The 238,257-nt window shown below is 41.5% G+C and overlaps 2 protein-coding genes across 10 annotated transcripts; one reads left to right on the top strand and one right to left on the bottom strand.

Annotated features, from left to right (window-relative positions):
* Positions 1-10,300: 10,300 nt before the first annotated feature.
* On the top strand, positions 10,301-41,747 carry SENP2 (SUMO specific peptidase 2). 4 transcript variants are annotated; one of them, XM_028100931.2, is made up of 17 exons: positions 10,302-10,574; positions 12,782-12,837; positions 17,335-17,468; positions 17,897-17,963; positions 19,779-19,869; positions 23,336-23,504; positions 25,240-25,343; positions 26,661-26,755; positions 27,182-27,233; positions 28,045-28,111; positions 29,719-29,895; positions 31,197-31,328; positions 33,221-33,424; positions 34,052-34,131; positions 36,924-37,008; positions 39,808-39,903; positions 41,446-41,747. In XM_028100931.2, the coding sequence occupies exons 1-17, from the start codon at positions 10,474-10,476 to the stop codon at positions 41,506-41,508; spliced, it is 1,773 nt and encodes a 590-aa protein (XP_027956732.1). In that variant the 5' UTR covers positions 10,302-10,473; the 3' UTR covers positions 41,509-41,747. The 4 variants fall into 4 exon arrangements, with proteins under 4 accessions (XP_087881269.1, XP_027956732.1, XP_027956734.1 ...); XM_088025143.1 differs by lacking the exon at positions 29,719-29,895 and having other exon boundaries at positions 10,301-10,574; XM_028100933.2 differs by lacking the exon at positions 12,782-12,837 and having other exon boundaries at positions 10,490-10,574; positions 17,931-17,963.
* A 13,870-nt stretch (positions 41,748-55,617) lies between these two features.
* Positions 55,618-210,275, bottom strand: IGF2BP2 (insulin like growth factor 2 mRNA binding protein 2). 6 transcript variants are annotated; one of them, XM_028101096.2, is made up of 17 exons: positions 210,029-210,275; positions 208,378-208,438; positions 97,695-97,743; positions 96,545-96,596; positions 93,075-93,156; positions 90,803-90,875; positions 90,603-90,670; positions 88,579-88,713; positions 80,195-80,317; positions 79,722-79,857; positions 77,195-77,323; positions 67,300-67,368; positions 66,271-66,387; positions 62,209-62,283; positions 60,693-60,824; positions 58,895-59,008; positions 57,231-57,497 (listed from the first exon to the last, which is right to left on the bottom strand). In XM_028101096.2, the coding sequence occupies exons 1-17, from the start codon at positions 210,204-210,206 to the stop codon at positions 57,405-57,407; spliced, it is 1,686 nt and encodes a 561-aa protein (XP_027956897.1). In that variant the 5' UTR covers positions 210,207-210,275; the 3' UTR covers positions 57,231-57,404. The 6 variants fall into 6 exon arrangements, with proteins under 6 accessions (XP_087881261.1, XP_027956897.1, XP_027956893.1 ...); XM_088025135.1 differs by lacking the exon at positions 57,231-57,497 and adding an exon at positions 55,618-56,460 and having other exon boundaries at positions 90,603-90,875; positions 93,075-93,138; XM_028101092.2 differs by having other exon boundaries at positions 90,603-90,875.
* Positions 210,276-238,257: the final 27,982 nt, after the last annotated feature.

Below are 238,257 nucleotides of genomic sequence, written 5' to 3'. Positions count from 1 at the left end.
ATTTATAAATAAAGACACGAACAACTTAAGACAGAGCATCAGGGCAAAAGCCACTAGTCGTTCAGCATTGTCTCCCTGAAATTGGCATTTATGAAGCAACAGCATCTCTCATGTAAGTTTATCAGTTCTCTGGGTCTGTACTCCACTCGAATAGCAGGGCATTCCTTGCATGAGGTAGATTCCAGCAATGCTTCTCAAAGAGTCAGTACATCAGATTTACTGATTTTCCTGGGGGGCTTTTCAAAGTGTTGTGTGTAGATTGTGTCATCTCTCAGACCTGATGAATCACAGGACTCCCTAGCAGCAGTTCACATCCCACGTCTTCCTCACTAGTTGTGTGGCTTTAAGCAAAACATTTCCGTGGGGCACCTGGGTGGCTCAGTTAAGTGTCTGCCTTCAGCTAGGTCAAGAGTCCTGGGATTGAGTTCCATGTCAGGCTCCCTGCTGGGCGAGGAGCCTGCTTCTCCCCTGCCAGCCATTCCCCCTGCTTGTGCTTGCTCCCTCTCTCTCTTTCTCTCTGTCAAATAAATAAATAAAATCTTAAAAAAAAAAAATTTCTGTTCTCGAACTCTTACTTTTCTCAACTGTAAAATGAAGAAAACAAAACCACCTATCTCACAGGGTTGTTTTCTGGATTAAATGAACTATTATAAGTAAAGTTCTTAGCACTGTGCCTGCTATCCAGGTAAGCTCACTGAGCACTTGGTAACTATATTACCTACGTGGCTACACAGTCCACACCTTTCCCTCCTGTCAGAAGGCAGGCTGCACCAGGCTGAGAAGAGGGATCAGGTGGATTTTAGGAATGGAGAGCACCTGACAGCAGTGATGTTTCAGGTGAACGACTTCAGTCAGTTCTGTAGTCTATTTTTGTCTTTCGTCTCCTGCTGGAGAAATAAATTAAGGATACATAAACAGGGAAAAACAAGTAAGTGACCTGCTAGCTTTTTTATTTTTCTATTTGCAGTGAGCTTTGCTGATTTGGAAACAACTACCCTCTGGAACAAATGGAGAATTGTTCTACATTCTCTTAGGAACTGGTTATGGAATGCATTGCTCACTGTTGGATCACTGTGCTTGTCTGATAAATATTTGTTGAGCTCCTATCAGTTTTCGTACCATGCCAAGCCTTTATCTAGACAGAGCCAATGTACATTTTCCTGGAAAAGAGCCAATTATAGGAATAAGAATCATTTCCCTTGGGAGGTCTCTTTGTGTTTGTGTTAATGATTTTCCTGCCGGTAGGCACAGAAGGTCCCCTATAACTTCCTAGCTGTGTGCTTTTTTCTTTTCTTCTTTTTTTAATTTAAAAAAAATTTTTTTTAAAGAGTTTATTTATTTATTTGACAGAGAGAGACACAGCGAGAGAGGGAACACAAGCAGGGAGAGTGGGAGAGGGAGAAGCAGGCCTCTTGCGGAGCAGGGAACCCGATGTGGGGCTCGACCCCAGGACCCTGAGACCACGACCCGAGCCAAAGGCAGATGCCAAACAACTGAGCCACCCAAGCACCCCGCTGTGTGCTTTTTTTCTACTTCTAGCATTGGAAACAGGACAAGAATCAATGGGAGAACCCATCCTCTCAAAGAAAGAGAATTAGTAAGAAATATCAAATTTGAAAAAAAAAGAAATATCAAATATGAAAAAAATATATCAAATATGAAAAGACGTAAAGCACTCCAAAGAATGGGGGAAGAGGAAAGGAGGGGAGAACTGGAGAACAGGTGCACAGGGAATCTTTGAGAGGGGAATTAGTTCTGTCTCTTGCTTGTGGGGTGGTCACGGCAATCTACACAGGTGGTAAGACTGCACAGGACTACACACACACAAACACACACACACACAAATAAGTGCATGTGAAACTGGTAAAATCTAAATTTGACCTGTAGATTGTACCAATGTCAATTTTCTGCATTCTAGTTATGTAAGATATTACAACTGGGGAAACTGGGTGAGGGTACATGACACATCACTGTACTATTTTTGCAGCTTCCTGTGAACCTATAATTATTTCAAAATAAAAGTTTTTAAAAATCCAAAAGATGGGCCAAACACTCAAAGATGTTTGAGTGTTAACATTTACTCCAAGGTATTCTGAGGAAAACCATTTCTTCATTTCTCATCAGCTAGTCAAGAGTGAATAATGGTCAATTTTCTCAATAAAATGACCCTGATAAATAATCACAATTCAAGAATAACACAATTTGCCCCATTTCCAACTTAGTATTATGCACTGGCTTTTTTTTTTTCTTAACCTAGGAATCACTTGCTACAGAGAGCAGAAGAGAAAGGGCAGGCAAGCTTCCAAATGTGTGGACAGGAAAAACAGGTATAGAAGTGTACTGGAACTGAGAGGAGGTGGTTTTATAGCTCTCATGGGCCTCAACAGTCAGGAAAGGTGACCTATGTCCTCTCTCACCCCGGTCTAGTGTTCTAAGCTGCTATATGACTCACTATAACGCCTTCTCGTCTGCATCAGTGACCCCACAATCTCTCACTAGCTGTACACGTTTGAAAAAATAAGTCTGTTTCCTTGATTCATTTTCTACAAGGAAATCAGGGCAACTTTCCCCTCATCCGTATATTTGCTTAATTTCTTCATTTGTTTATCGAACATTTCTCAAGCCTCTGATTAAAAAAATAATAAAGAAAAATGGGGCATGGCTCCTTCTCTCAAGACAGGCATATTAATGATAACAATATTAATATAGAGCTATGGATACATACTCCATAGAACTGAGGAGGAAACAGTAAGATGCTGGAATTGCACAGGGAGGAGCCAAGGGAGAAAGCTCACACAGGAGGTCCTTTCTGAGATGGGTTCTAAAGACTAGGTAGGAGTTCATGAGATGAAGAAGATGGAGGAAAGGCAGTCCAGGCAGAGGCAACAAAACTGGAGTCCTAAGAGAAGTATGGATTGCCAATTTGGATGTATGCAAAGGGAAATGATAAAGTAACTTGAAGACAGGCTATGAAGAACTTTGTATGCCATGCTTAGGACATGGGTTTTATCTTCAAGGCAGTGAAAACCTAAATTTTCTTCTTGTTCACTTGTTTATATGTTAATATATTACTATTATGTCATAATACAAATAAATATAAGAAATAATATATGCCAAAACAATATATAACAAATGTAAGAAATAATATAAACATATAGAGAATAATACATTTAGGTTAGCTTATTAACGTTATGTGAATAATTTTTTGGTAGTCTATTACAAAACAAGAAGGAAAACACCTGCATACTATTTTTCTTTTCTGGCTTAAGAAGTATTTTTCATGGAATAGAGCTACTTTGCTTTAGAAACCATGACTTCTTAGGGGGCGCCTGGATGGCTCAGTCATTAAGCGTCTGCCTCCGGCTCAGGTCATGATCCCAGGGTCCTGGGGTCGGGCCCCCGCGTCGGGTCCCGCGTCGGGCCCCGCGTCAGGCTCCCAGCTCACCGGGAAGCCTGCTTCCTCTCACACTCCCCCTGCTTGTGTTCCTGATCTAGCTGTCCCTCTCTGTCAAATAAAATAAATAAAAATCTTGAGAAAAAAAAAAGAAACCATGACTTCCTTACAATGTATCAAACAAAATAAATGCAAGTCCAGTGCTTTTAACTGCTTCTTTGCAAAGTGCTGCTCAGAGACTTTCAAGGACCAACAGCTCTCAGGGGCAGCTGGGTGGCTCAGTCATTAAGTGTTTGCCTTGGGCTCAGGTCATGATCCCAGGGTCCTGGGATTGAGCCCTGCACCGGGCTCTTTGCTCCGCGGGAAGCCTGCTTTTCCCTCTCCCACTCTCCCTGCTTGTGTTCCCTCTCTCGCTGTGTCTCTTTCTGTCAAATAAATAAGTAAAATCTTTAAAAAAAAAAAAAAAAAAAAGGATAAAGGGCTCTAGGAAGGCCTGTATGCACATTGGCAAGACAGAGGCAAAATGCTTTTATTAATTAAAAATTCATTAAAGGGGTGCCTGGGTGACTCAGTTGGTTAAGTGTCTGCCTTGGGCCCAGGTCATGATCCCAGGGTCCTGGGATGGAGCCACGCGTTGGGCTCCCGGCTCAGCGAGGAATCTGCTTCTCCCTCTCCCTGCTGCTCCCCCTGCTTGTGCTTTCTCTCTCTCCCTCTGTCTCTCTTTCTCAAATAAATAAATAAAATCTTTTTAAAAAAATTAAAGTTCATTTAAAAAATTTAAAAAATTAAGGGTAGTGTCCGGTATTTAATGTCCATGGGTACCATGTATTTTAGATTTATTTGGATTTTAAACTGTTTTAAAATATTATTATTAGGGGTGCCTGTGTGGCTCAGTCATTAAGCATCTGCCTTCGGCTCAGGTCATGATCCCAGAGTCCTGGGATTGAGCCCCGCGTCGTGCTCCCTGCTCCGCGGGAAGCCTGCTTCCCTCTCTCCCACTCCCCCTGCTTATGTTTCCTCTCTCACTGTGTCTCTCACTGCCAAATAAATAAATAAAATCTTTTTAAAAAAATATTATTATTAGAACCAGATTTCAGTTTTTATTTTTAACTGGCTTTCCAAGGATTGATCACAAGAATCTTGCACCTTCATTAGACAGTTATACACACAGAGCAGGCACACAGGGTTGTCTGGGTGAGAAGCAACTCTGGAAAAATCCACCCCTGTAATTTGGAAGGTGTACCCTTGTGACATCTGCCTTGGGTCCTCATTTGGAAGCATCAGGAACCATTTGAGGGATTCATGCTAACTCAGCAGGGTCTTTCTTGCCTAGAGTCATCCTTCCCTTCTGGCTGGGAAACTGGGAGCAGTTTCAGGTCCTCCCAGAGATTCCTTTCTTTTTGAGGTTCTCCCTAGGGCCCTCCAAACTAAGTATCAGGGTTGCTCCATCGTTGAAGTCAGAATACTCCAAACAAACATCTGGAATTTGATGAAAATCAACCCAACCACTTTTAGTGATTTAGTAACAGAAAACCACAAATTTAATTTATAAATTTATTTTCCTTGATAAATAAGAACAACAATATAAATTTGCCTTCCTTAACAACAACCACAAAAGACAACAAAAGACAACAAAAGAGAGATCACCCTGCAAATAGATACAAGAGGGACAGAGTTCAAGAGAAGGTAGCTTTGCAAAGGCCTGAGAAATGATCAGGCCCTGAATGACAGTAGTTCTGATGGGTTTGGAGAGGGGAAAGGGCAGATCCGTGGAAAATGTAGGAAAATGCAGGATGCAGAAGTGACAAGTAAATTGGCTTATTAGATAACTAAAGAAGAGGGAAAAGAAGCATTAGGCACTCGGCCATGCTGGGCACTAAAGTCGGTCCATCACATACATCAGCACATTTCATTGGCCCACAGATCTGAGAAGCCAGTTTGATTACCTCTATTTTACAGATTCAGAAAGAGGCTCAGGTAGGGCCAGGTGCTACTTCTCCACGAAGCAGGCCAAGCCTGTGAGCAACTTTTGTAATAAAATCTAGGACAAGGAACTCTACTTGCTTTTGGGTAATAAGGCCAGATTAGATTGAATAAGATCAAAGTCACATTATTAGGAGGATATGTTTTTCTTGATACCAGAGTTGGTCCCTGTCAGGAAATTAATCTTCAGGGTGGTGAACTATGTTGGGTATTAGGCACATTAGGCCCAAACCAACAATATCTCACGTTTGGCCTCCTACCCACTTCCATCAAACGGCCCAGAACCCTGGCAGGGGTCAGCAAAACCAAAACTAACAAGAAATCTTTTAACACTCTGAGTGTTGGTAAAGGGAAAATGTGCAAGACTGAACAGTGAATTGGAGGGCCGGCTGGGTCTTCATTTTTCTGTGGACAGGAGGTAGGTTTTGAGGAAAATTAGGGATGGGCCCTGGAAAGGCTTGGAGAGGATATCAGCAGGAAGAAAAGGAGGAAGAGGAAGAGGGTCTTTTCAGAAAACTGGGCAACTGTCGAGGATACCCTAATGAAAACTTATACAGTGAGGAGGTGCCCCTCCAGCAGTACAAGGGTGCAAGTTACCCAAACCAAGGAAGAAACCTCAATATCCTTGTTCCTCCATATGGCTTTGGGTTTTGTTTTTGTTTTTGTTTTTAAAGACTTTATTTATTTGACACAGAGAGAGACACAGCGAGAGAGGGAACACAAGCAGGGGGAGTGGGAGAGGGAGAAGCAGGCTTCCCGCTGAGCAGGGAGCCCGATGCGGGGCTCGATCCCAGGACCCTGGGATCATGACCTGAGCAGAAGGCAGAAGCTTAACGACTGAGCCACCCAGGCGCCCCTGTTTTGTTTTGTTTTGTTTTGTTTTTGTTTTTCTCTAGCCCTCTGGTGAAGAGCTCTCAGGTCCAGGAATGGCTGCCACAGTGACAGTGGTGGGGATAATCCCACTCCTTGACCAGTGGACAGGCATTGGCCTATGCCTCTACTGCGGACGACAGGACAGCGGGAGCACCAACTGGCAAAACCCCAGGCAGGAGAAACTTGTAAAGCTGAGTCTCCTTCCTTTCTTCCTTTCAGAGGGCAACGAGAAACATTAAGAGGACAAAAAGGGGATGTATGTGTGTGGGGGTGGGGGGTGGGGCGGTAAGTGCAGGAGGTGGCTAGCAATTGCTTGACTCAGGAGTTACTGTTTGCTTTTGAGGCCCAGGGATTTGGACTGAGGCAATTCCAAAGCCCTCCACTTTTCATGGAGGGTGAATAACAGTTCATTTTGTGTATGCGCAGGTGCTCTGATGAGTCAGGAAAAGAAAATGTGGTGTTGTACTAGAGTGGCCTGAGACCTGTTGCCAATATTTCTTAAATCTTGGTGGCCAAAACCTGGATAAGTTGCTATTCTAAAGCAGCTTGCAGTTTTCTCATTTATGTTTTGAACAAAGACTGCTCTCTTGGTTTGGAAAATCCCTTTCCAATCAATACTTGAGGGTTCTTCTTGGTTTGGTGAAGGCAATGACCAGTTCTTATAGTGGAATGGACAGTTGGGACACAGCCAAATTGCTCTGCATAATAATGCCAGTGGTAGACTTTTTTAAAGTTAATTGAGGGGGGGGCGCCTGGGGGGCTTAAGCAGTGAAATGTCTGCTTCTGGCTCAGGTCATCATCCTAGGTCCTGGGATCAAGCCCCACATCAGGGCTCCCTGCTCAGTGGGGAGCCTGCTTCTCCCTCTGCCTGCCACTCCCCCTGCTTGTACTCGCTCTCTCTCTCTCTCTATCTCTGTCAAATAAATAAGTAAAGTCTTAAAAAAATAATAAAGTTAATTGGAAGTCTAGCCTCAAACAGGTTGGGGTAGAGGTGGAGGAGAAATTCTCTGCTATTGGTGCCTTGTCAAAGATGTTGAGAACAGTGGAGAGATGACTTTGCAGGGAGGAAAGTCCTTCTGGGAGGCAATGAGCAATAGACTACAGATGCAGTCCTTTTTTCTTTTTCTTTTTTTTTTTTTAAAGATTTTATTTATTTATTTGACAGAGAGAGAGAGACACAGCAAGAGAGGGAACACAAGCAGGGGGAGTGGGAGAGGGAGAAGCAGGCTTCCCGCTGAGCAGGGAGCCTGGTGCCCTGCTGAGCCGCCCAGGTACCCCAGATGCAGTCCTTTTAATAGCCACTTCTAAAGCAACTGCTCTTTGCTACTACTAGGGGAGGGGTCCACACAGTGGCATTGTTCTACATTCCCACCATAACTTAAAGGGAAACTTTTACAGTGTCCGGAGCTCCTGATGTCCTGCAAATGAAGGAGAAAGGTGTCTTCAAATTCCTTGCTGCAGGAATCCACTTAGGTGGCACCAACCTTGACTTCCAAATGGAACAGTCGATCTACAAAAGAAAAAGTAATGGCATCTACGTCATCAATCTGAAGAGAACCTGGGAGAAGCTTCTGCGGGCAGCTTCTGCTTTGTTGCCAAGGAAAACCCCCGCTTAAAAAAAAAAAAAGTCCTATCATCCAGGAATACTGGCCAGGGTGCTGTGCCAAAGTTTGCTGGGGCTACTGGAGCCACTCCTATGGCTGGCTGTTTCACTCCCAGAACCTTCAAGAACCAGATCCAGGCAGCCTTCTGGGAGCCAAGACTTCTGGTAGTTACTGATCTCAGGGCTGATCACCAACCTCTCACAGAGGTGTCTTATGTTAACCTGCCTACCATTGCTCATGTAGCATAGACTCTTTTCTGCGCTATGTGGACATCACCATCCCTTGCAACAAGGGAGCTCACTCAGCAGGTCTGATGTGGTGGATGCTAGCCCGGGAAGTTCAGTGCATCTGCGGCACCAATTCCCATGAACACCAGTGGGAGGTCATGCCTGATCTTTACAGGGATCCTGAAGAGTTTGCAAAGGAAGAGCCAGGCTGCTGTTGAAAAGGCTGTGACCTGGGAGGAATGCCAGGGTGAATGCGATGTGGTTTTGGAATATAGGTGAGGGGAGGTGGTTCCGGAGCCAATGTCCAAGAAAGAATTCTTGAGACGTCTTTGGTGCAAAACGGTGGTTTTATTAAAGAACAGGGACAGAACCTGTGGGCAGAAAGAGCTGCTGCCCTGGAGGCTTGAGGAGTGGTGATTATATACTCGGGAGTTGGGGGACGTCAGATAAAGGGAGATTTCAAAAGAACTTTCATATGCTAAAGAGGACTGACCTACAAGATACTGGAGGCCTTGCCATTGTCTAATTAAGGTTGTTTTCCCCTCTAGCAAAGTATTAACATTAAGATAGTTGGGAGATTCCTGGAAGAATGTCATTTATGTCCCACCCAGGAGTGGGGGGTGGGGTGGGGTGGTGGTGGTGGTGGTGGTGGTTGCAGGTCTTTATGCTTTGTGTTCGGCTTGCCTTCTGCTCCCTTATCAAATGGACTGCTCCAGCTCCTGAGTTCAGTGCTACTCAATCTGAAGTCGAAGAGTGGTCTGAAGGCATGCAGGTGCCCTTGGTGTCTATTCAGCAGTTCCCTCCTGAAGACTGGAGCGCTCAGCCTGCCACTGAACGCTGGTCTGCAGGTTCTACTGCTCAGGCCACTGAATGGGTAGGAACAACCACTGAGTGGTCTTAAGCTGCTCTTCCACAAAGGCAAACAAAGTGGAATAAGGTTGATGGAAATTAAACAGTTTCTCAAAAAAAAAACAAAAAAACCTTTTGGTCTTTGTAATTCTATTCTCAAACTTTCAATAATAGTCTGGTGTTAGCTGTATTTGGAGAATGAAGGGAGGGGCCAACATCCGACTTGGGATTTGCTTCCACAGTGGTGATAGGCACAGGTGGGTAGCTGATGGTTCTGGAGCTCTAGGGGGTGACTTGCACCAGAATTCCAGAACACTTTATTGAGCAAAGGACGAGGCTGTCATGGCGAGTGCCTGTGTTAAAGTTCAAGCAAGCCTGGAAGTCTGGCCTTAACTGAATTATAGGTAAGGGTCAAGTGGCAGTCAGGGATGGATTTGCGGGGCATGAAAAGAAAGATTCTAGGACTGTCACTAAAGAGGATGGGACTTTTTCCTCTTACTGATAATTAACCAGAAGTGTGACGTCTAGATAACAGAGGGAGAATTAATCAGCACTCCTTACCAGCCCGGGGGGGGGGGGGGGGGGGCGGAATCTCGACCAGTAGGTACTAGTAGGCCTCAGGTACCTCTCTACCTTAAGTAAAGCTTTCTTTGAGCTCTGCCCTTCCCTATCCCTTCCCAAGGTGTGGTTTTTCCTTTCTCTGGCTCCTACTGCACTTTGCACATAATTATCTTGTAATTTGTAATCATGTCTCTCCCAGTAGACTCACATCAAGGGCGAGGGATTGGCGCTCGTTCTCAGATCCTGGTTCCAATCCAGCTACACCACTAGTTAGCTTTGTGACTTTAGGCAAATTACTTAATCGCTCTATGTTTGATTTCCTTATTTATTAAAAATGGGCACAAGACTCCTCCCCATCGCCTAGCAGTGCTGGGAGAAATGCAGGTGACAATGTGTGTAAAGTACTAGACAGAAAGTATATGCAAACTAAAGGGCAGTTAGTAGGGTAAACATTTGTTAACTGATGTGAACTACCTTTATTTTGTGCCCTCAACAAACATTTACTGAGCAACTACTGTATTTCAGGCCTACGGAGCGCTCCCTCCCTCCGGGGTGGAGAAGCCTCACGTGTGGCCTGAGGGCCTTGTCCCGCGGGCAGTCTCGCGACTGGCTCCGCCGAAGGGAAAACCCCGCCCACAGCCTTTCCGATCTCGTCAGCGATTGGACTGGAACCGTCCCTCACTCATTCCGGTTGCTAGGTTCGGGAGGAGAAGGTGGGGGCGAATCTGCGCGTGCGCAGATTGAAGACGAAGATGCTTTCCGGTAGGGCGGGAGGAGGTGACGTCAGGAGTGGTGACGGTTGGGCGGGGGGGGGCCTCCTATAGCCCTCAGGACGTTTTATCTGTGGGCCCTCCGATAGCGTCACAAGTCGGCGACTGAGCCTTGGCGGTGGTGGCCGAGGCGGCGAAGGCGGCAGCGGCGGCGACAGCTCTGGGGTTTGCGTCTCGGGGTGTGTCGGCCGCCGCTGCTGCTTGGGCCTGGTATGTACAAATGGCTGGTTAGGATTCTCGGCACCATTTTCCGTTTCTGTGACCGGCCGGTGCCCCCAACCCGGGCCCTCCTGAAGAGGCGGCGCTCGAACAGGTGAGAGGAGAGGGGGCCGAGCGCCAGCCTGGCTGTACCTCCTTCCCCACCCGGGGCTTGGCGGGGAGAGCGCTGACCCAGCCAGGCAGGCCCTGCTCGGCCGAAACAGCTGGCCGGGCTAAGGCGGTGGAGGTGCGAGTCGCGGGTGTCCTGGTGACGTAATCGCTCCCTCCACGCTGTGCGGATGCGCTCCTGATGATGGAACGAGCTAGTTGTCTTTGGAGTGGCCCGCGATGGTTAGGATCTTTCATGTTCTTGTCAGAGCCCAAGCTGGTTGCTGTCAAATGGGGCTGTATCGTATCTTGCCACTCTTAGGTTGAAAACTAAAAATTGAAGGAATACTGTCTGTGTTGTGGTTCACTGTTTACGAAGCACACTCCCAAGTGTCATCGGTAGGCAGTTAAGTGCAGCTAAGGGAAGTGAGATTCATAGCTTGCCCAAAGCCGTTTTGACTGCAAGAATTGTTCTCTTAGCACCAAGAAACAGCAGCTGTTTTGTTCTGAAACAGCTGTCAAATTGTGTGTGTGTGTTTTGCGGGGGAGGGGGGTGGTACTGTGCTTTAGAGTTAGTGAATGAGGGGGAAAAATTAGGTGTCTCATTCCTTTAAAAAGATCACAGGTTTGTACTCTAAAATTCAGTTAAAATTTTGGGAAACCTAAAAGTTGGTTTGTCTCATTTCATACCACCTTGCTTGAGAATTAATCTAGAGAATAAAATACCATACCAATTCTATAAACTCCACCATCAACTTTTAGCGATCAAGTGTTAATTTCATTTTTTTTTTTTTAAATTAAGCCTCAAGATTGTTGAAGAGTGGTTTCTTGGAGCTTGAGAGAACAAGATGATTTAATACATGAGTCTGAGAATGCAGGTCATTGATGAAGTTGGCTGTTGGCTAATTCCATCATGTGTTCTAGAGAGCCCAAGGTTTCAACCTGTTCTTTTCTATCTTTTTGTGAAGTTGTTGTGAGGATCATTTGAGAACATGTTGTAAAGTACCTAAAATGATGCTTAATATATATAAGGATAGTATTTGTTTATTCTACCCCAAGGGCCTTGTGCCGAGGCTGGTGCATGATAGACACTTGGTGCGTATTTATTGAAGGAGAGAATGTTAATTCCCTCTCCCCTATCCTTTCTTTTCGCTGTGAATCCCTGCTTTCAAATAGATGGAACAGTGATTTGGAGATGAAAACCCTGTTCTTCACCACATATCCTTAATCTAAACCAGTTCTTCACAATGTAAGCCATTTTTCAGTCAAAATGAAGCCAGGAGATCTTATTGGGATTTTGAAGTTATGAACTGAATAGTATTCTCCTGGGATTTATTCTGTTCATTATTTTTGGTAAAACTGATCAATCATAATTATCATTAAAAAGATGATTATTAGTATATCATAAGCCTTTAACATTCTTGAGGTATAGGTCCAAAAACTTTCCCAAATTCCCCAGTTTTTTATTACCACTGTAATTTAGTTTCCATGATAGAAGTGCAGTTAAATAGAACAACTTTTCTGGCTAAGAATTCTATTTTAAGGCTTCTTATATTGTCTACCTCTAGTCAAGTAGAAGATGGCTTTCCTTGCAGGGGTGGGGGAGATGTCATCTTTCAAAAGGAAATTATTTGTTTTAAAATCATTTCTGGAGAGGGGCGCCTGGGTGGCTCAGTCGTTAAGCATCTGCCTTTGGCTCAGGTCATGATCCCAGGGTCCTGGGATCGAGTCCTGCATCAGGCTCCTGGCTCAGCGGGAAGCCTGCTTCTCCCTCTCCCACTCCCCCTGCTTGTGTTCCCTCTCTTGCTGTCTCTCTCTCTGTCAAATAAATATATAAAATCTTAAAAAAAATAAAAATAATAAAATCATTTCTGGAGAGAAAAAGGAAATACTAGTCCTAGGCTCTTACCTATGTTCATTTACTAGCCAAGTGATTTCTGGCCAGTTTCAAGTTTGTACTTTAGCCAGAGTACAGATTATCATTTGATAGGGAGTTTTGAGTCCCTTTGAAATAGTTTAAGCAATAGTGTTAAGACCTCAAATGGTAAAGCCCTACTATAGAGGAGTGTTTTCTTTGCAAGCATCAGTTGAATCTCATTTTTTTGACAAAGTGGATGAAGAGGACGTGTTGTATGCATACTAGGTTTACTTACAGAAATAGATGTGTGTATATGTACATATATATATATATTTTTTCTCTCTTTCTCTTTTCAGCACTTTGTTTTCTACAGTGGACGCTGATGAGATACCAGCCAAAAGACCAAGATTAGGTATTGAATATGATAATTTTTTTTAAGATTTATTTATTCATTTTGAGAGAGTGAGAATGAGAGAGAGAGAGAGAGAGCGCACATGAGAGGGGAGAGGGGCAGAGGGAGAAGCAGGCTCCCCGCCGAGCAGGGAGCCTGATGTGGGACTCGATCCCGGGACTCCAGGATCATGACCTGAGCCAAAGGCAGTCGCCCAACCAACTGAGCCACCTATGCATTGAATATGATAATTTTTAAAATTAGATTTTTTTTAAATAGGAAAAGTATATGTATGGAACAAAATTCAAAAGGTAAAAAGTATATGCAGTGAAAAGTAAGTCTCTTTCCTGTCCCTTTTCTACTCAGTTATCTTTTCTGAGGCAACCACTGTTAACCGGGACTTGAATATCTTTCCAGATAAATGAGGCTGTATGTTGAATATGTATTTTAAAATTTTCAATCTTCTATAAAGAAAAGGTGTTTTTTATTTTTGAGGAGAAAACATGGTAAAAATCTATTTCAAACTGAGTCATCTAGTTCACATAGCTGAGTGAATCTAATGTGTTGCCCCAAATTGTTTATTTCTCTGTATCCAGAGCGCTAGACATTGCTTGATAGAGGAGAACAAAACTAGATTAAAGGAAAAAGGGACAGTGGAGTGCTATAATAGTATTTCCTTTGTCTCAAAAATGAATGGGCATTTCGATCTACCTCCAGATGTGGTAGTTAAGAGTAGACATGCCTGTTAAGATTTCATTTAAATTCGATGAGTACTTACTGAGCATGTCTTACTGCTAAGCAATGTGTTAGGTTTTAAAGGAAAAAGAAAAAATGAGTAAGACAGGATCTCTATTTTTAGGGACCTTAACAATTGTATAGGTATATGCTTGTATCATTGAGGGTATAAGACAAGCATATAAATAATTACTAATGTCAGTAGAGATGTGATAAATGAAATAAGAAAGATAGTTACAAAATACTGTCTAATTTTCAGCTTATTAAAAGTCTCAGTAAATATTTGATGAAAGAGCGAGTATGTGAGATGGATCTTAAAGGATGGGTGGGATATCAATTCTACCCTTGAGTAGCCAGTGTATAATAGGCACTTAATAAATAGTTATTTAGGAGTATATTGTTACCTGCCCAGGAAGTAAGGACAAACCAGTGAGTAAATTATAGTGCTTCCTGTAAGATTCTGCCATACTTAGTGTCTATGTCCTGCAGGTTAAGTTATGCCCCTATCTCTCTGGTTTATTTATTTTATATATTCTGAAGAACCATTGCTTAAAAGTTGTCATTTCAGGGCATTTCTTTATGAATCAGTATGATTCTTTATGAATCAATAGGAAGGGAAAGCGTTCTAGGCAGAGGGAACAGTTATGGGAGAGTTGTGTAATTCAGGAAACAGTGAATAGAACTTGGGAAAAGTTGGCTAGAGAGAGGTGTATCCAATTAAGAGGACTTTGAATGCCAGATTTATACTAAATTCATTAGGACAGTATTTCGCAAAGCACAGGATAGATACCAGTTCAGGAAATGATTTTAGGGGATACAGCATTTCATAGCATTAAGTAGTATGTGAATTATGTAGAAAAAAGTTATATCTTTTTCATTTGTTTTTAATTTTCTGATTATTTCAAGCAGAAAATCTTGATTTAATGCTAATATGTTTTTAATACTCATCTACTACATGTGACTCTTTTTTTTTTTTTAATATTTTATTTATTTATTTGACAGAGAGAGAGAGATCACAAATAGGCAAACAGGCAGGCAGACGGAGAGGGAGAAGCAGGCTCCCTGCTGAGCACGGAGCCCGATGTGGGGCTCGATCCCAGTATGCTGGGATCATGCCCTGAGCCCAAGGCAGATGCTTAACCACCTGAGCCACCCAGGCGCCCCAACTTTCCCTTCTTTTAACAGGCCCAGCTAGAACTTACATTGTTACGTTTCATTTCTTTATAAGACAAACAATGTTTCTTTATGTTTATAGTAGTGATACAAAGTTACCTTTCAAATACATTTATTTAGCAAAAAATATGAATCAGTTTTAAACAGAAATGTAAATAAATAACAATGTGGTAAAGACCTTTGACACTGGTTACATCTGAAACTCATGTAGCATTATGTGTCAACTATCCTTCAATCAGAACAAAAGAAGAAAACCAAAAAGAACTTTGAGGGTGGTATTACAGAAGTTTCCTGAAATAATTATGGTAAGGATCTATTTCATGGACTTCCTTCCATGTTAAAGACCCCTCCCTCCATGATTTCCATGAAATATGTATTATAATTTTCTGAATGGCTACTATAGAAAGGAACCTAAACCAAGGGGGAAGCAGCAGGTAGCAGGTGTAATACTTATTGGCAGAGTTTGTAAAGGTCTACAGGAATGCATCTGATAGGACTCTCCGTGATGATGCCTGTTGAGCACTTGAAATGAGGTCAGTGTGACTGAGGACCTGAATTTAATTTTAATTAAATATAAACTTAGGTGACTACATGTGGCCACCGGCAACTATGTTGGACAATACAACTCTCTTGTTTGCTTTTGAGAGGAAAAAACAAAAGGAGGGTAAAAGGAAAAAGAAGGCCTTAGAATCGCAGACTCATGACCTTAGAGATGAAAGGAATTTTAAGAGATCTAACTTAGTCTATTGTGAGGAAAGTAAGGTGGTCTTTTCCCCATTTTACAGATGAAACAGGCCCCCCTCCTCCTCCCCTTCTCCCCTCCTCTTCTTCCTCCTCCTTTTTTGAGTTATTGAGATCTTTTTGGCATAATCTCGAGGAATACTCAGATTTTGACAAATTCGTAGGAAAATAAGTATTACAATACTTTTTAGCATCCACTATTTAACTCTCTTAGTTATTAGGAATACCCCATGCCCCCTGGGGTCTGGATTACAGGCTCTGGGTTAAGCACCAATCTCTAAAGCTTACATTCTTCCACTTAAGAAAGTACAGCTGAATATAAGTGATATCCCTCAACATTACTAGAGGGATAACCGGGAATTCTCTAAGTCTTAAAACGAGAAACAAGTAATTTGCAAACTTTGATACTTTTACCTATTCTCTAGATACAAATTACTTCAAATTGCATTCTGCTTTACTTAGCTGTCACATCCTCCCTGTTGTTTAAGTTATTCCCCTATTATTCTATTTCTGTTTTATATGTTCTGGAGTGCTTGTTGTTTTAAAGCCACCATTTCAATTTCAGGCTTTTTTTCTCTAAAGCACAATGCGGGTAAAATGATGGTCTCTTTCTCTCAAACTAGTGCTTTAAAATACCCTCAACTGGGAAATAGAAAGGAAATTGTAGAGAACCAGTCAGTAGTGTAGGAAATGAGAAAGGAGTAGTGTCATAAAAGGAGGAAGTGTGGCAAGCACTGAAATCTACCCCTCCCCCTTATTTATTTACTTACTTATTTTGTAATCTTTATTTTTCGTGGCAGGGAGGGGTACATCAGATCTAACACATCTCAGTAGAGGGATAGCCTTATTTCATCATAGATGTATAAGAGTTGCATGTTTTATGCTTTGCTAATTCTACCCTTGAGTAGCCAGTGTATAATAGGCATTTAATAAATAGTTATTTAGGAGTATATTGTTACCTGCCCAGGAAGTAAGGACAAACCAGTGAGTAAATTATAGTGCTTCCTGTAAGATTCTGCCATACTTAGTGTCTACGTCCTACAGGTTAAGTTATGCCCCTATCTCTCTGGTTTATTTATTTTATATATTCTGAAGAACCATTGCTTAAAAGTTGTCATTTCAGGGCATTTCTTTATGAATCAGTATGTGATTTGCTGAAGTGATGATTTCATGTTTTGGAGCATTCCAGAAGAGATAATCTTGTTAAAAAACAAAAATCACAGGGTGCCTGGTGGGGCATGCAACTCTTGAACTTGGGGTCCTGAGTTCACACCCCACATTGGGCCTAGAGCTTACTTTAAAAAACCAACGAACCAACCAAACAAACAAACAAAAACAGGAGCACCTGGCTAGCTTTGTTGGTAGAGCATGTGACTCTCTTTCTTTTTTTCTTTTTTTTGAGAGAGAGAGAGAAAGTGTGCATGAGGGGGCGGGGCGGGAGGGGCAGAGGGAGAGAGAGAATCTTAAGGAGGCTCCACGACCAGCATGGAGCTCAGTCTGGGGCTCGATCTCACAACCATGAGATTATGACCTGAGCTGAAGTCAGGAGTTGGATACTCAACTGACTGAGCCACCCAGGTGTCCTGCATGTGACTCTTGATCTCAGGGTTGTAAGTTCAAGCCCCACGTTGGGTATGGAGCCTGCCTAAAACAAAACAACCCCAAAACCCAGAATCACAATACTGGAATTCTAGTTATTCAGATAAAAGGAAAGTTACTTTTATGGATACCTACTTATCTCAGTGATTGGAAAATAGGACTTCTAATAGAGATTGAGAGAGGCCTTTTCTAAAATATAATCTTATTTTTTTGCTAGAAGTTTATTATTCTATATTTATATGTATATGTAATCTATATTATATTGTCTAGATTATTTCATTCACCAAGTCAAAACCAGTCTCTACAATGCTGCCAGCTTATTTGGATTCCCATTCCAGCTGACCACAAAACCCATGGTAACTTCTGCTTGTAATGGAACACGGAATGTGGCCCCTTCAGGAGAGGTCAGTGGGGATAGGGTTCCATTGGGGCTACTGATCTTTGTACTTATTCATTAAAGTTAAATTTTAGAAATATTCTTTTTAGGAATTGAGTGGAATGACTTCTTTCCAGAAATGTTGATGTCTTTATTAGCCTTGATATAAAGGCCAAGAAGTTAAAGATTAAGAAATTACACATTAAAAAAATATTTATAAAGAGTCTAATTACTAGTACATCTGCTTTTCTTGTTTAAGTATGTGTAAAGAACCTGAAATAGTTATTTTATATATAATTTTGTGAGTCTTCACCAATTAAACTTTTGGTCTTACTGATGGTATCTCTTCTGTGAGCTAGTGAAATAATCACCAATAGAGTGATTTTTTTTTATATAAAAAACGTATTTAAATTCTAAAATTGAGATACTACAGAGGTGATTCTATTTGATTTTAAGGTATTTTCGAACTCTTCATCTTGTGAACTGACAGGTTCTGGATCCTGGAACAACATGCTGAAACTGGGTGAGGTGGTCAAAAATCTTTCTGCTTTCCTGTACCTCTTTCTGCCTCTTTTCTGAGTTTTGAGAATATGAAAGGAAAACAAACACTGAGTTGGGTTGGGATGAGAACACAGACATATTCTCTCTACCTTCTAAAAATTATTAAATAGTTTTCTTCTAGAATTGTTATTGAATTTATTGTTTGTGTTTTCTATTTGTATTATTGGTGTCCTTAATGTGACTTAGTTCAGAGTTCATTCATTAAACAAATAAAAACATTTCCTGGGAGCTTACTCTGTGTCAGGCATGTGTTATCAAGGATAACAAAAGGACAAAATAATAAGTAAAACCTTTCATAACAAAATACAAAACAAATAATAAGATAATAAAACCCTGTCTTTAAGGGACATCATCTGATTAGGGAGCAACTTTAGGTTTCCAGTTCTCATAGTTTTATGCATTAGGAACCTCCATGTCATTCTTGGAGCCCAAAATTGAATTGTAATTATTGTACATAACTGTATAAAATTCTGTCATGGGGAAAAATAGGAAGAATCCAGACTCCTGAAAATGACTGTGATCTCTGTCACACAGGCCTATAAAGTTTGAGAGAAAGGGATAAAAGCTTTTAGAAAAGTTGTGGGTTCTGAAGTCAAAAGTGGAAGAAACTAAGGAAATGATAAAAGAAACTAAGGAAATAAATGAAACTAAGGAAATGATAAATGATAAAATGATAAGGAAATGATACTACCTTACAGTAATAAGTTTCCTTCTCAAGCTTTTTAAGTAAAGTCTCTCTGGTGGCAGAGAAGAGCAAAGGGGAGTAAATGCATACCCCTGAGTCTGAGAATCTAATTCCAGAGGACCTGAAACAAAGACGATATTTTTTTGGAGTCTTTCATTTCATCTTAAAAGTTAATACAAATTAGATTTTATAATCTATTCATACTGTTTGAATCTGTAAATGTTAAAAATTATTTACCATTAAAATGGACACATGGAAGGGATGGTACTGTCTTGTGCCTGAGGTATCAGCACTATATTTCTGTGTGTTCGTGTAGCCTTGTCAGAGAAGCACAGGTATTCCTGGGGCAGGTTTCTTGTATAAAGGAGTCTACAGTCTCTTATCTGAAACCCTTGAAGATGTGCTGGGGAATTTAGAATTTTTCATATCTTAGATATATTGTCTTTTTTGAATATTGTTTTAAAAATCCCATTAGAATTGAACATTGGTTCAAATCAGGTTTTGCAAACAAAGGAATTCAGGTCAGTTTAAGTTTTGCTGCTACAGACTTGTGAAAAAACATTCAGTTTTAGATCTCTTTACATTTTGGAGTCTTCAGGGGCTCCACAGTTGTGCTGTAGCTTCAGCAGCAAATGTGGCTGATGAAAGTTTGGTTACCCTTTTTCGAAGTATAGTAACCATCTCATAAGTGTTGGAAGCTTCCAGTGAAATGTAGTAACATATAGTAGGTTTTCATTTAAAAAAAACTTCTGTTTTCTTGGGTAAAAGAAATGATTCGAACAACTCAATTGGATTAGAATACATGGAGTTTGTATCATTGAGTTCTTCATGCTTCTTGATGGTTCCAGCAAGTGAAACTTGAAAAGCTTACCTGTGAATTTTTATTGTCTCTCTGAGATCAAAGACAAACTAAGCACTATTGCTTTTTCTTCAGCTTTTACAGTTTGTTCTGGATCTCTGTATAGTAATAGCATTTGAAAGAATAAGATATTTAGTTCTACAGCGTAGACTGTTCACAGATTTTCTAATGCAGACTGTTGACAGGTTTGGGCTTTTTTTTTTTTACAATTACAAATGCATTTTTTAAAATAGGTAATAAATCTCCTAATGGAATAAGTGACTATCCGAAGATCAGAGTGACAGTAACCCGAGATCAGCCCCGCAGAGTCCTGCCTTCCTTTGGGTAAGTGTTAAATTCTGCCTTTTTGTAAATGGAAACTTAGCACTTAGGTGTTCACTCTTGGTAGGCATTCCCACTTTTGTTCTATTATGTAAGCTTGTTAAGTAAGTACTCTGAGGTTAGTAACTTGCCAGATGTCATACAGCTGTTGAGAGATTTGAACTCAGGTATGTGTTACTTTCTCTGTACTATATAGCCTATGCTTATAGCATCTGATTTTGAAAACCTTTTAAAAAGGATTTGTTGCTCACTTCTAAACTTAATTTTTTTTAAAGGATTTTATTTATTTATTTGAGAGAGAGCGAGCACAAGCAGTGGGGAGGGGCAGAGGGGGAGGGCGAGGGAGAGTATCTCCAGCAACTCCATGGTGAGTGTGGAGCCCCACACAGGGCTCAGTCCCATGACCCTGAGATTACAGCTGGAGCCGAAACCATGAGTTGGACACTTAACTGACTGAGCCACTCAAGCGCCCCTAAACTTTATTTTTTTATTTTTTTATGTTAATTCCAGTACAGTTAACATACAGTATTATATTAGTTTCAGGTGTATAATCTAGTGATTCAACAATTCTACACATTACGTGGTGCTCATCATGATAAGTGTACTCTTTAATCCCCATCAGCTATTTTACCCATCCCCCTACCCACCTTCCCTAAAGTTTATTTATTTCTTCCCTAAACTTTATTTTTGAAGTATAATATGCATATGGAAAATGCAGAAACCATGATGAATTTTCATATACTGAACACACATCAGTTTTGTGAAATGTTCTTCTTTTAGTAGTAATTTTCTTCTTTCTGTGTTCTCACATTCTAGAATTTCTATTTCTTGGATATTATTTTTCTAATTTTTCTCTAGATTGATCTGATTGATCTAATTTTTGTATATATTCTCTTCTTTTGTTGTTCTTCTTTCCCCTAAAAACGAAATCTTTTACTGATTTTTTTTTTTTTGGATGTCATAGTTTTTAAGTAGGAAGAGTCCTCCCACTCCCTCCTCCCATGGTTTTTTATTGCTCTAAGAATCTTATTCTTATTAAAAGAGGCAAAAAAAGGGGCTGCCTGGCTGACTCAGTTGGTGGAGCATGCGATCTCTTGATTTCAGGCTTGTGGGTTCCAGCCCCCTGTTGGTCACAGAGATTACTTAAAAAAAAAAGAGGCAAAGATGTATGCAGTACCTTTTCTTATTTCTCTAAAGCTGTTAATTATTTGAAAATTTCTTCTTCTCCCTACTTTGTTTCCTCTGAATTCCTTTCCCCACTTTGGTTTATTTTGGTCTTTTCTTTCATATTAGAGTCTTTTTTTTTTAATTGAGCTATAACATATTAATTTCAGGTCTACAACATAATGATTCGATATTTGTATATATTATTGAAATGATCACTATAATAAGTTTAATGTCCATCACCATACAGAGTTACAAATTTTTTTTTTGTGATGAGAACTTTTAAGATCTACTCTCTTAGTAACTTTCAAATATACAACATGATAATAACTGTAGTTACCATGCTGTGCATTACATCCCATGACCTACTTATTTGATAACTGGAGGTTTGTACCTATGAATTTAGGTTTGTTTGCTTTTTTAAGATTCTACATGTAAGTGAATCATATTTGTCTTTCTCTGACTGACTTACTTAACATCATACCCTCAGGGTCCATCTGTGTTGTTTCAAATGGCAAGATTTCCTTCTTTTTGATGGTTGAATAACATTTCAGTGTATATTTTCTCTATCCACTCATCCATTGATGGACACTTAGCTTGCTTCCATGTCTTGGCTGCTGTAAATAATGCTTAGGTGAACATGGGCATGCAGATAATCTTTTCATATTAGAGTCTTTGTTCAAATATCTGGCAATCTTTGGCTCTCCATTCCTGTTTAAGAGTGAGACATTAACAGAAAAGCAGCCCCTTTGGAGTCGGATAAATAGCTGATTGTAGGGCTGAGAGAAAGTATGAACAAGTATCATTTTTTTATTTCTCATTTAATTCCATCACAGTCAGAGAATATACTGTAGTATAATTTCAGTTCTTTAAAATATGTTAACATCTGTTTTATGTCCTAGAATATGGTCTGTGTGGGTGATGTTCAATGTGCACTTGAAAAGAATATGTATTCTACTGTTGTTAGGTGGAATGTTCTATAATTGTCACACAGATCAAGTTGGCTAATAATGTTTTACAAGTCTTACTGATTTTCTATTTTTTTGCTGATTGATAAATGAGGAGTGTTGATGTTTTCTACCATAATTATGGATTTGTCTACTTCTCCATCTAATTATGTTAGTGTTTGCCTTCATGTATTTTAAAACTCTGCAGATGGTAGTACACTTGACCCAGATTCACCAGTTGTTACCATTTTGCCACATTTGCTTCATCACGCTCTGTCATATATACCTATTTTTTTTTGAAGCATTTAAGAGTACGTCTTAGACTCAATGCCCCTTTAATCCTAAGTGCATGAGTATGTTTATTTTTTAAGAGTGAGGACATTCACTTATATAATCACAGATAAAATCAGAAAATTTAACATCGATACAATACTATTATGTAATCTCATTTAAATTTTTTTATTATAGAGATGGTTTTTTCTGGTCCAGGATTCAGTGCAGGATCATGTGCTACATTTAATTTTCATGTCTTTTTGATCTCCTTTAATCTGGAACAATTCCTTAGCCTTTCTTTGTCTTTGATGGCATGGATATTTTTTAAAGAGTAGAAGGCATTTCTTTTGTAGAATGTTCCCTAATTTTGTCTGATGTTTACTCATTACTTGTTCAAGAGTATGCAGGTATTTTTTTTTTTTTTTGTAAAAATACTACATCAGTGGCTTACATCTTTTTTAAAACATCACATCAAGAGGGGTAGGATACCAGTTTGACACATTATTGGTAACTGCAGGAGAGGCAGGCTCTGTCACCACCAACAAGGACTAGGTAGGTGCTTCATGGCTTCCATTTCTTTAGCATTTATTAATTTAGCATTCAGTAGATATTTACTGAGTACCTTTTGGCATAGATCCTGTACTAGGTAGGATACAATAGTGAAAGGATGTAATCTCTGTTTTCATGGAATTTAAAGTTTAGTGTGGGATGTAGACATTAAATAAATAATGACACCAGTAGTTAATTCCAGTGGTGCCAGGTGACTAAAGGAGAAGTGTGGTACCAGAGGAGGGTATGTGTCACAGGAGGGCTAAATCCAGAGTTGTGGTTGGACAGTTGGGCCCGAGGAGGAAGGCAGAGGCTTTCGTGTGGCAGTTCTGGTGACCACAAATAGACATTCCATAGTGGAGTGCCCTCTGCTCTAGAGATAGATACAACTTTTGTGAATGGTAGTTGTCTGATTTGACAAGAGCAGGCTTAACCTAGGACACGCAGCTTCATCACAGGATGGTCTGGGAGCTTAAATTCTGGCAATTTAAGGAGTCTGGTGGTAACTTTTTCTTTTCTTTTTTTCTCTCTCTCAGTTTTACTTTGAACTCAGAGGGGTATAACAGAAGACCAGGTGGCCGTCGTCATAGCAAAGGCCCTTCAGAGAGTTCCTTAACCTGGAAGCCTCAGGAACAGGTTGTAACAGAGATGATTTCTGAAGAGGGTGGCAAGGGTCTGAGGCGTCCCCACTGTACCGTGGAGGAGGTAAGCCCTTTTAGCCTCTTATCACTTTAAAAAAATAGTTTATGAATTTTTAGGGGAATAAATAATATGTGTACTGGAGTACAGAACTCAAAAGGGATGGAAAGGTATACTGTGACTGTAAATTTCCTAGTCTCCCTTCCAGGACCTGACCCCAAGACCCTGTCTGATGGTTAGCAAGTAGCCACTGATACTTGAACATACCCTTCTGGAGATACTGTATACATACATAATTTAGTCAATTATCAGATTTTTTTTTTCCCCACTATAGGGCAGAAAAAGGAATCATGCTAGGAAGAGAAGAGATTCTATTCATTTTGGGTGTGTGAATTCTTCTGCTAACTTGTTTCTTTTATAAGGCGTAATTGTGACTACGGAAGAGAAGTAAACAGGGAACGTGTCCTGTTTTTCCTTTTTCAGGGCACTTAGCATGATGTCTTCATCAGCAGTCTTCTTTTTACTTCCCTCTTGAGATCTTTGCTTATTCTAGGAGAAGTTAGAATTATTCCTGTACTTGACATTTCCCAGGACCATCACCTATTGCAATTTGCTAGATGGTTTTCTGAGCCATTTAGTTTCGTTAGTCAAAGAATTATCTGTTTGAGGTTCAGGTGCTGTGCTAGTTGTCAGCAATTCAAAAATTGAATAAAATGAGGCCCTGTCCCCTAGGAGCTTGTAATCAACAGAGCCAAGCAGAGAGAGGAACGGACTGAAGTAGGCTTCAGTACCTCTTAGATGAGAAATCAGAGATGGGACTGAGCAAAAATATTTATATGCACAGGATACACTCTAAAATAGTAGAAGGTAATATTAGCAAATGCATATTCATTGGTTAAGGGTAATATAAGTTAGAGAGACGAGCCTGAGTCTCAGATTTCAGTCTTGGATAAATACGTGTCACTGACCAAGATACCCTGTGTGTTTAGGGGGAAGATGATGACTTCAGTTTTGGACATTGTTTAAAGTGCCTGTGAAACACGCAAGAAGACCTGTCCCGTAGACTCTTGGATATAGGTGATGAGAGTTATGAGAAGAAGGCAGGGTTAGAGACACATTTCTGAATCTTCTGTATATTGGTGTTTGATAAATCAAGGGAGTTGGAGAGAGTACTCAGGGAAAGAATGTAGTGTGAGAAAAGAGAGAATGGGCAGACCATTGGCATTGGAGGGCAGGCAGAAGAAATAATTGGCAGTGGAGACTGAGAAGATAAGAAGAAATCAGGAATGTATTGTCTAGGAAGGCAAAGGGAGGTCAGCAGGGTGAGGTGTTGGAGAGAGAGGTCAAGTAACATAAGGCTGAGAAAATGTCTGCTGGATCTGGCCGCGGAAGTCATTGGTGACTTTGATGTGACCAGATCCATTTTGGAAACTGAATGTTCTGAATATGCAGGTGGATTATTTCTGTTGAGTTTTTTGTGGTTGACAAAAACTGCTGTCAATAACCCAGATGCCATCAGAGTCTAGCAGTTAATGTAAATGAGTGGAGCAGGCTGGAGTGAGTGGCCCATCTAAGGAGAATAGCCCTACACAGCTCCAGATCACTGATTCAGGTTTTTGAAAGAGGCCAGATTTTTAGATTTTTCTTTTCAAATTTATAAAGTTGGTAATTCAAAGAAATTTAAAAAGTGTTGGCAAATAAAACACATCTGTGGGCTGCATTTGACCTCTTAGTCTCCGTTTATGATTTAATGATAGCTTTAACATGTTAACACTTAAGTGACATCCTTTCTTTTATTTAGGGTGTTCAAAAAGAGGAAAGAGAGAAATACCGAAGGTTATTGGAGCGACTTAAAGAAAGTGGTCATGGAAACTCTGTTCCTCCTGTAACTCCAACTTATCACAGGTAAAACTGAGCTAACAAAATCAGTGCTTTGCCACACATCTTTTTACTTATTTTTGGAGAGGGGATTGGCGAGAAAGGCTTTGTTGAAAAAAGAGGTTTGCGTTGAGAGAACTATCCTTATAATTTGCCTGAATGTTGTATCTAGTAATGAGATATACGGAGCCACGGTGGTTTTACAAAATAGAGTTTTCGTTTAGCTTTAGAATTTTTTGTTCACATGAACTCTTGAAACTCTGATATAGAAAAATAGAATTACAGGTTGAAATCAGGTTCTTAGGGAGTAGAGAGTTTTTTCAACCTCTCCAGCACACACATTTCCCTTAGTCTCTTGTCTTTTTCTGTCTTTCCCCCCTCTTCCTTTCCTACCCAGTTATCCCTTCCTCCCACCCTAGCCTCTCTCACTGATACGCACACAGTCCCTGTGGCATGTCAGTGAATGCATTTGTGTATGATTGGAAGTCCTCCATTTTAGAGACAAGATTAAAGTCACCCCAGGTTATAGAAAGTTTTCCTTATAAGACTTCTTGTTAAATACTCTAATGCTTTGGGCAAGTAGATGACAGTGGCAGAAGGAGCTGATATTCACCTTATATTCACCTGTAAAAAAAGGGACCAAAATATGTGAGTACAGGATTGAGGCACGCAGGATAATTCTAACAAGTGGTGTGAGAATACACAGCAGGGGTGGGGGGAATCCTGGAAATTATGTAACGGCAAGTTGAAGGTGAAAAAGTCAAAAGGCTTTCTAGTTTGTTGAATGTACAAATTAGCAAAAGATTATTTGTCTGGGAATTTTAACTTTTGTTGTGAGCTTTTTTAAAATTTCTTTCTCTGCGTTTACTCAGGCAGAATGTTAATATTTTCTCTGTTTTGACTAGCCACTGTTGGAAGCAGCAGTATGCTTCAAACTTTGCTCGTGTCATGTCAGGAAAATCCTCAAACTATTTTGCTGTTTACATTCCTGCTTTTGTTGTATTGTTTTAGGATCCATTTCATTATGTCATTTAAAATTTTTCATCTCTTAACTTGAGTTTTGTCACACTGAGCTTTTTTGGTTGAGGTGGTGCTGGGGATTGAGAACATCCAATTTTACCAACGTTGAAACTGGAGGTTAGGTAATTTGGCTGAAATATTAGCATCAGGATTATACTCCTTGTATCCCAGTCCCAGATGGTGCTATGTTGCATTCTCTCATAATTTGATGTTACAGGGTAATCAGTAACCCCTGTTTTGAGAAGCTTGTCAGATGGAAATAATGAATATTTATGGTAGACTTTCCTTTTGTATCTGACCTTCTTCACTTTTTGTGTTCCTAAGCTCTCAAAGAAGTCAGATGGACACATTAAAGACCAAAGGCTGGGGGGAAGAGCAAAGTCACGGAGTCAAAACAACTCAGTTTGTTCCAAAACAATGTGAGTTCCCAGATTTAGCCCTATCTCCGTATATTGACCTTAGTTCATGTGCACATAAAATTGAGAAATGACATCCTAGTGAAAGATGGTATACCAAAGTTTAAATCGTCAGACCCCAGGGCTTTGACTTGGGCTTATCTAGTACAAGTAGTTTAGTTAAAAGACTATTTCTAGATGAAGTAGATTCAAAAGATACCTCTAGATTATTATTCCTAGCTTCTACTTAGCAAATATTCTGTGAGCCTAAAATTAGTTTCTTAATATTTATTTTATTAATTTCTTTATATTTCTCCACTAGCTGTTCACTAAATGGCACTAAATGATAAGTGAATGTCTTGATACTTTGGAAACTGCGTAAGTTGAAATTCTAGCTAGATGATTGATTAATAAAGGAAACATTCAATTTTTTCTTTATCATCTTCACAGACAGAGTTGTTGAAACAAGGGGACCTTTATGCTCAGTGAGAAGTGAGAAGAGGTACATGGTTCAGTTCATTCTAAGTCTTCTTTTGATATATTATTTTCTTTATAAGCTATATCGATGAATAACTATGTCTAAAGAATTGTGAACTCTCCCCAGCTCTGGTAGCTGGTCAGCATATATGGGTACATGGGTGGCTGTTGTGTCGGATCCCCACCCTAGCTCGGAGGGTGCCCTTCTCTCCTGGGCATTAGGGCTTCAGAGATGCAGGTGCCACTTAGATAGGTGTGTGGTTGTGGTGGGCATCTTTAGGAATTAGCACCTTTCAGTGAAGGCAGTTCTGTGTGCCTTTAGGATTTTGGATGATAGTTCCTTTATAGCAGAGTTTGGGGTAAGCTCTGGCCCATTGTCCAAATCTGGTCCACCTGCCTGTTCTTTTTAAGTAAAGTTTTATTGGAACGCATCCATGCTAATACATTTACATCCTGTCTGGTTGTTTTTAAGCTATGATGGAAGTTGAGAAGATGTGACAAAAACTATAAGACTTGGGGAACCTGGGTGACTCAGTCTATAGAGCATGTGACTCTTGATCTTGGGTTCCTCAGAATCATGAGTTTGAGCCCCATGTTAGGGTTACTTAAAAAGAAAAAACAACAACAGCAAAAACCAAAACCTGTAAGCCTTGCAAAGCTCAAAATATTTACTATCTGATCCTTTTTCAGAAAAACTTTGCTGACCCTGGGTTTAGAGGAGTATATAAACTCAAGTTGGTTTTTGTTGACAAATTATTAAGTCTTATTTCTAAAACTAGTCTCACATGTACAAGTTAAAATTATCCAGTCTATATTCTCCCAATATTTTTCCTCAGGTGTTGTTCAAAGGGGAAAATTTCTGATACAGAGAGGACAGTTGGAATCAGACTTGAAAATGAAGGTGTAAGTGGAAACCCTAGTTAAATTTTATGTCATTTTACTCTTTGACCTGACCTGTGTTAAAATTTTGGTGCTCATGAAAAGTAAGAAAGATGAAAAATACTACTTTGATTTCTAATTTCATTGTTTTCTTTGAAAAAAGCAGCAGGCATTGAAGATACACAACTTTTGGCTTCCTTCTGAATTCCCGGATGTTTACCTCTGTATGGTAGCTACCTTTTTCATAAGAGAGACCAACTTGCCTCCATCCCAGCCCTGTATCTATAGTGCCTGGCTTCTTTTGGAGAATTTAAAAAAACCATACGGTCTAGGAAAGATATGTTCAGGACCTTCATTTTAGAGTCAGGATCTCAGATTTATTTGAAAATACTACCAATCTAATGCTTAATTGGATTTTACATTTTTCGGTGTACTGGAGTACAAAGTGTTCTGGTGATCTCCATAGCAATACCAACATTTAAAATAATAGCAGCAGAGTGTTTTGCTAAACACTCTGTATCCAAAAGAAATACATTTCTAAATTAAAGGCAAACTTGATGTTTTAGATTATTTCACATATTAGATACATAGAAATACCAAAGTTTAGGGTGCTGCTTTATGTGAAGTATCAGCTCGATCAAGTTTTTCTTCTCCCATTAGACCTCTTTGTAAGGAAGAGTATAGGTCTCAGAACATCCCCGTTCCCAGTCATTTGGAGCAAAACCTTCTGTATTGAGTTATTGTTTATCGCCTGTGGAACACCGGCTAAAAAGGCGGGGAGCTATGCCTGAGAGAGGACAGAGAGGGAGCACATTTGGAACCTGGGTAAAGACTACCTGGTGCTTCCATCTGTGCCGAACCTGAAGACTGTGCTGTCTGGGGCCGTGGGGAGGAGCCAGCAGCTGCTGGTTTCCTAGGACCAGGATCCCTGGCAGTGAGTTACGAGTGAAGAGTACTGGCTCAGCACGTTGAGACCAGTGTGGTTCTCATCGAAAGCTCTCTTTCTAACTCAGTTTCTTCATTTTCAAAGTTGGCCTACTAGATGCCTTAAATTCACTATTAAAGGTTATGTAGGGTCACAATAAGGAAGGATATTGTCAAGAGTTTCTAGAATGCTCGCAGAATTCTATTTGCTGACCTGAATGGTGCTTACATATGTGTTAATTTTACAAAAATCAAGTGGTATGTAAATGTTTGTACATTTTTCTGTAGTAAATAATTCCTTTAAAAAAATGAAATGGAGCAAGTTTACTTATTATAAGGATAGTAATGCTTTATTCTGAGTGATGGGATTATAGGTTTTGCTTTTCTTAAGCATTCCAAAATGTATTGTAACCATCTTATTTTTCATTGGCCTAAGAGAACTGAAAATACTTTTCTTGCTGCCTACAGGGAAAGTGATGAGTGTTCTCTTTCATGGTTTGTAATTGAGGCATCCTGTGAACCTTAGATCTTGAGCATTTTTTTGTTCCTCTTGCAGGGACAGGCAGATAGACAAAATCTCCTTCACTTACTTGGGAGATTTGCCTATTCTCTCAGGATAATGGCACTGTTTATGTTTCATGTGTTATATATGTTTATATGTGTAAATATCAAACATGTCAATAGAATATAGAAACTTTTTTGATCAGAGGAGGGGACACCAGCTGGAACCTGACCTATCCGAAGAGGTGTCAGCCCGACTCCGCCTGGGCAGTGGGAGCAATGGCTTACTCAGGAGGAAAATGTCCATACTTGAGACAAAAGAAAAACATTGCTCAGGCAAAGAGAGGGATAAAAGGATGGATGATCTTCTTGAACTTACAGAGGTATTATTTCTTGCGTTAATCAGAATAAGAGGCATGTTTTTAAATAACTTCAGTTATCAAGACTTGAACACATGTTTTATTTTGAGGAGTTTCTCCAGGCTAGGGATGAGTGTATGAGAGAAATCAGGTCCAAGGGATGTCCAGTCACTGGCTGCACTGATCATTAGTGATCTGTGAAGGTGGCCTAAGGGATCAGATCAATGTTCAGCAAATGTGAGTAGACATATTTGTCACATATCTTGGAATGTAATGGGTTCTTTGCAGATTTATCTTCAAATATTTTGGGTTACATAGTATGGGTTTGGCATTAGGAATGAGCTCATTGCATTTTTAAAAAGTGATTATTATTTACTAAAATGTCCCTGTTATTGATTATTGCATTTGAAAATAGTAAAAACTTATTTGAAAAACCAAGGAAATGAAGGTAGTTAAAAATTCTCATTTTAAAGGTGAGCCTGTGTCTTGGCTCCTTTTCCAATGTTGTTTTAGTAGGTGGTAGTCCTATGCAGTGAGAACCTGTTGAGCACTTACTATATATTGGACACACAAGTGGAGAGAGCCGTAAAACGGCACAATTGTATGCAGTGGAGAAAGCAGGATTTCAAATATTTGAATGAAACTAATTTCTTTTGCGTGTATAGATTCATCTCAATAGCTTAAATATGCATTTATCTGCATAATTCTTCAGAATAGTGAAGCCATCTGTTCCGTGAGGATTCATTTGGTAGACCACTGCCTTGTTTTCCAGTTTCTCCCTGTTTGCTTATTCCCTTCATGTCCAATCTGTATAGTATCATCTCTTAGGGCACCTAATTCTATTACTTTGATGATTTTAAATAAAAGTTTAGTAGGTAAATAAGGAAAGTGTGAAAATCCTTTAAGAGTATTGTGAAAGGAACAAAGGCTAGAAAGTTAGACACCCCTGGGTTCCCTGCTAGGCTCTTCCTTTTAATAACTGTCTGACTTTGAGCACATAACCTGAGTTCTCTGAGCTGCACCTCTTCTATAAAATGGTGATAATACTTTCCCCACAAGCAGGGATTAATGATGTGCTTCATCATTAATGTACCATGTTTGGCTCATAGTGGTCAATAAATGGTAGTGGGTATTGAAACTATACTTGAAGTGTAAATACTATTACCAGATTATTGTTTCCAGAAGCTGGTAATTGAACTAACATTTTTATAACCATTAGTAAAACTGCTTTGTATTATAGAGATGAAAAGCTTGTTTTAGCCTCAGACTCTTGAAATCTGATTGTGGTTCTATTTAAAATACATCCTCTGGACTTTCTAATTCAGGACATGGAAAGGGAAATCAGTAATGCCCTAGGTCATGGCCCACAGGATGAGGTCCTAAGTAGCGCTTTCAAGTTGCGAATCACTCGAGGTGATATCCAGACCTTGAAGAACTACCACTGGCTCAATGATGAAGTAAGTTGTTCTTTTTTCCCCTATTCTGTCATTATGCCTAACCATTTACCATCTATAACCAAAGTGATTTCTACCTAATTATAAGGGGTTGGGAAAGCAGCTTTTGGTTTCATTTAAAACAGAAACATCTCAAAACTTAAAACAGTGGTCAATTCTGATTCTTTGCTGCCTTTAATTAGCCATGTTTTCCTCTTCTGCATCAGTGCTTTGTTTCATCTACCACTTCATTTACTAGTAGTCTTCAGTGACTTTTTTTTTTTACAAATTTGTTTTTGTTTTTTTTTTAAGATTTTATTTATTTATTTGAGAGAGAGAGAATGAGAGCACGAGAGGGAAGAGGGTCAGAGGGAGAAGCAGACTTCCTGCTGAGCAGGGAGCCCGATGTGGGACTTGATCTTGGGACTCCAGGATCATGACCTGAGCTGAAGGCAGTCACTTAACCAACTGAGCCACCCAGGCACCCTATTTATTTGTTTTAAAGTAAGCTCTATGCCGAGCATGGGGTTTGAACTCACGACCCTGAGATCAAGAGTTGCGTGCTCTACTGACTCAGCCAGCCAGGCACCTCTTCAGTGACATTTTTATTTATTTATTTTTTTTAAGATTTTATTTATTTATTTGACAGAGAGAGAGAGCACAAGCAGAGGGAGTGGCAGGCAGAGGGAGAGGGAGAAGCAGGCTCCCCGCCGAGGAAGGATCCCGACGCAGGGCTCCATCCCAGGACCCTGGGATCACGATCTGAGCCGAAGGCAGACGCCTAACCGACTGAGCCACTCAGGCACCCCTCAGTGACATTTTTATAAACCTTGGGTGTGGCTGATGAATAGAAGGAAGCAGCAAGCGATACTTACTTTATTTTATTTATTTATTTTTTAAAAGATTATTTATTTATTTATTTATTTATTTGACAGAGAGAGAGAGAGACAGCGAGAAAGTGAACACAAGCAGGGGGAGTGGGAGAGGGAGAAGCAGGCTTCCCGCCGAGCAGGGAGCCCGATGCGGGGCTTGATCCCAGGACCCTGAGATCATGACCTGAGCCGAAGGCAGACGCTTAACGACTGAGCCACCCAGGCGCCCAAGCGATACTTATTTTAGAGGAATTCTTAGACGAGCCATTTTATTTTTTCAGTAATAAAGGGATAGATTGATCACTGTACATACATGTATATATAAAATGTGTCTTTTTCTTTATTTGAGTGATAATTGTAAAAATTTGCCTAATTGTCATCTTGTATCCTTACATATTTAGCTAAAACTAGCTCTTAGTTCTTGCACATGTTCTAGCTGGTCCTTTCCCTAACTCCCCAAAGTCCCTGCATTTTCCCCCTTTGCCTTCCTTTCCATCCCCCCTAGACTAATGACATAAAAACACATTCTTATAAAACTAGTATTTTTGTTTTACATTATAAATGGTATATATTTATTATAGAAAATTTGGAAAGTACAGGAAAAGTAAAATGAAAATATCATTCAAAAGTGCCACCACTCAAAAATAAAATATTAATGTTTGGGTATATTTTCTTCCAGTTAATATTTTTTTATATATAGTAAACTTTATGAATAGTAAAATTCAATTCTAGTTAATATTTCTGCATATTTTTTTCATGTGATGTAGTTGCATACACCTTTTCATTACTGCAGACTTTCTCCTTAAGTTCCTTGGCTCTTTTACTCACATACTTCAGAAGTACAATTTCACTCCTTAATTCCTCCCATTTTGTACTCATTATCTTTTATTTTCCTTATTATGCTGTAAACAATCCTTTCATCCCCATCTCTAGTACATTCCTTTCCTGGAGTTTCTTACCTTCTAATTCATCCTAACTTAGGTAGAAATTTAGTTTTGGTAATGTACTTGCCACATTCTGACGTTTACTCCCTTGGTATTACAGGTCATTAATTTTTACATGAATCTTCTGGTGGAAAGAAACAAAAAACAAGGGTATCCAGCACTTCACGCATTCAGTACTTTTTTCTATCCCAAATTAAAGTCTGGTGGTTACCAAGCAGTGAAAAGATGGACCAAAGGGGTCAATCTCTTTGAACAGGAACTTATTCTGGTGCCTATTCATCGGAAGGTACATTGGAGCCTGGTGGTGAGTTGAGAAGGTTAATTGTTGGAATCTGTATAATGGCTGTTTTGAATAATGAAGGCTACCCTTTTCTGCCCAGTTAAAAATCCAGTAGTACATATAAAGGCATACTCTGTAGAGTCCCTTGGTTCTTGAGTTGAACAACTTAGAAAGCTAGATGGCAATTAATTGAATTTAAATAAAAAAAAATAGAAAAAAACCCGAAAGATTAAATTACACACACACACACACACACACACACATAGCTAGATGGCATACAGGAAGACAGGAAAGGGTTTTAGTACACATATGAGTTCTTTATTTGATTTCTTTAGTTTTGTTTACAAGATGGTACAGATTTATTATAGAAAAGTAAAGGTATAAAGAAAAAAAACAAGAACAAAAAATCTCATCACTTTGAGAGGACCACTAATGTTTTGGTGAGTAAGTTTCTAGGTTTTCTCTGGGACTAGAAGTATATACTTTTATAGAAATGAAGCTCATATCATCTGTGATAATTTATGAAAAATGTGTCTTAGAAATCCATTTATGTTGGTACTTGTATTGACTTTTTAAAAGATGCTTTTCCTTTTAGAAATAAAATTCTATTGTGGTTAAGATGTTTCTGGATATTGTATTTTTCCACTGTAGGTGATAGACCTAAGAAAAAGGTGTCTTAAATATTTGGATTCTATGGGACAAAAGGGCCACAGGATCTGTGAGATTCTCCTGTAAGTAAAGGCTGAAAAACTTTACTGTTGTGTCATTATGCCCTTGTTAGCTCGTCTACCTTCTGTTTAATCCAGGGAGGCTCTGGTGGATGGTAGTTTAATGTTTAGTGAAGGCTATTCTCCCAGTTGTTCAGGAATTGACTTGAATTCATCTTCTTATCAAAAAAAACCCCTAATACCTGATCTTAACTGAGAACTCTTATTTAGTAGCATTAGTGGAAACAAGTTTGTCCTGCACTGTAATATAAAATATGTCTTATTAGAATCCTGTGATTTGAATTAGGTTTCTTTTTTTTATTTTTAAGATTTTCTTTATTTATTTGACAGAGAGAGAGACAGCGAGAGAGGGAACACAAGTAGGGGGAGCGGGAGAGGGAGAAGCAGGCTTCCCGCTGAGGAGGGAGCCCGATGCAGGGCTCGATCCCAGGACCCTGGGATCATGACCTGAGCCGAAGGCAGACACTTAACGACTGAGCCACCCAGGCGCCCCTGAATTAGGTTTCTTTAGTATTGATACATTATTCCGAATGTTCTGAGGAACTCTTAACTAGGGTTTTATTCCTCGAATTCTTAAACCCACTCATGTCTCTGCTTTCCATGATAGTTGGGTTCATTTCAGAACCAAGAGAACTTTTAAGTTAAAGCATATGGTTTGTAGGCAACCATTTCAAATAGTAATTGCTAGAAACCTGCCTTTAAAGCATAGCCCCTTATAGTAAGCTGTGCCAAGTGGTGACATGAATTTCACAGTGAGGAAGCAGTTCAGTAAGAGCAGTCTCTTTTGAAACCCTTCTGCTCACTGGAAGCAAATGGGGGTTCTCGTTTTTAATTTTAGTAAGGATACTTGAATAAGTTTATAAGGATACTTTAGTAAGGAACCTCTTAAACGAATGACAAGAAAATTTGTTATTAACAGTTAGTTCAATTCTCTCTTTTTCAATATTGTTTTGGTGTAAAAGATCCGTTTTATTTACTATTTATCTTGAATAGAAAGTTTAAAGAGAAGAGAGTTTGAAAAATCATAAGATACACTGAATTGTTTATAAAACAGTTATTTCCTTCTAGTCTTTTCTGTTTAAGATGATATAAAATGTGCACACATACATGTGTGCAGACACATACATATTATCACATATATAGAAATGTTCTTGCTGAAATCATACAGCAAAGTTTTGTGTCCTGATTATAACAGGATACAAAAGAAAAAAGCGTACCTCCGTCGCACCTGGCTCTTTGCTCTTTCTCCCTCTCCCTCCTGCGGGGGTCTGAGGCCCACTCCCTTTCCTGATGCTCCCAGTTCAGCTTTTCTTGACATTTTTTGCATTATTACCTCCGAGAAAAATTTAATTTCTCCATGATGAGAGAAAATTTTGCTTAGGAATAAGACTTTTTGTTTGTTGGGTTTAGAGGGCTACAAACCTTTGAAATATCTAAGATTCTTGCCTTCCAAGAACCAATTTCCAGCCCCCCCCCCCGGGGGGGTGGCGAGATGGCTCCCACTGAGAGTGCATGCCCTGGCACCACTGGTGCTTGTTGCCTTTACATGAAGCTTAGGATGAGAATGGAAATGCCTGGCTTAAATTTGATAACCCTCGGAAGATCTGGATAAACTTAAATTACTCTTAATACTTAAGTATGTATCTCCTAGGAACAAGGAAGTTCCCTTACATAATCACAGTGTCATTATCACACTGAAGAAAATGAGCCATCAGGGGCACCTGGGTGGCTCAGTCAGTTGAACGTCTGACTCTTGGTTTTGGCTCAGGTCATGATCTCAGGGTTGTGGAATTTAGTGCTTAGCTGTGCCGGGCTCTGCGCTTAGCGGGGAGTCTGCTTGAGATTCTCTCTCTCCCTCTCCCTGTCTCTCTCAAATTAATTGATTAATTAATTTTAAAAAAGGAAAATTAGCAATCAGTCATATGTAACTTTTGGCTCATGTTCTGATTTTCTCAGGTATGTTTTATAGTTTTTTTCCCTAATCCAGGAAGCCGGTCAGAGTTCACAGGTGGATTTCATGTCTCTTTAGTCTAATTTAGATTAGTCTTCCTTTTTTCATTTTTCATGGCAAAGGCTTTTTTTGGGGGGTGGGGTCTAGGCCAGTTGTCTTGTTTTATATCTATTCTAATTTGTAATTGAAGTATAGTTGACACACAATGTCACATTAGTTTCAGGTGTATAATTTAGTAATTTGACAATTCTTTAGTTATGCGGTGCTCACCACAAGTTTAGATACTTTTAGATCTTTTTTCAATTTCCAGTATAGTTAACATACAGTGCTATATTAGTTTCAGGTGTACAATGTAGTCAGTATAGTGATTCAACCATTATAGAACATTGTATATTAATCAGTGTGCATCACGGTAAGTGTGCTCTTAATCCCCTTTACCTGTTTCACCCATCACCCCACATTTTATATCTATTTTTAAGTGAGAAAAAGCAAGTTGTAAAATGAAGTACTTTTTAAAATAAAGTGTATGTTTTTAAATTGTGTGTGAGTAGTGGAGAACTAGAAGAATACACAGCAAACTATTAATAGTAATTACTGCTGGAATGGCTATTATGAGGTCTTTTGCATTTTATATTTTACAGGTTTTAATTTTCTAAGGCATGTCCAGTTTTTGTAAGCAGGAAAATGAAATTTAAAAACCAAAAGCAATCACATTTTTAAAAAAGCTAGTGAAGATGGATTTGAGAATAGCCCGTCTGTTAAACATCCTTTGTAATGTCCTTTGTAATCATAATGATAAGTCTCCACAGGGATTCATCAATATATTCCTTTGTTGTTTTTTTAGTCAGTATTTACAGGATGAAAGTAAGACCAAAAGAAATATTGATCTGAATCTTTTAGAGTGGACCCACTACAGCATGAAGCCACATGTAAGTGATGATCATCTATGTTTGAAGTGCCTTGTTGCCTTTACTGACTGTGGCATATTATGTAGACTCGGCTTCTTCCCTCCCCTCACTCACTCATACCCTTAGGCATGCATTCTCCTGAAGTATACATCTTAAGAATTATCTACTTCTAAATCTTTAGAAATTCACTTAACCAAGATGTCTGCTTTTTGGCCTTTATTTCTTGGTTAAATCTAAATGTTGGGGCAGCTGGGTAGATCAGTTGGTTAAGCATCTGACTCTTTTTTTTTTTAAAGATTTCATTTATTTGACAGAGATAGTGAGAGCAGGAACACAAGCAGGGGGAGTGGGAAAGGGAGAAGCAGGCTTCCCGCTGAGCAGGGACCCCGATGTGGGACTCGATCCCAGGACCATGACCCAAACCGAAGGCAGACGCTTAACAACTGAGCCACCCAGGCGCCTCTTTTTTAAAGATCTTTATTGAGGTGTAGTTGACATAAGAAAAATGCATAGTTAAAGTGTACAATTGGATAAGTCTTCACATAGATATATACATGTGAAACCATCATCATACTCAAGATAATGAAGATGCCCATCACCCCAAGAGCTTCTTTATGCCCCTGGGAACCCTTCCCTCCAGTCCCATTCCCATGCTACACAACTCATCTGCTTCCTGCCAATTTAACATGCTGTTGCTGTCCACTATTTTAGATTTTTTGGAAAGGCCTATGAATCACACATCATTATCACTATTTATATAAACAATGGTTGTTTACATTTACCTCTATCTTTATCAGTTTATTGGCTCTGCATTCATTCTTGCATCTCAGACTTTTCTTGGGAGATCACTTTTTGGAAACACATCATTTAAAAATTCTTCTAGTCAACGTCTGGTAGTAAATATTCTAAGTTTGTGAAAATCTGAAAATGTGTCTGCTTCACCTTCATAGAGGAAAGATGTTTTTCTAGGTACACAGTTCTAGGTTGTCAGTGTTTGTTCACTTAGAACTCTGAAGATAAGTCCACTGTGTTCTGGTTTCCTTGTTGCTACTGAGACATCTGATATATAGTTACTGTTCCTTTGCAGACAATTTGTCCTTTCTTTCTGGATTCTTTTAAGCATCTGACTCTTGATTTTGGCTCAGGACATGATCTCAGGGTTGTGAGGTTGATCCCGCGTCAGGCTCCACAGTCGGCAGGGAGTCTGCTTGAAGATTCTCTCTCCCTTTCTTTCTGCCCTTCCTCCTGTGCACCCACTCTCTCTCTCTCCCAAATAAATAAATAAATCTTAAAAAAAAATAAATTGTGGGGCGCCTGGGTGGTTCAGTCAGTTAAGTGTCTGCCTTTGGCTTGGGTCATGATACCAGCGTTCCTGGGATCGAGCCCCGCGTTGGGTTCCGTGCTCAGCGGGGAGCCTGCTTCTCCCTCTCCCTCTGCCACTTCCCCTGCTTGTGAGTGCTCGCGCTCTCTCTTTCAAATAAATAAAATCTTTAAAAAACAAATTGTAAACATTAACCATACGCTAGCATGTCTCTCAAAAAAAGCTAATAAACTCAAGTCAGCTATTTTTCTTGGTTGGTGCTAACGAAAGTTTAAAGTTCTTGTTACTTACTGGGAATTTTGTTTATTTAGGTCTTAGGTCCCATGCCACAGGGTCCTCAAGAGTCGAGTATGCTCTTTGTGAATATGCTTTGTATTATACTTGCCAGATTTGAATCTCATTCAGGGTTTGAGAATGCATACATTTTTGAGTCCTAATGGCTTCTTTTTAAAGTAAGCTGCATGAATTCAGTTTTAGCCCTCACCTGTGTATAATGGCTCCCCTATCTTTTCTCAAAGGATTTTCCTTTCTAAGTTGAATAATTAGAAGGTTAAGCTTTGAAATTTCCTGAGGAAAGCATAGGTGTAAGGAGTCTGTTAGGGTGAGTAGCATGTTCTGGTATGGGGGACATAATAAAGAAAACAAATTGTGTGTTGGAGTCTGTAGTTCTCTCCATTCTGTGAGAGATGCTGTGCTCAGTACCTACCGTATGTGTGGGTGTTGTGCATGTTCAGACAATCTTTTCTTTTTTTACAATAATCATCTGTATTTCTTTGAATAAAAAAATGAGCTTTTGTCATCTGGAATGTTTTCCAGCAGGGGATTCAGACTCTCTTTTATTCTTACTATCTTGTGCTCCTTAGAGCTGACAGCCAAAATGCATGTGGGGCTGGCCAAGATTAGGGCCGCAGAGGCCCGGGGAGTGTGAATTTAGCTCACGTGGATTGGTTTTGGGGCCTGCAGCACTGCTTGCAGTAAGCTATGCTTTTGCCTCAGGACAGAATTGAGCCATCAGAGCAAGATCCTGATTAAAGTCTTATCAAGAGGCATTTTTTTGTTTTCCCTGTTTGTAGCTGTGGGAGTCAAAAGTTGTGGTCTTATTTTCCTGTCTAGAGAAGCTAAACCCTGGAGTATTGAAATAGGTTAGTTGTTTTAATTGAGCCATATTTAGCCCTTTTCAAAATTTATAAAGTGCTTCTGAAACCATTCTCACTAGAATTCCTGTTCCTAGTAATAAATTTTCAGTTTGGTTTCTTAGTATGAGAGCCAAGAGATGGAATTCTCACTTTGCTTTTCTTTTCCTTGCTGAAAAATATTTTCTGTGCGGGTGACGAACTCCAGTCATGGTGGGAGTTCTTATGCCACATAAAGACTGTGTTTTTGTAGTACCTTTATAATATTGTTTATCCACTGTAATATTTGTAAGAAGTCAAAGGAGTTTGTGTTTGATGACATTTTGTCCCTTTCTCCCCCACCCTCCCTTTTTTTTTAAATTTTAGGAGATTCCTCAACAGTTGAATGGGAGTGATTGTGGAATGTTTACTTGTAAATATGCAGATTATATCTCTAGGGACAAACCTATCACATTTACTCAGGTGAGTGGAGCCCCCTCCTCACCCACTTACTTGTTATCAAAGAAGATGAACTCCAAGCGGGTTCCCGGTGCCTGGTGCACAGTAAGGTCTGAAGAATGGCCCCTTTGCCACCGCTCTTGCTCTTGTAACCCTTGGCCGTGGCCCTGCTCCTGCTGGGATCAGGGTTTGGCACTGCATCTGCTCTTAGGTTTCTCCTCCTTTTTGGTGACCAGTGAGGCAGTTTGCCTATCTCCGAACTCCAGTGTTCACTAGCTCCTGAGTATTACTGGTATTTTTGGCCAAAGGAGGAGGTAAGTAAGAGTGTGTGTGACAGCCCGGGGAAATCAGGCCTTGTGAGAAGGTAAGCTGCGGGTCTGAGCTAGAACTACAAATACTGCCTTCCCCTTCTGTGCTGGTTACTTGAGGTTCTCCGGGGCTCTGTATTTGAGCGGGAATTCGAGTGTGTTGGGAACTCTTGAGAACTTATGTTTGTAATAATAGATTCTCAACCGTTTTATAACTGAGTCAGGACAACCCCCTTTAAAATATATTTTTCTTCAGCAGACCTCATTTGGGTAGATGTTGTCTACCAGACTACTTACTGAATAGGACTGATAACCCTATTCCAAGCTGGTGAGCAATATGAAGTAACTAGGGCTCCCATGCTGAATCACTACAATTCTAGTCTAAAATAAAGGCACTTTTTATTGGTTAGTTTTAGTAGTTTTACTAAGAATAAATGTGATTTTTTTTTTCTACTCTATGTTTTGAACTATTTAAAATAACTTACACATCCATGTATTAAGACTTTTTAGGCCCCTCCAGGTAGGAAATCACTAGTTTGTAGTAAAGTGATATATCCATCTTATAATGAGATACCAGGAGTACCTCAAGGGTGTGAACTTCTGATTTCATCAAAAAGAGGACTAGTTGAGTTACAGGTAATTTTGGATTTGTCTTGTGTGTTGCTGCTTTGAAAATTGGCCCATGTAGTGATTATCATAAAGCAGAATAATATATTGAGCAAAGCCATTTCCTTCTTTGATGCTTCTAAATAACAAGGAGTTATTTGCTCTCTGAACCTACTGACGTGAGATTTGAAGGACAGAAGTTGCCATTTGAACAGAATTGACAATGTATAACATTTGGTAAAACGGAGAAATTTTTGAATGTTTTTTCCTTTATTTAAATAGAGTTCATGTTTTTCTCGAAAAAGCAAAATACGTTCATTTTAGAATGTTCTGTAAGTATATGTAAGTAGAAAAGTTTCGTATTATGCTACCACTTGGGTGTTTCCATTTTGGTTCACGTCTTTGTGCTATGACATAGTTGTGGGATTCTATTGTATAATTCTGCAACCTGCTTTGATTTTCCTTAACATGTAAAACTGCTTCTGATACAGACAATATAATAAGAACATTATAACCTCCTTATCTTTGGCTTTGTAAGTCTGAACCATGACATAAAAGAGTCAAGGCTTCTGTAAAGGACATGGTTTATTTACATGATTGTGCCTCGAGGGTTTTACTGTGTGGCATATGATGTGTTGTTTGTGGATTGCAGCACCAGATGCCTCTCTTCCGGAAGAAGATGGTGTGGGAAATCCTTCATCAGCAGCTGCTGTGAGAGTGCCCCGCCCAGTCCCTCGAGCTGCTGGTGGTTCTGTCATGGAGGACGGATGTTTCCATATACCTCATGCATCGTGGGTTCAGAAGTCCCTGCATCACCTCTGTTGGCTCACAGGTCCTGAGCTGTAGGACGTGCGCGCCGGCCTCGCCTGCACCCTGGTCCTGACGTGGTGTGTGGAGGTTCTGCCTGCAACCCCCTGTGTAAGCCTGTGCCTGCTCAGAGCCTGGACTGTTCAACCCACACAAGAACAAATGCTCATTAATAACTCTTTCTTTTTTTAAAGATCTTTTTTTTCCCTATGAATGTGGGCAATGCAGGATTTATTCTATGATTTGTCTTCTGTTTGTTCACGTGTGTTCATTCGCTCACTCATTTGCAAACATAACGGGCAGTGGCCGTTTGCTGCTGCTCTTACAGTTAACTCTGAATTACCTGTTTGAACTATTTATTTTTGAAAGGAATGTTAATCAAGCTCCACTCCCAGCTGAAGATCCAGAGGGCAATCAGTGCGGGGAGGAAGGAAGTGTTAACTAACTTCTCTAAGGCTGGAGCAGAAACTGCCAACTCGAAGCTGGAGATCCTGTGCTGGAGGCTTGACGCTGCGGATGCCAGGAGAAGTGCCGCGGTGGAGGGCTCCAGTTGCCTTCCAGAGCAAGTCTGACACTACAGCACCCGCACGGAGGGCGTGGACAGGCAGGGCTGTGGCTCTCCAGGCGGCTTCCAAAGAGTGTCGTGGTCATCCTAAAGAGACCACTCTTTCTGGAGATGAGGTGACTTGGCTACTCTTGAAACTGGATTTGAAGTAACTGTAAGCCCTAAATCTTCGTTTTCATCCCATATCTGGTTGAGTATAAACCTCAGAATTGTAAGGGCTGGCCTGGGCTCTTGATGTCAAAAGATACGATTCAGCGTAAAAGCTATTTTTCCTCAAAAGTTTTTTTTTTCTATATATAAAACCGAAATTAAGTTTTGTACTCATTAGGATTTACGTCCCTCCTTCCCCCATTCCATCCCCACTGAAATTTGGAAGAAAATTTAGTACTTGGCTCTGAGGCTGCCAGTTATACAATGATCTATTTTGCATATGAAAGTTTGTATTTACCTTTTTTGTTCATTAAAAACTTCCCAGTGGTTACACATTTTTAATTTCAGAGAGTTTAGAGTTGGTCAGAGCATATTTTGCAAGATCTAGTGCCTAGTGTTGCTTTCCTGGTGTAATAAAGGCTGTCTGGCGGAACCTGAAAAGTATGTGCTGAAATGACTCCTAATCCTTTCCCCACCTAAACCCCCCACACTTGTCCTGGCGCACAAAGGCAAGGGGGGAAAACCAGAAAAGTCGGGCATGTGTTCGCCATGAATCAACGTGTCTGCCCTCTGGAGGGCATGGCCGCTGGGCACAGAGGCATGGTATTGTAGCCAGTTTTTCCTGAGACGTGTCAGAGTCTCCCATGTAGGATCTGGGGCCCGGCAGAAAATGTTGTGCCTACTTGATAGGCACACCAGAGGACATGTGCTGGATGAGAAGTAAAAGGGTGAGTTCGTTGTGCAGAGTCTCCCTCAAGCTTAGGCTGCACACAGCCTTTCCTGGAGGCTACCAGAGCTGTCTCAGTGAGTGTTGGGATCAAGCAGCTGGTATAGCCGAAAAGCTGGAGAATTTACCGGGTCAGCATTATACTAAAAACCTGGTTTCCACTTGGCTCTTAGAGGTTTCACCTGAGAATTTAGTGCCTTAAGATTTGTTCCACGTGGGGTAAATCCAGTGAGGAATGGCGGTTTGTATTCCACCCCGGGGAGGGACAACGGGGTTTCAGTCGTTTGTGTTATGCAAGGATCTGAGGGGCTTCTTCAAGCAGCTGTCGCTGAGCTGCCCACTACTATGTACTCTTCAGGACAGCCCTTAACAGTCTCCCAGGACATACGAAATCGATGAGAGCAGAGAGTTAAGCTAGAGAACAGCCTTCTAGTTTACCCCGAGTTCCTGAATTTAATAGGAGTTACCCCAGGCCGTGCTTCTCTAGGCCACTGACGTGTCTCTCTTGGTGCAGAGAAACTTGTCACTAATAGAATTTTTATTTCTAAGCAGCTTGTGAGAAAAGCAGTCAGGTGATAAAATCAACAGCTGATCTTACCAGTAGCCAATTATCAACATTAAAGCCAGTGATACATATATTTTTAAATTGCAAGAGTTTAGGGATCTGAGAAAAAAGGTAGAGTGGACCATTGTTCTTTTTTAGTAGCACTCTCTCCTAAAGATTGATAAAGATGAAAAAAAAAATACACAAAAACTCTTGGTAAGCAAGTGTCTTTCTCATGTTTGACCTTATACCAGAGCTGGGATGTGGTGGGAGGGACATATACCTGGGGCATTTGGAAGATGTTCTGGAGAGCCCCATATTCTACCTCAGTTGCCAAAGACTATTAGAACTTCTGAACTATTCCTCTGAAATACTAAGCACAACTTGAGGAATGCCAGGTTAAATGATGGCTGTTTGCACTGTAAGGAGTTGCTTGGTGCTGGGACCAAGGTGTGGGTGTGGGAGAATGTGTCCTTGGAGATCTACTGAACATCAGATACAGAAAAGTCAACAAGCTAGAGAAATTTAAGTCTGTAATAACCTTAGTACTATAGTTAAGCTACATAGTTTAAATTGGGTTTTGTGAACTAATTGGGAACCTGATCTCGTTTCTTTGAGGAAAAACTCTTAAGCACCCAATATTCAAGCAAACTTTTGGTATTGTTTTAAGTTAGAGATCTAGCTGGCTGTATTGCTTTGATAACTTCTTTTTTTTAAGATTTTATTTATTTGACAGAGCGAGCACAAGCAGGGGGAGAAGCAGAGGGAGAAGCAGACTCCCTGCTGAGCAGGGACCCTGATGTGGGGCTCCATCCCAGGACCCTGGGATCATGACCTGAGCTGAAGGCAGACGCTCAACCGACTGAGCCACCCGGGCACCCCTGATAACTTTTTTTCTTTTAATTTACTTAATCTAAACAAGGAAGAGTCTGGGTGTATTGAAACAGTTGTTGATTTTATTTATCAATAGATAAGTAGGTATTAATTTTATGAAATCAGTAGGTGTTGATTTCATCTTATTTACCAATAAATTCATGTCTTTAATTCAGTGGCTTTCAAGATTTTTTTTTTTAAGATTTTTATTTATTCATTTGAGACACAGAGATAGAAAGCATGAGCAGGGGGAGAGGCAGAGGGAGAGGGAGAGGCAGGCTCCCTGCTGAGCCAGAAGCCTGATGTGGGGCTTGATCCCAGGACCCTGGGATCATGACCTGAGCCGAAGGCAGACGCTTAACCATCTGAGCCACCCAGGCGCCCCTCAGATTTTTTTATTGCAAATTTTTTTGTATTTTTTATTGTGACCAGCACATACATGTATATATATTATGTGATTTTATGTAGACACAAAAGTTCTATAAAAACACTACTTACCCTTGCTAAACTGATAGTTCTATTTCCGTTTTTTAAATAAAAATGTAGGTTATGACCACCAACCCACTAATGGACAGAAATCCGGTTTAAAAAGCTCGGCTCCAAATCACCTGACAGCAGGATGCAAATTATATTTAAAACTATAAAGCTGGAGACCACAAAAATATGATAAATGTGGGACTGTTTTGAGATGAATCATTCTAGGAAAATGGACCAGAAGCTTTCAGACCCTCAATGGAAATATGTAAATAGTCCTTATTTTTCAGGTTTGTGTGTTGTCATTTCTAAAATATGTTAAGTACAGGTCCTGTTACTTCTATGTAGGATGTGAAAGAATGGTCCTGGAAATGTGTGTGTTCCATGGTTTTTCCTCCTGCGACGCACAGCAAACATTAGAACAGATTAATGTCTGAACCTCACGTTTCTGAAAACTTGGACATGGAGTCTTTCTTTGTGTGTCACCTTAGAACTGTTCTATGGAACACACTTTGGAAAGTGCCAGGAGAAGTAACATCAAGTTCTTAGAAGAATGTACTTCAAATATACAGTGGAGAAGCCCTGCCCCCGCCCACCCCTGGCACACATACTGGCTACTTAAGGGCATATGGTGACCATCCAGTCTGTAGTCATGCTTTTGTTTTTAATTATATCTGTAATAGGTGTTCATAGTAGAAAAGAGAAATGCTGATAAATGGTAAAGAATGAGAATTCTGCAAACTCACCATTCAGAGTCAATAACTGAACATTAACATTTTGGTATATATCCTGGCCTTTGGTTCATATGCCCCTTCTTATATGTATAAGTAAGTGTGTGAATTGTATACATTCACACATGTATGTTTTTTGTTACTAACAAATATGGAATCATACTATATATATGGCTATATAACCCCCTTTATCTCGAACATACCTTCGTGTCAATAAATACAACATCATTTAGTTGTTGCATAGTGTTCTAGAATATGGCTGTAACATATTAAGTATTGTTGACATACCATCTTGTACCATGTTTGGGTCATTCTCTTAGGAGAAATTCTCATTTAAAATTTCTGAGTTAAATTTAGGTATATTAAAAATTAGGGGAAAAAATCACCTATTGGTATTTTGACTTATTTCTTCTGGCACAGGATAATGATCTGTATCTCCATTGATTTAAGTATTTTTTTAATTTTTATTTCTTAAAAGATTTTGTCAGCGCAAAATAGCGAGCAGCGCACACGTGGGGGGGGGGGAGGGAGAAGCAGGTCCCCCGCGGAGCAGGGAGTCCGATGTGGGGCTCCATCCCAGGACCCTGGGATCATGACCTGAGCCGAAGGCAGACGCTTAACGACTGAGCCACTCAGTTGTCCCTAAGTTTTTTTTTTTTTTTAATTTAAAAATCTTATTTATTTGAGCAAGAGAGAACTCTCGCAAGAGAGATACCACGAGAGGAGGGAGGGGCAGAAGGAGAGGGAGAAGCAGACTGCCCAGGGAGCAGGGAGCCCGACGCGGGGCTTGATGCCAGGACTCCAGGATCATGACCTGAGCTGAAGGCACACGCTTAACTGACTCAGCCACCCAGATACCCCTCCACTGATTTTTTTTTTTAATATTTTATTTGAGAGAGAGAGGAAGAGCTTGCAAGAGCACAAGCAGGGGGAGGGACAGGCAGAAGGAGAGGTAGAAGCAGACTTCCCCGCCGAGCAGGGAGCCCAACTTGGGGCTCCATCCCAGGACCCTGAGATCATGACCTGAGCTGAAGACAGACGCTTAACCGACTGAGCCACCCAGGCGTCCCTCCACTGATTTAATTTTTAAAATATTTTTCATGTGTTGGTCTTCTGGATAAGATCATTCTGAGACATTTACTGTCTCATTTTAGTGGACAATTTTATCTTTTTTTCAACTACTTTACAAAAAACCTGTTATGGGAATCCTAAGACCTACACAGTCATCACCCTCTTTCAGGAGTTACTATAATGTGGCTAATCTGCATGCACTTTTTCATAGGGGAGGGGAGAGTCTGGAGTATTTTTTTTTTTAATTTTTTATTGTTATGTTAATCACCATAACTCATTAGTTTTTGATGTAGTGTTTCATGATTCATTGTTTGCATATAACAGCCAGTGTTCCACGCAGTACGTGCCCTCCTTAATACCCATCACTGGGCTAACCCATCCCCCCAACCCCCTCCCCTCTAGAAACCTGTTTGTTTTTCAGAGTCCATCGTCTCTCATGGTTCATCTCCCCCTCCGATTTCCCCCCCTTCATTCTTCCCCACCTGCAATCTTCTTCTTCTTTTTTTTTCTTAACATATGTTGCATTATTTGTTTCAGAGGTACAGATCTGTGATTCATCAGTCTTGCACAATTCACAGTGCTCACCATAGCACATACCCTCCCTAATGTCCATCACCCAGCCACCCCATCCCTCCCACCCCCCACCACTCCGGCAACCCTCAGTTTGTTTCCTGAGATTAAGAATTCCTCATATCAGTGAGGTCATATGATAATGTCTTTCTCTGATTGACTTATTTCACTCGAGTCTGGAGTATTTTAAAGCAAAACCTTCACATCATTCTACTTAAATATTTAAGAATGTCTCCCTAATAATACTTAAAAAAAAAAAAACCCTCTATCATTTTCACATCTAATAGAATAAGGATTGCTAATGTCATCTAATATTCAGTTCATATTAAAATTTTCCTGGTCATTTAACAAATGTTTTATTCTTCTCATCAGGATGTATAGTGGGCTGAATGAATGGTGGCCCCCAAAATGATAGGTCCACATCCTAATCCTTGGAACCTGTGAATATTGGTGACAAAAGATGACAAAAGATGATTAACTTAAAATCAATTCTCAATTGAATTCTCAATTCTCTTAAAATCAAGTCTCAACTTGAGAAAAGGAATTTACCTTGGATTATCTGGGTGGGCTCAAATGCAATCACAGGCCTTATAAGAGACTGAGTTTTGAGACAGAAGAGGAGGTGTTAAAAATGGGCCTAGGCAGTGTTTATATTTTATACTCATTTTTGTGTGAAAAAAAATCTGTTTATACATCTCTAAAACAAAGTCTGGAAAAAGACACCAAGAGTTAATAATGGTGGTCTGGACGGGCTACTTTATAAACTCGTTTTTGGGGGCGCCTGGGTGGCTCAGTCGTTAAGCGTCTGCCTGCAGCTCAGGTCATGATCCCAGGTCCTGGGATCGAGCCCCGCGTCGGGCTCCCTGCTCAGCAGGAGGCCTGTTTTCTCCCTCTCCCACTCCCCCTGCTTTAAAATAAAACAAAACAAAACAAAACAAAAAAGAGGAGGTCAGACCATGGAAACAGAGTCTGAGGTGACGCCACCACAAGCCACGGAAGCCTGGAGCCACAAAAGCTGGAAGAGCCTCTGGGGAACAAGGCCCTGCTGACACCTGGCTTTTGGACTTCTGGCTCTAGAACTGTGAGAATACATTTCTGTTTTAATCTAGCAAGTTTGTGGTAGGTAGGTACAGTGGTCTCTGAAGTCTAATGCAGGTTCCAAATCCGAAATCTTATTTGACGCGTGCATTGCCTTTGCTGATTACAGAGCTCTGCAGACTCGTACACAACAGCAGTCTCCCTCCTTATACTATTATTTATTAGAGAAACTGCATTTTCCTGTGGAACGTCCCACATTCCAGATTTGGCTTATGGCTCCTTGCTAGGGCTTAACTATTTACACCAGCCCTTGTATTTCATATAAACTGGGTAAATTTAATCTAGCGGCTGGACTGGATCCAGGTTGAAGTAGGTAAGGACACTTCATTGGTGTCCCTATTGTATTGCATCTGGTCGTCCTACTTAGTGGCGCTAAGAGTGATCAGTGGTTCAGGCTGTAAAGCTTCCTATTCATCATCTTCTTGGTTTTAAATTTGATGACCCATTATTTCATTAAGAGGTACAAAATGGTGCTTTTCTAATTCTGTCATTGCTTCTGTGTTCACTGAATTCTTGAATTCTTCTGTAAAAGATACAGTAATTACTATTTGGGTTCCCTGAAATGCACTTCATACAGGAAAGAATATATGATGTTTTGACTCATTAATAATCTGTTTGATGTTCAGGGCACCTGGGTGGCTCAGTCGGTTAAGCGACTGCCTTCGGCTCAGGTCATGATCCTGGAGTCCCGGGATCGAGTCCCACATCAGGCTCCCTGCTCAGCAGGGAGTCTGCTTCTCCCTCTGACCCTCTTCCCTCTCGTGCTCTCTATCTTTCATTCTCTCTCTCTCAAATAAATAAATAAAATCTTTAAAAAAAAAATAATAATCTGTTTGATGTTCAAATTGCCCTATTTTTGGCCTCAGTGTCCTTTTGACAGAATCCCACAAGTCTGTGATAGCTTTCTTGCTTAACAGGTATGATAAAGGCTCATCTTTCACATCTCCTGCTCCAGACCTGAAAGGCCATTTATTGAAGGATTTCTTTTAGTGAGAAATTGTAGAGACCAGAATGTGGGCACTGTTAATGCTGATTACCACTGGGTTATTTGTGCTTCTAGGCCTTTACAATAGCAGACTAAAAAATACTTTTTCTTCAAAGGGAAAAAATGTTTTACTGATTTCCAATTCCAATGTAAGAGTCTAAGGATTTTTTCTTTCTTTCTTTTTTTTTTAAGATTTTATTTATTTATTTGACAAAGAGCAAGCCCAAGTAGGGGGAGTGGCAGAGGGAGAGGGAGAAGCAGGCTCCCTGAGGAGCAGGTTGCCTTGATGCGGGGCTCGATCCCAGGACCCTGGGATCATGACCTGAGCCGAAGGCAGACGCTTAACGACTGAGCCTCCCAGGCGCCCCTAGTCTAACGATTTTGATTTTATATTGTAATCTTGAAAACCCTGGTTGCTAACAACATCAACATAATTGTTTTACCCCATAGTATACTTATAATATTTCAAAATATCAATACCAGCATAACTAACAAGGTTACTAAATACAGTTTAAGATTTCTTTGCAATTCTTTTTATTTTTAGACCATATCCCACTAGAGATTCATAGTGAAAATACACTCTTAAAACCATTTAATTTTTTTCCCTGGTAATTATGCCATCAACTCGATACACAGTTGGATTCATTTGTTCTTGGTGTTTGGGTATTTGCTTTTTGCTTTGTTTTTTATTTTTTAAAGATTTTATTTGAGAGAGAGAGCACACAAGCAGGGGGAGCGGCAGGCAGAGGGAGAGGGAGAAGCAGGCTCCCTACTGAGCAGGGAGCCCGATGCGGGGCCTGATCCCAGGACCCTGGGATCATAACCTGAGCTGAAGGCAGACGCTTAACCCACTGAGCCACCCAGGAGCCCCTGCTTTGTTTTTTGATTATGTAAAACATAAACATTAGTCCAAGAGCAAAACGATGCAACAAGATACATTCACAGTTTCCTTGCCTCGCCCTGTTCTTTCCCTGAAGTCTTAAATTTCAATTCATCTTTTTTTTTTTTTAAGATTTTTATTTATTTATTTGACAGAGATAGAGAGCACAAGTAGGCAGAGTGGCAGACAGAGGGAGAGGCCGAAGCAGGCTCTCCGCTGAGCAGAGAGCCCGATGCGGGTCTCGATCCCAGGACCCTGGCATCATGACCTGAGCAGAAAGCAGACGCTTAACCACTGAGCCACCCAGGCGCCCCTCAATTCATCTTTATTAGCTTTTAATCTTCCCTTTTTTGAAAATATAGCTAGATATATAAGTATTCATATTTCTTTCCTTTTTTACATTAGTAAAGATACCATGTTAACAGTTGTGTCTCATTGTTCAAAAGACTCAGTTTATTCTAGGGGCACCTGGGTGGCTCAGTCGATTGAGCATTTGATTTCAGCTCAGGTCATGATCTCGGGGTCCTGGGATCGAGCCCCACGTTGAGTTCCCCGCTCAGCAGGGAGTCTGCTGGTCCCTTTCTACCCCTCCCCCTGCTTGTGCTCTCTTTCTCACAAATAAATAAAAACCTCAATTTGTTCTAGATAAGTAAGTTACCCCTCATTCTTCAGTTCTTTTTATAGCCTCATAATAATCCACTGTTTCAGGGTGCTGTGCTTCATTACCAGTCCCCTCACGATGGATATTTAGGCTGTCAATCTTTTTGTTACAAATAATGTTTCAATGCATGTGCCTTTTGCATGTCACTTCGTTTTTGCTAACATATCTTTGGCGTAGATTCCTAGAAGTGGAATTGCTGGGTCAAATATGTAGCATATGTAATTTGCCAAATTTCGCTCCTCGGAGGTAGCATCATTGTGTGTCAGCTCACAGTCTTACCTGCAAAGCCTAAAATATTTACTGTCTGTCTACAGAAGAGGGTGTCAACCCCCTCATTGCAATCCTTAAGGTCTGGCCAGCACAGAGTCCTTGGGGGAGGTAGCATAGGCAGTTTTCAATGGGCCTGGGTAGGAGTGGCCCCAAGCTCGTGCTCAGTCACATGTCCACATGGTTCTGCAAGGGAAGGGAGACCAGCACACAGTGGGGTTGGGGGCCTGGGAAGAGACTGTGGATTTTTGTTCTGCAGCTAGCACTCTGGCACAGTGATCAGTTTTGTCCCAATTATGACACTTGTGGTTCCCCCCCTTTTCCCATATACATTTCACACATTTTTGGTCTTTGTTAACATGTGTTTTGGGATTTTATCATTACCATGTTTTGCTTCCTCTTCACGGGTAATCTTGATATTTAAATTCAGTTTTAAATTTAGTTACAGATTTAGAACAATTTAAACATTTCTAGTTTAATTGGTTTCAAATGCTTACTTTGTCTTTTTTAAACACGAGTTTTATTTGGCTTTAGTTTTTAGTTGGAAACATTTTCACATACTTATTTTTCAAAGATGTAGGAATTCTCTTAACTGAATCCCTGCAAATAGACTCTTCCTGAAGTTTTAACACCTGAAAGATAACTGGACTGGGTATTGAAATTCTCGTCACAGCCCTTTTTCTTCTTAAAACTTGCTTTCTGGCACTCCGTAGTGGAGCAGAGACATCTGAAACTAGCTTGCTTTTTTTGCTTGTTATTTTGTTTTGGTCCGCATCCTATTAGAACTTTAGTTCTATCCAAAAAAATATGACGGAATCTATCTAGGTCTGAATCTCTATTTTTGGTTGCATTAAGATACTGGTTTGTTGCTATACCAAAGGGCATAAAATAACAGTTTCTTTAAAAAGGTAGTTTTCTCGGGGCACCTGGCTGGCTCAGTCGTTAAGCATCTGCCTTCAGCTCAGGTCATGATCCCAGGGTCCTAGGATCGAGCCCCGCGTCAGGCTCTCTGCTCAGCGGGAAGCCTGCTTCTCCCTCTCCCACCCCCCTGCTTGTGTTTCCTTGCTTGCTGTCTCTTTCCCTGTCAAATAAATAAATAAAACATCTTAAAAAAAAAAAAGGCAGTTTTCTCTGCCAGGTACCAGTTTGACCCTGAGCAGTCTGATGTAGCCGTGTCCTCAATAGTGTCAGGAGCTTTCCTTAACGCTTGGCTTCCATGTTGCTTTTTAAGATGGCCGTTGCAGCTCCATCACTGCTCTCCCCTCCACGCCAGCATTCCATCCAGTGGGAAGAGGCAAGTGGTGGGTAATCCTGGAGATGGCAAGTATGCATGTTTCTTTCTTTCAAAAAAGAGGTTCTGTGAAACTAGACCATGCCAGGCATTGACGTTTTCCCATTCCAGTTCGGTATCGCGTATTGTGAGTTTCCCTTGCTTTTTGGGTGCTTAGTTGTTTTGTCTATTTTTGGTGCTCTTAAGTTTTCATCTTTTTGATATTTAATGAGAAACCATAAGAAGGAACACTGAAGGCTGCTAAGGAGAAGCCGTTTTTGACTTGGAGGGACTTTGTTGTATTTAAACCTTTATTTTACAGTAAGGAGACAGGTTTCTAAGACACTGGTCTCCAAGGTTATACTGCTCGAGTACAGACGAGCAGGGAGAACATTTCTGGGCCTGGGCTTTCTCTTACATTCCTGATGAGGAAGTGAGACCCCAGTATATGGTACCAGAGTCCCAGTCCTTGCCTTCAGGCCTGCCCTGGGATGATGCATATGGAGGAAGTCTTGAATTTCAATTTATCAGCACCTTAAGGGGAACGTAGGGAGGAAATAAAAGGCAGCAGCAATAATTTACTGTAAACACCAAGGGAATTTGCTAGCAGTGTTATTAGACATCTGTGGTAGCAGGCCAGAGAAACCTCCAGGAGGCTCTAAGAGGTCTGGATACGTGTACAATTTAGGCTAGTCTCTAAATATACACAGGGTGGGTTTCCTTCATAATTGTTAGCCGGGCCGCCTCTGTTGCCCGCATCCTTCCCCAGGGACGTAGGAATAAGACAAGGCCAAATGCTTTTCATACTCTTCACGTCCTCACCCCACCCCTGTCTGCTCACTGAGTCGTTCACATCCTAATGGGTGCCAGGTCACTCCCTTAGAAAACGGTGTTTCCTCCCTCCCCTCACCCCTTGCCCTGTCAAGATCACCTTCTTTCTGGCCTGGGCTAATCCCTTCGATTCTTTGCTGACTCTCTCCCCCCTTCTTTTGATTCCCGTTTTTTTCATGTTTTCAAGTTCTCCCTCTATGCTGGAACCCTCTTTGCTACTTTGCAATCAACCTGTCATCCTTTTCTAGAGCTCCATGTTGGATGGAACAGTAACATCTAGAAACCTAGAGGGCAGAAGAGATGTTTGGGGCTACTCACCAAGTCTAGGGAGAGGTCACTATCTTCAAAAGCACTATGGGTCATGGGTTTTCAAGGGGCTCTGTCCAAGGGAACAGGGAGGGGCTTTATGAGTGCAAGCTCATGAATAAAAGCTTTGTTGTTGACCTAAGCTCCCATTTAACAACTGTCCTTTATTTTGCATAAAATCATGTAATTAGGATTTTCTGGGATGTCAGGATGTCCTCTCAAGACAGGAAGTCGGGGATTCATAGAAGAAATGGATACAAAGTTGGAGTAGTGTGAGCTCACGCAGATGTGGTGAGCACTTCGAGTCCAGCACGTGCACGTGAAGCTGTTCTGGTTGATAGTAAGGCGGGGCAGGATTTCGTCCAGTACCTGGGTTCTCAGATAATGGGCTGTGGGGAGAACATCCTTGCTTGGGAACCAGCCAGCTGTCTCCTTCCTGTCTTCTGCCTCTCCATGTGGCCTCCCCTTCATTTCTGCAACCCTACGACAACTTCTGGGTGCTCTGTGCCAGGGCAGGCCAGGCATCATCTTAGCATGTCCTTCCCTTGCTCTCACATGTTCGGAGACGACTTTGGAAATGGGCAGTTTAGGACCTGGAATGAAACCTCAGATTCTGCCAGCAGGAACAAGGCCAAGGAATGAAATGGGAGCAGCAGAGCTAAGAGTGCATTTTTGGAGGGTCCTGCTGGCTCTCATGTCGAGGTGATCGCTCTCGTCCTGACAGACCCATTCCCAAGCCCTCAGGCCTACATTTAAAGCCCCGCCTTTAAAGGTGTGCTGTTTCTGTCCATCTCACAGGGGACACCTCAGCCTGGGGCACAGCTTTCAGAAATAACCCTGGTTGCCGGGAACCCTGTGGCTTCTCTCGGACAGTCAGCCTGTGGTTTGCTTCTCCCTGAGAGGGCAGCGGGTTTGAGGCCTAAAGGGAAGAGGAGGGAGGGCAGAGCCAGAGGTACCAGGACTTGTAACGGCCATAGGAACGGGGAGTCTGTCCCTGCCCGGAGTCATGCCAACCACAGAAGGGAGAGGAACAGCTCGCGTCTACATGCAGAGACTAAAAGTACAAAGAGCATCTCAGAAATTGGACTTCGGAGAAAATCACGAGTGGGGATGGAACATGGGTGAGGAACAAATTTTAAGTGATTGAGGAGCCCTCAGAGTTTGTTAGAAGGGGAATGTGGCTACTCTGCAACCCCATCAGTTCCCCTCCATCTGTCCTTGCTGTGCTATGAACAGTCACCCCAAAAAGCCTGACTGGCCACCACTGGCAGTCCAGTATCACCTCTCTAGTCCTAAGATTGCTTGGACTTGCAGCATCTGTCTCTAGCAGACCCCACAGGTCTATGAGTGAAGGTTCCTACACAGAACAGGCCCATTCCGGTCTGACCTTTAGACACATCTGTGGGAGTGTCAATATAGCACCCTGCCCCCCCCCCCCCCGCCCACCCCGGCCTCCTGTCCAAGGCTGACCCTGCCCTTCTCCATCCTCCTGGAACACTTACAATGGGGCTTCTGGGGAGGCATGAGCACCTCTTCCCTGGAACTGTCAGGCGTATTATCCTCTCCCAGTCCCCCACATAAAAATCAACTCCTTCTTGGCCAGGCTCACCATTCCCTAAGGACAGGGGCTAGTCTTACCTACCTTGACGTGCAGTCAGTCCATCCCTCCAGTTCCATGGCTGTCAAACTCCGCCACACTCAGAATCACCCAGAGGGCTTGCTGAAGCCGACTGCGGGGCCCCTCAGGGTTTCTGATTCAAAGTGGACCCCAAGAATCTGCATTTCCAACATGTTCCCCGGTGATACAGGTGCTGCCCGGTGGGGACCACACTTGGAGCACCCTTGACCTAGTTTAGCTTCTCCCAGAAAGCCGCCTGCAGAAGCCTTGCCTCTTCAGGGCGGCTGCCCAGGCCTAACTATGCTGCCCATTTTCCCTCAGTCCCCCCGAGCTGGAACTCTCTTGACACTTTGGGATGGGCGATGCTTAGTAAAATAAGAGACCAAGACACCAGGATCTTGTTAGCTGGATATATTTCATTTTTTTTTTGTTTGTTTTTGTTTTTGTCACAGAACACTGTTTGCAGTAGAGGAAACTGGCATTGCAGTCTGGTGGTAAATGGCTTGTTCACATAAACCAGTACATGTTCATCCTTTAGCGCAAAAAGCCCTAATGGCGCGTACCCTATTGAAATTCAGGACATCTCCAATATTTTCTCTCTCTGTTTTTCTTTGTCATCTTTTTTTTAAATAAACATTTTCAAGGTTTGTCCAAAAGAAGGCCATATAGGTTCTTGGCTAGCGGAAGACAATTCAGAACAGCTGTTGCACACTTGGACTGTCACCTTCTCCAGGCTGGCAGTTGATATTTTTTTTCCAACTCATTTTTATTAAAAAAATAAAAAAATGCTCCAACTATCAGTTTTACAAAATCTCTAAGGGAAACACAAGAGCAAGGTGCTGAGGTAAAAAACACCTGAGGTAGCTTTTTTTGTGTGTTTTTCTCGTTTAAAAAAATCTGTAAATTTAACGCCCTGGGCCAACGACCTCGTGTAAATTGCTATTTTCCTCCACATTTTTTTTTTTAAAAGAAAGAAATCATTTTGCTGAATATGGATGGCTTATACACCAAAATGTAAAAAGACAAAATACATTCTTTCTTTGTGGAATTTTTCTTTGTTTGGTTGGTTGGTTTGATGGGTTCCTGTTTTCTTCTTCCAAAATGCTAGGACAAGTACCATTGACTCTTGTTCTTTTGAGTAACCAAGTGTAAGTTGAGGCTGGTTTGTGTGTTTCGCTTTTGTTCCTTTTGTGTGATGTGATACTCAGAGCACTGCTTTGCCTGGGGGGTGCGTAGATACTGGGAATTGAGACAGAAGGATGAGGGAATTAAAAAGAATGGGGATGGAGAAGGAGGGGAGGGAGAGAAGGTAGGGGAGAGATAAACAGAGAGAGACAGAGAATTATATAGCAGTATGCAAAAAACCAGTTTAAAACCTGTGAAGCAAAGAGAAATGGGTGTGTGAGCTAGACAGGGATGAAGAGAGACAGAGTTTCCTCTTCAGAGAGACGGTATCCCTTCTGTTGACATACACAGGTGATCCAGAACTGCTGTGAGTGTCCTTTTGAGATTTCCCTCGGGTGAATTTTGTGTGGGTGGTCTCGAAGCTCCTTTACTAAACCATTAGACCTCCCAAAGAACGACTTTATTCTTTGAAGTCTAGAAAAGCCTGCTTTCTCTTTAAAAAAGAAAAAAAATTAATAATTGATTAAAACTTGGAGTTAGTTGAGTTATTTGATATATTATTTCTAAAATATATTAACGCTGCAGGCACCCTGTGTAACCCACAGGCCACATATCTTAACATCTTTCCCCTTCTAATATGTACACACATGTACAGAGACAATTTCCACAAAAAGAAATGGGGGTGAATTTTGCTTTGCTTGGAACATGTTCACCTATGTTAGTTCAACTAAAAGGGATAGCGTGGTGGGAGTTAAGGAGAGATCCGAGTGGATGGTGCAGTGGATGGCTGGGAAGCCTGCAGAGGCCCTGGGGGAGGCAGGAGGCCGGGCGGGGCTCCCCCCCCGGGGCTGACCTCCCCCCCCCCCCCCCCCCCCCGCTCCCTCCTGGCCCCTGGGATTCTCAGGGCCTCTGCAGAGTCCCCGGCGCCTCCGCAGACTTCTCATTCCTCAGGATGGTCTTTGGTTTGCTCCCGAGCTGGCTGGCTGTGTTTGGTCTCATTCTGTCAGGTGTTGGAAGGGCTACATTCATCCGTTGTTTTGCTGGTGCCTGTGGGAGCCTCACTTGCCGCGCTGTGAGGCGACTCCCTGAGGGTATTTCTGCTCCTGCTGCTTCACCTGTTGTACAATTTCCCTGATCTTGCGCTGTGCAGTCTGCAGCAAGGGAGAGGAGAGGACGGGGGAGAAAAAGGAACCCGGTTCTGAGGACCAGCCGTGGGGGTGGGAGGCTGGGGCTGGGACTTGGGGAAAGGAAGTGGGGACGCTCAGAGAAGTGTCATCCAGCTGCCGAGGCCCTCACTCTGGGGGTGGGGGGTACTTTCCTGCCTGAAGCTCAGGGTGCCCCCCGCCCTTCCCCAAGGCCGCTGGGTGCAGCAGGATAAGAAGCTGGGACCCCAGAAGCTTCCAGGTACTTGTTAAGAGGAGGTCAGGAAGCAGAGGCAGGGAACCAGCGTCGAGGGAGCCTCGTGGAGGTCAGACAGCACCCCCCTCCTACTACACACACACTGTGGCTTTCAGGGCTGCCCCGCCCGCCTTTCTGGAGCCCCTGGGAAGAACATGAGTGCGATGCCCGGAAAGACCGACAGGAAATGGGATGGGGAGGAAGTGAGGAACCGGCCCCAGACCCTCTACCCTGTACGACTAGAGAACACACGTGAGCCCAAGACCGCCCCCCACCGTGTCCGGCCCCCGCACCCCGCACCGGTCCTCCAGTACAGCCCGCCCGGGACTGCACCCCTGTAGGCAGGCAGGGCACTGGCAGAGCTGGGACGCAGGAGCGCCGAGCGAGCCAATGGCGGGGCGGGGGGGGGGGGTGTTAGGGCTCTGCCTGCAGGGAGGGGCAGGGGCCTCGCCAGGCCTCTGGGCACAGGCACTGCTTTGGGACAGCAGGCTGACCGCTCAAAGCTTCCCTGTAAGCTTAGCCGGCCCTCACTGGTTTGGGGCAAGGACTGGGACTGCTCTATCCCTAAACCCAACACACAAAGAGCATCGAAAAGAATTAGGCCACATAATGCGGAGTCACTGGTCCTTCTGAATGAAAGATAGGAGGTCCTGGGCCCTGACGGGGGAAGTCACGGTGAGGTGAAGAAGGACGGCAGAGAAACGGAGGTCTCCTGCAATGAGCAGGTTCAACCCTTCACAGTGAGATTCTCAGAGCCTGACCGGGGGGACCCCGAGGGTGGGTCCTTGTCAGGTATGTGGTTCCCAGCAGGGAAAGGCTGTGACCGAGGCATGTGTAGGTGGCAAAGGAAGGGGGGACCTTATGCTCTAGCATTGCAGGGGGTTGGAGATGTGCTCGGCTTGACTTCAAAGTGCTAGGTTCTTTCTTGAGCTCCTCTAGCATGCCTGGGGAGAGCTGTGAGGAGACAGTGTGGAGCAATTTCCCCTGCCCTGTAGGCAGTCCCTGAAGAGCCAGGGGGAGGTTCCATCTGTGTGTGTGGGCTCGGGGGGTGGGGTGTGTGTAGGGCCTGTGGCCACCGGACAGGCCATCAATAGCTTAGAGAACTAAAAAGTAGCTGGCCAGAGAGACCAGACCCTCACAGCACAGGTACCTGGCTAGCAAAGAAATGCCCGATAATTCTGACGATCACTTCCTCATTTTCATCTGGCGTTTGGTCACGAGGCACGATTACTTCTGCACTGGTTAAGTTCTGCAGTTCATTCACCTGGGCAGGGAGAAAGTGGGTTCAGGAGGAAGTGGGAGAGGGGAGTGCTGGAGGGCAAGGTGGTTGGAAGCTCTTCTTTCCTTCAGCCTGGGACATGTCCGGGGGCTTCCCAGCCTCTGGTCACACGGGGCCATGTTTGAGCCCTGGAGACTCACTGGGTGGCTCAGGGAGGCTCCAGTCCCTAACTCCCTGGAGCTCCTTCTGGGGCTGAATTCTTACTCTGGAATTCCCTTCACTGGGTTCCTGCCCATGCTCGCAGTGACCCATGCTCTCCTGTCATTCAGGAAGGAAGATCCCTCCTAGGTGCCAGCCCTGAGCCAATACCACCTCTCTCAGTCTCTCAGACTCAGCAAAGCAAACTTTCCTTCCTAATCAGGCATTGCTCTGCGGCCCGCTCTTCATTTTCATCCCTGCCTCCAAGTCTTCCTTCCCCTCCTACCTTCGGATCATTACCTTTTCTCCCTGCCGTTCCACTTCCATGCCAGCCCCCCTCCGGGAAGCCTCCAGCCAGTGCTGCTCCCCGCTCACCTGCGGCCCACTTCCTGTTCTCCCCAGCCTCAAAAAGCCTACACTACGCAGGGGCTCAGCCCAGGACCTGGCCTCCGGGGTGCTAAACACACAGGTGGGGCGCCAAGTGCTCAGCGGACAGCTGACAGCTCGAGGGGGTGGTGCACAGAATTCAGTGACTGGTTCCCAAATGACCAAATAGGAGATCCAAGGGCTCAGGATGACACTCCCCTGTGGGCCATTAGCTCTCCTGCCTACCGCCTTCCGGCTTGTCTAGAGCGGTGTGTGCGCCCTCGGGTGCTGATCACTTTCCTGGATATGGAGAATAATCTGCAAGCCATTGACTTTATTCTTTTGTATGAAGGTGACTCATTATATGCAGAACTTGGCTTTGAGTGCTTAGTAAGAGTTTCTGTGTAAAGAAAACAGCAGGTGCATGCACGCGCACACACGACTCCAGAGAGCCCCCAACACGGCCAGTCTGCTAGTGTGCACAGGCTCTACTGGAACTTCTCAGGGGTCATATCCCCGCCACAGGGGGAAGTCATGTTCTAGAACACACCTGCATCTGACGGGCTAGCTGCTCATTCCTACAAGCTTCACAGTTAATTCTCTGGCACTTTTCAAATTCCTTTGTGTTGCTGCCCCCTTCAGGTTGAAGACCTTGATTATTTTTTTTTTAAGTATTTCCTTCTCACCTACCACCCGATGGCTAAACTAGCTCCCCTGGAACAGATGGGCAGGTTTGGGAAATAGCCAGGAGACAGAATCTGCAGGAGGGAGAGTTTGAAAAGTCAGAGGCGAGTGTAGGACGGCAGACCCTGCCTGCCTCTCAGCGGGACTTTAGAGAAGATGGACAGTCGGCCAAGTGGGGATCCTCGGACGGGATTCTGTTCCCTAGGATCTTCCTGCTGCTATGTGTGGGCTTGCGGGGGGCAGGAGGCAGCCTCCCGGTCTACAGGGAGTCGGGGGTCTTCATTTTCCAGCATGTAGCTGAGATGCCGGATTTCCAGGTGCAGAACCCTGGTGTTTTTGGTGGCCTGGCTCAGCACCCTGGACTGGGGGCCCTCAGCCCCTGAGTGATGTCCCTGAAGAGCCAACAGAGGTCTGAGGGAAGTCAGGCGAGGCTGGCACAGGGAGTCAGCCAGGAGACGAAGCCAGCTCGGGGCGCACTCACGGTTTTGCCGCCCTTGCCGATCACCCGGCCAGCTGTAGAAGAGGGCACTCTGATGTGGGCTTCCAGCTTCACCTCTTCTTTGGGGTTAAAGAAGTTTTCTTCTTTCAGTTTCCCAAAGATCCGCCCCTGGGCCTGAGAGAGCAAGGCGTGACGGGTGACTCTTGGCTGCCAGGCGGCCCACTTCGTGGTGCTGCTGCCAGAACTGGCCAGCCCAGGCCCGGGGCACCCCCAGCCCCCAATTCCCCGGGGCCTGCTGCCCTCCTCCAGAGACCTGGCGGGGCACTGCGCCGGCCGCTGCTAGGAAGCTCTCAGTGTGGGGGGTGTGGGCTCAGGGCTGGTGGCGACAGGGTCCAATCTCCATCGCCCTAGCCCCCACAAATGGGCTGAATGAACCGGTGCAGGGCATTCTTCACTTCCTCCCCCCACGGGAAGTTTAGACCTCGGGTCACTGAAGGATGGAGGCGAGGTGGGTGGTGACGGGGCTGCTTGCTGATGTCTTAACTCCAGAGCCAGCGCAGCTGGGAGGTTATGGTTTGTTGTTTTTTGTTAAAGGCTTTAAAAATTGACATAGAACTTATATAACCTAAAATTCATCATTTTAAAGTGTACACTCCAGGAGTTTTTGGTGTATTCATGATGTTAGGCAACCATCCCCACTTCCCAGGACACTTCCCCCCGCAGTCCCCCAAACAAAAACCCCACACTAGCGGGCAGCCCCAACTGCTCCCGGCCCCCTGGCAGCCGCCATCCTCCTTTCTGTCTCTATGGATTTGCCCTTTTCAGGACATTTCAGATAAAGGGACTCATGTAACACGTTGCCTTCTGTTTCTGTCTTCTTTCACTTCATGCAGTGTTTTCTAGGTTCATCCACACCACAGCATGCATCAGAATTTTGCTTTTTGTGGCTAACGTCCTACTGAGTGGATATACCACGTTTTGTTTTATCCACTCATGAGTTGAAGAGTTACTGTTCTTAAATATTTCCACATGTTAATATTTCTTCTCAGATTTAAGTATTTTTAATGATAAGGACTATACTTCTATAAATATGCTTCTGACTTTCAGAAAACTCAATTTATAATTTTCCTAGGGGAGGAAAAAGGGCAAAGACAAAATGTACCTCACCAAACAACTCCCAACAAACTCCTGCTATGTGCCCTTACACCCCACGGTTATGGCCCCAGAGCCGGAAGGGTGTGACTCAAGGAGTCTGAGACACCTGTCCTCAAAGCCACGGCTCAGGGGTCAGAGAAAGTCCAGAGGGGGTGCCAGTTGAACTGGGTACCCACAGACTATCTACTTTTCCATAAAAGAGAAAGGAAGGAGGGCTCCGGCCAGCAGAGGGAACAGCCCAGAGGTAGGCAAGACAGGGTAAGTCTGAGACGAGTAAGTAGCCGCAAGAAGGGCAGTGGAGGCTGGGCCTCCCCAGGAAGAGTCTTGAACATGCCTCTGAGGTGGCTGCCGCCTGCTTAAGGCCCTCAGCTACTGCAGGGCTGAGGTGACCCTTGGCACTGACCTTGAACTGGGCTTCAGGTGGGCCGGTGATGATGACCATTCTTTCGCTGACGTCTGGGCCTTCTGCCGGGGCAATCTGCAGTTGACAAGTAAGAGGAAAATGCTGCTGCCAGGCTGTGCTCCCCAGGCCCCTCCCTCGTCTGGGTGTGTGGCACACACACATTAGCAAGGGATTATAGGGCTTCTGCCTTTGCACCTGCTGCTTCCACTCTGGCTACCGAGCATGGAGCCTCCTTTACAGAGCCAAGGGAGTCGAGTTCTAGGAGGAAGAGGGAGGTGTGGGCTCTGCCACCCCACCCGGGCCTGAGGGGAGGAAGAGCTAGTCCACAGGGGCGCTGCTGTGGAGCCAGCTTGCAGGAGAGCTGCCCCAGTTCTAACGCTCAGCTCAGAGGTAGTCAGCTACAGGTGACAGTTGAGCTAGAGCGGGGGCTGGGGGTGGGGGCTCAGACCAGGTCATCCATGGCTCTGGAACTGAGTGTGACAGCTCCAGAGCAGGGGTGAGGACACCCTGGTCCCAGGGTCTGTTCTGCAAATCCCTCCCCTCCCCAGACTCTGTTTCCTCATCTGGGAAATTGGGAGGTGAACCCTGGCAAGCTCAATTCCGCCTTTTGCTCTCACCATTTGTGAGTCTGAGTTCTCTTGTAACACAACTCAAATGACGGACCAGGCAAGCACTTTTTGTTAGATCCGCATTACAGGTTCTTCTCTGCATAGCTTGCCTTATTCCAAAAACCATTAAGGTAGCTTTGAAAAGAAATACAGCGTAGCAAAACTAAAGTTAAAGTTAAATGAGTGAAAAGTACACCAGACATGGAGAAATGAGCCGGGAGTGAGATCAGTACACAAATGCATCTCCTAAGGTCCTATACACCTGCCTCAGATGGGCCGCAGACTCAGTTTTAAGCTGACGAAGAGAGCAAAGTCAAAAAAAGAAACCTCATTTACAGGGTCACAGTGTTCCTAAAGCCAAAAAAAAAAAACAAAAAAAAAACAAAAACAAACCCAGGGCTCAGGAGAGGTCCTGTCCGAGACTGAGCCTGGAGAAGGAGATGTTCACAGTGGATGTCATTCACCACTAGCTGCTGTGTCTCAGACGTGGGCTCCCCCAGGAAGCCCCCCACCTCCACCTCCGCCTCCGTCTGTGGCCGAGGCCAGGCTGCATCTGTGAGCCTCAGGGTGCTGTGTGGCTGCCGCAGCTCTTATCGTGATGACGCGGCCAAGGTGTGCTCTGACCTGTGCCTGCTCTGGGATCAGAGCATCTTCAAAGAGGGCTTGGGCTCTGATGCTCCGCATGAAGACGGACGCAAGGCACACGTCTCCAAGGCCTGAGCTCCTCGGGAGGACTTCCTTTAGTGTGGGTGGATGGCCTGTCAGCCTCCACCTGTGCAGGGCAGCAGCCTCTGCCGAGAAGTGAAGATCCCATGTCCCTGGGGGGTTTGGGGCCTGCCGGAAGGCCCCCCACACACTGGCCCTCGGGACAACTGGCGGGAACACCTGCCTCTACTCCATCCACAGTGGTGTTAAGCCTGGTCCTTATCTCGAAGAGTGAATGAGAGAGACCGGAGCACGGCCATGGCGGGTCCCGGCTCTTACCCGCCCAAATCAGGGAGGCTGCGAGGCCAACTCACACTTGGCGCTGACCAAATCCGCTCCGCAGTCGCTGTCCGCCTCCCAGCGCCTCCTGGCTGCCTGGCTCAGATTGTGAAGCAAACAGCCCATCTCTCCACTGTCTGATGCTGCCCCCCAACCTGAAGTCTCAGAGCTACTCGTGCACTCCTGCTATTCTGGAATGACCCTCCGCTGGCAAACTGCTGTGACAGCACCAGGAAGGAGGACCCGTCTTATGACTGAAGTAAAGGGGACCCAGAGGTGAGGTGCCTGCCCAGATCCCAGGGTGAGCAGGGCCCGAAGCAAGGCTCAGGAATTGTGTGTGCATTCTGCAGCCGGTTGCCCAGACGCTCTGTAGGGCAGGCGAGTGGCGGGAGCCCAGCTCCAAAGCATCTCGGGGTGCACGTCCCCGGCCTCACCTCTGCCCAGCCCCCCTTGCCAGCACTCAGCTCCCACACAGTAGTCTACTGCTCTCTCCCTGCCCTGGCAGCACCCAGCACGCCTCCAGCTGTGGCCCCCAAAGACTGGCAACACAGGAACGGAGGGTTCTTGAGAGGGAGACTACCCGTTTTGCTTTAGAGAAAATGCGTTCGGAGTCCTGTTGAAACTAACAAAAACCCTAACTTTTAAAAGTAGGAAATTTCTCCCACAAAGACTCGGCTTCCCTGGTTTTCTCTCCTTCACTGCTGTGGAGAGAGGCAGGGGCCGGGGAAGGAGAAGCAGGTCGCTGGTGCAGCATCAAGGACGACCGCAGAGCCCATTCTGCCCCCTGGTCCTGCCCTGCTGTCTCTGCCCATCGCAGAGGTCCTGAGCAAAGTGACAGCGCCACTCAGCCCTGCCGGGAGAGGGAAGGGTGGTGGGGACGCTGTGGGGCAGCGTCCAAGGGACTGCTGTTCTCTCCTGTTCTCCTCCAGGCCTGCTGGGCACGAATCTGGTGGAGCACTCAGGTTGCTGTGGTGGATAAAACACCGGACCAAAATTGGGTCACCTGGTCAAATGTCGGCTCTTACATTCTTCACCTACCTCTGTGGCCTTCGACAGTCAGGGAAACTCTCTGGGCCCTGGCTCCTTATGGGCAACAGTAAATGGATAGTTACTGCTGCAGCCAGCCCCAGTAGGTGCTCAGTGTCCTCCAGGTCAGCACAGCGGGGGAGGCCACAGTTGGTCCTGCCACTGCTGTGCCTCAGCCTGGCCCCTGAGCCTAAGTCCCACTCTTCTCGAAGGACACAGGGAGGACGTGACGTCATAATCCCTCAAGCCACCGCCCCGCCGCCCCCATGGTTGAAATCGTCTCGTTCTGTCTCCACGGCCTCTCAGGCCACAGAACTGGACACTGGGAAAGGTCCCAGGGGCAGCCAGCCCCATGGGCTTTCACGCTGTACCTGTCCCGCCACGGCTGTCCATCCGTGGGCTGGGGTCCCGCCACGGCAAGACGCCTGCCCTCCCAGGTGCTGCGCTGCGGGCCACCCACCCGGTCTCCACGCTTTGCAGGTACCAGATGGGAAGTGCTTTATCTACATCAAACTCGTCAGCGGTCTCACTGCAGTCCTTTACTCAGAGCATTTTGTTTTTGCCTTTTCTCCAGCACACTTGCTGTGGGAGACATTCCAGTTCTTCTTGAGGAGAAAGTGCAAGCATTCTTTCTCTCCAAGTCATGAGACTTCTCGTTCGGAATTCCGGGTTGTCCCATGGTAGCAAATTACTTTACGTAACAACGGAAACTCTGTTTTCGAAAGTGTTTCATGAGGCTTGGGACGTGCTCAGCATTCTGCCTGTGAGTCAGAGCCGATAGCTGGGCTTGGAGCAGGACCAGGGTTGAAGAATCCTTCCCTTTCAGCCCCTGGGACGCTTCTTCACAGGGCGCTTGAGGGGGCAGGATGTGGGCACAGCACTGCCCCTGCAAGGCCGGCTCTCACGACCCTTCCCAGAAATCCAGGGGCCTTCCTGCCCGAGCCGCTACGTTGGGTCCCAGGGCTGCCTATCGGGCTGTGTCCCCCAGCTCTCATTATCTACAGCGTTAGCACTTTCCAAAGAGTGCTTCCTGCAAACTTTCCTTGAGGGTCAAGGATCTGTGCAGCACAGACTAATTAAAGCGTCAAAGCTCTGATAAGGGCCAAGTGTAAATGACGCTCCGCTGGTGTCCGCCCCCCAGGCTCAGGAAAGCCCTCAGCCTGTCTTTGCTTTACATTCTTGACAAGAGGGCTGTGTTAGCCCAAAGAGGACCGGGTTGGCTTAGGTGTTACTAATATTTTTTCTAATTCAATTATCAGTTTTACAAGAAAGGAATGGGAGAGGTAAAGAGGAGAGCTGATGGGATTAATCCTTGAGGCAAATCTGCCAGACCCCGTGGACCCCTGTCCCTGGCATCGACGTTGGCCAGGAGCAGCAGAAGCAACAAGGGTCACGGGGTGGGGGGCTGGTGATGGAAGAGGGCGGCCGTCGAGAGCAGCTTTACCTTGATGGAGGCCCCAGCGAATCTGGCCAGCTGTTTGATGTGCGCCCCCTTCTTCCCGATGATGGCACCTACAGCTTGGGTTGGGATGAAGAGATTCACAATCTCCTGCTCTGGATACTGGAAGGGCAACACAAGACAAGACGTCATTCCCACTGCGGTGGCTCCTGTAGGCACTCAGCAGCTACCAAGCATCTACCACAAGCCATGTGCTGTGAAGGCCAAAATGACGCATGGGATTCTCCTGTGGTCTAGGGCTCTGTAGCTGTGAAGCCTGAGGGGTGAACCTGAACACAGTGTACCTGAAGGACAGTCAAAATGGAAAGTCCTCTTGAGCAGCTCGGAGTCGGCTGGATACAGAAAGCTGTCTGTTCACAGGTTTTTTGTCACATACAAATGTGATGTGTACTGCTCCTGTGTCTTTATCCAAGAAATCAAGACCGTTATTAAATATAGCTGGCCTGAGGATGGGGTCCTGAGGCCCTTTGTTAGAAGGAATGGGTAGCCGCTCAGCACCTGGAAGCCACAAACGGTATTTTCACCAGAGTGACATCGTGTTCAAAAGAAGATGACAAGTAAACCTGCCCTGACCAGGCGACGTGGTGACAGCCCAGAGAGACATGGGCCGGGCCACCAGGGGTCCTCGCTCTGGGGGTCCTCGCAAATGACATGACCCCCTTTGTTAGACTTTGTTCACAGACCTTTGGAAACTGTTCTTTAGCTCAACACGGCCTCCTGATCTGACCTCCTGATCATTCACATGTACCAGTCTCCTGCCACCTATGGATTTGTGAGCCTTAGCAGGACTGCTGAACAGGACAGCACCAGCACTCTGAAGAACCTTTAGGGAGCCTGGATGCTGGGGTAGTTTGGTGTGCTCATGTCCCATGATGCGTCACTCCTAGGCTGACCAGGAAGCACGGGACCCAGCACTCACACTGGGAACATTCGCGGTTCAGTCCGCCAAAGACTCTGTGGTGCCCGTCACAGGAGGACGAGTGGCAGATGGAGCTGACCTGAGGGGACACTTACGGAGTGGTGATGCGGGAACGGGCCGAACTGGTGAGGGGGGTACAAGCTGGAGAAATATCCGGAGTGGGTCTGTAGCATGAAAGAAACAGTTGGTCAGTCAGTGGGTGCCCACAGGGACACGCCCCACACTCAGGGAGGCAAGATTCCTACACACGGCCCAGACTCCTTGCACCATTACCTGGCCCCACTGTCATGTCTGCATCTGTCCCTTGGCGGCTCAGATCTCTGCTGTGCTTTTCCCACTGGAGCACTGAATGCCGGGCTGAACTTATCAGGGCTCAGCTGCGCCAAGCATTAGGCCCCTAGGAACTTACCGCTGTGGGAGTGAGGGCACACGCACACTCCTTTAACCTGCCCTCCCTCAGACAGGCAGGCTATTTTCTGGGAAGCCATGGATTGGGGACTACAAGGTACAGAGACTGCAAGACATTATCTGGAGTTATGCATGACCAGCAAATGTGCTCCCGGGAAGCTGGGTCCATGAGCTCCCTCAGAGAATTTCGGAAGGAATAATGAGATTGAGAATGGAGGAACTGAGAAAGAGGTTGGGAGAGGAGGGAAAGAAAATGAGTGAATAAATAGCATTGTGCATGAGTGTGGGGGCGGGGGGGGGAACAGGAAGGTAAATGTGGACAGAAAACAACAGAACTTTTAGGAAAATAACATTTAAAAAAGTAGCTGCTTCTTACTACCTACGGTGTACTAGGCACTGTCCTAGATCCTTTATTCACAGACTCTTAAGAGCCGTGAGACAGGAAGGGGTCTGATTGCATATATTCATATGGGCAGGACACTGACAGAATCAGCATGGTCCAGTTACCGGTGCCTTACATAAAGTCACATAAACGCAGCCATGCCTGTTACAGGCAGGGAGGTCACCATGAAGCCAACGCCTGAGGGCCACCCTGCAGGATGACCTCCTAGGTTTCCGACACTGGTCAGACATGGATGAGACTTCGAGTCCGGGGCCTAGCTTTCGTCTGAGGGCCCCTGAACAAATCTCATGGTGTTCTCCGTCTCCCAGATCTCCCGCTGCACTGTGAGCTCCAAATCACAACTTTGCCTTACGACTCACTAGGGACAAAATGAAACAGTCCCCCTTTCTGAGCCTGGAGAGTGGACTTCTGGCCTCGGGGGGGAGAGGGGGTGGGGACACAGGGGAGCTTCCCCCAGGGGTGCCCTAGCTGTCCACAGAGCTCTGCTTACGGAAGGGAATCCCTGCTGTAGTGAGAGCAAACGTTAGCTCTCATGCCTTGGAAAGAGGCTGCAGTGACACCTCACAGCCACAGGAGGGTGCTATGGGACCAGATTCTCCTGGCACTCCACATCTGACAGGAAGCGGCGTGAAGAAGTCTTTCTAGGGCCTGCTTCTTCCTTGATGAGCAGTCCGCTCCAGACCCTTCGCGCAGGTCCCTGTTCTAAGCCATGGAGGATGAGGGGAGAATTTCTGTGGCTTTCTACTCAAAGCTCTGCCTTGGGGAAAGGATGCTTCCCCTTCCTCTTGCAGGAGGCCTCAGAGCAGCCATGATTCTTTTGAATTGTTATTTGCCTTTTCTTCCTCAAATTCACATGAGACCAAGAGTAGACCAGCCACAGTGGGGCTCCAAGCTGGGTTCAAATACTCCCAACATAAACCCTGTATCAAATGTAGGTCTACCACTCGGGTTAGGAGAGAGAATTAGCTGTAAAAGGATAAAAAGGCTGAATTCCCCGCTCTCCTTTTATTCATGAGTTATTATAGGGGGAAAACGGTTGTGGGGAAAGAACCTTAAACTCGGCAGCCAGGAGCTCATTTCTAGTGGAGGTGCTGGCTTTGTGCACACAAGTTGGTTTTTGGAGTCAGAATAGTCACAAGACTGGAGTGTGAATCACCAGCTCTATACAAGTTGGAATAATTTATTCAACCATTCTGAGCCTCATCCACAAATGGACTAAAATAATATCATCTAGATCTTCTAGAAATTAGATCTTCTAATATTGTTGCAAGGGTTCCTTTGACCGTTCAATTCACTCTTGAAAAAGATATCTGAGCACCTAACCACCTACGAAGCACTGCTCTAGGTGCTGGGGACACAGCTATTAAGACAGAAGGGTTGCTGCCACCACGGGACTGACAGTCTACCGGGGAGGCAGACAAGTGTTGTGAAAGAAGCGAACGGGACAATGTGCGGAAGGGAAGCAGCGGGGATGACGGGTGGGAAGGCCACCTTGGGAGGGTCCAGGAAGACCCCTGCAGGAGGTGATATCTGAGCTGGGACCCATGGAGAGCACAGCACCCTAGGCAAGGCACTGGGGAAGGAACATTCTAAGCAGGGCTCTTAGAAGAGCTGAGCTAGTAAAGCGTTGGCCTTTTGAAAAACAGAAAAGAAACCAGTATGGCAAAAGCAAGTAAGAGAGGGTATCTGCAAACAATGGGGAGGTCTTGCAGGCCTTGGTTCTGATGTGGACTAGACCCTAACTAAGTACAATGGATGCCCCCGAAGGATGTTCCAGGGCATTCAGGGAGGTCACAGGAATGAAGAATCTATCGTTGGCTGTTGGCTGTACGGGTTGAATGAGGAGTGTTAAGGGAGCACTGTTTATAATGAAATGTATGGCTTAGAGCACACATTCTATTTCCCATCCTCCCAAGCTTAAATGGAGTCTACAGTCTCAAATGGAAGAAAGCTTTCAAAACAGACTTTCTCACAATGATCAGAGAAATTACCCACTGATGACTTGAATACATGTTCTCTTTACTGGGAAAGCAGATTGTAGCCATCTGATAAACCAAGGGCCCAGGGAGTGGGGAGGCTAATATGGAACCCCACCCCAACTTAGCAGTTGGCCTCACTGTGCCAGTTTGAGAATCCTGTTATTTTACAAAGGAGAAGCGACTTTATTTTTGAGTATCTGAGAAGCATCATGGGTGAAGGATGTCATAGTAAAGGTGACCCTGTCAAGTGTGCCCCCACCCCTTGCCAACAGTGGCAGCAAGGGGGTGTGTGGTCATTATTACCCACCGGTTCATGTTACATTCTCAGTTTGAGGGAAAATGGTGTCTGCTTTTCCTCTCTGCTTGACTGTGCTGGGGTGTGAGTAGAGTATATATCAAATGCATTTGTAAAAATTAAAAAAGGAATTATAGTTGGACCAGCTTTTCCGGGAAGAACTGCAGTGTCCTTCATTCCAAGCTGCTGTGTATGACCATAATCATGATGCCAGATTTAAGTAATACACTGAAGCCTGAAGAAATCAGGGGGTAGGAAGAGTGAGGGGTAGGAAATGGGTAGTGGACAGGGCAGGGGTCAGGCATACAGATTATGTTAAAAAATACTGAAACAGCTTTAGTGTGAAGACAGACTAATGCCACATTGCAAAGACAGTGGATGCTCTCCCTAGGAACCAGGGATGGGGCCATGGGCCTGGGGGGAGGGAGTGGACTTGGGCAGAGCTCTCCAAGATTCAGAAGGTTCACCATTCTACCCCAGCTTGTCAAAGGGCTTCCCCACAATGGCTGCTTATCCACCTCTGTGTTCTCATAGGACAACCTCAGGAACTGATGAAAACTAGAAACCATTAAGCTAGCAAGAGGCAGAGCCAAGATCTGAGCACAGATCTGTGTCTGACTCTGCAGCCCAAGATCTCAACCACTATACCCAATGCTGCCCCCACCTAGAACACTGCGAATTCATGGGTTCCAGTGGGGCCCATGGCACATGTTATGAAAAACTTCCCTAAAGATTCTAATATGCCTTCTGTTGAGTTTATTTAAATATATGAATAGACAATTAAAATTCATTAGACATATATAGAGAATTAACAACATGACAGAGGGGAGCAAAGCTGAGCAAGGCAAACAAATGAGCCCAGGGAATTAATTCAGGAAAGAGGAAGAGTTTTTTTTTTTTTTTTTTTAAGATTTTATTTATTTGACAGAGAGAGACACAGTGAGAGCAGGAACACAAGCGGGGGGAGTGGGAGAGGGAGAAGCAGGCTTCCCACCGAGCAGGGAGCCTGATGTGGGGCTCGATCCCAGGACCCTGGGATCATGACCTGAGCCGAAGGCAGACGCTTAACGACTGAGCCACCCAGGTGCCCCAAGAGGAAGAGCTTTTTAAAAAAAGTTTGATTTTTTTTTTTTTAAGATTTTATTTATTTATTTGACAGAGAGAGACACAGCAGGAGAGGGAACACAAGCAAGGAGGAATGTGAGAGGGAGAAGAAGGCTTCCTGCTGAGCAGGGAGCCCCATGCAGGGCTCGATCCCAGGACCCTGTGATCATGACCCGAGCCAAAGGCAGATGCTTCATGACTGAGCCACGCAGGCGCCCGATTTTTTTTTCTTTTTTAAGATTTTACTTATTTATTTGACAGAGAGAAAGAGCACACACATCGCAAAAGCACAAGCAGGTGGAGTGGAAGAGGGAGAAGCAGACTCCCAACTGAGCAGGGAGCCCGATGTGGGGCTCGATCCCAGGACCCTGGGATCACGACCTGAGCCGAAGGCAGATGCTTAACCGACTGAGCCACCCAGGCGCCCTTTGATTTGATTTCTTAATTAGATTCAAGATGACAGTTCATTCACATGTAAGTAACTGCTATGAGAAAAAAACAAGGAGGGACCTAGATTGATCTTGGAAAGGAAACACTGAACAGAGGCTGTATATAACAGCAGAAAAGACACTCCTGCAAAGCCCATCAGGGCATTGGAAGATTAACCCATGCAAAACAGAAAGAAGGAACCAGACATGAGAACAGAGATGAGCCATAAAGTGGGAGTTCCAGAAAGAGAAAATGAAGTGGAGGGAGGAGAAGTAAAACGAACATTAAGTACAGAAGCAAAAGATTTTCCTGAACTAAAGAAAAATCTGAAACTTGAGATCAAAGGGCTGAGATTCAGATTTCTGAATTCCGAGGGGGAAGGCAAAAATACTAAAAAAGGCAAAAACTTGCAGACAGAAAGAGGAAAAAGCTATCTACAAAATGAGAATCAGGCTGGTTAGCACATGTACCTGAAAAATAAAATACTGAAAGTATTGTTTTCAGAGTTCTAAAGGCACTAGGACTCTAGAATCTCTAGACAGCCAGTTGAACTTTCATTCATGTGTGAGGGGAAAAGAAAGGCGTTTTCAGATCTAGAAAGGTTTAGAAGTTATGCTACTTATGTACTATTCCTGAAAAAGATTGTTGAAGCAAGTATTCCTGACAGACTAACAAAAAAGCCCCAAATAACTCAAAAAATGAGAGCATATGGAGCACAAGAAACCATCTGCAGTGAGCAAAGTAACCAGTTACAGTTTAGTTAATTCTAAACTATAGATTATGAGACTGCGTACTCATTAAGAAAGAAAGCTTAATAATTGGGAATAAAATTCCAGATTCTTTCTAGAGTGAGCTGACCAAAACACACTAAACAAACTTGGTTACAATCAAGAATTTGACAAAACCATAATCACAGTGGGAGAACAGCAAACTTCTCCCATCATATAATAAATCATATGGGTAAAAATAATTATATAGAGGATATGAGCTGCCAATGAGAAGCTTGCTTTTATAGCTATAAACACAACTCTGAGCCCATCAGAAAAAGGTACATCTTTCCCAAAGCCCATGAATTCAAAAACTGATTATGCGTGAGTAAGGCCACAAAAATCAGAAATGTTCCGATAACACTGTCTGAATACAAAGTACAGGAAACAATTGCAAGATAACAAAAAAGAAACCATTAACTACTTGGAAGTTTAAAATAGACAAAGCCCTAGCAAATTTGATTAAGCTAACAGAGAGGGGCCCCTGGCTGGCTCAGTCCGTAGAACATGAGACTCTGGATCTTGAGGTCCCGAGTTCAAGCCCCATGTTGGGGGTAGTGTTTACTTAAAAACAAAAACAAAAACAAAACAAAACTTAGAAAAGAAAAAAAGAGAAAACACAAATATATGATGCTAGGAATTACAAGAGAGTAATACACAAGTTTGGGGATTTAGAGGCCAATAGTCCGCTCTGTAGAAGTTATGCCAACACATATGAAAATTAGATAAATACTTTTACAGGAAAATAAAAATCAACACAACTAAGTCAAAAACTTACAAGAAATTGAAGAGTTTACAAATGAAACAAACAAAAGGTGGTAGGCCCAGATGTTTTACGGATATCTTCAAGAAATAGAAAACTTCTATATATTGTTATATTTTCCCAAGCATATTAAAAGTTGGTCATCTTTCTAATTCATTGAGAAAAAAATAATCATGCTGTTAAAGAGAGTAAAAGTAAAAGATGGAAAGTAAAAGTGATGACAACAGCAGCTATGTTTGCATAGAAATTATTATGTGCAGGTTTTAACTTATTTAATAAACCTTACAACAACCCCATGATATGTGTATGATTACTACACCATCTTATAGACCAGCAACATCGCGATGCAAAGAGGTTAAGTCACCTGCCCAAGGTTAAAAATACACTGGTGGGAAGGAAAAGTAGTATATCCTCCATGTATCAAAATTTATATGTTAGGTATCAACATTTATATTTATATATTTTATAATTATATATTATGTATAAAATTTATACATTCTTAGGCTAAGAAATTCCATTTCAAGGAATTTATTCTGAAGAAATAACTGGATAAAAGAGCCAAGATGTATATACAAGGATTTTCACAGTAGAGTGAAAAATTTGAATACATATATATTAAATATAGGTAACATATATATATAAATTATATATACACACACGCATATACATGCAAACACTGGTTATTTCTATATTGAGAAAAACTTGCACTTTCTACATTTCTGTATTATTTGCTTTTTAAATACTATGCACATATTACTTTTATTAACCAGAAAATAATAAAAAAGAAGTTTTCAAACATACACATATGCTTCCAAAATTTCAGAGGTCAGAGGCCAACCCTGGCATATGTAATAAGCCAGCTACAAGGAGGTACAGAGACTTCCTGACCTTTGGATGCCGAGAGCAAAAGTACTAGTTCTGTGATACATAAAAGCAAAGAAATACCCTAGAGGTTCCTGGAAAACTGAAAGCCTACGTGACAGGAGAATAATATAAGTATTTAAAGCATGCCCACCACCCCCACCCTACCCTGTCCTCAGACTCTGCAAGAGTGGCTCTGGGGGCCTGTCCTAGGTCCTGCGCAGGTAGGTAGCGATGGCCACCTCCATGCCCTGGCCTGCACTTTCACAGCTGCCCCGGGGAGCCATATTGTCGCAGAGAGTTGGGGCAACTACGTGCTCTGGATTAGAACCTAATCTTGATCTATGGGATCAAGATTAGAAGTACATGGCTTTTAACTTTATAAAGAAAGTAAAAACTGGGATGCCTGGGTGGCTCTGTCGGTTAAGCGTCTGCTTTGGCTCAGGTCATGACCCCAGGGTCCTGGGATCGAGTCCCATGTTGGGCTCCTTGCTCAGTGGGTAGCCTGCTTCTCCCTCTGCCTGCGCTCTCCCTGCTTGTGCTCTCTATCTCTCTGTCAAATAAATACATTTTAAAAATCTTAAAAAAAAAAAGTAAAATCTATTTGATGAAGAACAGGAACTATGTATTTTAGTAAAATGGTTATCTTCCCACTGTAGTAAAAATCTCAGATGAAAGGAAGCTTTCCAACTGGCAAAACTTATTTTCAAGTTTAGAAAATATTCTGCTATCACACAATAGCCTCTCCCCTTGTTTCAGTACAGGGGTCTGTGAACGGTTTCTGTAAGGGGCCAAATACTTATTTTAGACTTTGCAGGTCACAGGGTTCCTACTGCACCTATGCGACTCTGCCATCCCAGCAAAAAAGCAAACAGACTACATATAACCAAAGGTCATGGCTGTGTTCTAATAAATTTTTTTAAAAAGATTTATTGAGGGACACCTGCTGGCTCATTCGGTTAAGTGTCTGCCTTCTGCTCAGGTCATGATCTCAGGGTCCTGGGATCAATCCCCGTGTCAGGCTCTCTGCTCAGCGGGGAGCCTGCTTCTCCCTCTCCCTCTGCTGTTCCCCACTGCTTGTGTGCACTCTCTCTCTGAAATAAATAAAATCTTAAAAAAAAAAAGATTTATTCATTTATTTTTTAGAGAGATAGAGTGAGTTTGTGAGAAGGGGGAGGGACAGAGGGAGAGAATCTTCAAGCAGACTCCCTGCTGAGCGAGGAGCCCAACGCAGGGCTTGATCTCATGACCCTGCGATCATGACCTGAGCCAAAACCAAGAGTTGGATGCTTAACTAAGTGAGCCATACAGGCACCCCCAATAAAATTTTACTTACAAAAATAAGTGGTAGGTGAGTCTGGCCCCTGAGCTAAATCTCAAAATAGGGGTTTGCTGACCCCATGATCTCAGATTACCGATATTAGAAGTGGCCTGTTCTATCATACTTCTCCCCTGACCATTTATGTTTATCTCAACTTCAGTTCTGAGGTTATCTTCTTCTTCTCTCTTTTTTTTAAGATTATTTATTTATTTATTTATTTGAGAGAGAGCAGAGCGAGTGAGAGAGAACACACGTTGGGGACAGGAGGAGAGGGAGAAGCAGGCTTCCTGCTGAGCAGGGAGCCCGATGCAGGGACTCAATCCCAGGACCCTGGGATCATGACCCGAGCCAAAGGCAGACACTTAACCGACTGAGCCACCCAGGCGCCCCTCTCAGGTTATCTTCTGTAGGCAGTAGATACAGACCTTCTCCTAAGAAATGAGATGTGTCTCAATACCACTGAATGGACCAACCTTGGTCATTCTCAAATCTCACAGCAAAGACATGGGGATGTACACCTCTCAGGGATGTTCTAGCACCTTGGAGTAGCCACATGACTGTGATAGCTGCCACAATCCCTCCTGTCACAGCCTAGCTCCCTCTAACCTGGCCCCACCCCCACAGGCATGGTCTAATATTGGGCCCTATCCTTTAGTTTAAGAGAAAATGGATATAACTCCAAAGAAATGGTATGAAGATTTAGAAATGACTCAGAAGATCTGTATATAAACAAGACTGGAGAATGTGTATATTCTTGTGACCAAAAACGTGGGTGCCAGTTCATGTCTATATAGTGCTGGCAGAAGAACACAGTGGCTTCACCCTGTCTCTCTACAGATAACTCAAAGAGCTACTAGGAGTTCTCACATTGCAATGCTTACACCACAGACCACCTCTCAAAAGACAGGAGTGTTAGCTAACGTAGTGTTCATCAACCTAACTCTTCCCATTAAAAAGTATAAACATTGGAGGGAAGAAAGTTTGTTTAAACAATAAGCAGTATGAATAGAAAAGAATTAGGAGTGAAAAAAAATAAGCTGTCAAGTATCCTGAACCCAAATTTGACAATGTATTGATCTATAATGCTTGTAAATGGAAGCAACAATTAGAAAACTCATTAACATTCACATTTCCCTTTTTATTAATGATGACTCAAACAATAAATACTTATTGAGAACCTACTAAATGCCAGGCATTGTGCTAAGTGTTTAGAAACAAACACTGTGTATTATTTTCTTTTAAAAACTGCCTATTAATAAAATATGATGCATCTGAGTTGTAGAAACAGGTGAGAAATATGTATATTCGAGTTATCCAGGTACCCTATTAATAAATGAACAATAATCATGAAGATTCTTATTTGAGCTAACAAATCCTGTTTTATAATAAAGAGGCTTCTAGTTAGTGAATTTGCTAGCACTGCAGTTTCTTTCCTAGATTTGATATATACTATGTTCAAAAGCATATATTTAGAGGATGGTTTAATAATATTTATCTGTCCATTAGGAAGAAGTCCTAAGAAATGTTGGATTTATCCTACAATCACTTATGATTATGGCCTCCAAATTAAAGCTTTAGCTGTGATTCAACATAGCAGAGTAATGCTGCTGCCTGGGGGTGCCCAGAGCATGAGCAAACCTCTGGATGCTGAGCTACTTACAGCGAAAGGGTGGTAAGGGGGAGCGGGGGGAGCTCCTCGGGGCCCTGCTGGTGGAGGCAGCACGGACAGTCCTGTTGAAAAGATGCCAAGTGCGCTGAGGTTCAACCCCGGGATCAGATTGGCTTGTTGCTGGGAACAGAAATGGAGAAAAAGATGAGGGGAGGAGACCAGAGAGGCCCAGCTTGCCTGGGTCAACCTCCATCTCTTGGCTGGTTGGCACGAGTGCCTCCTAATCAGCACTGCCCTGGCCTCATGGACCACCCTGCTGCTGGGGTGGGCTCTCCAAACCTCAAGCTGACCATGGCATTCCTTCAAAGCTTCTCTGAGAGTGTCCACACATCATAACACAGCCAACCAGGCTCCTTTGGGGGACCCAGGCCACCACACCCTCTCTTCTGCTCACCCCTCAGCCCCATCCTGCCCATCCTGCTCCTCTCTCCCTGCTGGGCTCCTGCACACATTATCCATCATGTAAGGAATGTGCTTCTCTTCCTCCTCACCTGGCTAAGACCTGCTCTTCATGTGGGTTTCACCTGAACTTAGATGTCCCCTCAGCCAGGAAACCTTCTCTCACCCCGAAGGTCTCTGCGCCAGTGCCCTTTCTATGTGCCCCCACCAACATTCCTGTGTTTCCTTCAAATAATATTTCAAGTATCATCACAGGGTATTTGCATCGCCTGATTAGTTGCCTCTTCCCTTTTAGACCATAATTTCCTTGTGGACGGAGACTGTATTACTCAGTGTTGTGCGCTCAGTGCCTGGTACATAGTAAGTACTCAATAAATACTTGTGGAATGAATATGTTTAAAACATATTGGGTTAATAGTTTTTCCAACTCTATCCAGAGAAAGATAAGACCTTTCACTGGGATACCACACATGTAAACTCCATTCTCCAGGTTCAGGATGGTTCACAACTTTGAATTTTTCACCATTTGGTTGCCAGTGTTGTGATCTTCTCACCTGCTTGCTAATTTCCCATTTATACATGGGGATGCTCACCTAGGCTGTGGTGAGTTTGAACTGCCCAGCCCTTCAGAGGCAGAGGGATGTCGTCACCTGGCCTGTGTCCTCCCTGCTCCTACCTTTGTCTTCCTGAACACTAAGCAGCTAACATTTTCTGTTTTCTTATCTGTGACTACGGCCACCCGTTATCTTGCCTTCTCTTAGGATGTTTGGAGTAGGAGAGCTGGGATCTTTAACCCTGACCTCATCTGATACCTAAGATCCAGTAATTTTGTTATTCACCTATCAAAACATGACGTTGGTGCAGACATGGATGAGTCTAACTGGTATGCTCAAGTTGAGGTACTCTGGTACACCCAGACTCTTCTGTAACTTTTCTGGGTATTCACAGAAGAGATGTTTATTATACGATGTCAAGAGCCCAAAAGAAGAAAATGAGATCATCTGAGGATATTTCCACAAATACACACAAACAGGGAGGTGACAACGCAATCTTCTCCTCATCATGTTCCATAGTTATCACGTGATGTGGGCTGCTACGGGGTAGAGGGTGGGGCTGGGACGAGGTGGGGATAGTGTTCTGACCTGGGGAGGAGGGTCCTTAGAAAGAGCCGCACTGACAGCACTGGGTTTAGCCTACAGAGCTCAACATTTACTCCTCTGTGAAATATTACCAGGTCTGGGATTTGCTTCAAAGTCATTCAAGGAGTGTGGGAAAGCAGACAAAGGTCCAGATGAAACAAAACAGGCCATGAGCTGATAACCATTCAAGTCGGATTATAGGCATATGAGGACTTATTGTAGTATCACTTCCTCTTTTGTTTATGTTAGAAAATCATTGTAATAAAAAAATGAAAAAAATTACTCCTCTGAGTGGAGCTTGGGGCTTTGTTGATAGACAATTATTTTTAAGATTTCTGAATGTCAGACTGGTGTCTCCCCATTATAAAGTGAGAATTAGTTAGCAATAACAGGAAGGACATGCCCAAACCTGGACGTCTGCTCGAAGCATCAGTGAGAGCCAAGGTGCTGGACAACATTTATTGGGTGATCCAGACGTGCAGATCAGTAAGCAAGGGATGAAAAGCAGAGTTTAATTTTAAAGTATGTATTTTTAAATTTAAAAAGTAACAGGACAATATAGAAAGTTTGTAAAGTAGGAAAAAATCCCACTTTCCTAGTGTACCAGCTGTTATTTTTGTAAGCAGCCTTCCAGTCATTTTGCTCCAGATTATTTTACATAACCTAACCTGAGTTAAATACACTTCTATGTGCTCTTTTCTTAATTAACGTTGTATCATAAGCAATTCTTCATTTTATAATCTTCAAAGTTATGATTTTAATCGTTTCACACTATTTTGTCCAGTGCATTTATCACGATCCACGAGGAGTTGGTTTCCTGCTTGTTTCAATGTTCTTGCCCCAAGAAGGCAGTAATAACTCTGCATATCTATTCTAAGGCACTTCCTCACTAGCTGAATGACAACTATTCTTAGAGAGGCTTGTGTCCTGCCTGAAAACACATGTGAAAACCAGTAGAGAAGAAAGCATTCGGCACTTACATTAACAGCCAGCATATCATTTTCAAAGGCCTCACGGAGCTTCTTCATAATCTCTACCTCTGCATTGGCACAGGCCTCGACTGTGCCCTTCACAGTGATGGTTCTTTCAGGGTTGTATATGCTCAAGTCCTGCAAGCTGGCCACCGAGAAAAAAGAGAGATTTCCTTTTTCAAAAGGAAAAATAAAATCCCAGAAGGATCACAAACAAGTCTTGGTGGAGGATTCCCTCACCACACACTGTGGTATCAAATACTTGCCATCTTATCTCAAATCTTAGAGGTGACTTAGCTCATATCCGTAGCAGAAAATGTCTGACTGGTAACTATTTATGCATCTGTTTTGATGGTGTTGGAGAGAATTACATCACTTATGATTATACTCCTATTTTAAGGAAAGGCAGATGAAGGAGTTGGGCATATCAAAATGCTCAAGTTCTCCAGTTTGGGCACAATTAAACTGAATGGGTGGCTTACGATGAGATTGTTATCTTGGTCCCCGTCTCATGTTCAATTTTCTTCAAATTTCTGCCTTCTTTTCCAATCAGTCTTCCAACTAAGCCATTGTGGGCCAAGATTTTCAGAGGAATCTCTTCAGCTCTAAAAAAGACAAACAACAATTTAACACTTAAGGTGGACACACTGGTTGCCTCCTAAGAGCTATTAAACCACTTTTTTCCCTTTACAAACAGAAGTCATTTTGTTCAGGTACCAAGTGGTGATTGGCTTTAGGTGAGGCTGGTTCCCTCACCAACCCCAGTGCAATCAGAATTCTGATTAACATAAACCAAACCACGGTAATTATATTCCCTTGTTAAGATGGACTGGAAGTGGGTCCATGAGGCAAATCTGGCCGATGAGGTATGAGGAGAAGTCTGTTGCATGACTTTAGGAAGGTTTTTCTTGTTCTTAAAAAAGACAAGGGAGAATATCAGCCAGATGGCAGACTAGGATGCTACAGACCCTCCCCACCCCACAGAGACACCAAGTTAACAACAATAGAGAGACTGGAATGCCTCTGTGAGAAGTCCAGAGCTCAGCTGAGAAGCTACAGGACCCTGGCCATTGTAAAGCCAAGAAAAGACTCCAGTAAAAGGGGTGGGAAAATTTGCAGTGTTCAGTGTGGCTACACATGCTCCTTCCCTTATGCTGCATAGTGAGGAACAAATGGGAGGAAATCTCCCACACCAGGGATTTTCCCATGGGATGCAAACAAAAGACTGGACCATACATCCAACATCCTGGCTTATCTGGGAGCCACCCAAGGGACTGGTTTCTGTCTTGCCTCACTTGGAGCATTGAGGAGACTGGTGCCAGTTTTGAAAGCCGCTGAAAAAAGAGGTGAGCAGTATGTTAGAGCTGCAGCTCTACAGTCAGAAGGCAGGGGGAGAAAGAGATCAGAAAAGGCTTGAGAGGCCCTAATACCTCCAGTAGAGCTGATAAGTAAAGGAAGGTCTTCCCCTCATTGAAGCTAGTACACAAAGACTAAGAGATGGTTGTTTTTCAAATGCCCCAATCCTACCAAAACATTAAAAGACATACAAAGAAACAGGGGAATATGGCCTAATCAAAGGATAAAAATATAACTCCAGAAGCCAACCCTAAAGAAATGCAGCTCTATGAGCTACCTGACAAAGAATTTACAATAATTGTCATAAAGACACTCGATGAACTAAAAGAGAACACAGACAACTAAACAACATCAGGAAAACTATGCATGAACAAAATGGAAATATCAACAAAGAGAGAAACTATAAAGAACAAATAATGGAACTAAAAAATATAATAACCGACCCCCCCCCCCAAAATCATTAAAGAGGTTCAACAGCAGACTTGACAGGCAGAAGAAAGAATGAGCAAACTTGAAGACTGGTCATTTGAAATCATCAAGTCAAAGTAGAAGAAAGAAAAAAAGAATGAAAAAAGGTCCCCACAGAGCACAGAGAAAGGCTAAGGAAATTAGGGGCCAAGATCAAATGGACTAATAGGTGAATCCCAGAAGGAAGAAAGAGAGAGGGCAGAGAGCTCATCTGAAGAAATAATAGCAGAAAACTTTCCAAATCTTAGGAAAGAAATGGACATGTAGATTCAAGAAGCTCAAAGAACTCCAACTGGGACAAAACCAAAGAGAACCACACTGAGACACATTATAAGGCCAATTTTCCAAAGTCAAAGACAAAGAAAGAATCTTGAAAGCAGCAAGAGAAAAATGATTATTCAATACAAGGGAGTTTCCATAAGATTTCTGAGCAGAAACTTTGCAGGCCTAAAGGGAGTGGGATGATATGTCCAAAATGCTGAAAGAAAAACACATCAGCCAAGAATACTGTATCCAGCAAAACTTTCCTGTGAAAATGAAGGAGAAATTAAGACTTTCCTAGATAAAAGCTAAGCGAGTTCCTTATCATTATACTTGCTCTACAAGAAATGCTAAAAGGATGGGCGCCTGGGTGGCTCAGTTGGTTAAGCGACTGCCTTCGGCTCAGGTCATGATTCTGGAGTCCCGGGATCAAGTCCTGCATCGGGCTCCCTGCTCAGCAGGGAGTCTGCTTCTCCCTCTGACCCTCCCCCCCTCATGTGCTCTCTCTCTCTCTCATTCTCGTTCTCTCAAATAAATAAATACTAAAAAAAAAAAGAAATGCTAAAAGGAGTCCTTTAATGGAAATGAAAGGACAGTGAGCAGCAACACAAAGCCATATGAATATAAGGTTCTCTAGTAAAAGTGAATACACAAATATAATAACCTGTATTTATATTAATTTTGATGCACAGAATTTAAATGACAAAAACACTTTAAAAAAGATAAATCTGTTAATGGGTATAAAATATATAAACAGCAATTTGTGACATCAGTAACAAAGTGGGGGGTAGAGTTGTAAAAGAGCAAAGTTTTTGAATATGATTGAACTTAAGTTGCTATCAGTTTAAAATAGAATGCTGTAACTTTAAGATGTTTTATATAATTGCAATGGTAACCACAAAGAAAATATCTATAGAATATACAGAAAAGGAAATGAGAAGGGACTCAAAGCATATCACTAAAAAAACCCAAAAGGCAAAGAACAAAGTAAAAAAAAAAAAAAAACCACAGAAGAATGCAGTTAAGACAGACAAGGAGGGACAATAAAGCTACAAATGCAGAGAACAATGAAATGGCAAGAGTAAGTCCTTCCCTATTAGTAATTACTTTAAATGTAAAAGAATTAAACTTCCCAATCTAAAAGACATGGAATGGCTGAATGGATTTAAAAAAAAAAAAGATCTCAAATCGACAAATTTAAATGTCAAGGAATTAGCAAAAGAATAAACTAAACCCAAAGCTGGTATAAGGAAAGAAATGGTAAAGATAAGAGCAAAGATAAGCAAAAGAGATAACAGAAAAACAAAAGAAAAAACCTAGAATTGGTTTTTGAAAAGATCCACAAAATTGATAAACATTATCTAGATTAACTAAGAAAAGAAAGAACACTCAAATATCTAAAATCAGAAATGAAAGAGGGGACATTGCAACTGATGTCATAGAAATAAAAATGATTACAAGGGAATACTATGAACAGTTGTACATCAACAAAGTGATAACCTAGAAGAAACAGATAAATTCCCAGAAACACACAACCAACTAAGACTAAACCTTGAACAGAAAATAATGAGTAAGGAGATTGAATCAGTAATTAAAAACCTCCCAACAAAGAAAAGCCCAGGACCAGATGGCTTCCCTGGAGAATTCTACCAAACATTATTTTTTCTACCAAACATTTAAAGAAGAATTAACACCAATCCCTCTCTAACTCTTCCAAAAATTGAAGAAGAAGGAACACTTCCAAGCTCATTCTATGAGGCCAGCTTTACTCTAATACCAAAGCTAGACAAAGACACTTCAAGAAAAGAAAACTACAGACCAATATCCCTGATAAATATTGATACAAAAGTCCTCAACAAAATACAAGAAAAATGAATTCAAAAGCATTATACATTAAAAGGATGATACATTATGACCAAGTAGGATATACAACTGGAATGTAAGGGTGGTTCAAAATAAAAAAAAAATCAATGTAATATACATTAATGTAGGTCCATACATGTAGGTCAAAAACCACATGATTATCTCAATTAATGCAGAAAAAGCATTTGACAAAAATTTAACACCCTTTCATGATAAAAACACTCAACAATCTAGGAATAGAAGGAAACTATCTTAACGAAATAAAGGCCATTTGTAAAAAGCACACAGTGAACATCATATTCAATGGTGAAAGACTGAAATTTTCCTCTACAGATTCAATGCAATCCCTAACAAAATCCCAATGGCATTTTTTTGCAGAAATAAAAGAATTCATTTGGCATCTCAAGGGACCCTGAACAGTCAAAACAATTTTGAAAAGAAGAACAATGCTAGAGAACTCACACTTCCTGATTTCAAAACATGTTACAAGACTACAGTAATTAAGACACTATGGTAATGGCAGGGCGCTTGGATGGCTCAGTTGGTTGGGCTTCTGCCTTCAGCTCAGGTCATGATCCTGGGGTCGAGTCCCACGTTGGGCTCCCTGCTCAGCGGGGAGCCTGCTTCTCCCTCTCCTCCCAGCTCATGTTCTCTCTATCTCTGTCACTATCTCTCTCAAGTAAATACATAAAATCTTAAAAAAAAAAAGAAAAAGACACTATGGTAGTGGTATCAAGACAGACAAATAAACCAATGGTCCAGAACAGAGAGCCCAGACATAAACCCTTGCATATATGATCAAATTATCTTTGAGAAGGGTGCCAAGATAACACAATGGGGAACAACATCTTCAACAAATGGTGCTGGGAAAACTGGATATCCATATGCAAAAGAATGAAGCTAGACTCTAATCTTAGTCCCATACAAAAATTAACTCAAAATGGAATAAAGACCTAAATGTAAAACTTAAAAACTGTAATATTCCTAGAAGAAAACAGGGAAAGCTTCATGGCATTAGATTTAGCAATGAGACACCAAAGCAAAGGCAACAAACACCAAATAGACAAGTTCCAAATAACACCAAAATAGACACCAAAACAGACAAATTTAACATCAAATTTAAAAGCTTTTGTGGACCAAAGGACACAGTCAACAGAGTGGAAAGCCAACATAGGGAAAAGAAGTAAATATCTGCAAATCATGTATCTGATAAAGGATTAATATCCAGAATATATAAAGAACTCCTACAACTCAACAACAAAAAAAATCAGATAACCCATTTTAAAGATGGCCAAGACTTGAATAGACATTCTTGAAAGATGATATACAGATGGCCAATAAGTATATGAAAAGATGCTCAATATCACCAATCATCAGAGAAATGCAAATGAAAACCACTATGAGATATGGTGAACACAAAATATTACTTCGAACACATTAGTTTGGCTACTACCCAAATAACAGAAAATAACAAGGACTGGTGAGGACGTGGAGAAACTGGATCCCTTGTGCACTGTTGGTGATATTGTAAAATGTCATTGCTATGGAAAACAGTATGGAGGTTCCTCAAAAAATTGAAAATAGAAATATCATATGATCCAGCAATGTCACTTCTGGGTATATATCCAAAAGAACTGAAAGCAGGATCTTGAATAGCTACTTGCACACCCATGTTCATAACGGCACTATTCTGGCTAGAAGGTGAAAGCAACCCAAATGCCCGTCAATGGATGAATAAACAAAATGAGATATATGCATACAAAGGAATATTATTCAGCTTTATTTATTTTTTTAAAGTTTTTTTTTAAGATTTTTTATTTATTTTTTGACAGAGAGAGACACAGTGGGAGAGGGAACACAAGCAGGAGGAGTGGGAGAGGGAGAAGCAGGCTCCCTGCAGAGCAGGAAGCCCGATGCAGGGCTTGATCCCAGGACCCTGGGATCATGACCTGAGCTGAAGGCAGATGCTTAACGACTGAGCCACCCAGGCGCCCCTATTATTCAGCTTTAAAAAGGAAGTCTTACTACATGCTACAACTTGGATGAATCTTGAAGACATTATGCTAAGTGAAATAAGCCAGTCACAAAAAGACAAAATACTGCATGACTGCACTTACAAGCAGTCTCTAAAGCAAATTATAGAGACAGAAAGTAAAATGGTAGTTACCAAAAGCTAGACGGAGAGGGAAAAGGGGAGTTGTCCAATGGGTATAGAGTTTCAGTTTTGCAAGATGAAAAGTTCTGGAGATCTGTTTCACAATAATGTGAATATATATAAACATTACTGAACTGTACACTTAAAAATGCTTAAGTGAAATAAATCAGAGAAAGGCAAATACTGCATAATCTCATTTGCATGTGGAATCTAAAACAAAACAAGGTCATGGATACAGAGGCAAGATTAGTGGTTGCCAGAGGCAGGGGTAGGGGGGCAGTGAGGTATGGGCAAAATGGGTGAAGGGAGTCGGAAGTTCCAAACTTCCATATAAAATAAAGTCATGAGATACAATGTACAGCACAGTGACTGTAGCTGATAATACTATACTGAATATATGAAAGTTCCTAAGAGAGCAAATCTTAAAAGTTCTTGTCACAAGAAAAAAACTGTAACTGTGTATGGTGACCGATGTTAACTAGACTTATTGTGGTGATCATTTCACAACATATACAAATAGCCAATAATTATGTTGTATACCTGAAACAAATATAGTATTATATGTCAATTATACCTCAATAAAAAATGGTTAAGATGATAAATTTTGTTATGTGTTTTTCACCAGAAAAAAATGTTCAAAAAAGAAGGAGCAAGGATGCCCTCTCTTTCAACTTTTGAATATTTTTCTGTGGGGACACAAGGTCTGAAATCACTACAGCCACCCTGTCATCACCAGGGGAGTATCTGACATCCTGAGGAAGATAAAGCAGAAAGAAAGGTTGTGAGTCTCTGAGTCTGTGATTCAATTGACCTTGAGTCGTCCACCTCAGGACTTCTCGTTACGTGACAGAATAATAGTTTCTTACTGTTTAAGCCACTTGTTATGTTTTCTGGTAGTTAGGACCAATTGCATTGCTACTATACACCAGCATTCAAACCAACTCCACCAGAATGGAACTTTCAGAGGGTGGGGTTTTTGTTGGCTTTGTTTACTGGCACAAAGAACAATGCCTGGCACAGAGTAGGTGCTCAGTAAATGATAAATGAATAAAAAGAAAATTTAGGATCCCTCTTCTACATACCCCTCAGGACTCAGCTTAAATGTCACTTACCCAGGGAGGTCTTCTTTGAACCCGGCAAATCTCTTCCCGTTCTCCTAAAACACTGATGAGGGCCCTCCACTTACATGCAGTTATTTTCGGCTCTCACATGTCTCATGGCTGTGCTTAATGACCTACTGGTGTATTTGTTTAGTGAATGTCTCTCCCACTGGATCATAAACTCCATAAAAGCAGGAACTGGGTCCTGTTTATGGCTGTAGCCTCATTTCCCAGCACAGTGCTTAGCAGTGGTGTGGCACTCAAAAAAATTGATTTCAAAGATATTCAAACACTATGTTGGCTCTACATGAAAACTCAAAAATTTAATTTCTACATCAGTCTTTTTGATTATTTAGAATATTTGAAGCTGCTTGTCCTGAGGTTGAAGGACCAGGAAGGGTGTTATTTATAAAGTTCTCAATAACTTGGATGAAGGAGGGGCTTATTCAAACGAAGCCATGGCATTTGGGGTGTTTCAAAGGCCTCAAACAGAGTAAATAATTCATAAGTAATAAATTCATAAGTTAGAGTCCCTTATGAAATCTGAGAATAGATTTTAAGGACTACTTTCATCTTCTTGGTTTGATTTTTTATTTTTATTTTCATCTTCTCATCTTCATACTCTTATTTGACATTATTTGTTAAGTTAACTTTATATTTGATTTATCCTTCACTGCTTTTCTATAAAACTGCTGCCACTACCCATAAGTGGATTTTTTTGCCAAACTGACAGGGAACTTCTTCATTGTCTATTCCATTACTATTAATTCATTTATAATACAAAGTCAATGGGTTTAGTAAGAACTGTACCTGCCATTCGAACTGGTACAACACTCAGGAATCCCAAGAAGTATTTTGTAAAAAAAGAGTAAAGTAGGGCGCCTGGGTGGCTCAGTTGGTTAAGCAACTGCCTTCGGCTCAGGACATGGTCCTGGAGTCCCGGGATCGAGTCCCGCATCGGGCTCCCTGCTCGGCGGGGAGTCTGCTTCTCCCTCTGACCCTCTTCCCTCTCGTGCTATCTCTCCTTCTCTCTCTCTCAAATAAATAAATGAAATCTTAAAAAAAAAAGAGTAAAGTAGCCACTTGATACCAGTTTCTACTACTTAAGGAAAATTTAAGAATGCAACGTGGTAGAGAAACCTTTTCCAGAACAGTAAATGATGGTTTCGATGACAATGTACATTCCAAACACACCTGCACTGTCTGGTATGATAGTCATTAGCCTTAAGTGTGACTATTTAAGTTTGAATGAATTAAAATAATTTAGCTCCTCCATTGCACTGGCCACCTCTCAAGTGCTCAATAGCAGCATGTCGCCAATGGCCATCATACTGAACAGTGCAGATACACAATACCTTCATCACTGCATGGCATTAGAAGCATATATCTATGTTTCTACCAGTAATTATTAGTAATGAGTGATGGAAACATTCAGATCACCAAAAGAAACATCTAAGTGGAGAAACAGCCATATTAAAACATAAAAGATCTATTTCCTACTATATTCTCCTTGGGAACAAATTTCTTAAAAAATAATCCTGTCCCCTGCTCCCTTTACTGAGTAACAGAATTACAGGTTTTTTAAAAAAATTTCTTGTGTGACGTGAATGAGAACTTACTCTTCTTCTCTGTTAAGCGATCTGGGCATTGTATGCAAACTTACAGTTTGGTCTCATCAGCTTCTTTCTGCATGATTTCAAGAATCATGCGGCATGCTTCAGAGGTCCCTTCTGGGGTCGCATGGATGGTGACGGGCTTCTCTGCAGCCCCAGAGTTCTCCTTTCTATGGATGTCTACCCTGTAGGGAAAGGATCAGGAGCCATAACACAACATCATCTGGGACAGGATCCCAGTCCTGAGAAAGCATCTCAAGGGCCAGCAGGGACACAGACAATGAAGTGTCATTAGCACGTGTGCAACCAATGCCATTCCTCAAGAAGGTGGCAAGCAGGGCAGGACGTCTTGTGCCAAACTTGGATTATTTGCAGTTCCATTTAGAAGGGAATATTTCTTGCAGGAGTGCTGTGGGACAAAGGCACCAAGCCAACTTGGTAATGAAGCCAGTTTGGTAAGTGAAGTATTTTGTGTAGTCTTTCAAACGATCACAGAAGCAAAGGGTCAAGTGAATGGGGGTAACACTGCACACTGGCATGGTACCAGTCCCTGAACTGATTGTAGCTTTTAAAAGCCATATGTTAATCCAAATCCAAACACCAAATTCAAGCAAGCTTTATATATTTGAGTGTGGATTAAAAACAGAGGCATGCCCTCTCTCTGCCTCTCTAAGTTTTTGGTTTCCTTGCCACTGGCAGCCTGCCTCCTTCCAGGCTCTTAAAACTAATGGCTCAAAAGCTTGATGACTTTATCAGACTTTTTAGGGTAGTTGTGGCCCTACTTGTTTTTGTTATCTTTGAAAATTACATAATTGATTGTATCCCTTTTTACTCTGGCTGTTAGAAAGCCCAGATCCAAGTCTTTGGTCTCTTTGTAAAAAATGGGCACATATTTTTGAGAACTAAACTTCACTTCTATTTAAACTTGTTGCATTTTAAAAGCCACTTTAAGAAATTTTGGAACAAGAAGACATATAACTAAAAATCACTTTTGCAGTGAAGTAAACTTGGAGGGGAGAAAAGGGCTGATTTTAAAATAAATGGAACAGCAGACAGTACTTCTCTCTACTGGGTCATCATTTCACTGCTATGACAATGAACTCTGGGACTCATACATATGAGTGCCCATACTTTGGCAGTAACTCCGACACTTTGAAGAAAATGGTGTTTTCTCTTTCAGGTTACAAGACACTCAATGGATGACGTGAAAAAAATGCACTAGGCATGTAAGTAACTCCTGTTTGTCAGCAACTTGGTGTTTTGCAATTTAAGCGCTTTCATAGCAGTTATTTCTTTCAATCTGCCTGGCTGTCCTAAATCTAACAATGATCCTGGTTTACGGAACAAGCAGTTGATGCTCAGAGAAGTCAACTGTTTTTCCTACAATCATAGAGCCATTAAATGGTAAATCTTGAACATGGGTCTTTGCGTCCTGTGCTTTCTTTATTACATCATGCTGTGTTCTTAAGAACATTCAAAAATCAACAATCCCACAGGTCATTTTATCCACGACAACTCCTACTACCTCCTCAACTCCAACTCCTGCTTCAGTCTCCCTAGACAGACTATACATAAGGCTAACGTCCTTCATTTCTTGCTTAATATAGCAGACCCACTCACTTCTTTCACGTAGCTATTTACGAGACCACCTAAGTGATCTCAAAGAATGACTACCCTTCAGGGCTCCAACTCGAGACAGGAGGTAAGAACTAAATGGTTTCTGGGATGCCACAAAACTCAGCCCCATACCTCTGCTGTTTTAGAAACTGATGTATTCACAAGCATTAATAAGCTTACGAGGACTAGTCTCTGCTGTGAAGTGATCAGTACCTTCTTTCCGAACCTTTAGTAGTTCAGGATATGACCTTTAGGCTATTGGCATGAAAGCACATTAAAGTCCCCAGCTTTGTTAGTTTGTTAGTAGTTTTAAGAAGCCACCATCCCATACAGCACAGCCGCCCCCCCCTCCCCCGCCAATGCTGATGCAAGCAATAGCCACCTGAGGATGACTGGGCCCCACCAGCACTCAGGAGGCCTGTCAGAACGAAGCAAAGGAAGCCCCGGAGGCACGTACCGGGACTGGGTCTGCTTAGTGATGTTCTTTATGGTCAAGCCCTCCTTTCCGATGATGGCACCAACAAACTGGGTGGGGACCAGGATCCGCAGCGGGAAATCAATCTGTCTGGCCTGAGAAGAGCCCCCAGGGGCGTGGCCTTGCTCCCGGGAAGAGTGGTCCCCACGCTGGGCTCGCTGAGGGGGCGAAGGGGAGCTCACCTCTTCATCCGGGATGTAGGAAATCTTGAAGGAGTAGTTCTCAAACTGATGCCCGCTTAGCTTCTCGATGGCTCTGAAATGCATCAGGAGCAGGTGAGCTTCGTCAGAGAGTGGTGTCAAAGGGAACCCCCAGGCCAGCGGACAGGTTCATTCAGTCTGGTTTACTAGTTAATCCTCCCCGAGGATACAGCGATGAGCAAGGCAGATGCCAGCTCTGTTCCCTCAGAGCTTATGCTTAACAATTAAACAAACAATAACAATGTACAGGCCTGGTCAGACAGGATACACAACTACGCATTCTGCCTTTTTTCACCACCCAAACCTGTATCCCCCTCATCAGAAACTCTTTATAAATATTGGTATAAAATTAGGAGTCATTTTTTTTCTCATTTTGATCATAATACATATTTATTATTGAAAATTCAGAAATAGATATGCACAAATGAGAAAAAAAATCCTAGTCCATCCTGTATCTTTCTTAACTATTATTATAATTTATAAACATGGATTAATAGTATATATACTACTTTCTAATCTTTTTTTTTTAAATATTTTATTTATTTGACAGAGATAGAGAGATGGAGAGCACAGGCAGGGGGAGCGGCAGGAAGAGCAGGCAGAGGGAGAAGCAGGCTCCTGTTGAGCTGGGAGCCTGGTGCGGGGCTCGATCCCAGGACCCTGAGACCATGACCTGAGCTGAAGGCAGCCTCTTAACTGACTGAGCCACCCAGGTGCCCCTATTTTCTAATCTTTAAAAAAGAGTTAATACTCTAAAGGTTTTCCAAGTCATTAAATGTCCTGCAATTTAGTTTTTACTGGCGTTTAACATTCTATTGATTTATCATAGTTTTTGCAACTCATTCCCTATTGTTAGATATATCTATCTATCTATATAGATCCAATCTTTTATTATTATGTACATTGTTGCCATGGACATTTCTGCAACTCCAACTGCACACAGGACAAATTCCTAATGGAATCTCTGGGTCAGAGAGTATATGCAGAAATCTAAGTATTAAGTACCGCCCAGTGTGCTTCCGGAAAGGTCTCAACACTTACTATCCCTTGGCAACTAAGAGAGCCTTTTTTTCCTTGAATCCTCGAAAACAAAATTATTTTAAATTATTTATTTATTTGATAGGGAATATACAATATCCCACTATTGCATTTTTAAAATTATACAGGAAGCAGAAAAATTTTTTCACAAGTTTTTTGCAGCATGTGAAAACAATAACCTTATTCTACTAGGTTAATGTTTAGGGTTTGTGAATTTATTACAAAGCAGTACCTCTGAATTCAAGAAAAGCAACAAAGTCATATTGTTTATGGAGGTCCTAGCTAAATGGCAGCTGGAGACAAGCTACAATGGTGAGTTGCTGGTATATATCCTGCTTATATAATGTGTGGCTAAAGTCCATAGCAAATGATCTATTGCCTTTTTCAATGCAAAATTAACTTTTTTAAGACTAGTGGTATGAGGATGGGTTAAATATGTCTTCATGTGTGTTGAAACCTTGAAAAATAAATAAAACTTATTATTCTGGGATGTATAACCAAGGTTATGCCACATCCATGACCATATTTGACCATAATTCAAGTTAAAGTGACTCGACAGGCATTTCACTTTAAGGACCTTCTACAAAAAGGAACTTGGTTTTGTTTTGTTCTGTTGTTAAAAACTCAATCCCATGTCCATTAATCGCCAACCTCAAAATTAACCATCACTGAAGCAACGCAGTCATGAATGGGGACTAGGAAGTGAATGGAGGTTAGGAAAGAGAAACCCAAACCAGGTGATCTTTGACTACTAACCACTCCTAGACAATTCTCCCTGCTGTTGCTGTCATTGAGATGGATCCCCTTTTTAATATTACACAGAGGAAAAACGGATGTTTCATTATCTCTTCACCAAGTGCGGACAGAAATGTTTGTGCTTCTTCCTCATGGTGCATGGAGGAAGCTCCAGGTAAAGGCAGCTCCCAGTGGTTGGCAAAGCAGAGTCTGGGGAACACAGTATCACAGAGCTGATGTCTCTATTCCTGACTATGTCAAGACACAGCACCCACCTCAGTTTTGATGCCAAGGCTCAACTTTTTTCAAGATAAAGTCTCCATACAAGAACCCGGTATAAATGCCCTTGGAGCTCCACTGACTTGTCAAAGGGAGCAGAGATGCCCCGGGGTTCCTCTGCTATATCAGACATATGCATCTTTTGGGAATTTAAAGACAACCCTCCCAAAATTTAAAAGGAAAGAAGCCCAAATCCACTTACATTTTTGCTTCTTCTCTTGTTGTATATGTGACGTTGACAACGGCAGTTTCTGTGTCTGTGTTGACTAGGAAAGAAGCAAAAACTATACTGTCATAGAAAAAAAAGCTGTCACCTTCTGGCTCAATGTAAACAGACTTTAGGGAAGAATGCACAAAAAACTCATCACCCTAACTCCACAGTTACTTGAGTCTCTATCTTTATTCATGTGCATTCATAGTAAATAGTAATCAACTATATATACAACTCAAAGCTATAGTTTCACTTATAAATACTATTGCATGTCATATGTCTATGCACATGTTTGTATTTTTCATTTCTAATGTCTACATAAAATTTTAGTAAGTAAATGTGCCATGATTTTTGCCTAACCACTCCTCAATTGCTGACATATGGGTTATTCTCAATATCTGCTATTCTAAGTAGTATTGCTAAAAATTACCTTTACTGCAAACACCATCTGATTTGTGTTCTCTTCTGAATTACATTTTTAGGCTAAAATCAAAGAAAAATAACTGGGTAACAGAACATAATGCTTAATGCATATTTTCAGATTATTTTCCTAGAAGTTTATACCAATTTACTGTACTACCAGCAAGGTATGACATTTAAGTGTTATGTCTGCATTTTTTTTAAATAACCGGATATATGTATAAAATAATAAGTATTTTAATTCTTTATTAATTCCTAAAGTTGAATTAATCATATTTTTGTTTCCCTTTGACTGAGCTCCATGACTGTGTGAGTTAAATCAAGTAACTGTATATAATAAATAAAGAAAACTGACAATTATAACTCACTTGGCTGAAGGAAAGAACACAAACTCTAAGAGTGGCTAATACCAAACTCTTGTGAGCTGGCTTATCTTGGTTCCTAATTGCTTGCCTCTTCTTCTAAAGTCAGAAGTTAAAAATAAATTCAGAAGGCAAGATAAAACTTTCCCAATCCAAGCCAGTAAAGTTAATCCCCAAATCCTGGTTTTCCCCAAACTAGTAGCCATGACTAAATCAGATCCTCCCTTTAAACATTTAAGCTACTGAGAGACTAACAACAGGAAGTTAATGATAATTCAAGAAAACCATGATAAAGCTGCTTTCCAAAGGAAAAATAAAACCCTGTAGTGTAGGAATTCCTAATCCTGGATCCATGTTAGGGCTTCTGGAATTTTATAAACTCACACCCCACCTCCACGCCCACCAAAGATTCAAAGGTGTGGCTATATGAATTTCTCTGGTTTATAATTTCTGTAAGACTCTCAAAGAAGTTAAAGACTACAGTTAAAGATATTGTTTATCCAGTAACTTCAAGGTAGCTGTAGCCTTCACAAGGAAGGGATGCATAGTCTTCAGGAAGGAGCTGCTACTGAGATTTACATGTCATAAATGCAGAGCCCAGCCCGGCTCTGCCTGGGAGTGTTCTTGCTGCCTCTAATTCACACTTACCCAGAGAAGTCCTCACAGTGCAAAACAGGGGATGAGCAGCCCATAACCATCCTCTCAGTGCTGATACACAGAATGTACAGAGGGTTCCTATTTGCTGCTTTCTAGTGTTCCAGATGAGGTTGTTGACTCCCAGAAAGGGAGAAAGGGCTGGGTTTGAACCTCCTGAATAAATCTATCCACTAGGATTCTCAGACTCCCAGATTTTGTTCTCACTTCTTAGTCATGTTCTCTGTTATTCAAAGACACTTGTCGTCAGGAAATCAGACAGTTCTGTGATTCTGGAAAGAACTGAGCTCCATACAAAAAATTTATTTCGCTGGACATAAAAGCTCAAAAAAGTTTCTTAAGACTCTACTGAAAATGTTTTCCTGCTGAATCAGGAATCACCTATGAAACAAAACAAAACAAAAGCCCAACACTTCTATCCTGTAGTTGTGAGGCAGCTGGAAACTGGATGGTCTCCAGGGCACAGGTGTGCTAGAAGTTGTAAACTGCCCCAAGGACCTGGAATAATTCTTCTTTGCATGGCATTGTCCTGAATTTATAACATGGTCTTGGCTAGTAACTTTTACAGGTTCATGTCTGTGAGGCCATCTTGCCTACTATATCCAATCCTTATTAGAATGTCTTCTTTTCCATGTTGAGGGAAATAACAAGAACTGAGAAATAGAATCCTTGTAAATCATGTCTTCTTTCTGAGCTCTTTCCCTTCACCTTTGGGCATGGGCAGTCAGCAGCATGAAATTGAATAATAATATTTTTAATATTCATGGAGTGGAGAACGTCTGAATAATTACTACTTTAAAATGATTATTATATTGGCAGATAGAACAGATTGCATATAAGAAAATGGGTTCCGTGATGATTTCCAAGTGAACCTTAACAATCCCTTGAGATCATATAGGACTCCATCACCTACAAATATTTATACAGGCTCTCTTTGGGTGCCACAACTATTCAATGATATGGAAGGGATAGAAATCATTCTCCCCATTTTATACAGGCAGAAACTGAGTCAGGGAGGGTAAGTGACTTTTCCAAGGTCCCACAGTCAGTAAATAACCAAATTCATATTCTGTTTTTTAGGCCAAAGGAAAAATAATCTTTTTTTAAAAATATTTTATTATTTATTTGACAGAGAGAGATAGCAAGAGCAGGAACACAAGCGGGGGGAGTGGAGAGGGAGAAGCAGGCTTCCTGCTGAGCAGGGAGCCTGATGCGGGGCTCGATCCCAGGACCTTGGGACCATGACCTGAGCCAAAGGCAGACGCTTAATGACTGAGCCACCCAGGTGCCCCAGAAAAATAATCTTTATTGCATGTAACAGCCTATCACATCAGGTGCCTGGAATCTACTTCTCTGGGACTCTTAAAGAGCTACGTAAAATATCAGCTTCTTTAAAAAGGTACCTTTTTTTCTTTTTAAAATCATAGCATTTCATGTTTTAGATGAGATGAGAATGGCAAAAAGAAGAGTATATATTTTCTGTGGATTTCCAACACTGTTCCTAAGCCTGTGGCTCTCAAACTTGAGTACACACAAAAATCACTTGGGGGTGCTTGTGTTTAAAATAGAGATTCATGAATTCCTGCCCCTAAGAGTCTTACTTTGTAGGTCTATGGTGAGCCCCAGGAATCTGCATTTTCATAAGTACTGTGGGGGATCCTACTCCTTGAGAAACACTCAGTCTAAGACATTAGGGATCTGTTGTTCTTAGCCAGGAAGAGGCAAACTGTAAGAGCATAAATTAAATTACTTCCAAGTGAATTAAGCTTACCCCAGCCTGACAGTGTTTGCCTACTGCTTCAGCACATTAACAGAGTATAAAAAACCAACCTGAAAATCCTATTCCTTGAAAAAATAAATTATACAGATATGGATAAAAAGATCTGAATATCTCTCATACACAGAGGAAGCTTGTTCCAAAGGAATTTGAACTTACTATTTCTCTTTGGAGCTGACCCAGTCTATAAGAAATAACAGATAATAATCCCTATCAAAATTCATTAGGCTAATTTCCTCACTTATTACCTTGTTCTACATTCTCCACTGTCCCATACTGAGCCAAAAGTCCATCCAGCACCTGGAAAAAAAAAAACAACCTTCAATGTCAGAATGGGAAGACAAGATCATACTCACCACAAAAAAAAAAAAAAAGTATAGTGAGATCTTCCAGCAAATGAAGTAAAACAAAACAAGGACAACTGTCCCAGGAATAATCTCATTAAATTGATATTTCAGGTCTTCCAACAAAACAGAACTGAATAAATATATGGTACTTGCATTTGCTTATTGGCTCTCAAGTAATCTGTTCACTGAGGTGACACAGCAGAATTTCAGTCTTAGTAACTGTTAACAATCACATTCATGATGATGGTTGGAATACACTGATTTTGAAATGAAAAGCAGAATAAAATACAAGGCTCACCTGTCCTTCTTGGAAGTTTTAACCATTCTTCTGTTTTTCTCTAGAGAATCTCTTAATTTTACAAAGCAATGGGATATATATGTTTGAAATGTTTCATAATAAAGGTTGTTTTTTTTAAAGTAATAAAAATATTAGACAAAACATTCTGTTTCCTTTAAGGCTGTTTTGATTTTGTTTGAGTTGGAAATAAACATTGGGGCAGTTTGTTTTTAAATAATGCAATAAGGCCACTCCTTGAATTTTATCTTCTTAAATTTTAAGGTTGCTATTTTATAAGAAGTTTTACAATTCTGAAACTATATCTTAGCCACTGGCAAAACTAATTCAAAATAAAAAACCTACTCAAACTAACGACTTTCTATTTTTATTGGGTTTCCACTGATTTTATTTTATTTTTTCCAAAATCGTAATTTGGAAAGGTAAAAATCATTCACAAAATTATGAGATAAAAACCACCAGCCAGGTATACATTTTGTTTCACAGTTTGTTGGTGCTTGGTGCTTGAGAAGACAGAGCAGGAGGGCTCAGAGCACACATCTTGCACAACAAAAGGCACAAACACAACCCTAAAGTTATGACAGATTACATACATTAGGGTACTGAAAAAGGAAGAGAGGGGACCCAGGAGCCTTGTGGGACAGGCCTTGAGGACCTCTACTTCTTCAGGGAACTAACAGAGGGAGCGATGTTTTGTTGGCCTATTAAAAAGTAAGGTGAGGATAGACTATAAACATGCAGGTGACGCTAGCTTACCTCCCACTGCAGGTGAGGAGGGATGTTTCGGATCTGAATTTTTCTGCTCCTGTAAAAATGAAAGCTCACACTATAACACTCTCTCTAGGACACAGACTTCAGCAAATAACAAAAATAGGCTTAAGACCAGAGTTTGAGTTCACTTTCTCACTGTGCTTACGGAGGCATCAGCAGGAGATTCCAGCTATGACTCATGAGCATCATGTTTTAAGGTTTTCAATTACTTGGGGGGAAAAGTGAAGAATAAACCCAACAAGTCCGAATATGCTAAAGAAACAGTTTAAATGCAGATGTGCCTTTTCAATTTCTTGCCAAAGTAGTTAGAACTGAAATTGCCTATGTATTCTAATTAACAGAATTTATTACCTTCCTCCCCAAAATATGTGGTCCTGTAACTGACCCTACGCCATAAGGTACATAGGCTCAAACGCGACAGGTGAGGTCACATATAGAGTGGGCTTCAACAAGATCAGATTTAGCTCATCCCGTACCTAATAATGCAAAACTTCCTTTCAAAAATTACTTTTATCTTTAAATAAGCAATACAGTAACAATTCAAAAATTAGAACACTATAAAAAGGTAGACTATGGAAAGTCTTACTCCCACGCACCCCCTTCCCTCACAGGAAATAAATACTTTTTTTAAAAGATTTTATTTATTTATTTATTTGACCGAGAGAGACACAGCGAGAGAGGGAACACAAGCAGGGGGAGTGGGAGAGGGAGAAGCAGGCTCCCCACTGAGCAGGGAACCCAATGCGGGGCTCCATCCCAGGACCCCGGGATCAAGACCTGAGCCAAAGGCAGATGCTTAACTACTGAGCCACCCAGGGCGCCCCGGAAATAAATTCTTTTACTTATCCTTCAGTTTCTTTATGCAAATAATAACAAATACAAATATAAATTCTTATTTTTCATTTTCTCTTATAGAAATATTTGCATATTCTACAAGCTCTCTGCATGTTGTTTTTTTCACCTTAACAGTAACATCCTGGAGATCTTCCCATGTTGGCAGAGAGCATCCTCATTCTATTTTATCCTACCTGGACGTACCAAAGTGCATTTAACCCATCTCCAGTTGATGGACTTTTGAGACTTCTCCTGCCTTTCTAGTCAGAGGATTTTTCTGTTTTTCTGGGACACCCTGCTGGTCTCATAACTTTAAGTGATTTAGATTGTTTCTTGTTTTTATGTAAACATTAAAATTAGATAGAAAAAAAGAATAGAAATAGGAGGATAAGAATTTTTCTATCTTTTAAGAACATGTTAGATCCTGGAAAGAAAATACAAATCAACATTTAAATATTAGAGAGGTCATTTTATTGGACAGAGTTGACATTCAATTCCCCTAAATATCCATTTGGGGGGTTGCAAGAGAAGGGATGTAATGGCCAAAGTACCCGCCATTACTTTTTCTTTCCTTCTGGTGTCAGAGGTACCAAATAGTGGCAACATAGAGCCACATGTTTTTGCATGGCTTTAATGTGGGCAACAGCCCCAGAAAACAATGTTACAATTCATACAGAGAGGAAAAGAGAGAGGAAATATGGAAACAAACAATGAAGTACATCAGGAGCTCCAGTTTTCTCAGATTGCTTTTAAATGCAAGGGGGGGCCATCCCTATGTTCTAGATCCTACATAGTACTTCTGTCTTATTTTTTAAAAATGAGAATGCATTCATGCTTTACTATAGGGCTGCTTAAATGTCAATACAAGCCCGTCTATAGAACCTCTAATCTTGTATCAGGATAGGAAGGAGGAGAAAGAACCAAGAACTGATTTCTACCTCTATGCTAGGAAGCCTCTTTTCTGACACCGCCTTTGGCAATAGTTCATAATAAAACTGCTGACACCATCCCGCGTAGTGGCTGCATGGAATGCTCCACAGAAGATGTCACAAGCCTAACTATGGTAAAGGCATCAGAATTTGCAAGAAATTGAATATTTCTGAAGAAAAATATTTTTGTTATCTCCAGATATAAACATCGATTCTAAATGCTAAGCAAGAACTTACTGGTATAAGTCTTGTTGGAAGAAACTCATGCATGAACACAAAGATTTGAAAAAAGACAGCTACTATAGCATTGTTTGTTATGACAAAGACTGCAAACAATCTAAGTATCCACCAACAGGGCAATGAATAAATAAATCATAGGAGAGTCACAAGATGGAACATTATAAAACTGTTAAAAAGAATGAAGTAGGGATGTCTGGCTGGCTCAGTCAGTAGAGCACCCGACTCTTGATCTCGGGGTTGAGAGTTCGAACCCCACATTGGGTGTAGAGATTACTTTAAAAAAAATGAAGTAAACACATGGGCATGGTCATAGGGAACTCTCTAAGGCATGCTGTTATAAGAAGAGAGCTAATTATAGATTAGGCTGATCCTGTTTTTTAAGTGCCCAAAACAGACTACATGTTATTAAATGTGTATGTTTGTAAATGCATTAAAAAAGGTAGCTACAAGTAGTTGGTGAAAGGGGACATACACTTTTTATTTTAGCTACTTCTGTCATTTACTTTTTTTAAAAAATGGGAACGTATTCACATCTTACTTGCTTTAAAAAATTAACAATTAAAACTCCTATTAAGGCGGCTTTAATGAATACACAAGATTTATTTTTGAAAAGTACGCTAGAACCTACTAAATAAAAAAAAAGGAAAGAACAAAAAACAAACACCTCACTTCTTCGATAATTAGGTTAGGCATTCTTGAAATCTTATTTAACAGAATATCAATTTGTTTAGCCAACTCTGTTCCTAACGTGTAAGTCAGTCATCACACTCTGCCCAGTCCGGATTATCCCAAATCCTAACTAAATGGGCCTAAAACAATAATGTTTCCCTGTAATATCTCATGTAAAGAATGCATATCGAGCAATCAGTTCAGTAACTGGAATGTTCATTAAGCAGGATTCTAGGAGAAATAATCTCTAAAAAGCTAGCGTGTGGCATCTCTAATCTTAGATCAGTATGGAAAAGAAGAAAAAGAGCTGAGAACTAAAAAAGGAACTGGAGATCACTACAGGAGAACCAATTAAACTGATCCTTGGGTCACTGGGAAGATTATCCTGAGCGATTATCTTTCAGGATCAGGAATGATCAGGACCTGTGAGTTCTTCTAACTTGCACAGCACCATCTGGATGCTATGCCTCCTTGTCGGAGTTCTGGGATGCCCGTCTCCCTCTCCCCTGGGAGGGATTTCCACATGCCCTTCAAACCCCGCTCACACGTGCAGAGGCTTCCGGGGCATCTCCAGGCAGAACTGTCTCCTCTGCACCCTGCAGGTTTTGTAACAGCTCACTCTGCTATCTGCTGGGGCAGTCGTGTCCCCCCACCAACCCTCTGCTAATGGTAATTTCCTCAAGGACAGTCTGTGGTTTACTAGTCTCCTGTCCAGCACAGAGCCCAGTGCCTAGTCTAAAAGGAGTACACAGCACCCCAGGGGCTGGGAAAAGCACTCCTCTTGCTGGCTATAGCCTGCCTGTGATGTGGATCCCCCTGACCCCACCCAGGAAGGCCAACTGTTTATTTCTCCTTTGCCAGTTAGTCAAGAGAAGAGGGAAGAGTTCTTTTCCCTCTTTCCTTTAGAAAGGAAACAGTGTTTGGCTCAGTTTCAACCAACAAATGTAAATCTTTTTCTCTCTGAAATCCATAAAAGTGTGCCCTGCTTTAAAAAGCCGAACATACACAGTAACTCAGGAAAGTGACTTTTTTTTTAAAGATTTTTATTTATTTATTTGAGAGAGAGAGCGAGAGCGAGAGAGAGCATGGGGGGGTGGGTAGAGGGAGAAGCAGACTCCCCACTGCGCAGGGAGCCCGACGTGGGGCTTGATCCCAGGACCCTGAGATCATGACCTGAGCCAAAGGCAGACGCTCAACCAAATGAGCTACCCAGGTGCCCCAGGAAAGCGACTGGTTTTAAGAAAATAATTTTTTGTTCCTTAAAAAAAGGAATAATTTCACAGTTCCTTTTTTTAAAAAAAGAAGTCAAGCTTCTCTAAATCTATGTAATGACATTTCTCATCCTCACTGCCTAGAAGCATTACAGCAGTCTCCTAGTTGGCCCGTTTGCCGAAGGTACTCCCTCCTCTCTCATCTATCCCTCCCTGAATGCCAGTGACTTTCTAAAACACAAGTATGACTGGTTACTCCTGCCTTTTTAGACTCCCTGTCACCACATCCAAATTCCCTTTCACGACCCTGTTACTGCCTCCCTCCCCACCTCTCCATCTTGCCACACCAAACTGCCCAAACTTTGTGCACTTATCCCTTCATCAAAAGCAATTGGTTACACCTGCAGTTTATATGCATGCCTTCAATGCTTTCATCAATCTACCTTAAAAACAAGAGTAAAGAATTTGCCTATTACAGATACCTCCGTAAGTGGAATCATACAATATTTCTTTTTGTGTTCAGCTTATTATAGTTCGCATAATGTTTTCAAGGTTCATCCATGCTGCAGCATGTATCAAAATTTTATGCTCTGCACTGATTTTTATTTTAAAAGACTTTATCTATTTACTTAGAGAGAGCACGAGCAGAGGGAGAGGGAGAAGCAGACTCCTCTCTGAGCAGGGAGTCCTACATGGGGCTCGATCCCAGGACCCTGAATTCGTGACCTGAGCTGAAGGCTTAACCGACTGAGCCAGCCAGGTGCCCCTCTGTACTGTTTATTGAAGTTAAATCTGTTAGTGTGCTCACTTGGGAAGTACATATACTAAAGTTAATCTGTTAGGGTCTTATATTTATTTTCTTATAACTTCTTTCACATGAAGGAATGTTTTCAATATATCCCCAAACTTAAGAGAATCCACTCAGACTTATACTAGTCAAGTTAATTAGATCTAGATCAGCGGGTTGGGGGAAGGGGGAAGGGGGAATTATGTTTATTGGTACAGAGTTTCTGTTTGGGACCATAAAAAAGTTCTGGAAACAGATAGTGGTGATGGTGGTACAACACGGCCAGTGGACTTACTGCAGCTGAACGGTACACTTAAAAATGGCTACAATGGCAAATCTTGTTACGTACATTTCACCACAGCAAAAAAAAAAAAAAAAAGAAAAAAGAAAAAAAAACTATAGGAGAAAAGAGCAACGCACAGAAACAATGTAAAATTTTCTACAAGACAACTAGTCTGGACTCTTCAAAATGTCAGTGTCATTAAAAAATCTAAAAATGGCAGAATTGCTCTAGATTTAAAGAGAATAAGGAGATCCAACAACCATGCAGATAAAGGGACAAGAACAAATAGGGCAGCCAGGAGCAGGGTTTTGATCTTGTTCTTTTTCATTTTAATTGAAAGCAGAGTAAGACCCACTGTCAAGCAGAGAGTGCTCTTGAAAGGAGAGACACAGGCTCTTTCCCAGTGGCTTCAGGATTTAGGAATTTAGAATTACCCACTCTCAAAATTCAAGGAAGGTAAGCATTTTGGGTGAGAAAAGGAAAGAAGCTCAGCCTCCATGTTACCAGGAAAGGGGGTAATATAGCCCTACAGCCATCTTCGGAATGGGCTGGGGAACTTGGCTATTTTGATTCTATATTCTGGTTAATTGGTGACAGTAGTATACATGTCTAGACTATCAAATCTTAAAGAACTACAAAACAAATATATTTAAACCCAGTTCATCTAATTCTAACTGACTTAATTGACAGTATACGGAGTTTTTCAAGTGCCTCAGAATACTTTTTATGAATGTTATTACCTTTGTACTGTAGATGCCCAGAGGAAATAGAAAGTTCCAACTTGAGTGAATTTCAGATAAACGAGATGTCCATTGTTAGGAATTTCAATTACCTGGCAGAAATTATTTTGTTTTTTTTTTTTTTTTTTTTAAAGATTTTATTTATTTATTCGAGAGAGAGAGAATGAGAAATAGCACAAGAGGGAGAGGCAGACTCCCTGCTGAGCAGGGAGCCCGACATGGGACTCGATCCTGGGACTCCAGGATCATGACCTGAGCCGAAGGCAGTCGCTCAACCAACTGAGCCACCCAGGCGCCCGGCAGAAATTATTTTGTATGGTAGAATTTGTAGCTTAGAATAAGTGGCCAACCATTTGGGGAAATACAATCATATTTAATTGTCATGGAATTTCTGTGATTCTGAAGAACTATTTTACCTGTATTTAGCGGGGGTGGGGGGTGGGGTGGGGGGGGAATGAAGTAAAATACAGGCTTGCATATGTGGAGGATGATGGCATAGTTTTTCAGGCATATGGTAATTAGCCACAAGTCGAATCAGCCACCTTGGGAATTCTAGCCCAAGCCTTGACCATGATGAGGGCTTAAGTGGAGAACAAAATTCACAAACTGTGGGAATGCAGCTCGTGAGACCTCAGGTTCCATTTGAAAATTAGGCTGTGTAGGGACTGGAGGATCCCCAGGTAAACTGTGGACAAGAGAGGCAATCTAGGAAGTAAAGAGGATCCTATGATAGAGTCCGTTGGTGTTCTATGAGGGATTCTACCTAACTAGGTCCCATCTGTTTCCACAGCAATTCTGGGTGCCAACAGATGACACACAGTCCTCACTTTGGGGGGAAATTAGAGCATGACAAAATGTGCACTCTGTAAAGAGTGGCAAGTATGTTAACCAACTCCAAGGACTGTGGCAGAGACAAGACTGAAACCACCATGGTTTTTGTGTCACCCTCCCTCACCAGACAGTGCTACACTCAGATTCCACTGTATCCCATGCACTCATTAGTGTGTGTTCAAAACTTAAACTTAATTGGGACATCATCAAGATAAAAAGCTTCTGCACAGCAAAGGAAACAGTCAACAAAACCAAAAGAGGACAGAATGAGAGAAGATATTTGCAAAGGACATATCAGATAAAGGGCCAGTATCCAAAATCCACAAAGAACTTATTAAACTCAACACCCAAAGAACAAATAATCCAATCAAGAAATGGGCAGAAGACATGAACAGACATTTCTCCAAAGAAGACATCCAAATGGCCAACAGACTGAAAAAATGCTCCACATCACTTGGCACCAGGGAAATACAAATCAAAACCACAATGAGGGCGCCTGGGTGGCTCAGTTGGTTAAGCGACTGCCTTCGGCTCGGGTCATGATCCTGGAGTCCCGGGATCGAGTCCCACATCGGGCTCCCTGCTTGGCGGGGAGTCTGCTTCTCCCTCTGACCCTCTTGCCTCTCGTGCTTTCTATCTCTCATTCTCTCTCTCTCTGAAATAAATAAATAAAATTAAAAAAAAAAAAAACACAATGAGATACCACAGTCAGAATGGCTAAAATTAACAAGTTAGGAAACAACAGAGGTTGGTGAGGATACGGAGAAAGGGGAACCCTCTTACACTGTTGGTGGGAATGCAAGCTGGTGCAACCACTCTGGAAAACAGTATGGAGGTTCCTCAAAAAGTTGAAAATAGAGCTACTGTATGACCCAGCAATTGCACTACAGGGTATTTACCCCAAAGATACAAATGTAGTGATCCGAAGGTATACGTGCACCCCAAGGTTTATAGCAGCAATGTCCACAATAGCCAAACTATGGAAAGAGCCCAGATGTCCATCCACAGATGAATGGATAAAGAAGATGGGGTGTGTATATATACATAATGGAATATTACCCAGCCATCAAAAAATGAAATCTTGCCATTTGCAATGATGTGGATGGAACTGGAGGGTATTATGCTAAGCAAAATAAGTCAATCAAAGACAATTATCATATGATCTCACTGATATGTGAAATTTAAGAAACAAGGCAGAGGATCATAGGGGAAGAGAGGAAAAAATGAAACAAGATGAAACCAGACAGGAAGACAAACCATAAAAGACTCTTAATCATAGGAAACAAACTGAGGGTTGCTGGAGGGAAGGGGGGTGGAGGGATGGGGTAACTGGGGGATGGACACTGGGGAGGGTATGTGTTGTAATGAGCACGGGGTATTATATAAGACTGATGAATCACAGACCTGTATTCCTGAAACAAATACATTATATGTTAATTAATTGAATTTAAATAAAAATTAAAAAAAAACCTTAAACTTAAAAACTTCTGGACAGTCTGTACAAAAGATATTCAGTGCTAAATTGAACTAGGACCTAGGGCTGCTCAGGGAAGCAAATGAATCACCAGTGATAGCCAAGTCCAATCCTCTAGTCAACTGTCACTTAAATCCTTTCCCCAAATCCCTCTTTTCTGTCTCTCTTTCTCTCTTTCTCAAACACACACACACACACACACACACACACACACACACACACAGAGAGAGAGAGAGAGAGAGAGAGAGAGAGAGAGAGAGAGAGAGAGGCAGGGCACAGAAAATGATTAGGAGTCAACTAAACAAATTGTTTAGTCACTTTCTTTGTTACAAAATTATGAGGAACAATTGCCTTTGCCTCTATGGAATCTAAAATAAATGTATTATAACAGTTATTAGAAAACTTAATGTTTTTAATATATAAACCGCTGAAAAAAATGAACAAAAAGAGGCTTTGGGATTTTTTAGGAAGAAAAATTATGTGATCAAAGTCTTTGTGAATTAATATTAGCAGTACTATGGGTCAAATCATAAAAGGATTAAATTAGATATTATTGTGGTGACCTATTGTAAAGAGTTTTGAGCCAGTAGAACTACAATTAAAAACCTGGTAACTTCCTTTGCTCTATGAACTCAGGTCCACAAAACCATAAATTCTCAAGCAGCCCTAACATACTCATGCTTCCTGCACATTCAGGGTCAGGAGCTCATGAAAGTCCACTGCTTGAATGGGACAGAAAAGACATCAGTGAATATAATAAGTAGTAGCCTGAGACTTTGTAACTTACTTAACCTCCTACACCCTCTCAGACAGTCTACTAGCTTATAAAAAGGCCTTGACACTTTAAGAAGTTGCTAACACAATTCCAGATTTCCCTTTTGAGGAAAGCACCAGGGATTCTTAATTGTTGCTGAAAGAGGGAGAAGGCAAAAGAGAAAAGTCAATGGGATGATTTATGATGATTAGACGTTCATGAGAAGACCAGCCAGACTGCTACTCCTGGGCAAGACGGTGAAGTAATTCCCCTATTGGGAAGGGGTACAGTGAGTATAATTTGCATTAAAAGACCATTAAGTTTTATTCCAATTGCAAGATTCTATAAATCCTTTGGAAAGTGTAAGAGAAAGGTTAAAATAATCTCCTGTTAAAAGGAATCAGTATGGGGGCACCTGGCTGGCTCGGTTGGTGAGCATGCAACTCTTGATCTCGGGGTTGTGGGTTCGAGCCCCAAGTTGGGGGTAGAGATTACTTAAAAAATAAAATCTTAAAAAAAAAAAGGAACTAGCATGCTTGACTTTGTAGACTGAAATGACCATATACTGTTCTAGCAAAGTAGATAACCAGATTTCTCAGATTCAGTATTTTAGCTCTTTAAAAAGGAAGGATCTAAAACTTTCTCTTTTTTGATTCATATTCAGTTTTTGGCAAAGGGGTCCTTTTACCAGAATAGCAGGAAATAGGAGAACTATTTGAACTGAAGACCAAAAAAAAAAAAATCTAAATAATAATTTGGGGAAAAATTGATATTTTTCTTTGCCAAAAACTTAAGGAAATTAAAAAGAAAATAAAAAATGCTTACAGGAAAAGTGTAACCACTCTTATCAAGGTTTGTATACAATTTCCTACAAATAATACCACCTTTCCCATCCACCATCTCCCTCCTCAATTTTGTGACATGACAAAGAAACAGTTGGAGCTCTGGTGTGACCAGAACTTCTCCATGTGCTTCACTTAACACTATCTCTTCCCCATCCAAGTTATTTTATTCAATGAAGTCTAATAAAGTTTTCAAAGGTACACCCAAAACATTCATCACAGTGTTTTTAGCAGGAAGCTTTCCCCAAACCACCACCACTGCTTAAGTTCATGTATCCTAAGCATCTCATTTTAAGCCTTACCACTCCCATAGGAAGGGGGCATTGCTATCCCCATTTTTCAGATCCATAAACTGAGAAGTTGATGAGTCCCCTGGCCTGCATCTCACAGGTAGGGAGTGATATTTTTAACATAGGCTCTGCAAGTTTAAATCTTTTTTCTTAAAATGTCACTTTGGAATTGTCAATTCACCAATAGCAAAATTTACACTTTATGTATAGATTTCAGTTCAATGAATTTTGGACAAGATACGCCCTTTCAGGCAAATTCTAGGAAAATGGGTCTTAGGAATAGACTTCTAGCCTTTCCCTCTCAGTGTCAACCTCATTGTAGACTCTGACCAAAAACACCTCCTCCAGGAAGGATTATTTTGGATCTTCACCATTGTGGCTCACTTGGTGCTCCTCAAAAGAATTCGCTTACATATAAATGCCCTTGGGGGGGGCGGGGATAAAGACTTTATTCACCAGGTCAGCGACTCCTGGTTGACAGTCAGCTCTTCTGGCGGAAGGGCTGGGAGCTGGACACACCTGCAAAGGCCTGAGGGGGGAATGATCTGCCTCATAGTTTTGCTTAGTACCGCTGGCCTCAACCAGGGCTGTGCTGAGCCTCATGATAAGGTTTGAGAACTCTCTCCCAAATACAACTGCTGTACGGGGAAAGGCGGAGTAGATCCCAGACGTGTGGATTGAGTCCTCAGAAGGCTAGAACATTTATGTGTGCCAAAGTACAAACATGCATTTGGATTCAGGACGGTGAGATTTTGAGAGGTAAGGCTGAGTCTTTGTGAATCAAAAATCTGCACACCAACTTCCAGCTTTTTAAGATCTAAACAGAGTTAAGAACTGAAAGGATTTTCTTTAATGTTTTTATTCTGCTGTGATGAAGGTTCCAGTTAACAAAACCACTGTGTTTCTACAGAAGTGATTAGTTACTCTTTACAAGGCCCTCAACTCATTATCTGTAATTAAGACTAACCAGGGTACAAACACATATTTACACGTAATTTGAGCCAAGATAAATGATACACATAAACTTGATGCAACACAAGTTATGATCCGAGTATATAAATGTTTGCCTTGTGTAGTGCATGGTAAACACAAAATCATCTTTGTAAAGGCAAAGAGAGCCACATGCCTAGTCACCCACATCTATGCCATCCTTCCAGCATCTCTTCAACCCATTTTTAAATAATTGTTTCTTTAGTTTTCCAAAGAGCACACAAATCTGTCCCCCTCCTTCCCTCCTTCCTTCCTACCTGGGCCTTTTTCATTTTTTTCCCTCCTCAGCCCAAGTCTGGAGCACAGCAGGTGCTCAGCAATCAGCAAATGCACCAGAAGCATTTGTTGCTGACAGCTGGCTTCTTTTTCCTGGCCCACTCCATCCCATATTCTGTCTCCCAACTATAAGAACATGTGCTTATTGAAGACACTGCTCTGGTCTTCAACCAAGCCAATTTCTCTGACTCTAATTTATGCTCATCAGCTCAATGCAATAGGCTGCTGACTGAAAAATATAGAACATATTTCCTAGCACAGTAGTCACTACACACATTTCCTGTGATTAGATGTTGCAACTCATGTAAAGGTGGTGTTTCCCCCCCTTAAGACAAGAAGTACATCAGCACGCCTTGACTTACTGAAGAAACAGTTTCACAATGAACACAAAAATTCAAGCTAAGAAGCAATGAGTCCTCAATGTCTGGGAATGAGTGATAAACCAACAACATTTTACTTCTGAAAAGAGGGAATTATTCCCACCAGTTATAAAACATTTTGACCTTATTCATTATAGTCATGATGATGATCAAGAAAAATTAAATCCATCTCTGCTATAGCCCTGAATCCCAATAAGCAGAGAAAGGTAGGAGAGGGTTGGCCCAATCACATACCCCTCCCTCACATAGGAACTCCTTCCCTTTGCTGTGCACATCAAGTAGTATTCACCATCTCACACAAGAGTAACATCTCAACTATACTGGATTGTAAACAACCTAAGCCACACACACCCAAATGTTCTGACAGGAGATTAAACATAGGACATTTTATCTGATTTTAGAGAACAGGATGATTTCTAAGATTAAACTGAAAACTTTTCCAAATTCATTGAGCAAATGTTCACTAAACACCTGTTATATGCCAAGCACTTGGCTTAGGTTCTGGGGTATATTAGTAAACAAAACAAAAAGGTCCTCAGGCTGCTTATATTCTAGGGAGTAAAAAAGACAGGACAATATTGACTTCAGCAACCCTTAGAACTCTCAACTTAATGTCAACAGAACAAAAGAAAGTACTTCAGAGTTGGTGCCCTGATCTAATTAAATACTGAAGGAAAAAGGTTATCCCTGCTTTTTGCTAGCTTAAATTTTTTAGGTTTTGGCTAGAAATGAACCAAATACCTTTAAACACCTATTTCTGCACAGTATTCTTATAATGTAATTGCAGCTAGCAAAGAGCATCGCAGAGTCATTGTTTCCAAGGGCCATGGAGAAGTTAAAGTTGGGGTAGATACTCCCATGTGTAATAGTGGGACATGTGCACTGACACAAAGGGGTTTTGGAGAAGCTTTCCTACCTACCCAGGGCCTGTCCTTGGCACTGGACCCCCCCCTAAGGCTTTCTCTGCTATACAAAGGGGTACTCTGGAGAGAATAGAAAAGATCATGGGAAAAGTTATTTATCAAAATTGGGAGAGGAGTCAGAAAAACAACTTTTCACACAATGCCAATGGAAAGATAAGAGCAGTTCACAGGATGAAAAGAAAAAAAATCAGTGACCAACTGGTATCTCATAAGGTGTGATGAAAAAAAAGAGGAAAATCACTAGCTCTTAATGTTACCTGATTTGAATACAATGCAATTCACTTTTTAAAAAAGATTTATTTATTTTAGAGAGAGAGAGAGAAAGAGAGCGAGCACAGGCAGGGCGGGGCAGGAGGAAACGAAGAGAAAGAATCTCAAGCCGGCTCTGCACTGAGCGTGGAGCCCAACACGGGGCTTGATCTCACAACCCTGAAACCCCGACCTGAACTGAAATCAAGAGTCCAATCCTTGACTGACTGAGCCACCCAGGCGCCCTGATATTTGCTTTTTAAAACCTCAAATAGTCAACTTTAAAAACATGAATGAACCAGGGAAAGAGTATATAAATTGTTCTTATTTTTAAAAAGGATTCATCATCTAGGGGTACCTGGGTGGTGCAGTTGATTAAGCAGCTGACTCTTGGTTTTGGCTCAGATCATGATCTCAGGGTTGTGAGATCAAGCCCATGTTCAGGCTCCACACTCAGCAGAGAGTTTGCTTAAGACTCTCTCTTTCCCTCTCCCTCCATCCCCCACCCCCATTCTCTCTTTCTCTCTCTAAAATAAATATTTTTTTTTAAAAAAAGGATTCATCTTTTTAATGAGGATTCATTTTATGATCCCTTTACATCAATTCTGAAATGAAGCAAATAAGCAGGGAGATAACTTCAGATATGCAAATTTGATTTATAACCAATTTTGGAAGACTAGACTTTTACACAGAGAAGTTTTCCCAGGGTACTAATAGAAATGCAAGGTTCATGAACTGTATCCTTCTGCAACTATGCACATCCTACACCTACTGCTGTACATCCACAGCTTCTAACCTGGTGGCATGTACACAGCAGGCACTCCATAAATTTGATGAATGAATCAATGTACATGACAGGGTTAACATCTCTGGCACTTCAACAGAGAATTCCTTCCAGCTGCTGATTCACAGTCTCTTCTGAGTTCCCTGTCTTACAAAGACTGTAAACAGAGCATCTGTCTCAGTTGGTTCCTGACTTTTCATCACTTCCTCTTAAACCAGCACCATTGGCTGGGTGGGCCCCAGCACAATCCATCAATGGGAGGTTGCAGAGAGAAGTCAACGCCTGGCCTGAATAAAGGTGAACAACCTACCTTGCTCAGCAGGTGGCCATAAGAGGTCCTGCTACCACAGCTTCAAATTCCTTTTCCCATCTCTTTCCCCTCCCCTGGATGCAGCCCAGGGCTGCCCCCTACTTCAGGAAGCTCCTTCTTTTTTTGCCTGGAGCCAGGTCCTCAGCAACATGATTGGGGGAGGGAGGAAGGTTCAGCGGCTGCCCTCCCTTCTGCTGTTCACAGAGTCCCAGTCTCCTTAGTTTTGTGATGAGCAACTGTCCTCTCCCCTTAATTGTCCCTTGCCAAACCCCAAGGAATTATGAGAAAGTACTCTGTAAACTGCAGTGCTCCCTACAAATGTGGGCAGGATTATTTTGATAGACGTACAGCAACCTCAAACTGCGCTTTGCATCTCTCATTCCCAGCTTTGGTTCTCATGTACCCAGGAGAGCTGGTTTTCCTATGAAATGTGAGTGGATCTGACTTCATCTGATGAGTCACAACCATGTCATTCACTAGAAGGCACTGCATGGAGCCAGCACTGAACCAAGGAAGATGCTACTGAAATTATATGGAGCCACCTGAGGAGTCAGGCTAAAAATCCATTTCAGGATAATTTTAGAAGCTGAGGAGTACAACTGGCAAACTGAAGGATTATGCTTCTTCATTTAAGAGCATCTCGATTATTATGCTTAAGTGAGAGTACTTTTGTTCCTTGGTGGGAAATAGAGAACTTGTAATATCCACTAGAAACTTGTGGAAATGCAAACACTTTATCGAATGTCTGTAAGCAAAAGAAAAGGCCCTGATTTCTCAAGAGAAATACAATTTAAGAAAAAATATAAATTTAAATATATTCCCTGGATTTTCTAACTCTGTGATTCTCCCCACCCCTAATAAAACATTCTGTTACCAAAGGCTACCATTATTTCAACAACAGGGCAGCAGAGTGGAAGGCATGACCAGCTGAGTTTGAATCCCGCTCCCCTTTGGACACATTGTCAGACAGATGTTGAGGCCAGTCCTTTTATCTCTCTGGTTAATGCCTCAGAACTGGAGGCAGTTAGACAAGATGACAGACCAAATGCTTTCCCAAACTAAAATTCACTTCATTTTAGCAACAAAACAAAACTGTCACAAAGAGAAGGTTAAGAAGCAGAAGAGGTATCTCTATGGACCTCAGCTACAAAGAGAATCGGAAAAACAAAGACAAAAACAAAAAACAAAAAAACCAATTCATCAAAGCTTGCATATTGTTTTTAACAAACCAATAAATAAGTTAGATGACACAGTCCATAGTATTTTATAATAGGATGGTTTACAATCCAAAAACAGTGTTTTTTTCCCCCATTTAAAAAATTTAAATTCAATTAATTAACATATAATGTATAACTGGTTTCAGAGGTAGAGGTCAGTGATTCATCAGTCTTATATAATACCCAGCACTCATTACATCACATGCCCTCCTTAATGTCCATCATCCAGTTACCCCATCCCTCTACCTCCCTCCCCTCCAGCAAGCCTCAGTTTGTTTCCTATGCTTAAGAGTCTCTTATAGTTTGTCTCCCTCTCTGATTTTGTCTTTATTTTTCCCTCTCTTCTCCTATGACCCTCTGTTTTGTTTCTTGAATTCCACATGAGATTATATAATTGTCTTTCTCTGATTTATTTTGCTAAGCATAATACCCTCTAGTTCCATCTATATCATTGCAGATGGTAAGATTTGATTTTTTTGATGGCTGAGTAGTATTCCAAAAATAGTGGGTTCTGACTCTATTTGTATCATAACCCATCCCAACAGCCACAATTTATCCCATTTATTCCCTTTTCTACCTGATTACAGAAGCTTTATGTTTACACCTTCACTACTGTCAGGGTTACTCTTGCACAATCTCTGGTACCTGCATTTTGAAGGTGTGATGTTATTTCATGAAATTTACTATGAATGGAGGGTATGGCACAGCTAAGTAGGAGCTCATCCACATCCTATAGGTATATGTAGGTCTTGGCATGGGACTGTGAATAAGGAGACTATAATTGCCTCCAAGGAATTCCACTGATGTCAGAAACCACCAGATCAAAGCCTATGTTTCCACTACATAGAAACAGCTTTGGTCCATAATTCAGATGTTGGTTAATTAGTATTGTAGTGATACTCTACTTCTTATTGCACTTTTGATCTAAATAGTTCTTTAAAGTCCACGTTTGTATTTTTAAAGTAACATGCTTTAGCAGTAGGTGAAACTTAAGGCATAGCATATTTATTCAAAAAGCAGCAATGTTCAGCTTGATTTAATGAAGATACCACTAGATAATTGTCCAAGGCTCTTTCCAGCAACAAGGGTCTAGGTAACAGGTGATTAAGAAAGACTTCAAAGGCAGGGGTCAAAGGGTGGAAGGGTGTGGGGAGACATCAGGAGGAAAGTGTTCATAGGACAGAATTCTTCTCAGTGACTTCTATACAGCGGTCCTGCAGATTTCAGCAAATTTGAACATTTACATCTACCACTTAACTGGTTTCTTTCAAACAAATGTACTTTTTTTTTCTAAAGATTTTATTTATTTGAGAGAGAGACAGGGAGAGCACAAAGGGAGAGAGAGAGGGTGAAGCAGACTCCCCCTGAGCAGAGAGCCCGATGTGGGGCTTGATCCTAGGACCCCAGGATTGAGACCTGAGCAGACACTTAACCAACTGAGCCACTCAGGCGCCCCAAATACTATATCGTCTTTGCACAAAGTTCAAAAGATACCAAAAGGTATAGAACAATTCCCTTCTGTACTTATGCCCTCTTGTTCTTGATACTAGTTTAAAAAAATATAATTCTAGAGTATTCTATACATAAGCATGTATGTATATATTCTCCCCACCAAATAAAAATGTTAGTGCTCTGTATATGTTTTCACTTGAAGATTACGTCATACTCATACACAGAGTTGTATTATTCTTTTTGATAAGTGCATAATAATTTTATGGAAGTACCATAATTAATTTAACTGGTCTCCTTTCTTTTTCTTAAAGATTTTATTTATTCATTTGAGAAAGAGAGAGAGAGAGCACAAGCAGGGGGACAGGCAGGGAGAGAGGGAGAAGCAGGCTCCCCACTGAGCAGGGAGCCTGATACGGGACTCGATCCCAGGACTCTGGGATCATGACCTGAGCTGAAGGTAGACGACGCTTAACCATCTGAGCTACCCAGGTGCCCCATGGTCTCCTGATGGACATAGAATGTTTCTATTCTTTTGCTATTTCAAAACAAACCAACAACAAAAACCCAAATGCTGTAATATCTATCTATCTACTAATTTTGCACATGTGTGGCTATATCTTGGAAGATGAACCCCTAGAAATGGAATCACTGGGTTAAAGGTCTTGCATTTATAATGTTAAAATACAAATGCAACATAATGTTGTTTCTCCACACATCTGAAAACATAGTTATCAAATTTTTTATTTCTGCCTATTCACAGGTGAAAAGTATTATCTTACTTGCATTTTAATTACAAATGAGGTTGATCATTCTTCATATGTTGAAGAACCTCCCTCACTTCACCCACCCTGGGAAACTTGACATAATTCTTTTTTTAATTAAGATTTATTTATTTATTGGGGGGGGCAGAGGGAGAGAATCTCCAAAAGACTCCCCACTAAGCATGGAGCCTGACTCAGGGCTCGATCTCATGACCCCTGAGATCATGACCTGAGCTAAAACCAAGAGTTGGACGTTTAACCAGCTGAGCCACCCAGGTGCCCCAGAAACTTGACAGAATTCTTCCCTGCTTTTCTTCAGTATTCCAGGAGGTGACGTCTCGATTTGATTAATCTCACTAATTTCATTTATTTGACAAACACTTGCTGAGTATTTACTATGCTGGACACCAGACAGACAGGTGAAAAGCCTGTCCTCTCCCAGGAGGAACTCACAGTCTGGTTGGGAAGACAGTCACATACACAGTCAGTGCACCCTATAGCCAAGATAGGCCTGCATCACCCTGGAGGGTGCCACGGTGGAACCCAGCAAAGGCCCCCAGAGACACCTCAGCTGAGTCCTGAGCAGTAGGAGACAGAATGGGCCAGGTAAACAAAGGTAAGGGGTCTAGAAGCAAGGTCAAAAATGGAGAAGAGTCCAGAAAGGCCTTCATGTCAAGGGAATGAGGTACACAAAAGCATGGTGGCCAGGTCATTTAGATTGAGAGGAGCAAAGAATGCTTCCAGGGAAGGTCAAGAGAGCAGGCTGGAGAGGCTGGCAGGAAGCAGATCAAGAAAAGCTTCCTACTTCCTGAGTTGAACCATGAAAATGTTAAACCTTTCACCAAGACCCGGAAACAAAACATCAGGCCCTTTGCAGGGTCACTGAACACCAGGTGAAACACTGGAGACACATAAACATAGCCATCAGCATTAACTTTCTTTTCAGAACCTGTTTTCTTCTTCTTTTTTTTTTTAAGATTTTATTTATTTGACAGCAAGAGAGACAGACAGAGAGAGAGCACAAACAGGGGGAGCAACAGAGGGAGAGGGAGAAGCAGGCTCTCCACTGAGCAGGGAGCCCAATGCGGGGCTTGATCCCAGGACCCTGAGATCACGACCTGAGCTGAAGGCAGAAGCTTAACAGACTGAGCCACCCAGGTGCCTCTCTTCTTTCTTCTTACTGACTTCCTTCCTCAGAGAAAAGAGCCTTGTGGCTCTGAAAATTTGGGTACGAGCATAATTCTACCCTTTCCTGTGGCTGTGTGCACACCACTATTGGGGAAGTCTGCTGACTTATTCCTCATTTCTCCTTGACATGGGGCTGCCAGGTACATTTAACCAACAAATTAAGTGCCTCTTTAACTTAAAACAAAAGCATCTCACCAACTACCACTGTAATACTCTTCTGTCTCCAGCAGGTATTTACCACACCTATTGAGAGTACAACAGATAAATCCATTAAAAATATTAAGAGAGTCTTAGGTTAGTGAAAGCCATGATTAAATAACATGATTGATTTTTTTTTAAACAAATGCACGAGAACTTCTATTTTTTTTAAATCCATGTAAATAATGCCTCCATTAAAGTAAGGCCCACAGAAGACTATTTACTTACTCCAATAATGATTCTTCTGCCCAACATATTTTTGGATTTTTAAAATTGATATTTTCTCTTCAGCAGCTATCTAATAAACACTGATATAGCTTATCTGCCTTTGGTCTGTAGTGCAATCTTACAAACCTGCTGTGTGCTGAAGCAGAATATGCCTCTTTTTCTTCCTCTCTTTCTATATTCAACAGAAACAAAACTCAGAGGTCTCTCCTTAAGCCTCTGCTAATAGCACAGATCTCTGGGGAATAGGCTGCCTTACTATGTAGGCTTCCTTAGATGCCAGGACTGGGGGGCTGGCCACCATATCCATGCCATCAACCTATCCTCATGGGGGATTCACCTCTTACTTTCCTTCAGGGAGGGTGGAGAGGAGCAGCACCAGGGAGAACACCGTTGATGGTCCCGAGCTCCTTGGTCTGGTTAAAGAGAAGGTATTTACTCAGAGTCAGGCTGGTGCATGGGGAAGCCAACCCCAACAGTGCTGGCTGTTCGTCAGGATGGGGGTGGGGGACTTTCTTCATTTCCAGGTATTGTGTGGTGAACATTAGGTGCCAGGATCAAAATTTCACCTTCACTGGGGGGAGGGAGCCTATCTTGGCAAGGTCAGTACTCCCACAGCCTTCTTTGTCGCACTTATCACAACCCTCTGTTTACATCTCTACTGCCCAGCCAGACTCTGCTCCCTGTGATTTCTTCATCCCACCATCTAGCACTTTTCATGCTCGAGGGATGACTGTAAACAAGTGAACAGAGAGCATGAGTAGCTGCCCTGTAAGCCCATGTCATCAGGCCTCTCAATTCATCTCACTTTGGTCAGGCCAGGTCACTGGAATGAGGAGAGGCCACTCTGTCTCTGACCAGGTTCCTTGCAGCCCTTTGAGGGTCAGAGAGCCCTGAGAGAAAGCTCATTCTCTCAGGGCTTGAGACCCCAGTTTATTGGGAGGTCATAGGCAGAGAGGTGAGGCACCAGGACTGCTGAGCATGAGGCCACCACCTCGATATATGACTGTGGCAGGCTACTTCATTTCTTGGGGCCAGATGGCCTTTTTCTACAAACCTGCTCAGTGTCAAGAATTCTCCAGTCCTGACTGCCGCCTTCCCTCAAGGACACAACAGATGTCTCTTCCACCCATAGAAATCTGTACAAGAACTAAGTTGTCCAGGCAAAACAAAACAAAACAAAACAAAAAAAAACAACCTTTGAAGGAAGAATTTCTATGCTGTGAGTGGTTTATTCTGAGAATAGGACTCAGAGAAGTCTTAGAAATCTTCATTCAACGACACAGATAGACAGACTTTAATCTGTGAGCCAAGAAAAATGGTTTGTAAAGGCTAGAAGAAAAGAACCCCATGGCTAAGAACTTGTAAAAACATCTGTAACAAACAAAAGTTCTAAGGGGAAGACTGTGAATCAGCAGGATCACAGGAGGTGGAGAGTGAGCTCTGAAATGGCAGAGAATTAACCGGCTAAAGGGCAAATGGTGCAGAATGGAACTGTGGGAGGTGACACACACAGACCCAAGCAGCACCCGCCGTGGACAAGTAGACACATTTTCATCCCAGGCCCACAGCAATGGCCACAGCCTCATCTACCATACTAGTATTTTCCACATGGGAAGGACGGACTACTGAGATTCATTAGAGATTGCAAGGCCAAAAGCTCCGGTCTTAGGAGGTAGAAAAGGAAGTGAGAATGAACAGGAATTACACTTTCCATTCCTTTCACTGACAGTTTTGCACAAGTTGTAAATGCAAAGGAGCGATGTAGATAGAAGGCTCCCACTATAGTCTCTGCCTTCCAGAAACTCAGTCAGGGAGGCAAGGAAGACAGGCCACCAAAACCTACCACCCGAGGTACTGTCAAGGATAAAACCAGTGCAGCCTTCACCACTGCAAAGCATTTTTACACACGCCCCCTCATTTGAGTCTCACACAGGCCAGCAGGCTGGCAGAGAATGTAAATAACTTGCCCAAGGTCCCTCAGCTGTGATGGGATAGGGCCAGTTATAGAAATTTCACGGATAATACTGTAAGAACTATAAGAGAGATTGTGGACTCACAGGCATTCCAAGGACAACAACAGTGCCTATGTGAGGGACAAGCATTGTGTTGGGTGCCCTACAAACACTAAACACAGTGCCTAAAAGAGCCCCACACTGCCACTGACCCAGACAGTCAATACCTGGCTCCCATCTGTTGCATGAACGAACGTGAAGTATTAACTGCTTGCACTTTGCACTTGGGGAATCTAAAGTGAAGTCAGGAATCTGAACACAGATCTGACACCCACACCACCTTCCATTCTGGCAGTGTTTTTAGGTGGCACATGAGACATACATAGTTGCATGTGATGACTGCAGGAGGTGAGCAAATTCAGCAATAAAAAACAATGCATCACATTTCACTTATTTTCTAATAGTTCTTTGTACATCAAGGAAAAAGTCTCAGGCTGTGGCTGGACAGCTTTTAATACGTCACCATTACTAATCCTTCTCCCTCTTTAAAAAAGGAGATCATGTTGAAAGGAGAACCTTTCAACAAGCAACAGTACCTAGAATTTAATAACACCTTGTTCACAGCATACTTTATTTTTTATGGTTACTTTCTATTTATTACAAATGGTACTGGTTTTCCATTTACATAAATGATACAAAGTTTCTTTTTAAATTAAACTTACATTAAGTTTTTTTGTTTAAGTAAGCTCTACACCGAATGTGGGGCTTGAATCATGACCCCAAGATCAAGAGTAGCATACTTTACCGACTGAGCCAGCCAAGTGCCTCTAAATTAAGTTTTTTAAAGGGGGAATCACTTTAAAGGGCAATAAAAAAGTTAATGGTTCAGGTGACGAAGATAGGGCAGAAAACATGGAAGCAGTACACTGATGGCTGAAATTTGGGAAATGCTGTTCTATGTCACACCGGCCCTTAGAATACAAGTGCTTCTCCCCAGTTCCAAGTTAGTACTCCTTCATGGGCACAGTAAATAGGACAAGTAATATTCTCTAGAACCCTCAACTCTGAGGCTGCGGGATTCCCAGCTGGACATGTCCCAGACATGATCTCTTGCATTGACTACATGAATGAATATCACATATTTAGGCTGGCAGTTACATGAACAGGTGTGAGAAGTGGATATTAACAAGTGTTTGACTAGAGCAGGGGATCACCAAACTTGGCCGGTTGGCTACATCTAGGCTGAAGCTTGTTTTTGTAAATAAAGTTTTATAGAAACTCACATTTGTTTACATATTGTAAATATACTGTTTACACACATATTGTCACTATAATGTCAGCATTGAGTAGCTATGACAGAGACTTATGCCACAAAGCCCAATACATTTACTATCTGACTCTTCATCAAAAAAACCCACAAACAAACAAACAAACAAAAACAAACAAAAAACCTGACCCTTGCACTTGGGAGGGTAGGTATTGTATATCAGACCCAATGGAGAACGTGAGTGTAGTTCAAGAGCCAAAGCAATAACTCTGCCAGAAATTAGGTCAGAAACTGCCCCCTAGAACTGGCAGATAGATAGGAAGGAAGAAATCTGAATGGAAAACTGAAGCAGGAAGAGGGGAAGAGCAAAGCCATGATGAAAACTTGACAAGCAGGGAAGATGAACAAGGGGCAATGTCACACCAGAGATAATGGTTTTGCATCTTTTGGAATCAAAAATCACCTGTTATGAGCCATTCTGGGCTTCCCGGACCTTCCCAAGTTACTGTCCTTTGCAACGTAAAGGAGCCACATCCTTGGGAGACCAGGGACCCCAATTGTGCCTTGGCAGGTGGTATTGCGTGTGAACCATGAGGATTGTTTTGGTCACACATGACCTTGGGTGGGGAGAGGAAATAACAGCGTGTATTTGGGCAAGGGCCAACTGGGTACACCTAACGAGGAGACAGATGAATACTAATTTGGGATAAGTGCAGAGGCCTTATTTCTGTGGGTGAGGAGTGTGCACTAATACGGGAGGCTACGGGAGATCAACTACAGGCTTCTGAGCAGGGCAGTCATTTGTAATTCCAGTTATTTGTGAGGCAGAGAGTGGAGGATGACAAGGCTCTACAAAACAGTAAAATACTACCCATCTTCGGGTGACAATAATATAAAAGACAAAATGGATTGGGTCTCCTAGAATAAAGGTGTTAATAATATGTCTACGCTAGTGCCTCATCTCCTTGCATGGACATTTCTGTGAGTCAAACAGAAACAAGACAGTGATGACTTTGGAGTGACCAGGAGCATTGACTGGGGTGTAAAGACTGGAGTACAAATAAGTGGGCTCTGTTAGAGACAGATTCAAATGAGAGAAGCAGGCTGTACTGGATCCAAGAGCCGCCAGGGCATAAACCTGCAGGGGCTAGGCTGGTGGGGGAGGCGATAATTTGTAGTTCTGCCAATTTCCGTGGTGCAAATACTCTTAGCATAGCTCATTTAAATCCACTAACATGACGTCACCAAGTGGAAGTTGGAAAGAGATACTCATAATTGGCTCTGGTGAGCAGAGCGAGCCTTCTCCAGCAAACCACCAGAAACTCACCAGAAATTCAGCATGTTGTTCACAGCAGCTCTTACCTAGATGATGTGAGAGGACACAGACAGGTCTCTCAGAAGGCATGCTGCTGAAGCTACTTCACCCACCCCATTGTTGAGACTGAGACCTTTCAGGTGACATTCACAAATGGGTTCTAAAGAACCTTACTTTCAAATCTCAGAATAACTTCATTTTGCAGAAAAGGAAACCAGCTTAGAACTATAGAACTGCTCACCCTGGACTACGTGGCAGGGCTGGGAGCATGCTCTGCATGATCAGAAACTAATTCTGAAACCAAACTGTAGACTGAGAAGGTAGTCTGCAGTCAAGCCACATCAAAGTGCAGCTGATACAGGGATGGCAAATCACTCCCAGGGTAGTCTAGTTAAGGAAAAGAAAGTTCACCTACAATGTCTAGAAGCTATATGTGTATGTGTACACACATGTACACACACACACGTGCATATGTAAGCGAGCAGAGGCCACAAAGCATTCCCAAATGCCACTTCCTATGTACTATGTACTACCAACAGAGCAAAATAGCCGAGGTATCTTATTTGAAATAACAAAAATTTAATGTGTAAATTTTAATCAGTTAATATCACATGTGAAAGGATAGGCTCATACTCTTCTTCCAAGTGGGTTTTTTCTTGTCTCTTATTTAATTTTGTTACCAGCTCACCTCAGCTAATGAACAATACATTTTATTGGAAATGAATTCTTTCTCTAAACACTATACTTTCATGGTGGTTTCCTTCCCACTAATAAAATGCTGTTTGACAATCAAAACCTCAGGGCGTGGGACGCCTGGGTGGCTCAGTCGGTTAAGCATCTGTCTTCGGCTCAGGTCATGATCCCAGGGTCCTGGGATTGAGTCCCGCATAAGGCTCCTTGCTCAGTAGGGAGCCTGCTTTTCCCTCTGCCTGCTCCCTACTTATGCTCTCTCTCTCTCTCTCTGACAAATAAATAAATAAAATCTTTAAGAACAACAACAACAAAACACAAACCTTGGGAGCATCTGGGTGGCTCAGCTGGTTGAGCATCTGACTCTTGATTTTGGCTCAGGTCGTGATCTCAGCGTTGTGAGATCGAGCCCCACATTGGGCTCTATGCTGGGTGTGGAGCCTATTTAAGATTCTCTCTTTTCTCGCCCTCTGCCCCTCCCCACTCCTTGCTTTCTCCCTCCTCTCACTCTCTTTCCAAAAAAAAAAAAAAAAAAATCAAAACCTCAAGTAGGTCTCTCATGTACCTGACCAGTTACATCTTCCTCCCTGTCTGTCCACCACCCCCCTCACCTTCATGTGAAAAGACATGAACACCCACCTTGTGAGTTCCCTGTCATCAGGACCAACAGACCCTGGGGAGAATTTACCCAGGTTAGCTTCCTTCCTGACTCTTCCTGCTTACAAAGAATGCTCCTTTAGCAAGTCAGGGCAGTCTTTCAGTCTATTTGTGAGGCGCTTTTCTTCTGGGTGGCAGATAATGCCTTCTATTTACCAACCATTCACTCACCACTAACCAGCCTCCTTGGCAGCCCTTAGAAACTTCCAGGTGGCAGTGTTTGTTTATCCCCATTTTGTAGGGGGCGAAACTGAGGCACAAGAAGAGGAAATCACTGTCAGGACATGCCACAGGAGCAAGATACAAGATAAGAGTAATGCAGCTTCATGGGTTATTTTAAAAAAACTAAAGAAGGGATTGTAATAAGAACTGAATCACTTCTTACTACAGTACCGCCTTCCTTTACCACTTCCTTCACACTTCAACTTGAAATGAAACTCGAATGAGAGGCAACACTGACAGATTTTTCAATTTTATGCCATTTTGTGCTTTCTGGAGGAGGTATACTGAGCTTGGAAATAGGTAATACAGTGGGAGGGTGGAGAAAAATAAAGTAAGAGGCTTGTATGATCCAGACTGGGATAATCAAACTAAGAATGATCAGTCCAGTGGAGGCTACACAGAGACTCCAGGAAATGACCCTCAGCTGTACTCAATGTAAGTTCACTGGAAAATTATGTGGCCTCTTTACATCAGGGCTGGTGGGTGGAGACTTCAGGCCCTGTGCTGTGTAATTATTTAAAAACAGCAGACCCTTGAACAACAAGGGGTTAAGGGTGCTGAACCCCCACCCCATACAGTCAAACAACTGCTTATAACTTCTTTTTTTAAAGATTTATTTATTTGAGGGACGCCTGGGTGGCTAAGTCAGTTAAGTGTCTGCCTTCGGCTCAGGTCATGATCTCAGAGTCCTGGGATAGAGCCCCGCATCAGGCTCCCTGCTGAGCAGGGAGTCTGCTTCTCCCTCTCCCTCTGCCCCTCTCCCCGCTTGTGCTCACGCACTCTCTCTCAAATAAATAAAATCTTCTTATTTGAGAGAGGGAGAGAGGGCATGTGCATGTGCAGGGGAGGGGCAGAGAGAAACGACTCCGTGCTGAGCGGAGAGCTAGATGCAGGGCTCCATCTAATGACCCATGAGATCATGACCTGAGCTGAAACCAAGAATCACAGGCTTAACAGATGTGCCACCCATGTGCCCCAAAAATCTGCATATAATTTTTGACTCACCAAAATTTAACTACTAATAGCTTACTGTTGATTGGAAGCCTTACTGATAACATAAACAGGGGATAAACACATATTTTGTATTTCTATGTATTATACACTGTATTCTTATAATTGAGAGAAAAAATATTAAGAAAATCATAAGGAACTGAAAATATATTTACAGTACTGTAAAAAATCTGCATATAAGCATATAAGTGGACCTGTGCAGTTCTTAAAGGATCAGTTGTACATGTATATACATATGCACACATACACACACATATTTATGTGCATATGTACATATACATCAACACACATACATTTATATATACATAATTATATATAATTATTATGTATATGTTATATACGTATGTAATTATAATTGAGTCATAAGAACCTACTATATTAGGGTGCTTTCAAGAGCAGACTTCATTATAAGGGAAAACTGTTAGCATAAAAAACTGTTTTGTCTTGTTCCCAAAAGGAAACATGTACTTTTGTCTTGCTTTGCTAATTAAGAGCTGAAAATTGTTGAAATGTTTCTTATTGGCTAAACTGGAGAGAAGACATTAAGTTCAACGAAGACTTATAAGTCATGAGATTTAGGATCCACTGAGATTTACATGGGGAAGGAACAGGGTTTATAGACTGCAGACATGTTTATGACTCTATCAAATCAAGCTAACCACAGTCCCCCACCAGGGACACAATCAAAACTGTGCAAATAACTAAACCCTATCCTTAGGAAGTAATGATACTGGGTCATATTTCCAATACTCAGAACTCACTACTTAGCTCCATGGCAGTGTATAGTCAAAAGCTTATCAGATAAAGTTATCTTTATAGAGTATTAAGGCTGGGAAGGTCCTTAGAGAAATCCTTTCATTTCATAAATAAAAGACAGCATCCCAGAGAAGTGATTTGTCCAAAGACATACAATAATTTTTTGGATGAGAAGCTTCATCTTCTCAGTCTCAAGATCCTTGAATCTTCTTCCCACCCCAATAACTCTGTTGGCAGCACCCACCCCAGTCTATCCATTAACAGACATGAGCAAGCACTAGTATTCCAGGCACATGTCAACCACCTCAGGAGGCTGTAAGTGTCTTTGATATGCCCAGCTCTGAACAGGCATGGAGGACTCCATGATGAACAATGAACTGGAGGGCTCCAGTTTCTTCCCTGCTGGAGCTCCCAAGCTAGTAAGAGTCACATGGAACGAAACAACAGGTAAGTACAGAATGGTGTAAAAACCATTCCAGAAGAATGTACAAGGAACTCTGGGAGCTCTGAGAGGCCACAACCAGCCATAAGGAAGAGGGGTGTAGGAACCTGACTTGAACCTTGGAGAAAGCATAGGCATTATTTAGGTAAAGAAGGGGAGGAAAGGACATTCATCCTGCAGATAAAACAGCACGAACAAGGTTGGAAGCAAACCCCAGGACAGCAGGTTCAGCCTGAATAACCCCAGCGAAGCCAGAGAAACCAACTCCAGCGAGAAGCCAAACCATGCTGAGACAAATCTCTTAACTCTCAGTGGGGCTGCAATGAGGATGAGGTCAAAGCGAATATGGTAGAGGCAGGGAGGTCTAAGTGGTACCAGAACCAGGAAGAAATGAACGGATGGAGAGAACAGAAGAAAAAGCAAGCTTCCTGGAAAGCAAATGAGCAAAACAGCCCAGCTGAGGCCCGAAGAGGCAGACACAGAGACAGTCACTGAGATCATGCCCTCGGCTCTTGTCCACAGGGGCCAGTGTGGTCCAAGGACTAAGTGGGCTCGAGCTATCCGCCAACAAGAGTCTTCCTTCCCTTGAGTTGTGAACCTTGCAGGACTGCAACTGGACAAGAGGAGATCAGAATTTAAAAATAATTCCTAGTAAGTTTTTATTACTGCTATCATTTCCCCCCCATCTCTTTCTGTACCTGGGCTTTTGCCCTGATTAAGTGGAGACACTATGGAGGTTAAGACTGCAGTCAAAGGTTCTATGTTCAAACCCCACCCAACTGTTTACTAATTGGAAGACCCTTGACAAGCTTCTATAACCTGTATTTTCCAAAGATGATAGCAACAAAATTATCCACATGCTCTTGTGATGTGACTTTGACACTTCTCCCACTGAAAGATGGTATTCTATGCTCCCTCCCTTGAATCTGGTCAGGCTTGTGACCACGGCAAAAGTGACAGTGTAGGTCTTCTGAAGCTAGATCATACCCTGCCTCTTTTATGAATGCTTGCTCTTGGAACCCAGTCACCGTGCTGTGAGGAAGCACAAGCAACCACATGGAGAGACCACTGTTCCAGCTGACAGCTCCAGCTGAGGGTCCACCCAACAGCCAGCATCAGATTGTCAAAGATGTGACAGATGTCAAGTCACACCCCAGCTTTGAATCTTCCCAGCAGAGGGCCCAGACATCACAGAGCAGAGACAAGCCGACCCACTGTGCCCTTTCCAAATTCCTAATCCAGACAATCTGTGAGTCTAAAAAATATGGTGGCTAGTTTATGCCACTTAGTTTGGATTTGTTACACTGCAACAGTTAATCATTACAATTGCTTTAAGGCAGTAGAGGGACTGGAAAGGCTTGAAAGTGCTTTTCACCAGAAGGCTAACCTGACTGCAGTGGGTTGACATTGGTGGCAGAGAGACCCGGAGGGAACCACTGATACAATATGGCAGGTTTTATATGACTCAAACCTAAAAATTGGGGCAGGGAGAGTCTTTACATGGGGACAGATTAAATGTAGGGGTTGAGAAAAAGAGAGTTCAAATGACTCCAACGTTTGAATTAACGGTGGAAGCCCTGACAGAATTAAGTTCACCCAGAAGAGGGACTGATTTCTGGTGTGTAGAGAAGAGAAAGTCAATTCCATTCTAAATATACTGAGTATATTGAATCTGCATGATGTTAGGAGGATCTAAGAAGTGTCAAGCAGGAAGAAATTCAGGACCAAAAGCAGAACACTGGTTTTGGTTAAAACCTTGAAAATGGATGAGATTTCCTCTGAGATTGTGTTGAGAAAAGATTTTAACCTCAGCCTTTATTAGAGGAACAACAGATGAGAGGGACCAGGTTTGATAAGTCAGAGAGGCAGAATTCTGGGGGTATAACATCACCAATAAGTTCTGGAAAAAGTGATCATTATTCGTGCCAAATGCTGCCAAGAGGTCAAAGGATAAAGTACTGAGAAAAGGGACCGAAACAAAAAAGGAGACCGGGAAAGGACCCAGGGTCAGAGAAGAACATTTCCACCCCCGACCACAAGTGGAATCAAACACACAAACTTAAGAGTGAAACGACACAAAGCCTATTTAGCCCATCAGTCTTTAGTCTCCATTCAGATAGACAATTTCCTGTGAGCCTGCAAAGAGGAAGTGAATAGGAAGTGTTGAAATGAGATGGTGAAAGGCACATTTGTAAGGGTACAATGTGGGCACGGGAACACCTGCCACTAATCTACCTCAACCAGATAAGGGACAAATTAGACTCCTATAAGGTGCTTTGAGTCCTCTGGCACTGTAGTAGATGTGATACTGATCTTTCAGCTTCGAAGAGGAACAGTTCTTAGCATCTGTTGAACTCCACAATATTCCTGTGAGGTAGATATTATCGTTGGATGAGGAAACAAAGGCCACACAGCAAGTCAAAAGCCAAGGCAAGATTAGAGTGGGGCCTGCCTCCCTTGGGGAGAAGGCCAGTTGGCTGGGTTCCTTTTGTGTCAGTAATAGGTTCTTTGATCCGGAACACGGAAGAGGCTTGTTTCTGGGGAGGTTGTGAAAATAGATTCATTAATGACCACAGGGTTTTCTGAAACTCACCAAGGGTGCTATGGAAAAAAAAGGTGCAGCCACCCAGAATCTAGAAACAATTAGAAAAATCCCAGGAACAGCGAGGATTCTAAGCACAGCCAGGGAGACAAGGCACTGGGGAAGAATCAGTCTGGGTGGCAACCAGGAGGGAAGAGGCCGTTGGGCGGACCTTGGAGAGGTGGGTGTGTGCCCGCTTTCCACACATGGCTTCCTTCTGCTTCTTCACTTTGGGTAGATGGCATGAAAGTGGCTGGGGTGAACTGAACAGTAACTGGGCTACTTCCAGGCTGAGCTGGTGAACAAAAGGGCAGTCCTTTGGAGCAGAGGGGTTCTGGATCAGAGCACTTCCGGCATCCCCAGGAACAGGGAAGAAGAGGGGTCATGCTTTTGTGAAATATTTACTTGAAACTCCTGGAGAAGAAGCAGCATCCTAACAATCCTTCCAGTACTGCATCTAACTTTTTTCAAAAACTCACTTTCTTAATAAAAGCAAAAAAGCCAAGGATGACACTGAACAGGAGTCAGGGCTTTATTATAGATGACCAGTGATGGAGTTTAAGATAAATGAAACTGGCATGTGCAAGATCACAGGCATTTCCTGAGTACCTACCCATCAGCTATCTCATTTAACATTTGCAACCCCCTCCGGAGGTAGTGGCAGCCCCATTTCACAGAGATGAAACTAACGCCTCGAAAGGTTCACCCCTTGCCCAAGGCCATACAGCTAGTTTATGACAGAGCCAGGATTTGAGCCCTGACATGCCTCATTGCAAAGCCCATATTCTTTTCTGTGCATTGCACCGCCTACTTCCCAATAATCACAAGTTCAACATTAGTCAGATCTGAACTAATGAGGTCTCTTGTACCGCTCCAGAGATGACGGTGCCTTGGAGCTGGAGAATGTGCAGGGAGGGGCACTCACATTACATATGCCTGAACTATGTGTGCAATTTGCAAAGGATAAAGAAATGACCAGGATCAATCCCAATGTATAAGAGGAAAAGTTGTATCATTCCTCCCCTCCCCAGAGAGCTAGCTGTCCAATGGACCCCTCATTGCTCTTGGGTTTTCCCACCCCCATCCCTTCATCAAGCACTGTCCTTCTCCTCCATTCCCTCAGAGCCTTAACTTGGTTGGCAAGAGTGTTGGGTTGATTAAATAAACCAACCCCTGCTAAATTGTTAGCTAATGCATTATCCTTTCTAGGATATGGGTTTTAACTCAGTTATGAATTAAACATATTAAGTATGTTTATATATATGACATATATATATAACTGTTAAATATATTAAATATATTGTTTAAAAGTGTGATTTGCAGATCTTTGGGATCCCCAAGACCCTTTCAGGAGTTGCAAAAGGCTAAAACTATTTTCCTAATAATACCAAAATATGATTTGCCTTTTCTACTGTGTTGGTATTTGTACAGATGGTACAAAAGCAATGACAGCTAAAACTGCTGAAACCTTCGCATAAATCAAGGCAATGGCACCAAAATGTACCCGCAGTCATTGTATTCTCACCCATACACATTCAGTAATGGAGTCCTTGATAAGCAGCAAAAATTACTAATTTTTAAAAATCTTGACCCTGGAGCACTGGTCTTCCAAAATATTGTGTGATAGGGACGCCTGAGTGGCTTAGTTGGTTAAGCGTCTGCCTTCAGCTCAGGTCATGATCCCACGGTCCTGGGATCAAGCCCCGCCACCGGGCTCCTTGCTCGGCGGGAAGCCTGCTTCTCCCTCTCCCTGCTTCTCTGCCTACTTGTGATGTCTCTCTATATCTCTGTCAAATAAATAAATAAAATCTTTAAAAAAATATTGTGTGATAAAACGCAAAGTATACATAAAGCACTTTTGCATATACTCAAGTAAGATGCTGTCTCAAGGAAAGGAACTTCTGTGACGGAGTTGTGGACTTTCTTCATGGAAATACCATTTTTACCTGAAAAAAAAAAAAAGACTGACAGGCAGCCACAGCTATTCAGAACTGGGTACCTGACATACTCTTGAAAATAAATGAAGGGAGCCTGTGATTTCAAAGAAAACAACTGATAGTATTTATGCTGCTAATGATGAAACAGGACCTCTCAAGCAAAAATGAGGATTTGGGGAAACTTGTATTTTACCATCAAGAGCTTGCAGCTTACTAATATTTAAGACTTCTGAGATGAGATCAGTCAGGATAGCAAATGATTGCTTTTCTGATACTGTAATTGATAATGTAACGTCAACATCTGGAAGACCTGAATAACACAGTGTTTTCTAAATAACTAATGTACGGTATTACAAATTTTCTGCATTAGTAAGAGATTCTAATGTAACAGAATCTTAAAGTTCATTTGTATGGTTTCAGATACTATATGGCAACTAATCTTTAAGAAACCACTACTTGTCAAGTTTTGATGTAGTATCAAAGAGGAATATCTGTAATTATCTGAAAAGGCTACTGAAAGACTTTTTCCAACTACATATCTGGGTGAGCCCAGATTTTCTTCATATATTTCAACCAAAATAACATATCAGACTGAATACAGAAGCAGATATACAAATGTATATGCCTTCTCTTAAGCAAGGCATTAAAGAGATTTGCAAAAAGCCAATATTCTCACTAAGTTTTCTAGCCTTATAAAATATAGCTATTTCTAAGAAATCATTATTTCTATTAATATGTAATCACTGTATTATCTTAAGTGGATTAATAAATACCTTCAAACTTTCTTAGTTTTTACTTCACATATGGTGAATATCAAAAGTTCCTTGGAGTCCTCAATAATTTGTAGAAGCGTAAAGAAGTCCGGAGACCAGAAGTTTGAAAACCACTGCTGTACAGCATGGAATCTAGAAGAAGAGAAGCCCAAAGAGCAGATGGTACAGCTGCATCATTTTCCAGGTGAGAGGGTACCATGATTAGCCACCATGAATCTCATAGACTTCTTCACAAGTAAGGTTCAACGACTCAATTTCTCATCAGGTTTTATGGCTTAAAGACAATGAGCATTAAAGATCATTCTCAACTCTTTGCAGTTCCCAGAGTGTACACGTTCTCTCTTTTGTCTGGAGAAACTCTTACTCTCCTTAAAGGAGACTTCTAGTACATTAGGCACTCACCTCTTCCTTCTGCCTCCAAGCACCCAGTATATCCCTTTATAGCACTAAGCACGTGGTTGTAATATTTGCTTACACGGCCCTCTGATGGAAGTGTAAGGCCTTAAAAATTAGAATTTTGTCTGAATTCCAGCATTTTGCTCAGTACTTGGCATAGAGAGTGAAACTCAATAAAGGTCTGTTCAATTAATGAAGCTAATTAACTCCCCACCATGCACCAAGCCATTTTGCAATAGCAACCTGACCTCTCCAGTGGAAGACTCTAGCCAGCCAAGAGGAACAGTGCAGGGTTTTCAGTGCTTCTCAGTATGTCACTCAACTGACATTTTGACTATCAAGTCTTTTATTAGTTAGATTGGTATGAATCTTGAAATTGTCAAACAGAGACCCAATTCCAGGCCAGCCCCCCCCCCACCGCCATGACCTCCCCACACCACAAGGGCCCTCCCTGTAAGGACACTGGCCTCCCTCTGTGATACCTGCATCACAAGTTCTCTAAAACAACATGCTTTTAAAGAAGCAGGTTTGAAGAAGAAACTTAGCAAAATGAAGAGCATATAAAGCCAATTAAAAAGCAATGCTATAGTCTGAATGGCTACATGATCAGGGACTTTATAACTCAACTAGAGAAAAAGATTTTTTTCCTCAAATTTAATGTGAGCAATGTGTGGGAATAAAGGATGTTGAGTCAGATAATCCCCTGTGAGCATCACAGACAACACAATGTGCATAAGTTATGAAAAATTTTCACATAGCTCAGGATGTTACAGCTTCTTTCTGGAATGTTGCTACTGTGCTATTAATCCCAATCCCCACCCCCACCCCAACACACAATGATCTCTTATCCTGTAGTTCATCCCGCCTCTACCCTTCCTTCTGCCTTTCCTTCCACTATACCTTGTTCTGATGCCTCCTCCCTCTATTCACCCAGGAACTGAGGGAGGATATAATAAAGCTCACAAGGGCGCTTGGGTGGCTCAGTTACTTAAGCATACGCCTTCAGCTCAGGTCATGATTCCAGGGTCCCAGGATTGAGTCTCGTGTTGGGCTCCCTGCTCAGCAGAGAGCCTGCTTCTCCCTCTGCTCTTCACCCTGCTTGTGCTCTCTCTTGCTCGCTCTCTCTCTCAAAAAAATTAAAAAAAAAACAACAGTTGACAAGCATAATAAGACATTCACAACCTCTGCTAAGGAATGTCATCTTATTTCCTTACCTCTATAGAGTATGAACCTTGGAAATCACCTATTCTCACCCCCTCACTTTACTAGAGAAGGAACTAAGAAAAATAATGTTAAGTGACTGAAATGCCACACTTCCTTAATTTATTTCTGCATGTTTCAGGAAAACTGATGCCAAGGAAAAGGGGGTGCCCACAGGTAAAACATGGAAAGGAACTGAGGAATGCTTAAGAAGATTGTCAGCATCCACTCAGCACCATTTATTGAGCATCTACTATATGGGTAGGTGCCAGAAGCCCTGTGTTAGCACAGGGAGACACAGTATGCTCTAACTGTGCATGAAAAATTTAACAGGTATTAAATCAGATAAAAAAAGTAAATGCAAACAGACAAAGGAAACCAAAATAAATACAGTAGTCTAGGAAAAAAAAACTCTCTATGAATGAAACAGGAACGAAATGGAGGAAAACATTTATTCTGATTGAAGAAAAAAATGTAGTATCTCTCACTGCAAACAAAACTGGGTAAAGACTAAGCAATTTATTTACACCGCAATTTAAGTTTTTGTTTAGAAAGAGTGTGTACATTCATTAATGGGAAAGGATTTCTGGAGACAACTTTTAAAAACCCCAGTAACAACCTTACAGTATTTTTCAGAAGGCTCCCTTAACCCCCACACTTCGCCACAAGAGGGTGCACACTTCCTTTTTAATAGGGTAGCCAAGGGAAACTTAAATTCCCACCTCTGCTCTGGCACCTCTCTCTGGGACCCCTGAGCCTCAGGATAATGAGCATCTGCACGTACAGCTATGTAGGTCAAACCCTTTTCACATGTATTATCTCATGTAATTCTAACAATAGCTCTGCGAGGGTGGGAAGGGTGAAAAGTACTAACCTCATCTTAAAGATGAGGAAACACACACAGAGGCAAAGTGACTTGCCCAAGGGTAAAGAGGGAATTACGTTAGAGCCCAAACTTGAACTAATGTCTTTTTTTTTTAAGATTTTATTTATTTATTTGACAGAGAGTTAGAGAAAAGAGCACAAGCAGAGGGAATGGCAGAGGGAGAGGGAGAAGCAGGCTCTGCACTGAGCAGGGAGCCCAATGTGGGACTCGATCCCAGGACCCTGGGATTATGACCTGAGCCGAAGGCAGATGCTTAACCATCTGAGCCACCCAGGCACCCTGAACTAATGTCTTCTGATATCCCAATCCTATACACATTTTCTTTAGTTCCCTTTAAGAGCATAATCAAAACCCATAACTCAATCATTCAGTGCCTCCATCCATCCGTTCCACTTATTTTGAGCAAAGAATCATACACTGGGGAGATCCAGGAGGCTTTGCTTGCCTTTGCAGTGTTAAAGCTCTTTTTTTTTTTTTTTAAAGTGTGTGTTAACACCTGGCAATTACTTTTATGGGTTTCCAATGAGGTGAGAAGTGTGCTGACACTTGTCTACAGTGTTCTATGGCAGCATTCACACAGACTAGAATAATTTTAAGTGTTGCTTAGGACAGGGAAATTAACTGAAAACTCAAGTTTCTTGGGCAGATCCTATGAGATTCAGGCTAAAATGTTCACTCCAAAGGCCTTCTCTTGTGAGAGACAGTATAGCCCAACGGTAAAGGGCTTGAACTTTGCAGCCAGACTGCATGAGTTCACATCCACATTTTGCCACTTACCCTGTGACCTTGGCCAATTCCTCAACTCCAGTGTGTCTCAGTCTCCCCACGGCAGAATGGAGAGAAAAGCAACTCCTCCCTCAAGGTGTAACAGTGAAGATACTGATACCATCCATGCACCAAAGAGCACATAGCAGGCTCTCAAGCCACAACACACAGTCCTTATTGTAAAAGGACAGAATTCTGAATTACAGTGATTGCTAAAGAAAACAACTTAATGTGTTTTATGTCACAGAACTGCATTTTATGACAATATGTACACGTGGAAATATATTTAAATCTCTTAATAACCTATGTGCACAGTGGATTCTATCTTAAAGGATTTAGACTATCGATACAGACTGCTAAGGAGTATACAGTTTTCCTATCTTTGCTTTTATGACACCGTGTGTCTTATCTGTGGCTGTCTTGATGCCAAGTCCTCATTCAGGAAAGAAAAGCAAAATGACAGAGCTCCTCTGGGATGAGATAATAAGCTTTATGCAGCAGAGGGGAAGCTCCCTGCCCTAGAAACCTGAAGACCCAGGTTGTATCACAGCTCTGTCACTATCCAGTGTCCCCCGGATCCTGTACCATCATGGGCTTCAGATCCTTCTCATCAGGCTCCTCACTGGCCACAGAAGTGGGGCTGACCGAGTTTGCTGAGTGAGTGAATAAGCAGGAATGGAAGGAAGGCTGCATGGGCAGGAGGAAAGGTTAGTTTACAAACTACATGCATATACTTGTTAACTCAAGTCCTAGTCCAGTTCTGCCTTGCCAGGGTGCTGGGTCTGATCTCTAAGAATCTTCCCTCCCTCTCAGGTCCTTTTCCTAGTGGTGGTGTCACAGGCCCCAAAGGGACCCCAGATCACCCTTTTCAGTCCTGTTCAATTTTCCAGATCAAATTCACCAGACCATTAAGGCTGGGTGCTCCTGCGCCTGGTTGAAGCCGAGTTGGCACCTTTTGGTCTAAGATGGCACTGAGCCTAGCTTCATGTGGGCTCAGAGGTGGGGTGGCCCACTCTTTTGCAGGTCTGAATGCCTTCCAGCTCCTTCCAAGGGCCCCAACAGACCTCTGATCCCTTCCCATTTCGAACATCACACCCCTTTTAAGAGACTGCTCTCTAAATTCTTGTTTAGTTTGGACATCTCTCTTGCATGACTCCTGTGGGGTAGAGATAATTCTGTGGCTACATCCCAGTGAATGGTGAATACCTTTTACAGCTTTGGCCTCAGATTTTATTTGGTGTCCCCATGGGCTCTGGTGCCTCTCCCGGGATGTGACTTCACACAAGCAATATGTGCAAGATCACTTCCTACCCAGGCAATGGCAATGTCTTAACTGCATTCACAGGACAAAGGACTGCAGTGCCTCCCAGGCTCCCTCAGGAATGTTTCCACTTGCTCACCAACTGTGGCTGTTAATTTTGCAGCAGGGAGGCTCCTCTGTATCTTGCTCACAACTTGAAATGCCCAGCAGGGGGCACCATGGAGGGAGGAATCACCTGATTGCAGAGTTAAACAGCCACACTCTTAGGGTTTCAATTTAGGCTTCATGGACAGTCAGCAAGGTTGGACTGCATGACGCTGGGGACGTGCCTGAGTTTGGCTTCTACAAGAGTGTAACAAGACTCTTTCTTTTGACCCTGATATGCAAAACTGTGCAATCAGAACTGGGTGGCAAATCCATGCTAGGAAGGGCCATGATCTCAGCCATCAAAATTAGAACTAGAAAGCCCTCCCCAAATGTAGGCAGGAGAGCTCAGTCGTAAATGCCTCCTATATATGGGGCTTTTGATACTTCTCTTGGGATTCCAATTTACAAGCTAGCAAGTCTCTCCACGAAACAGCTTTTTTTGATATTTAGCGTTAATTTTTATTTCTTTTTATATATTGCTTTGATTGGTTCTAAATACATTTTCTCTTTCCATGATGTTTACATCCTTCACATTCTTAGGGACTGTTATCATATCCCCTTTAATCATCCTTTGGCCAAGCTATACATATTTAGCTCCTTTCATCTCTCCTATGTCCTTCCTTCCAGCAGTGTTGGCTCCTCTTTAAATTCCTTCTAATCTGTCAACATCTTTCTGGAACTGATGCACACCCTCCCTTAATAAACATGCTAGGTACTTACTCCCTGATTCCTAAGAGTTTCCCAAAGACTCCTATAGTAAAAAGAATACTGGGCCAGGAGTCAGAAGTGATAGTTCTAATCCTGGCTCTGCTGTAAGCCTTAGTTGTCCCTTCTATAAAGTGGGAGTGGTACCTCTTCTGATTTGAGAGAAGATAAAATATAAAATCACTTTGCAGATTATAAAGTACTATTCAAAAAGAATATGCATATCTATTACTCATATAAATTTTAAAAGCCTAAACAAAGAAAAATAAGATTGGAAACAAGTACGTCAATTAATGGTTATTAAATCGGGTGGTAGCATCAGGAGTAATGGTTACCTTATTTTATGGATTTGATGAGTTTTTTAATTTCAATTTGTGGAATTACTCATTTATTTACTCACTGAAAGTATTTACTGAACTTCTATATGCAGGACAGTGGGCTGGATATGGGTGAACATGGACTTGATATTTTTTATTTCAATGTATGAAGTTACTCATTTACTCATTAGAAGTATTTATTCAACCTCTACTACATGCAAGACAATGGGCTGGATGATAAGGTAAACATAAAATAAGCACTTCAAGAAGTTATCATCATCTGGACTCGGAAAAACAAACTGAGGGTTCTAGAGGGGAGGAGGGTGGGGGGATGGGTTAGCCTGGTGATGGGTATTAAAGAGGGCACATTCTGCGTGGAGCACTGGGTGTTATGCACAACAACGAATCATGGAACCCTACATCAAAAACTAATGATGTAATGTATGGTGATTAACATAACAATAAAAATAAAAAAATAATAAAAAAATAAAAAGGCATGAAAGCAGCAGCAAAAAAAAAAGAAGTTATCATCATCTCAAGTGCTCAGGAACTCACTACATACTTGCTTTGGATCACATAATATTAGAAAGCTGTTGCTGCTATACTTTAAAAAAATTTTATTGAGGTATAATTAACATATAACTGTTGTTCCTTTGATTATGCTTTGAAACACTAGAGTGATTTATTATTTCCTTAGAACAAATTGTAAGAAACAGAATTACTAGGTCAAAGGTTATGCCTATATTTAAGCCTCAAATTTCCAAATAGTTTCCCAGAAAGGGTGTGCCAGTTTATACCCTCACCACCGATGTACAAATATCTCTTACCATACTATTGCCAACACTGGGTATTATCTTTTTCCCCATCTAATGGATTGCCTTTAGAAGTCATAAACAGGAGGAAATCTAAAATAAATTCATTTCTACCAACACAGAATATCCCCATGGGGTACCTATTTTGGTATTGCCTCTGGTAGTTGAGTTGTTCAAAAGAATCTTTGAGTGCTTATTACTTTCCAGGCAATATCCTGGGGGTTAGACCACAAAGATGACTCTGCCCTCAAAGGACTCATAAATCCAGTGCAAAAGATAAATACCAGTAATTACAGAACACTATGGAAAGTGCTCCTTCCCTAAGAAGTGCACCTAAAATGCAAAAGCCACACAGGAAAAGCAACCGAGAGTAGTCAGGAAGGCTTCAAGGAAGTGGTGACATCTGAGTTGGGTTTTGAAGGGTAATAAGCTTTAGGGTAAGCTTAGGTCGTGACCAGAAAAGGAAGAAAGAAGGAGAGTAATCCAGGCACAGGACACAGTTGCTGGTTTGTGTAGCCACTAGAATCCTCCCCACAGCAACTTTTATTATATAAAATCTTAGCAATCCAGATTCAAGCCTCATGGTTAGGTTCAGTGTTATCATTTCTCTTTATCATTTGCAGTTGCATTTCTGTCCATGGAAAAGCAATCAGCAAATCTTCCTGCTACTTCATCCAACAACTGAAGGTGAAAGATTTCTCCTGCTTCTTTCACAAAGAACACTTTCGCAAAAACAAGTAGGGAGACATTTTGTTGAATACAATCTTTAAAAATTAGATTGTCAAGCTGTAAGAGGATATTTAATCCTTAATGACCCTTAAAATAGTTTCCTCATTTAAGAACCAAAACAAACAAGCAAAGGGGAAAAAAAATAAGAGAGAGAGAGAGAGAGACAAATCAAGAAACAGACTCTTAACTATAGAGAACAAACTGATGGTTACCAGAGGGGAGGTGGGTGGGGGTGAGTTAAACAAGTGATGGGGATTAAGGAGCGCACTTGCTGTGATGAGCACCGGGTATTGTATGGAAGTGTTGAATCACTAAGTTGTACACCTGAAACAAATATGACACTATGCTAACTGGACTTTAAATAAAAACTTAAAAATTTTAGTTTTCTCAAGTAAGGTAGGCGGGAATAGAAATGAGATTATTAACTCCCTTCTACTAAAAAAATAACCAATTGGATCTACACAAAATCCAGCTTAAAAATAGTACGGGGCACCTGGGTGGCTCAATAGGTTGAGTGGCCGACTCTCGGTTCTGGCGCAGGCTGTAGTCTCGGGTTCCTGGGATTGACCCCCGTGCTGGGATCCATGCTCGACAGGGAGTCTGCTTGAGGATTCTCTCTTCCTCTCCCTCTGGCCCTCCCCCCCAGCCCCTGCTCACACTCGTGCTCTCTCTAAAATAAATAAGTAAATCTTAAAATAGTATAAAAATCTATTTTGACATCATACCATTTTCAAATAATAAAAAATCCCTAAAAGCTGCCCTTTTATGTGTTTTCACATGTCGTTAGTGGCAAATATAAATACCCATGTCTGGAATCTAACTTCTGAAAAACTCTTACAGAACATGAATCTCTGCAGCACACTTTAAATGGGGGTGGAGGAGACAACTGCAACTATACTGGGTCAAAAGCCTCTAATTTATTCCATAATTTTCAAAGCTGAAAACACCTCTCCAGGTCACTAATCCTCTGGTGTTTAAACTGCAGAGGACTTAAATAGAATTGGCAGAAAATCACATACAAAAGGGCCTCTCTGGTCTTTTATAAATCATTAGAAAATGACTTTTGAATTACTTTGTCAATTATTTTCACTTAAATTTAAGCACTTCAAATTGCACCCTATGGCTCAAATATCTTCCTAAAGGCTTTGTTGTCAAAAGGCAAACAGATCTTCCCTCAATCTAAACGACAGCCTCTTTTTCTCCTGTCTCCCTAGAAATCGCCACCACCTGCTGGAATGCAGCTGGGCTTGGCTGGGAGCAGACACTTAACATCTCTGATGCTGCATGCATCATGGAGACAGCTTCTCCTGCCCAGAGCTCTAGGGGAAGGCTATGACCCCAGAGCCCAGGTAAGCAACCACACAGAGCTTTGGTTTCTGTCCAGGCCCACAATGCAGCCCAGATCCCAGCTGAGGCTTCAGACCATCTGTCACTGAGCCCAGGACTCACAGGTCAAACCTGTGTTCAGATATGGGAAATTATCAGTTATCCCATCTTTATTAAAACTAAAGATGCCACCAGGTTTTGTCTGTTTTTTTTTTGGTTGTCAAAAAGCAAAGGGGATCCTCACACATAGAAAATCCACAATATATCTCTTGGTTTGTTTATAAATTTAGAAGGATAGAAGTTACACAAGGTGAAAAATAAAATATTTACCTATTTATTCATTCTTCATTTAATCAGCAAGCACTTACTATGTGCTAGCCACTGTGCTGGGCTGAGGATACTGAAATGCATGGCTCACAGCTCCTGTTCTCGAACATTCAGTTTTATACAGACGACACCATTTTTGTCCTTTGTGTTTCATGGCTATCTGCCGGATTTCAGAACTAGAACTAGTTCTGAACTACAGAGCTAGACTAGACTACTTATTAATCTGATAATATTATTCATCTAACCTCACAAATATAGTCATTTGAAGACTTTTTTTTTTTCAGTTTATACTATAAGCATAATAGTTAAAAGTGAATGCCCATTCTGTGTCAAACATCAAACAAACCCATTTTCTCTATATTAACAAGCATAATCCTTTAAGCCAGCTACTCTACTATTGCCTCTTCACAGGTGAGGAGTCCAAGCTCAGAACCATAGGTGACTTGCCCAAAATCATATACTGAGTAAGAAAGAGGTAGAGCCAGGATGTGAACCAGGGTCTGCCCAACCGGAACTTATGCTCTTAACTACCAAGCTCTGTAGGCTCCATTTACTCAACAGACTCTCAAGATTAGCTGACAGTCTGTTGAAATGGAAAGAATTTTTGGATATTTTCTGAGGAATTTTCTATCGAAGGCACAGGGGCAAAATACTCCAATAACCTCTCAGAGATAAGTTCAGAAAGTTACTGGTTTGCAAACAGCTTACCAGCACACTGACAATTTTATAAACCCAACAGTAACAAAGGGAGAATACCTTGCTGCCAGCAAAAGTACAATTTTGAAGCTGCTAGTTATAAATTTTGATTTTTATTAAACTTCTTAAATTCCAAGAGCTTGGCCTTTTCGACTCAGCATTCTTTCTTTCCTATTCAGAATCCCTGGGCTAATGTGCTTGACTGATAAACACATAATGAAAAATGAACTGGTACCAACAGCAAGCGTACCTTGTACTACGAAGGACTGCTATTTGTCACGGTCAAAAAGCCTAGAATTCACCCTGAACAGAGAAGTCTGGGCCCAACAGGATTATAGATAAGGACTCGAAACCCAGAATAGAAAGCCATGGGAAGGGTGACAAGAAGAACCCGTCATTAGGATTACAAAAATAACAATAGGGCCAGCTTCTGGGCCACGGCAGGCAGCCTGTACGATCACTCAGGGCCCTGCACCTCACTTTGTTTAATGCTCTCCTGGGGCCACAGAGGAATTCTTAACCATTTTATCTCTGAATTTGTGTTCTGAAAGTGAAGTCCAATAGAATAGCGGAGCATGTGTACAAGCAGAGGAGATACATGTAATGTGCGAGTTGCTCTGTTTGTCATCCCGACTGCATGGAGTGTTCATGCCATCCTAGGAGCACAGAATTCTGGTGGACCCACCATACGTGGGACTTCAGCAAGACTCAGAGCAAGCTCAAGGTAAGCATGAGTGAGGTCAATGACTGAGTGAGTGGAGGTGCAGACCCAAGAAAGAATGCTTTCCATTGGCACCAGAACTTGTCTTGAAAGTAGAAATAAGGCAATACCGCCCCAAGAAACACAAACAACCAATGAACCCTATACTATCCTTTCTCCCTCATGTTACTTTCCCATGTTAGCTAACCACTTACACTGAAAATGATATCCTATGTAAAAGGAAGGGAAAAGATGGGGCAATCTGTAGCTTATTTTTCCATTAGTCCCACTGTCAGTAAGCCAAAGGGAGTGTTGGTAGAACACGCACATGTTACGTGAAATAAAAATGGCTGAGTTCGTTCGGTGCAGGATTTCCACTGTTCCTGTAAGAACAATGTATGAGCTACAAAATATAAATTTTCTAATGTTCGTGATTTTGCATATGAATTAAATGCTTATATTTGCATTTTAAACTCAGACGTGGAATTTAAGAAACAAAACAAATGAACAAAGGGAGAAAAAAATGAGAGAGACAAACCAAGAAAGAGACTCTTAACTACAGAGAACAAACAGATGGCTACCAGAGGGGAAGGAAGGGGTGGGGCAACAGGTGAAACAAGAGCACATTTATCATGATGAGCACCGAGTAATGTATAGAACTGCTGAATCACTATATACCTGAAACTAACATAACACTGTATGTTAACTCTGCTGGAATTAAAATTAAAAACTTAATAAAAATAAAACAAACTGGCATCATACCCTATAAAGGTAAACAGTAAAATTCATCGTAATAATTAAAATTTTAAAATTTCCCTTACTTAGAGTGACATGAAATAGCAAATAAAGTACACCATGACAAGTGTGCTCAAGACAGAGACCATGGGAGAAAGGGCCCTCCCATTTTCACTCTGCACATGGCCCAACAAATTTGGAGCAGCCTTGACAACAACAGATGAAAGGATTCAATTATGATTGATTCATTGCCTGTTTCCAGTCAAACTTCAAATCAAGAGGCAAAGGACTCGATAATTCAATAATAAAGTAAAAAAACATGACTGCTTGGAATTCTGACTTTGGTGAAATCAACCCATCAACGCACTCACACAATCTTCTTCCACCACATGCAACCACCCAGAGAATCACAGAAAACCAAGGGTACCCAGTCTGAAAAGGAGGAAAAACATTTTTACATCGAGTCTGTCAGAGACGCCTCTCCTGGGGTCCAAGGCTGTGCAGCAGGGCTTCCCTGTGAGGGAACAACATGCAGATAGGACAAGTGGGATCACTGACACGTCTTCAGGGCAAATCTCTGTACGACACAAGCTTCGGCAATGACTTATTGCTCATGTGCACCTGTCCTATTTGGCACTTTAGAGGAGAAAGATAACTGCTTATGTTTGTTTTAAGACTTAATAAGCATAAGCACTTTCATAGACAGACTTATTTTATTTCTACCATAGCCACTTTTCGGACTCGGGAAAGTAATTTTCAATAACATTTTTATTATCAGTATTCCAATGCTAAAAGTCATGTTGCTTTTAATGTTCTTGACCTGGGTAGTGGTTACACGGGTATTCACTTTAGACTCATTCATGAACCTTCATATATGTGTTTTATGTACTTTTGTGTATAAGTCTGCAACAAAAAGAACAAAAGGTAATAAATGTTCACTGCAGGAGACTGGAAAAGAAGGTTAAAAATCTCCCATATTCCCAAAGAAAACTATTAACAACTTGATGCTTCCCCCCCCCCCCTTTTCTCTTTTTGAAAGAGAAAGAGAACGTGCACATGCAAGCAGGGGAGGCGGGGCAGAGGGAAAGAAAGACTCTTAAGCAAGCTCTTCGCTCAGTGTGGAACCCAACTCGGGGCTCGATCTCATGACCCCGAGATCATGACCTGAGTCGAAACCAAGAGTCGGATGCTTAATTGACTGAGCCATCCAGCTGCCGCTCCCTTGTTTTTATAAAACTGGAATCATGCTTTTCATGATGTTTTGTCTCTTTCTCTCCAACATGTCACATTTTTATAAAGCATTAAAAATTCATCATAGGGGGTGTCTGGGTGGTGCAGTCGGTTAAGCATTGGACTCTCGGTTTTGGTTCAGGTTGTGATCTCATGGTCTTGAGATTGAGCCCCACCTCAGGCTCTGCGCTAGGCACAGAGTCTGCTTGAGATTCTCTCTCCCTCTCCTTCTGCCCCTCCCGCTCGTGCTCTCTCTCTCTCTCAAATAAATAAATCTTAAAAAAAATTCAACATAGTATTGCTTAAAGATAAACTCTAGTTAATAAACGAATTCCTTATTGCTGGATATTTAGGTTGTATCTACTTTTATTTCCAAAATTACCAGAGGGCACTTTTTCTCTCTCGTGGATAAGGTAACAGCTCATGCAGGTTGATGACCTTATTGTTGCTGTGTGCAGAGCCAGGGAAGGCTACAGCTCACTGGGTTTGCAGGCTTATTCCTCTCCCTACGCTGCTCTGCACTTCCTCTGATCACAAGGGTTTAACTTGACAAATCAAAGGGGGAAATGGTGAAAGACGATCTGCCCCTGTCCCTTTCCCACGAACGCTCTGCTCTCTCACCCTAAAATAGGGGCACAGTCCACCAAGTTCAGGGTTTAGATCAGGAAGAATGTGTTTCTGTGGTGCCCAGTCTGAGATAAAGGGCACCATTGCTGTCCTTCCGAGATGCACTGCCTGGACCCAAACGGTTACTTGGGAGGCCAGGGAGGGAGAATAAACTTTTCAAAGGTACAAGGTTGCAGGGTTCGAGGTTAATAAGGAGGTTCTATAAATATTTACTGAACAAAACTTTGCCTGTCAACTGGTGACACAGAGCAAGGTGTGGTTTTCCTTCCCGCCCCCAGAGGTGGCTGGGAAAGCTGGTCTGACAAACTAGTGGGAAACGCTGCCCACCCAAGATGGAACCAAGAAACGCAAGAATGCCTAACAGGATTCAGGAAATGAAATGAGCCCAATCATCTTCTGTCTGCCCTCTCCCCCGAGTCCCCACAACTCCCACCCCTCATCGCTGAAGCCGGAAACCATAGAGAAGACACTCATAAACAAAACACTGGCCACAAAAATGAAAGCCTGAAGTAGCTGACCAAACAAACAGCTCTGGTTGCAGTACACGGTTTAGCTGTTTCCCAACAGGTTGAAATATCACTGGCACCATTTTATACTGCAAATGCCACTGGGTAGCAATAAAATCATAAGCTGTGGGAGGCTGTACAGAGAAAAAAAGTCCTAGCGTACCTCTGGTTTGGTGGGTGGTCTGAAAGTTCTCTTTTTGACAAGACCAGGTCCATTCCTTTACACTCCTTGCTAACTGAAGAGCCAAGAACCTAGGTTTGAGAAGGTGACCTTCCTTCTGGTAGAACCACAATTAAACCACTCCAGATTTAAGAGAATCTATCCTATCACCTAAGGACCCCAGAGACCCCCAAACCTACTTGAAAACACAAAAATGTGTAGCTATAGTTTACAGGAAAATCCACCCCTTCCTGCCCCTAGTCCATTTTAATTTAACGTAATTCTAAAAAGTAAGCCTATTTTCCATATAACTTAAGATATAGTCTATGTGGCATGACACATTTTGCCTGGGAACATCCTGGGTCAGTAGGGGGTATTCGATGGTACAGGAAGCCATCTTTCAGAGCTACTGAAGCCAGGTGTACCGGACTGTTCGTAGCAACTACAGACATAAAACCTGCTGGTTCCAAACATCAGCATTCCAAGGATAAGGGCTCCAAATGGCAGGCATTGCTCTGCTGTGGAGCTGCTTCTCACATGGGCAACTCCACATCCTCCCAGTAACAACAGGATTGATCTACTAGATGGTGATTAATTATCTTCCTGAGCAGCACTGGGAAGGCCAGCTAGGGTAGGATATAATTTAAAAGGACTAGCCTTTCTAGCACTGGAACCCTAGTTTAAACTGAATGTCTCTTCTGGGATCAAAAAAGGCAGGTCCATGGCATGAGGCATACTTTGATTTATAAGCTTTGTGAGCTTCTAGGAGAAAGACTATATGGGAGTGGAACAGAAGTGGAGACAAAGCTAACAAGAACATATATCACCTTATGCAAGATACCTATTTATAATTTTTATTTAGATTTTCATTTAAATGATAAATTCTGGAGCTAGAGATTCCTGTAGAAATTACCTGAAATATTTTATGGGAGAAGAGAAAATACTCTAATGTCTGGAAGCAGGACAAGAAAAGGATTTCTCTGATGCTTCAAGTTGAGAAGTTGATCTGTAAAGATCTAGGTATCCAAAGGTGGCTGTGCTAAATTTGAGTGTGGGCTCTTTTTCATTCTGGACCTGCCTTCTTTTGGAAGTGTAATTGGGCAAGAAGCAAAATAACAAACAAAAGCAAAAGCAGGTAAATCAAAGAAATAAGTCAGAGACACAGAAAACTCCAAAATAAATCATTTCCAAATCACTAGGAGTTAAGGATAATTACCCATGGAATTATCAATTATCTGTCAAGTATCAGTGGAATTACTATGTTTTAATTTTCTTTTTTTTTAAAGATTTTATTTATTTGACAGAGAGACACAGCGAGAGAGGGAACACAAGCAGGGAGAGTGGGAGAGGGAGAAGCAAGCCCCCCACAGAGCAGGGAGCCTGATGCGGGGCTTGATCCCAGGACCCTGGGATCAGGACCTGAGCCAAAGGCAGACACTTAACGACTGAGCCACCCAGGCGCCCCTATGTTTTAATTTTCTATGATCCTTATGCTTTCAACATTAATTATCTGCTTATTTCAAACTTATAAACAGGTACCCTTACTGCTTTGAAGAAATTTTTTAAAAATATTTTATTTATTTTATCCATCCATCCATCCATCCATCCGAGAGTGAGAGAGACAGAGAGAAAACAAAAGGGAGGAAGAGCAGAGAGGGAGGGAGAGGGACAAGCCGACTCCATGCTGAGCAGAGAGGCTGACTTGGGGCTCAATCTCAGACCCCGAGATCATGACCTGAGTGGAAACCAAGAGTCAGACGCTTAACAGACTGAGCCACCCAGGCACCCCTGCTTTGAAGAAATTTTGATTTTAAGATGTTAACATATTTAAAAGCTCTGAAAACTAGTAATACTCTGACATCAGCTCTTTTCACTATCCTTATGTTTTGGTATAGACACCTTCCCTGGGGTTGGAGGTCTCTGGTATTTATGGTCTAGGCACTCTGTTCTTACAGGATTTAAAAAAAATATATATATGGACAATGACTACTTTAATCTCTTTAATAGGTTGAGAGTGTCACAAATATAAATTATAAAAGTTTGCTTCCTACCACTTTTTTGGGTGGTCCTATTCAGCTTGCCCTCAGCAGCAGCAGCAAAGGCAGAGGAAGGACTAATGGGTCAGCATGATGGACACACCATTAAATATACGATGTACTGCCTGCCTGTGCTCAGTGTGTCAATAAACAAGTACTTTGTGCCTTAACACCAGAAGCAGCAACTGACAGACAGAAAAATATGCCACAAAGCCTGTGGCTGTTACTATTGTGGGAAGTCAAACAGGAACCTTTTTAAATACTAATTTTCTTTCCCCCCAGTAACAGATTATATAGATGCTCTCTCTCCAATTATAGAATTTGTTTTCTTTTCTTTTTTTAAAGATTTTATTTATTTGAGAGAGAGAGAGAGAGCACACACAAGGGGAGCAGAGAGCAGGACGAGCAGACTCCCTGCTGAGCTGGGAGCCAAGGATGTGGGGCTGGATCCCAAGACCCTGAGGTCATGACCTGGCCAAAGTCAGATGCTCAACCAACTGAGCCACCCAGCTCCCTGAACTTGTTTTATCTCTAAAAATTCCCAACAAATTGTAGGCCAGCAGTAGGAACTGGTAGGGCATATTATGTAACAATCATTAGAGGCTGATTTTCCCAACTCTGGATTTAGAATATACCGTTACCTCTACCTCAGCCTCCGCACACAGTCTGATGGGTAGCAACCCTGTTCCAGCAGGTCTGGCTACCCCGCATAATTTCAAAATCAGCCTAAGTCACATTTTGAGAAACCCATTCTCCAAGTTGTAGACATAAAAACTCCAATGTCATTGATAATATCAGAAATTCCATAAGGCCCTTCTACCTTTCTCCAGTCATTAAAAGTATTTAAAAATATGTATAGTAACTCAAGAATTTCTCCCTTTTCCTGCCTGTTTGCACTGAGAATGGTAATTTAACCTAAACACGTACATGCCAAGGCTATGTTGTAAATGATATAATTACCTAATTGTTTATTTATTAAAAGACTCTTGGCCTTAAAAACAAATGTCAAGAAGGGAAAAAACAAGAAGTGGGGGGGTCTTCATTTGAAGATAAACTCACTTAAAGAAATAAGACATATAATCAATTACTGATTAGACACTAATGATTATAATTTACGCTGGAGTCCATAGTTCAGACAAGCAATTAAGGCTGATAGAAGAAGTGTAAACAATTAAATGAATGGACTAATTGCTCTTCTGAATGGAGACTGGCTTCTTCCTTGTGCAGACTTTATGACCATCTATCCTGTAATCTCTATGGTAACTCCCATGCCACTTCCTCCCAGGAGCATATTTAAGAACTCTGAAAACTAGTAATATTCTAGAATGCAGAGTGGTGTGTTTATGACCATCACTTCTTCCTCTGGGTAATTCTGAGGAAAAAAACTTCAAGTTGTTTTACTAACCAGTGTGAAAAAAAATTAGTGCTTACAATCAGATTTGGAATTAGCCAGGATATGACCTCTCATTGAAAGACAAAGGCACTATTAAAATTAGCAAAGTTGCAGTGTGTTAAATGGGTCCCTGATACCAAGCCAAAAACATGAATTAGCTTGGCTCAGGGAGAAAAGAGCCTATTCCTGAGATAAATCAGGCAAGGACTCATCTTCAACAAAAATTAAAAGTACACCAAAACCACAGCAGCCTTGTCGCTTTTATTCCTCTTGCTGATTTAATATGTGACCTGAAACTCTTCAAAAGTGGGGCTATCCTAACTCAGTTGTTTCAAGCCAACCTGCATCAGAATTCCTTAGAGGACTTGACACACACTTCATAGGACCTCCCTCCCTCCCAAGTTTCTGGTACAACAGATCTGGGATGGGGCCTAAGAATTTGCATTTCCTACAAAGTTCCCAGTTGATGGTAAGACGAGCACACTTTTAGAATCATTACCCCAGCTTATATGTTCCATGGGATGTGTAAAGGCAAGAGGATACTTACTTTTCTGTGGGGAACATTCCCTCAACAGCACTGGAAAGCTGCTAGGTGAAAGGATCCTTCAGGAAATGCCCACATAGGTCCACACTTTGCCTCTGACACTGGGAATTTATTATTTGTTGATCTTTAATCTATGTATTATAAACCTCTCCAGATGACTTTGAGACCTTCTGAAGAAAAAGAGAGCAATTCCCTCAGCCTGGGACAACGTGCATCATGTCCCCTACAAGTATAAATTCTAGAATAAGATGTACCTAAATTCAAATCTTGGCTTTCTCTTACTAAATGGTGAGCTCTTGGGCAAGTTATTTCATCTCTGGGCCATCATTTCCTCATCTACAAAATGGGACTCATAATAATACTTGTAACTCATAGTGTGGTAGTAAAAATTCAGTGAAAGAATACAGTTGACCTTTAATGCAGGGTTAGGCATGCCGACACCCCCATGCAGTCAAAAATCCCCATACAACTTTTGACTCCCCCAAAATCTAACTACTAATAGACTACTGTTGACTAGAAACCTTACTGATAACATAAACAGTTGGTTAACACATATTTTGTATATGTGTTATACACTGTATTCTTATAATAAAGCTAAAGAAAATATTAATAAAATCATATGCAAAATATATTTACAGTACTGTAGTACAAAAAACTGCATAAGTGGACCCATGCAGTTCAAACCCACATTGTTCAAGGGTCAACTGTGTATCTACAGCTCTTAGCCCTAGGTCTAACTCTTAGAAAACTCAGTAGAGGTCAATGCTATCATGCCTGCTCCTTGTTGGAGATTTTGAGAATTCTCACATTTGTAATCCAGGATCTCTTCCTCCACTGATAACTCCCACCGACCCGGATTGCAACAAGTGGTCAAGACGGGAGAGAACATCTCCTGAGAAAACATCATTACCAGTCCCCTTGGAACTCTTGTCCTCCTGCCATCCTTATACCTTTGCTCCAATCCAGACCCTCCATATATGCTAATGTATGAGGTCTAACTGGTGTACTTTCACCTAAGTCCTCCAGGCACCCTAAATTCTTTCATCATTCTTCAGAAAACCATCTTTTTGGAAAAGGGAAGAAAGGTGTGGGCCATCATTAATTCAGCCATCTGAAGATAAGCAAACCATTACCACCCAAATGCACGCTATTTCCCTTGAAATCTATGTATTTCAGTACACATTCTATCCTTCAAAAAATGTTTTGGGGCGCCTGGGTGGCTCAGTCGTGAGGTGTCTGCCTTCGGCTCAGGTCATGATCCTGGGGTCCTGGGATGGAGCCCTGCATTGGGCTCCCTACTGGGCAGGAGGCCTGCTTCTTCCTCTCCCACTCCCCCTGCTTGTGCTCCCTCTCTTGCTGTGTCTCTGTTGAAAAAATAAATAAAATCTTTAAAAAAATAAAGAAATAAAAAATGTCTCAGTTTTATAACATTTAAAAAGATTTTTTAAAATAATTTTATTTATTTGAGAGAGAGAGACAGAGAGTGAGAGAGAGAGAGCACAAGCAGGGTGAGGGTCAGAGGGAGAAGCAGATTCCCCGCTGAGCAGGGAGCCCGATGTGGGGCTCGATCCCAGAACTCCGGGATCATGACCTGAGCCAAAGGCAGATGCTTAACCGACTGAGCCACCCAGGTGCCCCTCAATTTTATAACATTTTTGTTATATAGAGAAGAAATTAGGAAATTAAGACCACTAGTAATTCTATCACAAGATAACCACTGTTAGTAACCTGATGAGTGTTATTACAGTTGGGTACATGCTTATGAAAATGGGATCATACTATTTATTTCTGTTCTGCAATCTTTTTCACTTAGTATATTGTACAGGTTTTTAAATATTCTTCCACATTAATTTTAATGGCTGCAAAAGATTTCATGGCATGGTTGGACAATAACTTACTTAATGCCTTGGAATCTTTTCTCTCTCACACCTGCTGTGCACGTTTAGGATCCAGAAGAAATAAATACATGTATTTACTATCCCTGCTCTCCAACACTGGGCCATGTGAGATAGAACTGCTGGATTGATAAAGCTAAAGGAATTATTACCTAATGAACTTACAACAACCTGACTTTCTTAAATCAGAGAAAAACACTTGAATTGATTAAAAATACTTCTATTTGTTTCTGTACATTCTAATATTGGAGAGCAGGTAGTCACAAACTTCTTTTGTACTTCAATGTAGAACATTTTCCCTCATTTTTGTTTTAATGAGAAATTTAATTTTGTAAATGAAATTAAATAGGTATATCCTTAACATACATTCCCCAGGGTCTAAAGAGAATAAGAGGATTTAAAACATTTTTTTTAAATAAAGAGAAAGAGTGAAGACTTATCTAAGCTATTTACTATGCTTCAGCTCTGTATTCACTACAGGGACAATGCAGAGTGGTTGGGGGAGACAAATCGAAGTCTTATACTACATTTTTGATTAGTTGATGTTGTTAAAGAATCAAAGACCCCATGTGAGGAAAAGTCCAACTCTTCCTGTGTATGCCGTGCTTATCAAAAATCTCTTATAAAACTGATGATCATGAGTATAGGAATCCCATTCCAACACAGAGCATTCACCAGGAAGTGCGTACAGCCACGGCCCCCACATCCAGCACAGATATCATTTCAAGTACCTGCAGGGGTGCACTGTGCTTGAAAGAGACCATCTGCCCCCTCCAAGTCTCATTTCTCACTAACTACTTCAAAGCATATATGTCTTCCCATCTTGGGAGGACCAATATTACTAGGAAAGATGCAAAAGAAAAGATGCTATATTTTATCTACTAGAATCAACTCATATATCCCTTATGAAAAGTTAAATTATCACTTCCTGTAACAAGTCATCGCTGGGGGGGCACCCAAGGATATACCACTGTTCATGCATAGTAGATACAGCAGCTGCCCAATCCGAAGAGACCAGCAGGGCACAGCCACCCTCTCCCACTACTAAGCAGACTCTTCCTCTTGATGTCCCAGTGCCTCAAATTTAAATTTTACTTTCTCAAGCCCACCTCTCTCTTCTGATTTCCATGTTATACTTAATAAAACAATACCATCACCCTTCTCCCAAAATCCCTGGTTCAGGATCACTGGACCATCTCTGATTATTCTTCCTTACTTTCACTAGACTTGCATATCCAGTCACTACTCACCAAGCCCTGTTTCTTCTCCCTTCATAATAGCTCTTCCATCTGCCTCTTTCTTTCAGCTTTCTTAACCAATACCCTAGTTCAGGTCCTTATTACCCAAAGACCAAAACATAACCATAGTCTCTTAACTGGTCTCCCCAACCATCAGTCAGTTCCATCCTCAACCATCCATTTTGATCATACCTTTCTGCTGATCAGAAATTCAGATGGCTACAGAATAAAATCTGAATGTCTTCATCAACACTCAAGATACTCCATGGTTCCAGGCATATCTCTGGCCCAGCAAAATTGGTCTCTTTGGTCTCTTCTCTTCCTGAGCACATTTATACATGCATTCCCGTGTTTCCAGAGTACTCTCGACACCATCTTTTGCATTTGGAATGTCCTTCTCACCTTCCCACCCTTCTCCTCTTCCTTAAATGTATTCATACTTGAATGTCTAGCTCAAATCCAACTTCTTCTACAAAGCCGTAAAAAAAAAAAAAAAAGCTACCTATCTCCTCTGCACTTTCATTCATTCAAAAACTATTTATCAAGTTCTAATGATGTACCAGGCACTAAGCTGGTTGCTGAGCATGAGGACATGAAAAAAACAACAACACAGATATGGTTCCTGTTTTTATATTTTTCTGTGTGGGTCATATCTGCACCAACTGGTGTAAACTTTTGAGAGGCTTTATCTCACACTTTTCCCCCCTCTTAATCCTCCAGCACTCCTAGCATTGTGTCAGGCATGTGGCAATTGGTCAGTAAATGTTTGCTGACTGATTTTTGATTAGTGCTTAGAGATCCAATTTATCCATATATCCATACCCTGACCTGCCTGTGACAGAAGCTATTTATTCATTCAAGCTAACTGGCTCATATCTGAAGAGGCTAACCTTTAGTAACACCATGCTCCGAAACCAACTAGGCTAACTGGCCACCTGACCAAGAACAATAATATTCTTTCCCACAGAGAATGTGAGCATTTGCCTTTGGCACTGAGAGTACTTTGTGAAACCCTGATGCAGCAGCAAAAGGCACTTCTGAATGGCAACAGGAGACAGTACAGGTGGGTTTTGCCTTCATATGTCTAGGCAACAAAACATGGGTTTGGTCATGGATTCCCATTCATATAATGCCTTTGGTATTTCTTATAGACTCATAACCATTTCATCTCATATAAATTTAGGAGATATGCAAAAGATCTGTCAAGTATCCAAAACATGCATCAATCCAGCAAATATTTACCAAACACCAAGAAGAGGCAACACACTCTATAAAGAGTATGGGCTTTGAAACTAAGAAAACCTGGGTTGATTCTTAGATATACCACTAACTAGCTGTGCAGAAAGACATCTGACCTTGCTTAGCTTTGGTTTCCTTCTCTGTAAAACAAGGATAGGGCCACCTACCTCACAAAATTGCTTTGAGGATTAAATGAGGTAATGCATGCAAACTACTTGGCACAGGTAGCTGTTCAGTAGGTGGGTTGTTGCTACAGTTGAAGGAGAAGAACAGCAAGCAGCAGTGGTATTCACAGTGCTGGGCATTGTGCTTAATTAGCATCGCTGCCTATTAGCACTGCCAACAAGACAAGCTCAAGGGAAACCCTGACTTAGAGAAATTAGGTGAATATATATATATATATATATATATATATATATATATATACACACACACATATATATATGACTATCTTATGCCTTGGAACTCTGTCATTAAAGTCTAAGTAATGTGGAGAACCAGATGTTTCATTGACATCACAAGCAACATTATCCCAAACTATTATGAAGCAAAACATCTCCAGCTTTACTCTCACGTCATAGTCACTTGGTGCTTTCAACAATTCAAACTGTTTGGGGGATATAGGTCAGTGGTAGAACACGTGACTGCACTTTAAAGTACTTTCATCTATTTTATCTCGAGCTAAATATAGCCTGTAAACTCCTAGAAAGCCAATATGTTCCAAAAACCAACGCTGGTTCTTTAGGGGAGGTAACGCAGGAATCCAAAACTAGTGTTAAGAATTCGGCTCCCTTGCAGGCCAGTGTAAAGAGGACACCTAGCATATAGTAGACATGCAAATGTCTGCTGAACATAAAAATGAGTTTCAGTTATACAATGAACCTGTACATCCAGTGTAATGGAACACATAGGATGCCAATGCAATACATGTTTTTATGAATAAGAATTCCAATCTTTAGAATCAGAGAAGGAAATACAAATGCCCAGCTTCCTGAGAACAAAGAGTACCTGAAGAAAGTACTGCAAGAGAAGCTGGCATTCCCTCCCAATCATGTGCTGCCATCAACATTACGTTTTCCCCACAGTCTTACGAGTGTGGGCAAGGGTTTTGGACCCACGGGTCTTAAGTTCACATAGGAAGTCAAGGATAAACGCTATTCTTCCAGTTCCCCTCCCAAGAAGATACTACATTTAAGTACTTTAGCACTCAAATCCACTGAAAAGCAGGGAGAAAGAGGAGACAAAGAAATGTAAGGGGCAAAACTACCCTTAAGAGAGGAGTATTGGGGCACCTGGGTGACTCAGTTGGTTAAGCATCTGCCTTCAGCTCAGGTCATGATTCTGGGGTCCTGGAATCGAGCCCCACATCGGTCTCCTTGCTCAGCGGGGAGTCTGCTTCTCCCTCTGCCTGCAACTCCCCCTGCTTGTGCGCACTCTCTCTCTCTGACAAATCAATAAATAAAATCTTAAAAAAAAAAGAGAGATACAGAGAGAAGAGTGTTCCCCTCTGCCTTTCTGAAAAGCAGCAACTATTCCTTCCACAACCCATGTAGCACGCTCTGAGAAGTACAGGGAAGGCTGAAAAAGCTGTGGATGACCTTACTGGAATTTCATGCTTATTTATACGTTATGACCTAGAGCTAGCACCCGGGCTTCCAATCTCTCAGAAGTCACCCATAAATCAGCAAATGAAACAAGCGCTGCAAATAGCATAATTTCTCATGAGCAAGAAATTAGGTGATGTTAGATTTTTTTGTATTTAACAGAGAATGATAAAATCTGTTTTAACAGGTTATCAGGAAAATTTTCAAACTTACACAAAAGCAGAGAGATAGTGTAATGGACTCAACTTGAAGTTATCAACATATGGCCAACCTTGTTTCATCTGTACCCTTATTTTCTGGATTATTTTCAAGCCGAACCCAGATATCCCAGCATCTATTTAGAAATACTTGAATATGCATCTCTCAAAGACATTCAGAAAGTCACCACCATGCCATTATCATATACTAACAATGAAAAGTACATAATTCCTTTATATTATCAAATATGTTGCCAATGTTCAAATATGTCCCAATTGTCTCATGACCTAATTGTCTTTTTACAATTGGTCAAAAACTGAATGTTCACAATAGAAAGAAACTAAGAGATTGCATGGTCCAATTTCTACCCAGTATGACCAACTCCCCTTAAAGCAGTACCTCAGCTGTGACACTGTCCCTTAGAAGTGTACATCTTGTGGAAGATGTGAATCTTCAGACTCATGAGCTGATTTCTTTCCTGTATATTATTTTATGATCTTTCATAATTACAATTTTCAAATTTTTAAAAACAGCTTTATAATGATATAATTCACATACCACAAAATTCACCCATTTAATGTGGTTTTTAGTATACCCACAAGGTTATGAAATATTACCACTATCTCACTTTAGAACACTACCATCGCCCTCAAAAGAAACCCCTGTACCTATCAGCAGTCACTCCCCACCTCCCTTCTCCAGCCCCTGGAAACTACCAGTCTGCTTTCTGCCTCCGTAGATTTTGTCCATTTTTCTGGACATTCTTACTCCACTCTCACACCATTTTAAAACTGTTTAGGGGTTTGCTTCCCCCACCCCCAACCAAGGCAGGAACTGTCATCCTGTGAGGGTATTCATGGTACCTGACACTCATCTAGGGAACAAGATGCCCCAGCAAGGGGCTCCTCCTCACTCCCCTACTTTGGGGAGAGAATCAGTCATTTCTTTTTGCTTTCCTGTTAGCTCAGAGTCGAGAAATAATACATTATACGTTAATAAAAAAATTAAAAAAATAAAATTTCCTGGGTTTAATTACCCACCTTATTTTTTAAAAAAAAAGAAAGCTCAGAGTCGAATTTGTGGCCCAGCTTTTATAACCATGTAGCATATTATCATATACCTTTCTCTGACCAAACTTTCCCTCTGTCTTCACTTTAGCATTCTACCTTAATTTTCCTTTTGTTTTCTTCATTTGTTTTTTTCCTTGTATTTCAAGAATTTTTGTCCTTTAGGTCAAATGCTTTTTTGGAACAAGGAAAGATTTAAATGCGTAAAATTTTTCTCCAGACATTTTGATATGATCCTATCATATCCTAAAAGCCTTGGAAAATCTCTCCCATTTGGCCATAATTATTTTTTTGATGACGCATGCTTAGACTGGTATTCCCAAAAATATGGTCCTAGGACTCCTACTAAAGGATATGAATGCATAAAAGGTGACTTGAGTGAGAATATGTGAAGTTTATTCCTGGACACACAAAAAAAGAGGTGTACGTGTGCAGGAAGAATCTGTGAAGGAAGAGTTGGTGATTCATTGGTTTAGAGAACTAAACACGACAGAGTTGATGATCAGGGGAAATAAAGAGAAAGAAGAAAAGAGACATGGCAGGTATCACTCTGGGATGTTGGCCCGGTGGCTCAATACCTTACTACTGCATTTACTGGGAGGTGTGTGTGTGTGCGTGTGCGTGTGTGTGCGTGAATTTCAGGGAATAAGAACTGCAGCTTTACTGAAAGAAGTGTGATGTACTCATCCCCATTCCAAGTGCTGGCACATTTTACTTGGTGGTATTGGTCATTCTGCTTTTGCCAAAAGAGAAATATCCTGTACCAAGCAACATTAAAACCCAGGCTTTCCCAATGAAAAGTTGCCTGAGAGGACCTCACAGACAGAGACATTAATTCTTCCCTTGATAGAGTTTAACAAAACTCTTCCTGTACCCAGGAATGCAATGATTAATCAACTAATTTCAACCCAAGTTTTGTTTATATGTTCCAACTATAAACATTAATTGAAATATTTCCATTGCAACAAAATCACTTTGGTTTGGATTTAAACACTACTGTATGACAACATGCAAGGATGTTTCAGAACATGAAAGCACGACTTAGCAAAATAACATTTCCTGTATTAAATCCAAGGAGACACACAGTGGAAAGTGTTATTCTAGGGTGCATGGTGACTTGATAGCTAGAGCAAGGGACTGAGATTTCCCTTTCCATATGATAAGCTGCAATAGATTTTCTACCCTACTTTGTGGTTTTAGAAAAGCTTGCATGACTACTGGGTATTTACCACAAAGATACAATGTAGGGATCTGAAGGGGTACATGTACCCCAATGTTTATAGCAGCAATGTCCACAAGAGCCAAACTGTGGAAAGAGCCAAGATGTCCATCGACAGATGAATGGATAAAGAAGATGTGGTATATATACACAATGGAATATTATGCAGCCATCAAAAGGAATGAGATCTTGCCATTTGCAACGACGTGGATGGAACTGGAGGGTGTTATGCTGAGTGAAATAAGTCAATCAGAGAAAGACATGTATCATATGACCTCACTGATATGAGGAATTCTTAATCTCAGGAAACAAACTGAGGGTTGCTGGAGTGGTGGGGGGTGGGAGGGATGGGGTGGCTGGGTGATAGACAGTGGGGAGGGTATGTGTGCTATGGCAAGTGCTGTGAATTGTGCAAGACTGTTGAATCACAGATCTGTACCTCTGAAACAAATAATGCAATATATGTTAAGAAAAAAAAAAGAAGAAGAAGATAGCAGGAGGGGAAGAATGAAGGGGAGTAAATCGGAGGGGGAGACGAACCATGAGAGACGATGGACTCTGAAAAACAAACAGGGTTCTAGAGGGGAGGGGGGTGGGGGGATGGGTTAGCCTGGTGATGGGTATTAAAGAGGGCACGTTCTGCGTGGAGCACTGGGTGTTATGCACAAACAATGAATCATGGAACACTACAGCAAAAACTAATGATGTAATGTATGGTGATTAACATAACAATAAAAATTTAAAAAATTCTAGGCAAAAAAAAAAAAAAAGAAAAGCTTGCATGAAGAAAAACTGCCTGGTGGTCTGTTTTATTTTGTTGGGGGGCAGGTAGGTAGTATGAGGTTTTAACATGAGAAAAAGAGACAAAAAGGTGGGAAATATCATGTCTGAGAGTACACATGATTTTGATAGTATTTGAATAGGGGACAAATTCCTGGAAGAACCTTTCATATAATAATAGAGGTGAACATGATAACATAACTCATGTGGGCCATATTCTATTTCAGTTATGGCTCTAGGAGAACGCAGCCTTCGGGAGGGGGAAAGAGTCTGGGCCATCTGAGATGCACAAAGGCTATTATCTTCATAAAAGCTAACAGATGAATTTTATCCAGATGCTTTAAAGTACACATAATACAGAACAATCCATACCAAATCTTCTCACACCACCAGAACTCTCCCACCCTCAAGACGATAACCTCCTGGCTTCTCTAACAATGTCACAGCAAGACATTTATTTTTTTTTTTTTTTAAGGAAGATTTCTCTGCCTAGACTGTGGTTCTCATTCCTGGATGCACTCTAGAATCACCTGGACAGCGTTTTCAAACAGCTAAGCCCCTTCCCCCACCACCCAAGACTCTAATTTAATAGTCTGGGATTGAGCCCAGGCACTGATTTTTAAAAGGCTCCCCAGTGATTCCAAAGTGGGCTAGGGTTGAGAGCCTACGGTCTATACAGAAGCCTCAAATAAGCTTTTCCTTCCTTCAAAGGTGAATCTCTTTCATGTAATGTACCCAAATGGTCCTACCTTAGTAGGGCCCTAGTCATTTAACCATTCCAGATATAACTCCAATATTACGTTTTGTTTTTTTTTTTGTATTTTTACTGTGACTATTTATGAATATATTCAGCCTTATATTCATAATGTAACCATTACATCTGTGTTTGTTGCTATGGTTTGTGCTAAGCTACCATGCTTGTGTTAGATCTCTCATTTGATTTATTAGATGACTTTAGACGGATTATTATGTGAAGGTCACTGTGCTCAAAACCTGTGGAGGATGCAAAGATGAAAAGTTACTCTTGTAGCTACACCTGCAGTCAAGGAACTCAAACTCCAGAATGGAGAGGAAACAGGTATGAATAACAACACAAGTTAGAATACAAAGTCTGTAACAGACAGCCAAGATGCGCTTGACCATGCTTAGCTGCAGAGCTCAAAAATATTTCTGAAAGTCACATATATCAAAGTGTTAACAGAGGTTATCTCTAGGAAGTGGGATCAAGGATTTTGTTATCTGTGTTCTTCTATTTCCAAGTCTTTTACAAGGATTACATGATAAAAATACTCTCTAAAGAAAGTAAAACCAGTTTGAAGAATGGAAAACTAACAGGTAGAGAGGAGCACAAGCAAAGACAAAGCACCAAATGTACTTGGCAACATGAGTAGCTCTGTTTTGCTTGTAACCTGGAGGGTAGGACCGAGAGAGAGGAGGTAAGGTTGGACAGGCTGGAGCAATATCACGAAGACCCTGAATTCCGGGGGGGGGGGGGGGTGTTTATAATCAGCAGCTGGGAGCCAGTAAAGATTTTTAAATGGTACTCTTTATCATTACAAAAATATTTTTCTCAAAAAACAGTATCATACATTTATTGTAAAAATAATTGGAAAAGTCTAAAAATCATAAAGTAAAAAAAAAGTTATCAGGAGAAAGCCATTAATATTTTGGCACACTCCCTTCCAGTCTTTTCCCTATCTATATAGTTATGGAAGATTTTTGAGTAGGAGTGTGACATCACTAGGGCTATGTTTGAAGAAGGCCGATTAAAGATGGTCTAAGTATAGGGGCACCTGGGTAGCTTAGTTGGCTAAGCATCTGCCTTTGGCTCAGGTCATGGTCCCAGGATCCTGGGATCGAACCCCATGTTGGGCTCCCTGCTCAGCAGCGGAGTCTGCTTCTTCCTCTCCCTCTGCCCTTCCTCCTGCTCATGCTCGCTCTCTTGCTCTCTCTCAAAATAAAAATAAATAAAATCTTTAAAGATGGTCTAAGTACAAAGTGGACTCCTGGGTATGGAGGTGACTGGCTAAGGCTTCTGCACACAGGTTCACAGCTTCTCCTGCATACATGTTTGCACCTGCACAAGTCAGAAGAGAGTCTGGCTATTTAGAGCAGACCCACAAATACACCCTAAGGGGCAAGTGGCACCTGAGGGGGAAGCCCCAGGCCAAAGCCTAGGGTAAACATTCCTACCACTATTCAGCAATACTGAAAGGCCTCGGCAGAGGGGGAGAGATGTATCTGCAAAGCAAACAGGTTTCCAGGAAGGGAAGTCTCATCTCCCAATGGGGCCTTGTTTCATGGGACCAGAGAATGCTTTCCTAGAGACCATCCTCACCACGCAGGATTCCCAGTATAGAAATGCCTAAAAATAGGCTATTACCACATCTACTATGAGATAATTATATTACGATAAACCAGTTCGTGGTATGACAGCTAGTGCCTATTATTCAGAAATCATGTTGACTCTAAGATCCCAGCCTCAAGAAGAGGTTGACCTGTGTCAAAATTCACGGACAGGCCTTACTGGCCAAGTTAGCTCTCCCAGCACTCAGCCTTGCCCCCCACTCGGAGACAATGGGGCTCTGTGCAGGAGCAGAAGCCAAAGACTGGAAGGAAATTTGCATGCCTCTTCTACCCCCGTGAGGTGTTTATTATTTTGCTTCCAAACAGGCTGAATCCAATGTTTTATTCCTCCCCTTTCTTCCCTTTGCTAATTTTAACTCAGTTTCAAATTAATATTTTTCAAGAGATAACTTACTTAATCCCCAACCCCTCCTACCCCTGTTTATGACTTAGGAATGAACGTAAGCACAAAACATCTTGTGATGGCCTCAAAATAGAAAGCAGGTTTAAAGTTTTATTTTTCTGTCCCAAAGCTGCCAAAGCTCTGGCGTGTTTTAACTTCTGCTCTACACACTGTTTTCTCCTTCCTTCCCTTCCATCCAGCTATATTTAGTAAAGCCCAAATAAAAGGGATACAGGCAAAGCAAAATTAAATATAGTTTCTTTGAATCAGTAAATCCCAGAGTTAGCCTATATGGCAGCAGCTAAGAAAGTGAAGTTCATATAAACACACATATGCACATAAGATGCACTGTCCTTCTCCAAAGGTGGCCTGCAGCTTTGCATGCTTCACCAAGTAGCAGGTACAACAGGAAGGCAGGCACGTCCTCTCCCATCTTCAATCTCTGACTGCCCCTTTCCCTTCTTGCTCCCATATCTCCCCACCCCCCACCTTCCCAGTTACCCCCATCTCTCCACTCTCCATTTCTAGATTTCAATAGATCTACACCACCCCTGACTCTCTGCTTGCACCCAGAAGGAAAAAAGAAAAACTGAGAAAGGTTCATTTAAATAAAAGGAAGCATGGAAAAGTGCTTAGGTGACCCAGAATTTTTAAACCAAGCTAGTACAGAAGCATACCACTGTAATTGCTCTACAGTATACATTTTTACTGTAGTTGATTTATTTAAAAAGGATCTTGGGCTTTTGTTGACTGAAGGAAGTTCTATAGGACTTGGGGACCAGGGAGGGAAATACTCTGGTTCTGGTTTTCCAATAGGGACAATGAGACTACAGTGATAATCAGGCTTTTGGGGGAGAACTTCTTGTCCAAATACAGAACATTCTAAAAGAAGGAATGGGTGAGTTTGAGGGGCATGAATTGTGGGCATGAAAGGGGAATGGCACTAAATGCAACTTTAGCATTTTTCCATAAAAGAAGTACCTGATTGCCCCATCGCTTTCCCAAAACCAAAGGCACAGAAGGAGAGAAAATGTGGAGGTTCTAAGAGCCTAATGGCTGGGTAGCAAACTCAACTTTCACAGAATATTATTTTTAAATATTTTTAAAATTTATTTATTTGAGAGAGAGAGTGAGTGAGAGAGCGCACAAGCCAGGGGGAGAAGCAGACTCCCCGCTGAGCAAGAAGTCTGATGTGGGGCACAATCCCAGGACCCTGGGATCATGACCTGAGCCGAAGGCAGACACTTAACCAACTGAGTCACCCAGGCACCCCTATTTTTTTTAAAGATTTTATTTATTTATTTGAGAGGTAGGGGGCGGGCAAGCAAGCGTACCTGAGTGGGGGAAAGGGGCCTCCATCCCAGGACCCTGAGATCATGACCTAAGCCAAAACCAAGAGTGGGACATTTAACCAACTGAGCTACCCAGGCGTCCCTTCACAGAATATTCTTACCTAAATGTACCCCCATTTCCATACATGCCGGCTGAATTAATTTAATTCTACTATCAAAGAGGCAGCTACTATCGAATCCAATCTAGGGAGCAATAAAGATAGTACACTTTCTATTTAGACAATATCAGAAAAAGCTCCAAATGTATTTGCTACTACATTAAGGCAAAACAACTCTACATTTTAAAATATTTTCAGCATCATGTTATAGAACAGGAGTTAGCAAAGTATGGACCATAGGCCAAGTCCAGCCTGCCACCTGCTTTTTGTAAAGCCTGCAATCTAAGAATGGCTTTCACTTTTTAAAAACGGTTGAAAAAAGTCAAAAGAAGAATACTATTCCACAAGTGAAAATTACATGAAATTCAAATTTCATGTCCATAAATAACATTTTATTGGAACACAGCCACACTCATTCACTTACATATTGTCTATGGCTCCTTTTGTAGAGTTAAGTAGGTAAGAAAAAGACTATAAGGCTTACAAAGACAAAAATATTTACGATCTGGCCCTCTACATATAAAGTTTGCCAACCCCTGGTCCAGAGAAATATCTGGGGTGTGAAAAAACACCTTTCACTTATTTCATACGTTATAGTTTCTCAGGTAAATTCACACTTGTTACTCTTATTTTATCTTTACTTCAAGCCCGTGAGTTGGGTAAGCAAAAATTATTATCCCCTCTTTAGAGATGAGAATGCAGAAGTTTGAAAATGGATTTGCCCAAGGTCATGTTTCTGCTAAGTGGCTAGGCCAGAGTTACACTCCAATTTTCTGACCTACATCCAGAGGTGTTCACATTACACAACTCTGTCCTCTTGGATTTCTGCCAACAGTGGCTGCCAAAAGTCTTTTAAACATTCTCTCCATATTTGATAGTTCACCATACCGTAAAATCCCTCCTTCCTAAAATAGGATCCCAAACACCACACTCCCCAACCCTTCTTTTTGGTAGGGCAGGGACGCACAAATGTGGACTCAGTGGTTCTCATTTTGGCAGAGGCAGCTCTGACGGAAGCTTCCTGATGGTGGCGGAAGCAGCAGCTCCCCGGGCTGACCAGTTCTGTAGAATTCCTGGAAGCTCAACCTGGAGTCTGTTTCTTCAGCCGGCCCGACAAGCTCATGCTCTGTGTATGTATCTTAATACGTTTTCCTGTACTTGATCAAGCTACTCCAGGTTCTAACCTCCAGAATGAAGATCAAAGGCGAATACAACTTAAGTTGAGAAGAAATCCTTTTAATACTGTGGTGGTTCCTAAAAGCTTCGGGAACAACTATCACCACTTTCTAAAATACAATCCTGTTTTCACGAGATATGACCAGATGTTACTCTTAAAAGAGGATTCTGTAATTAGACAAAATTGGGAAACACCACGTTAAACAGATTCGTTTACTACAGGATTTCTCAGAGCCTTAATATATATGTGTGCTTCATAAATCTACAAAAAACATTTTAAAAATTTATTGGACCACTGAACCATTTTTTAATATCACATTAGCTTAGTAATACATTTTAGGAAATACTGATCGACAGATCTTCTACCTAGAAAAAAGTGTTTATATTAAAAAAAAGAAGAAAGTGTTTATAGTTCTAAAATATTTTTTAAAAGAAAGCTACAAAAAGGAGGAATCCAATTCTGGAGTGTATACAGTGAAAAAAATACTTTAATAGATTGCTGGCAGACTATACATTAGTACAACCTTTCTGGAGAGCAATTTAGCGATAATTAGCAGGTGTCCTAATATTTATGCTCTTTAGACTCAATAATTCCACTTCTAGGAATTTATCCTAAAAAATATAATCTGAAATGTGGGCAAATGTCAGATCCTCAGTTCTTATGATAACTTTGTCACTCTATGAAAAAGAAAAACAGTATGCTATGACTTAAGAAAAACAAAAAGGGGCTACTTCATCTTCTTAGGTGATAGAAAAAGGACTTCCTTATGATGCAGGGAAAAGAGACAAAAGCGGGTCTATATTCTTAGTAACATCATGACACTATATAAACATTTATTTAGCTCTTTACACCTTCTGCCTAAAAAGAAGTAAAGTTGGAAACTTTCCCCAAAATATCTCCATAATTAATTAAAGCATCCTAGGCCAGACACACAGCATTCCCATAAATGAAGCAGGGAGAAGAAATCTAGGTGACTAGATAAGTAGTTAGAGGTGCTACGACCCTGAGCTAATCTAAAGGCTGATGACAAACCACAAACCTGTGAGACAGATTGTTTACTCCAGGATTCAGGTTAACTGGGTGAACACCATGACAAAGAACTGTATGATAAATATTTATATCTGAAGTTAATTTAAATATTTTTTTAAAGATTTTTAAAATTTATTTATTTGATAGAGACACAGCGAGAGCAGGAACACAAGCGGGGGAGTGGGAGAGGGAGAAACAGGCTTCCCACTGAGCAGGGAGCCCTATGTGGGACTTGGTCCCAGGACCCTGGGATCATGACCTGAGCTGAAGGCAGACGCTTAATGACTGAGCCACCCAGGCGCCCAATTTAAATATTTTTTAAAAGATCATTTCATATTAATTTAAATACAGTTATTTATTACATTTTGTACTTTGTATTTTGTATTTATTGTATATATTTAACATACATAAAAACTACTACAAATTTTAAGTGGAAGATTGAAGGGAGGAGCTTCAAATTCAGCTATTTGTAGGTTCAGATCATGTGACTAAGGCAGCAATGCCCCCTAGTGGTAGAGCATCACACTTTCACTCTGAAGCTTTTGCTAGATCAATAAGCATCTTTATAAAAGATTGAATCCACAGAAATAAAGTTATAAGGAGACAGCAAACATTGCTAAGAACCTGTAACTCTTAAATAGTGAAGCCATGATCAAACAAGGGTATTCCATTTTTTGTTTTGTTTTTGTTTTTGAGAGAGAGAGGGCGCAGCAGGGAGGGGCAGAGGGAGAGGGAGAGAAGAGGCTCTTAAGCCGACTCCCCAGTAAGTGCAGAGCCTGATGCTGGGCTTGATCTCACAACCCTGAGATCATGACCCTGAGCCAAAACCAAGAGCTGGATGCTTAACCGACTGTACCACCCAGGCGCCCCAACGGTATTCAGTTTTAAAGCCATTCCTTGATTTGCTCTCAAGTCCATTTTACAGATAGAGAAACCACAGCCTCAAAGATCAGAAATGATTTCATCTCAGTCACAAAACCACACGAGCCAAGAGGACTATGTCTCTGCTATGCTTACTACCTATTAGGCAAAAATCACAAAATAAGGCCGAATGAACCATCTTCTCATAGTTTATCTCCAACATGGTGCTAACTGCTTATAGCACCAGTCACTACAGTTTTTCTTTCCACAGGTCAGCTGCTGAGGACCAAAGGCCCACACAAACCAGGGAACGTCCAGCTACCCCCAGAAGGGAAACGAGTCCCTTCTCCACATCCCTCGGTGAGTAGAAGAGCGAGACTGTCTCCCTCTTAAGCTCAAATGCCAAGAAAATCCATGTCTCTAAGAAGGGATGTAGTGGTGGGTGTATAATTGACATCAATGAAGCCTATATCTCTGGTCTGCAGGAGTACAACCGCAGAGTTAGGATTCAGGACAGATCAACCCCAGGGAACGTGTCTAGTGATCTACAGGAAACTCTCTGGTTCTCCCAGGGAAAATGGGATGTGGCAGGAGAGGCAAAACCAGAGAACAGAGACCATCACGTTGGTGACAGCAGTAACAGTGGTTTATATTTTAGATTTTTTAATACATTGCAGAATACTTTGGTAAACTTTCATTTGCTCCTTTGGTTAAGACCTGATAAAGTACCTTTATCCCAACATTATAGATTAGAAAGAGAAGACTCTGAGAAGTTTAAGTTGTTTGTTTGTATAATCTGCCATATTAGCAGACTCAAGACTCACCCTGAAGTCTAACCGCGTTTCCCACAGCACCTGTGACACTCAAGTGGGAAGTGGCTTAATTAACAGTAACTTTACATTATGAGAGGAGAGAAGGAGCTCCTATAGGTAGTCACAGAGCAGCTGAGAAAGACGTAACAGATGACATGGTAGAAAAGCTTTTCAAAATCCAAGAAACAGCCACAGATATTAAAGAGCAAGAAGCCTGAGACCATTTAGAATAGGGAAAAACAGGTTTATAAAGCTTGAAAAGAGCCTAAGGTAATCACTGTATCACAATTAAAGTATGTGCACTCTACTCTGTTTAAGAAGCAGGAAGGTGAGAAGTCCATTTTAAAAAAAGGCTACTACCCAGGGGCGCCTGGGTGGCTCAGTTGGTTAAGCAACTGCCTTCCGCTCAGGTCATGATCCCGGAGTCCCAGGATCGAGTCCCACATCGGGCTCCCTGCTTGGCGAAGAGTCTACTTCTCCCTCTGACCCTCCCCCCTCTCATGCTCTCTCTCTCTCTCTCTCTCTCTCATTCTCTCTAATAAATAAATAAAATCTTTAAAAAATAAATAAAAAGACTACTACCCAAAACTAGTAAAACATTTGCTAAAGGAAGTCAACTCCCCACTTTGCAAAAACCTCTTATACTTGGAGTTTTTAAGATGGAACATTTCAAATCCTATGAGCTTATTTGCACTGCAAGACTCATTCTCAGTAATGAAAGAAAACAATGGAACTGGAAAAGTAGAGAGCCTTTAATAGGCACATTTTTGAGACTCTCTGTAGTTCACACTGCACCCCACACCCTCAGGAACTGCCTCTTCATCTCCGGAGTGAGCTCTTGGAGGCAATGTTTATATCCTGGAACCCTGTCCTTGGTGCCAAAACTGATTGATGCAGAATAGATATCTGTCCCAAAGAGAGCCAGTCAGAACCCCCCCACCCCCAGCAATTTCTTTTGCTTAAACTAGATGGATTCTGTTTCTACTACTTGGAACAAAAAGGTTTGAAGTCATACATTTTATGTATTTTCTGCTTTCCCAAATTGTTTGCTCTATGAGGACAGTGATTTTTATCTGTTTTGTTCACTGTTATATCCCAACTGCCTACAATAATGCTTGGCCTATAGTAGATATTCAAAAATGTATGCTAAATAATGAATATTGTTTTATTTTTCTCCACTCTAAGTTTTATTCAGTGTATACATTCCATTTGTGTAAGAGAGAACTACACAATATCTGAAAGATTTCAAATTCATTTTTTTAAAATTTTATGTTATGTTATGTTAATCACCATACATTACATCGTTAGTTTTTGATGTAGTGTTCTATGATTCATTGTTTGCGTATAACACCCAGTGGTCCATTCAATACGTGTCCTCTTTAATATCTATCACCAGGCTAACCCATCCCCCCAGCCCCCTCAAATTCATCCTTTTGCAAGTATCTGTTCCCCATGCTTCTGCCCCTGAAAGATTCTCATCTTCCCTTTAAAGATAAGCAGTTTAGGGGCACTTGGGTGGCTCAGTGGGTTAAGCATGTGCCTTCAGCTCAGGTCATAATCCCAGGGTTCTGGGATTGAGCCCTGCATTGGGCTCCCTGCTTAGTGGGAAGTATGCTTCTCCCTCTCCCTCTGCCTCTCCCCCTCGCCTGTGCATGCTCGCTCTCTCTCTCTCAAATAGACTCTTTAAAAAAAAGATAAGCACTTTAGTACTCCATCTATTGTATACAGTGTACTGTACTGTCATCACCATCAAATAATCCCTACATTTCCCTTTCTTTCCTTTTCTTTTATCCTTCCAAATGTCTGCTCTCAATAATGTCACTGGCAGGGCCATCTCTTAACAAATGGGCAGAAGACCTCATTCCTGCTTCACAAGTTCCAGGATTTAAATGGTGCCAGCCAGAGAATAAAGAAGTGCCTGAGGGAGCCCTGCAGACTCCATTACAGTACCAACCAGGGTCCAAGAGCCACAAAATATGTGACTGTCACCCAGTAGGCCAACCAAACCATGTCAATATACCTGCAAATCCCTTCACTGAGTGGGGAGCAAGCAAACTGCAAAAAGACAGCTGGCCAAATCTTTATACCTCCCAGATACTGTCCCAGCTCCTATAACTGAGCCACTTAACTGCTCTGTGTGCTGATTAGTAAAACAGATCAGTCTTCTTTCTCTGTAAGAGGGAACAATCACTATTATAACACCTAAACTACAGTACTTGAGTGTTTGGCTAAGATAAAATACTAGATTTTTAAGTGTTTTAAAAAGTCTAAATACTAAAGGAATATAAATCGCTCATATATAAACTTCAAGTCCAGATTACATATTCCAATGGAAACAAAATGAAGAAATAGGTAAGTTTTTTAAGTAGACAATTTCCCCAAATATATAGCTTTAAAATTTAGTGTTAGGGGCACCTGGGTGGCTCAGTTGGTTAAACGCCTGACTCTTGATTTTGGCTCAGGTCATGACCTCAGGGGGGTTGTGAGATGGAACCCCACACTGGGTTCCGTGCCGGACATGGAGCCTGCTTAAGATTCTCTCTCTCTCCCTCTCCCCTGCCCCGCCCACCCCCATGCTCACGCACGCACTAAACACTAAAAGAAATTTAGTGTTTAATGTCTAAAATCAATTAATTAAAAAAAAAAAACCCCAGACTTGAGGTAAGTTTAAATTCCCAACATAAAAGCCAAGTTAGGGAAACCAATGAGGGGCTTTATTTATAAGGTAGAAAGAAACATCATCACAAATGGATAAATGAGCAAGTGGCCTTAACCCTATAGTTCCTTACAATTCCTTCTATCACTTCATTTCATGCCATTCTCTTTCTTGTTTTAATTTCTTAATGTAACTTCTTAGGCTTAAACACTTAGAATTTTTTTCATATCATGGCCATGAGTTAGCTCAATCTTAATTTCTTGCAGTCTGAATACTCTAAAAACAAATGCTCTAAAAGCCCTTTGTCATACTTTTAATGTGTTGAGCACACTTGTGTAAGTGATCTGACAAAAGCAAATACTTGTCCAGCTCCATTCATTATCTCAGACTTCTCACTTTTGGCCCTCTCTTCCAGGAAGTCCTGAGTTTGCTGATTAAGGGGAGAAACAAATCTCTTTTGATACGCTGGGGTGAGGGCTGCCTGCCACTCTCCACCTCTCCTTAATACAGTGCTGAACACAATTTTCTGGAGGTGCTCCAGAATGTGTGCTTTCTAGAAGAGCAAGAATTGTGGCCGCATCCTTATTCCAGTTCACACAGCTGAGGAGAGTCCAGAACAGAAGGGAGGGAAGCAAGGAGACTGTTATACAGGGCTCACAAGATATCGGTGTCATTCACTAAGTCTCAGATGTCATCTTGTTTTCCTACAGTACTGCAAAATCACAGACTAAGAAAGTAGAAGTGACTTCAAATTATAACTCCTGGGTAAAGCCCTGCCTTCCCACAGATAAATAAGTAAGCCTCATAGTATACATGATGATCAAGAGGGAACCTAGGTTCAACTCTCGGCTCCACCACTTACGTCTGTGTAAACTCTAACAAGTTACTTAAGCTCTATGACTGTTTCTTTATTTATAAAGTAAGGATCGTAAGAGTATTGACCACCAAAGATAGTGCATTTAGAACAGTACCTGGCAGGTAAGAACTCAGTAAATGATGGCAGTAATTGCTGTTGATGTGACTACTATCACTAGTGTTGTTCTTCAAAAGAGTTCCAAGAATATAATGTCTTCATTCAGCAAACATTGTTTTTTATTTTTATTTCATTTCTTATTTTATTTTTAGGGAGGTAGGGGCAGAAGGGGAGAGAGAATCTTAAGCAAGCTCCACACCGAGCATGGAGCCCATTGTGGGGCTCCATCTCACCACCCTGAGATTATGACCTGAGCCGAAATCAAGAGTCGGACGCTTAACCGACTGAGCCACCCAGGCGTGCCTTCAGCAAACGTTTTGATGAACACTCACCATATGTGTCATGTATGTAGTGCTGAACACAAGAGATACAGACTCAAAAGCCACAACCCAGACCCTCAAACAGCATCCAATCAAATGGGACAATATGTCACAGAGTGGTAAGATCTACAATAGAAATGTGTAGAGGACATTGAGAAGCAAGAAGCTTGAAGACGTCCGAGAAAGGGAGAAGAGCCAAGTCTTAAAATGCAGACTGGAGTGCACTAAAGGAAGGGGAAAGAAAAGGTCATTCTGGGCAAAGTTTGGGAATGGCAAAACATAAGACTAGTAAGCTTATTAGCAAAGGCAAGTGTATGAAGGGCCTAAGTAACTTGAACCTTAGCCTGAAGAGAAATGCAGACCTTTGACTTCAGGACAAAGGATGGGCTGGAGTGGGGGAACAAGAGAGGAAGGAGATAGGAAAGATGGAGTAGAGCGAAGAGACCCAAAAATTGGGTAAAAATGTAAAGTCACAGGTCTCAGATGCTGATTCGATGTGGTGGATTATGGAATGTAAAAAGTAAAAAGTGAGCACAGGTGACTGATTGGAGCAATGGGATAGATGGTGGTGCCACTGGAATCCAGGCAGAGGCAGGTCTGGGGGTTTTTGGAGATGAGCGCTTCACTTGGAACATGCTGAGCTGAGGGACCTGTGGGACATTCAGATGGAGCCATCTGGTAAGAGGGAAGTCAAAAATATGGGCATGTGTCTGTAAATTCAGGTGAGAGTGGAGACAGAGTTGGAAACACACGTGCTTGGGATGCAGCCAAAGCCACAGAGAGAGAAAGAGGGGTGGAAGTGACCAAGATGGATCCATTAGGGAGACAAGACGACCAGGGAGAGAAAGAGACCAGATACCACAGACACCAACATTTTCTCAGAACTAGGACACTATTTTCATCTTCATCAGCCTTGTCAATAACAACTTTTTCAAACATTCCAATGTCTTTTATCCATATACCATCTGTTTCACAAATATTTGAGGCAGCTCATGGTAAAGACATACAATAAAACAGGGAAATAAAAATGAAACAAATAAAACAGAGCAAGAAAACATGGAATCAGATTAGGAGATGAAGACAGAGGCAGACTGGGGGAGAAAGGAGGATTAGAATACAATTATGCAGGCCAAGGGGGACCAGAGAGTTGAATCAGAAGTACAAGTTCAGCTCTAAGCTTCCTGGTGGCTCAAGGAAAAAGACAGATACCTCCATAAGAAGAAACCACACTCCTCCTTAGGATTAACCAATTTGCCCAACATCACCCAGTTAAAAGGTGAATGGCTCCTTCAACTCTACCAAGCTGTTTCAACAAGCAAATACCCTTCAGCATAATTAGATTCCCATTATCAGGATGGAATGGCAGGAAGGGAACTAGACTAGGAATCAGGAGGCTTAGTGATTATAGTACCTGCTCTTCTACTAATCATGAACCTATTAGGAGCCTCTTCTACTAACGTATGAGTTCAAGATCACTGAAATTCTATGAGCCTTGTTTTCTCAACTATAGAACAAGTGCTTTCACTGAGCCATCGTCAACCAACCACAGACAGCATCTGTGCTATCATTCTCCAATCCAGCACACCTTGACAGACATTGCTAATGACTCATAGAGCTTTTTTCTGCTGAATCCTAAAAAATACCTCAAAATCCTGCCAACAGTGTTCCAGGTAACCGCCAATAAACCAGCACATGAGCATTCTGACCCTTGAGGATCTCAAAGTACCTCCAGTGCTGTCATGCTATCTCTCTCTCTCTCTCTCTCTCTCTCTCTCTCACACACACACACACACACACACACACACACTACCATGCTGTGATCATGGTGTCAGTCATATTTCATGGCATCCTCTCTAATGAGGAAGGCTGAGGAGGATCCAACTGCAACTGCTAAGGTAGGTAAGTACACAACAAAGCTCTTTTTGCACTTATTTTTAAACTTCTAAAAATACTTGGATATATCAAAATTAAAACTCACATGACTCAAAATGTACTACTGATTAACACAAAATATTTTCCAATCACCTACCAGAGGAAATCTAGGAAAGGCATAGTAGCATGTAACAAGGTGAAAATTCTTAGGAGCAACTCAATTTTCAAAGGATCTTTCTTTTATTTTAAAGTTTATATTATGAGCATGTCTACAAAATGCTCTGCATGAAAGTAGGGAGAATAGTACAAAGAACCTATATGCATCCATCACCCAGTTTCAATAACCATCAACATTTTGCCATGCGTGTTCACAGGACTTAAAGGTCTAGGCTTCTAGGGCCAGAGTTTAAATACTATGGAGAAACATAGCTTTCTCTGGAAACATGTTTGTGTCCACGTGTTGAGGCACGGACACACCCCCCCATAAAAACTGTAGCTTTCGGTATTATGTAAAAACAAGGTGGAATGAGATCTGTTCTCTAGATTTCTGCTACTCAAAAGTGTGGTCCCTGATTAGCAGTGTCAGTTTTACCTGGGAGCTTTTAAGTAATGCAAAATCTTAGACCTCATTTCAAACTGCATCATAATTTGCATTTTAACAAAACCCTCAGGTAATTAGTCTGCATATTAAGGTTTAAGAAGCACTGGTCTACTCTAGACCACCATCACTAGCCTCTGCAAACCTTTCCCTATTTAATTGACTCCGAGGAGTTGGGCAAAAGACTGAAGTGTGAAAAAGTGTTCATCTTATTTGGGAGGCCAATTTGCCATTAACTAGTCAAATTTTAGAGTATATAATTTACAACCTAGTGATTCCACTTCTCAGTATCTACCCTAAGAATACATGAAGAATTTACACATATGCTTAAAGGGGATATACAAACATGTGCAGAAAGCCTTGTTTGGAATTGGAAACAATCTGTCCATCAGTATATAAGTGGTGAACAGTAAGAACAGAACAGTAAAGGGAGGTTAAAATGAATGAGCCAGATCAGGGAAAGTTCTCCTGGACATGTTGTTGAGTGAAAAAAGTAAGTTGCAGGATGTTTCACTTACTGTAACAACACTTGTTTAAAACAAAAGAAAAACAGATGCTTCATCATGTATTTTCTCTGGATACATATATGCATGTGTAAAGGAAGAGAAAAAGTACGGAATAACAGATACCAAAAGGAAACAGTGGTTACACTTGGGAAGGGAGGAAGGTGAGTGGGAATAGGGATGGGGATCTATTTGCTTTTTATGGAAAGAAGAATGCATTCATGTATCATTTGTGGGACAAATATTTTTTAAGTAGCTACATAGTTTCTCATACCAAGTGAGTTTATCTAGAGAAATTATGATCACAGTAAGGCTGTAGAAAGATGGATAGGAAGTTTAAAGACCTCTGACAAACTGCAGGTATTTAGAAATTAGTTCTGTTTGCATATAGAATGGACCATTTTTTCTGTTTTCTTCAACATGTGCATTCAGCTGGTACTGGGCATATTTTGCACTATTTAAAAATGTCTTCAAAAGTGGTATCTGGGGGTGCCTAGGTGGCTCAGTTGGTTACGCATCTGCCGTCAGCTCAGGTCATGATCCCAGGGTCCTGGGATTGAGCCCCATGTCTGGCTCCCTGCTCACCGGGGAGTCTGCTTCTCCCTCTCTCTCTCTCTGCCCCTCCCCCTGCTTGCACATGTGCACACATGCTCGCTCAGTTTCTCTCCCCTTCTCAAATAAATAAAATCTTTTTAAAAAGTGGTGTGGTGTTTGTTTTCTGTGTATTTTTGTATTCCCTTCATTTGTCTATGAGCTACTTGAGAATACATTCTATATGGGATTGCTTTTATTGCTGCATATTTCCAGTCCCTAGTTCAACAAATGATGGTGCACTCTAGCTAAATGAATAACTCACCAGTCTATGTATAATAATAGCTCAAAAAAAATTCCTAAGAGGCACAGCACATACTATCTTCGTTTTATAGCTGAAGAAACAGGCTTAAAAAGGTTGGGTGGTGTGCCCAAGGACCCTTTAGCTAGTAATCGGCAAAGCCAGACCTTGGCTCTCAGTTTGTGATGCCAAGTCCTCTGCTTTTCAATTACACTACACTGGTCATGCCGCCACACTTAAATATGGTTCTTACCCACATTTCCTAGCAGTTCTTAGATCGCTTCGGAATGGAAACTCTCAGGATAAATATTAGAATTCAATAATATGTACACTTTGGGGATCTCATATCTAATTATTTTTAGTTTCTTTCCTTTTCCAATACCTTGCCTTGAACAACACTATGAGATGAGTCTGAAGAAAATACTACTACCACCATACTCCATTCATAAATAAAGAAGGATGAATTCTGGCTATTCTGAGTTTTTAAAAATTTATCTGCTCTAATTTACATATAAAAACAATATAAACGTAGATAGATACTATGTACCCATCTCCCAGCTTTAACAATTATCAAAGCCCATTAGAAAAATCCTAATGATGATGCAAATAGTGGGTGGGGGAGGGGAACCAGTTGTTTGCTCTTAAGAAAGGAAAGTGACAAGACATCTGATAACTGCTCATGTGAAATAGTCTCAATTGGACTTACAGGTTTTGTGAAGTTATTTATTTTTTTTTAAAGTATGGAGTTAACAAGGTTAAAATCTCACACAGGACTTTAGATATCAAGATAATACAACTGACTTCTTGATCCTCTTAAGCACTGGGACTACAGAGGATACTCCGGACACACATGCATGCCTCTTTTTATAGCAGCAAGCGCCACGTCTTATGGGAAAAGCTCCTAAACCATTTAAAAATCAAACTATTTTAAGCACCTCACAACTTTCTAAGAATTTTGTTTGTTTTAACATTGCGCCCCCCAAACTGGGTCATGAATTGTGTTTATGTATGTGTGTGCCTGTTTTGGGGAAATGTGCAAAATGAGGTTGGTGGGTTTGAAGCATTCAAGGCTCAACAAAGAGCTCCAACCAGGGCTGCATTAGTGGGATAGGGTCCTGGGAGTTCATAGTATGACTAAGAAATGAATTAACTGCCTAAATAAATTTTTCTTAGAATTGGACAGAATATATAGATTGCTAAAAACCATGAATCACGTACAGCTCATTTCAAATAGTCGGCACATTTCCCATAACCATTTAAAACATGTATGTACTGACTCTGGGATCTTGCTAAATTTAAACCCTGACTTAGTAGAGTAAGACAAGTCCTTCCTTCTTCTTTTGGGGAAGGAAGAGTGGAAGAGATGCCCCAGTGGGGAAGACTACTAACAACACCCTCTATGTGCCAAGAACTTAACATGTCAGGAACTTTTTAATGATGTAGAGACTTATTAGCCTTCCCCCCTAGCTTTCTTTTGAATGCGTAAAAACTGGTTGTACCCTGGAAAAACCTGCTTAGGATCATAGCTAATTTCCAACATTGGTCTGTTTGACTCCAAAACCTATCCCCTTTTCTCTCTACCACAATGACATTCAAAGAGACCAACAACGTCATTATGTTTGCTTCACATTGTCTTGTTTTTTTTTTTTTTAAGATTTTATTTATTTATTTGACAGAGAGAGATAGCAAGAGAGGGAACATAAGCAGGGGGAGTGGGAGAGGGAGACGCAGGCTTCCCACAGAGCAGGGAGCCCGATGCGGGGCTCGATCCCCGGACCCTGGGATCATGACCTAGACGAAGGCAGATGCCCAATGACAGAGCCACCCAGGTGCCCCATAAATATATGCATATATGTATTATATATGTATATAGATAGGTTGACAGATAATTCTTTTGTCTTGCCAGTAGCTGGCAAGATGCTTGGCCTATAGTGGGAGCCCCACATGGGGCTGGATCCCAAGACCCCAGGATCAGGGCCTGGGCCAAAGGCAGAGGCTTAACCAACTGAGCCATCGAGGCGCCCCCTTGCTTCAGATAGTCTTGAAATAAGTTTTACTCACCAACTCTGCTTGGCATTAATTTTTTGACCATGGCTTTCTCTAATGTACCATGTTTTTAAAAAGTTCACATTCACTTATATAGAAAATTATATTATCACACACCGATTTTGAGAAAGAAGACTTTCCACTAAACCATGGCACTTACAAGGTAGTCATCAAGAAATGGTTATTCCCTAGTAATTTCAGTTCATCGCCAGAAGCTCAGAATGTAAATTAAGGGGCACAGCTACACTGATCTTATCTGAAAATAGTGGCATGACTATGTCCACACAGTGACTACAGTATGTCAAAGCACAAGACTCATGGGTTGCAGGACTTTTGTAGAGGGGAGCCTCCATGAAGGCAGACCAGGACCTCAGGCTGAGAGCTAGAAGGTGGAAGTCACTGGTTTTCCAGCCTGGTCACCAAACAATACACTAATTCGCGATTTTTTAAATCCTATCTTAAGGAACAAATATGAAGAAATTATGCAGTAGGGCTTAACCACCTGTGAGCTGCGGGCCTTGCGTTATCAAGTTACAGGCTTGACTCAATTAGTAGTTGTAATTAATTACATAATTTTTAGTTCAAGTTTAATTCCACTAAAATGTCATGGTGAAACTAGGCCATTTAAGAAGGTTTATAGAAAAGGATAACTATAAGATTAGAGGTTATCATATATTTGATTCAAATTTGAGACATGTGGGATACTTGTAAACCAAGAGTGGACCCTCCTGCTCCATGAACAGCAATATAAGTAAGTGTACCCCTCACATATATAGGTTTCTGAACATCTGGACTCTTAACTGAAAAGAGAATGTTGCCTCTACTCTGAGAAGGCCTAATGGCACCCTGGCCCTCAGCAAGGAGAATGTGGTGGGCCTCCCCTGGGCTGCATGAGGCTCTGCAGAGGTGCAGAAGGACTTAAGGTGATGAGGAGCCCCAGGGTCACTGTGACTGCCATGGTCACCAAACGGAGTTCTCATCTTTGAGGGCAGGACAAAGGGTTCCCAGAGACTCTACCACAGCAGCTGATTTACAAACTCTAGGACATAAACCAGGGAGAGCCAGAGGGCTATCACTTTGTCATTCTAACCACATGCCACTGCCTCAGCAGCTAGTTCTTGGTTTTTATCACTTTATGTGAAAACACCTCAACTCTCAATATCTGACTGGCCACAATGGCTAATATCTGTTTGTGCCCAACCGATAGCCTAGCTATGCTTCTCCATCTATGATGTAAGTCTTCCCAGTGCTTCATAAGGATGGGCTCAAGGTACAGGACCAATGTTAATTCTTGTGGAGTATCATATTCTACGTAAAGTTTTATATTATTTTTTGATATCTTTATATGAAAGCAAACACATATACAATGGAGTGCATTGCTAGACACAGAAATGTTAAAAAAAATGTAACAGGAGACAAGGTTTATGTTCACAGAGGTCTTTTTGGTGGATAGCTTCTGATTCCCAAGGGGAGTATTAGTAGAGATACTCGAGGAATACTGGCCTATTGGATCTCCAGGCTGTTCCCTCAGAGCCTCAGGCTGGAATGGAGGGTCTCTCTCCCCAGATACCACTTCCAGCTCCCAGCCCAGAGAAGGCATGAATCCCTTGGCTCTGCCTTTTCAGTAATTAGCATTTGTTATGTCATGAAAACCTTCCTTGGGCAGTGAAGGCTGTTTGAACAATACCCTGCTATTTATCATCATCAAACTCTACGAGAGTGGTGGAAAGACCAGCTGGGACCAGGGACCAAAGTGAGACAGGTGGAACATATCTATAGGAATAGGTCTGTGAGTGAGAACAGGCTGGGGCTAAGAAAACCTGCTAGTAGAAACACCTCCAGGATACAATGAGGCATGTGCAGAAACACCAGTACAGCCAGTACCAGAAACACAATCACTAACCACCTGCCATGTCCCAGGGACTGGGGATACACAGAGATACATAAGACACAGTCCTTGCCTGTGAGGCGAGATCAGGATGACCTAAGTTCCTAACATTTCAGTGGCCTACTATCAAAATCTGTATATTCTAAGTCCGACTTAATTTTTTCCAGTAAAATAATGATATACCTGTGTTTTGTTTCCAATTTAGAGTTGACTGTGAGGAACTTTACAGGAAGGTTTAAGGTTAGAGGGCTTTACACTCTAATACCTACACTCATTTTATTGTGTCAATAGCAAATATAAGAAAGAATAAGAATAAAAATTCTATCCTAATAAGAAGCATCCGTTTGTTGTATCAGAAAGATTAAAAAAAAAAAGTCTGCCAAATGATTAAAGACTTTATCCATTTATTTGACAGAGAGAGACAAAGCGAGAGAGGGAACACGAGCAGGGGGAGTGGGAGAGGGAGAAGCAGACTTCCCGCTGAGCAGGGAGCCCGATGCGGGGCTCAATCCCAGGACTCTGGGATCATGGCCTGAGCCGAAGGCAGACGCTTAACAACTGAGCCACCCAAGTGCCCCCTCATTTGACAAACTTCTTAAAGGTTAAAAAGAACTTAAAAATTTCTAGTGCTGCAGAGTTTGTTGTGAAAGCAATTTCTAGACAGAATGGATCACTGAACCAGATCAGAGGCTTCTTTCATTCAACTATGCTATAACGAATTTAACAGACTGAAGAAAATATTCTAGATCCTCTGCTAAATGCTGGTATATTCAGAGACTAATAAGACACACATCTTGCTTTCCAGAATTTAGTGTTGGGCAGTGTTTCTCAAACTTTTATTCATTATCACTTCTTTAACAAGCCTAACTACCTAACTAGACATTTGCTCTAATCACCCCAGGCCCCTCTCCCCAAGAAATTTAATACCAGAGCTATACTGTGTATCGTTTATACACTGTGGCTCTTTGGAAGGCTGCAAATCATTATAATATCTAAGATCTTTTCCTCCAAGAACCAATTTCATTGCATTAGGGTAACATGGCCCCACTGAGAATTCATGGTCTAAGAGAGACGTTCATATAAGCCCCATAAGATACATGGAAGGGTACATCCACATACATAGACAAGTACACACACCACACACACACACACGTTTTTAATCAGATTCTTTAAGGACCCCATGATAAAATATATATATATATACATCAGATCTAGAACAGGGGTCAGCTTCTGTTCTATAAAGAACCAGATATTAAATAGTTTAGGTTTTGTGGACTACATACTCTGTGGCATATTGTTATTTTGTTTTTACAACCCTTTAGAAATACAAAAGTCTTTCTCAGTTCAAGGACCCTACCAAAACAGGCTGCTGGCCAAACTTGGCCTGTGGGCTAGGGTTTGCTGACGCCTGATCTAGAGGGATAACAGCTAACATTTCTTGAGATCTTACCATTTATAAAAAAAGTAACTATTTGTAGAATGGTGGTTGCCAGGGGCTGGGTGGAGAGGGGAATGAGGAGTTAGTGTTTAATGGGTATAGAGTTTCAGTTTTGCAAGATGAAAGAGTTCTGGAGATGGATGGTGGTAATGGTTGCACAATAATATGAATGTACTTAATACCACTGAACTGTACAGTTAAAAATGGTTAAAACTATAAACTTTATATTATGTGTATGTTACCACAACAGAAAAAGATATTTAAAAATAAGTGTTTAATTTTCACTTAATACTCACCAAAAAGCCATAAAAATAGATATCTTCATTTTATAGCTGAAGAATGTGAGGCTGGAAGAGCTTTAGCAACCTGCCTGAGTTACCAAGTCAGAGCACTCAGATTTGAGTCCTAGTTTGTCAGTTTCAAAGACTCAGCTCTTAGTCATTCTCATCCCCAAGAACTCTTTTAATTTATTTTCTCCAACAGATGCCAAATTTCAAAAGATTTTATCTGCTAAACAAACATCATTCACTAATAATTTGTTTTGCTTCTTAAACAGTTATTCAAAGATACATACTGGCAATCAGAGCTTCAGCTCTGTTCATGGGTCAACTCATTCTCAAAAGACAAGCTCTAAACTAGTCTGATTTCAGCCAAAAATCAAAGAAATGTGGCATCTTTAGTTAGCCTAAGATTTTTCTTCAGGTAAATATAAGGTCCACAAGGGCAAGCACGTTTCACGTCACTCTCCTCTGTTCCCAGAACAGGCGGAACATTTATAAGTGCTCACCCTCTTTTATCTCCAGGTTCTTTGTGTTTTGGAGACGTCATAATATAGGTGAAACTTTTAAAGGTAGAGAGAATCTTAGATCTCTTTCACCACTTGAGTTTTATGATTCTATGCCTCAATATACTTACTCCAGTGGTATTCATTTAGTCAATCAACTACCATTCTCAAGAACACACTACAGCACAGGCTGCTAGTCTGTGTTCTTGTGAAAACAGAGTCAAATCAAAGAGGAGCCTACAGGTTAGCTGGGTGTAAAGTCCATAACCTGGCAAAAACAACAAAAGACTTCAAATGATTTTCAATGAATTAGAGAAAGAATCTTAGCTAGTTGTTTGAACTGGGCCCCATATGGACTAAAAAAGCAAGAAATAGCTCTGGCTATTTGTAACGATTCCTGCAGGGCAATGTCTGTGTGACCTCCCTGGGCATGGGACACAAGCCAAGCCTATCATATACCTTATCCCTTTGTCTGTACAAATGTCACAGGCACAGGACCTAGGCCTGGTCAATCAGAATTCTTCCCTGGGATTTTTCAAACTTAAACTGGCGGGAACTTAAGCTGTTTTCTCCCAGATCACACGCTTTAAAGACATCTACAGGTTGGCACTGAATATGGTACTACCTTCCATGTAAAGAAAGCCCATCTGAGGTATGAAAAAAATGAAGCTAGATACAGAGAGAGACAAAAGGTGGCAAGAAAGAGGGAAGCAGCCAAACAGAGATATACAGCTGTGTTCAAGTCCTTCATTCTGAAGGTCCTTAAAACCCACTTCATTCCAGCTCATTCTGCAGGGTGGTTAAGTAAGCAAAAAAATCCCCCCCTTTTGCTTAAGCTACACGAAGTGAGTTTCTGTTACTTGCAACCAAGAATCTTTTTTTTTTTTTTTAAGATTTTATTTATTTGAGAGAGAGAGCACAAGCAGGGAGGACAGCAGAGGGAGAGGGAGAGGGAGAAGCAGGCTCCCCTCTGAGCAGGAAACCTGATGTGGGACTCAATCCCAGGACCCTGGGATCATGACCTGAACCGAAGGCAGACGCTTAATTGACTGAGCCACCCAGGCACCCCGCCACCAAGAACTTTAATACACGGGCCTAGGAGGTTGACTGACCTGAGGATAAAGTGCATCATCCCAGGGAAAGTAGGCTGAAGGTAATAACTCCTCAGCTCACCATGGATGGTTCCTCAGCCTTCTTCCACCTCAAGTTTTTATCTGAGAAACTAGGTTAAACCTCTTTGCTAGCATGTGTGCTTGAATCCCTAACACAGGCAGATCGGACATGAGGTACTGTTTATCCATATTTGTTCTCAGAAGCTCCCCCAAAGTCCCCCAACAGAATTATGTTTATCTTGAAAGCCCCTCTACATTTTATAGAGCATTCACTCACAGTAACAAGTGTGAAGAAGTGACTAGGCTTCCGGCTATACATAATAAAGAACTTTACGGGAACTGTTAAGAATATAATCTCTTCAAATAGCTTGTATAAATTATACTAATCTATGGAAAGAAATCTTGCATCACAGAAAGAATATCAAGAAAAAATTTCACTTTCTTCCAACCTGGCCACCCTTTATCTTGCTGGCTTTGTATTACGATTTTCTTAACTTTATTTTTCATGATTTTCTGTTTTTACCCACATGAAACTGATGAAGCTATTCACCATTAAATCTATTCAGTTTTACCTAAGATTGGGGAACTATGAATAGAAACAATACGCAACTGAATTAGTCACCAGGCACAAGGAAAAGTGATCACTTGCCTTAATAGAAAACTCAGAAAATTAATAATTTGCTAGCAGAATATTTGGAAAAGTTTATTACCTAATATCTCAGATTACTACTTTAAAACTTTATTTAAAAAGAAAGTAAATGAGAATTACTCTAATCAAACACTGTGTAAAAACAAACTGCCCACATAGTATCTTTCATAATTTATTTTTAAGCACAATTCTGAGTAATTGTAAAAGTCACTTTTTCATCACTAATATTTAAGAAAAGAGATTTTGCCATCAGACACATAGGCTTATTCAAAGCTCATCCATGTATTTCTAAAATAGCAGTCTATGTATTTCTAGGAACAGTCCCCCCCTGACCCAGTGAGGGCCTTCCTGATGATGGTCCTTTTCTCCCACCAGACTTTAAGTTCCAAGAGAGCAGGCAATGGAACAGTTCAGGTCCACTGTTATGCTTTTAGAGCCTGGTAGTTCCCAGCACATTATAGGTGATCAATAAATGTTTGGTAAGTAAATAAAGGGGTCAATGAATAAACCCAACTGCATGTCCTACTTCCTATGCTGATGAGTTCTACATAAGAAAGTTCTTGAGAAACTAATGAGGATAAAATAAAGAATGTAAACGTTTTTCTTCCTTAAATTCAACCTAATTAAGCAAGAACTGGCTAGAATGTCCTCTGTGCCAGGCACCAGACTGGTAGCTGCTGACACACAGATACAGGTGCATCCCAAGGTGCACCTCAGAATGAGCTGACATCAGCTGGAGGCCCAGCTTTCACAGGACCCAGCAGCTCACGAGGAGGTTCATCCTAGGTAGGACTATAAAAGTGGGAAGAAGGGAGAGAAGACCATGGAAAACTTAACAGAATGGTGATTTTTTAAATGCACCTAAGTATCTTAACTAGCCATTAAGAGCTTATAGTATCATATAACCAATTATTTCCATAGTATCATTTCTACAGAGAAATATGCTTTTTTTTTTTAGATTTTATTTATTTGAGAGTGAGAGAGAGAGAGTGCATGAGAGGGGGTAGGGTCAGAGGGAGAAGCAGACTTCTCACTAAGCAGTGAGCCCAATGTGGGACTCCAGGATCATAACCTGAGCCGAAGGCAGACACTTAACCGATTGAGCCACCCAGGCGCCCCAGAGAAATATGTTCTAAAAAAATTCTAACAGGGATGCTATATAGTTCCAGGAACAGGCCCCCCATTCTTAATTTCTCTTCTCTCATCCTTCTGGAGCATTGCTCAGGCAGAAGTGGAAGAAAAGGAATAAAGGGCACCTCTGATAATGGGGGTCTCCTAGGGTGGGAAAATAGGAAAAGGAAAGACAGGGTGGGTATGATATTCCTATATATGACATGGATCATTTGAGTATTTGAAGAACAGGAGTGGCTACACCTTTAATTTTGAACCTCATTAAACCCACATGCACCTTCTCATACTGAATTCCACTTTAGTGGAATAGTAAAGATATTACTATTGCTGCTATCAGCTTGAATGCATGATCATAGAGAAATCACCCATCAAATTACAGCAAATCCTGTTAAAAAGCAGATCATTACTTTATTGGTTTCAAACACCATCAAATTATGATCCCTCCCAAGACAGCAGATATACAGAATAAAAGTCTATTTTTGGAATTGAGTATCTACCCTTTTTCTCCAGTCCCAAAAGTTAAAATAAATTGCATTATGTATTCATTTAACACAGATGTTATCAAAGACATAAACAGTGATTCTCTATAAACTGCAAGCTCCTTCATCTATTTATCAAATTAATCCATGGAAACAAATTATGTGTCAGATACATTAGCCTTAGGAAAAATATTGGGGGGAGGGGAGAAGGGACACACAAAGGGAACACACCCTCAACCAGTAACATCAAGTAGCATTCTTTCTATTTCTCATCTTGACTTGTTAGAGTCTAAATGAATGACTAATGAGTGGAATAGGAAGGGAAGATAAATTCCAAGTACTATCCTATAATAAATTACAGACTTAGAGTAGAAGTTAAAAATAGATGGAGTAAGAGCCACCATTACTTAGAAATACACAGGTGCAAACAAAATGAGAGTATCTGGTCACACACCATAAGCATTCTTAAAAGACACCATAAATAGACCTATGAAGAACTAGCAGCATTAGACTCCTAGTATAACTCTGAACCACCTGAGACCTTCTCCTAAGCAGCTACAGCACTTCCTTCTCTATCCCAGCTAGGATATTCTATTGTCCTAAGATACAAGGGCATGGAAGAATTGTTCTACTTTTTGGTCATAGCTATCACAAACATGGCTCACTAGTCACAAACTGGTCAGATCTCAGCCTTATGAGGAGAAAAATTACAAACAGAACTAGCTAGTGATTCTATTACTGCCTTATGAGAGATAATCTTTCAGTTCTACATTATCAAGTAGCACAGTTATATGTCTTTCTATATTATGAAGTGTGAGGTAGCAGAAAGACTATATATATAGGCTTTGCAGTCAGACAGATAATAAGTTCAGATCTAAGGTCTGTCGCCTTTCTTGCTGGTGGTCTTGGGAAAGCGGCAGTCTCCCTGAACATCTCAATCTTCTCTCCTGAGGAATAAAGTTGCCACCACGCATCACAGGGCTATTGAGAGATGGGAGATAATCCATACAAGCAACCAGCCCAGTCAATGGCCTCTAGTTTTCATGCCAGGCTGTGTGTACCTCCTCTCACACAACATATCACATGCTGCCCACACACGGCACTCATAGTGTGCTAAAGGGAAGCTGCAGCCTGCCACTTAGCCTGTGTGTGCTTAATAAAAGCAAAGCTCTGCTAACATGAGCCTACATGAAACCTAAGGGGAAGGATTAACTTCTTACAAAACTATATGCTCCAAAGCCAAAAGAAACAACTTCTACGTGATTGATATACTAGCCCAGGTAAGAGAAAACCTTTTCCATAGATGAGTGAAAATAAGGGCAATTCGGAAGGAACAGCCCCCATCCTTGAAAGCAGAAACTGATTTTTGATGCCACAATCACTCTGTCAAAAGAACTGAGAGAAACAGCCCCTGTCTCTGGGCCTGGGGTCAAAGCAGGTACAGGACACTAAAATACAGCTCTAGAATCCAACAACTCTGGAGGTCTGCTCTGCCTCTAGGGCAGCGAGGCAAGATGGACAGGTTAAAATGATTCCTATGTTTTTGGGGCACCTGGGTGGCTCCGTTGGTTAAGTGTCTGCCTTCGGCTCAGGTCATGATCTCAGGGTCCTGGAATCGAGCCCCGCATCGGGCTCCCTGCTCAGTGGGGAGTCTGCTTCTCCCTCTCCCCCTGCTTGTGTTCCCTTTCTTGCTGTCTCTCTGTCAAATAAATAAATAAAATCTTAAAATAAAATAAAATGAAATGATTAGTCTATTTTCAAATGTGCCTGAGTCAAGGGCTGGTCAGAACAAGTTCTAGAGAACTGGGCTGCCCTCAAATCGCAGGTGCGCCTGGCTCTGTATCTTCACATGGGCAGGAGTTCCTGAGAAAGTATTTCTTTCCAAAGTACTTGTGACTCCCAGAATTCTAAAGCAGGCAGGAAGGCTGGACAGGAACCAGCCTCCATGCTCACTTTACTGATGTCAAAACTAATGGCCAGCTGGGTAGGGCACAGAGCTGGTGAACGGCAGAACCAGAAGTAGAGCCCAGGCCAGCATTCCTCCCCCCAGACTTTACCATCTCATTCAGCCAGTTCCCTTCCTTCAGGGTTGTTGTTTTTTTTAAAGCCTTTCAAAGTCTTGACTTTATTTGGAAGATCACCTTTTTCCAAACATTTTTTATTGTGAATGTGTGTGTGTGTGTGTGTGTATATAAATCATAAAATTTACCATTTAAACCATTTTAAAAAAGTTTTTATTTTTAAGTAAGCTCTACACCCCACATGGGGCTCAAACTCATGACCCCAAGATCAAGGGTCGTATGCTCTTTCCCTTGAGCCAGCCAGGAGCCCTGTAAACCATTTTTAAGTATATAGTTCAGCAGTATTAAATAGAGTTGCACTGCTGGGCATCCATCACCACCATCCATCTCCAGGACTTTTTTCTTCTTCTTCACTGGAACTCTGTAGCAATTAAACAGTAACTCCTCATTCTCCCTTACCCCGCCCCCCAGACCCTGGCAACCACCATTCTACTTTATGTTTCCACGAATGTGAATACTCTAGGTGCCTCACAGTAAGTGGAATCATTCAGTACTTGACTTTTTGTGTCTGGCTTATTTCATTTAACATAATGTCCTCAAGGTTCAATTATGTTATAGCACGTGTTAAAATTTTCTTCCTCTTTAAGGCTGAAAGGTTCCATTGCCTGTATACATCACATCTGTCAATGGACATTCACGCTGCTCTCACATTTTGGCTATTGTGAATAATGCTGCTATTAAGATAGGTGTACAAATATCTGTTTGCGTTCTTGCTTTTATTTTGGGTACATGTGCAGAAATGGAATTGCTGGATCATATGGTATACCAGTGCTATTTTGAAATGTGTCTCAAAGGAAACAGAAGAAACTAAATCATCTTGGTTGGTGAATTCTTAAAAAAAAGAAAATAAAAATACTGAATGTTTTGTTCCTGAACTTAGCTTAAGCTAAGATGTCTTTCAGAGGTTGTGTTAGGTAGAAGAAAAACCATTGAATGATAGTGAGGAGGATGACTTTGTATTAATGCCCAAGGTAACACTGTTGACCTCGCTGAGCATAACGGAGACAGTGGGAGGAGAGTTGTCTAGACAATCCCTAAGGTCTATAGATTCTGTGGGTTCTAGGAATCTATGGAAAAACTTAGAGAATTACTATGTTCCTTCACCATTTTTACTTCCCTTTACTTCTGTTTGAATAACCAATCATATTAAAGCTTAAAGAACTGTTTCTAGTTAAAGGACTTCGTGTATTCTTGAAAAACAAGTTTCAAGGGCAAGGAGAACCCCTGAGCTAGAAAAAAAAATCACTGAGACTAATTTAATAAAATCAATGAGACTAATTTAATAGGCAATATCTTCCCTAGTAGCACATTTGATAATTGCCTTAGAATTTTTTGAGTGCAGTATCTGTATACTCTAAGTCATAAGTCACTGTGAATTTGTGATTATTTTAAAGAAGTTGATATCAATGCATAGCACCGAGTTCAGTATCAACAGGGAATACCTCCAAAGAAAAGTTTGAAACAATAGTTTGGTCCAAACAACCCTTCAGTTACTGAGCAACATACAGTCACCAAATCCCTAACCGACAAGGCATTCAGAGTCAAAATGCAGACCTGGCTACAAGTGAGACAGTAACACACTCCAAATCCCAGCCATTCTTGGGCCTTTCCTAATGACCCAGGCTATGGCCATTATTATTGTCTTTCTCAGGAAGGATTTGCACCCTACTTTCCCCAGCTTCCCAGAACTCTATCTGCTTGAGTACCTACCACGAAGCAGGCTTTCTACTCCAGGGTCAAGAGGGGCAAGATACAGATAGACTTCCTCATGTCTGTTTCCCCAGTCAATATTTCAACTTCTTAAAGTAACCTTTATGGAAAGCATCCCTTGCTGGGTACAATTATCTCTATCAACCGATTCAACCCTGACAATTCTGGGAATAGGGTGTGTTCATGTTCACATTACAGGAAAGCAGAAGAAACTCAAAAAAAAAAAAAAAAGTGTCCTATCAAGAGCCACGCAGGTAGGAAGGAGCGCATCTGGATTAAACTGGTTCCAAGTCCAGCACTCCTTCCACCACACGGTTTGCCCATACTCTCACAAGCCTATGCCAACCCGGGCCACCCCAAAGAGAACATCTGAAGTTCCTCCCTCAGAAAGCAGGCCCTAATGATATAAAAATTAATTTATGGTTTTTCAGTCAAGTGTGAAGTGTATTGATCACCTCATTTATTCTCTTACCTTTGTATTTCTGCTGATAGGCAGATCTTTGAAGGAACTAAGTAAGACCAAGAGAAGAGATCTCAGATCAGTCCTTTCATTAAAAAGAGCTTTTCAGGGATAGAAACACCCACATTACCACCATCTCCAATAGCAGCAGACAATGATTAGGTCCCTGTATTTTATCCACCTCCAAGTCGACTGGGAGAAAAGGCATCCATTCAAGACATCCTTGGACATTTTGAGAGACCTAGACTATGTGAATCTTTCTTCTCCAAATTCTAAGAGTGTATACAAATAGTGTTAATGAATATTTATTACATAATAGATTCAGGAAACTGTGTTTCCTATGATCACACGCATTTTTCTACAGCACTGAGACATCTGGGGTGATCCTAGGTTGCACACCACATTTATGATGATTTTATGGACCTGGAGCATAATTTTATGATTTTAAATGACCACAGAGGTTTATAATTATTGTATCGTTGATTTTATGACATGTTATTGGGCCCATCTATGATTTATTTGATGCCAAGGCTTTGATCAGGAAGTTAACACCCAAATATGACATTGTTCCTGTGGGAAAATACCACTGACTTTAAAACACCTGCTTTTTTATTAATGCAATGCTATGAAAAGTGGGGACTGCCTGCTCAATGAAACCCAGATTAAGCAAAACACAACTATAAATTTTTCTTTAGGAGAAAGAAGCATTATTTTGAATTTTTAAAATTTTATTATTATTTTTTAGTAATCTCTACACCCATCATGGGGCTTGAACTCACAACCCCAGGATCAAGAGTCACATGCTCTTCCAACTGAGCAACCCAGGTACCCCTGGATTTATTAAGAGAGCTGCAGATGATAATGTGAGTAATTCCACTCCCTACATCACTGGGTCTCAACTGTGGCTGCACGTCAGTATCACCTAGGGGCACGTAAAAGATAGCTATGCTAGGTCTACCCCAGACCAAAGGAATCAGAATTTCTGGGAGTAGGCTCAGGGGCTGCATTTTTTAAAGCTCCTCAAGTGTTACACTATGAATCCAGGGTTCAGAACAACTGATGTATACCAGTGGCTCTTAACTTAGTGTATCAGAATTACCTAAAGGCCTTGTTAAAACACAGACTTTTGGACCCACCTAGGAATTTCTGATTCAGGAGGCCTGGGCTATGGTGGAAAATCTTCATTTCTAACAAGTTCATAGGTGATGCTGATGGTCAAAAGGCCACACTGAGAATCACTTCCTTATACTTTCTCTAGTTGAACAATATTAATAGTTATTCTAAATTAATTTTATTACAAAAATATTAGACCTCTCTTCGATAAGGTGAGGTCTAAAATTTTAGAAAGGTTTTCAACAGTGCAGGCCAAAGAAAGGATTTTCTGATTAACCATCAATTACTTAGTTTATCAGAACGTACCATTCCCTGAGAATTTTAGTTACTAAAGTTAAACCCAGATAAAATCAGACACAATTCACTTTAACCATTAGCAAGCACCACCCATGTGATGGCTGGGTACGTGCCATGGGTAAGTCATTATTTCCTTCCTAGAACAGTGAACAGACTATCAGACCAGCCTGCTGTGCACACAGATAACTCTGCAGTCAGACGGTGACAGCTGAGGGAATAGCGAAAACCTGAGTGGGAACATTTGAGAAGGAGCTGGGCGAGCCTTACACAGGAAGGGACCTTAGAGTTACATCTTCAAGGGGATCGCCCTGTTGCAAGTTTCCCAGTGCCCACAACAAATTTTACCACACCCAGTGAGTGTACTCCCTGCCCCATGAGGGTGCATCTGGACCTTGTCCCTCCGGCACGATAGGTGTGATCAGGAACTGCAGACTAATTTTACTTCCAGGCAAAGGCAGGTTCTGTGGTTTATCTACCTTTGTACTTCTTACAACAATTAGGCCAATACCTCATGTGTAAGTGTGGCTGAATACCTGGGAGTAAGTGATGAAAAAATGTAATGTGGGGGACGCGTGGGTGGCTTGGTTGGTTAAGCATCCGACTCATGATTTCAGCTCAGGTCATGATCTCGTGAGTCGTGGAATCAAGCCCCATGTCAGGCTCCACTCTTAGTGGGGAGTCTGCTTGAGATTCGCTCTCTCCTTCTCCCTCTGCCCCTCTCCCCATTTGCATATTCTCCCTCTCCTTCTCTCTCTGAAATAAATAAATCTTTAAAAAAAATGTAATGTGGAAGGTAAACTCAGGCACACGGGAGAGAGTCTGGTTCAATTTCAGGTTGAGTCCTGCTCCCTCCCAAGCTTAACACACCACAGACATTTGAAAAGTATTCTTGACTAATCAGAAATATGGCAACACATTAAGCTGGTATGGGGATGGTAAGGGCGAAAAGCAGCAGTTTCCTCATGGTTCGCTTCTGTGAATTTGGAAAATAGGAGACTCTTTAGAGCCTAGCTCATTAATGTGGAGACTGAGGGCTGGCTTCTTCTGTGTTCTATGTTCTGTGCCCTGCACTCTGGCTAAACACATAGTAGGTGCTCAAGTAATGCTCTTCCAAACTGAAATAACCTGAAGTCCGTACTGAGTCTCAAAAACATTTTTTAAATTATTGGGACATTATTTGACATTCACCTGAGGTACTGAGAGCTGGCAGGCAGTGAATTTCAAAATCCAAATGTAATAGCACCAAGTAAGCATAGAATCCCTCTTACCCACCAGCCAGACTGAGACACTATCAACAAAGCTTAGGTCTCTAAAGACCCCCGACAGAGAAAATAGCCAGAAGTAAAAGCCTTTCTCAAGATGAAAACATCCACAAACACTTTTTTTGTTGCTAGAAGTGAAATAAATGTAGAAGTTAAACACTGAAAGTACCCTTTGCGTGCTGATGTAGTAGGGGTTAGCAGACTGTAGGCTCCATACCTCCCACTAGAACACAGCTCCCAGGCAGCCTCTTCTACTTAGCAGCAGGATTTTGAAGGTTATCATCCTATCTCTGAAAAAATGTAGTTTGCTAGGCTCAATCTTAGAAGTTACCCATGATGTTTCCTTCAAAACTAAAACATATATAAATTTTACCTTTAAAGGGTAGTACAGAATCAAATGTCAAATGATCAAACATTAAAACAGCCCCCAAATTAAAGTACTATTGGGTTATTAGATTCTTGTTGGTGACTATTTCCCAAATAAAAGTACTGAAAAAATAGGTATTTCCATTTTATTAAACTATAATTATTCTGATCAAAATTGCCTTCATTTCTGTCAATTAAGTAATAACGGATTGCCATGATTTAAATTGAACTCTCTTTTGAATGGATGACTTTTTAACCACCTCCTGTCATGTGAAAATTACAAAGGCATCATCCTAAATTCTTCTAGAATAGTTTGATACTCAGACATTAAATTATTTGCATCTTAAGGGCACTGGAAACCTACAAAGAACTGAGATTATATTATAGCCCATTGAATGGTGAAATGTCATTAATTCTAACTGTAATAGCAAAGAACTGGAATTTACTCCACCATTTCTTTAAAAAGAGGGGAAGGGCAGCTGATTCAACCAAGGAATCAATATTAACAAGATCATAAGAGGGAAATTTAGACTACTCAAGAGAATAAGCTATTTAAACACATTTCAGAAGTATTTACATATAACTGATATGATGAATATAAATTATTTTTTCTATTCAATAAAAAGGCCTGGTAGGATTGCTCTTTAGCAACATTTTGTTTACTCAGGTTGCAGTACTTAATTGAAAGTAACATACGTTTTTTAAAAAATCTGCCCGTTCAGACATTTGACGAATTATCATTGATCTTCCCCTAACCTGTATCAATAAAGCCTCGATGTATTTAATTCTAACCATAACCTCAGGTCAAGAATTGAACAGCATCAGCCAGATTCAGAGAAATTGATGCCGCTTGTGTTTTCAGAGAGGGTCTGATGTATTTGATGATGAAAAACACCCAACCACGTTCACTGTACATTATGTAGTCTCTAGGCTGTTAGACACGAGAGAATGTCTGAGGTTCAAACATCAATTGCACTAGCCCAGAAGCACTTCTGAAAAACCAGGAAACATGTACGTTTCCAAAGAACATGCAACCATCCAGGAGAACCATGACACACACCCAGAGACACTCAGAGGAGCTGTGTCCTACCCAGAGGTGGACAGCTCCTGTGCTAAGGTGCTTTGTAGGTAGAGACACCTGTGTGGCTCTGGGAGGAGACTTGGGAAACAGGCTCTGTCAGGTAGCCAAGCAGGAAATGTTCTCTTCCACCCCAAATGCTGCTTTTCTAGACTTGAAAAACAAATCAACTGGAAGGGCAACTTGAGGAGGAATAACTGACATTATAGGAGATTCGAGGAGGTCACCTGTGGCAGTTCAGCCCATTAGTTGGCTTCTGATTTTTTTCCCTCCTCCCACTCTCTCAGGCTGGGATTCTAACAAGATAAGTCACTGAGGAAGAAGGAGAAAAAATACATTTCTTTGGGTGAATATCTATAGGCAGTCAAAATATAACAAAAACAACAATAAAAAAACATGTAGAGTTACATATCACATTGGTCCTCTGAGCTCCCAGAATTGTTCATGCTCACCTTTAACCTCCTAACACTTGAAGATGACAAAAATCTGAAACAAATCTTAAACTTGGTCCTTCCACTGAAGGCAGTTGGGGAGTTCTCTTTCAAATCTCTGAAGAAAAAAAAATTCTTAATGTCATCATTTGATTGTTTTGTGAAAAAAATACATCAAGATTTTAAACTGTGGAGAGGTTGAGAACCCACTCAAGGACAACCCTCTCCCACAAAGGATAACTCAGGATCTACTCGTTTAACTAGAATATACAGAGTGTAAAAAATTCAGGGGGCGCCTGGGTGGCTCAGTCAGTTAAGCATCTGCCTTCTGCTCAGGTCAGAATCCCAGATTCCTAGGATCAAGCCCCACAATCAGGCTCCCTGCTCAGCGGGGAGCCTGCTTCTCCCTCTGTCCCTCACCCCACCCCCGTGCTCTCTTTCTCAAATAAGTAAACAAAATCCTTAAAAAAAAATTCAGTATTTACCCCTAGTGGTTTTTCTTTTTTCTTTTTTAATATTTTATTTATTTATTTGACAGAGAAAGAGATAGTGAGAGCAGGAACACAAGCATGGGGAGTGGGAGAGGGAGAAGCGGGCTTCCCGTGGAGCAAGGAGCCCGATGCGCGGCTCGATCACAGGACCCTGGGATCACGACCTGAGCCGAAGGCAGACTGAGCCACCCAGGCGCCCCCCTACTGTTTTTTCTTAAACAATATAAAAAGTATCTATCTTCCCTAGAGAGCAGTCATTCCTAAAAGACCTTAACATTCTATAAGCCTCAGTCTATACACATTCAAAAGAGAATCAAAATAACTCCTCATCCCACACTATCATGTTATCAGGACCTTTGAAAGAAAAGGTTAAATGGGTTATAGGAATATGTAAGGCAAGTAAAGTAAGCACTGAGATTCAATAAAAACTTAAAGACATGACTATTGAAATACTATATTTGAGTGAAGTCAAAGTCAGGACATTCTATAGGCAAAGTTGATAGGTTTGCATGAATTTAGCAAAACACTCACACAGAATGAATCCTTCAACACCAGTGTGGATATGACTAACACCAAAAACACGATCCAATTTCCTCAAGAAATAAATGTATAAAAAGGTAGATACCAAAGATCTGAAGGCCTGATGTTTTGCATTTTTAGTGGGGAAGAGAACTGGCCTTGTCTGATATCAAAGTGACCACTGCATTTTGTCCCAGAAAGATTTACTCAGATTTGGTATAGTAAATAGCATATTTCTTAGAAAACCAATGATTTTAAAGAAGGGTAAATCTATTTTCCTCTCGTAGACCATGGCTAACCACAGTATGGCACAATTTTGGAGAAATCAGACCTCACCCAGTTACAAAAATAGCAAAAAGGGCTCTTACTGCTGGCAGAAAAGTGGCTAACATCTTTATTGATACTACAAGAACAGTGTTTTAAACTTTTCAATTAAGCATTTAAAAAATCAGCTCTTTCAGATAAGGCTGAAAGGGAAAAATTAAATCGTGTTTTATAAAATAGAAAGTAACTCCAATCATTCTTTGGAGGAAAGAAGAGAAAGAGGGTAAAAAGAGAGGCGGGGAGGAGACACTTTGGGATGAAAGCTGAATATGTGGCCTGTCTAAGCCGTTTGAACAGCCTGGGCCTCAGTTCCCCAATCTCTGAAGTAAGGAGAGCAGTGCCTCCCTCACCCTAGAAGGGGTTCTGAAAAGTTACGTAAGGATTATAAAAGGATTCAGTAATCCATAACTGTTATTACTGGTGTTTTATAAGGAATTTGTTTTACTCCAAAAGGGGCTAAGTATCAATATGAATAGAAGGGGATTATTCTCCTCAGTATAAACTCCAGGTCAGCTAAGGCTCTCTTTGATTTGTTGACTTTTCCTGACTTAGTTAAATCCTAGGCGCCCCAAGGATCCCCACACCTCCAGGTATTCGCTTCCTGAGTGACCCTTTCCCACTGAGTGCGGGCTGGACTAGTGTCTCATGTCTCACACACAAAATAAGGCAGAAGTGATGATGCACAACTCACGGACTAGGTGGGGCAAAGCACTGTGGTGTCACACTCTCTTGGATTACTCACTCAGGGGAGCCCGCGGCCATGCTGTGAGCAGACCTACGGAGAGGCCCGTGTTGTGAAGGCCTGAAAGCTCTAGCCACAGCCACAGAGAAACAGAGGCCTTTCAACCACCATATGAGTGAGCCTGATAGCAGATCTTCTTGACTGCAACCTCATAAAAGATGCTGAGCTAGAACCCAGGTAAACTGGTACCATATTCCTGACCCTCAGAAAATGTGAGAGATAATAAATGTTCACTGCTTTAAATTGCTAAGTTTTGGGGGTAATTTGTTTTGTTTTGTTTTGTTTTGAAGTAGGCTCCATGCCCAGCATGCAGCCCAATGTCGGGCTTGAACTCACAACCCTGAGATCAAGACCTGAGTTGAGATCAAGAGTCATAACACTTAATCGACTGAGCCACCCAGGCACCCCAGTTTTGGGATAATGTGTATGCAGCAATAGATTACTAATACACAGCATGTGACAGCATCTCATTTTGCAATTAACATTTATTTTAATGTCAGTCATTTCTCTGGGTATGAATTATCTTACCCATTGGTAAATTCTGTCATTTTTGCACTTGTCTATTTTTTCGCAATTTCAGACGCTGTCTGCTTAAACTGATCATCTCTGATTTACTACATAAAAACACAACTTGCTTCTTGTATCCACCTACTATCCTGTAATAAGAGGATAGCCATTTGTGTGTGTGGGGGGGGCGGTATGTATGTTTTTCTTCTGTGATTCCTGGCAGATTTTTAATCTAATTTGGGTTGGAGAGAGAAATATCTACAGAGAAAATTGTATTTTCGAGTAATCACACTGAATCTGGTAATACTAAGATTAACCCACCACCATCATCATCATTATTATTATTTTAAAGACTGATTTGCAAAACCTATTCTGGTTCCACCAAATCTAAAGCTCTGCTTTCCAAAACTCACTTTGCGGCCCTGTGCAACTGCTCTTTGCAGCGCACCTCATGTTTTAAAGGACCTTTGTACCTAAAATGCCCATGAAGGTTTCATTCTACTTAGGCCAAAGATTCAGTACAAAGACTGAAAAACCCATTCACAAAAGAGTAAAATCTTTGAACTGCTATTTCTCCCCACCCTCAGTTTGAAAATAAAGAAGAGGAAAAGAAATAAAAGCAAATTATTAAGGATACCTTACTATGGCTCTAATTTTTAAAAGTTGAAAAATATTTAACAAGCAGCTAATTTCACTTTTCAAGGCATTCAAGATGTACCAGTGGAAATAAAAAAACAAGACAAGAGCAAGATTTCGTGGAACTTCAAAATTTTAAAGTTCAAAAGATCAGTCCAAAAAATAGAGTTGGCTATTTTTATGGAACTGATAGCCATTAGATCCTTCACAAATGAGGGAAACCAAATGAAATCCTGAATTCTCAGACTCTTATATGCCACTCTATTATGTCTTACCATAGATCATCTAATTTTATGTTCCCCAAGACATGCGCTCTACCTCACCATTATAGGGATTCTTAATGAGCTATTTCATTTCATGTAAGTTTTAGAACAAAAACATACATTTTTAAAATGCTAATCCAACAATCCTCTTTTTTTGTGTTTCAGTTTTCTTCGGGTTTTGTGTTTTTGTTGCTTTTGTTTTGTTTTGTTTTGTTTGTAAAGGTCCCTCAGGTAACTGGCAGTTTCCATTTAGTTTGGCCTTAATGAATATTTACTGCACCCAGGACCCAGAAGCAGAATCCATACGGCTTTCAATTTCCTCAACTTAAATACAAGAAAGTGCAACAGTAACCAAAACACTTTTCAAAAATATTTAAAAGCACTACTTTTCACCACTGAATTTTCCTCCCAAGTACACACTCTGCTTTTTTTTTTTTAAAGATTTTATTTATTTATCTGACAGAGACAGACACAGTGAGAGAGGAAACACAAGCAGGGGGTGTGGGAGAGGGAGAAGCAGGCTTCCCACTGAGCAGGGAGCCCGATGCGGGGCTCGAACCCAGGACCCTGGGATCATGACCTGAGCCAAAGGCAAACGCTTAACGACTGAGCCACCCAGGCCCCCCCCATGCTATGCTTTTAAAACTACCTGCCTTATATCAGATGTTGATTTACAGGCACTCAGGCTCTTATTTAAAAAACAAAAAATATTTGCTAGACATATGAGAATCGTTTTTTTTTTTTTTAAATATTTTATTTATTTATTTGACAGAGAGACACAGCGAGAGAGGGAACACAAGCAAGGGAAGATGGAGAGGGAAAAGCAGGCTTCCTGCTGAGCAGGGAGCCCGATGCAGGTCTCAATCTCAGGACCCTGGGATCATGACCTGAGCTGAAGGCAAACGCTTAACGACTGAGCCACCCAGGTGCCCCGAGAATCTTATCTTCTTAAAAACAGTTTAAAACATCATCTATAGCTGGCCCAGTGTTTAACTGGAGAAGATATAATTGAGACCGACGAGGAAATATGTTCCTCCAATTATATGAAAATAGGGCTTGTTTTTTTTCTCATGAACATGTATAATGAAATAGTATATACATAAAATTATAAGATGGTCACACATTCAGCATATGTATCTTCTAAATTTGCAAAAGGATTTCAGATGGTTCCATATAATAGAAACATAATAAGGATATAAAATTAAAAGTGTAAGGGACTTTATACTAGAGAAAATAATTATTCCAGAAAACTAACTAGACTAAGGATGGCTGGAGCAACTGAGACATAATTTTAATTTTGAGCTTCCAAACAGCTATCATCATCATTAGATAAGAGACATACAAGTTTATCCAGTTCATTAACAGAAGGACTTTCCCCTCTCATTCACAGACAAGCCTTAAGGGTAGGAGATACTAAACATAATGGAGAGAGTCTTCAACAATATTTTATAGAAGCTGCAGAATTTTCATGGGGAAGAGACTACAAACCAGCAACTCGTGGGCCAGATTCAACCCACAAATTATCTTCTTCGACCCTCACAATCTCTACAAAAATTTTTGAATTGTTGCCAATATTTAACATTAAGAACTCTGACTTCCAGCTTCTTCTGAAAAATCAGATGTGCAAACACTGGCCTTACATTTCCACATGGTAGCAGTTGGCTGAAGCTGACTTAAGAGCTACCTCTCCTGTTCATCACAGAAACCCCCCCACTTATATCACCCACAGGTATTTGAGTGTGGACCCCTGTAAATATAGGGTGGTTTCTTGTGACAGCCTTACTACAAAACTTGGATGTAGGATATGAAATCAGTGGTCTTTGAAGATCAGTCTTCAGGAAGCTGGAGCGATGGAGTACGTGGGCACAAAGCAGAGCTCGGAGGGGAGCCTCCTCTCTCTATCTCTCTCTCTGGGCATGAAAACCATCCAGGAGGCTCTTTAAATAACATAGAAGGCCAAGTCCAAGGACTTTAAGTACTGCCCCCGAGAGTCCTTGACCACAGGTTAAGAAATCACTGAGAGAATAACATATATTGTTTGAAGTAATAATATCCTGGGTTTTTTTTTTTTAAGATTTTATTTATTTATTCATGAGACAGAGAAAGAGAGGCAGACAGAGAGAGAGGGAGAAGCAGGCTCTCGCTGAGCAGGGAGCCCGAGGTGGGGCTCGATCCCAGGACTCTGGGATCAGGACATGAGCCGAAGGCAGACGCTTAACCGACTGAGCCACCCACATGCCCCTAATATCCTGTTTTAGAACAAGACTCATGCATGCAGGACTGATGCTGTGCAAGTGTATATTAGATAATGGTTTATGTCCCCTCTGACTTGTGAGGTGTCCATTCTAATCAGCTGAAAACATTCTGAAGATCACCCCTGTGTTTATGGAAACTCACCATATGCAACAGATGAAAGTAGGGACGCTCTGCTTAAAGAAGGGGCAGGAGGGCCAACCTGCTTGGACCTCCTGAAGCAAAAACTTGTTGTTGATCAATGTGTGGGTCCCTTGTCACCAGACCCATCACTGTTCAAAGTTAGTTGACTCTAATGGCTCTACCAAGAACTGAAGTGCAATCATCGGCCAAGGAGCTCCCTAGAAAGTTCCCAAAGGGCAAATATTCTGTGCTATTGATTATAGAAAAATCCATAGATTTAATCTGGCATGCAGTTGACAAAGCAAACATTTGTTACTAAAGCGAAAGTGACAGGCCATTCCACAGGAAGTAGATTTAGAAGTCGCAAAGGCAGGGTCTAAATTTTCCTTGAGAAGGAGCTTTTGATCTGCTGGAATGTCTGAACAAGGAATGGACTCAAGGCCCAGAATTATATACTACAGGACAGATAACTTTCAAACTGTTTTTTAAAGCAGCAAACCCCTTTTCTGAACCAAATTCTAGACTGAACTCCAACACATAAAACTGCAATGAACATAGCTGTTTTCTGACTGAAAGGTGGTTAAGAAGCCAGGATCTCCCATGTACATATGTCCACTTCTTCCTTCCCATGAATTTGGCATCTCCTCAGAATCCTAAGGCTTTGTGCAACACACTGTTAAACGTACTACCATGGGGATTAAAAGATAGGACTTTGGCCTGGAAATATTTTTTTTTTAAAGATTTTATTTATTTGACAGAGAGAGACAGTGAGAGAGGGAACACAAGCAGGGGGAGTGGGAGAGAGAAGCAGGGTTCCTGCGGAGCAGGGAGCCCAATGCGGGGCTCGATCCCAGGACCCTGAGATCATGACCTGAGCTGAAGGCAGACGCTTAACGACTGAGCCACACCGAGGCACCCCTGGAAATATTTTTTAAAGATTTATTTATTTATTTTAGAGAGAGGGCACACAAGCAGGGACAGAGGCAGAAGGAGAGGGAGAGAATCTTAAGCAGGCTTGACTCCCTGCTGAGCATAGAGCCTGATGCAGGGCTTGATCTCACCCACCCCTGAGATCATGACCTGAGCTGAAATCAAGAGTCAGACACTCAACCACTTAGCCAACTGAGTCACCCAGGCGCCCCAGGCCTGGAAATTTTTAAGGCAGATATTAACATCTTGTCCATAATCGTGAACTAAAGCTACAAATTTTCAATACCAAAATTATTGTCTTGAAATCATTGAAACAGACATGCAGAGCAAACCATTAATACAAAAATCAATGAACCAAAGAGCTAACTCTTCCCTGGCAAATCTCCTAAGATGTATAAAGAATTATATTAGAACCAACCACCTGTTCCCAGTCTTTTATAGCCCTTAAAACAAAATGTCAGTTTCACTTACCTACTTCATAAGACTAAATCTCTGTCTTATTTCAAATAATTGAATAAACAGCACCTTTGTTATCTCAAATCTTTTGTGAATAAAAAAATGAATGTAAAATTTTAAAAAATATTAAGGGGCAAAAAAATTAGAAGTCTTCGTTGAGCGAGTATTTTATTCTTTATTCCTCAAAAGGGAGATTAATCCTACATTTTAAAATATCTGAGCTTAAAACTTTGTTTCTAAAGATCCTGGATTCTATCATCATTAGCAGTGACACAACTCAGAGTTTTCAAAAGCTTATTTCACAAATTCAGTGTCCATGACTTGAAGACATCACTATTCATACAAAGAGAAAGGGGGAAAGAGTACAGCAAGATCCAGGAGCAAGGCTAGATTATGCATCCACAAATTTTTTTTTCTATCCTTCAATGGTATTGGCGGAGGGGGGGGGATCTTTTCCCTTTACAAAGAATAAATACAATTGCACTCTAGGGGGGAGAAAAGTAGCCTAAACTTTCAATACTGGGAAATTCCTTCCCAAATTTTCAACTCTTCATAAAAGCCAGCTATGTTTGACAACCCCCCCACAACCACTGACAAACGTGTGTGTGTGTGTGTGTGTGTGTGTGTGTGAGTGTCTGTGTGTCTGTCTGCTGCACTTTCCCGGTAAGTGTATGCCACAGAACCCATACATTCCAACCCATTGAGCAAGCGCACACATGCCTCCCTGGCTTCCCCAAACTCAGCCAGCGAGAGGGCACTGCACTGGAGGCAGGCCTGCACACCAGGCACCTTCCAGCCCTGCCCGGCCATCCCCACGGAAATGTAAAGGGGAAGGAGAATGAGAGAGAGAGGGAGGGAGGGAGGGAGGAAGTGGCCAGTACAGGGCCTCATAGAAAGAAATGCAAAAGCTTTTGTGGGGCAGGCCAGCCACATACTCCTAGAGTTTTTAAACATCAAAGAATAAGTTGTGTGAGATTTTCAGTCCTGCTGGCACCCCTGGAGTCACTTACTGTCTTCTCTGCACTATCAGTGAGTACCAGGCTTTCCCCTGTGCTCCGGAATTAGAGAATGCACGAGCTGCCTGACATAGCTCACTCAGTCACCTATGCTGCTATGGCCGCCTGTCTCCTGTCCCCCTTCCTTCCCTCTCTCCCTCCAACTGTCTCCTTCTTTCTCTCATTCCCCTCTTCCTTCTATTTGAAGAGCTAAACTCCATTTTTCTTAGTGTTAAACTGTTGAATCATCTATCTGACTCTCTCAAAGATGCATAAATATTTTACTCCAAAATCTTACCCATACAATGAAGAAAAATATCCACTTTTCATTATGCATTGTTAAAATCACAAAGATCAGGAGGGACTCAAGTAAAAGGTCTCCATATAATACAGTTATAGCCTGTCCTCACATGAGCTTTTTCAAAATATCTTCGATTTCGTGAACTGGTTTGAGGTTAACCTGTCCCCAGAATCACCAATTACATATTTTTTGCTTTGCTTTTCGAAGAGAAAGCGTAAAGAGAAGATGTAGCAAGAACATAAAAATGTCTTCTCTGATAACATTTTAAGCTCTATTAGAGGTTCTTGACTGAGAAAAGTCATTATTTTTTATTCATAATAAACTTCCTAAGATTATGTTCTTATCAAAAAAGCACCTCTATCTCTAGAAGAAAAACTCTTATAAATCTCATTTCATTGATAGTATAATTGTATCTTACATCTTGTTTACTTAAAAAAGTCACCAATGTACTACATAATATTTAAGTATTGTATCAGAAAGAACCATCTTTCCACTCCCTGTGCTTTCACTGACATTTTCATGTGTCAGAAAGGTTTAAAATTTTCTAATGTTAGTAAGATGAATCATTTTATGAAAAGCAATTTGTGAGAATCCCATATTTTCCTCCTCTAGACCATACACATTTTTTTTATATACAGATGAAAATGAAACCATGCCAAACTTTGTGCAACATTCTAGGTCCTAAACAAAAAAGGCTGAGTTTTTCTCAGGGCTTAAAAAAATATATCTGGGCCAAAGGCATGAATACAGACCCTCTCCCCACACTGCATACACATTATGTTAATTTTCAGCCACAATGACTTTTAAAAACATCTCTCTTTCATAATTACTAACGCCGCTACAATAGGAAGGACTACTTCAAAAAGTGTCCTCAAATTATGCCTAACACTTTTAGCTGTTTTTCAATTATACTAAAAATAACTAAACTTCAGCCCCTTAGCTTCCTCAGCATTATCTGTTGTATACATGTAAACCTTATCTCTTATTCTGAGTTGGGAAAAACATACAAAGTTACTCTGTAGCCTATGTAAACATTATCACAACTCCTGCTTTATTGGTAGGGTACTGTTACTATATTTAAATTAGGAGGAGAGCAAAGGTAATAGGACCACTGTTTCTTTGAAGCAGGTCTGGTCAGGTGGAGGGAGGAGTTGCTTTTGAGCCTGAAGCCTGACAGCCCTATCTGCAAAAAGGATGAAGTACAGGTCTCTCCCGGCTGTTGTGAGGATAAAGTAAGATACACAGAAGGCCTCGTGCAACCCCTAGCATAGGAACTGCTTCCTAAGTATTAGTTACCTTCCTTCCCCATCTTCAGAGTCAGAATTCCACAGAACACGCAATACCTTACTCCAGACTATCCTAACTTAAAGAAATGAAATGCGTGGGGAGTTGGAAATAATCTTTTCACCTATTATTTTCTTGATAGTGCCTTCCTCCCTTCCGCCACCACCATATACATAGGACAGTACACAAAAGTTAAAGGAACAAGAGGATAAATGCAGGGAAGTTTACAATTAAGGGAAAATGAACTGCACTTCACATGGTTAATTATTTAGTATATGTCTTTGAGTGACTGTATCATTAATGAAGACCTCTGAAAACTTCATGGATGCTATCCTACTAATACTCATTCCATCCCCACAAGAGAGGCCAAAGGCCATATTCTGTACAGAAAGTGAAGCAGAGAGACACCAAATCTAGGGAAAGACCTGGCAGCCACCAGGAAAAGAAACCAAAACACAGTCCTGACCTCCAGCAATGGGTTGGTTAAAACCCAGGAAGAACCCACCCAAGTGATTCCTTGAGCTAGACTTTCCTTTACCACAAGGCTGATAGTCTTGACCAGAGCCACAGCTCACTGCCTAATGTGTGCGGTGCAAGATGTCGAGAGATACGTCTTTCTTGGCAGTGTTCTATTTCATAGCACAAGGAATGCAACCACTGAAAAAAGCAACAAACTCCAACCCCACTTCTGTCTATGGGCGAGCATGGTGTTAGGAGAAGGTAATGCTGCTGGTAATGTTTAAATTGCCTCTGTTTGTTTCTAATTATTTCTGCTTCTAAAAAAACTGTAACAAAGTACAGATCACTCAGATTGATGTAAGAATAAGACTGCAAAGGGTCATTCACAAACAAATCTATTTTCATATACTTCCATCACTCTTGAAAGGCACCCTTTGAGCCTTACAACTTTGACTGACTTCTTTAATTTAAAAAATAGAAAAAAAAAGTCTCAGCATGCTGGACTGAGGATCAGAAGACCTGGGCTCTAGCCACAGCTTTATTTAATAGCCATGTGGCCTTAGGCAAATTATTAAATCTCTCTGAAACTAAGTTTCCTCATCAGAAAAAAGGGGAGGAAGTTACTTGTCCTATCTTCTTCACATAATTATTATTTGGAGTAAATGAAATAATGTGTTGAAGAGGTTGAGACATCATCAGTACTATATGAATATATGATGCAGGCACATAAAAATACATGTATCTCCCTGAGAGAATGCTACTAGCATTATTTACACATCAACACATGGAATCATGAAACAACCTTTCTGATCACATTCAAAACAAAAATTAAAAATCCAAGCTTCCCCCTAAGGCAAATTCTCACACACTGGCACATATTAATTATATCATAATGAGAAAAGCTGAAATGGTCCCATACATATTTTCCTGGTCATTAGGTACAACATTTCTTATGATACAGGTAAATATCAGAAACTCTAAAATATGCATTTGAACTCTTAATTTTCATTTATGGGACTCATTAAAACAGCTATTTTATGAAATATTCTTGATAATAAACAGAATGGGAAAATTCTAAGTAATATTCACATTTTAAGAATAAAGTACAGAATAGATAAATAACAAGGAAATCTGGGAATAAATGAACAAAATGTATCTCAAAAATGCAAGTAGTGAGAAAGAGAGGCTTGGGAAGGAGACATGTATCTATTCAATGATGGACACTGGGTTAGCTTTCAGATTTGATTGCCCGCTATTAGTGCAAAAACATCCATTTTCTCTGGTCTACTTAATCTTTACCTTAATATGCTGTCAAACTCCAAACCAAATTAAAGAAACAATTATCATATCCTCCCTTCTCTTTGGAAGCCAAAGCAACAGAATCTGAATTTTTCTATAAGGGAAAATAATTTTTCTTCTCTATTTTATGGAAAGACCAAAGTACATGATCAAAACAGGAAAAGAAAAACCTTAAAAATAATGCTCTGAGCACTCTGCAATTTTGCTGCCGAAAATAGAACCCATACAGTCCATGCCACCAAATGAAAATTACAAGTTTGTAAGCATGAAGTCAAATTATAAAGTAAAAGATTTTTAAAAATATTTTAATGATGATAAATGGGAGGAAAGACTGTTATCTTTACTGGTAGGTGTTTGTTGTTTATTTGCTATTACGTTTTCTTCAACGATAGTGTTCTGAATGACTACCCAAACTGACTGGACTTAAATTTCAGTGTAAAAAAGGATAAACCTTGACTAATAAATTACTTGGGCATGTTTTGTTAAACAGAACTATGCCATCCTTCAAATTAAAAAGTTAATCATAACTTTTGAGAGATTATGCTTTTGACTGAAAGTTTTAGAAAACTGGTTTAAAAAACTGTCTCAGCCAAGCCACACCACTCTCTTCTTCAACACCAAAAAGAACGTGAAGACACTTTGGTGGCATGTAAGTGGAATTTTTAAAAGTATATTTTGAAACTTTTAAGAGTCTCCAAAGAAACCAGTTCAATATTTATGCTTCTAATGAAATTGATTCTGTCAGAGTACTTCTATCGTGCAAAATAATATACTGTCTTCCACAGTACAGAATTTCTAAATGAAAATGCACATTCAAATTTTGAATTTTCTAACATTTATAAAAATCGCTTGTACATCATCAGAGCCTTCGCAGAATCACTGAGCTAACTCTATTAGTGAGAGGGGATATCCAAGCAAGAGGAAGGAGAGTAGACTGAGCATTACATCGTCCTCCCAGCAGCACACTCGGTGCAGAAGCCAGTACAGGTGCTGGAGCCCTGGCTTCCGAAAGGTTAACCACCTACAAGAGTTATGTATCACTCAAAGCAAATACTGATTCCCTTTGTCACAAGGTTCAAACATCTAGCAATTTTCATTTGCCTTGTCAGATTCTAAACTCCAGAGCAAATGTTGCTCAATTAAAGATTTCCTTCTCTTCCCTCTTGATACCATCTGTCTGAAAGTACTGTCCCCCACAAAGCACACATGCACACAGACACCCATGTGCACACACCCCACTGAATCACAGAGATGACACACTTAGCTCAAATAATATCCTCTCACAACTCTGACCAATTGCTCATCTACTTTTGAGAATTTCATTAGAAGACTTGGAAGAGTGATTCAGCAATAGACAGCAAATATTTAGAAAGTTGAGAAGTATCAGATATGTGTAAAAAGTTCCTGTAGAAATCTGATTTTCATTGTTTTGACTTTTAGTAAGGGGAGGAAATTACTATTTACTAATTACTATTACTAATATCCAATTACTATCCTTTTATGCACTTTTAACCTCATTTACATCCCCCCAGCTGAAAAACTGGAGCAACTTCCATAAAAAAAAAAATCTACTCAAAATAGTTAGATGTAAAATTTGATATGCAATTAGTTCTAAATCATCTAATGTCCTTTAAAAAATTCTTCTTAAAGAAAATACATTATTTCACCCTGTGTAAAAGGTATTGTACAAATACTACTAATCTTCTCTCATCTTTATGTAATCTCAGGTTAAAATAGTAAAAACAAAACTCTGAGACCATCCCTTACTGGTCATCTTATATCCAGCCATAATTACAAGGAAATATTATTTTGAAAAACACCATTTGACAAATGTATTAAACATCACCAAACCTCCTTTTAGAATATGCAGCCATTTAATACTTTTATAAATTGCTACAATACAAATTTAAAACTGAGATGAATTTGACGAATTGGAAAATCAAGCAGCACATAAAAGTATTTTGATTTGTAGCTTTCAATGTTTTTTAATATTTAGCTAAATAACATAAAAACATCAAATGCCCAGTCTTTTAATATTTGTAAGCTAGAACTTTAAACCTATATCATCACCTGAATTATCAACTAATATTTTTCTTTGTTGCTTCTATTATCTCTTAAAGGTTGCAAAAATGTGTAATTCTTTATGGCATTTCCTAGAACCATATGAAAAAATTATTTGTTTTAAAAATGGGAAACTAAACGTCCAACTCAAAGTCAAATCATAAGTTACCTTACAGTTTGACATGTATTTTATATTAACATATGTTATATCCACACATGGAATCTATATAATTAAATTCAGGAATTAATTTTTAATTCAACAAATTCTTTAAATAGAAGGCTATCATATGATTTTAACATAAAAAAGTCTTTTCTGTTGCTACAAAATTAAAAATTGATGCAGCAAAAGCCTTTGTTGCAGGGAGGGCTTGAGGTTGGGTGATTTTTTTTTCTTTTTGGTATTTAATTCAACTATACACAATGTAGTACATACAAGCAAAATACAATTGAGATACTGTTTTCTTTAACATTCCTATAGGAGACCGAATTCATTTGCATTGGAGAGAACACAATTACTGATTTTTAACTCATGAAAGACAAATTCATAGCTTTTTCCTACACTACCTCATAGTAGTCACACCATTTCAGTGAAAGCATGTCTAGCACCACTCGGTTACTTCCTAGCAGTGGGCAGAAATTGCATTTTTCAAAGTTTTGTTTCTCACAGAATCATTCAACTTTAGTTACAAAGCACATTCAGGTTAGCGTATGTCTTAGCTCAAAACAATTTATGTGATGTGTGCACGTGCGTCTATGTGTGTAGATATATATGCAGATATATGTATATATTTTTAAACTAAACTCTCCTCAACTTCAAAAATGAAATTTCTATCAAGGAAGTTTCCACAACTTTTAGCAGAATTTTAAAGTCACTACCAGGTTCTTCCTCTTGAAGGAATCTTTGATTTATAAATACTACCAACAAATATGAATAGAGAAAAACAATCCAAAGATTTTTATTCAACAAAGCCTGAAATCAACTTAGAAAGTAAGAAAAATAGATGGTTTGTCTATGCTTTGCATTACAATACTTTGTATCTAGTAAGAATGAAACACACATGGCAAAAAGGAAAAAGAGTTTTCTGCTTCTGATGACCCTGAGAAAATAATGGTTATCTAGTCTGTCTACTATAATAGCACATGTAAAATGATGCTAGAATGATATATAACAAAAGACCCAATTGGTAAGCAAATGGCATGCCAATAATTTCATGACTTAAGATAAAAATATCTCCTCCCAAAGTATCATTAGCTTAAAAAAATCTGTTTGGAATGTAGATACTAAAACTGATTCTTGAAAACAGAAAGAAATCAGAACAATATAAAGAAAATGAGCACTCAATTGTTGAATGATTTTTAAAGTAAGCAAGCAATGAGGATGAATTGTTTTCTTCACATTTTCACTTCAACTAACACAAAAACCACATATAGAACTGACTTAACGCTGACAAATTTACTTCTAACTTGTTAAATTTCATGGAAATGCAACAAAGGAACACCAAAATAGTCACCATGTAACATAAAAGCTTTGGTTTCAAATGTCACAGTACCCTGCTTTTTTGAAAGCCAGCACCGTGGTAGTGCCCTGTGCATGAGAACATACAGCTGCTTCATCCCAGGGGTCTGAGCTCAGTACACAACGCCAGTCATTAGCCATCTCTCCCTTAGCCTGCAGTACAAGTAACTAATTCCTGCATTTTAAACCAATAAAGGAAAGGGAAAAAAAGAGTAAAACCATCCAATCAGAAATGATGCAACCCTCTACAGCAGCAGCTTATGCATACATTTGGTATGTCAAACGTCTTCAGTGTAGTGAATCATACACAGCGCATTTTAATCTACCTCCTAGGTATTTCATATCGCCCACATGTTCAAAGAAATCATGTACTAATAGGGCTGTATAAATCTTAGTTTGCTCTTTATTTAATTAATACTAAAAATTGGGGACATGCTTTTAATTCTGAACTCTTACATAAACACAACAAAATTACTTAAATGACACTCTGGCTAACAGCAAATAACCTCTCCATTTTGAAAGAAAAAGTTTATAAGTTCATTTGTGAGAAGTCTTAGGAGAGGTTAATAACTTTAGATAAATTAGTATTTCATTTACATTGCAACATGAAATAATGTACTTTGCAACATGAAATGAGACATCAACTAAAGTTAAAATTCTAGTGATTTTTATTAATTATAACCCCAAAAAGGACTCAAAACAGCTAGACAGCCAATAGAATTAGGCATTTATAGAATAATAGCCCATCAAATGTTTTAGGTGGTTCTTTCAAGTTTTGCTTAATAGAGTCATCAAATTTTCAAGTGTTGTAAGATGAGTAATTTAAACTTACAATAAGTACTTATTATATCAGGAAGTTTCAACTTGGATTTCTCAGGCAAAAAAAATTTTTATAGAAAAGTATATAAATTAAAATACTTAACTGAAAAACCAGTTACACACTACATCTGTTCCTAGAGAGAACTAGCTTAGTATTACACATGAAACTGCAAATCATAACTTTTGCCTTTTTTTTTTAAAGGCATTAGCTTTGTGATATGTCACAGAATCATTTGCAAACAAAAGATACTTTTGTTTTAACTAAGCGACAAAGTATCTGAAAATGCGCCCACAATTTTTAAAACCTCTTTAACAAAACATCTAAGTATTTATAAAATTAGTAAGTTTGTTTTAAAATCTATTCAATTCTGGTATAAAAATCAAGTAAGCGGTTACACTGTTGAGTATCACAAATTGTAAAGGTGGTAAATCAAAGACTTCACTTCAGAGTTTTCAATCCAGCTACTTAATGACTAATGGTGAAGAAATGTATGTGAATGGGATATAAACTAAGTTACGACACATGGGAGAAAAAAAATCTAGAATGAGTAATAAAGGGCCCCAATTTAAAGTCCACAATAAACTTTAAACAAAGATGTTCTCCCTCATTCTCTCCTCATAGATACTTCTCATGTAGGCAAATCACTGTGGAGAAATCCAACTTCCACAAAACTCTTCACTTCTTCATTAACAACAGTGCACTTAAATATAACTATAGATTTCACAAAGATTCTTGTTTAGCCTCAAACATATCTTAAAAGCAACAACAACAACAACAACGCTCAGAAGCAATAGTCAGTAGTTTCAGTGAGTAAAAAAGTCTGGCTTTTTAACTGCCACCCAATCCAAACAACTTATTTCTTTAGAGTGCTATGCAAAATATTGACCCCTTACTGAATTATTTTATTATTCAACGTTAAGCTATCTAAAAAAGAAAACTAATTAATCGCGAAGTTTAGTTAAGCAATTTAGCTGACAAAGTAAATATTTACTCTTAACATCTCACAGGAAGTCTTGACAAGCATTTGTTGCCACTGTGCTGGGGGTAGGGGTGCGAGTGGGGGGTGGGAGGCAAGTTTTGATAAACAAGTTTAACGGTCCCAGCGAATTTCACACAGCTAGGGTTCGCCACCCCTCACCCCCAATGAGGCACCAGATATTTTCCAAGTACAGTAAACACCTTATATAATGAAAGTAAAAAAATGTAACTTTCTAAACTATGTTATCTCCACTTAATAAAACAAACAAAAGCCTTTTTTAAAAACTATAAAAGCACATTTTTAAAAAACTGAGTGTATTTTTGTATTTATACGTAAGCCCTATCACAAAGTAACTAAGCAAAATATATTTACCTGAGCTTTTTAGAGACTGAGTAATCAACTTCCATGATTTTCCCATGCAATTCCACTTTACCTTTAAAACAGAAATTAAAGCACTCAGAACCTTCCTTAGATCAAACCGGCGGGGGTCTAGGAGGGGCACGCACAGAACTCCACGCTCGGGCTCCGCCTTCGGGCGCCCTCAAGGGGTCTCCTACCCCGCTCGAGCTGGGCAAACTCGGTTCCCAGTGGGAAGCAAGGTGGGCGCCCCGAGTCTTGGGACGAGGTGGGAAGGGCGCGAGCCGGGATCCGACCCCAGGTATAGCTGTGGGTGGCATTACCAGAAAAACAAATTTAATAAAGAGCGGCGCCAATTTGAAAGGATGAGCTCATTTGAAACTCAAGCTGCAGGGCTGGCGCGGCCCCGCTCCTCTCCCGGCCCCCACCTCTCCATTCCGCTAACCCGGGCCCCGAAGGCTCCGCTGCGCTCCCCTCCCTGCCCTCTCCACCCGGTGGCCCCGAGAAGACGCACTGAAGCCCCCCACCCCCCCTACCACCACCACCCCGGGGCCGCTTCTGAGAGAGCCCAGTCCCGGCCGGCTCCTGGGTGTCACCTTGGCCTCACTGCCGCCCCGCCCCCACCCCGCGCGCCAGTGGGGAAGGGGCTCCCGCCGGGCCGGGGTTCGGGGGGCGCAGGCTCCCGGCCCGGGGGCGAGCGCGGCTCCGAGCGGTGCGTGTGCGAGAGGGAGAGTTGGTGAGTGCGCGCGCGCGCGAGTGTGTGTGTGTCGCTCTCCGTCTCCCGTCTGGGCTCCAAGCGCTCTCGCGGGCCCCCCGGTCGCCTCTTTCCCGGTTCTCAGCCCGGGCCCCCACCGAGTTGAGACAGGGCACCTCGTAAAAAGGTGCTTCTGGCCGAGCGGGAGGCGGGGGGACAGGCGGCGGAAAGCCCCCAGCCCCGAGTTCTTCTCAATAAAATCGGACAAAAAATTCAGAGAAAAATAGGAGCGCTTGAGAGACGAGCGAGAGGGGACTGAGGTTCGGGAGAAGACCGAGAGAGATGTGCCGTCGTGCAGGGGCTGGGGTTGGGGGAGCCCCGAAACCTCGGAGGGGATCATCAGGGTGGCGCCGAGGGGGTGCCGAAAGTGGGGGACCGCGGGGCGAGGCGGGGAGGGGGCTTGAAAGGAGAGTGCGGCTCAGGGGACGCCAGAGGGCGAGAGGTCCCAGGCACGAGGCACTGAAAAGGGTAAGGTCCGGGAAAGGGAGAAGGAGATGCAGGATTTGGAGGGGGTCCCCTGACAAAGGGGGTGACGGGAAGGTCAGGGAAGAGAGGGGACGGGGGCTCTCTGAGGATGGGGGTGGGGAAACTCTGGAGAGCAGCTCAGGGAGCCAGGGGGAGGAAGGGTGCCCCCAGAGAGCGAGTGAGCCCTGGGCACCCTCGGAGCGGCACGGGGGTCGCCCCAGGGCTGCGGCTGGGAGGGCAGGGGGGGAGTCCGGAGCGGTGGGGGGAGGGGAGCGGGCCGTCCCGGGATCGGGCCGGCGGCGAGAGTTGAGGGTCTGGTGCGTGGAAGTGAGCGTGCGGGCGCGGGAGCCCCCGCCGGGCGCCGCCCGCAGGGCTCGGCCTCCCTCCGGGCGCCGTCCCGGCCTGAGCTGGGCGAGGCGGGGGGAGGGGGCAGCGGCGACTGCTTACCCGAGAGGGTCTCGATGGCGCGGATGGCCCAGTTCTGGTCGGGGTAGTCCACGAAGGCGTAGCCGGACTTGAGCAGGACCTGTCCCGCCAGGGGCAGCTTCCTGTCCCCGAAGAGCTGCCGGAGGTCGTCGGCGGTGACGGCGGGGCTCAGGTTCCCGATGTAAAGCTTGTTCATCATCCGTCTCTTCCCCGAGAGCCCGCGGCTCCCCCGGCCCGGTACCCGGCGCTCCTCGCCTCCTCCGCTGCCCTCGTCTCTCCTCCTCCTCCTCCGCCCCCCCTCCCCGCCCTCCGCCCGCCCGCCACCCACCCCCACCCTCAGCCTGGCTCCCCCCACCGCGGCCGGCCCGGCCCGCCCGGGGGCAGAGGCGGAGGCGGGGACTCGGCGCGGCTGCCTCCTCGGGGCAGAGTCCCGGGCCGGGCGGCGGCGCGCGGACAAAGCGCTCTCTCTGCCTCTCTCTCTCTCTCTCCCTCTCTCTCTCTCTCCCTCTCTCTCTCTCTCCCTCTCAAGGCGGTGGCGGGAGGAGGAGCAGCGGCGGGCGGCGGCAGCGCACCCCGCGTGTGTCTGTGTGAGAGTTTGTACGGGCGTGTGCGCAGCCGAGAGTGAGCGAGCGAGCGCCCCCTCCCCGCCCCGCGCCACCGAGCCCCTCGCCCCCGGCACGGCTACCCGGGCTTCTGCCTCCCGCCGGGCGGGCGGAAGCGGGTCGCGGCCCGGGGCTACGGCTCCCGGGCGCCAGAAGCCCGGGCGGGCGCGGCGCGGAGGCCAGGCGTGCGGCGGGGCGGGGAAGGCGCGCCCCGGGCGCGGGTGGGAGTGCGCGAGGGGGCGCGGGGGAGCGGCCGCGAGCCGCAAGCGTGGGAGGGAGAAGGGCCGTGGGAGAGCGTGGAGAGGGGTGTGCGCAAGGTGGACCGGATGTGAGAGTGCGGCTGCCAGGGCTCGCGGGAAGGTGTGCCTCGGAGGTGAGAGGCGAGGGCAGGCTGGGAGGCAACTTTCGCGGCGAGTTGGCCGCGTCTGGCGCTCTGCGCGGTCCCGGGCGGAGCGCTCCCTCAGAGACCCGCTCCCCGTCCGGCTTTCCGGGGCGACCGGGCGGCGCGTGTGGTCGAGGGATCGCGGACGGGAGTCGGGACGCCTGGGGCCCGGGACTGGTCGGGCCCTCGCGGACTGTGCACCCTGGGGAAGTTGCCGCCGGCCTTGGGCCTCAGTTTCCCGGCCCGTTGGGGGGAGACGGAAGGCCAGAGTGGAGTCCCGTCCCCTCCGCCCGCACCCCGTGCGCCCGGAACCCGGCGGCGGGCGGCAGCCTGACGTTGGCAGCTGCTCTCTATTCTGGGAAGTGCCGAGGGCTTCCCGAGCGGCCGCTGCGAAGCCAGGTGGCGGGTGGGGAGGCCAGCGGGGAGGGGGCAGGGGCTGCGGCCGGGAGGACGGACGCTCGCTGCTGGGCTGCGAGGCCGGGTTTGGTCCCAGAGCCGGGGTGGTGGGAGGCGAGGGTGGCTGGAAGCGTAGGCGATCGGGCTGTGTAGGAGTTCCCCGAGCATTGGGAAGGGCCCGGGGAGGAAAGAGGTCCTTCCAAGCGGAGGAAACAACGTGACCGACGGAAGAGGCAGGGTTGGGATGATAGCAGCCCGAGCCGAGGGGCTAGGGAAGGAGCCAGAAGGGCTGGAGGCTGTTGGGAGTTCCGGGGCTCGGCTGGAAGTCTGGTGGTTAGAGCCTGGTCCCAGCCAGGAAATGAAATTATACAGGGAAGAAAAAAAAATTGGCAGGATTCAGAGGTGAAGAAGGGGCAGAAGAAGATTCCAAGATCTGGACTTCTGGGGGCCTTAGTGGAGGTGATGGTTTGATCAGAGGAGTAAGAGTTCTTGAGGACGTTGGGGGTCTCTTGGTGAAGATGGAACAGGTTCAGTTCGCCTGGCTGGGTCGTGAAGGACTGTCTCCTAAGCGTTCCTGTTGACAAAGAGGGTGGAGGGAGAGCGGCTTGTTTTAAAAAAAAATAATAATTAAAAAAAAATAAAAATGCATGTTTCCAGGCCCCTTTGCAGACTGAACCTGTGAGCCTGGATTTTGTGTTTTCCTTACGTGCTCCCAGGTGATTCTTGTTTGGGACGCACTGGCAGGTGAAAAGCCTATAGGCTTAGGACTCAGGCCTTCCTCCTTTCTGTCCCCAGCCGTGTGGCTTAGAATGTTCCTGCATCTGTGAGCCTAAGTTTCTTCAGTTAAAAAAAAAAAAAAAGGATAAAACAACTAACCCTTGCAGGGCTGTTGTGAAGTCTCTATGAAGGAGAACTGAGTAGTGTGTTGAAACACAGTGATCACACATATAATGCTTTTCTTAGGAACTAATGAGCTTTAAAATAGTTTCTTTTGGAGAGGGAGATCTCCTTTAATTAGTTATCCAGACGAAAAATAATGTATGCCTACATATTGCAGTTATTTGAATTCTGGCTGTGGTCTCAAATATTCACATATTTCCTCTGTCTGAAAAAGGATTGGATTGCACTGTTCCTGGAGTTGGGAATGGACTTTGCCATTATTTCCCAAACTAATAGATAAACTAGGTATGGATGCTTCCCTATCAAAATGTACTGGAGAATCACAAATGAAAACTATGTATATAAACCTCAGCAGACCCAGGGGTAATGATCTTCAGATTGTTTACACAAATACCCCTAATTAGTATAGTTACCTTTGTATTATAGGACAGCATTTGCTCATTTTATTTCCGATAATTCAGATTTGCACCTTCTAAAAGAGAAATGAGAGTGGCAGGGGTACTTGGTCTCATTCTTCTCTGAAAGGTTAGTAAAGCTATTTTTTGTTGTGTGATATTTTCAGACATATCAATTCCTTGGTCCTACTGCAAAACCGCAAACATTTTAGCATGGATTCTCTAGTGGGCAACAAGCATCTGAAGATTCTTAGCCAAGGTGGCTTCTGGTGAACTCTTTTGCCATGTCTTACCTGGTCACTCTCAAATTTTTTTTCTGAGAAATAACTGCTCTTTGCCGCAGCTGTGTCTTCTGTCCTGCCAGCAGTTTGTAAACCATGGTGCTGCAGAAGGGTTTAAATAGTGTGGTGGTAGACACGTTTCCACCATACCTCTGATTTGTAGCACAGACAGTTCCTTATCTTAGAATGCAGAGTTGCTCTTTCACATAAGAGAGAAGGGGACAGCCTCCAAATGCAAAACCAGAAATCCAGAGGTCCTTGCCCCTGCCTGACAAAACTTTATTTTCTGCCTGTTTTCTCCTGAGTTCCCCTAACTCGTCCCCTCCCAGAGAGTTGAAATGGAAATGGATCTGGGCTGAATTTAAACCTACTAAGCCAAGATTTTATGAACGTTTAACTGAGGTCAGAAATTTGGAGACATTTTTGTATTAGGCATATTACTTTTAGGCATATTAACCGTTTCCTCGACAACACTGAAGGCAATACAGATCCTCATGGTTTCTCAGTGATTCCTTGGGCAGGATCGCAGTAGTGTAGCTGGGACAAGATTTCTTAATGTCACTTTGCAGGTAGGAAAATAGGCCCAGGAAAGTAGACCTTCTTTCTGGTCATACAGAGCTTGAAACATGACTGGCAAACATATTCTAGCTAAACAAAGAGCCTATGACGCGTTACGGCTTCTATTTGGACTTTTTCTTTCTCTCTTTATTTCTTAGTAATCTCTACACTCAATATGGGGCTCAAACTTAACAACTCCAAGATCAAGAGTCACGTGCTCTCCCAACCAAGCCAGCCAGGTGCCCCTTAGACTTTCATGACCAAAATATTTTTGTCCAGGGACAGAGTACGTTCTGATAGCATCACTGTGGTTGTCTTAACTGTTTGACTCTATAAAACCATGGTGAAAATGTTTTTGCTCAACTAATGATGGTGGACTGTATGGCCAGTGGTACTAGGTAATACAAGGAGTTGGGAGGGAAAATGAGGCCTATTTGCTGGAAGGCTGGGGGAAAAACTGTAGTTGGAGCCAATTCAGTGTTTGGTAGTGTCAGTGCCTGCTTACTCAAGGGGATGATTTGGTGGTAGGGTAACCTTTAGATCCTTTTTGAGTTAGAAGAAAAATTGACCATAGTTGAGTTAATTCACCTCTCTGACCTTCAGATTCCTCATTTGTAAAATAATCTAGCCTACTACCTCAATATAAACTCCAGCTCCTCTGTATTTTTCATATTTTTCCAAACACTAGGCTCTCAGAACTCTACTACTTTGCATATACTGCTCCTTTCCCTGGAAAGTGTTCCCCTGGTAAACTGCCTCCTCCTCTGACTTGACCCCGGGATACACACAGCACTTCATTCATACAGATAAAAAGTATCTTGTCTAGTGCTGTTGCATGACCTTGTGCATATCCTAAAAACTATTAAAGTGTGCATTTTAAGCAGGTGATTTTTTGGTATATGAATTAAATATCAATTTTTCAAAATTATATGAGGAAGAAAAAGTCTTCTCTGTGGTAAATTTCAGGAGAAATGAGATTTTTTTTTTTCATTCTTTGGCCAAGTAGCAAACCTTGTATGTAATAGAAGCTCAGGTAATATTTGTTGCATAAGCAATTACCACCTGAGATTTACTCTATGGATTAAATGAAGAGGTAGGAGATGGTACCTGTCTTGCTTGGTGCTTGACATGTAGCAGGAGGAAATATTCACTTTTCTCCCCTCGTTGAATCCATTTATTTATTCATGGCATTACACAATGTTAGGCACTGAGGATACAGAAATGGATAAACGTTGTCCTGCTCTCAAAGAGTTTCTGACCAGTAGGGGAGGCAGATGTATAAACACATTGTAGTATGGCATAAGAGGTGCCCTAACAGACTTTGGGAGCATAGAGGAAAGACCATCTCGTTCAGCTAGGGTCAGGGCGGGATCATCATGGAAGAGCTGATGTAGGAAATGAGTTTTGAAAGATAAGCAGGGATATGCTAGGATAGGAGAAGGAGTGAGAGGAAATGCATGCTAGGCAGAAGGAGTAACAATTGCAAAGGCACAGGAACATAAAAAAAAGCATCTGCTCCACACCTAAAATAAAATTCAAATGTTGATTCAGAACTAAGTTTGAGAAAAAGAGAACAGAGAAAATAATGCCCCCTACCAAAAAAAAAAAAAAATAACAACAAAAAGTTTTCTAGAATTAAAGACACGGATCTTCAGATTGAAGGGTTTATTGAAGGCACAGCATGAAAGATCCAGAGCATGGGGCACCTGCCTGGCTCAGTCAGAAGGGCATGCAATTCTTGATCTTGGGGTCCTGAGTTTGAGCCCCACATTGGGCATAGAGTTTACTTGAAAAAAAAAAGACGCATGGATTCAGATATGTCCCCATTTTGGGGGAGCTACTGGAGGATAAGTACCAGCAAAACCATGGAAGAGGAAGATAGGAGATTTGGGAAATATGGAATCCAACCCAGGAGTCTATGAATAGAAGATCCACAATGCTACCAGTGCAGCTTTCCAGAGAGCAACCAACACTAATTGGAACAAGAGAATAGATGGCTAAGAAAGAGAAGACTTCAAGGAACCAAAAAAAAAAAAAAAAATGGCACTTCTATATGAATGCATAGTAATTATTTCTTATCAGATGCCAGGCATGTTGGAGCATTTGGAAAAAAAAATCATAGGTATATGGAAAACTAGGCAGATGGAAAGGAAAATCATTAACTCTAGGAAAAATACATGGTCATACAAGAAAGAAGCAATGGTCGTAGGCTCAACAGTGAAAATATTTGTATAGTCATAATGTAAACACTGACATATTATCTAAACTGTATAAAGAGAACTTAGAAAAAGACAACTGTTTGAAAAGGGAAAGAATACGAATGGACTAATTCACAGAAGATGGAACAAATGGACAATAAGCTCAACTCATGAGTAATTGAGGAAATTAAAACCTTTCACAAACATGAACTTGGCAAAAATTATAAAATTCTGAATACAGGGATTGGCAAAGGTGTAGAGCATCAGAAACAGCCATCCACTGCCGGCAAGAATGTACATTGGTACAATTCCTCTAAAGAACAATTTGTCAGGATCTAGTAAAACTGGAGATGGAGGCTCTTAGCACTCCCTGGCAATCTTTCCCATCCTCCTAGATGGCCTTTGCTTATCTCACCTCTCTTCATACCCTCTACTCTCCAATTGCTCCTCATCCACCCTAGGTCTCAACTGATAACCTTGCTTTCTGTTTCACTGAGAAAATAGAAGCAAAGAGAAAACACTTCAGCATATTCTATCAGACCCTCATATCCGCATCTGTGCCCATAGATCCTGCCTTCTCTCCTATTACTATTGATGACCATGAATGATCCAAAAGAGAGGAAAAACTGATGAATCCAGAGAAAATAAATAAATGTGCACACCCTTTGACCTATTAATTTCTCCTCTAAAGAAATCCTAACATGTACAAACATATACAAGGTTCATTATTACAGTAGGATACTGAAAAATTGGAACCCAGATCTATCATCAAGAAAATGGATTTTTAGGGGCACCTGTGTGCCTCAGTCGGTTAAGTGTCTGACTCTTGGTTTTGGCTCAGGTCATGGTCTCAGGGTCGTGGGATCCAGCCCCCATATTGGGCTCCGTGCTCAGAGAGGAGTCTGCTTGAGATCCTGTCCCTCTCCCTGCCCCTCAACCTGCGTATGCACGCGCACGCACATACTCTGTCTCTTGAAATCTTTAAAAAAAATGGATTTTAAAAATTGTGGTATAGTCATAAATTGAATATTATACATCAGGTCAAAGAATATGCATGTTATTCATTTTTTCTGGAATCATTCGTTTTTCCCTCTCTTCTGGATGAAATCAATGGTTGGCTACTTATATCAATGTTAAATATCAAAATATGCTAAATGAAAAGTTATATTGTTGGAAGGAGTGTTATGAACTGCTTACAAAGTTTGAAAACGTGCAAATATGAACATATTTATATGGTATAAATGTATAAAAGCATGCATAGGAATGACAAACTTCAAATTTGGGATGATTACCTCTGGGAGGGGAAAAAAGAATAGGAGATGGGAAGGCACACAATTCCCGTTGTAACCGGTTTTGGTTTTTGTTTTTAAAGCTGGGTGGTAGGTAAATGGGTTGTTGTTCTTTTTTACCTCTTTAGTAGCAAAATTTTTATTTCTGTATCTGGCAGGGGATGATTCTCAAACCAGATTAAGCATCATAATCACTAGAAAAATGTTAAAAATGCAGATTCCCAAGACCCACTACTAAAACTCCTGAACCAGAAATTTCAGAGCTGGGCCCAGGAATCTACATTTTCTAAAAACTAAAAGTTGTTTTATTTTATACGGATATAAAAAATTATATTTGTATGTTTATATATGCACATGTAAATTTATAAACATATATAACATATATGTAATGTTGGACTTACAGGAAGGTTGCAAGAATAGTACAAAGAAGTCTTATATACCATTTACCCAGATTTCCCAAATGTTAACATTTTATCACTTGTTTTATCCTTTTCTCTGTCTGAACCATTTGAGAGTAAACTGCAGACAGGATGTTCCCTTATGCCTAAAAACTTCAGTTTATATCTACTTTAAAAAAAAGAGCAGTCTCGGGCACCTGGGTGGCTCAGTCAGCCTTGGGTTCAGGGCATTATCTCCAGGTCCTGGGATCAAGCCCCGCCTCTGTCTCCCGCTCAGCTTCTCCCACTCCCTCTGGCCATCTTCCTGCTCGTGCTGTCTCTATCTCTCTCAAATAAATAAAATCTTAAAAAATTAAAAACTGCCCTTTAAAAACAAAAGTGCAGTCTTTATATAACCCGATCATAATTGTCAAAACTAAGAAATAAATAATACTATTGTCTAATCTATAAACCTTATTCAGATTTTACAAGTATGTCAATAATGTTTGTCAGAGCAAAAGAAAATCCCAAATTGTTTGTTGGGATCACTGTTTTGTCTATTTCTTTTATTCTAGACAGTTCCTTAGTCCTTTGTTTTTCATGACGTTGACATTATTGATGAAAAAACAGCTTATTTGGAATGCTCCTCAATTTGGGTTTGTTTGATGTTTCCTCATGATTAGATCATTAGATTATAGATTTTCTTGCAGGAATACCACAACAGTGATGCTGTACATGGTATCAGTAGGCTTATGATGCTGATTTGTCCCCTTACTAACTTTGGTGATATAAATTTTGCTCATTTGCTGAAAGTGGTGTGTGCCAGGTTTCTCTATTATAAAGTTACTAAGTATCTCTAGGGGAGATATTTTGAAACTAAATATTCTATTATTCCTCAAAATTTCAACCACTAGTTTTAGTATCAATTGTTGATTCTTGCCTAGACTAATTATGGTTGCCAAATGGTGATTCTAATTTCATCATTCATTTTGTATTCATGGGCTTTCTACTGAAAGGAAGAGCATTCCCTTTTCCCCCATTTAATATATCTGTGTGGAGGCATATGTTATTCAAAGTGTTATAAACTTTTACTGCTATTAAGTATTTTTCTGCTCAGATTGCCCCACTTTTAGCCAGTAAGAGCCCCTTCAAGCTGGCTCGTGTGAACTTCTGACATTGTTCCTGGTTTGTACTTTCTCTGCCTCAGTCCTATCATCAGCCACTTACCTGGGGAGCCCTCGTGCTTCTTTAGCAAAGGACAGTATTTAGAAACAAAGATCTGCATGCTAGATATGCTCATTGCTACTGGGATATTGTTGATTCTAGAGCCTCTCAACCAAAAAGGCTAGGAGATAGATTATGTGAATACACACACATGTAGATCTATGCCTGTCTATATTTGCCAAGTCTATTACTATATTAAAAATCTTAAATTCAGGGGCACCTGGGTGGCCCATTTGGTTAAGCATCTGCCTTCGGCTCAGGTCATGATCCCAGGGTCCTGGGGTCGAGCCCCACCTCGGGCTCTCTGCTCAACGGGGAGCCTGCTTCTGCCTCTCCCTCTGCCCCTCCCTGCTGCTTGTGCCCTCTCTCTTTCAAATAAATACATAAAAATCTTAAAAAAAAAATCTCAAGTTCATACCGATACCTCTGATTCCAGTGAAACACTATAGGATTCATTTTCTCTTCCCTCCCACTTTTCATATTTGTAACTCAACAGTGAGAAACCTGGTTCCCATTATCCGCAATATATTTACTTATTTGCTCAATTCTAGAATACACAGAATTGCTAATCCATGCTTCCATGGAAAAAAAGGTGGCTATTAACTGGGCTCCTGTTATCTAATACTAGTTTAGAGTTCTTTTGTGTTTAGCTTGAGAGTATACAGTCCAGTTATAGTGTTCAAAAGTTACTTGTGTTTTATTTCCCCTTTCAGTGTTATTCATTTGAAATTTGGTTGGTTCATTTGTTTTGCACATTTTAGTGCCCCCATCTTTGTTACTTTTATTTTTCTCTTTTTGTTGTTGTTTTAAGATTTAATTTATTTATTTGAAAGAGAGAGAGAGCACAAGCAGGGGGAGTGGCAGGCAAGGGAGAGGGAGAAGCAGGCTCCCCACGGAGCAGGGAGCCCAACTGGGAGCTCCATCCCAGGACCCTGGGAAAATGACCTGAGCCGAAGGCAGACGCTTAACCGACTGAACCAGCCCCTGTTGTTTTGAGTATGTAAAACGTTAACATGGTTCCAAAACACAGAAGGTATAGTCAGATGATTTTCATCCCTTTTCCATTCTTTCTATTCTCTCCAACCCATTCCCACCCAACCCCTGAGCGTAACCAGTCCTTTTTTTTTAATTCCAGTTAGTTAACGTAGTGTTATATTAGTTTCAGGTGTACAATATAGTGATTCAACAATTCCGTATGTCACCTGGTGCTCATCACGACAAGTGCCCTCCTTAAGCCCCATCACCTATTTAACCCAGCCTCCCCCCCACTTCTCCTCTGGTAACGATTAAATTATTTTCTATAGTTAAGAGTGTTTCTTGGGGAGCCTGGGTGGCTCAGTCGGTTAAGCGACTGCCTTCAGCTCAGGTCATGATCCCAGGGTCCTCGGATCGAGCCCCGCATTGGGCTCCCTGCTCGACAGGGGGGCCTGTTTCTCCCCTTCCCACTGCTTGGGCTCTCCTGCTCTCTCTCTCTGCCAAATAAATAAATAAAATAAAAAAATAAAATCGTTAAAATCTTTTTAAAAAGGTCTGTTTCTTGAGAGTAACCAATCTTAATAACTTCTGGTTTATCTTTCCTGTGTTTCTTTTTGCACAAATGAACATATACATGTATGTTTTCTTATTCCTCCTTTTTCCAGCAAAAAGGCATACTGCAGATACTCTTTTGCACTTTGATTTCTTCACTTAACAATATATCGTGGAAATCACTCCGTACCAGTTCATAGAGATCTTTTTCATTCTTTTTTGTTTACTCATATGCCATTTATATGTGCATGTCAGTGGTTTCCAGGAGTTTTTAATTTTGCCAACAGTGATGCTACAAATAACCTTTACATATTTATTTTTGTGTTGTTGGAGGTTTATCTTCAGGGCAAATTCTTGGTGGGATTGCTAGGTCAAAAGATTATATGTGTGTGCACATGTGTATTTTTTTAATTTTTTAAAAAGATTTTATTTATTTGATAGAGACAAGAGAGGGAACACAAGCAGGGGGAGCAGCAGAGGGAGAGGGAGAAGCAGGCCTCCCACGGAGCAGGGACCCGGATGCGGGGCTCGATCCCAGGACCCTGGGATCATGACCTGAGCCGAAGGCAGACGCTTAACGACTGAGCCACCCAGGCGCCCCTACATGTGTTTTAAATAAATGTGAAAATCTTCTCCATAAAGGTTATACCAATTTACCTTCTCACTAGCAATATATGAGTGTCCATTCCTTACAGCCTGCCAAAAAGGTATATGATTAGACTTTTTATTTTTTGCTAGTCTGACATGTGAGAAATGGTATCTCAGTGTAGATACCATTTAATTTGTATCTCTTATGAGTGAGAAGGAACTTCTTTTCATATGTTTAAGAACCGCCTTTATTTTCTAAAAAAAAAAATCGCCTTTATTTCCTTTTTTGGGTACATTTTCTGTTCATGTCTTTTGCCCATTCTTCTGTTGGGCTTTGATCTATGTTTCTCCTCAATTTTTGTGAGTTACTTAAATAGAAGAAGTAGAAGCCCTTTATCTGTGATACATGTTGCAAATATTTTCTTCCAGATTTTAATCTTTGACTTTGTTTATGGTGTTTTTCCCATGCAAAAATTTTTGCTTTTATATAGTCAAGTTTATTAGTCTTTTCTTGCATTCCATTTGATTTTGAGTTAGCTTTCCGCTACACCCAGGTTAAAGAGGAATTCGCTCATTTTTTAAAATAAAATTCGTGTGGTTTCATTTTTATATTTAGATCCATTTAGAATTTGTTCTTGTGTATAGTATGAGGTATGGATTTAATTTTACCTTTTTTTCCAAGTAGCTAACTAGTTGTTTCAGTACTATTTATTTAAAAATCCGTTTAGCCAGGTATTTTGAGATGCCAACTTTATCACATACTAAAGTTTCATAAGCACTTGGTTCTATGTGTAGACTTTCTTTTCTACTGGTCTATTCATGTGCCTATACCCCACTGTTTAGTTAGAAAGGCTTAATAGTATGTTTTCTTTTTTTTTTTTTAAAGATTTTATTTATTTAACAGAGAGAAACACAGCAAGAGAGGGAACACAAGCAGGGGGAGTGGGAGAGGGAGAAGCAGGCCTCCCGCGGAGCAGGGAGCCCGATGTGGAACTCGATCCCAGGACACTGGGATCATGACCTGAGCCGAAGGCAGACGCTTAACGACTGAGCCACCCAGGTGCCCCTTAATAGTATGTTTTCATGTCCAGTATGCCAAGTCCGCCTTGTGGCTTTTTTCTTTTCTTTCATTCACTCTTTCTTTTTAAAAGTGTTTTCCTGGCTATTTTTGTGTGTTTGTTCTTCCATATGAAGTTTAGTACCAGCTTGTCAAGCTCCATAAAAAGTTGGTCTTTTATTGAGATTACATTACACTATAAATTAACTTAGGATAATAGACATCTTTTTGGTGTTGAATCATCCTAACTAAGAACAAAGGCTGCCTTTTTATTCACCAATCTCATTTAACAAAAGACATTGGTTTCTAACTGTGTTGGAAAGAGGAAGATGTGGAAGTGTTAAATGTCATTGACCTCAATGGGATATCGATGAGATAATGGCCAAAATTGATAAATCAAGGAATAGTGTAAGCAAATTAGTTACAGATACATAGATAATTGCCAAAGGAAAGAGCTACAGGAGTGAGAGCCCTGCCTGCCTTCCTTCCTTCCTTCTTCCTTCTTTTTTAATGAGGCTTTTAAGTACATATATTAGTCAGGGTCCTGGTAAGAAACATGACACATTCGGAGTGATTGAAAATCTAATAAAGCACCATTTAGAGGTGTGGGTGGGGTAGGTGACATAAACAAGGGCTGGTGAAGCACCCTGCCACAAGCAGCAACAGGGAACTTGGCTAAAGAGAAATGGGAGGCAGGGACAATTTAATGGGATCAAGAGAGCTACAGGACAAGCAGACTACTGAGTAGGAACCTCAGCCTTGGGTAGAGCACAGTTACTGCTCACTGTGGTGTGACAAGTTGGGAGCTGAGGCTTCTCCCACTCCTGCCTGTGCCCCCTAATGGCTGAATCAAAGCAGAAGGCAGAGGCCAAGGGAGCCCATCAGTGCCATTTGTAACTGGCAGCCTCCAGCACACAGTAGGGCAGGGAAGGGTGAAGAGTGGATTTGGAAGGGCACCTGGAAGATATCCAAGCAATAGTATCATGTATTTAAGTCTGTAGATGTACAGCATATAATAAAATGATAAAGTAACAATAAAAAACAACTTTAGTCAATGAATCTGTGGTCTAAGGGAACATGAGTCAAGTAATTACAATAAATGTTGGAAAGTGGTAAATGCCTGAAAAGACTGGGGACAGTCCCAGTGAGGGAATCTGGCAGATTCTCTGGAAGGGAGACAAACATTCAGTCTAAAACAGTCATGTCAGCAGAAACACCAGGAGCCTTTTGTTTTATAATTGAATGTTCATTATCAGTATAGTGGCCTCCCAAACTCAGCATGTAAGTAAATACCCTCTCCCCTGCCTACGGGCCATGGAAGTTTAGACTTTAGCTCATTGTTTCTGATCTACACTGCATCGGGCTTCCTTGATATACTACTTCTCTATGTTCTTTGCCTTCTCCCATTATACACTGTTCCTTTGAGACAGGAAAGCATTGTGAAAAATGCTATATTGAAGTCAGTACACCTAGAATTAAACTTCCCAAGTTTCACGTATTAGCTGTGTGACCTTAATAATGTGGCTTAGCCTCTCTGAGCTACAATTCCATTTTGTAAAAGGAGAACAATGCCTAATGGAACTGTTGTAACTTAAAGATGCCAAGATATTTTAACTTAAAGATGTCAAGTACCTGGCACCAGGCCTGTCACCCAGATGAGGATAGCGCTTTCTTACTGCAGACTGTTTTTGCTTTCCTTCCTCCTGCTGAGGTTCTTGACTTGGAGCACTTCAGCATTACTACAATGGGAGTTGCTCTCCTGGCAACTATTTGAAACAGGAAAAGTTTCTAGACAAGTTGGCAAGGATTTCTGCAGTAATCTGGTCCATCTTCCCAGGGGATGCATGAGATCCTGCCATAGGCTTCCTGACAGATGGTTGTCCTAACTCTGCCCATACCAACAAGGAGCTTCCCCTCCTGAAGCTGCTTCTTACTAGAAGATTGGTTGATTGGAAGAAAGATTTTCCTCGAGTTGGGATGAAATCAGTTTCCCTGCTAATTATAGACTCAAAGCCATTTAGAGCAAGATCTTCCAGCCCACCAGCTTATGTTATAAATGAAGAGCCTGAGGCTCAGGGACATGAGGCAAGGCAGTGTTCTTGGTGTTATTGCATTGTAGAGCTACAAAGGACAGCCTCCTCCTTGCCCTTTAGGGTTATCAATTATCATGGCCTCCTATTCTTTTGGATACTCCATTCCTCAGCATCCCCACCATGAACCAGGGTCCACTGTTCACCACTCTGATCACCCACCTTTGCATATGCAAGTTTGTGATGCCTAGAACTGAATCTGACTCTTAATGTGATCTGGCTTCAGCAGACTGAAATGAGGCTATTTGTGAGTCAGATCTGGGATGAAGGATGGCCATTAGACCTAGAAAAGCAAGAACTTGAGCTAGGGTCACAGTTATTCACAACCCTCTTGGCTGTGGCCCTCCTCACCAGACACTTATAATTTGTCTTCTGTGTTTTTGAAACCTCTATGCCAGGTTAGAGAAGATGTTCAGTAATATTTGTGATTATAGATTTAATTTTAACTTTTTCTCTAACATGCACATAAAAGAAGGGGGGTTGGAGATAGGGCAACATGTCAAAGGAAGAAATAGACCTGTTGCCCCAAAACCAGAGTTGTTAATTAGCAGTTTTGCCCAAATAAAGTACCAGATTCACGCATGACTTTAAAATAAACGTAAGCAAAATTTCTAGAAGTCTAGCATTGTTGGTATTTTCTGGCAATGTTGATAGAGAAGATACAATACAGACCACCTAGTATAAGATAAATAACACTGGTGAGTCCTTTTGTTCAAAGCCAGGGAAATTATCTCTGGTTTTCACAGTGTTTTTGAGGAAGCATGACTGAACATCTTATTGTATTCAACTGAATAATCCTCACTAATTTGTTTTTAAGATTGGCACTCATGCCTGGTGATTGGTTTTTGAGATTTTCTTTTCTAAATATTAAAAACCGATAGCCATTGATATTAAATGGGTAGACTAAATCTAGCTGTAGTAGGAGGTATCTATTTTTATATTCCAGGTAACTCAATTTTTAAAAACTTATTTTGTAATTTTTTCCCATTTTTAAAATTTATTTAAGATTTATTTACTTATTTGAGAGAGAGGGAGAGAAAATCTCAAGCTGACTCTGCACTGAGCGCAGAGAAAAATGTGAAGTTCAGTCTCACAACCGTGAGGTCATGACCTGAGCCGAAACCAAGAGTCAGACGCTTAACCAACTGTACCACCCAGGTGCCCCAATTTTTTCCCGTTTTAGACAAATTAGATATATACCCTCCTAGATAACTTAAAAAAATCACCCTCCTTTATATAAAAGACATTTTTAGCAATCACCCCAGAAATGGTTTTCAGAAGCAGATGATCTGTTTAGCTAATTACTGTCAAAGAGAACAGCTAAATATTATGCCAAAATGAAAATTGTTGTTTTTGTCAGAAGTTTGCCATTTTTCAGATGGACAATTTTAAATAACACACAAGCAGCTGGTTATAAGCAATTTTTCATGGTTGTTGCTGTTTTAAAAAGAACAACTAACATAGACCTATTAACAGCCCTTACCAGGTCAATGAAATAAACACATAGCTAACCCCTGCCTCTAAGGAAGTTAATCTTGGGCTCAAGCTAGACTGAAAGACTAAATGTAAAAGTCAGGCAGGACACCAGTGAGCATTTTTTCACTGTGCTCCAGTCAGAGGAAGGAGAGTTTCTGTAGCTTTGTAAGATATCGATTTGGTTTTGGTTCAGTAGAAGAACTATGCATTATGGTTCCCTTTGATTATTTTTTAAAAGACTAGGGGCGCCTGTGTGGCTCAGTCAGTTAAACATCCAATTCTTGATTTCAGCTGAGGTCTTGCTCTCAGGGTCGTGGGATCGAGCCCTGCGTGGGGCTCGTGCAGAGCGAGGAGTCTGCTTGTCCCGCTCCCTCTATTCTTCCCTCTGCTCACAGGCTCTTGAGCTCTCTCACTCTGAAATAAATAAATAAACAAGTAAATAAGTCAATAAAATCTTTAAAAAAGACTAGTTTATAAAACCTTATTGCAGGCTTAAATATTGTTTGCCTTACACACAAAACCTTTTTTCTGTGATAAGGCATCATCAAATTGATAATGGAAGTCAGTGGAAAATGTGATTAATTTCAAAACTAGCATTATGCCCAATTCCATTTAAGCTTTTCATCTGGTCTGGCTGCCTTTTCTAAGAGAAGAGAGTGAGGTAGCAGTGGGTGATCACTGTATCTACAAGGTCTATGATAGTATTCAATTCAGCAGTTCTCGGACTTTTTGAATCCAGCCGTAAAGAATTTTGAATTGTCCAACTCAGTTACTCTTGTCAGAAGCAAAAGGCATAAAGAATGGTGGTAGAGATTCTGCTTTTGATGAGAGACCGAAGGCTCTCTAAGTAGGTTTACTACCTCAGAAGCCAGACAGGCTACCATCACATGGTAAACATAAATTTGATGTGGAAAAGGCACAGCTTTCGAAACAGAAAACCTAGAGTTTGGTCCTCACCACTTCATTCTTAAGAATTTGGGACAGTTCATTTAATCTGAGTCTCAGTTACCTGCTGAAGGCAGAGTGCTGACTCTAATCATCTTCTGGGAGCGTCTCTCAGCGGTAAGATCTATTAGCAGAATTCTTGGGAAAGTAGCTGTCTTAGTTTCAGGAAATACCATGATAAGCCCCTAGGGCGTAAGGGCTGGCTAGGGCTCAGGCAACCAAAAAGGGCCAGAAGGCTGCACTTACAAAAGCAGGAAATTAATTTTTCTTGGGGGTCGGGGTGGGGAGAAGGTGCTCCCTATAGGGTGGGGGAGTGAGGAGAGGAGAGGGGTAGGATATTGTGGGAATGAAAGCCAGGGAGAAACCAGTAGGGAATGATCGAAAGGACTCTTATGAACCAGAAAGCCTGAAATGGAATCCTAAGCTCTTTGTGGCATAATGGGCAATGTGACCCAGCCCCAAGCCCCCACATCTTAGTGAACTTGAACACACTAATGTTCTGTGTGAGTGGCAGCTTGCTGAAAGAGGAGCAGGGAACCATATGGACATGTTGGGGAACCAAAATGGTTTCAGAAGAGCCAGAGCTGGGAGGCAGAGGGGCCTTCCAAAATACATGCCTTTGTAAATCAGCAGAAGGCTTGGGAGGGCTGTGGACCTTGGTTGGGCATAGGGGGGCTCCAGCCCATCTGATCAAAGACATGAGTAGAGCCCAGCTAACCTTTGGGTTACCCTGATGATGGGGAATCTGCAGGCTGCCAGCTTCATCTTGAGTGTTTTCACCCTTTTCACATGCGTGTGAATTTAAGAGGTGGTCTGAGTCCTTGGATCACTTTTGTGTACTGGCAGTTTGATTAGAACACCAGGAGTTTCCCCCTTTAGTACGTTTCTGAAACCCCTCTGTATTGTCCTTAAGTTATTTTCTAACTTGACCTCATTTTGTTGTTTTTGTTTCTTTTCCTCTTTTCTTTTCTCTCTCTCTCTTTTTTAAAGATTTTATTTGACCCAGAGAGAGACAGCTAGAGAGGGAACACAAGCAGGGGGAGAGGGAGAGGGAGAAGCAGGCTTCCCGCTGAGCAGGGAGCCTAATGTGGGGCTTAATCCCAGGACCCCGTGATCATGACCCGAGCCAAAGGCTGATGCTTAAGACTGAGCCACCTAGGTGCCCTCTTTTCCTCTTTTCTTAGAAGTGTATTGACAGAGGTTCTGGTTTATTTCCTACTCCTCTCCTCAATTTGTCATTCAGATTTTTATATCTAAAGATTTTTATTGCTTCCAACTTCAGTTTTTAAAAGAAATTTATATTTAAATGTGCCATATTCGATTCTATTCTCTGACAGTTTCACATTCTCACCCTAAGTGAAAATAATCCCTTTGGAGTTCCATCTAAAAGCATTAGCAACACTATGTAAAGATTATGCTTGTGTGAGAATGAATTGATATAACATTTTTGTCAAGCAATTTGGCAAAATAGTTCTTATCAAGAGCCTTCAAAATGTTGATACCCTTTAGTTCAGTGATCACACTTCTAGGAATCTTTTCACTGGAAATAATCAGAAATGTGGCCAGAGATTTATGTATAATATGTTTATTGCAACATGATTTACGTGAGATAAGGACAAATTGGAAACAACCTGAATGCCCAGCAAGAGGAAAATAAATTGTTACATCCATATGATAAAAATTATGTTTCAGTTAAAAACTGTGCTTTTCCCTGAAACTGGCAGGCAGTTTAAAATATTTGGATAACCATTCTGAGTTTCTAGGATTTCCAGGATGGAAAGTAAGAGTGGCTTGGGTCCCTTTAGGAACTTAATTTCCTCCATGGACTGTGAAAATTAGACCATCTTGAGGGTGGAGTGGGGGAACTGAAGCCCAGCCCCAGTTCTGTCTTTGCAAGTCTGGGGGCCTTTGGAGTCCATATTTTTACTGAGGTTTCCATGTGATTCTGTGACAGGCACAGCCTGAGACACACCCCCCACCCTCACCGACAGGGTCTTAACTTTGATAAGAATTGGGGAGGGGAACAGGGGCATCTGGGTGGCTCAGTCCGTTGAGCATCTGACTCGGTTTCAGCTCCGGTCGTGATCTCAGGGTCGTGAGATGGAGCCCTGCACTGGCAGGAGATTCTCTCTCCTCCCTCTACCCCTCCCCCTGTTCACATGTGCTCACGTGTGGGCTCGTGTGTGTGTGTGTGTGTGTATGTGTGCGCGCGCGCTTGTGTGTTTACATGTGCTTTCTCTCTAAATGAATAAAATCTTTAAAAAAAATTGGGGAGGGGAGCAGAAAAAAATCATTCTTTCACAACATTTTTGCTGTCTGGGGAAATGCTATTTTGAAGTTAAGATTTTTTTTTTTTAAGATTTTACTTATTTATTTGACAGAGAGATTGAGCACAAGCAGGGGGAGCAGGAGAGGGAGAAGCAAACACCCTGCTGAGCAGGGAGCTCAGTGTGGGACTCCATCCCAGAACCATGAGATCATGACCTGAACTGAAGGCAGATGCTTAACTAAGCCACCCAGGTGCCCCTTGAAGTAATTTTTTTTTTTTAAGATTTAATTTATTTGTCAGGGAGAGAGAGAAAGAGAGAGAGAGAGAGAGGGAGAGAGTGAGCACAGCAGGGGGAGTGGCAGGCAGTGGGAGTGGCAGGCAGTGGGAGAAGCAGGTTCCCTGCTGAACAAGGAGCCCGATGCAATGCGGGACTCCATCCCAGGACCCTGGGATCATGACCTGAGGCAAAGGCAGACGCTTAACCAACTGAACCACCCAGGCCTCCTGAAGTTAAAATTTTTAAAAAACATATTGTATTATTACAAATGTGTGGGGAAAATTAATATGTGCTTAGAAAAAATAAACACACCAAAATATTTACAGGGTTTAAATCTGGGTGATGAAATTATGGATGATTCAAGAGGAACCATGATTCAGAGAAGTGAGGTTATTTGCCCAAATTCTCGTAGTTAGCAAAATTCTGGAGTAAAAATTGAAATGCAAGTCTACTTGACTGTAAATTCCATGCTCTTAACAGCTGTTGAATATTCCTTAAAAACCACGTGGAAAAGACATACAAATGTGGTACCCTAAATGTGGTAGATAGAATTATTGTCCCAATTATTCACTGCCCTGTAGGAGTATTTTACATTCACACCCTTGTTGTGGCCTCAGGATAGATAGAATGGATTCCATGTACTTTTGATTTTGGGCTTGGCCATGTGACTTGCTTTGGCCAGTGGATTAAGGATGAAAATAATGAAAAGGAAGGCTTAAAATGGCATATTGGAGCCTTTTCTCTTGTACTCTTGCTTTTTGTCATGAGAATAATCAGGCAACCTCTGGTCCAAGGGGAATGAGAAATACATGGAGAAAACGTAGACCCAGCCTGCAGCATAAAGCTTAAAGCTCAGCCAGTCTGAAGATACATAAGTAAAAAATAAATGATTATAGTTTTAAGTCACTGAGTTATAGATTGTTATATTTTATATAGAATTATTATAACAGATATGAAACACAAAGATTTTTGAATTAAGTAACCAAATGGAATCCCTTGATATGTAAATACAAGTCCAAATTTTGTTATACAAACATAGGGTCTACAAGTTCTCACCATCTGGGAAAGGGTCTAACAAGACCTTTTATTTAATACATACTGCCTCTTTACTTGGTATGAGAGCTAGTCTCCAGTAAGGAGGGAGAAATTCACATGAAAATGCATGGCATTCTGAGAAAAAAAGGAAAATAAACCCCAAATCTCTCAAGTTCCAGGGTGGGAAAGCCAGTTGTGGGTCAGGCCAGAGTAAGGATGAACAATGGGAAAAAGAGAAGAAATAGGCTAGTTTCCAGAGTTTAAAAGGAAGTCCTTTTTTTTGGGTCATGGAAATACATTCTGTCCAGGATGAGGCTACAGCAAGGGTATGAATCTAAATAGTAGAAGGTTCTAGCTTCAACAACCTTTGAGGTTGGTGCTGGAAGATCCTGAAACCAAGTCACTGTGGGCACCTTGTGTGAGATTTAGAGAACTATGATTCAGTTCGTGAACTGTATCCTTTGAGTCCAACCACTAGTCTGACATTCATGCTCCCCATTCACCTCTTCAGAAAAATTTCAAGGGTGCCTGGGTGGCTCAGTCAGTTAAGCATTTGACTCTTGATCTTGGCTTAGGTCTTTTTTTTTTTTTTAAGATTTTATTTATTTGACAGAAATAGACACAGTGAGAGAGGGAACACAAGCAGGAGGAGTGGGAGAGGGAGAAGCAGGCTTCCCGTGGAGTGGGGAGCCTGATGTGGGGCTCGATCCCAGGACCCCGGGATCATGACCTGAGCCAAAGGCAGACGCTTAACGACTGAGCCACCCAGGCGCCCAGCTCAGGTCTTGATCTTAGGCCTGGCACTGGGCTCCACACTGGGCATGGAGCCTTCTTAAAAAAAAAAAAATTCAATCAGGGGAGCCTGGGTGGTTTAGTTGGTTAAGTGTCTGCCTTCGACTCAGGTCATGATCCCAGGGTCCTGGGATCGAGACCGGCTTCAGGCTCCTTACTCATTGGGGAGCCTGCTTCTCCCTCTGCCTGTCACTCCCCCTGCTTATGCTCTCTCTCTCTGACAAATAAAATCTTTAAAAAATTTCAATAAAAACAATGAAACAAGACATAAATCTAAATGATTTTCTTTAAATATTAATATTTTAAAAGAAATATCTATAAGCAAGCAAATTATAAAACATAAAATTTTATACCTTTTTTTCTCCACAAATCCCATTTCTGAGAATTTTTCCTAAGCATATGATTCAAAACAAGAATAGACCATTGGGTATTTGGCTTAGTAGCTCCTAGTAGACTCAGTCCTCCCACAGACTACTATAAATTGGACAAAATACAAAAGCACAAAACCTGAGGACATTGGAGAGTAATCAAAAGCAAGCAGATTTTGGAAATACTCAGGAAAAGAATATCACAGGGAAAATTACCCACTTTTGGAGCTTTTTGCCTAAAGACACGCCACAGTCACCTCTGCACGATATAACTAAAACACAACTCTTTCTGATCTAAAGCACCACAGGACAAAATTCGGGGAAATCCCAGGTACTGGAAAAGGGAAGGTGGAATCTGAGAAAGGGCAGAGTCATAGAGGCCCCTAAATTCTGTGTATAAACTCTGTCCAAATTTCTGGCTGATCCCTGAACTATATATGCATTGGAGAGACTTGGAGCTTAAGAAGAAAAAAGAACTGAATAGACATTTGACAATAGACTCTATCTAAAAGGTAGAGTTTACAGTTTAAGTCCAAGAAAACTGCTGGTTTATAAAAAAAAACAACAACAACCAAACACCACATTCTTTAAACAAATATAGCAAAATCTGGAATTTTTTAAATTTTAGATTTATTTATTAGAGAGCATGAGTGGGGGGAGGGGCAGAGGGAGCAGGAAAGAGAATCTCAAGCAGACTCTGCACTGAGCACGGAGCCCAACGTGGGGCTCCATCTCATGACCCTGAGATCACTACCTGAGCTGAAACCAAGGGTTGATGCTTAACCGACTATGCCACCCAGGCACCTCTAAAATCTGGAATTTCTAAAACAGCATTTACAAGGTCCAAGATACAGTTTGAAGATCCAGGAAAATGTGACCCGTTCTCAAGAGAAAGATAATCCCTCTCCCTCTGTGCCTCCTCCCACTTGTGCTCTTTCTCTCAATAAATAAAATCCTTAAAAAAATGGGGGGCACCAGGGTGGCTCCATCAGTTAAGCATCTGCCTTCAGTTCAGGTCATGATCTTGAGGTCCTGGGATTGAGCACTACATCCGGCTCCCTGCTCAGTGGGGAGTCTGCTTCTCCCTCTCCCTCTGCCCTTCCCCCTGCTTATACTTTCTCTCTCAAATAAATGAATAAATATTTTTTTAAAAAAGCTATTAAAAGAGTGAGGTAAAGAAAATACTTTAGTAAATAATAGATAAAATTTTCCTATATTTGGTAAAAGACATTTACAGACTAAAGAAAGTCAATGAAATCTAAGGGCAAATACAAAGTAGCCATGCTTACAAGCACCATAGTCTAACTGCTTAAAAAAGATAAAGGGACAATCATGAAAACATTACATGCAGGGGAACAATACTTCAATTAACTGCTGACTTTTAGTAAAAACTATGGAGACGGTGAAACAACTTTTTTTTTTTTTTTTTTACCTTTCATCCTTTTGCTCACCCTCCACCCTCTGCCTCTGGCAAGCCGCAGTCTGTTCTTTATATCTGTGAGCTTGGGGTTTTTTGTTTTTAATTCCACATAAAAGTAAGATCATGCAGTATTTCTCTTTCTCTGACTTATTTCACTTAGCATAATGCCCTCAAGGTCCGTGCATGTTATTGCAAACAGCAAGACTTCCTTCTTTGTTACACACACACATACACACACACATAACATGATAATACTACATATATATATATACACATATCTCCATCCCACGTTTTCTTTATCCATCAGTGGACATTTAGGTTGCTTCCACATCTTGGCTGTTGTAAAAAATGCTGCCATGCAATGAACATAGGGGTGCAGATACATTTTGAGATAGTGTTTTTATTTATTTTACATAAAAACCCAGCAGTTGAATTGCTAGATCATATGGCAGATATATTTTTAGTTTTTTGAAGAGACTCCATACTGTTTTCCATAATGCCTGCACCAATTTACAGTCCCATCAATATAGTACCTAAGGGTTCCCTTTTCTCCACATCCTTGCCAACACTTGTTATTTCTTGTTTGTTTGTTTTTTTATAATAGCCATCACAGGTGTGAAATATCTTCTTGTGGTTTTGATTTGCATTTCCCTGATGATTAGTGATATTGAGCACCTTTTCATGTATGTGTTGGCCATTTAATATGTCTTTGGAAAAATGTCTATGCAGTTCCTCTGTCTGTTTTTTCCCCCATTATAATAAGTGTAGTCTTTAATCCCGGTCACCTATTTCAGCCACCCGCCCCATCTCCCATCTGGTAACCATCAGTTCTCTATAGTTCAGTGTCTGTTTCTTGGTTTGTCTTTCTTTTTTTTTTTCTTTGCTCGATTGTTTTATTTCTTAAATTCCACTGATGAGTGAAATCATATGCTATTTGTCTTTCTCTGACTGACTTATTTCACTTAGCATTATACTGTCTGGCTCTATCCATGTTGTCCCAAATGGCAAGATTTCATTCTTTTTTTATGGCTGAATTATAGTCCATTGTATATATATACCACATCCTCTTTATCCATCCATCGATGGGCACTTGGGCTGTTTCCATAGTTTGGCTATTTTAAGTAATGCTGCAATAAGCACAGGGGTGCACGTATCCCTTTGATGTAGTGTTTTTGTATTTTTGGGGCAAATATCCAGAAGTGTGATTACTGGATCATAGGGAGTTCTATTTTTAATTATTTGAGGAACCACCATAACCTTTTCCACAGTGACTGCGCCAGTTTGCATTCCCACCAACAGTGCAAGAGGGTTCTTTTTTCTCCACATCCTCACCCACAATTGTTGTTACTTGTGTTTTTGATTTTAGCCATTCTGACAGGTGTGAGATGATATCCAAATGATACCAAATCTCATTTGATGATGAGTGATATTAAGCATCTTTTCATGTGTCTGTTGAACATCTGTATGTATTTGGAGAAATCTCTGTTCATGTCTTCTGCCCATTTTTAAACTGGATTATTTGGTTTTGGGGTGTTGAATTGTATCAGGTCCTTCTATATTTTGGGATACTAACCCTTTACTGGATATGTCTTTTGCAAATATCTTCTCCCATTCAGTAGGTTGCCTTTCGTTTTGTTGACTGTTTTCTTCACTGTGCAGAAACTTTATTTTGATGTAGTCCCAATAGTTTATTTTTGCTTTTATTTCCCTTGCCTCAGGAGACATATTTAGAAAAATGTTAACTCTGGTCAATGTCAGAGAAATTACTGCTTGTGCTCTCTTCAAGGATTTTTATAGTTTCAGGTCTCACATTTAAGTCTTTAATCCATTTTGAGTTTATTTTTGTGTGTGGTGAGAGAAGGTGCTTCCATTTCATTCTTCTGCATGTAGCTGTCCAGTTTTCCCAACACCATTTGTTGACGAGACTCTCTTTTTCCCATTGTATGTTCATTCCTCCTTTGTCGAAGATTAATTGACCATATAATTGTGGGTTTATTTCTGGGTTTTCTATTCTATTCCATTGATCTATGTGTCTGTTTTTGTGCCAGTACCATACTGTTTTCATTACTATTACTTTGTAATATAACTTGAAATCTGAAATTGTGATACCTCCAGTTTTGTTTTTCTTTTTCAGGATTGCTTTGGCTATTCAAGATCTTTTGTGGTTCCATACAAATTTTAAGACAGTTTGTTCTAGTTCTGTGAAAAGTGATGTTGGTATTTTGATAGGGTTTGCATTAAATCTGCAGATTGCTTTGTTTAGTATAGACATTTTATTTTTTTTTTAAGATTTTATTTTTAAATAATCTCTTCACCTAATGTGGGGCTCGAACTTACAACCCTGAGATCAAGAGTCATATGCTCTACTGACTGAGCCAGCCAGGCACCTGGGTAGTATAGACATTTTAATAATATTTGTTCTTCCAACCCATGAGCATGGAATGTCTTTCCATTTCTATGCATTGTCTTGAATTTCTTTCATCAGTGTTTTATAGTTTTCAGAGTACAAGTTTTTCACCTCTTTGGTTAAGTTTATTCCTAGTTATTTTATTGTTTTTGGTATAATTGTAAATAGGATTGTTTTCTTAATTTCACTTTCTGCTACTTCATTATTAGTGTATAGGAATGCAACTGATTTCTGTACCTAGATTTTGTATCCTGCAACTTTACTGAATTCATTTATCAGTTCTAGTAGTTTTTTGGTGTTGTATTTAGGATTTCCTATGTATGGTATCATGTCATCTGTAAATAGTTAGAATTTTACTTCATTCTTAGCAATTTGGATGCCTTTTATTTCGTTATGTTGTCTAACTGCTGTGGCTAGGACTTCCAGTACTATGCTGAATAAAAGTGGTGAAAGTGGACATCCTTGTCTGGTTCTGGACATTAGGGGATAAGCTCTCAGTTTTTCACCATTGAGTATGCTGTTCGCTGTGGGTTTTTCATATAAGACCTTTCTTTTGTTGAGGTATGTTCCCTCTAAACCTACATTGTTGAGGATTTTTATCATGAATGGATGTTGTATTTTGTTGAATGCTTTGTCTGCATCTGTTGAAATGATCATATGGCCTTTATCCTTTCTCTTACTGATGTGATGTATCACATTGATTGTTTTGTGAATATTGAACCACCTTTGCATCCCAGGAATAAGTCCTACTTGATCATGGTGAATGATTTTTTATTTATTTATTTTTCATAAGAAACTCATTTTATTAACATATAGTGTATTACTTGTTTCAGGGGTACAGGTCTGTGATTTATCAATCTTACACAGTTCATAGCGCTCACCATAGCACATACCCTCCCCAATGTCCATCACCCAGCCACCCCATCCCTCCGATCCCCCTCCACTCCAGCAACCCTCAGTTTGTTTCCTGAGATTAAGAGTCTCTTATGGTTTGTCTCCCTCTCTGAATGACTTTTTAAATGTATTGTTGGATTCAGGTTGCTAATATTTTGAGAATTTTTACATCTATGTTCATCAGAGATATTGGTGTATAGTTCTCTTTTTTTGTGGTGTTTTTATCTGGTTTTGGTATCAGCGTCATACTGGCCTCATAGAATGAATTTGGAAGTTTTCCTTCCTCTTCTATGTTTTGAAATAGTTTGAGAAGAATAGATATTTACTCTTTTTAAAATGTTTGGTAGAATTCATCTATGTAGCTGTCTGGTCCTGGACTTTTGTTTGTTGGGAGTTTCTTGATTACTGATTCAATTTCATTGCCGGTAATCAGTCTGTTCAAATTTTCTATTTCTTCCTGCTTTCGTTTTGGTAGGTTATAGGTTTCTAGGAATTTATCCATTTCTTCTAAGTTGTCCAATTTGCTGGCCTATAGGTTTTCATAATATTCTGCTACAATTGTTTGCATTTCTATTGGTTGTTATTTCTCCTCTTTCATTAGTGATTTTGTTTATTAGGGCCTCTGCCTGTTTTTCATTTAGTTTTTGAGCTTTATACTTTTTTATTGAAGTATAGTTGACACACAGTGTTACAAGTGTATACATTATGCTATACTCACCACAGGTGTAGCTACCATCTGTTGCCATACAACACTATTACAATACTATTGACTATATTCCTTATACTGTGCCTTTTAGCCCCATGACTTATTCATTCCATAACTGGAAGCCTAGGTATCCCACTCCTCATCACCCATTTTGCCAATTCCCCCACTCCCTTCCCTCTGGCAACCATCAGTTGTTTGTTCTCTATATTTATAGTTCTGTTCTGCTTTTTGTTTCTTTGTTTAGATTCCACATGTAAGTGAAATTATATGGTATTTGTCTTTCTTTGACTTATTTCACTTAGCATAATACCCTCTAGCTCCATCCGTGTTGTTTCAAATGACAAGACCTCATTCATTTTATGGCTGACTAATATTCCATTGTATATCCGTACACATCTTCTTCATCCATCTATCTACAGATGGGCACTTGGGTTGCTTCCATATCTTAGCTATTGTAAATAAAGCTGCAATAAACATAGTAGTGCATATATCTTTTTGAATTGTTTTCATTTTCTTTGGGTAAATACCCAGTAGTTGAATTATTGGATCATATGGTATTTCTATTTTTAATTTTTTGAGGAATCTCAATACTGTTTTGCATAGTAGCATCATCAATTTACATCCCCACCAACAGTGCACATTGGTTCCTCTTTCTCCACATCTTCACTAACACTTGTTTCTTGTCTTTTTGATTTAGCCATTCTGATATGTGTAAAGGGATTATCTCATTGTAGTTTTGATTTGCATTTCCCTGATGATTAACGATATTGAGCATCTTTTCATGTGCCTATTGACCATCTGTAGGTCTTCTTTGGAGAAATCTCTGTTCATGTCTTATGCCCATTTTTAAATTGGATTATTTGGTTTTTTGGTGCTGAGTTGTAGAAGTTGTTAGTGTATTTTGGATATTAGCCGCTTTTTAGATATATCATTTGTAAATATCTTCTGCCATTCGGTAGGTTGCCTTTTCATTTTGTTGATGGTTTCCTTTACTGTACAAAAGCTTTTAATACCGCCAGGTATTGTCCTGGGGTACCTGGCTGGCTCATTTGGTGGAGTGTGCAACTCTTGATCTTGGGGTTGGAGTTTGAGCCCCACATTTGGCATAGGGCTTACTTAAAAAAAGAAAACAAAATGCTTTAAAAAAATTTGATGTAGTCCCAAAAGTTTAGTTCTGTTTTTGTTTCCCTTGCCTGAGAAGACATATCTAGAAAAATGTTACTAAAGCCAATGTCAAAGAAATTCCTATTTTTTTCCAGGAGTTTTATGGTTTTAGATCCCACATTTAGTTCTTAAATCCATTTTGAGTTTATTTTTGTGTATGATATAAGAAAGTGGTCCAATTTCATTTTTTTGCATGTAGCTGACCAGTTTTCCCAGTACCACATATTGAAGAGACTGTCTTTTTCATTCTTGCCTCCTTTGTCATAGGTTAATTGATCATATAAGCATGGGTTTATTTCTGTGCTCTCTATTTTGTTCTATTGATCTATGTCTCTCCTTTTGTGTCAGCATTGTACTGTTTTGATTACTACAACTTTGAAGTATATCTTGAAATCTGGAATTGTGATACCTCCAGCTTATTATTAACAATATTCTTCCATTTCATGAGCATGGAATATCTTTCCATTTCTTTTTGTTGTCTTCAGTTTCTTTCATCCAGATCTTAAAGTTTTCAGAGTACAGGTCTTTCACTTTCTTGGTTAAATTTATTCCTAGAGATTTTATTCTTTTCAGTGCAATTTTAAGTGAGCTTGTTTTTTAAATTTCTCTTTCTGCTACTTCATAAGTAGTGTG

This window comes from Eumetopias jubatus, unplaced genomic scaffold (genome assembly GCF_037043125.1).
Source record: "Eumetopias jubatus isolate StellerSeaLion01/CBP00866 unplaced genomic scaffold, mEumJub1_p1.0 scaffold_1, whole genome shotgun sequence".
Lineage (NCBI taxonomy): Eukaryota > Metazoa > Chordata > Mammalia > Carnivora > Otariidae > Eumetopias > Eumetopias jubatus.
This window is presented reverse-complemented; position numbering and strand designations above follow the sequence as displayed.

Coding starts and splice junctions, on each gene's coding strand:
- SENP2 (XM_028100931.2), top strand. CDS start 10,474: ATGTACAAATGGCTGGTTAGGATTCTCGGCACCATTTTCCGTTTCTGT. Junction 12,838..17,334: donor AGCCAAAAGACCAAGATTAG/GTATTGAATATG, acceptor TATATTGTCTAG/ATTATTTCATTCACCAAGTC. Junction 39,904..41,445: donor AACCTATCACATTTACTCAG/GTGAGTGGAGCC, acceptor TGTGGATTGCAG/CACCAGATGCCTCTCTTCCG.
- IGF2BP2 (XM_088025135.1), bottom strand. CDS start 210,206: ATGATGAACAAGCTTTACATCGGGAACCTGAGCCCCGCCGTCACCGCC. Junction 79,858..80,194: donor ACCAAGATAACAATCTCATC/GTAAGCCACCCA, acceptor CTCGGTGGCCAG/CTTGCAGGACTTGAGCATAT. Junction 67,369..77,194: donor CCCCTTACCACCCTTTCGCT/GTAAGTAGCTCA, acceptor TTCATGCTACAG/ACCCACTCCGGATATTTCTC.